A 262,758-nucleotide genomic window follows, 5' to 3' on the forward strand; every position below is an offset into this window, starting at 1 on the left:
ATTCTTATTTTTGTCGACCAAATCTGTTAAAGATCAAATATAAAACATAAGAATGTGTGCATTTTTTATTTGAATTTAATTAGCATTTATCAAGCTGATATGGGATGGTATTAAAGCTTGTAAATACAGTGTAAGACCACATGTTCTGATGAGTTCTGATTGGATTCGGTCCCATGTGATGAAATTATAGTTTCATTTTTTATTACTGTATTGGACGAAAATATGAATATGTTTTGATAGAATTTTCGCAGTCAACAAAATTAACGCTGCCTGAAAGAGAGCCAGCATTTCAGCCCTCTGCAACACAACAAATGAAACAACAGATATAATATTATTTTTGAGTCACTAAGGTGTTGGTCTGGTCCAACCTTCTACATATGGGCGGTGTACGTGATTGATTTTCAGAATAAATTAATATGGTTTTCCTGATGATAAATGGAACAATAGAAAACAATCAACAGCACAGTTTTTAAAGCATTTCGAATAGGATTTCTCAATTTAAAAGAAAAAGAATTTGGTATGATTTTAAGTATGTTTAGGGATATTTGTAAACATGCTGCTTGGTATTATATTAATTGTTTTTGTAATGTTTCTTGATACTTATTTTTGTGTTAAGTGTCCTTGGTTGTAAAGAAAGGTGCTAACATGTTTTGTTATGTTTTTTTTGTGGAAAAAGTATTATTATTATTATTAAGTGTATTGCTATGCATATTTAGGTGTCGGAGAAATCAAATAGACAAATAAAAAGCCAACCAGTTTTTAACAGTTTTATCACTTTTGTGGAAATCACTTTACAGACATTCAATTCACGCTGCCAATGAACAGTGACAGTGCTATAATCAATCATATACGGAGACTCTAAAAGGAGCACTTCAATCTGGTAATACATTTAAATAAGATATAGAAAATTATTAGAGACTATTATTCAAATATCTCACATCTGCAATGTACAATATTCAAACGGATCATTACACAAAAGCAACATCATTGGAAACGTTTGGTTATTCGCAGTCAGAGCAAGAAAATGTGATCACGACATGAGCTCCATATGGTAGATGTATCACAACAAATGTGCAATTCTATAGAGCTAAATCACTGAGCTGTGGAAGCAAAGAGCACTGAACCAGGAGAGAGGATTCTTGTGCTTGTGGTTTAGAGTGAAGCCACTGATGAAGTATGACAGCCACTGCAAACTGGGACCAGACTTGAATTGGAGATGAATAAAAAGTCAGTCGCAGCTTGTTTGTAGTTTGTATGTGTGATATTATTGTTGTAGATTTTAAGCGCTGAATGACAAAAAGTGGTCAGTTTAATGCTTTTTCATGAGTGTTGTCATGTCACTCACTAATACATCCACTGTTATGTGTGCGTGTGTGTGCGCGTGTGTGTGCTCATTTGTTGTCGTGGGTGTGTGCACAACATGCAGGAGAATCACTGAAAATAGAGATTGAATAAGATTCTTCTTTTTCTCTGTCTATAACATTAATAAATGCTTTTGATCGGACAATGTCCAAAAAAAAATTTTTAAAAAAAGATCATTTGAGCTTTCCACCTAATAACACAAGTTACAACAGAGCAGATATGGGCAACTGGCGGTCCGTGGGCCACATGTGGCCCTTGGTCTCGATTTGTGCTAACCTTGAGATGGATTCTCCTGGTGTTCACAAACACCAGGAGAATCCATCTTGTGCTGTTCCCGCCTTTGCCTTTCGAATCGGTTAGAATCAATTAGAGGTGTCTCGATCCCATATTGATAGATTGTTCCAATATCAGCCAGAAAACGAATATCGGATTTTATCGGATCTAAAATCACCAATATAAGCTCTCCAATAAAATGTTCCTCTCCAGCACTTCTATTCATAGGTGACTGTGGTTCACACTCCAACAAAGTAACCTACAAAGTTTGAGTAACATCACTTTATCAAGCCTTTTCTAACATTCCACACTACAAAATAAGTCATACAAGTATGTATGATTTGTGCTGATATCGTATCTGATAAATATCGGTATCGGCTGATAACCAAGGTTGCAATATCGGTATCATATCGGAAGTGAAAAAGTTGTATCTGGTGCATGTGCAGTTGCAGGGAGAGGAACTTGCTGGGCTAGCGCTATTAGCATAGCTCCGAATCGAGGATGGTTAACGTGTCCTTAACTCGCATACTTGTGTTGCAAAAACGGCAAAAGTCACTCAACAACATAATGACCGCAGCATTACTATCCCAAAAGAAAGTTTTCACCAGCGGAGCCTTGTTGTTTTTGTAGCAGCGTCTCTGCGGCGCATGCTGATGACAACATCATCATTGGTTACCGTGTGATTAGCTAAAACAAATCATGGTGGACAGACGCTTCGCCCAATCAGCTTCAAGCATTCTGTTCATGTCCCTCCCTGGTTCCAAAAGGATTTGCCAGACACAGAACCAGATCGATGTGGAGAACACGAGTTAGAGGGAGGGGCTACCATATCAATCTGGTTCTTGCTAGGTTAGATTTGTGCGGCAAAGACAAAGAACAGTAGAGCTGAAAATCTAGGTTTGGGCTTAGGTTCTATCGTTTTTAACACGAGCAACAAATACACAAAGGGACAACAAAAATGTCACAAAATGTATAATAAAAATACTTAAAAATGTCAACCATAATGCTCCAAAAACACGCACACCAACAAGAAAAACACACTAAATGACAAGAAAAACATACAAAACAGACAGAACGACCAAAAAAAAAAAACACACAAAATCTCAACGGGAATGCACAAAATGAGTCAAAAAAAGCACAGAATGGCAACAAAATGCATGAATTGATGACAAAAATCCACAAAAGGACATTGAATACACAATGACTCAGAAAACACACAAAGCAACATTAAAAAAAGAAAGAAACGACTCCAAAACACACAAAACGAGAACAAAAATACACAAATCTTTTAAGTTTCCTGTTTTATTGCTCAGATTGGTCATTATTCTAAATGCCGACATGAACGTGGAAAATGTGGACTCGGATTAGATAATCACATTTTTGTAGCCCTCACTGTGTTAAAGTTGTCCTTCTCTGCAATAAATTAAACATCGCTAAAATCTAAATAAATAAAAGCAGGTTAAGATTAGATACAGTATTGTCAATAAAATCACACAGTATAGAATAATACAAGGAGGCGAAATGTATAAAACCTGATCGTTAAAAGATATATTTAATGATGTTTATGGCTTTTTAAAACCATCTGAGCCTGTGCAGTGTCATAGACTAAGTTGATAAGAATGTGTTAGTTCTGGTTTACTGTACTAGTATACCATTAAAGATAATGGGTCTGTTTTGCAGGACAGAAACCCACAAAGGCATATACGGAAGGAAATTTACAGCAGATAGTCCAAAATATATATATATATATATATATATATATATATGAAGTGTTTTTCAACAGAAATCAAAATAATATTTCAAATGTCTTCAACGGAGCAATTTCTCTGAGACTTTATGAGTTTGACAGGGTTGAAAACTGTAATCATGGATCAGACTGTTGATAAATGTTAAAGTGTTAAAGTACAGGCACAGAAATCACTGTGTGGTCGTTTTATGCATGGCTAATAAACCAGGATCTCCTCTTTTTAGGAATGACTCTTTTTAAAAGTATTCTGACTGTGTTCATAAAGGTGTGTTTGTTATAAGGAAGTCAGTACAAAACCTGCCTTTTTCCCCCTCGCCTCTCCTTTGTGTTGTGATCCCATTTCTCACCTCAAACGATATCTCGTTGCTCTGCAACATGTGCAATGACAAATAAAGCTATTCATTCATTCATTCATTCATAGGCACAAACATGTAAGCCAGAGTTACCGTAGTCATTTTGCAGATACCTGAGTTTCACCCTCAAAATACAGGATTCATTGTGGTGACTTGTCTGGAATTGCTTCAATAATTGGTGTCAATAGGTTTTTGCATTATTTACAATCTTAACCTTTTACAATCATAGCACAGGACAACTGAAAATGTTTTCATGTCAATGTTAATAGTGTAAAATATCTTTGAGAAGCAAGTTTCAGCGAAGGCAGTTTAATATTTATCCTTATAGTTTTTACCACATCAATTTATACCAAGAGTAATCATTAGTTAAATACCAGGACAGGGTTGAGAGTCAATTATAATTGTAATCACATCATTGATAATTAATTACAATTATGGCATAATTATAATTTTAAAAAGCTGGTGCTGCCGTAATCATAATTAAATAGTAATTAAGTTCAGAAAATTGACTTTGTAATTGTAATTGCCATTAAAAATCTATAAAAAATATCCATTATGATTAACTCAAAACTGGGGAACCACGTTACGGTTCCATGTCCAGTTCTACGCATATGTATTAACAATTATTAAAATATGTTTCATATCAAGCTTTCCCACATTTTACCATTTAAAAAAAATAAAAAAATCTAGGTCTATACTGTCTATACTGACACAAAAAAATGCTCACACCGAAAATATTAATACCAATATTTTCATTGATTAGGAAGCTTAACAAGGTAACCAGTAAATAGGCAAGAATGTAGATGATACATATTTGTTTTTAGTGTGTTTTACAACTGATTTAGGACCCGTTATCATAAGAGATGCTAACAGAAAGCTAAGGCAAGAAGAACGTTCACTTTTATTAGGTTATTAATTTCAGGCTCAGTAATTGTGATTAATTGTAATTGACTTTCTGAGGCTAAAAATTATTGTAATTTAATTGTAATTGGAAAAAATGCCAGTCCCTGTCATAATTGAATTGTAATTGAACATGGCTAATTGAAAACATAATTGTCACTGAAAAATGTAATTGACCCCAACCCTGTGCCAGGGCGTTGGTTCATTTGTCAGTGTGTGAGGTTTCTGATGCGCGGGAGTCAAACTCATTGATCTGAAGCGGGCTGCAGATTTTGGGCAGGGAAAAATGAGTTTGCATATCCACATATCAATAATATATACAGTATTTAAGGCATTGACAATATCCAAGCAATAAACAACATGTATCAGAGCCTGTATAATCTTCCTGTTTTTTTTCAGCGAGCTCTGTTTTCTGTTAACCATGTGTTGGGTTATATTTCCTACGTTGTTTTTTCTTCAGCCATCTTGTCAGTTTATTTAATAATATATTGTTAACGTGTTTTGTTTGGAATGGATCTTGGTTCGTATTTGCTTCATCAATGAAAGTGCCCATCTCTGGCCTCTAGAACAGTGGTTCTCAAACTGGAATACATGTACCCCTAGGGGTACTTGAACACCTCTCGGGAGGTACACAGGAACATTTATCAGTTTATTTTTTAACATGCGCACAGTTTTTTTCTCATCCATCAATAACAACTTGTGGCTGCACAAGTTATTAAAATACACCAAAAGGTGAAGTTCAAATTCTAAAACGAGCAAAACACCAGAAATAAATGACTAAAAAGGCCTAAATTCAAGGAAAGAGTTTAGACGAGTCTGCAAACACAAATAAATGATGTATAGCATGAGCTTAGGGGTACTTGTGATAATAAATAAAGGCTAAGGGGTAACATGGGGCAATACAGTTTGGGAAACACTGCTGTAGAACAGTAAACTTTCGTGGGCATTCAACCGACTTGGTGTTTGTGACATTAGTGTGTTTACAACTTTAGGCAGCAATTTGTTATGAGTCACTCTTGGTGCGTAACACTTCACTTCAAAATTCCTTGATTTTGCAAAACGTTTTGCAAAAAATAGCAGCACATTATCAAATTTCAACAATTTGCGACTCAAAACGACTGCAGTCGTGTGGTAAAGACACGGGAAAACTGCACGCACCTGCAAATATTATGCCGTTTCATTTGAATTTGTGAATTTAAAGAGAGTGAGTATCAACAAGTGAAGGATTTGGTAATTTACACAATGAGTCATGTTTTCTGTCATTTTCACTATTCACATTGTATGCTCGAAAATGGCCAGATTTGGCCCCCAAGCCTTGAGCTTGACACGTGTCCCAATGAATATTCCAAATATAAAATGTAGTTGCCACTAAAATCAGTGAAGACACATCCAGCTGGAATGAAAATATATCAGCTGACCACAGAACAATGTCACGTTTGTTATTACGCTCACAAAAGCAATCAAGCTTTTAACTGATCTGCTGACGACAAACGACTCCCCAAAATACACCACAGATGAAAAAAAGTTCAAAACATACCGTTTTTTCTAATACTATCAGTGCTAATAAAGTGCAAAATCCCAATTCCCTGTTCCTATTGCAGTCATGAATGGCTTTTGGAGATAAGTGTATCAAAACACATCTTTAAGTAGTTAAATACCCATTTTACATTCACTCTTTTTAATCCAACAGATAGTCTTTGTGTTTTTGTGCACACACGCGGTAGCACCAAACTCGTGTCGCTATTCTGTTTTTAACTATAATCTGTTAACTCCCTGGTGTGTTCATTAGAAAATACTCTGAGTTATTCTCTTCTTCAGTGGATAAAATAATGCAGTTTAAACACTATTCATTGTGTGGGCACAAATCGGGCTTTTATATCTTATATACATTTAAGAATCATTGAGCCCAAAAATGCTGATAATTACACTTGAAACAAAAAGCTCTTCTACATGTGTGCTAAAGCACAAACACACGACGACACTATTATTGATCATCTTACATGAAGACAACTCTGTATGATATGTGGCGTTTGTATAAGGTTTCTTGCTTTTCAGGCAACAGGAAAAAATACATCACTGGAATCAAACCCTCGTCGAGCTTTGTGCCGTTACCACAGCCGTCTTCCAGTGTAGTTAATGGGCGCAGTGGGTATCTGGAAGAAACCGCGATGACGCGTTATTGACAGGCTGCTCTACTAATGCAATAGCAGTGATTGTTTCCTTATTTACCGTTCCACCGTTCATCACCAAAGCCATCTCAGTGGGTTGGTAAACATGGCCTCTGAAGGCGATGCCAGGACGTCCGCTCGCATGTTTGCCATGGTACGTTCCACTGCGAAGAGCTGACAGAGCAAAGAAGACACAACAATCGCCTCATTTACTCACCCAAAAAAAAAATCGTTTTTAAAGGGAAAAATGTAAACAAATGCAGAATGACTAAATTAACTCAAATTTATCAACGCTTTTGTCCTAAAAACTTTAGAAAAATGCTCTCACTGACCGTTTTTATTGATTATGTAATATTCCACAAGTAAAATAGATTGTTGACTGTTCTCCTAAAGATGTAACATGTTTTTTATATTTGCTTGTGGAGTCATTGTTTCCTTATTCTCTATCCCAGTGGTTCCCGATCTTTTTTGTCCCGTGTAGACCCTTTACATTTATGTCAAAACATGTGTACCAAAAGTGCCCTCTCTACAATTTAATATGCTTTTTAATTTGTGGAACAACTAGCTCTCCTAAACCCCAACATGTGCCTCAAACATTGGTTCCCTAAGGCTTAATCTACAAATCAAAAACATTGAGTGGATTTCAAATTGGAATGTATCTATTTTTCTTAAATACGATGTAACTTTTATGTGATTACTTCAATAAGTACTAGGGATGTAACGATTAATCGTAAGGCAGTTAAAAATCGATTCATAGATATCACGGTTGATATCGATTTTCTGAAAATTGAATCGCAGTATTTTTTTAACCAGCAGAGGGCGCTATCCACAAGTGTAGGCGGCGGGCGGAGTCTGCTAATACTTTCTTTCTGGCCGCCTTCTTCTCTTAAATATGTTAATAAATGATTCATTACCCCTTTAGCACCGAAAGAATATCTGTAATTTTACTTGAATATCTGTAAAAGTCACATTTTTCTATTAGCTCTGTCTTCTAGCATAGCTTCTCTTCTTCACTGCAAGATATCTGCATGCCAACCGACCGCTGTGTTACCAGCGCCCTCTGCTGGTCTAAACAAATATGACGTAAATCAGTGTAATCACTGTTTTTTTTTTAAAGTCCAATTGTTAAGGCACAAAATACATTTTCAGTTGCACTTTTAAAAGAAAAAGAACTATTATGCAGTTTTGCATTGTTTATTATAGAACCAGAATTTAAATTAATAGGCTTCATTTTCATTTGTATTATTCCTTTATTTATTTCATTCAAGATTTATTTTTAGTTAAATTGCATTGTTTTGAATAGTTTATCAAAGAATTCTTTTGACAATGAAAAATAAAAGGAAAATAATACAGTATTTTCAAGTTTTTTTTCCCAAAAAAAAAATTTGTCTACAGTCCCATTTTGTAAAATAAGCGTGAGAGAATCGTATCGTGAACCCAGTATCGTGAATCGAATCGTATCGGGAGTTGAGTGAATCGTTACATCCCTAATAAGTACATTTATAATTTATAAGTAAATATGGTCTCCTTTGTATAATTATTGTCTCCTATTGTCAGAAATATATTGTTTCAATAAACTATAAAAAAAAAAACGTATTTTATTGAGCAATACTGTTACGAACATTTCCCGATTATTTTTAAACTAAATGTTCAATCTTTCCGAGTACCTCCTGCAATGTGCTCCTCTACCCCCAGGGGTACACGTACCCCTGTTTGACAACCACTGCTCTATACAGCAATGATTCCCAACCATGGGTAAGTAAATAAACATATCTCCTCCTCCCACAATTTTTGCTCAATTTACACCAAATTTGCTAGAGCACATCTTCAGACTGTCCTACACAAATGATTTATGCAGACTTTTTATTTATCAAAAATTTGAGCCTACAATCTAAATACGTGCTGAATACATATTCAGTGTTTCTTAAATATGAGTCATTTTGGAGCCAGTGTAGATAATGTTGGGAAAATATCTGAATTTTATCTCAAATAATTTCTTTGCAATATTTTGAATTTTACATGTGCTAATTAGCTCAGATAGAGGATGTCCCATCATGACACAGTTGTGGATTAATTACATGTTTGACTTGTAGATTTATTGACAAATCATTGCAGCTGTAGAATTTCTATAATGTGCGAGAAGAAGTATTATACATATGTACTGCAGAGTTGTCAATTACTAATTAACTAGTGAGTTCTGATCAAGTGGTGGTGGGTTTGATCCCAGGACTAAACCTGTCAAAGTGTCCTTGGCCAAGACGCTGGACTTTAAGTTGCTCCAAGTTGTCAACCAGTGTCTTGCATGGGAGCTCTGGCTCATTAATGTGTGAATGAGCTCATATTGTAAAGTGCTTTGGAACTACTTTGTCATAAAAGCACTATTTCAATCAACATTCACCATTCTCTCAGAATTGCCTAAAGTTGCCTGACCCCAACCATTGCTGCGCAGCAGCTATAATTTCAAACAGGTATTTATTCACTGTCCAAAAAACTGATCAGGATAGTTTTAGAGTCCGTAGAGTTACTATTGAATAAGAGTGTTGCTTTTATTCATAATTTGGCTTCTTGAATGCATGATTCATCCATTTTCTGCCTCGCTTTCTCCTTTGCAGAGTCGTGAGGTTCTGCTGGTTCCTTACATAATTAATTCAATCAGTTAATCTTTCAAGAATACATGAAAATTATTCAAACACTGGAGGCTGGATTCTGAAAACTCTGATTATGAAATAGGTGAAGCTCATTATTAGGGTTTTTTGTAGACCTGCATGATGACACTATAACATCTAAAAAACCCATCTAAAGCATGCTGTATAGGGGTTCTCCAGAACTAGACATGGGCCCCACTCATGTAGATGAATATTTTGTTTATATACCAACTATTTTACCAATTACTGTTTCTTTCATAATCTTCTGCAAACATTTAAGACATCTCATAAGGCTAAGTTATATATTATTAAACCTAGAACAACTCGCACTATTGCCCTCTTTTTCAGACTAGTTCCAGTGGTGTTTTAATCGTACAATGTCATCAACGTCCAAAGCCATATTTGTTTCCCTTTGACACTGCGTTTCAGGGGTGGACTGGGACAAAAATTCAGCCCTGGCATTTTCTCTCCAGACCAGTGATGCTCAACATGTGGCTCTTTATGTCTTAATTTGAATTATTATTCCCTCAGAAAACCTTAACATGGTTCACCTTTTAACACCTTTTTCCTTTGGCCATTTTGCAACTTCCTTTGTCCAATTTTTGCCCCTTTTCAAAAAGTTCTGACACTTTTTTCAGACTTTAGCTCCTTTTGCCAATAAATATCCTTTTTTCCTATTTTTTCTCCTTTTTTGCAAGTTCTTTTTGACGCTTTTATCAAATTTCTGTCCTTTCTTGGCATAAACGTATCTATAACTGATTGCTGGTACATGTTCATGGTCAATGGTAAATGGAGTTCATTGATATAGCGCTTTATAACCACCGAAATAGTCTCAAAGTGCTTTACAATATTTGCTCATTCACCCATTCACACACCAATGGGACTGAACTGCCATTAAACGCACTGGTTGGCCATTAGGAGCAACTTCGGGTTTAGTGTTTTGCCCAAGGACACTTCAACACATAGACATATATAGCACTGGGATCGAACCTCCAACCTCTCAACGACCTCTTTACCACCTAAATTAATACATTAAGGACTGAGATTAGAGAGGATATTATGTTACTTTATATAGTTTCAAATCTTTTACGTCTAGAACTAATTAGCCTTTGCACAAGGAAACCATGGTATGGATTTAATTGAATAATTTCTTGATTGAATCGGATTGTCAAATTTTTTCAAACAAATGACAATAGCATACATGCGCCGTGTTCCTCCATAGAAAAGGCCTGGTTGTCTGTGTAGTTTCTGTGGGAGTGGGACGACGACGACTCATCCCCAAAATGCGGCGAAGGAACTCTGTGACTGGTGTCGAAGAAATCTTGCGTGTCAGATTGCGCTGGTTTTTGAAGACACAGGTGCATCTCAGGAATGGCGTGGAGCAGCAGCAGAATCCAGCCTTGGATCACTAAAGCCACGGCCAGCGCAGGTTCATCAAAGACTTTGGCATCCTTCTTCCCACTTCCTTTCTCTTTATTGCTCTTCCCTCTGATGGCCTGGCTGCCGTAAAGATAAAACCCCAACCATGCCACCCACAGCAGTGCCGATGCCAGGCTGGACAGGAAGAGCCAGACGGCGTTGCACTTCCATCTTCCCTTTTCGTTTTCTCCATCTCTGTCCTCTTCGCCGCTTCCTCCTCCTCCTTCTGCTGCCAGCTCTCCTCCACACAGCACCACCCCCAACGAGAGGCCCATGGCGATCAGCAACAGCCCCAAGGTGTAGCTGCATGTCAGAGCAAAGTCCAAAGGTGGATATTCACAAGCTGGATGCCCCTCCCTCACTACAGTCAGCAGGACCCACTCAGCAGAGATGATTCCTTGAACCAAAGCCAACGCCAGGCCAAGAGCAGCCAGCGTGCTTCCCGATGGGCTCGTCTTCCCGGCCACCAGCCTCCTGAGCCTTACACCCTGCACCAGCAAGCTAGAGAAGCATAGAGCAAAAAGCGGCCCCCAGAAGGCCCTGCGGACCACGCAAAGGGCCTGATTCCTTCCTACCAGGAACGCCAGAGAGATGGTGAAAAGACCAAGGAGAGTGCCGAGGAGCAGAAATAAAGGCCCGAGGCTGGAGCACCGGGCGGGGTCAGACATGGTGCGCAGCTTGACTAACAGGAGCACAATGAGGACCAGGGACGTGACGCCACCGCTGCAGGCCACGGCCTCCACAACAACGCCCCAAACGGCCTCCAGGTCACACAAAACCCTGTAGGAAGGGTCCACGTCCACACTGCATCCCCGCGGAGGATGAGGAGGCTGGCATGATCCACAGCTGATCAGTGACAGGAGGCAGATGAGGATAGTGCTGATGGCCATTCTAGAGAGAAAAAAATGATGGACAAAATATGAAATAAAAGCAACGAGAGGGAGAAGGAGTGAGAATCTGTGGTGGACTGTTAGCAGTTGGTGTTTTACAGCATCCTATCATTTTGGAGATCATTCATCTATCCACAAAGACACGCAAACCTGTTGTCGTGAGATGTTTTTTGTCCTTTTCTTTACAGACACAAAAACACTCATGCACCGTAACACAGAGCATGACTGCTTTTAGCACTGAGCAATAGTTTCCATGGCGACGGGAAACAGCGTGGGCTGACTACACAGCATACTGAGCTGTGGATAAGTTGAGTTGAATGCTGCAAAATGTTGGAAAATACAAACACGCTAATAGAGGTAGAGGTAATTCTTCTTCTTTCTTGGTTATTGACGTGTTGCAACCAACTTGAATAGGTGCTTATCGCCATTTGATTACTTTCCCAGTGAGGTTGAGGTAATTATTATCTAGCTTTATTTAAAAACAAGAAACATCCTCCAAATGAAGTAATAGTAAACTCAAAATATCTTCTAGACATTGTAAACCTAAGTGATCTGAGAAGAACATGAAGCACAGCTACAGATAAACATGATAGTTACAGTATATTACCAACAACAACAATTTCACCTTGAAAGTCACACTCACTTCAGCGAAAGGCTTCACTTTGAGTCTTGATGGTGAAGACAATGAAGGTATCCTATGTCCACCATCATGCCAGTGGATTCAAGTGTTTGTCACGGTTCCAGTTTATCAAGCCTTTGAAGCAGCCAAAATAAGTTGTTTTCCCATTTTCTATTTTGCGCACGGTTTCCACTGTTGAACAGTACAAAACAGTAGAGTGAAAGCCCCTCCAATGTCCAGCTGCTCCGAGAAGAAGCCACGATTGTGATGCACGCCTTAATACTTCACACACCCACACAGTGGAATATATCCTCTGTCTCCTTCCTCTCCCTCCCTTCTCTCTCTCTCCCTCTGCTCTCTCACTCTCGCTCTCTGCCTTCGTTCTGCATGTCCTTTATTCTTCCTCCCTGCTTCACGCCGAATGTGCGGAGGTGTCAGCACTGTAATTCCAGCTCATTTCCAATCACCCACACACACCAGTGTGAGCGTGATTAGCTGATTCACCTGTCAGACCACCGTCAAGATGGGAAAACAAGTACAGCAGAATTTTAGGCCTTTCACCATCAGTCCTACATTAGTCACTGAGTCACACCTCCCTGTGTTGTTTCCTCTTCCCTCCATACAACGCGTCCTCATAACCAGACTAGCGTAACCATTCAGTTCTGAATCACAGTGGGTTGTTTGGTTCCTTTCTCTGCTGTTGTTGAGTTACAGACACACAGAATGGGATTGGTGATCTATCTAAAGACAGGCCAGCTTTGTGGCAGCGTAGGAAACCAAGCTGGGAACGTTACATAACACCCTGGAAGACGTGATTGTGCCAAGTGTCCCGTTGGAGTGCAGTAATCTTCTCTTTGGTCTCGCTGCAGTGAGAAATCATGACCAGAGGCAGTTTAATGGCTGATGGTGTCGCTTGAGATCAGCATGTGCGAAGCTGCATCTAGTTAGATTTAACTAAGCCTTGCAGACAAACATGGAGGAGGCCCAAGCTGGTTTAGACTGCTTACCTGATCCCCGCTGTGTCCGTCAAAATACCCTGCAGTGGCCGAGGCTAAAAAAAGGCCTCAGCGGCCTCAAAGATTCTCCAACCAAGTTTTTTAACAAGTTAAAATTAAATTAAATTCAACTTTAATTATATAGCTCAAATTACAACAATAGTAATCTCGAAGCGCTATTAAAAATAAAAAATTCTTAAGAAAAAAAACAACAAATGCACATGAACATGCATCAGCTACAGTTGGGAGAAAAAAAACTCCCTTTTAACAGGAAGAAATGTCCAGAATTAGTATCATTTTGACCGAGGATGTATAGTTTCTGAAAAATAATGTGGTATAGTTGCAGCTTCTGGGTACAACATGTAAAATGAACCCCTTGTTTGCCCGAAAAGTGCAAAAAGTAAGATAAAATGCAATTTTGACTGACTATTACTACTACTAGTCTGATTTCTGCTTTGAATTAGATTGTTATTGTGGATCAAATATAAATGGAGGGGAAAAGCCAGGACAATGTCAATCATTGTTATGAGCAACTTTGTAGGATTTTAAGCAAAGAACAATGTAATTTAAGAACAAATGTAAACAAAAAAATATGAAGATCTTATGTAAAGTGAAGAGGGAAAATTTGTGTGTATGTATGTGCGTGTATATATACATATGTATATATATATATATATATATATGGAATCCATGTCTACTGATTGTTATGAGAATGGGGTACAGGCAAAGTGCAGCAAAGGTGGCGCGGCGAAGGCAGTTTATCGCCGCTTGCGGCTATATTTTTTTGTCTCATTTCTTGAAATGTGCAACCCGTTCTCCACCCAAACTTCATGATGGAATTATGGAATGTTAAGTGATTGCTGGTGATGACAGCTGAGTCAGCTTCACAGGACAGTGACTGCACACTGAACAGTTGTTAATGTAGAGATTCACACCTTTAGACAAGGTTTCAAATGCAGCTCCTGCCACTGATTGTGCTGGCATCACTTTAGATTTGATACCAGCATTTATTATACAGTTATCCTCATAAACCGTAATATTCTGACCACTGATAGGTGAAGCCAACCACTGCTATTCTCTTTTCTCATGTGCACCGAAAGCATACATTTTATGATCAGTGATATCAACCATAGTTAAGCTCTATGAGTGCTTGTTATGGCTGGTGCCTCCTGGCCTCTCAGCCTGGCCTCCCTCCCTCTCACCTTAAACACCTGATTCAGATCAGTAATCAGGTAGAGAGGGAGGAGGGTGTGTAGAAAAGCGCTGAGAGGACTAAGAGAAAGGAGGCATAACACCATCACCCAGCAGCAGACACGTGACGAGAGGTTCTTCTGCTCCCCTATCGATATTTGTAAGTTTGTTATTGTAGTTTGGGCTGGAAATTACAAAAATTAATCCTGCTTTAATAAATAATTTGACAACCGTTATTCATGTGTGGCATCTCATATGATGTGGCCCCCTAAGCCTTTTGCAATAATATCCTAGTACTCAATTTTGGAGGAATACGTGTACCCAATTTTGTTTTACTAGTGAGTGAGTGGCATAGTGGTTAGCACGTTCCCTTCACAGCAAGAAGGTATTGGTTTCAAGCCCTGGGGTGGACACTTTGGTTGTTTCTGTGTGGAGTTTGCATGGGATGTCTTCAGGTCCTCCTGCTTATTCCCAAAGCGTTAGGTTGATTGAAGTCTCTACATTGCCCGTAGCAGTGAGTGTGGGTGGTTGTCTGTCCACAGTGAACCCCCACCTAACACCCAATGAGAGCTGGAGATAGGCACTAGCAGAACCCCACGACAATGAAAAAAGGAGCAAGTGGGTCAGAAAATGGATGATAGTGAGTGAGTAGACTTTACAGGTGAAGTCAAAACTGTCAATATACTTTTTGCATCACTAAATTATTACAACCGATCCTGATTTAGATATGATCCCTCCTACTTCATTTGCATTAGGGCTACTAATGCCTTCTACCACCTAAAGAACATCTCCAGAGTGAAAGATTTAATGACTCAGAAAGATCAGGAGAAACTGGTCCATGCTTTTATCTCCAGCAGACTGGACTATTGTAATGGTCTTCTAACAAACAGCTACAGCTGGTTCAGAACGCTGCAGCTCAGGTCTTAACCAGAACAAAGAGGTCAGAGCACATTACTCCAGTTTTAAAGTCTTTACACTGGCTCCCAGTCAGCCTCAGAATAGACTTTAAAGTTCTGCTGCTGGTGTATAAATCTGTGAATGGGTTTGGTCCAGAATACATCAGTGACATGTTAGTCAGGTATGAACCCAGCAGGTCTCTCAGATCTATGGACACAGGTCAGATAGTGGAGCCCAGAGTTCACAGTAAACATGGTGATGCTGCTTTTAGTTGTTATGCTGCAAAGAACAAACTACCAGCAGAGCTGAAGTCAGCATCCAATGTTCATATTTTTAAATCCAAGATTAAAGACCACTCTTTTTCTTTACTGCATTTGACTGAGAGGGAGATTTTCAATCATTATTGTTGAGTTAATGTTTTCACTGCTGATTTGAAATGTTCTTTTTGATTTTCAACTTGTTAAATGTTTTCTGTTGCACTTTTTAATCATAAAAATAACACATTGAATTGCCTTGTGTATGAAATGTGCCGCACAAATAAATTTGCCGTGCCTAAAACAGTCTACTTGTACTGCTAGTGAGATATCTTAAGTGTCAGTGAATGTGCTTTTCGTCATGTCATTGCTTCCTCCTGTACGTGACCTGTATGTCATCTTTTGGGATGTACGCGCCTATGAACATTCCACCTGTACGTGACAAATCATTGGCATTTATTTCACTGCGTAATGATGAATGTAGACAGTATCGACTGCCACATCTGACTCATCAGTCTTCGTACGAGAGGCTGCTACTCTCTCCCCCTTTAAGGCTAAACTCAAAACCTACTTATTTGCTAAAGCGTATACTGTATAATAGTGTTAACCTAACAACTAGGAACAAAGCCCTAAACTTAAAAATAGGAACTAAAAACTAAGATTATATAGTAGAACATTATATTCAAACATGATCCACCATCATCTACACATAGCTCTAATGGGATGATGTCCAGTCAGACACAGTTATGCCGGGTTGTAGGCAACCCCCCACTTCTGTCCCTTGTTGCATAGCCCATCATACTGCTTCACCCCATAGATCACTACGTGCGACCAGTACAAGACGTCTGTGTTGGTAGCATTTCAGAGCATGAAGGAAGCTGCAAGACGTTTAATGTTAACCTAAACACAAGGAACGAGTGCATCATGTGTTTCTGCAGTCTGTGCCTTCTCCTCGCGCTCCGAGGGCTCTTTTTTTTTTTTTTGTTTCAGGTGTCTTGATGCTGGAACTTCTGCTGGAGATTTCTTCCTATAAAAAGAGGGACTTTTTTCTTCCCACTGTCGCTAAATGCTTGTTCATGTGGATTTTGTTGGGTTATTTCTTTCTTTCTATGGACTCTATTTTTTTTTTAAGTGCTTTGAGATGACTTTGTTGTAATTTGCGCTATATAAATAAAGTTGAATTGAACTGAACTATCATTGCTGTTTGTCTTGTTGGACTTGTCTGTCAATCACTCGTTGTGTTTATTACTTCCTCCTGTTGCACTTCCACACTTGTCACATAGAAAAAAAAAAACCCAGATACGCCCACAGAGTTATCTGAGTGAGCATATATGTTATGACAGAATTAAAGTAATTAAAATAAAAGAGATGCTTTTGATTACTTTAGTCATTCAATCTATAGACAGATTTTTGTAATACAAATGTGTTTATTGGTATTAGTTATCAGAAATGGAAATAAAATGCAGGACTGTATTGGAATGATGGACACCCATGATTTATTTACTCTTTCCTCTACTTGAAACAATATTTGACTTGTTTAACTCTACAAAGATGTTATCCGAATAGATTTAATATTATTTATGCTACAAGCCTTGAAATGTGACTTTATTCTTTGATCTTTGTGTAATAATCACAGACAATCTGTTGGTCTGTAAAATTCTATACATTAAAACCATTGAGACAACTGAGGTTTGATTGTCTTTATTTCACGTCTTTCAAGTAGCAACTTCGCTGTATTGAAATATCAAACAGACAGCAGTGTATTGCATTATTGTCCAATTACAGTCATCAGGTAAACAATTTCAGAAACGACTATGATTTGATTAAGTGCTAGCAGGTAATTCTATTTTATTTTTTTTTCCTTTTGTGTGTGTGTGATGTACTAAATACAGAGTGTGCAGTGCTGACTAATGCAAGCTTAACAATGATGTCACACAGTGTGTGTCAGAGGAAGATGTTACAACACAACATTTTTTTTTTTCCCACAGTACTTTTGTTCTCGTTACGAATGCCTTTTGTTAAGTTTCCAGTGGAGTTTCCACAGCCGTGATGCTTCACATGCGTTTGTAGATGTAGACAACGTTGTTGCAGTTCGGGCAGACATGCTCAACATCTTTACAGGAATCAATGCAAAAGGGGATCCAACAGCAGGGCCAGCACCTGGTGTGATGTAAGAGCAAGAGGTGAAAGTAATGGATTACAAGTACTCACTGTAATTGAGTGGCTTTTAGGGGTAATTGTACATTTCTAAATCAGTCATTTCACTTGAATTTAAGTATGTTTTAATATAATATAATAATAATAAAACATGCTAATACGAGGAAGGTTGCGATTTGCTGGGTGATTTATTTCAGGCTCAGTAATTGTGATTAATTGTAATTAAACTTTAGTATTTGAGAACATAATTGTATTTGACGTTCAGAGAGAAAATAATTGTAATATTTACTTGTAATTGGGAATTATGCTGGTCACCATAATTGTAATTAAGTTGTAATTGAACATGGATAATTGAAGACATAATTGTAATTTAAAAATGTAATTGACCCCAACCCTGGGTGTCAGTATTGATTGTGAAGTGTATTAGAGTTTATATATATTTGTCTGGTATGGAGATTTGTTTTTTTCTTACAAGAAAATTCCGAGGACGCCGCAGATCAACCAGGTGAGCATGCCGCTTTTGTGCTGAGTCCTGGTCACAACGGTGTTCTGACAGTGAGGACATTTTGTCTGTCCTGGGACGTCGGAGAGTTGACTGTGTTGTTGCACGACCACCACTTGGGCCACTGTGAGATACAAAAGATGTGTAATTAATAGCTATAGAATAGTTTGTTCCTATCGCAAACCATCTACAGTGTGTGAATAGGGGTTCACTTACCCTGGGGAGCTGCAACAACCAGCTGAGGAGCGTACTGATAAGCAGGTGGTGAAACTACACACACTTTAAAAAAAAAAAAAAAAAATTCATAAATAAGGTTTTATATATATATATATATATATATACTTCAGACAATAAGTGGACAATTTGTATAGAAACAAATGGAACAAGAATGCTGAATCGTGCATTGTTGGCTGTTTCTATCATAGCAATTATTTATGAGCTCAATTACAGTCACTGTCAGAAACCTTTTGAGACTTAGCTACGTTTTGTCATTAAAAATCCTTTTTGTCCTATTTTTTTGTCCATTTTTGCAAGTTCTTTTTGACATATATTTTTGTCCTTTCTTAAATGTTTTTCCCTACATTTTGCCTCTTGTTATTCCACATTTGTGCACTTTTTCACTATTGTTTGCCATATTTTGCCCATTTAAAGGTGCAGTCTGCAACTCTTTTAAAAGTGACTTTTTGTCATATTTGCTAAAGCTGTCACTATGTATGGATAGCTTTACATCAGACTAGTGGTTTGTGTAAAAAAAACAGACTCATTGAGTCCCCCCTGCTGCTCCTGCAGCCTTTGGCAGATTGCCAGAATGCATTGCGACCGAGAAAAAAGAACCAATCAGAGCCAGGATTGTGTTTGATGGAAATGGTGACTTTTCTGCTTGAAAGGTAATAACAGCTGCTTGATTTACATTATATTTGATTTGTAATTGTTACATTAGAACTCTGTGGAGCATGTGTTCATGTGTGTGCAGCAGCCTCCGTGTGGGCTGCTGTAAGTGACACTGTGTTGTTGCTGCTGCTGTTGCTGAGGTGTGTGCACATAGAGAGAGAGAGAAGCATTGCAGTGAAATGCCTTTAACAGAGCATGTTATATTACTGTGATGTTGCTGTCGGACTAACATTAGCTTGTTAGCTCCTCTGGGGGAGGGACTTAGGAGAGTTTGGAGGCAGGGCAAGAAAGCAGTGGGGAGGGAGGGGGAGAGCAGGATCTGAAAGTCATGGACTCCACCTTTGAGCTACCCTTTGCCATTACATACTACCTGGTTCCTCTTTATTTGGCCATTGTTTGGCCACTCTTGACTGCTTTTGGCTAATTTTTGTCACTTTTCTCTCTTTTCTTGGCAAGTTTTTTCCACTTTTGGACCATTTTTGGGCACCTGTTACCACGTCTGCCTCCATTCGCTCGTCTAAAAGAAAAACCGTAGCGGACCAGCCCACTTCAGGTCGACAGGTCAACGGCCCACTGGCACAATGCCCAGTATGCCAGATGGCCAGTGCACCACTGTCACAAACTGATTGGACTGTTTTGCCAGTGAGGCTCAAACTTCTTGTTTAAGAAACCACTCTGCTCACACATAACCGGATTGGAAGAAGAAGCTCTGACTTTTCACAAAAATAATTTTAGTGTCAAACATTTCAAACTTGCGACTGAGTTTGATTATACTTTATGATACTTTACCGAGAGATGCATTTGTACCTCCTCGCGCTAAAGGCTTAAAAAAATGACATCTCAGACCTGAAATCTGCTGTAGACGATATTTTTTTTTTTTATCAGATAAAGATATAGGTCTCATTGCTCAATAAATCAAAGATGATTTTCAAGATGAAAAGATGTAAAAAACTGAAATTGTTATTTCATGTGTTTCTTCGCCAGACAATGAGGACAGCGTTTCACTTGACACCATCTTTGTTTTGATTTGTTTTCCAGTATTCCACGTGCTATCACCTCACTCTGCGAGACATTCAAGTTTGGCCGGATTCCGATCTTTCTGTGTAATCCCCAAATTAAACATCTGTCGTTTTGCTACAACTCTCAGTCCGTGTAAACACCAGAAATGTGTTGGGTCAGTTATTTTGGCAGAGTTTTTGGTGGTAAACACAAGAAATCACAAGAATGAAGTAAAAACACTTCTATGCATCCGTCTACGAGACTCCATATCCCACAATGCAATGCATTATGAAACGTTACCGACAATGTCAATAAACCGAGGGTTTACAGTAAAGATTAAAAGTAAATTTCAAGGAGCAATTTCAACTTTTGAAAGTTGTTCCAGCTTTTGACCTTTGATTAATTTCAGAATAAGTACCACGTTATGACTTTATCTGCATGATGGTGACGTAACGATTAAAGAAATGGGTTTGCAATTGGAGGGTCACTGGTTTTAATAGAACCTGGGCCATCACTGTGGGATGTTGAGCAAGTCCTTTAACCCTAACTGCTTGTGTTGAACGTCACTTTAAATAAAAGCATCAGTTAAAATTGAATCGTTCATTAAATTTTAAGCCAGTTCATTCCCCTTTATTAGAAATGTATTTTCACTCTTATGTAGGCTTACTACAAATTCTACTCACAAGAATAATAAGTACAAGTCACTAGCGGTGTCCCAATCCGATATTAATATCGGATATTGGTCCGATATCAGCCAGAAAATGAATATCGGATTTTATCGCACTGCACCTAAAATCTACAATTTATATTATATTTATTCAATTGTAGAATACTGTAGATGTTATGTTGAAGGTTAAAATGTATGTAATCAATTGGGTCAGTTTTTCTCATCCTTACTGTTGCTGACTATTGTTCTCTGTTTGAGTGACATCACTTGATCAAGCTTTTTCTAACATTCCAGAATACAAAACAAGTAATAAAAGTATGTATGATTTTTCTTGCTGATATCATATCGAATCAATATTGGTATCGGCCAGTACTCAAGGCTGCAATATCGGTATTGTATCGGAAGTGATTAAGTTGTATCGGGACATCCCTACAAGTTACTATTTATTTTATTTGAAAGCCCAGGTTGGATTCGGACCAATGACCCTCCGATTGCAAGCCCACTTCCTTAACCATTACAAAACCAGTTAGACCTAGACAGCGTTGGGGTCAATTACTGTATAATTGTAATTGCTTAATTGATAATTATTTACATTTGTGATGTAATCAGATCAGTAATTGTGATTAAAAAAAGCTGTTGCTCTTGTAATTCAGTTCAGATAATTGACTTTGTAATTGGCATTACCATAAAAACTGTTCATTACAATTTAATTAAACGCCAATCATGGGAACCATGTTATAGTTCTATGGCTTACACAGTTAACAATTGAGCATCGCGTTAGTTCAGGCAGGCACGGAAGTCAAGCTTGTCCAGCCTCTTCATCTGTCAGTAGCTGTTAACAACTGACAGCATCCATCTTCTAATCAGTTAATCATCCAGCTGATCGTGTTCTAGGCTTCCCATTGGTTAGAGTTGGTCTCAGTGCTGCATTTAAACCACTGCAACGCGCCAACTTCAGCACGCTTTGTCTGCAAATGCCTCGCAACCGCCCCTTTTGTCTTTTGTCGCCAACTAAACATCTGTGCGTCTGTTCCAGGGGGTCCTGCTGACCGCTCTCTCTGCTTATGCCTCTCCATGTAGCTCATGGAAAAGCGAATGGGAGGTCCCTTTGCTTCGGGCTTTCCAGGCAGCTGCTGGAACGGGCACAGAGGTCCCAGAACAGAGCCTTACCGCCAAATCTAAAATGCATGCTAAATAAAGCTGTTTGACTAAAGTGATCCTGACTGAAATGTTACATATCAACTTTTCTCACTACCTGTCAGTTCTCTTCAGAATCATTTTAATATTTGTTTATGTAACAAATTTTAAATCTAGGGGTATACAGACACAAAAAAACACATTACCAATATTTTATTTCAGGCTTATTATTTGTATCTTAATTTGAACTTTAGTAATTGAGAACGTAGTTGCAATTGACTTTCAGGGGGAAAATAATAATTGCAATTGGAAAAAATGCCAGTCATCGTAATCTTGATTGAGTTGTAATTGAATAAGATGTAATTGTAATTGAAAAAAATGTAATTGACCCCAACCCTGGGCCTTTACAACACACTCTGATCTCTTACCAGGTTGAACTCCAGGCTGAACTTGCGTGCCTCCCAATGGAGGACCAGGGTATGGGGGTGCTTCCTCTCCAGGAGGGGGACCTTGAACCTTATCCATGATATCTCTAGAATTAAGAGGAAGTGGAAGGATATTTATCATAAGAGGGTTGTTATTAAAAAAAAAAAAATGATAGCAGGTTTGGTAGCATTCTAATGACTTGGCATTTGTAGGTCGGTCTACCTGGAACAGGGTGTTGACCTGCCAGAATTACACAAAATTATTATAATTACAAGCTAAAACATATTTAAAACATGGGCCAGACACAAATGAAAACAGAATGTACAAATAGAGTACACATTAGTGTGTTGTCCCAAGACTCATGGCTCATAGAATATCAATCTGACAACTTCTCATGGGATTTAAAATGTCAGGGTTGATACTGTGTTTGCCATAGTTATATAGTTGCTAGTATTAAATGGATTAAGCAGTGCAGAAGAAGACCAACTCTTCTCACACAGGGTTTTTAAAATGGGGAAGAGAAAGAGAGGGGAAAAATATACTGAAATAAAGGTGGGTTTTGAGGAGTGTTTTAAAGTTCTGTAATGATTTGCATCGCAGATTAAAAACAACACTTCAATCAAAAAAATATTTTCAATTAAAAAAGAAAAGTGTTCAAATACAAAAATCAATAAATAAATAACACAAATGTATTACCTTTAACATGGTCCAAATACAAAATGTCTTCAATCAAAAAACATTTTCAATGAAATAAAAAACAACAAAAAAAAAGTTTTTTAATTGAATAATAAAGACACAAATCTACCTCCATAGGTATATATTTAGTATAAATGTAAAAGCTTTCATATTATTTCATGATATTCTGAGGAATTTATGATCGTTGATTAAACGTATTTACAAATGGGATGAAAAAATGTAGAATCCCTCTCTTTCTCTCTCTCTCCACACACACACACACACACACACACACACACACACACTGCAGTCTTTGAACAGCACATACACTTGTAATAGCCTTACAACTGCTGAAAAAATAAATAAAAATGAGTGGAAAAAAACTACATCTTTAAAAAAAAGTTTAATCTCATGACAAAGTACGACACAGGCATATTATATAATCTCTTAATTAAAAACCCTTTTATAAATAGAAACTCTAATGCTAAATTTGTAGCTTTTTTCTACAGTAATTTATGAAATTTTGATCTCAAAAATCTCTATGTTGTCTGACATTTTACAACTAATAGTCATGATTTCAAAAGGTTTCTGTCATACCTGAGTGTAAAGATCCTTTTTTTGAGGTTTTCAAATGTTTTTCCTTTTTTCAGCCAAACTTGATGATGAGCTGTGTGTGTGTGGTGTGTGTGTATGTGTGTGTCCCAGCTGGTGCTGCTGCTTTCTGAGGTGTTTGAATAACTCAGGTGAGAAAATCTATTGAAATGCAATGGAAAGAAGGAGGAGCAAAGTGAGCTGCTGCACCCGCCATTCATCGTTTGTGTGCAAATATTTTGCAACAGGCACCACCTTGTATACATATTACTTCTAGTAAGTGAAAAACAGAGCTTGTTTGAACGAGGTATTGAAGAATTATGTAAGCTCAGGTGTCAATAAATAGTAAAAAAAAACAAAAAAAAAAAACACTCAAACAATTGTTTTATAAGAAGAATAAAAATAATAAGAATAACAGGAAATTACTTAGTCATTACACATTTTTTTTATCCTGAAGAACGTCATCACAAAGTTCACATTTATTTCTGGTTATTGCAATACATTTGGCAGTACATATACTCTACCGCTAGATGGAGACAAACTCTAACAGACTGCAGTCAGGGGCTCCTCTATTATTGTGTAACATTTAAAAATGACATGAATGACCACTAGAGGAGGCTAAAGTACTAGTCTTCAGTACTCAAGTAAAAGTACAGATACTTTTATTAAAAAAAACTGCTAAAAGTATTAAAGTTGCTCCCTAACTTGAGTAAAACAGTACATGCTAAATGTACTAAAAAAGTAAAACAAAAGTCCCTTCAATAATAAAACAGGCAAATTCCATATATTTTATTTTGTTAAGAACTTATAGCATACTGCTACATGGAAAATAAATTATATCTGTTACCTTTATGAACACCTGGAGAATTTAGCACTCATAATAAATACAATTTGTTAATAAAATGTGTTAAGACAAAAAAAATATAAGCGCGAATGCTCAAAGCAGCCTTGAGTTCAACATTTTTAAAAACTTGTAAATGTTAATCATAAAACTAAGGGACCTTCCTAACAGAAAAAAACTCAAACGACCATTGTGACGTCATCTTCAAAGGTCTTAAAAGTAACAAGCTCATTTTTAGGCCGGGCTACTGGACTCACTCGCTTTCTTCTTCTTCTTCTTCTTCTTCTTCTTCTTCTTCTTCTTCTTCTTCTTTACACCAGTTAAAATCACTACTCCTCTGTTATTCAGGAACGGATCGGGCTGAAATTTGGTTGGTATAATTTATGGATGTGTACGCATCAACGCTTGGATCCCGATTTTCAATTTAGGGCCCCAAAATAAAAGAAAGAAAGCTGATTTCTCATTTATTTGCAATTTGCATGCTAAATATTACGACGATTGGTGATACCGAATCATTGGCACATACCCTGGGGCCCACCCCCCATTTTCGGTAATTTCCAAATCTATGGTCAAACACTCGTGTGACATATTGTTTTAAAGGTCATTCAACGTAGATTACGATTATGTCTCACACAATTTGATTAGGGGGCCGGCCCCCCTCCTTTTTGGTGTTTTCTATTAAAGTTGTTTTCTCATTTATTTGTGAGTCAAATATTGCGACAGTTGGTGGTACCGAACCATTGACACATACCATTATATGAATGGGGCCCATTACGTCGCATGTGACACGGGGGTGCCAGGGGGCCCCCGGGAAGCCCATTTTCAAATGACTCCTCCATTAATACTTGTTGAATCTGGCTGTAATTTCACATGAATATTCTATGAGCGGGATCATTTCTAAATTTATCGGAACAGTCGTGTGATAAATCGTTTCAAAGGCAATTCAACATAGATTACGATTTTACGTTGCTCAATTAAATTTGTTTTACTCGGTGGAACCGAGTCATTTCACTGAATTCTCAGGAACGTGGTACGTGCTATTCGGCGTGGGCCCTGCCGTAGTTCAGCGGAACTTGTTAAAATAGAAATTACAGATCTTTGTTTAAAAAAGTAAGGAGTAAAAGTTAAAAAAAAAGCAAAAAAAAATAAAAATACTCAAGTAAAGTACAGATACTAGAAAAAACTACTGAAGTACAGTAAAAAAAAGTATTTGTACTTAAAAAAAAAAAAAGATGTCATATTTACATGATGTTTCGAGTCTCAGCAGAGGTGAATTAATTCAGTATTCGGTATAGCCTACTGTTACAGGACTGTCATAAATGGTTGATATTAAAGGAACAATAATAATAATAATTCCAGCAAGTTAAAGAAGTTGCGGAAATGATTATGCGGAAGTCAAGGAAACATCAAAGCTATCAGCAGCCGCCTCAGAAGAAGACTGGCAGTTGACAGTCGCAACATGTCAGGAGATCAAAGTACATTTCCTGAAAAACAATTGTCTGAATAAATGAAACCATAACATACTAAAATATATCCATCCATTTTCAGACCCGCTTTGTCCTATTTCAGGGTCACGGGGTACTAAATTATATATATTATAAAATTGATTTATATATATTTGTAGTCAAAAGTAACAATAACCAAACTCATCTCAACGGCCTATTTACATGTGTTGCAGTTAGAGAGCTGTGAGGCTATATTTATACTATTTGAAGTCAATATGACCAGTCCACATTGTACCATCAAGTGGTGTATGCTTGTTATTAGGTATTGTTAATGTACATGTAATCAACTGTTTGTATTGTTTACATTCCCCACTGAAAGTCCAGATCCCGAAAAACCCTAAAATTGTGGTGGAAAATTATAATTAGATCTATGATGGTTAAGTTATTATCAATAACTCTGATTTGAGAACTATTTAATAGGTTGGTTATGGCGTTAAACCAACAATTCCCTGTGTTTATGTTTAACTGCTGATATTTGCTCTATACGTAACGACGTCACAGTTCAAACATGGCTTCTGAAGTGCTTTCTATTGTATATGCAGCTTTTCAATCATCTCTCATTCCTATTGGTAGGATAATAGCAAGTAGTTTTTCTTTAGGGTAATATTGTAACACGAACACAGAACGTCCAGAGATCTGATTGATCATCATTCTGATTATCACAGATCACAGAAAGGATCTTCAGAATGAGAAACTCAGCTCACCATTTACTTGATTGAGTTGTTTCATCTTCCAATAATACACACTTGCGTCTACTCAAGTTGATTGAAAAACGTTGATGAAAACGCTGTTTTGTTACATCAGATTGGAGATTTGCTGACCAGGGTGTTACCATAGTTTTCTAGAGCCAGTGTGACTCACACATTGTACCTGAATGCATCTATGGGCAGCACAGGAAGATACGTCTCTGTTTCTCGGGAAAGATATAATACCCTCTCCCCAAGTCCAAATAATTGCCTTTATTACAGCAGAGATGCACTGTAAATTGCTCATGTCCGGTAGAACACAGACTGAAGAGTAACTCATTTCCAGCTAATGTGTATTTGATGAGAGAAGAGTGTGTAAGTTATTAGGACTGAAACGTACAAGCACAAAGACCTGCTGCAGAAAATGATCACACGTATAGGAAATAGGATTTATAGGCTTACCAAAACATATTCTAAATAAATCCTTTTAACAGCCGTTGTATGGAGTGCTGAATGTAAAAACTTGGTCACTGTTTCATAGCCGACATATTTTGAACATTAAGCTCACTTTCCTCGCATTTAGTTTATTCTTCCTTCATTTGAGACAAATTCATGTAAAATGGCATGTTCTACATCATTGTAAAAATGTGTACACGTTAAAAATAAATCTAAATGTAAATGTTAAATCTAAATGTAAATGTTAAATCTCAATGTAAATGTTAAATCTAAATGTAAATGTTAAATCTAAATGTAAAAGTTAAACATCAATGTTAAATATCAATGTTAAATCCATTTTCAAACCCACTTGCTCCTGTTTTACAGGGTCGGGGGGGTCGGCCGGTGCCAATCTCCAGGTCTCATTGGGCGCTGGGCGGGGGTACACCCTGGACAGGGCGCCAGTCCCTGGACAGGGCGCCAGTATCAATGTTAAATATCAATGTTAAATTTAAATGTTAAATGTTAATGAAAATTTAAATGTTAATGAAAATTTAAATGTTAAATCAGTCACCAAGTGTAAAGCTAAATGTTTAGAAATGATACAAAGTGGGCAGGTCAGTGCCTGTCAATCACACGGCCCCGTCCACCCTCCACACACCTCACCCTTCAAGGTCTTCTGCATTTTCAGTATCATCATCACTGTCAAAAGTGAGTTGACATACAGCACTGTTTCATAGCCTACATATTTCGAACATTTAGCTCATGTTCCTCACATTTAGCTCATGTTCCTCACATTTAGCTTATTTTTCTTTTATTTGAGACAAATTCATGTAAAACTGCATGTTCTATGTCATTGAAAAAATGTGTACACATGACAAATAGAGCTAAATGTAAATGTAAAATGCAAATGCAAATGCAAATTTAAAAGTAAAATCTAAAATCTAAATGTTAAATCTACATCTAAATGTCCGCGATGTCTCGCTTTTTCCCTCTCCTCATTCACTGAGCTGTAGTCTGTGGTGTGGGCGGGGCCTCGTGATTGACAGGCGCTGACCTGCTCACTTTGTATAATTTGTAAAAAAAATTGCTTTAAACTTTGCAACCAATTTAACATTTAGATTTAGATTTAACATTTAGATTTAGATTTAACAGTTAGATTTAGATTTAACATTTAGATTTAGATTTAACATTTGCATTTAGATTTAACATTTACATTTAGATTAATTTAATATTTACGTTTAGATTTATTTTTCATGTGTACACGTTTTTAACAGTGATATAGAATATGCTATTTTACATGAATTTCTGTCTGAAATGAAAGAAAAATTAGCTAAATGTTCAAAATATGTTTTAACATTCGGCACCCCAAACCTTTGGACATTGATATTGATTTTAAATAATTTCAGTATTTACATTATTTGGATGTATATGTAGTATATAGATGAATTTACAGTATATATACTTTTCAGTCAGTCTCCTTTATAAGCATTGTTCAGACTCGCCTGTTTGGACTTCAGAAGATGATGTTAGAACAGAGGAATGAAGGCGCTGCAGTTTGAGTGCAGTGGGGTGTGAAAAAAGCAGAGGAGCCATTGAAGGTGAGCGGTCCGTTTTCTGTTATATGGCTTTCTTTGCTTTCTTCCCTGCCTTTAACACTCCTATGAATTTGCCATTAAATCTGCAATTTTCTCTGAAGCACACACTTAGGGCTCAAACAGAAAAACAAAGCACAGTGAAGAAATTGATCGAACAAAAAACATCAGAAAAAGAGAGAAAAAAAAAAAAAAGTGAAAAATACAGAAAGGACCAGCATTTATCCTCAATCTGAACCATGGACAGTAATTAATTTACAGAAATAAAGAATGTTTTCTAACCAAAGAAGAATAGAAAATGCATCTTCTGAGAGGGACAGACATCAAATAAAATGAAAAACATTATTCTGTATGATTTTATGATGTGTACTTTAATATGCAGCATCAATAATAGAATATGCTGCGGTATAATGTGGTTTTATCTCAGTGGGGGGCCACAATAGTGCATGTGATTGTTTAATCCGAGGGCCAACAGTATTCATGTCAGCATTTACTAAAGACCAAGCTGAGCATTAACACAGTAAGGAACAATGCTTTTGTGTATTTTTGTTTGGGTTTTTGCGCGTTTGGAGTCATTTGGTGTATTTCTGTTGTCATTATGTGTATTTTTGTTGTTGTTTTGTGTGTTTTCATTGAAATTTTGTGTGCGATTGAAGTCATTTTAAGTATTTTACTCAAATTTTTCTCATTTCTGCTGTTTTGTGTGTTTTTGGAGTCATTTTGTGTATTTCTCTGTAATTGTGGGTGTTTTTGTATGTTAACTTTAGGGAGTATCATGTATTTGTAAATACTCGATTTACAGTTTGCAGTGATTCTTACCCACTGTAAATTATTAGTAAAAACCCTTGTTTTCTTTTTGTATAAACAGGGGAAAAAAAATAGGTATGCTGTATGCAGAACATTTCTATTTGAAATGCCCCTTTTATCCATTTTTTTCAGAGAAATGGGGGTGCCCATACAGTTAGACCTATACTGTATTGTTATTAATGCGAATATACATTCATTACAAGTGTGAATGATCATGATCAGGATCACTGAAGAAGATATTTGGTGTCATTTTCTCTTCCACAGTATTTTTTTTATCACCTCAATATTAAGATCAGATTTGGTTCCAGCTTGCTTTGCTGCGAGTGGCCAATGTGTGTGTGTTTGCATGCATGTATGAGCAAAGCTATCAACTCAACTCATTGGCTTTGTACAATTCTCAATGTCAGTGTTTCTCAATTGGGGATACGTGTAGCCTTAGGGGTACGCATTAGCACTACAGGGGGTACTTGAGAGAGCCAGAGTGGAAAATTAACAAATGAAAGTATTAGAAATATGGGGTTTTATAATGGATTAATTGATGTAAAAATGATAATATATATATATAATATATTCAGGAGGCACTAAATGCTGTTTCATTCTTATTTAAAAAAAGAGCTTCTTTAAAATGTGTTAAAACTCATTCATTCCATGATTATGCTCTGTAGTTGTTTTTTATTGTATTCTGAGCAAAAATGTTGTAGCGATTGTATTCAGAAATAAAAGAAAGGAGGTACTTGAGTCAAAAACAAATTATTAGAAGCACTGCTCTATGCTATCAATGAATGATTTAATAACCAGACAGAAGCAAGATAAAAGCTTTGAGTCTATTTCATATTTGGAACACTTTCACTGATTTCCTGTCTGATTCAGTCACGCTCCACAAGCTTAACATGTTGGACTTGTTAAGTATTGACAGTGAGGCGTTCTATAGCTGTGGTTCATTCTTACTTCCCCTTATCCCTGTTAGTGCCTCATACCTTCCCACCTATTGATTCCTCTTGTAAGAACTTCCATTGCACTCAATTATGCTCCAGTAAACCACGCTTCTGACACGGACAGTAAAAAGCCAGAGATATGTATGTCTCATAAAGTTTTATCTGACTTATATGAACATAATCCTCTCACATGCCTGTCTGCCTGCACATGTACTGCTAGTTGTCCAAGCGTATTCCTCTGTAAGGTAGAGCGAAAGGTTAAAAACAACAACAAGCATATTGAACAGCTCATCAGGCAGCAACAGAGCAGGACTCCTGCCCTGATGTTATCAGCGGGACACAAACCCTGTGATGTGTTGCTGTTTTAATGCTTTGTTAATGAACATTGATTCCCAATCTTGGGAACTGGGATTGCATTGGTTAACACAGCTTTTTGTTTCATTTTATTCCTGAGATGCATGAATTTCTTCAAATCATCAGATTTTAGTTCTGGGAAGTTATAGATTGACAGACAAGAAGGATTATTATGATTTTATCTCTCCTCTCACATGTGTGAGGTAGGTGTTTGTGAGTTGGAGTAGGACCCAAATGCAGAGGGATGAGAGCACAGGAACCAAAAGTTCATTTCACAAAACTCAAAATCCAAAACAAATTCGAAGACCAACAAATCAAGGCAAGACAAATGTATTTGTATAGAGCATTTCATACACAAGGCAACTCAATGTGCTTTACTTTACATGATCAAAAAGTACAACAGAAAACATTCAATAAGAACATTTAAAATCATTTAAAATCATCAACAAACACATTACATCAACAACAAAATCTCCCTCTCATTCATACACAGTAGAGAAAAAGAGTGTCTTTAACTTTGATTTAAAAATGTTCACATTGGATGCTGACTTCAGCTCTGCAGCATAACAACTAAACACAGCATCACCATTAGCTCACAAGAGTACAAACTCAAACATCCAAGAAGGTGCAAAACCACAAAGTTCATAACAAAAGAACTTATTGGGGAAAACAAATGGAAAATGGAGGGAAACAGTCCTAAAGAAGACTGGGAGTTAAACATGAAGAGTTGAACAAAGACAATCCACCAGCAAACAATCACAAGCACACTTTAAGTAGTGCAGGGAAGGTAATCAGGAGATGAGGAACACAGGGTGTGTACAAACACACTGGAATCCATTACCAACAGACTCGGACTCAAAGGCGTGCATTGCTCATGGACTGGTGATTTTCCGTCGAGAGTCATAAATACCTCTGAAAACATACTTTAGCCCACATTCACCTGACAAATAAAGATCTTATTTTCAGATATTTGAAATTATTCTGGACGTATCAGTGGCTTTTAAATACATAAAAGGATTTGTTGGGTTTTTTGTAAGTATTTGGTTAAACACATTTTTAAAGATTTTAGTTTTTTGCATATTGTGCCTTGAAAGTGTTGCAGACACCCTGTTTTCATTCTGTCAAATGTTCTAAAATCAATAGAGAATTTTCTTCAACTGTTTGTTGTTGTCATGGCTTTTTAAGTTTGATTTTTATGGTATTGGTCTTGACTCGGTCTCAACTCAGAAAGTCTTGGTCTTATCTTATAGTTTCGGTGCATTCTGAACTTTTTCAAGTCTTGGTCTTGAGTACAACACTACTAAGAACTAACACATTACATAAGTATTAAACAGTTACAAAGAAACATAAATAAAAAAACAAAAAGGTCCGCCAGTGGACAGGAGATGGCCAAACCCTGTACTTTTTTGGAGAGTAGGAGATAGACCTTAGTATAAACCACTTTATTTTTAAAATGTATTTATTTTTCCCTTTTTTTCTCTTTTTTTTTCCTTATTTTTTTTCTCTTTTTTTGCAGAGAGGAAAAAACGCTTTATACCAAGAGTGGCCTTACAAAAGTGCTTTATTTTCCGTTTAAAACAGATCACAGGACGCTGAATCTCCACCGGTGCACAGAGAGAAGATTGTAGTGGCTATTCAGGCCAAAGCCCATATAGGAACTCCTCTAGTTGTACTTCAACTCATCAGTTATGTATGTTTCCCCTCAGGCAAGGATTCAAACCTTAATCTCTCTCATCCCTTTGTACCGTCTGCAATATCAAGATGTGAGTGACTTTCCCACATACAGGTGAACAAGTGATCATCTTTTACACATTACACATTTCACATGATGGAAGGACATTTCTTTTAAAATGTGTATTAAGTTCAAAACATGAGTATGAGTTCAGTGTGGCCTTTTTTTTAAAATATATATATATATATATATATATATATATATATATATATATATATATATATATATATATATATATATATATATATATATATATATAAAGTAAAAAAAAAAGTAAAGTGACATAAAAAACAAAGTGCAATCAACTTCCAAACCAAAATGCATTGAGGAGTGAAGTAGTTTAACATGGTCTGATGTGGTTCACTGACCCAATGCGTAAGTTAGCGAAATTTAATGTTTTTTTTTTTTTTTTGTAAAAAGACATGATTAAAATAATAAATCTGGATATTTCTTGGATCGATACAATAATTGATACCCCTTCCTAATTTAATTTGGCTGCTCTGTCAGATCCTGTAACTTTGCTCTAATTAGTCCATGAAAAACAAGCAGATTTGGACAGAAACGTCCTATTGATCTGTTGATGCCATTGATCGAGATAATACGATAACACAGTCTGTCAATCAGTCTGCACCATTTGAAGATGATCTACTGATCACTGATCATCATCCAGCAGGTCTGACCTCCTGAATAGCGCTGAATCACCACACTCTCATATGTGAACATTGTGCCATCACTGTGTAAATTACGCATCTGATCAGATGATTCTGGCCTGATGTTCCTTCCATCAACACGACAAGAGAGTTTGATGGTCAAAACATCACTGGAGCAGTGTGTCCATAGCGTGCACAGCATCCTTTCTCCACTACAGCCACACCAGACTCCACACACACCAGTGTGCAGCTTTTTCTCTCCCTCAAACATACTTTACTCTGTATTTTCTTATTCAGTGGCTGTTAAATATTGACTAAAGCCTTTTTTTCCATCTCCGCTGTGTTTTGTGTCAACATTTACTGCAGCGGATCTCTGCGTGTGTGTTTGCACCTGCTTATTAGTCCTACTATTTTCCTGTGCTAAAACAATCACCGCAAACAGTTCCGGGTTTGATGAATTGTATTGCGCCTACTGCATTAATTTATCTGCATTTCCCTCTCCCATTTTCGAGCAGTCCTGATTCCCTGGAGTTTGTACACCTTATTAGCGTGTGGATTGACGTTTGCACATGTTTTAATACCCCTAAACCTTTAGTGAATCCGCCCCTTAGTATTTGTATGTTATCTCGACCCTGTTTGCTGCTTTTTAATGCTGCTGGAACCTTAAAGGTCCAGTATTATGCTATTTTATCTCCATTTGTTCTAAGAACCCCAACAACATAGTATTTGTGGTTTATTTTCCCAATTATTTTTGAAGCTATTGAAGCGGCTATTGTGATTGTGAGTCAGACAAACACTGTTTCCGGATTGTGTGTGCGGCAGCAGCAGCGGAGTAAATCAGCTGTTTTAGCAGCTTCAAACACTCACAGGAGCTGCTGCATCACTTTCTTGTCTTCCTCTCCACTATTTATTACATGAATAGTCCATTCAAGGTGATAGTCCACTATTTTGTCCAACCGCTGCGTCGCATTGGATCACAAACACGTCAGATCAACTCAAAGAAGATACGAGGCAATATAACGGGTACTAAAAATTTAACTGCTCCGGGTGCTGGGGTTAAATGCAGAGAACACATTTCTTGTATGTAGCTTCACATATATGACAATAAAGTATAATATATATTCTGTATTAAACTGCAGTGTTTGTTTTAGCTGTGAAGTAGTTTGAGAGGGAGGAGCTCACATTCTTGTCCTCCTCTCTAGGATTTGGTAGGAGGAGCCAGGTGTGTCAGGACGAGGAGTTTCCACGACCTGATGTCAAGTAGCGGAAAAATTCAACTCGCTCGTTTGGAGGTGACTTTTTAGAAAATGTGGAATAACAAGGGGGGGAGGAAACTGAACTTTTTCAACTTTGGCCCTCTAAATGAGGCTAAAGGAATGTATATCACTGTAGCAGAACCATTAGAAAGTGATTTTTTCATACTGCCACTTTAATTTCCCTGAGGGACCTTTCCCAAGTGATCAATAAAGCGCTATCTATCTATCTATCTATCTATCTATCTATCTATCTATCTATCTATCTATCTATCTATCTACTGTATCTATCTATCTATCTATCTATCTATCTATCTATCTATCTATCTATCTATCTATCTATCTATCTATCTATCTATCTATCTATCTATCCATATATCTATCTTTCTTTCTATCTATCTATCTATCTATCTATCTATCTATCTATCTATCTATCTATCTATCTATCTATCTATCTATCTATCTATCTATCTATCTATCCATATATCTATCTTTTTTTCTATCTATCTATCTATCTATCTATCTATCTATCTATCTATCTATCTATCTATCTATCTATCTATCTATCTATCTATCTACTGTATCTATCTATCTATCTATCTATCTATCTATCTATCTATCTATCTATCTATCTATCTATCTATCTATCTATCTATCTATCCATCTTCTCTGCTTATCTATGTGTCACTTTATATTCCTGATGTGTATATTAAACTGAATCTGAATGTAGAATGAGAAGCTACAACAGTTAAACACGAGGTTTATGCAGAGGAGAGCTTACTAAAGCCTTAGGCCTGTGTTAATACACGAGCTGAAACCTTTGTTTGTTTGGATCTAGCTGCTTTCTTTCTTTCTTTCTTTCTTTCTTTCTTTCTTTCTTTCTTTCTTTCTTTCTTTCTTTCTTTCTATGAATTGACAGTGTAGCCTGTAGTTGGTGGACTATACTTGAATATTTATATATATATTTTTTTATTATTTTCTTTATTATTATTACGTCCTTTGTTTTGTTAGTGGTTCTTTTTTTTGTTTTTGCCTTGTCATAACTTCTATTTGGAGCCACTGTGGAAAAATAATTTACCCCTTGAATTATTCAAGTTTATTCTGATTTTGAATTATAGGAAACCAAACTAGAAGTGATTGCTGAGGTCTGCTTCGCCCAGAATAATTATTTTTTTTTTTATTGTTTTAAGCCATTTAAAGTGGTTTTAATTAAGTTTATATGTACAGATGGAATCCAGTCCCCTGCATCCCAAAAATTAAAGAAGTTAATTGTTTCCTATTCAAAACAAAAGGTAACCGTATTTTCAAATGAAAGGTTTTGTAACACGTGGATACACTTTATTTTGTTTGTACATTGTATTTATTTTTTTAGTTGGTGTATGGGGGCAAAATAGGCCAACGACATTTTTTCAGACAGATTTGATATTTATATTTCATTTTGTTAATTAGTGCAGGCCTATTTCTTTGATTAATTTGTCTCCATAACTCCTATTATAGACCTCATACACCGCCATTTTCATTCTTTAAGCAAAAATGAAATTTACATTTGATTACGAAATGATAAATTAGCACTGAGTCCCATTTGATCTGTAACATCTGAGCTTTTGTACAATAACTGAATCAAATATCCACGTTGCATTGCTCTACGTTACTAACTCTAAAACAAATCCAGCACATTATCAGTTGTTATGTGGAAAAACATGAAAAAGTTCAAAGGACAAGACAAGATTCATTGTTGATTCCAAAGAATATTCAGTCAGTTTTTCACATTCCAGCAATAACAAGAAAGAGAATGAGGAAAAAGACTAAAAAAAGAGACACACAAACCAAAATGCAAATGAATAGATGTAAAAAAATAAAAGAAAGACAGGGTTATTTAAATAAATATTAATAATAAATGACGAATATTTAAAGTTTGTATCAAGTGCTTTTGAAGTCTACGCAAAGGAGGTACTGTACATTTTGTTGGTTAAGAGGAATTAAACATTTATTATTTACTTGAACAATTTAAAGGAAATAGAAAAGATCACTAAGTTTGCTTCTTAAAACTTATTGCAACATTACTTTGTTATAGTGAAGTGGGATAGGGATTGTTTTAGTGTAAAAATTAGATTAGTAAAAACATCAGAATTCACAGATGTTGAATATATGACAAAGAAAAGTAACTCAAACATATATTCCAGTGCTTATTTCTGCATAGGCCAGAATTTGCCCACAGGACATTCAAAGCTTATAAATTATTACATGACGAGCAGCATCACGTCTCTCTTCACAATTTCGTACAACTCATTTCTGTAAGGTCCAGAAATCCCAGTGGCAGGGATTCCTCTGGACATGTACATATTGAATAAATCACTAGCCTGTCTCATTACTCGAGAAGTGGCCGATGCATGAATCATGTTGCCTCCTCTCCCACGTGTAAGAAACATTCGATTCGCTGATTTGAATAAGAAACCAATGCACAGATCGTAGGCGGAGTTTGAGATTCTTGCCAGTAGTGGTAAAAGAAAAAAATAAATTAAATATATAGACCAGGGGTCACCAATCTTTCTGAATCTGTGAGCAACTGTATAGTTAGAAAAGCACTTCTTAAATACTAAATGTTTACACTTTCACTCAAATTAGAGGATAATATAACATATATATATATATAATAATATAATAATAATAATCGCAGTAAGCTAAGAAATGTCCAAGTTTCAACATGCAACACTTTATTTCCCGTAATATATACAATTGTTTCATTTTCATTACATTTCATAGAAAATGATCATATTCCAATTTTACTGGCTACTAACAAACTACTTTTAACTAATCGTATAACATATAACATTTGTAAAATGTAACAATTATGTCATAATTTATGAAAATCCACCTCACGTTTTTTAAATATATACAGTGTATCATATTATATATGATACTGTTTTACCCTACTGTTTTACCCTACTGATGATGTGTTGTTGCAATAGCATCATATTATATACGATACAGTATACACCACTAAACTTAATCAGGTGCAGCAATATTTATCTCTAAATACTATCTACATCTCACATATGTATGTATCTTTGTGAGTTTGAATCCTGGAAAGTAAATCAGATTTTAGATGGAGCTCATGGGTGAAGAGCTCCTGAGGGCCCCTCACATGGTCCATGCGGGCACTGGGTTGGTGACCCCCGATATAGACCGTCTTGAGATTTGTACCAACCACAATGTGTGTAACATATACAATAATGCAAAAATGATGAGGAACAGAGTGGATAATGTTGACTACAAAAATGTGCGTTGACGCATCGTAACGTTCGCCATCGTGAATACGGGTCAGAATGCATGTTCTCACTCATTCACACTCTTAAATGCTTCTCAGATACAGCAGCATATCACAAGTATCATATACCTTTTGAATGCTTAGAATCTTCTGTTTTTAATCATATAAACTGTTCACTGCAAACACAGTCAATTATTTAACTGTCAAACAGTGCATATAAAGCAATGCCATGACCTCCTGAAACCATATATTCCATCAAAAGTGGTTTCGATATCTTATTTATTTATTTATTTCTCTTTATCTCTCTCTGGTCAAACGAAGACCAGAGAGACATTCAAAAATCCAATGAATTCCGATGACATTTTCACTGAAATCCACCGTTCTGTGATAAAAATAAAAAGTAAACAAAAATGCTCCTTGACTCAGTTTCGTTAGCATTGCAGTTGCAGGTTTTAGCCCAGCTCGATTACATGATTTTCTTTTGGAGCAAAACAAAAGGGGGCTTTAATGAGGGTTTTATGTGTATAATGAGTGTGGTTTGGTTTTGACAGTGATGATTATTTTTTTCCTAGTACTTAGTAGGACTATTTTTTATTACAGTAAATCATAGTGTATGCCTCATAGATGGAACGTCATTTACTCCAAAAAGAAAGTAAAAAGGTTGAAATGAAATTTGATTTAATTTCCAACGTAAATACTTTGCAGAAATGTTTACGCATTGCATTGTGGGATGTGGATTTGCTGAGACAATGCATAGAAATGTTTTTACTTCATTCTAATAATACGAGGAATACCAGGAACATGTAGCACAATCAAAAAACACACAAAAATGCTATGAAGAAAAGAACTGCGTAGTTTGCTCCCAATTTCAGTTTTTAATATACACCAAAAAACGTGACGTTTCGGGCTGACCGCCCTTCATCAGACATGGTTTGCAGCTTTCCGGCACACCTGTTTTCATAGTGTACATGATTAAACAGGGTGGTCACATGATACATGTCAGCGTAGGCGGATGGACATTTGTCTCGCATATATTTACAGTCGCCATGTGTTTGTGCCTTTATTCTGTTGCTTCTCCTTGTTGGTCTTTTTACTCTTGCTTTGCCTTGTAAACTTTGTGCCTAACACCACAATGAAGACTTCTGCTGAAACGCCCGCCGTTCCACTTTTACTATCTATGGTAAAGGAACGAGCTTGACTTCAGTCGTGCAGCCAATAGTAACGTCCAAAACAACCCGTGGAAATATCTCTGATTGGTTGAAATCCAGTGTCATGCACCTGTATTTCTAAAGTCTAAATACAGGGTAAAGAGAAGTAGAAGAGATCCACTGTCCACTTAGAACACGTTGGATTACAATATGATCAAAGATGATTATTGATTTTTGACCAAATGACGCCAAAAAACAAACACACTGCAGCTTTAAAGAGCGGAATTAAGTCCACAACAACAAAAGCGGTCAGCTTCCAACCTCCGTCATGTTCGAAGCTGACTGCAGATTGCCTTATTATCCTTTCAGTCATTTAGTCTTCATTAGAGATTGGTAATATTATTGGTCAACCACTAATATTGATTGATTTAAACCAAAAAAATGGATATTAGTTGACATCAATATCGGTTTTTCCACCGATTTTGAAAAATATATGTGATGTTATTTGAAATAACATATTGAAAAAGAATATGGCACTTTTTCACATGACTAAAGTGGAACTAGTTTTCTTTAATTTGAAAAATGATGTTTATTTGTGGAATAAATCCAGTGAGGTATTTTGTTAAAAGTAGCCTTAAACTTAAACCATGGAGAATTACAATATGTGACCTAAAATTAGGTTAGGGGGATCTATGTATATATCAGAATGTTGGTTGTTGATCTATGTATATATCAGAATGTTGGTTGTTGATCTATGTATATGTCAGAATGTTGGAAATCAAATATGCTTTTGTCCTAAAGAAACAACAAGCTCAAACTACGGGAGAGTATTAGAACCACAGAAGAAAAAAATAGGAAGCATAAAAAAATAAAAAAAAAAAAAACCTCATTCACTTCAGAAAAAAAGTCAAATATCAAAGTTAGCATTTTTAAGGGGGTGAAAAAAAAGAAGAAAGAAAATCAATGTCGAGATGTTATTAGGGCCACTGAAGAACAACATACGTCGGAGGTAAAAAAAAAAAAAAAAAAAACATTCATTCACTTCAAGGAAAATGTCGAAAATCGATGTCAACTTTTTTTCCATTATGCTGACTGTTTGTACAAAATGCCTGTTTGAGGAACTGGTTAAACTATACTTACCATTATCCTATCCATTTTTATACAGTCGGCATGCAGGTACAAGTCACCATTTTGCAGATTTTTAAATTGCGTTTGCAAAAATATAATTAACATGGCAGACTGAATCAGACTACAACACCATTCATTCCTGGAAAGGTAATCCAAACAAATGACACAAATTTAGAAAAAAGCACAGGACGAATAATAATGTAATCTCCCCATTGGGGAATTCAACCCCAGTCTCCTGCGTGACAGGGGTCACACTAATCTGCATCAAACTAACAAGGAAGCACGTAAGCATAGTCACAGTTTTTGCACTTTGAAGTAACAGTCATCCGTAATTATTCCAAAGTATAATTTAACCTCTTTCTCAAACTTTCTGCCAGGCATTTTGCCCAAACAGTCAGAATAATGAAAAAAAAAGTTTCTTGAAGTACATGATTTTTTTTTTTTTTTTTTTTTACCTTTAATGTTTTTTTTTCTTCAGTGACCCTAAAAAATGTTGACATTGATTTTCGACTTTTTTTTTACCTCCAAAAAAAAAATCTCGACTTTGATTTTTGACTTTTTTTCTGAAAAAAAAAAAAAAAATCTCAACTTTGATTTGTGCTGGTCGTTTTTTTCTTCTGTAGCCCAAATACTCTTCCGTATCAAACAAACAAAATATATTAGGGAATATTTAACATAATAATTGCAATACATCCGTATATCAGACTCCATGCATTGTTTAATGATGGCAGCACACCACTTAGGTTTACAGTTAATATTTACAAACTGATGCTGTCTAACAAACTAAAGGAAACAATTCCAAAGAACATTTTATTGTCTGGAATTAACAACCAAAAAAAGCAGAAACATTGTACTATGGGTTGGAAAAATATTACAGCGACACTTGCATATAGAAAACAATAAGACAGTAAGCGTATTGTGACCCCTACCTTTTGTGTGCATCCACACACTGTATTGCACGTGAACAATCTGGCTTCCTGGTTATTACACAGATCATAATCATAATTTATGTGTTTGTGTCAAAGCGGTTTGCACAGATCAGTGACATTAACATTCTTCCTTTGTGAATACAATACAATCTTTTCCCACACCAACACAGAGGTTATAATAGATCATCAACAAAAGGCAAACGTGCAAATGATCGAAATCATCTATTGTGAAGTAAAACAGCTGCTGAACAAAGAAGCTACAAATCACTGGACAATCACAAGTCACATTTCATCGGAGAACAAAAACACATGGATGTGCAAAAAATATACATCACACAAAAACACATTGGCAGAGGTAGTATAGTTTACAATATATACACAAAGGTTTGGTGTTCAGACTCAGCTGTATTTTTACCAATGAGTCTCCACAGCTGCCACAACTCCTGAAATGAAAAGTAACCTAATTGTATTTTTATGAGTTTTATATTGACTTCCTAAACTGCATCCTTCCTTCTTTGAATGCACCATTTTTACCAGGAGAATTATGAAACGCCCGGGTTTTCATTTATCAATACAAAACATCGAATCTAGTATCTTTTACTGTTTTCCTTTGATATCACTTTGATTTGAGTTCCATAAAAAATCTTCAATTATTTCCCCTTTGAGTGACTGGTCAACAAAATATGCAGGAATACCTTTTACATCTTAGGATAACATTATTCCCTGCAGGGAGAGAAAGACACTGTAGTCAAACATAATGTACAGTATACACACTTTAAATCTATAACCACCATCGCCATAGATCAGGGTCGGGGTCAATTATGATTGTAATCACATAATTGGTAATTAATTACAATTATGACAAAATCGTAATTGAAAAAATATGTTGTTGTTGTAACATTTTACAATGTAATTAAATGCAAAACTGGGAAACCATTTAATAGTTCTATGGTTTGCACATAGGCCTACTGTATATGTAGTAAACCATTATTAAAATACGTTTCATATCAAGTACTGTATACCCATTAGTTCATCTGAGGATCATTGTACCAAAAAAAGGCTCAGACACCCAACTAGAGATATTAATACCAATATTTCATGGATAAGGAGGCCTAACAAGGTAACCAAGAGATGAGAAACAAATTAGACGATAGATGATATTTTTTTGGTTTATTTTATAAACAGGACTGAATCATAACATAACGTAACCACTAGAGCAGACATGGGCTCGTCTGTGAACGGTCGCATTTACAGACCTTGGAGTCGCTGTTAGCTTACCAATAAACAAGAAGAGATTCATCACCTTTACAATACGTGCTGACTCGGCCACTGGGAGTGAGGCCCAAGGCCAAGGCAGGCTGACTTGATAATACTGTATCATGTTGTTCTGCAGTCAGTGCCTTCTCCTCGTCCTCCTCTCTCTGCTCTGTTTCAGTTGTCTTGAAGCTGATGATGGCAGTTCCTGATCTGTGGTTTACGGCTCAACTAGTCTGGGACACTCTGATGTTCTATCTCTCTATCCTGTTCTGTTGGTCCTTCTGTCCACTAACCCCAACCAGTTGACGCAGATGGCTGCCACCTCTGAACCTGGTTCTAACGAAGATTTCTTCCTGTTTAAAGGGAGTTGTTTCTTCCCACTGTCGCTAAATGCTTGTTCATGTGGATCTTGTTGGGTTTTCTCTTTCTTATTATGAATTGTTGTAAATTGTGCTATACAAATAAAGTTGAATTGAATTGAATAGCTGATTTAAGACATTGGTCAAACTGACCCGTTATCATAAAAGATGCTAACAGAATGCTAAGAGGAAGGTTACATTTTATGGGCTTATTTATAAAAGGCTCAGTAATTCTAATTAATTGTAGTTTAACTTTATTAATTGAGAACGTAATTGTAAGTGATTTCAGGGGTAAAATAATAATTTCAATTGTAATTGGAAAAAATTCTGGTCAACATAATCATAATTGAGTTGTAATTGAACATGGATAATTGGAGACGTAATTGTAATTTAAAAATGTAGTTGACCCCGACTCTGTCATAGACAGCCAAGCTTTGACAAATATCTATAATGTTTAAACAAACATTTACATTCTTAAACAATTCTCAAACAGAAATGTCCAAACCAGATAAAATGTCGGGATGGTAGAAAAGCTTGGGGGTACATTCAGGGTGGACATTGGTTCTGTCTTGTACTTAGAATGAGTGTTAATTGTAAATATGGCAACAATGAACATACAGTAACTAACCATATTCACCCATTCACATGGTAATAGTGACATGTAATGGAATAATCGACCATTTGCAGGCCAAGGACCTTTAAATCCCCAACCGAAAAAGACTAATGATGGCTTTAATACTGCTTCCCTTCCCTTCATTATGTATGTTTCTTGTCAGTTTTCCATCTTATTTACTTTTCATCATTGCCATTCCACAGTCTGCTCACTATTGTCCTTGTGTTGCTGAGGTCATGGTGCTGGTCAGGGCAGTAGCAGTGCCAGGTTTAACCACAGTTACCATCGTGGTTACTGTAGGGGTTGACGAGGAGTCTCCTGTGCAGGTTGTGGGTTTGATTTCAGGGCTATTGGGGGGGGTTTGGTTTGTGGGGGTAGAGCTGTCTAGGTCTGAGGGGGAGTTGGAGACGGGTGAGCGCGGGGCGTGAGGGGAGATCTGCAGACGGACAAGGACACAACACAAGAAGGAGGAGAAGTTAGGTTATGAAATACAGTATCTTCCTTGAAAGTCAGACAAAAACAATAACAATAAAGAGAGATGTTAAGAATACCAATAGAAAGAAGCACTTGGTATGCAAGATTTTTGTCTGAAATGTTTCAGATCTATAATGGTATTGGTAACACTTTACTTAAAGTTTATACATAAGGCTGACATGACGCTGTCATTATCTGTCATTAGCATGAATAAGGTGTCATGAAGGCTGTGATGAAGTGTCGTTTGCTAAATTATGACACCTTTGGAGCTACGGTTAGGATTAGGTAGAGTAGCGTTTCTCAAATGGGGGTATGTGTACACCTAGGGGTAAGCGATGGCACTACAGGGGGTATGTGAGAGAGACAGAGAGGGGAAAATTGACAAGTGAAAGCATTGAAAATATGGGGTTTTGTGTTTATTTTTAGGTAAAAATGATAATCACACTAAATATTACCAGCAACTCACAAAACAACAAAGACACAAAATGAGAGAAAAATACACAAGATCACCACAAAATACACAAAAATAACAGAGAAGCATACAAAACGACATAAGAAACACACACGCTGAGAGAAAATAGTTTAAATAATACCAACAACACAAAAATGACAACATTAACCGACAAAATAAGAGAAAAACATACTTAATTAAAAAAAAAACAGACAGAGAACAACAAAATACACAAAATTATGATAAAAATGATCATGATTACAACATGAACTGAAATAACAGTCAGTCTTGGTCTCACATCAGAATGGAGTGACAGTAAAATATAAAAACTATAGATATACATCTATTCAGGAGGCACTAAATACAGTTTCATTCCACTTATTTACAAAATGAGATTCTTTATAATGTGCGTTATCACTCATTCATTCCATCATTATGCTCTGTAGTTGTTTTTTCACAGAATTCTGGGTAAAATGTTGTAGTCGGACAAAGGGGTACTTGGATTCAGAAATATGAGAAAGGGGTACTTTAGCTAAAATGTTTGAGAACCACTGAGGAATGTTTTTTTCTAGATGAGAGGGTTTAGGGTTTAGGAGTTAGGGTAAAGAACAACACTTAATGACAGCCTTCCATCCTCTGGAAGTCAGTGTCCCATCTATTGACACGCCCACTCATGAATATGCATAAGTAGGCCGCAAATCAGCCTGTTTGTGTAGAGTTGCTCAGAAAGTAACTTTTCAGAGGCTAAAACACTGGAAAACAGGCGAGTTTGGGAAAATAAAACTCAAATACTATGTTTTTGGGGTTCTTTGAACAAATGGAGATGGGTGAAAATAGCATGATATGGGCCCTTTAACGGGACTCTAACAAACCTCACAGAAAGGTGGTGAAAAACACCAAATTATGGTTATTCATCTAAAAATTGGCCCAGCCTACCAGAATTATTAAAAGAGCAGATCAAGGCCAAAAAGCCCAAGATGACTCCTACAGATCTACAGGCCTTACTTACAAGTATCAGTCATTACGATTCTACAATAGGAAAGATAGTGAGAATTCATGATAGGTAGAGTCAGAGGGAATGGGCAGCAGGATAGCGACCACAACACTGTGCACCAGGGTTGGAGTCAATTACATTTTTCAGTTACAATTACATTTTCAATTCCCCATATTCAATTAGAATTCAAATGCGATTACAGTGACCAGCATTTTTTACAATTACATTCTCAATTACCAAAGTTAAATTACAATTAATCACATTTACTGAGCCTGAAATAACCTAATAAAAGTTAACCTAATCCGCTTGTGTTAGCTTTCTGTTAGCATCTCTCATGATATTGGACCCTAAATCAGCTGTAAAATACACTAAAAAACAAATGTATATCATGTCATTTCTTTCCTATCTATTGGTTACCTTGATAGGCTTTCTAATCAATTAAAATATAATTTTTAATATTTTTAGTGTGGGCGTTTGAGCCATTTTTGTGTCAGTATAGCAGTATTATTATTATCATTATCTATCCTACTTTATTTTCTTCTACTGTAATGTGTGTGTTTCTGATCCCTATTTTTAACAGTCTTTTACTTATTTATACACTTATTTATTGTTCATTATTTCTTTTGTCTTTGTTAACGTTTTTATTCATTTATTTGTGATTTTTTTTTTCTGTGGCTGTAACAAAAGCAATTTCCCCCTGGGATTAATAAAGAAATTCTGATTCTGATGTGTAGAAATGTAACAAAGTTCCCCAGTTTTGCATTAAAATATAATTGACAACTTTAATAGAAATTTTATGGCAATTACAATTACAAAATCAACTATCTAAACTCAATTACAATTTGTCTACGATTACAACAGCAACAAATTTTTCCAAATTACAATTATAATTACGCCATGATTTTAATTACTTATCAATTACGTGATTACAATTATAACTAACCCCAACCCTGGTGTGCACCACTGAATAACTGCCGATGGAACATCGTTGGGTTAATCAGTGGACGACTATTTTTTCACAAATCAAGCAATATACCTGGTTGTTTTGCGGACCACAGTACACCTGGTTGCATGAGGAGAGGATGATGCAGTCGTTTCCTGTCGTTTTCTCACTGCGTGCTGCGTTGACGTCGCAGTCGTCCACACAATTAGCGGAACACCTGCGACACTTCACACACAGCGCCTGCAGGGCCAAGAAATGTTGGTAACATTTACGTGAAGTTTCATACATAAAGGCTGACATTACACTGTCATTAATATAACATGACACCTGCCGTTAGCATGAATAAGGTGTCATGAAGGCTGTCATTAAGTGTTGCTCATTCCCCTAACCCTTCATTACCCTAACCCCTAACCCCGAACCCTATCTAACGTCACTAGACCCTTCTACCTAACCCATAAACAACATGGGTTGCCAACATGCGAACATAGCTCTAAAGGTGTCATAATTTAGCAAAAGATGTCATCAGTAAGCGAACGACACGCAAGGACTGCCTTCACGATACCTTATAATAACACATAATGACAGCGTAATGTCAGCCGTATGCATAAAACTTCAAATAAAGCGTTACCAAAATGTTTGCTGGAATGGATGCGGTGACTGTGAGATCGCACAAAAAACTTTTGTTTTCAAAGTCAATGTTTGTCTCCAGGTGACGTGTCTATCTCCATCTAATAACAGAAATTGAACAGAGTACAACAAGTTCCACACTGTATTTACTGTACATACTACTTATTATTTTTAATGCTTAAGATATAATTTATACTAAAATTTAACTACAGATGTGGAAAAAATGTGTCTTGCATTTGTAATATATTGCAATATTGTCCTACACAATTACACAAATCTATATTTTAATATTTCAATAGCAACAAAAAACTAAACAAAACCCTTCACTAAATTATTTTATGAGGATATTAAAGTTTAATTAATGTTAAGCGAAAACATTTTTGCATCTTTCTTACCTGTAGTACCTGAACATGGACTTATGTTAAACACCTTATGTCCTCTGCTCTATTGGTATAATAGCATTTATTGGATAAAACTTTATTTCCTGTTAAACTTTCAAACATAATGTGTAAATACTGTTCAAATAATACCTAACACTATCATTAAATACTTATTTAAACATGTCAACACAGAAATGTGGATTTCGTGCCAATTTAGAGTTGACAAATGTTAAAACACAGCAATTACAACTTTTTGCAACATAGCTAAGATTTAGCTATTCTAGCTATGTATTCTAGAAATAAAGTGACTTTGGGGGCAGTGGTGCCCTAATGGTTAAGGGCGTGGACCTATAACTGAAGGGTTGCTGGTTCAAATCCCCTGTGGGACCTGGAGCAAGTCCTTTAAACCCAACTCGTACTAGGACTGTCTTGTAAAAATAAATTCTTAACCTGAATGTGAATTTTGTGGTTAAAAAAAAGGGTTCAACTCAAAAAGAAACTTAGAAGTAACACACACATATTGTTCACACTTCTGTCTTTTAAGATTTACAGCAGCATCATGCAGTGGTTTTCTTGAATTCCCCCTGAGCAACTTTTCATGCTTTCGTTGCAACCCTGATTTCTAACATTAACCCTCTCCTGTACAATCAACAAAGTGCACCCAAAAAACTTTGAAAAAAAAAAGGCATTCAAAATTAAAAATGAAACCACGAAAATCTAGTGAAATGAAGTTGTGATTCCCAGATGAGATTTGTGAACAGTGGCCATCTTGGCTGTAACGTAGTAGTAAGAATATGTGGCGAACCAGACTCACCAAAGCACAGCCACACAAAGGAATATTTATTTATTTGAAAGTGTCTATTTGTTCATACAAACAACCACTCGTGCAATTGGTACGTTTACCGAATTGTTAGGGTTAGGGTTAAGTTTAGGTTTAGTATTAGGTTATAACCCTGTATCGCAAATATTTTTACGGTTAGGGTTAGCTTTACGGTTATGTTTAGTCTTAGTCACGTGACCTAAACTGGCCAATGACTGACCTATCACGTGACCTAAACTGGCAAATGAGGGACACTGCGTACTGATAGAATGTCGGTATATTGATAGTAGGTAGTTGAAGACTTTTTTTAAAACAAAGAAGAAGAATATGACAGAGTGTAGAAGGGAGCGATGGGCGTCAAACTGTACAAATTTGAGCCGAAGCAAACGGAATCCCCATTTAGTTGGTTCACTAATTGTGTCACAACACTAGTTAAAATCGCTACTCCTCTATGATTCGCGAACGGATCGAGCTGAAATTTGGTAGTTATAATATATGGATGTGAATGCAATGAAGCGCAGAGCCCAATTTTTGATTTGGGGCCCAGGGGGGCCAAAGCAAAAAAAAAGAAAGTTGATTTCTCATTTATTTGCAAATCAAATGGGACGGTTGGTGGTACCATCATTGGCACATACCAATATATAAGTGGGGCCCATAACCCCGTATGTGTCACAGGGGCCCCAGAGGGACCCCGGAGGCCCCAGTTTTCAAATGACTACTCCTCCATTAGTTCTTGTTAGATCAGAATGTAGTTTGGTATGAATACTCTATGAATGAAAATAATGAGAAGCACAGAGCTTTATTTTTTTAAAAATGGGGCCCGGGGGCCCACCCCCCATTTCCGGTTCTTTCCAAATTTATGGGAACATAGTCTTGTGATATATCGTTTCAAAGGTAATTTAACGTAGATTATGACTGTGCCTCGCACAATTCAATTATTGGCCTGAGGGGTCCAGGCCCACCCACCTTTTTCAGCAATTTCCATTAAAGTAGTTTTCTCATTTATTTGTGAGTCAAATATTGCAACAGTTGGTGGTACCGAATCATTGACACATACCAATATATGAATGGGGCCCATTACTCCGTATGTGCCAAGGGGGCGCCAGGGGGCCAAATTTTTCAAATGACTACTCTTCCGTTAATGCTCGTTGAACTGGGCTGTAATTTGACATAGGTATTCTATGAGCGGATGTCAAGAGCCTCTTGGAGACCTTTTTGAAATGGGGGGGATGGGGGCCCACCCCCTTTTCCGGTAATTTCTAAATTTATCGGAACATAATCGTGTGATATATCATTTCAAAGGCAAATCAAAGTTGATTGCCATTTTACGTTGCACAATTTCATTTGTTTTACTCTGTGGAACTAAGTAATTGCATTGAATTCTCAGGAACGTGAAATTCAGTGAGGAGACGTTCCGCGGGCGCGGCCGTATTTCATCAGAACTTGTTATAGTTGATCAGACACTGATCCACTCCACAACTCAACAATTCTAACCCTAGAGATTACATACTACAAGCTTTCACTCAATGATTTTGAAATGTATTTTATGTTGAGAATTTAAAAAGTTGATATAGTTGTCTTACTTTTTTCAGGTTCTGTTTGAAGTTGTCAGACAGGAAGCCATAGAGCAGCGGGTTGGCACAGGAATTGGCATATGAAAGAATAACAGCAAAAAAGTAGATGCCCGCAGTGACGCTGGACTCTGGAATGATGACCACCAGATTGACTATGTTGATGATGAAGAACGGCAGCCAGCAGATGACAAAGACCACCACAAATACAACCACCATCCGCGTAACCTTGCGCTCCGATCGTCTGCGTTTGGTAACGCCGGCTCGTGATCCCGAGGACTTCACCTACACACCAAAATAAAACATACTCACAATTTAAGTCAGAGATGGGCAACTTCTATCACAGCGTGGGCCACAAAAAAGTGAAGAATGACCAATCTGAGCATTACTACAAGCTTGAAAACACACATTTTGTGTGTTTTACAATTCATTTTGTAGATTTTCTGGTCAATATGGCAAATTTTTGTGGTGTTTTTGTTTGTTTTTCAAGTCATTATGTATGTTTTTGTTATATTTTTTTCTGTTCTTTTTGTCATTTTGTGTGTTTTTCAAGTCTTTTTGTATATTTTGTTGTTTTGGTAGTCATTTTGTGTGTTTTTTTAAAAAAAAATTTGTATTGTTTTTTTTAAATCTTTTTGTGTTTTTGTTGCTACTTTGTGTACTTTTCTTGTCTTTTTGCGCATTTTTCTGTTGTTTTTTGTTTCTGGAGTTTTGTGCCTTGTGTTGTTTTCTGACTTCATGAATTACAATTTTGTTTTGGGGGCCGCACAAAATTAGACCGAGGGCTGCATGTGGCCCAGGGGGCGCGAGTTGCCTATGACTAATGTAAGTTTATGAAGTAATAGATGTAGGCCTATAACAGATAAACGTTATGAGAGGAGAAGTTATAGGAGAACAAAGTACACCAGGCAGGTGGGTGGTGTGATTACAAAGTTATATTTGGAAAAGTTACACCACCTTAGCTTCAGATGCATCTCTGAGCTCTCAAGATCAGCTTTTTATACAAACTGTGTCATCACATGAGTCTATTGTATGTAGGCCGTCTGATTGACAGCAGCGTCTGCTCAAGAAAAATCATATATTATTACATTTGGTGAAATACAGTATGTTGCCTTTTATGTTCTAGTGTACCAATTACAATTTTAATACAGTGTGTTGTGGTGGTTTTAATGAACGAGAAAGGAAGGAAATACACACACACACACACACACACACATAGAGGCACACACCCACCTTGATAACAATCAGTAGGTAGCAGAGGCAGATGATAAGCAGAGGTCCAAAGAAGCCCAGTGTGGCTGTATAGAGAATAAACGCTGTTGACCACACGTCTTTCGGCTCTGGCCAGATCATGTTACAGGAATTAAATTTGTCCTAAGGAAAAAAAATACAAAAGACACAACAGAAGATCCGATAAAATAAATCCCTAAAATATCTCTCTGTTGTACCGTCAAATGTAGTATTCTGATTAATTCACAGTTAAACTTAAAGATTGTAGAATATCCCCTTTAAGGCCATTTCTACCATTACACAACAACAACAACTTCAAACCCAGGGAATCCATTTGACAGATTGTGCATGTCAGTTTTTTGTAGTTTGATGGCACACTGCAATCATCCTGTCATCTGTTCCTTTATCTACTGCTGCAGCTATTATCACAAATATAATGTGTCACTCAAGGTTTCCAGTAATCCAGGCCATCTGGTATCTTATTAGTAGTGTTGTGTTCAAGACCACACTAGAGACCAAGACTTGCCCGAGACCAGAATGCACCGAGACCAAGACAAGACCAAGACTTTTGGGAACCGAGACCAAGTCAAGATCAAGACTTTCGGGAACCGAGACCAAGTCAAGATCAAGACTTTCGGGAACCGAGACCAAGTCAAGACCAAGACCGACACAAGCCGAGACCGAGACCGAGACCATGAACATTTTTTATTTATTTAAAAAAATATATAAATAAATAAAATTATGACAAGGTTTGACAGTTAAACAACATTCTCTCTATAGTTTTAGTTTCTTTTAAATACATTTGATGGACAAAAAAGGTGCCTGCAAAAAATAAACTAAAATATTAAAACTACTACTGCTACTGATAAATTCACAATTATTCTACATATTTGAAAGTAAGATTTTTATGTCAGCTGAATGTACAGCAAGTGTTTAAAAGTATTTCTGCCAAGAAAGAACATGGCTGGTCACCTACACACTGCAGAGTGTTTCCTCTTTGCTCTGCTTTTACAAATGTATTCTTTGTGGTTCGTGAAACCAAATTTCAAAACCAAAACCAATAAGTTAGCGGACATGTTTAGCTCCCGCCTCTCTCTCCTGCTTGTGTGTGTCACACACGTCACTCAATCACATTAAGGAAGGTTGTGGTCATTATACGGGGTGGATTAAAGAATGAATAAAGGATTGTTTTAGCCCGTTCTTCTCCTTGTTATTATCACATTATAAAAAAGTTTAAAAATAGCAGGAATTAGTGCTGGTCTCGAACCGTCTTGACGGAAAATCCCGAGTCTGGGCAGCCCGAGTCCGATACAAGACCGAATCAAAATACTTCCGAGTCCGAGACCTTTAAAATTTGAAGACCGGTCTCGACTACTACAACACTACTTATTAGCATAGCTTCGTAACACGTTACTCTATCATTACCACTTTTTTCAGTAACGAGTAATCTCATGCGTTACTATTTCTACAGTTACTTATCCAAGTCACTGTGAATTACTATTTATGTCATTTGACAAAATATGTCAGATAAAAAAAAGACTGTCTTTATTTTATTCTATATAAAAACAGGTATTTTCCACTTCACTACCCTGAAAAAGAGCAAGCAGAAAATGTATGTATATGTATATTTTTTTTCAGGTCGTTTGTCAGGAGATCCTGTAGAGGACTCGTCTTCTGATTAAGAGGTTGCGCGATCGAAAAGTTTTGCTCGACCTATAGAGCAAAACAGTTTTGTTTTGGGGAAACAGAAATATGTGGCTACAGCCACGTATGGAATCCCATTCCTGCCAAGTAGAAAAAAAAGTAGGAAAAGTAAAATAATGATTAAAAAACATATACTGTATGTCTAAGTCCTAATTATGAGATAGTTATGGAAGCCCATTTCTGCCATTAGAAAAATAAAAATCACTATGGCAAGTCATAATTATGAGTTAGTAAGTCATATTTATGGGAAAGAAATTGATAATTATGAGATAGAAAGACACAATTATGCAGAAATTATTTTTAATGTATATTCACAAGGAAACGTACAAAAACGTGATGGAACCATGTTGCAATAAAGACTTATTTATGTACTTTTACTATTTTCTATACTATGTACCATGTGTTGAATTCTAAGAACTGAATAAACAGCCAAGATATGTATTTTGAATAAATTATAATTCAAACTGTAATTAAAATGGTCACAATTAGTGTTGGAAGACTGCTGCAAATGCTCAGTTTGTATCTCATAATTATGACTTTCTATCTCATAATCGTAACTTTACTAACTCATAATTATGACTTTCTGTCTCATAATTATGACTTTTTATCTCATAATTTTAACTTTACTTACTCATAATTATGACTTTCTATCTCATAATTATGACTTTACAAACCCATAATTATGACCTTATTAACTTAGTTATGACTTTACTAACTCATAAATATGACCTTATTAACTTAGTTATGACTTTACTAACTCATAATTATGACTTTATTAACTTAGTTATGACTTTACTAACCCATAATTATGACTTTATTAACTTATTTATGACTTTAATAACCCATAATTATGACTTTATTAACTTAGTTATGACTTTACTAACTCATAATTATGACTTTATTAACTTAGTTATGACTTTACTAACTCATAATTATGACTTGCCGTGGTGATTTTATTTTTTCAGTGGCGGAAACGAGCTTTCATAGATAGTGTCTCATAATTAAGACTCATGATTTATCATTAATATTCTTGTTATTTTACTTGAGTTTCTTAGTTTTGTACTGGGGGGAATGGGTTCCCATATGTTTGTTTGACTGGTTGATTGATGAAGTGTCACGTGTACTACCTGCACATCAGAAAAGATGACCACCGGCAGGACCACCACGAAGGACACGCCCCACACCGCCACGCTCACCACCTTGGCCACCCGCGGGTGCCTCCACTTGGTGCTGCGTATCGGGTGAACCACGGCCAGGTAGCGGTCGATGGACATGACGGTGAGGCAGAAGATGGACGTAAACTGGTTCATGGAGTCCGCGGTCATCACCACGCGGCACAGGAACGAGCCGAACGGCCAGTAGGAGAGCACGTTCTGCGTGGTGAGGAAGGGCAGGCCGATGATGTACATCTCATCGGCCACGGCCAAGTTCAAGATGTAGATGTTGGTGACCGACTTCGTCTTTGCGTAACGCAGCACCACATAGATAGCCAGCGTGTTCCCGGACAAACCCACGATGAAGACCACGATGTAGATGACGGCGGTCATGGTGGTGCTGCTGGCCTCGAAGGGCGCGCTCTGCGCGGACTCGTTGGAGGAGATGTTGAGGAGGTGAGGGGGGAGCAGGAACGAGGAGAACGGGTAGCCTGAGGAGGACAAATTGAAGTCTGAAGCCACTTGTTGCCAGGTTTGATCCAGAAGCTCCATTGTGGTTTTCAATAGTGGATGAAAGTGGGCTTTAACGTGTCCATTGATGGAGACGGGCTTATGCGTGTGCGTAAAGTCCCAGCGTTGATCCAACTAAACCAAAAGCGCTTGTATGTTTTTATTCTGTTATCCAAGCACTGCACACTCAACATAAAATAAAAAAGTCATCTGATTGTAGTCAGCACGATTAATCGCATATCTGGTGGCGCGTATCGGATTTTGGCACCACGTACCCTCTTTACGCACGCAGTACCATCAGATGTGACACAAAACACACGATAAATCATTTACATTACCGATTACAGGTTGAGCCATGCTCATGCAATGATATCTGATTTAGTATTCACATAATTAATATTTGATTTCTAACAAAAAGATCAAATGATCAGGCTTACTGTGGCCAGACGTGGCGAAGAATGAAAGAAAAATACCACGCGTTCCAAGAAAGAAATCACATCTGTTTTCACAGACATGGTCCGAAAGTCATTGATAAGTTCCTGATACTCGTTAAAAACCCGCAACGGATCCTTCGCTGTCCTTGGTTCTGAGCAGCTGCACAGTGCTGCACTATTTCTATAGTGTGTGTGTGTGTGTGTGTGTGTGTGTGTGTGTGTGTGTGTGTGTGTGTGTGTGTGTGTGTGTGTGTGTGTGTGTGTGGAGAGAGATTTGCACATTTTTTCATCCAAATATGTTTCATCAGCGATCATAAATTCCTTAGAATATCATGAAATAATATGAAATCTTTCACATTTACACTAAATATATACATATGTAGGTAGATTTGTGTCTTTATTTATTATTAAAAAAAAAAAAAAAACCAATTTCAATGAAAAAAAATATTTTAAATAAAAAAGAAAAATCAGTGTTAAAATGCAAAACCTTTTTTTTTCTTGCATTGAAAAGGTTGGTTTTTTATTGAAGTCATAATTTTTGTATTTGGACCATATTATAGGTAATACGTTTGTGTCTTTATTGTTCAATCAAAATAAATGCATTTATTTGGTTTATTTTTTATTTTTGCATTTGAACACCTTTCTTCTTTGATTGAAAATATTTTTTTTGATTGAAGTGTTGTGTTTTTTTTATTGAAAAGAAACAAAAGAAATCAAATGAAGAATGACGTAAAAACACTTCATTGTGTTCCTTTACGGGACTCCACATCCCACAATTACAGTTACATTTTGCCTTTTTTAGTTTACACGTGTTAACTGTTTGGGATAAGAGCAACTTTATCTTTGAATATATATATTATTTTTTACATTATATTCCATAAGTACAATTACATGAGATTGCCTGTTCTTATTTATTAGTGGCTTTACTGTCCTTATGTTGACAGTGTTACTAATTAAAGTTTTTTGTTTTAATTTAATAGTGTTTTGTTTCTTTGTCTTAAATTATAATTTGGGTTTTTAAGAATTTGTGTTCACGTATATGCCCTTTTCATATCAATGTTCTTATTTCACGTATCAGCCGGTTTATCGGCTATCGAACAATATATCGTATGTTAAGATTTCATTTATTCAGACAAGTTTTTTCAGGAAATTCCTGACATGTTTCGACCGCCAACTGTCAGTCTTCCTCAGAGGCTACTACTGCCTCTGAGAACTATAGGGTGACAGGGGGTGTGGCCAACTTGAAAGTTCTGTCAGGCTGGCCACGCCCCCTGTCACCAGAAAGAACTCATAAGGAGACAAGAAAACGATGAGTAGATGCTAGGGATTGTCCCGATACAACTTTTTCACTTCCGATACAATACCGATATTGCAGCCTTGAGTACTGTCCGATACCGACATCGATACGATACATAATCAGCATGAATCATACATACTTTTATTACTTATTTTGCAGTGTGGAATGTTAGAAAAGGCTTGATCAAGTGATGTTACTGAAACAGAGAACAATAATCAGTAACAGTAGATGTGAGAAAAACTCGCCCATTTATTATTAACCAATTGGTTACATACATTTTAACCTTCAACATAATATCTACAGTATTCTACAATTGAATTAATATAATATAATATATGTTGGAGATTTTAGATGCAGTCCGATAAAATCAGATATTGGTTTTCTGGCTGATATCGGACCGATATACGATATTAATATTGTTTCGGGGCACACCCTATACATATCAAAATATGTCAGGAGATGAAATTCAAATTCAAAGTAAATTTCCTGAAAAAAGTTGTCTGAATAAATGAAACCTTAACATATTATTTAAAAAAAGACAAATCAACTTGCTGGAATTAGAAAAATCTACCGGTTGTTGGTGGATAAATCAGATGTCGGCATTTTATAACCCCTAATATTAGTATCAGCTCTAAAAAAAAATCCTAGATGGGACTGTCTTGTGTGTGTCCTGCTACTCTCTCTGATACGATCACTTATTAGAATAATAGGTGTTTTTTTCACCATTGGTCGTGTGATGTAACGGATTCATTTGCAGCCTATATATAAATTCTTCATCATGTTAGTATGTGGCATTGAATATTATGCAAATGAAAGTTGCGCTGCGGGGCTTGTTGTTTTTTAAAGCACAAGGTTCCCCATGGCGTACAAAAACTGGTAAAACACTAATGAAGTAGATGAACAGACGTCTGTTTATCGGGAGATGTGCAATTGTTGAAAAATGCCTTAGGTTCCATTATATTTAAAATGATGACTATATCAGATTCCAGTATTTTGCTGCTAACATGATGGCTCTACTGAATGAGAATCAGAGTAAACCATGGCACCCAACTGGTGCTGTCATTGTCTGATCTTTATGTCACTCACCTCTTGTTATGAGGCATGATTTAATTTACTGTGTGGAAGATGTCACTTGCATGATGACATTCGAGTAGAATACAGAGCGTTTGTTAGCCTTGAAAATGAGTACGCCGTTAACATCTGCCTCCATTAATAGCAGGGATCAGGATCTCACTTTTTTCCGTGCTGCAACCATGGCAATTTTTTAATTTTGATCGACTAATCTCAACGCACATTGCTGAAATACCGAGACATTGAAAAAGCTTTTTACATTTATTTAGTCAATGCATAACCACGTTGAAGGACATCAGAGGAGCTGGCCACCATTGGGACGGTATTATTTTATTAGCTCAGCTTTGTCTTAAGCCCTGATAACTTGCTTTTGGCGTCGTCTCATTTGCTCTTTTCATCCTGAATCGTGACATTTGCAAACAAGTGCCAACAAAAAAAAAAAAAAAGCCATTTTTATTCAATATTTCTTCTTATCACCAACTGGTCATGAATCTTATACCTTTGTCACTCTGCGTTTATTAAACAGGGTGGGGGGCATACAGGAAATGAGGTTGCTACGGTCTTTGTCCACGCACAGAAAACACACTTGGCTGCCAAGAAACGAGTGAAACAACGTGATCGAGCTGAATAATCTCGGTTTAGCACACTCAGGAAAAAAAAAGTCAATGAGAAAGATTGGTGAGAAAAAGATGACTGATTCGTACACAACTGCTTGGTTTTACCTTTAGAGACCAGTGCAAACCTTTGGAACTGTAAAACAGATGTTTTAATGTACTCTTTTCAAACTAATGCGTCATCAGCCAGTCCAGCTTAAGTTACTGATCACATTTGGGTGTGTTGGAGCACATAGACACTGAAAACAATGTGGACTGTTGATGAAATGATTAACATTGGAAAGAAAGAAAGAAACCTCTGAATGCCGTCAAACCCTCCAAATTTAGATTTCATATAAAACAAAGAATTAATCAGAGGATTTGAGACATTACTAACACTAATTTATTGTATTTTCATTTTTTATTTATGCACGTTGGGTTGCCGATTGACTACTGGCCAGGGACTACAGCTGGATATTTGCCGCAAAGGCAAAAGCGTCTCCTTTTGTTCTAAAAGGTGATTGTCCACAAAATAATAAACTAATTAACTAAACTAAACTAATGACAGCGTAGGGCTGGGCGATTTTGCCTAAAGAAAATATCCAATTTTTTAAAGAAAAATTTGAGCTTCGATTTGATTTTTGATTTATTTATTTTTTTTAAATGCATTTAAAAATGACTGCAGACATCAGATTTATTGTCAAACGTGGAACTTTTTTGCTTTCATTGTCCTCAAGCGTTAAAATGCATAGAACAATCCCAAAATAAAAGGTAAATGAGGCTCTGTCGTTCACAGTAGCTTAAATTTTCTGATTAAGAAATCAGATAACTACATATTATATAACATATAACATTACAATTAAAAAAAATAATAAACTCTTCCCTTAGCATCTCAGCATAGTGCGAGTAAAAAACTGAGCATAGCTGTGGCACACACATAGCCTACTCAAAGGATAAACAAATGTAAATAAAGAGGGGGCTGGCTCACATCGGAACGCAAAAAAGTCAGAAAAAACTGTAGTGCGAAAATGTATTTAAAAATAACAAAAAATACACCTTTTTTTTGCAAAATAAAAATTGTTTTTATCTACAACTTCGATTAATCGATTAAATAATTTTTTTTGCTCAGCACTATGACAGCGTATTGTCAGTCTTCGGTATAAAATTTCAAGTGAAGTGTTACCTGACATTTTGAATGGTTTAATTTGCTCAATGTAAGTACTTGGAATGGTTTAACAGTCCCTACATTTGTATGTGAATTTATAGTGTGAGTATGTGAAACAGTTTCAAAGATTAAAATGTAATTTAGGTGTAACCCAGCTGTATTTACAGTAATATTGTGTTAATTTAAATTTAATACCACCTTTGTCACTATTCTCATGCCCCGCTACCCTGAAAAGCAGCAAGTGGATTGGAAAATGAATGGATGGTTTGATTTATATGTGTAACAGCTTTGAAATGCATTGTCCTTCTAAACCCTCCAGTTGTTCACTAAGTTGCCTCTAGGAGGAGCGTAGGCTCAGAGTGAGCATACAGTATGTGCTGCTTGTCTCTTCTTGGCCTCACATAGTCTGCTCCATAAATACTCATCTGCTGGTTTTAGGACTGTTGGGCCGAGATGGACCAGTTGCTTTTCCCTGGTGTCCATTGAGTAGAGCTGCTGTTCAAACGTCCACTCCTGGACTGTTTAGGTATTACCGGCATTATTATGATTTTCTTGCCAGCAGTTTTAAAAAAAGATTCTTGCAAAAACAATCAAATGACATCCTTTTTCATTGATCTTGTTGCAATACAGACCATTTTCTTTTCATGGACTGAGTGAAGAGACCCAATGAAAGCACACGTTTGTTTGTCTTGTTGAAACAGGTATCTGGGTTTTTTTCTTTTTTATCTCCACCAAGGAGGTGGTATTTTCTCTTATGCTTATTTGTTTGTTTGTATGTTTGTCTGTTAGCAGGAATACGTCATATACGTCAAAAATACGTCAAAATTTTTAACCAAAGATAGACCTTAAACCATGGACGATTCCATTGGATTTTGGAGGGGATCTGAATCAATATCCAGTACCGGTACTGATTCTGGATCAGTTTCAAAAAGGAAAAATCCCTTTCTCTCCTCAATTGGGACAATTCATGTCTCAGGTTGTAATAGACCGATCTTTATAAAATTTGACTCAGTTATGTTGGGTTGCTTCCTCAATTAAGCCACCGAGTTTTATCCAGATCAGATATGGAGAAAGGATTGTGGCCCTGCATTCGTACTACCGTATACCTACTGTATCATAATACAAGGGATTTTTTACAAGCCTTTAAAACAGGGATGAGCAACTCTATCACAGCGGGGGCCACAAAAATCTGATTGTATTTGATCCGAGGGCCATATTATCAACATTCATGTCAGCATTTCGAATAATGACCAATCAGAGCATTAACACGAGGGAGGGAAGGGTTTTGTCTTTTTTCGTCACTGTCTTTGTCTGTGGTTTTGATGTTTTCTCAGTTTTTAGTCATTTTGTGTGTTTTTGTTATTTTTTTTTCTGTTCTTGTTTTACCTTTGTGTATTTTTCTGTCATTTTCAGCATTTTTGTCGTTGATTTGTGCCTTTTTGGGGGTCACTTTCTGTATTTTTGCTGTTGTTTTATGTATTTTCCTGTCATTTTGTTTCCAATTTGTGTGTCTTTGGAGCTATTTTGTATGTGTGTGTTTTTGCAGTCATTTTGTTTTTTTAAGTGGCTGTTGTGTCTGTCTTTGTTGTCATTTTTAATGAGTTTTATGAGTCATTTAGTATATTATGGGAATTTTTTGTGTACTTTGATCATTTTGCTGCCAATTTCTATTTATTTGAGTTATTTTGTGTATTATGTTGGCCTTCATATTCCTTCCAACTTCTTGACTTACAAATGCTTTAAAATGTGAACGATGGTTCCATGATCCAGATAAATGCCAATATCTGGCAAAGAGGAGATTTACTTCTGTGGCTAAATCCTTCTATTCTAAAACCTTATAGAGCCTCAACAGAACCGGATTTGATCACCCTGATGTTTGTCACTAAACAGGCTACAGTCACAACCTTACATTTAAATTAAACATCCTAAGTTGAGTCACTCAAGCAAGACAAGTGATGAAAAACAAGATTACCAAGAAAACATCTATTCTTTTTATGTCAATAAGTTCACCAGATATTGAGTGTTTTGTGACGTGTGCAGCACTGTTCTGAATGATTTCTACCAGGGATTCCAAACAGCAGGGCATTACAGTAGTTAAGTCTGGAGGAGACGGATGAGTTCTTTCTGCTTCAGGAAGTGTGAGGAAGGGGCGGAGCTTAGAGATGTTCCTGGGGTGTAGAAAGCAGGTTTTAAACAGGTATTCGCTAGTTGTTGAAAGTGAAGTAAAGGTCCAGTCTCACACCTAGCATGGTCACAAATGGTATTCTTATATCCTACATACTACACATTAGGGATGACGACAGGTACGTTGTGTTCTTCTTAGATGAGGCGTAGGACTGTAGGACTGGGCTTGGGAATCTCTAGTGTCTTATGGGAACCTTTGCCATTGCATATAGCCAGAAACACCTCTGGATTCTGGTCTTTGGGAAGAATCGATACGTTTCCACAGCAGGTTTAAATGTGTCTGACGTATTTAAAGGGATCCTCCACTGTTTTTACAAATTTGACCTAAAACCATTGAAATGTCCTTATTAGATGATCCATACCTAACAAAACACATTATTTTGCATCATATTCATTTTATTAATTTTATTAACATGAATCATCCCTTTCAGCCCATTGAGTTCTATAGCAATGAAGCATTCAGGATCATTTAGCAGCTTTTTCAGTCAAAACAATAACTTGTGCTGCTTTGGATTGCTCTAAAAATCAGTAAAAGTTAAAAAAGTTGACGTAAACCTCTTTTGTTTACAGAACAAGGGGGCGACAGTTCCAACTCTGCTGTTTTGTAGACGGGGTGCATGTAAATACAGGCAACCAGTTCTTTGTCGCAGACAGATTGAACTTGGGTCGGCATTAATGAGCAGCAGTCCATCCTGGTTGCCTGTATTTACATGAGGAAAGGTCTGGTCCTCCCGAGGCTGCGGACGTTTGGTGTTTTCCTGCACCAGGGGTAACCTCACAGGACCAGACCTTTCTGCTGACACCTCGTTTGACTCGATCCAAGCATTTTTTGGTTATATAATAACCATTGAAATTGCCATCTTGAAAAATGGCCGCCATATTGAATTTTTGAGTGTCCAACGTTTTTTTTCCAAAAGAGTGGCCCTTAGAGAGTATCTGTGCAAAATGTTATGCTTTTATACCAAAGTGAACAATTTTTTTTACTAATCTGCTGCACTATTGGTAATTCATCGATTGTCATGAAATTTGACTCACTTATGTCGCGTTGGTATCTTCTTTATTGATATTAATAGGGATAGATATTCTAAACCTTTAAAGTTTGAATGATCATGCACTATGATCAGGATCTCTGATCCAGATAAACTGATTTCTGTAAAAGAGAACGTTGGCCGCTTGGCGGAGGTTTGTGCTTTCTGTGTTCTTGTTATTATTAACTTTTAGTCTTCAAAGATATTTACGTAAGATCCTTTTTTTTCTTTTTTTTTTATCTGAGCTTCAGCATTCGCATGTCATATTCTCCCCACATTTTCCTATTTCCTATCCAATATAGAGTGTATGGTGAATAGCATTTCCACCCGATGTTTTAGCACTCAGTTTTGTTTCATCCAGTTCCTTAGATCAGTGATTCTCAACTGGTGAGTCGGGACCCAAAAGTGGGTCGCGGACCTCTACTGAGTGGGTCGCGAACAGCGGGTCAAAAATAAATAAATACTTAAAGTCTCTCATGTTGGACTTGTCTTTTATTTTGAAAGAAACTTTAATTTTGACAGGCATGCTGTGAAGTGCATGTTGCACAGGAAAATATATAGATTTAGGTTTTAAAAAAAAGAGAATGAATGTTTTCAACAGCTATTTTTCAAAAAACGTGGGTCGCGATTTAATGGCCGTGGAAAAATGTGGGTCCCAGGGTTAGACCAGTTGAGAACCCCTGCCTCAGATCTTATGATGGTTTGCCTAAAAAGACCAGGGATGTTGCACATGCCAGAAAACGAGTAATCGGACTTTGAAACGCCGGTCAGCGCAACATTTGGAGGCCACTATTGGTTGCCTTTAACCACCAGTGGAAATTACGTGAATGGAGCACCTCCTTCAGTAATCACAGTCTGTCAAACTAAGGATGTAATGTGATTTGCAGAAACACACACACACATTTGCAGCGTTGAATCACTTAATGTAATCTTTGAATAAAGGGGTTAAAAACAGGAGTTTGAATGAACCGTGAGGTTATTGCAGTTTCATTCTTTAACTTATTTTCTCATTTTTCTCTGAAAATGATTGAGTAACTGTACAACTCACTTTCACCTGAACTTTGTAACACACAAAAAAAACTATAACCTTGACCATGAAAATGTGTTTCAGAGTACAGTGATCGTAGGTGTAAAACAACTTGTTCTACTCATAGATACAGTTTTTCACCGATGTCATTGCCATATACTGTATTCAGTGTTAACAAAAGAAGCAGAAAATAACTTTTCATTCACTGTCAGGCTGTCATTAAGTGTCGTATGCTAAATTATGACACCTTTGGAGCTATGTTGACATTTTTTGGGTTAGGTGGAGGGATCTGGTGGGGTTAGGTAGGGTTAAGGTTCAGTGGCGGCTGCTGGTCTTTCATGCAGGGGAAGCTCATTTTCTGCCTACTTCAGAAAATGTATCTGTTTATTTAAATGTGAATTCTAGTAGAATTCACATTTTGTTGTCAACTATTTGTAGATTATCACGCACGCACGCGCGTAGCTGCTGCGCGCTGGAGTGTGAGTGTTTGGTCAAAAGTCTCACAACACAAACAGTAACAGTCTCCACAAACACCAAAAACAGACACTAGGTTTGTCAGAAGTTAATTCGCTATGAGAGGATCAGCAAAGTCTTCGTGTCAACACAGAGCAACGGACTGAAATATTTGAAAAACCCGCCTGTGTGCTTACAACGTCATACTCTCTGATTGGCTCATTTCGCTGTCAATCAAAATTGAATTAGCCTGAGACAGATCATCCAATCATCATCCATTATTCCAGCGTCCGGAACAGACAGATCCAGCCCACTGCTCCATAGACCTCCTGTGAAGCCCGGCGTCCGATGGGCGGGACAAAGTGCGTCATAACCGAGCATTTATCCAATGAGCGTCTAGTTTGACTGCAGTGGATCAACCCATAAATCCTGTCCCATTGAAGTCAATTGAAGCTGAACTTCACCACTGTTTATTAACACTGTGACGCTGCGGTAATGAATGAAGAACGTCACGCTGTCACTGTCAGTTTCCTGTTATAAGAAGCTGATTCTGAACTATACATACATGTGTTCTGTCATATATTTAGTCAATGAAATGTACACACAACACTACATATTTGACCACTGATTTTAGGGGAAGCTGAGGTTCCCTTGTAGTCTTAAAGCATCCGCCACTGTTAAGGTTAGGGTTAAAGCAGTGGTCACACGGGCACCAGGTAGCCCGCATGGACCATGTGAGGTGCCCTCAGGCCTGTTCTGGAGTTCTCGTCACCAATCAGCTCCAATTAAATCTGATTTACTTGCCTGGCTTCAAACCCACACAGATGAACATAGATGATAGATTAAATTAGAGCCATAGAGTTACACACACTGCTGCACTTTATATGTTTTTCTATTAAATTTACCATCTTTGAATGTTTATTTTTACTGAAACATTGTGACAAATGTTTTTCAGTGTCACAGATTTGGTTTATGGGTTGTGATAAGACCTGGCAAAACCAAAGCCAATTCGGCCAACAGGAGAAAGTAAAAAAAAAGACAGAAAAAACCTGAAATATTGTGTAAATTACCAAATAATTACCAACTAATTCAATGAAACTCCACAATATTTGGAGGATCGCAATTTTTCTATGTTTTTATAACACTACTGCAGTCATTTTAAACCTTCAAATTGTTCAAAGGACTCAATTTTGTCACAGATATCAATGAAATTTAAGAGAGAAAATCCTGCTGATATCTGTCACTTATTGCTTGGATATTTTTTCGACGCATTACATACTTTATGCATCATTTATACGTCAAAGTGCAAACTTGGGGAAATTATTGTTGAAAGTGCTCGTTTTCCTACCTAAAATCTGCAGCCCACTTAAGATCAAACTACTTTATATTCGGCCCCTCAACTAAAATTAGTTTGACACCCCTGAAAAAAACACAGGTGGATTTTCGTAAACTATTACATAATGGTTATGTTGTACAAACATGTTACATGTTTTACAATTATTCACTAGTAAAACAGGTACATAAAGATTTCCTGTGAAACAAAATAAAAATGGAAACAAATGCATAAATGAGGAGAAATAAAATGCTGCAGTTGAAACTTAAAGTGAAAATATAAAAATGTAGTATTTAATAAGGGCTTTTTAAACTGGTAGCCCTTCAGACTTTTACTAGGTTTGAAGTAGCTCGCAGTTTCAGAAAGATTGGTGACCCCTGGGTTAGGGTAATGAAGTGTTAGGGTAACGAACGACATTTTATGACAGCCCTCATGACACCTTACTCATGCTAATGACAGGTGTCATGTCATAATAATGACAGCATAATGTTGGCCTTATGTATAAGTAAAGTGTTACCCATCATACTAATATACACACTGACGCTAGCAAGAACCACTTAAAGGGATGGAGGTTAGAAATCCTGATTGAGGGTGTCTAAGTCAATAACATGGGACCCTGATTAGGGGTGGGATCCTCTGGGTACCTCACGATACGATACGATACGCGACACACACACACGCACACACACACGTCACGATAGTGTTGTGTTCAAGACCGCACTATCCGAGACCAAGACTTGCCCGAGACCAGAATGCACCGAGACCAAGACAAGACCAAGACTTTCGGGAGCCGAGACCGAGTCAAGACCAAGACCGAGACAAGCCGAGACCAAGACCAAGACCATAAACATTTTTTTTTCAATTTAAAAAAATATATAAATAAATAAAATTATGACAAGGTTCAACAGTTAAATAACATCTCTCTTTAATTTTAGTTTATTTTAAATACATTTGACGGACAAAAAAGGTACCTGCAAAAAATTAACTAAAATATTAAAACTACTACTGCTACTGATAAATTCACAATTATTCTACATATTTGAAAACAAGATTTTTATGTCAGCTGAATGTACAGCAAGTGTTTAAAAGCATTTCTGCCAAGAAATAATGATTCTTGATTCTGATTCTTTCAGTTGTTCAGGTTTAACAGGTCACAGATTTCACAAGATAATTTTTTAGTTTGAAAAAGCCTTTACACAGGCCATTTTTATTAATTCACTTAGTTGATATAATTTAATTTGGTTACTGTAATGTAACTAGGATATTCAATTAACAAAGGTTTCCAACTGTAACTGTAAAAGTGAAACTTTCTGAAATAAAACTAAAAACAAGTTGTCATCAGTGTAAAAAACATAGAGCTACAGGTAGATGTGAAACTAAATAAAACAAACAAACCCTGGAACATTCATGTAACAAATTAATCAATAGTTCTTGTTGAGAATTATTATTATTATTCTGGAAACAGAAACTATAAAAATTAATTATATTGTGAACCTGTTTATATTGTGGGGAACATATTGTAAACATACATGTAATTGGAGTCTAAAGACACAAAAAAAAAACACCACTTTAAAAGATAATAGACTAATATAAGACCTCTTTACAGTTATTTGACTCATTCTGTGATGCGCGGCGATGACGCGCTGGTGACGACATAATCCAAGATGGCGGCGGCCCGGACTACAGCCGATATTATGTAATAAAGCCTTAAAAGACATGGATATAATGAAAAGAGTGGATGGACAGATGCATAAACATGCAGACTTTCACACGGACACACAAGGACTTATTAAACACACACGGACCTCAGTACACACGGTAAAAGGAACAAGCTTCACCGCTCGGCTGGCACTAGGACCCAGAAGCAGAGTAAGTGCGTCACCTATCCAGCTTTCACAGGCTGTAATATCATCAGTTTATCATTTTACCAGTTGTTAGAGCTACTGTCTTTACCAGGGAGATAATATTTATTACTGGTGATTGTTTTACAGAGTTTTAATGGGATTTTTACCGGTGATTAGTTTATATCTCCCTTCTGCTCCGCGGTCCAAACTGACACCGCAGCCACACACACACACACAGTCACATTAAGGAAGGTTGCGGTCATTATACAGGGTGGATTAAATAATGACTAAAGGATTGTTTTATCCCGTTCTTCTCCGTGTTATTATCACATTATAAAAAAGGTTAAAAATAGCAGGAATTAGTGCTGGTCTCGAACGGTCTTGACGGAAAATCCCGAGTCCGGGCAGCCCGAGTCAAAATGCTTCAGAGACCGAGACAAGACCAAGACCTTTAAAATTTGGTCTCGAGACCAAGACCGGTCTTGACCACCCCAACACTACGTCACGATAACAATTATCTCATGATATGATGATACTGCGAATATCGATGTATTTGTCAGAAATCAATCTACAATAATCTATGACATAACAAGAAAAAAAAGGATTAAGTGAAAAAATACAATTTTTATTTTATATCTCTGAAAAACAATAAATTGAAAAAGTGTCCTATGAACAGTGACACTATTTTAAGCAACATTTTTGTAAATAAGTGTCAACATACCAATGTAAACGAATAAGTATCTCCAATAGTGCTTTGTGTAAATAAAAAAACAAAGTTTTTCTTACCAGTGACACCATTATAGTGCATTATTCCAGTAAACAATATATTGGTTCCTTCAACAAACAGTGATAATATTTCTGTGAAGACCTACCTGCACATTTTAGTGAAAAAGCAGAAAAGGTTTTGAAAATAATAAAATAAATCTTGAATCAAAAAAAAAAAATTGATACTTAGCGCGAGCATATCGATAATCAATCGTGCGAAAAAATATCGCGATATATCTCCATATCATCACACTCCTAACCCTGATGCTGCTCGAGTCGTGTGTGAATGTCTGAAAACTCTTTCTTCCAATCAAAACTCTTTGGTATGCTAAATAATTTTACCGTTTTACAGTTTTTTTTACATAAAAGGTTTTTTTTTTGTCTTTCTTTTTACTTCCTACTCACTTTCTCTCCAGAACTAAATCACTTCTACTTCATCTTGAATAACTATGGCCTGTGGCCTTTGATGACAACTCTGCTTTCCTTCTTTGATCTATATGTGCTTGCATCTTTCTTGTCCATTGTAGATCCTCCGCACGCACGCTCCCCCTCTCTTCCTGTAGTCCTATAACAACACAGACGGAGGAGGCCTCTCTGTAAGTGCTTTTTTCCTGGCCGGGTTGAAAGACCCTCCCCATAACATAACAGGATCCAAATTTATTTTACCTACCGTCCCACCCAGACTAGACCAGTTCAGGCCAGACGTACCCTCTTTTATCAGCATATTAATGCAGATTCTGTTTAAAGGAATAACTTTCATCATTTTGATGTGTAATCTGGATACAAACTAACATTCCTCCATGCGTCATGCACACTTTTGGTTGTTCACGGAATCACGGCTGCAAAACAGAATTCTTCAGAGTCTATCCTACAATTAGAATGATCAATTACAATACAACCATTTAACTTGTTTACAAAAAAAGCAAAAAAAAAAAAAAATTCAATATATTAGAATTCAAAATATAAAGTATATGTATTAAATATTGTTCTATTAAACACTAGTACAATGGTTTTTAACGTTGGGGACGAAACCTGAAATGTCTAGTAATTGGTTAAAGAAAAAAAAAAAATCTCAGGTAAAAACAGATTAAAACTTTATTTATTTTTTTGTTTTATTATAAAAAATATTTCAAATACACATCAAACATAATAAAAATCAAGTAACTGTATCCTATTCTTAAACTTTCTCAAATATAAATCTAGTTCAAATAAAATGCAGTATAAAATATCTGAGGTGGCGCACTTGTCACTTTGTGCACCAACCTATGTAATTGGCCCCCAACTATATAACAGTTTTATATATTATAACTATATATGTATTATATAACTATATAATATAACATTTGAAATGATAATCACAGGTAACTAGAAATAAAAGTCCCTGTAATGCCTCTCTCAAGTTAAAGAGTGATACTTTATTTATATTATATTTATTTTGTTAAAAATGTTTATTTAGCCCAAGTGCAAACTTTCCATTCTTTAATAGTACAATTTAAAAAAAATTAATTCCATAAACTTACAGAACATCCAATACTTGGACAGTAATTACAAAATGAAGCCAATTTTTGTGAACAAAATGTACCAGACTATAATGAATGATGAATGTCATTAAAATGAAGCTTTTCAAGCTTTTTCTTTAATAAGATTTGCTTGTTGGAATAATTTGCAGTATGTAATAAATGTATTTGTAAAAGCTATCACATGTGCTAATCATTAATGATTTGGAACATTAAAAAACTACGTGCACCACTCTGTCCAAGTTTAAAGATTGGACTTTTATTCACTGAGAGGATTGATTATGTGAAACGTTCATCTTTCACTCAAGCTTTTCCTAAACATGGTGTTTAACAGGAACAATCAGTTTGCACTAAATGAAAATGCTGAGAAATGAGGGTTAATTTAGGATTGAAACCACATAATCAATGTGTATAGCACCTTTCATACACATGGAAATGTAGCACAAAGTGTTTCACATAAAAAAAAACATATCAAAACAGGCAATAATTGTCTGTTTTAATCCAGTTCCTTATGCACTGTAGCTGCAATGGTCACTTAATTTCTTATATTTAAGTCTTTGTATTTTATCGAACTGTCCATGCTGTTGTTGTTTTCGTTTTTTTCTATTTTTATAAATGTACTTTCTTTTGAACATCGGGTACTACAGATAGAAACTAGCCTGTGGCTACAATCTGGCACATTTACATATTTGTCCCTTGTCACAAATAAATTCATTAATTAATTAAGTTCCAATTCCCACACACACATAAGCACACAGACGTATTCATTCAATAACCTTTATTTAGTCAGGAGAGCCACACTGAGATGTCTTTAACAATTATGTCCTAGCGGCAGTACATAAAACATGTTTACAGTGTCAAAATAATACTAAAATGTTTTTAAAACAAATAAATAGCTCAGAAAACAAGTACATGAAACACAATGAAAAGTACAGTCACAGAGTAAGAGCTTATGAAAGACCAAACTGTTAACAAATAATAAATTAACAATTCATATTTGCACTTAAATGGTTGATTTCTCTGAAATAATTATTTAAACAATAAAGAAAAACAGTCCATAATGACCAGGCACCGCACTATTAAGAAATATTAGAATCATATTAACAATGGTACACGAGACACATCTTAATGCTTTTAAACAAGGCCTAAAAACCTTTTATTTATTTATTTTTTTATACAAAATCTTTCTGCTAAATTATATTTTATTGATTTTATTCACTGTTGGTTTTATTATTGCTTTTATCTGTTGAGTTATTATTTTTTTCTCACTGCCCTTGTCTCTGTAGCACTTCTAAATGTAAAGTGCTTTACAAATAAATTAAAGTTATTATTACTATTATTATTATAATTATTGTTATTGTTATCCTGCTTTTATACACCTCAGAATAACAAAGTGCGGTCATTGAGATAAAGTTACTGCAGGGAAAAGGGCCATTTCATTCATGCAGAATCTTTTTTTTTTTTGTAATAAACAGAGATTGGAATTAATCAATATATGCAGATACACATTTCCCATGTTTATTAGACCTGCAGTTCAAGCACTAGTTTGGTTCCCATTGGAGAACCTGTTGACCTTACATGAGACCTTTGATTAGCTGTGATTCACCTTCAGATATGCATTGATTTGGATTGATTATTGTGGACACTTAGACTTCAGCACTTTATTTTTCCAATAATGTTCACATCAATGAAATGGATGGAGGGCGAATGATTGACTGTTCAGGGAAAGTAACCTTGGTTTGGTATTTTTGATTTAAATACAGATTTTAATGTCAAATACTCTCCAGATAATTGTATGATTTCAAAGTGAGCCGTCGTACTGTTGAGTTCAGAAATTGGTGTTCGACGAGACATTTTAAAAGCATAAAATCTTTGCCTCACCCTTTCATTGAAAGCGTAATACAAAGGTTTTTTTTTTTGTAATTCAGAATTTCAGAGAATCCTCTAAAAACAGGGGTTATTAAAGTGATTTTTTCTTTGTTAAATGGATAAAACTGTGTTTTTTTTGCTGGTTTCCTGCATGACTGCAGGATTTTTTTGCTCTTCTTCTCTTGTTCATGCCGTTTAAATCTGTGAATGGGTTCGTTTTTGCGTGACTTTGTTCACTGACTCTAACACAGAACGACTGGGGATGTTCGGGGTCTCAGAGTCCTGGCTAATAATTGCATTTCTTTTAAGATGAGAAAGTCTCCACAGCAAACCTCTCAAAACACCTGAAGAAGAAGACATACGTTTGAAAATAAACCACCCTACCATTGCTAACGCTGCAGTAACATTTGAAGAGCTATCATGGGAGCACTTCATAGAGGGCTCCAGGGGCCCTCAGGGAAGTGGGTTGGAATCAAATCAAATCATAGAACCAAGAAATCTCCAACATACTGCAAGGAGAGACCAGTGACTTTATTATATATACAGTCATAAACAAAAGTATTGGCTCACCTGGAATTTCTCCAGGAAATACACAATTTCTCCCAGAAATAATTGCAATTGCAAATGTTTTTGGTATACACGTTTTAATTTATTTTATGTGCATTAAAAAAAAACACACACACAAAAAGGAATACACTTTAAAGTTCTGCTTTTTCTTTCGTCTTCTTTTTCTTTGTTGTCAATTTTTTTAAAAATGTAGTCACTGAAATCTATGACAAAACATGTTTAGTCACTGGTTCCCAGGAGGAGTATCTGTACTTTACTTTAGTATTTATTTTTTTGGCGACTTTTTACTTTTACTCCTTACTTTTCTAAACACACATCTGTACTTTCTACTCCTCACGTTTTAATGAGCTGGTTACTTTTAAGACCTTCGAAGATGACGTCACGACGTAAAAAAACGCAATATGTTGGTAGTTTGAGCTTTTTTTCTGTTAGGCAGGTCCCTTAGTTTTGTGGTTAACATTTTAAAGTTTTTAAAAATGTTAAATTCAAAGCTGCTCTGGCTTTAATTCAGGGCTTGCATTTTCTTTTTTTTTTTTTTTTTTTTTTAACATTTTATTTACAATTTTGTATCTATAATGAGTGCTAAATTCTCCAGGTGTTCAAAGGTAACAGATTTAATTTATATCAATGTACCAGTTTTCTACAAGTTTTTAAAAATGTTAAACTCAAAGCTGCTCTGCATGGGTTTTATTGAGCATTTGCACTTATTTTTTTCCTGACACATTTTATTTATTATGAGTGCAAAATTCTGCAGGTGTTCAAAGGAAACATATTTAATAGGGATATCCCGATACAAGTTTTTAATTTCCGATATGACACCGATATTTCCGCCTTGCGTATCGGCCGATACCGATATTGATCCGATATCAGTATGAATCATACATACTTTTATTCCTTTTTTTTCTTTAATAAAAAAATAATGATTACTGATTTTGTAGTGTGGAATGTTAGAAAAGGCTTGATCAAGTGATTTTACTCAGAGAACAATAGTCAGCAACAGTAGGTATGAGAAAAACTGACCTATTTATTATTAACCAATTGGTTACATGAATTTTAACCTTCAACATAATATCTACAGTATTCGACAATTAAATTAAATACATGAAAAATGGACGGAAATTTGAATACGGTCTATCTGATATCAGATCGGGACACCCCTAATATTTAATTTATTTCCATGTACCTGTATTCTACAAGTTCGTAAAGAAAATAAAAGATGGTTTAAAATAATTGCTGCGTTAAAAATCCTGTCTTATTATTAAAGGGACAATTGTTTTACTTCTTTTTTTAACTTAAATGTACATTTAGTAGCATATACTTTCTCACTTTTACTCAAGTAAAGGAGCAACTTCAATACTTTTATTTTTTTACCGGAGTTATTTTATTTTTTTATTCAAGTATCGATACTTTTACTAGTACTGTTGCCACCTCTGTGTACAATAATATAAGTCACTAATCTCCCTCCATTGCTTAGGACTCAGTGGTGGTTCAAGGAACTACATGAAGAGGAAAAAAGAGGAGGAGGATGAAGAGGAGGAGGAGGAGGAGAGGAAGTTCTTACCAAACTTCTCAAACGACTGTGCAGAATCTCCGATGCATTTCCAAAATAGGACTGGACCTGTGGAAAACAGAAAAAAACGACTGAGAAGAGAAGAAGGAAACTTTTAGTTTTTGTGTCCGCTCATATGAAAGCACTTGGACGCCTGTGAAAGGATAGAACCTCCTCTGTACCGTCCCGGACTGAGAGGACTTAACCCAACAGAGGCGATGAGATGTGCGTGAGCTATGCCTGGTGGAAATGGACAGACCCTATCCAAGCGAAAACATGGCGTCTGCGTCCCGAGGTTGGGCTTGTTGTCCGGTCTGCTTGTGTCGCTGTGCTGCCTGGAGGCCTGGTGCTCCGGGCCCGGCCTCTGCGCTCCGTGTCCCGTTAACTGCAGCTGTGTCGCGGCGGTGGCGGGGCCTCAGCCGGCCTGTGTCGTCAACTGCTCCCACACGGCTCTGGAAAAAGCTCCAGCGGCGGAGGACGTCCCGCTGGCCACCACCGTGCTGTGAGTCAACGGTCCGGCTTTTACACAACTAAAGGAAAAACTGATAAAACCCCAGAGCAATGTTTGAACTTGAAACATCTTAATTAGTGCAGGAGTTTCATTCTTGTCTTATTTCACAAGTGTCAAAACTCAAGGCCCGGGGGCCAATTTCGGCCCTTCAAAGCATCCAATTCGGCCCGCTCGAGATGATAAAAAGGATATACAAAAAAAAAAAAAAAAAAACTTGTAACATCTTGCAGGGTCCCCATGGTCATGAAATTGCTGGAAAAGTTATAAAATTTGATTTTCCGGTCTTGAAAAGTCATGGGATAATTTAACTGTTTTAGAAAAGTTTTAGAAATGTAGCCATATTTTTATGTTTAAAATATAAGCAACTCCCTTAACCCTAACATCTTGTGCTGTACATCGCTTTGGATGAAAGCGTTGGCTGATTGAAATGATAATCTTATAATTAAACATGGTAGCACTTATGTGTTGTTTAATGTTACATTCAATAGCTGATGCATCGTTATTCAAAAAATGATTGCAAAATGGCACCATTGCAGCATAACAACTAAAAGCAGCATCACCATGTTTACTGTGAACTCTGGGCTCCACTATCTGACCTGTGTCCATAGATCTGAGAGACCTGCTGTGTTCAGACCTGACTAACATCTCACTGACGTATTCTGTTCCAAACCCATTCACAGATTTATACATCAGGAGCAGAACTTTAATGTCTATTTTTTTGTGTTTTTTTTCAATCCACGTAAAATAAATAAGGTTTTGGCTATTGATACGGGAATGTATCAATAGACTGCCAGTCTATGCATACGCAGCGCCCGTCATTGACCAGTTTAGGTCATGTGATAAGTGCACCACGTGACTTCAAGTTCCGTCAGTTTTATTTTAGCTCATATTTATTTTTAGCTACCCCGCAAACCCCTTTAATTTTATCCCTAACCCTAACCCAGGAAATACCCTAAAATTATTATTTTTATAATATGTTATTTTAATGGTGGAATTTGTCATGTTAAATATGTTAAAATGAAAAAATATATGACAAAAGTGGGATTCGAACCCACGGCAGTGGAAAGAAGAATCCTTGAGTCAGGCACCTTAAACCACCCGGCCATCCTGACACGGTAAAAAAATACAGGCACATTATGCTTATGTAGAAAATGTCCGGAAAGCGTACCTATCGTCCCGGGGGCTTTTGATACGTTTCCGTATCAATAGACACTTCCAATTAATAAACACGTGTATACCAAAAACATTTGTAATTGCAATTATTTCTGGGAGAAATTGTGTATTTCCTGGAGAAATTCCAGGTGAGCCCATACTTTTGTTTATGACTGTATATATAATAAAGTCACTGGTCTCTCCTTGCAGTATGTTGGAGATTTCTTAGTTCTATGATTTGGTTTAATTCCAACTCACTTTCCTGAGGGCCCCTGGAGCCCTCTATGAAGTGCTCCCATGATAGCTCTTCAATTGTTACTGCAGCGTTAGCAATGGTAGGGTGGTTTATTTTCAAATGTATGTTTTCTTCTTCAGGTGTTTTGAGAGGTTTGCTGTGGAGACTTTCTCATCTTAAAAGAAATGTAATTATTAGCCAAGACTCTGAGACCCCGAACATCCCCAGTCGTTCTGTGTTAGAGTCAGTGAAGAAAGTCATGCAGGAAACCAGCATTCACAAACGAACCCATTCACAGATTGAGACGGCATGAAGAAGAGAAGAAGAGCAAAAAATCCGGCCTTAAACCATTAAACCATACCTTTAACCATTTCTGACAAGAACACCGCTTCTTTGCAGCAGACAGATTCAACTTGGGTTCGGCTATTATGAGCACCAGTCGATCCTGGTTGCCTGTATATACATGCACGGAGGCCTTCTTCTCTTCTTCATGGCGTCTACGAAACAGCAGAGTTGGAACTGTCACCCCCTGCGGTCACAGACTTTTTCAGGTTACACATTGTTTGCGTTGACTTTTTAAAAAAACTTTTACTTATTTTTAGAGCAACGCAAAGCAGCACAAGTTGCTAAATGATCCTGAATGCTTCACCTCCCATAGAACTCAATTGGGCGTCATCAGTGCCGTCATTTCAACATGGCGGCGCACAGGCTCTCAAACTATAAACTAGTCCCATATTTAAAAGTTAATAAAACGATTATGGTGCAAAAATAATGTGTTTTGTTAGGTATAGATCTAGCGATGTCCCGATACAACTTTTTCACTTCCGATATGATACCGATATTGCAGCCTTGCGTATCGGCCGATGCCGATATTGATCCGATATCAGCACGAATCATACATACTTTTATTACTTATTTTGTATTGTGGAATGTTAGAAAAGGCTTGATCAAGTGATGTTACTCAAACAGAGAACAATAGTCAGCAACAGTAGGTTACTTTGTTGGAGTGTGAACCACAGTCACCTATGGATAGGAGTGCTGAAGCGGAAAATTTATCGGAGAACTTATATCTGTGATTTTAGATGCAGTCCGATAAAGTCCGATATTTGTTTTCTGGCTGATATCACTCCGATATCAATATGTAGGGACGTAACGATTAATCGTAAGGCAGTTAAAAATTGATTCATTGGTATCACGGTTCACATCGATACTGTGAAAATTGAATCCCAGTACTTTTTTTAAACAGCACAGGCCGCTATATATATTATCCTTCTCTTGTCCAGAAGTGTTGGCGGCGGGTGGAATCTGCTGCTGCTGCTTTCTTTCTGGCCGCCTTCTACTCTTAAACATGCTCATAAATGATTCCTTACCCCTTTAGCACCGAAAGAATATCTGTAATATTACGTGAATATCTGTAAAAGTCACTGGGTTACCAGCGCCCTCTGCTGGTCCAAACAAATATTTGACGTAAATACAATGCAATGACAAAAATGCAATTTTTTTTAAAGTCCAATTGTTAAGGCACAAAATACATTTTCAGTTGCACTTTTAAAAAGAAAAAGAACTATTATGCAGTTTTGCATTGTTTACTATAGAACCAGAATTTAAATTAATAGGCTTCTTCATTTGTATTATTCCTTTATTTATTTCATTCAAGATTTATTTTTAGTTAAATTGCATTGTTTTGAATAGTTTATCAAGGGATTCTTTTGACAATGAAAAATAAAAGGAAAATAGTACAGTATTTTCTAGTTTTTTTCCCAAAAAAAAAAAAAGAAAATTTTTTCAGTCATCATTTGTCTACAGTCCCATTTTGTAAAATAAATCATGAGAGAATCGTATCATGAACCCAGTATCGTGAATCGAATCGTTTCATTCCTATCAATATCGGAACGAGACACCTCTACATAGACCTTCTCATGTGTTCATAAATACAAAACTACATGGTAATGGTGATCCGCCGGTCATGGTGTATTGGTACAATATTGTAAATAATAGTAATAAATAATATTTTATAAAAAAAGCTTTTTCCTCCAGTAATGTGATCAGACTGCTGTGCCTCAGCTGCTAAATGTAAAAGAGCAGCAGTTTGTGTCTGAATCTGAACAGATTTTATTGGCACTGGAACTTTCTAGATTTGTTGTGCACTTTTTGAATGGACTGTCTCGGTTAATTTTTGAATAAATAATAGTTTTGGTAATAACATACTGACCTTTAACAAAGCCCAAACCAGGGGTCTGCAACCTGCAGCTCTGGAGCCTCATGTGGCTCTTTGACTCTTTTGCTATGGCTCCCTGTAGCTTTAAAGAAAATTTAAAATAATGAATTGTTGTATCTTACAGAGGGTATTAATGATTAATGACATAACTTCAAGTTTAAATTAATTTCTGATAAAACAATTGGTTAAGCTAAAAATAAATCACATTGTGCAATAACTCTGCCACCTTCCTACTTCAACTTTTGTAACTTTCAATCCCTGGTAAGATAACTAAACTAACAAAAAGACTATTCTGGAAGAAAATAGAGATTTTATTTGTGTGGCGAAAGATTTATTTAATTGCCAACAGTCCGGCTTTATATGCATGCTTGATACTGTATGTTGCAAGAAATGAGCATTTAGCATGTGTTGACCAACATGATCATGAGTTATCAAATTCCAGTTTTTTGTAGACCTTCAAAAACATGAACTCATAAAATTATTCAATGTTATTTTAACTGTATGGAATTTGATACACTATTGTCTTCATTGAGAAGGTATTGTTTTCGGCTCCCGAAGGACTTTAATCCTGGTGAGATTAGGCAAAATGGCTTCTTTGAGAGTAGAAATTGTTGACCCCTGGTCCAAACCTTTGAAGTCTGCATGGTTCACATTCTACATTTTGCAGTGTTTTGCTTTTCAAAACAAATGCATTTGCACATTTCACCTTAATAAATTTACTGTTTCAGAATAAACACAATTTCTGTCCAATAACTTGATGATTCAGTGTGACGTTTACAAATTTCACAAGATACGATTAATTATGGTCAGGATTTGATATTGTAGCACAATTTCTATCCCTGTAGTTTTTTATTTTAGCAAAAGGTAAAATATAAATGAAAACAGGTACAAGGCAAAACAAGACCTATTAGAATTTGATACAATGTTCCACTTTTTCACTCGATGGGCCCAACTGTATCATCTGTCGGGCCTAATTTGGCCTGTGGGATGCTGGTTTGACACCAGTGAAAACTGTAAGACTGTTTATTATCCACCGCCACAAAATGTGGAAAGGGGATATAGGTTTGAGCTCCGTGCGTCCGTCCGTCCATCCGAGTTAAAGGGGACAGCTTTTCTCAGAAACCGTTTAAGATAGGATAACCAAATGCGGCGTGTGACTACAGGGTATCAATACCTTGATGGAGTTCGAAAATGAGAAGCACGCAATTATTTTTTCCAGAGTTATTGCCCTTGTTTCGTTTTTTTACTCTGTTCGATTTATCTTCAAAGGGGACAGCTTTTCTTAGAAAACGTTTAAGATAGTAATTTTATTCTGTATTCTGATGTGATAATATACATTTAAGTTCTTAGATTTAGGATATTTAGGAAAAGGTTGTGAGTTATAATGAGAACCAATCTGGCGGGGAATGTTGACGACAATGTCTTCTTGTTATTTTTAATTTTTGTAATTTTTAAAACAAAATAGGTTCATATACAGTCAGCCTTCTAATCTATTCAAGTTACAATCTGTCCATTTTTGAGAACTTTAGTTGACAGACTGTGTGTAATAATCAATCCCGATTGCTCATGTCAAATTAAATAATTGTAATAATGCTCATAATAGCATACCAACACAGATGTTTGATTTATTTTATTTTTTTTGCCATTTCGCTCGACACTGTCAGCAGGGATTAAACCTGCGTGCAATGATGAAAAATATTTATTCTTAAAAATAAGCGTTAGTCACGTAACGAACAGTCGGATGTGAATAAGGCACATTTGAACAAAGTCGTGCACACACTTGAGATAAGTTTCATACAAATTTCAATTGCTTAAAGTTATTGCAGAAAAGCTGCAGAGTCCAAGTTTTGGACAGTCAAAGCAAACAATATAAAGAGAGATAAATGTGAATGTCACTCTCCCTTCTCTTGTATTTCAGGTATCTCTCAAGGCCTATCTAGTGTGTGAGCCTGTGTGTTGCTCAGGTTTTTTTAATTATTTTTTATAATCATTTTAGCTACTGCAGCTCAGACTTAAAGCTTTAACCGTGCCAGTCACCAAAAAAGAAAAAAAACCTGTGATCTCGGTCTTGGTGTTTGTGGTCCATAGCCATGTTCAGCCTCTGGTGCAGCTGCTGCGAGAACATTCTGTCCTGTACCGACGGAAGCCATATGTTACCCATTATTTATTTTCACTCAAACTACTTTTTTTTTCTTCTTTTCACTCAAGGATTACCTATATATAGCCTTTATATATGCCAGGCATATAATCAATGTATTTGGGCAACTAAAGAAGATGGTTATAAATAGCAACGATGCAATGATAAAGATGATAAAGCCGTATGTCACAACATTGTGAATATTTGTTGCAATATTATGAAGTGGAGAGGCTTTTCTTTTGTTGTTATCATCATTTGACATTTGTAGCTTGTGTACATATTGACTAACTTGCTAAGCGATGTTGATCAGGTATAAATACCCCGGAAGGGTATTTGTAGTTATTTCATATACTCACCTCTCATGTCATGCACTATATGTTGTGTGATTTCTACACTAGCGATTATTAGTCCAGATAAATCTTGTGAAGTCTTTTAGTGGCACAATAAACCCCAGATAAAAATGAAGGACAGTGAAACACTTCTGTCCTCAATAATGATGTGTTCCGTCTTCTGCATCATTTCCAGGGAGTGGAAGCCAGATGTTATTAACTGTTTGTTTAAAGTTTAACAACATAGAAATGAATGAAATCAGAGGAATTTTTCATATTTTAGAATCTGATGAGGTTGTTGCAGTTGTAGGTAACATTTCGTCCACATGGGCAAATATCTTTTTGTAAATACTGTGACTCTTTGGTTACTGATTGTCTTCAGTGTGTTTTTTGTGTTTAAAAGATAAAAATAGATAGTTTCAACCGTTCATGTCGATCTAAATTGCCTCAGACTGAAAAAAAAAACTAAAGGTCGACCGATGTGGGATTTTCAATGGCCGATGCCGATACCGATTTATTTATTTTTTTTTATTCAGCCGATGGCTGGTATCTAAAGGCGATATTTGAGGCCGATATACTTTTTTTTAAGGCACATTGATTATGAAAGACAATTGAAACACTCATATGATATAATTGTATATATTATACATTAAATTAAATACACCAATAGAACTGTTAACATTTATTGAACTTGAAATATACCCGTACACAACAAAGTAAAACAAAAAGTATAGAATGGGTAAGAAGCAGTAAAGCACAACAACAATATAACAATATACAATGTGCAAGTAGTCGGTTTTAGCTGAATACCGGTTTTAGGTATAACCACTCACTCATTCCCTTTGTTCACAGCCACCACCATTATACCTAAGCTTCACACTTGTCACCATATGCACAACTACAACATCACATCTCACTCTCACTTTAAAATAATCAACTCTTCCCCACCCTTTCCATTTCCTACCTTGAGTCTCTCCTCCCTGTTCCCTTCCCCCTCACTTAGGTGTAACACTGCCCTCGCTTTTTTACATCCTCTATAATAAAGTGTTTCTTACCCTTCCTTAGGGAGGGCTGATGAAAAAAAAAAAGATTTTTTATTTATTTTTTGGTTGATGGCCAATCTTGGAAAAAGTCCATATATTGGTTGACCTCTAAAAAAAACTGTAACAAGCGGATATGTAGCAGAGCAGAGCCTTTCACTCAAACGTAAACCAAGAAAGATGCTGCAAATGAATAGCAGACAATGGATCTTGTGTGTGTTGGGGAAAGGGCTGGAGGGGGCACTGATGTTTTCTTTAAGCACCTTCTGGGTAGCGGCAGTTTGAACTTTTGCATTTCAGGTTGAGATTAAAAGCCACTGGAGAATCGCAGTGAGAGAAAAAGTCATTCATGTACATATGTATCCATACATATGTGACAATAATGTATTCTTCTTTAAACATTTGAGTTAAGTTTGTCTTTATGTAGCATTTTGAAAAGCTTCATAGAGAGAATCAAAAGCTACATTTTCAGTCATCTTCAGTGAGAAATAAAACAGACAAACCTAGAATGATAGAAAGAACAGTTGGGTCTTTACCAAATAAAGATTACGTGCATATTTGCATGCAAGGACAAAAGAAATGTAAAGATAATACGTAGATTCCTGCACGGGTAGAATAAGTAATTTCCTTTAAAGAAGGAAAAAAAGAGCAAGTAAACAAGTGCTTTTATTGTAATAAAAACATACCTTGTAAAAAAAAACTGCTAGAAAGGGCTGCTGCAATGAAAAAGTAAACATATTCTCTCAGTTGTCACTGTGTTACGTACAACTGTTTAACTGCATGTAAACACAAAAAAGTCCGTCAGCCAATCCCAGGGCAGCACTTATAGTTTAGATTTATAGACCCAGTCAAGTTTACATCAGTGTTGTAGATTTTAAAAAGCCACGGTTTATTGGCAGTAAGTATTCACCCATAATCATCTTAGCGTTTTCATGATATTTGGTGAAATTGGTGAAATCCAAAGTATTAACTGGTTATTTTGATGCTGTTATGTGTGTCACCGTGACATATCTGTTTCTTGCTAGTTTGAGGTGATTTAAGGATTGCTTTTGTAACAGGTAATCGAAATAAAGCAAAACTATTATACCGTGGAAACATGTAAAAATTTGTCTTAAAAACAAGTATTAGCAATAGATTTGAGTTTGGAAAAAAGAGAATAGAAAATGATAATCTCTTTAAAAAATAAGACCTTGTTGTTATGATGAGATGACCTGTATGAATAATGGTTATGATTACATTTCCACAGCAAGCATGAACTTTAATATTTACAATGTAAAATATTTTCATAATAAAGAAAACTTTAGCTCTACTGGTGCTCTGGTTTTCTCCCACCATCCAGAAACATGTATGTTAGGTTACAACGGGGTGCACACAGATCTTCTCACACATGAAGTTTTGATCATACTATGTGATTTGCTCCAAAAATCTCACCACAGCACACCACACACACAACAAGTCACTAATTTTCCTCCGAGACAGAAATCTCGCGTGATGTAATGCTGCGTTCCAAGCAAATCGGAACTCCAGATGTTACAACCTCCTACTTGAAAAAGTGACTTGGAACGCCACATCAAGTCGAAGCTCCTATTCAGTAAAGTCAGGGGGAAAAACAATCTAATATTATAGTGGTCAGCCATTTTTAGATATTTCAGCGTGATGCTGCTGAACTGGGATATCGAAATTCCGAGTTGCCTGAAATGCAGCATTACGAGTTGGGAGTCTTTAGCTTTTCCCACACACATGAGGGGTTTTTATCATAAATAATGAACAAGTTTATTATTTATGAATTCACGCTTGACACACCTCAGACCACGTGATAATCTTATAAAACATATAATGCGTCGGAAAAGGGAAATATTGGGACAAAAACAGCTCGATTATCTTTATGTGTGTACCCAGTGAGGTCGGGGAGGCAGAGTATACTACTACATTGGAAGAGAAAATGAATGTGTTTACTTAACTGCTCTATAAATGCATTTTCTGTATGATTTAAATGTTTTTATGCTCAAAGTTGCTAAATTTTAGTCAGTACCTGCTTAAATTCATTGAAAAGAGACCAGTGGTGGTTGTTTTTCTTGCTATTCTATTGTTGAAATATATGGAATGGATAAATAATTATCAAAAGCTTTTAAAACAAATACATTTTTCAATCAAGGTCAAAATTGAAATATAATCAGAATCTGAACGCTTATTGTAAATGATTTTCAAACTCGTACCATTTCAGTACAAGAACATACAATATATGCAGCAATATCTAGTATGAGGAAATGGCTGCTCCTTATTTACAAATGTACAAATGCAAAATGACATACAATTTTACAGCACCTCACCAGTCACGCACCACACTGCACGTCACTGGCGACATCTTCAGATTGCCTGTTGGAGTAACTGGAATTGTGAGTGGTTGTCTGTAATTAAATTAAATGGGAAACTGATTGCAAACGTCAAGCAATAGGTGAGCAGGACCACAACCCGTCCACAGAACATGAACAATCCACTTCATCCAAAAGGACGGAAGGAGAGAAATAAGTGCTGAATATGGAAGGGGACAGTTTAAATGTAAAAAAAGCTCTCTTTTCAACCCAAACTGATGAATTTCTGTCAATGAGGTTGCTTCACTGTGCTGCATATGTCCACCCACTTCAGACAGATGTTGGATTTGACAGCTGATCACAGCTTTTTTTTTTTATCCTTCAGAGCGCCATCATCACCACATTAAACAGCAAGACACCACAGTCTTTGACGAATAACACAGACCAAGAGTTTATTGAAAAACTATTGCTATTGCTATTACCAAAAACTCAAAATTGTTGGCAACACTTTACTTGAAATTTTACACATAAGGCTGACATTAAGCGGTCATCATTATGACATGACACCTGTCATTAGCATCACTAAGGTGTCATGAAGGCTGTAATTAAGTGACATCCATGACCCTAACCCTAACCCTTCGTTACCCTAACCCAGACATGGGCCACATGCAGCCCTCTGCCTTATTCTGTGCAGCCCCCGAGACAAATCCACCAAAAATTGTAAACTCATAAAACAAAACAACCACCTAAACACACAAAACAACAACAACAACACATACTGTACATACATACAAAATTACTTCAAAGACGCACACAATACAACACAATTATACAAATTGTGCACAGACAACAAATGCTAACACAACACAATAAATAACAAAAACCATCTAATGACTTATAAAATACACAAAATACCTGTAGAAATGACCAAAATAACTGATAAATACATAAAATGACAACAAAAACACACAAAATGACTAAAACCCAAAAAACTGCAACAAAATGTCACAATACAGAGAACAAACAATGATAAAAACCCTTTGTTCTTTCTTGTGTTAATGCTCAGATTGGTCACGATTATTGTAAATGCTGACATGAACGTTGATTATGTGGCCCTCAGATCAGACAATCACATTTTTGTGGCCCCACTGTGATGAAAGTTGCCCATCTCTGCCCTAACCTCTAACTCTAACCTTAACCCTAACCCCACTAGATCCCTCCACCTAATTAAAAAATGCCAACCTATTTCCAAAGGTGTCATAATTTAGTGAACTACGCTTAGTGGCAGCCTTCATGACACCTTATTCATGCTAATGACAGCGTAATGAAAGCACAGTCGTGGTCGAGCAATGAGTGTGTCTAAGTGGTTACCATGGCGGCACTATGCACATGCACACATATGCACAGGTCAGTGACAGTACACACATGGTTAAGCAGTCTTGAAACTAATCATTTTACTGGCAGCAGATTTGGTGTGAACTTTGTCACAGCTGCCAAACAGACGACAATCTAAAATCATCGCCTGTCTGCTCTCACCGTCTCAGAGGACATTAACAAGAAGCACCCACGGAAATATGTAAAGTAACTACAATTAAGTTGCAGTGAAAAGGTTGAAAGTGGGAACTGCGTTTGTTGTGTTACCATGGCAAAAGTAACTAGTGACATCACTCAGAGAAGTACAGACATTCCTGGAGGTCATAAATAATGGAATGAGGCAAGAAGAAGAAGAAGAAAGACATGAAGCAGTGTTCATCTTCACTCCTGTGTGCGGTTGTATTTGTGTATCTGGACACATGGTGCGGTTGAACTGATTTCTCTCAGGTTTATTATTAACTCAGTGAAGTGGTGGTTACACAGTGGGCTGAAAAAAAATAGAGCCATTTTCCACAATAACGCCTATGCCACTTGTGTGTTGGTGTGTAGTCAGTAATCTATTCGATTACACTGAAGGTTTTAACCTTGTCTAGATTGTTGTGCAACCTATTTCACATGTCGAACATGAGTGCAATATGCCACATCAACTTCAGTACTACAACACAATGCCGCTATGCATTAAAAGCCTTCACAAAATGGCCAGAATAAGACTTATATGCATGTTAAATAAAATAAAAGACATGCAAAACACCAAAAAGATGCTCCAGAGCATACGTGGTGCCAAATGCTCTTCTAATAAAAAAATTTGTTAAAGCCTTGATTAAAAAAATTATTCATCCGTCAGTCATGCACCATTATACTAACACAAATGCGCATGCACAATAAGAAATAATAAGACTCTCAAAGAGCCTTGTCTTGCTTTGTCATCTCTTTATGTTCAGTGTTTATGTACTCATTTTTAATTTGCCCTTGTGGTTTATCAAAAAACAGAGGCCAAACAATTTTGTTTTTTTTTGCATTGTGTTGTCTCTTTTAGAATCTGATATACAATTTACATATTAGGTGGAAATACACGCACAATCAAACAGCACAGAGATTGAGAAATGTTTTAGTATGATGGTAACAGTTTAAACCAAATTGCAGAAATTGGAATTTGATAATTTGTTTACAAAGGAAGCTATTTAACTCATTTATAATTAGTGGAGAACGTAATCTTCAAAATTGCCTCAGCAAATCTTTACCAGAGGCTCTGAAGCTATTTTCTTATACTCAAACTTCATACCCAATAAACTTTTCCAAAAACAATCGCAGCTTGAAAGCAAAAAGGAAGCAGGAAATTGCAGTCTGAGTATTGCTTTTTTATTAAAGATTGTCTCTTTGCAACAAACTGTGTTGCATTATAGAGAAAGTCACTGACTTGCTAATGAAAAACATCAGTATTAAAGGCCCCCAAAAATTGATCAAAGAGGCTTGTTAGCTTAGGAGTTTCTGGCTTTTTTGTAGGGTTTATACCCAGTTGCGTGGACGGAGGCAGCCGGACAAGCCAGGCCTGCTTGGTTCAGGGGGGACTGTTATTCGGGCCAGGTCTGGCTCCTCCTGGTGGTCGGGCGCAGCCTTGGGCCGTGACTGAGGCGCCTTGATTCAGAATGATGGTGTGGCCTGTGATTGGGATTGAAAAGATTGTTGATTGAAAAATGGCCATTGAAAAGATTAATCATAATTGAAGTTAAGTTGGGTAACATTAGTAGGGTAGTATGTAACTGAGTTTTCAGTGCCATGTTGCATCCTTCAGGTGCTGGTTGTGATGCACGCACACTGGTTTGTCTGATTATCTGTGTTTGATCTTGAACTCTTCAGAATGTTCTGCAGTTGGAATCAATTTGACTGACATATTACAGTTATACACTTGTTCCCAAACTTGTGGCAAAGTGAGCTTCCGCCTGAACCTTTTTGTACAAAAACGTGTGTATCTTTGGCCAATTGTTTATTATTATCACCAAACTTGTTGCAGTTGATGTCCATACATTAGTTCAATATTTCTGCTTTTATAGCCTTCCCTACTGAGAATTGGCTTTACATTTGATATAAATCTCTCTTTTTTGGGGGTATGACTACAGATTTCTGTATTTAAAACATGATTTATTGTCACTCAGTATCATATATTTCCAAAATGTCACATTGTCTGTAACCACTAAGGGTCCTACTTCAATCTGAGCAAAAGATAGGTCATTAGTGGTCCTTCTATCATGGAGAACATGTTTATGCAGATTACATGTAGATGTAAAGCAACCTTCCAAACAATCTGCTATGATGAGTTCATGCTCTTTACAACAGTAAGACTTCATGTCAGTTCTTATGCTGGAACACAGGTCACATTGGCACCGTGTTCTCATGTCCGCCTGGCACTCACTGTCCTCATGAGCATTGTCTCGAACAAATATCCTTTCTCACCCATTTCAACACTGTTACTAGACTGGACGAAATGCTGTAAAAACACCTAGGACATCAACCTTCAGAACATTGTTTGTTTACTCCCAGAATCTACACATCTACTTCACAAGGAATATCATTCAATTCAGCTTTATTTATATAGCACAAAATACAACAAAGTCATCTCAAAGCGCTGAACAAAATATAAAGTCCATAGTAAAAAGAAATAATCCAACAAGATCCACATGAACAAGCATTTAGCGACAGTGGGAAGAAACAACTCCCTCTTTTTTATAGGAAGAAATCTCCAGCGGAACCAGGTTCAGAGGTGGCAGCCATCCGCTTCGACCGGTTGGGGTTCGTGAACAGAAGGGCAAACAGAATAGGATAAAAGGATAGTCCATCTGAGTGTCCCAGACTAGTTGGGCCATGAACCAATGATCAGTCCATCCGAGTGTTCCAGACCAGTTGAGCTGCAAACCACCGGAACCGCCAGCTCCTGCATCAAGACACCTGAAACAGAAAAGAGAGCTCTCGGAGGACAAGGAGAAGGCACAGACTGCAGGAAAAACATGATACACTATGATACACTTGATCCTAGTGGTTAAGTTAATATTAATATTAAACGTCTTGCGGCTTCCGCCATGCTCTGAAATGCTACCACTACAGACGAGGTTTTGTCTTGTACTGGGCGCACGTAGTGATCTCAGCGATCACTACAGAGGGGACCTTGTCCGCTTTAAATTATCTCAATTATACGATGTATGCTTTAGTAAATAAGTAGGTTTTGAATGTAATCGTCTCTCGCAATGGTCTGAGGTGCTGACTATTGCGTGTAATGGTCTGTGATTGTGACCAAAACAACGAGACCAAGTCTGTTTTAGGTTATTGCGTTTATACGATTTGCAAATAAGTAGGTTTTGAGTTTACTTTTAAAGGTGGAGAGAGTAGCAGCCTCCCGTACTAAGACTGGGAGCTGGTTCCATAGGCGAGGAGCCTGGTAGCTGAATGCTCTGCCTCCTGTTCTACTTCTAGACAGTTTAGGAACTTCCAGGAGACCAGCAGACTGAGAGCGAAGTGATCTGACGATAGGGCACTAACAGGTCTTTAAGATACAAGGAAAGTACTTTCAAGGTGTGTTTTTTAATGAATGTGCACCTCTTTTGTTTGTTGGTAACACAATTGTAAATATGAAAGGCACAGGTACCAGTAAACAAACATTGTTTTATATGTTGTATAAAAATGGAAAACGAACACCTTTATTCGTTTTCTCCATTACTGATTTGCCAAAGTACGTGACCTGGAAGTGTACTCTCATCCGACACTAACGGCTATGCTAACGGCAGTTCGGCATAAAAAGATCGCTGCTTCCAACTGTGCATCCGAAACGTGTCCTTTTCGCTTTAGCTGGTGTTGGGCACAGAACCTCCTCACGGACATTTTGGAGGATTTAGAGACTCCTAAGTGTTGCAGAGCTAAAGAATGTGTAACACTTCACTTCCGGGTCACGTACTAATAAAGGTGTTTGTTTTCCGTTTTTCGTTTTCTGTACTGAAGCAAAAGAGCTTGAATTTGAAAAACAAGGCGTTTTCCGTGTTTTCATTTGGTTTTGGAAACAAATATCAAATAATGAGTGTTTTTTTTTTCGTTTTTCATGTTTTTGTTACATAATGAAAAATGAATGATAGACGGATTCATGATGATCCTTACTGTAGTTTCTCATCCAATCCTTCATTATGCAGTCCAATTTGGTCCCCATGGTTCCCTCAGTACATGCCCTCCGTCTTTGAGTGCCATGAAAATTAAGTGTTAATACAGATGAATTATGTTTGACCTTTTATGTGAGCAACCTTCATTTTTCTTTGCCCTTTTTAAGATACACTATGTGAAATTGTCAGAATATAATTTCTATCAGATGCCCCACTGGGAGTTTCCCACTACACAGCAGCCAGCTTTACATATGGTTTGTTGCTTTTGATGATCATAGTTCCTTTGTGCAAAAATGAGGTTGAAAAATGTTTTTCAATGAAAGATCCTGAATTTGATTCAAATACTTATTTTATCAGTCATCTTAAAATGAAAGACAATATGGCACGATTATGTCAATATAACACTAACTAGAAATAAAGCAATTTATTTTTTATGAATTTTAGGTGTCAAACCCATCTAGTCCTTGCCTTGATTGGCAGGGTGAGTGTGTCCTTAGCTCTAAGTGATGACACTTAGGAATGTATCACCATTTCATACTTTTCTACTTTAATTTGCATAGTGATTGTCTGCTACAGAGTTTGTATGTTTTTTTAACCTCCAAGGTAAATGGGTAAATGTTTGGACTTTAATAGATTATTATTGGACTGCATGTCCACCATCAAATTGAAAAATAGCCAATGACTCACCACACTTTATTCAAAGTGACACAAGTAGCCTACTATAGATTCACAGGTCAGCTCATCAATCGACTAACATTTCATCGACAATTAAAACACTAGCTACTATAGTGTCTCCTCATTTATTATCTTCATGTTGGACTCGGAAATTGTCTCTTTTCTTGTATTCAAAGGTTTTCTTGATTGAGTCAACATCTTTTAAATGACTTTTACATTGATATGTGAACATGTGTGGTAATAAAGATATCAAATTAAACTCAACAATCAAATGTATGATCTATATCAGTGTTTCTCAAATGGGGGTAAGCAATGGCCCTCCAGGGGGTACTTCAGAGAGTGGAAAAATAACAAATAAAGTGTCAGTCTTGGTCTTACCCCAGCCATGGTATGACTGGAAATGATAAAACTATCAAAATAAATCTAATCGGGAGCCACTCTATCAGTGTTTTTCAACCTTGGGGTTGGTGAGACCCCATGTGGTGTCGCCTGTAGTTTAAATGAGGTATCTTGAAATTTCTGAAAAATTAAAATACATTTTTGAAATTCTTTAATTATTTCTTTCTTTTTATTTCTTTTTTTTATTTTTATGACAACACAATCTTAAACAACTGTATTTCTATTATTTCTATACTTTCACTTTGTGAATCTAGTGTGTGTGTATATATATATATATATAAATTTTTTATATCAAAATGTGGTCATGATCCAAAAAAGGATAGGAACCACTGCGCAAATTACTTTCTTTCCACATTTTTTGAAAATCTATCATTCCATCAATATGCTCTATAGTTTTTGGTAAATAGTTTTCTCAGCAAAATATTGTAGTTGGACAAAGGTGTGTACATGGATTCAGACATAAGAGAAAGGGGGTACTTGAGCCAAAAAAGTTTGAGAACCACTGATCTATACCCACTGTTTTCTTTCCTCCCATGTACCCTTCCATGACTCTAACGGTGAGCATTTTATGCCTTAAGGTTTTACTGAACAGTTACTGGCTTTTTACACTGAATTACTCCACCATTAACTCCATAAACATGATCATCCTATCACACTGTTCCCTTCCACTTTCTGTTGATCTATAAAAGTGGCCAAAGATCATATTATAAGGAAGCTCTGGAGGATATTTCATGTCATCAGTCATAAAGTCTTGAATATCAAGATACTGTAGTATGTTAGTATAAGCTTCTCAGGCAATCTCATATTTAGAAGAGTCTATTTAGCGTATTCCTTTTTCCAGGGGTCACCACAGCAAGTCACGGTTGCTTGCTAGTCTTGGTTAAAAGCAAATTAGCCATTTGTGGCAAATGGGAATTGAACCCAGATCTTTTTACTTAAGAGCCCAAATGTCACACCATTGTTTGAGAAAAAAATCATTGCTACATAACACAGTGGTACAGATCCTGCTGATGTGGATGGTATCTGGAACATAGCTAGAATAGATAAAAGGACATGAGATAATTTATTATAAAGATGATTCAGAAGGGCTGCTGCTCTTTTGCTACAATAAAGAGAACATCAATACGTCTTCAGGGTGGTATCAATGCTAATGAGGCTAGAGACATTAATTACAAAATCATCAATAGAATTGCCGATCAGGATGGACAGATGTATCCTTGGTTTGAATGGACATGGCCAAGAAATGAAACAAAAGTGTTTCTCTAGAAAAAAAGAAAGGTCTTTTGTAATCATAAATAACATTTGGATTAAATCAAATTCAATTGTAATGATTTTGTAAAATGAATAAGGTTGTCAATATTGTTGACAAAAACAAATGATGAAAATTATTAGTTGACATAAAAACCACTAGTCCCAAATGCATGTTCATGCTTTTCTGCATTGGCAAAGTTTACAGTGCACTTTCATTACATTCTGCTTTAAAAAATAGAAACATGCAAATAACAGCCTAGGTCTTATATGGTCAATATGCTTCGGGTTTACAAATTGTTTACCTATTCTGAATTTATAAAACCTATTGTCTGATAGTGCTACAAATAGCACAAGCAATACAGTTAATTTTTAAAAAAAAAATTTATCATAACGCTGTTATTGTTTAATTTTCTACTCCTGTATTGCAACATTATTTTAGTATTGCTTTGGAGTCAAGGTGACATTTATAAAGTTGACAAGAAAATAGCTGGATTTTCCATCCTCTTTTTCTATGTCGTCTCAAATAATGTATTTCCTGTCAGCTTAGCTTTGGATTGAAACTATTATTACTAAAAAAATTAGTAATGCCCCTGAATGTCCTTCCATTTCTGAAGTTATATTGATGCTTTTATCATGTAATAACTCTTAGGGTTTTGGTTTTTTATTTATTTTTTATTTTTACACTATAATAGGAATCAGTTAGTTATTCCAGTCTTTGATTTGTTTAAAAGCTGATGAGTGGAATTATATGGCATCTGTCAAAGGCTCAGGTTATACAGTGTTTGCCATTCCTTAGCTTTACATTATGAAACTATTGATATATTTATTGCCAATTGATGGCATGTTTTCATAATCTTTATGGTTATTTATCAATATTAAGACAGAAATGTCATCCCGTAAATGGCATTTTGTAAAGACATAAGACTGCTGATTCATCTTTTCCTTCACTGTTTAATTTACTTTAAAAAATGAACACTGGGTGTTTAGTCTGTACATGTGTGAAAGTGTGTGTTTGTGTGGATGAGTGTGTTAAACCACGGTCCTTCACTCGCCAGCTGGACACCAGACAACCAAACAGCAACAGCTGCAAAAATGGACAGAGTGTCAAAAGAGGAGAAAAGGGCAGCGATGGGGAGTGGATGGGTGCAGAACCACACTGTGGAGCAAACATTTTGTTCTTTTTCTTTTCTTTACCAAACTTCTTTATATTTGTCCCTCTCTCTTAATTTTATACATTCTTTGTTCATGCAGTTTTGGAAAAACCAAACTTCCCCTGAGAGCTCCCCAGCTAGCTAAGCTGTGACAAAGGTGCAGACTGCTAAGTCTAAAACTAAGCTTATATCACTAAACGATGCAACTTTTAGTTAAAAGCTTTTGTTGTCATCATGAACTCATTCAGTGCCAGCCATTTTCAGAATTTCTACCCCCCTCAGTGCCAGCTGTTTTTGAGAATTTTGACTTATTTTTAAAGACTTACAGAATATTTTGTACTATGACAATTCTGGCACCAGATTCTGAAAGATTAAAGTCTCCAATTTCATAAAAAAATTTTTTTTTGTTTCTAGCTTGTTTCGTTCTTCTGTAATCCTCAATTGAATAGAGACAAGTTTCACACAAATCACCAGTTTGTGACAAAAAGCTGAGAAAAACAGCTTTTTCTGAAAAAATCTATTAGTGACTTTGAAGCAATGTCTTTTTTTTGCTTTAGGGACACCTCAACGTATGTTTCCTGCTTTCCATGCTCTGGTCGAGTGTGTGCTGCTGTGAGCTGGTGGAAACTTCAGCATCAATTCTAGTAGTGCCATTTTCTGTCTCGTAAACTGCTTTCCTCTCCCTCTGAGCTCTGCCCATCACGGATGATCTCTCATCCAAAGGTGCACTGCTACCACCTACATGTCACCTATTATTTTGCTATCTGGCTCACAGTTGAATGTTTTGCTTACTGTATTTTGTATTTGCCCCCTTCCTCCTGACACGTAGAGATGACCCGTTTGGTCCGGTTTGTTGGTGGTTTTATCTCACGATCGCAACATTATCAATAATCCACTCAGGTCCATACATGTTCTGTGTTAGTATGTAATGCTGTGAGCTGCTGGATACTTCACAATATCACTCCCTCATCCCTGCTTCTTCCTCCTTAGCTAATGGTAACATCAGTGGCTAATCTCTCATCCAAAGGTGCGCTGCTGCCACCTTCAGGGCACAGTTGGTCACTACATTAACAGAGAAGCCTGATATTCACAGTAGAACTCTGTCACAGTGTATCCTAGCAACTTCTGTGAAAAAACGTATTTGACGTAATATTACGTCTTTGGCACTGAGAGTTTGGATTTGAAATGACGTAATATTATGTCAATGGCACTGACTGAGTTAAAGGCTTTGCACAATATAAATACAGATCAGAATGGAAACTTATTCTTAAAGCTGATATCTGGAGTTTCGGAGAAACATCTTGATGTCCCGCCCTTAACAGCCTCACTTCCTCCCACTGCCTCTGCAATCTACCAGAAGCCACGCCTCTACTTTTCTGCACGCGCATCACAGAAAATAACAAGGTTGCTTCGGGTCGCATTGATATAGGTCTATGGGTCAGGTAAAAGCCAAAATCATATTTACCTGTTTGCTGTTGTGACGCGCGGCCTTGTATCTGTGCACAGTTCCGCATTCACTTTGATTCACAGTCTCAGAAATAGGAAGTCGTATTTGTTTGTATTTGTATAGGGTTTTATAGGACAAAGGATGGACTTATATACATTAATGTATATGAATGACCACTGGCAGTAGACCATAGTAAAAGACTAGGTATTTTATTCACATTTCATACGAATCAGAAGGCAGTGGATCTAAAAAAATTTCTCTGAGAACCACTGGCAATTGTGACTGAATTTGTCATATTTCAGCTGCTGATGGAGAACATTGCTTATTTCACAGCAATTTGGATTCAGTCTTCAAGATGGAAAGTCTTCAATTCAAATTCTGTTGGGGTTATTTTTTAGTTGGACTTTTCTTAGTTGGTTTTTGTTTTGTGACATGGTTGTATTTTGGTGTTGATATGTTCGGTCTCCCAGTCTATGTTTAGGTTTTAGTTCCTTTTCATTAATAACGGCCGTGTCTTTTTTGTGTGTGCGTGTGTTTGTGTGTGCGCATGTGTGTCTGCACACTAAATGGGTTATTCCTTTTTTTTTTTTTTCTTTTTTTTTTTTTTTTTTTTTATAAAATGGGTTATTCCAACTCCCTTCTGTTTGCGCTCAGGTTTTATTCATCTCCTAATTGCTCTTTCCTCATTATTAAAGATCAATGTTTGAACACAGAGTGGCTGCTGAATCAGTGTCTAGACGATGTTTTCCCTCTCCCGATCTCTCAGCATTTTATAATTAGTCAGTGACTTTTATATCTTTCATCATCTTTCTTATGTATTTACATTTGTGCCAGCCTACACAGTGTACGGGGCAGGGCCCAGCCCAGAACACTTATTTTTGCTAGCCACCGGCGTGTGTGCTTGGTTTCAGAAACAAGCAGACCTGCTAAAAACTTTACTTGTGACTATAACTAGAATAAACTACACATTGAATCTAACTCATCATCTGTCCTCAAGCTGTTTAACAAAAGAACCAGAAAAAAAATGTACAAAAACATGCTTACTATTCTTGAACACGAAGAAGAAATAAACTGAACACAAGACAGACTCAATTTTCTTTAATCTCCTTCTTCCACTTTCCACTTTGCCTCCACCATGGTTTTTTTTTTTTTGGCTCCTCCTGGGTCCCAGAATTGTGACTATTGCATTTCAATTATGTAAATGATGAGAGCTGGCCATTCAGACAGTAGTCACATTACAAAATATCTGATACTTATTGGAGTTAGGAGGATATATGAAGGTGGTGTGTGTCGTATTTGAAAAAATCGTAATTGTGTTGTACAAACTGTCTTCAACAAATCAGATACAGGTCGCATTTGGAAAAAAAAAATGAGTTTGGGCCACATTTGTCTGCAGTCTGAATATAGCCCTACCTTGGATGATGTTGTTGTGATTGTGTCTGTGTCCTAGCCATGTGACTATACAGAGCAGTGCTTTTTGTCTGGTTTACAAAAATGTCCTTTTTGTCACAACATGAGAGTTGTTCATGTTTACTGACTCATTCCCCTGAACATTCTGTGCTTGGGGCAATTGTAACGTAGTCAAGAATCCATCCTAATCTCCTTGTATTATTCAATGTTTAATACAGGCGATTAGTCTGAAAGCGCTCACCAGGCATTTTAAGTTCTGGGTAGCTGAGTGGGGTGGGACAAACACGCTCAACGTAATCAATCAAACGAAGAGCAGACGTGATGACAATAGCGCAGCAAGCTAAGTCGACTCCCTAAATGGAGCCGGGGGAAAAAAATGGCGTGTAGTACGGTTCAGACTTATGGTTTTATAGCCTCTCCTTGTTGTGGATTCAAAAATATTTCAAGGTCTTTTAAAAACAGAGCAGAGCGCATCTTGTCTGTGGCAGGCGCCATTTTTGTTTTGACTCTGCTTGGCACAGGAGATATGACGTTATTCTAGTACGGCTCTGATTGGCTCGGTTTCTTTCGAACCGAGGAAGTGAGCTGAAATGACTGCATTACCATACCATACCATACTTTCTTCCTAAAAGGAAGGAAGTGGGTGTGGCTTATTGCTAGGCTAATTGTAACGAAGAGTTGGATTATCATATTATATCATAACGTATCCATCCATCCATTTTCCAACACGCTTGGTTCTTTCCAAGAGTCGCGGGGATCATAACATATATGTTTGTTTTTTTTATTTGGTTTGAAACGGAATATCCAAAGAACAAATGATACACAGATTTAAATCACAGTACGTAAGTCTGTCTCTCATGTGTCAGTATAGCAAAGCTATTGTTGGCAGAGAATCTCTAACCCTTTAAATTTTCCCACAGCCTTGTCCCGACTGTCTCACAGCTATGTAGTTTGAGACCCTGTTTGACCTGTTGCTTTACCGACCTAATCCATCCTTCACTGTACAGAAGTGTCAACATTTTGGTGCTGATAATTGCAGGTTTTTGTCCACAGATCTCAAGCTGTCCCATGCTTTCCAATTATTTTATAGTCTTAGTTTTGGGTCTCAGTATGTGAGTTTTGTTTTTGTTTTTTTTAGCATGTGTCCCATCACCACAATGGGAAGGGACTTTAGAAGAAGTAAGCGGTTAAGCAAAGGGGGCTGCGGCAGAGTCAGAGCATGGAGGCCAAGGGAATGAAAGCGACCGCAGAAGAGTCTGTGTTTAGTGGGTTAGTAGAGCGTTGGCCTTCGTTGGCAAAGCCTTGGACCACTTAGCCTTTGCAGTGCAACGAATGCTATCAGGCCTTCAATCGGATTCGCCACACTTTACATGATGATCCAACTCAGAACTCTGATGCTCCATTTTTGGAAAGATAAAGTAAAGGAAAAAGTCCAGCCCATGTTGAGCTTCTGTTAAAGGCTTTTTAATGTCTTCCTTTTCTCTTCCTCGCATCAGGATCCATTATCCTGTCCTGTGTCTATATTGTCTCCAGATTGAATGCCTGCTTTCTCCTGAGTCTTTTCCTTTAGTGTTCAGTGGAGCTCAGTCAATGAGGACTTCATGAGTGTGAGTGTGTTTGTGTGCCGTGTTCTCATCCTCCAGCCAGAAGAAGTGGCACCAGACAAGCCTTATAAGGATTTGTTAGATCATTGGCCACACCATCAGTAAAATAGAACCACATGTGTGCATGGGCTTCAGTATTGGCTTTTACCCCAAGTGTGTGTGTGTGTGCATGCGTGCGTATGTGCGTGTGTGAAGACATGTATAGTTGTGTGTAAGGGAAACCATGTGTGATGAGAGGTAGCTGAGAGAACAGGAGTCTGTTACTAATGCACAGAGTGAAGGTCACAGTATATGGTCAATGTCGAAAGTAGAAACACACATACACACTGTCTGGTTTCAATTTGTTATCAGAATCTTTATTTATCATTGCACATTTTACAGAGCATCGGAATTTTCCTGCTCCTGTCCTCCCATGTTTTATATGTTAAATGTGATTTTTGTGTTTTCTGGGACGGGATGAACCTGAAATGAAATTTCATTGCTCTGTTGCTCTGTAAAATGCGATGAGAAATACAGATTCTGATACACACTGTCTGGTTTCAATCTGTTATGTGTCATTGCATTTATCTAAGAAGCATTACATAATCAATCAATCCATTTTTATTTATAAAAAGCGCTTTTCATACAAATAGATGCAGAAGATGCACAAGTTAAAATACGGACAGAATAAGGACAATGGCACACGACTGGGTACAGAGGATCTAGGTAAGGAGACATCACAAGGAGCCGTCTGCACCAGGAGCAGGACACAGACCGTGGGCACAGGGTGCTGAGTCAGAGCCCACAGTCTAGCAAAAACAGCAAAAGCTATTCACCATCACTGAGGGCCACGAGACAGCGCCACTGCAGCCACGGCCCATCACAGCACCCAGTGCAGAGGATCCCTCCGAGGAAACACTGGGATAGTCATTTTAAAACATGAAACTATAAACACAACATAAAAGAACAATCCTAAGACTATAAGAACAACATAAAATAACGCAATCCTGAAACTGTAAAAACAATATAAAAGATAGTAGTCCTAAAACTATAAAAGTAACATAAAACATAATCCTAAAACTATAAAAACAACATAAATTATTACAATCCTAAAACTATAAAAACATCAAGATGACAATAAAAACATGAAATATAAGAATCCTAAAATGAATAAATAATTTGCTAAAGCTACTTTAAAAGGGTGGGTCTTGAGCCTGTTCTTAAAATTATGAATGTTCTCTGCAGCCTAGAGGTAAGGCGAGGTGTTGCTTTGGTGTGTGTATTATCAGTGAACTGATCGAGTATTATCCTGCTGCCTTGTTTCATCCTTTGATGAGTTTAGCAGAGCAGAAACTAGCTCTCGCTCTTTCTTTCCTGGTCTCCATCTTTCTTACACAGCTTGTCTGGAATGTACAGATGTTTCCTTTTGGGAATGGGCGTGTTACACACACACACAAGCGTGCGCGCACACACACGCACGTTTGCATACACACACATGCTTAAAACATGTGAGAGAAGGCAAAGAAAAGTGCAGTTGTCGCTCTGCATTGCACTCGTTCGATGTGTCTCGTTTGTGATTCTGTTAACAATTTTCTTTGTGAGAGAGAGTAGAATTATGAATCAGCGCAGCAGTTTATTGCTCTTCGGCTAAGCAGCGGTCTCTGCCTCCCATTGGGTTTTTTGCCCTCTCGTAACCTCCAGTTCCTCCTTTTCTGGCGGCTTCTCCTCTCCAGATTTTCTTTATTTCATTTCATCGCTCTCACAGCAGAGAATCAGTCCAGCGGCTCAGACAAGATTCAAGCCTCTAAACATCTTAGAAGCTCTCACCTGCAATATATTCACTCCATTTCTCGTGTGAGAAAGAAGCATAGGGTTTTATTTCATAATATTTCTCAAAATATCTCAGTAAAGGTCACATCTTATAGTGAGACATCTCACTCATATTACTCATAGAACCGGGGTTACGAGAGTAATCTAAGGTTCTATTTGATAATATTTATGAAATATTAACCTAAAGTTACTAAGGTAAATGTCAGAACATCTGGATACTTTCACTAAAGTGCTTGGTTGAATTTGTACATTTGTTGATTTATGCATGGCTACTTTATTAAAGGTGCATTATGTGGAATTTTCAACTTTTACATATGTCTACCTAAAACATATTTTTGACTGTTAAGAAACATGTTCTTAGCTGTCATGCCATCTGTGATTTTTTTTTTTTTTTGAGACTTCATAGTTATACTGTATATACAAATATTAAATATTGCCGACCCGGCCAACCTGTAGTACCTATTTTCCACAGGTTGGGTGAGTATAAGCCTATTTACAGCAGAGCAGTCCCTGAACTAGGCCATCTCAGGTAACAAACATCCATCAAACAGATTAACGATGCGCTACCCGTGAGGTTTACAACTAACAAACAACTGCTTGAACATCTTCACTCATGAACGCATCACACATGTAAAGCTGACGATATACATCGGCACACATGGCATGTGTTTATTGTTTGAAATGTTTTTTTAAGTATTTAATTGACAAAAACCTTGTTCAATGAGAGAGAAAAAAGGGAAAGCTTAGGGGTTAGAGTAGAATAACTTTATTGATCCCACAGTGGGTAAATTTAGTGTGACAAGACAGCTCAGATAAAGTGCAAGAACAAAGAAAAGAATACCCAAAAGACACCTGAAGAATATAAGTAAAAGTTTATTGCAAATGTAAATTTCATCTCAATGATCTGATTATTATTTTCTTTTTTCATTTAGAACTTGAACATCTGATTTTAGTCAAGGATTTCTAATTTTCACCGTTTAAGAATGAGGAAAAAGTTTTTTTCTACTTTTCTTAGAAAATCAGAAATGAAAGAAATGGAATAAGCAATCACTTCAGTGTGAAGGAGCTTATCAATTGCTCTATATCTCTATAAATGTGAACACCTGACATTTACCATGCATTCCCAGTGGGAACGCACGGTAAAGCAGTAGATAAATGATAAAGCAGTAGAAAAATTAAAGGATCCTCTTTTTTTGCTCCAGTGGTGGTAAACTAACATTTTAATCCTGTTTGATTTTAAAATTAACATCTCCAGTATGACCCTCCAGAAGATTTTGTGTATTACTTCTGGATGCAGGGGAGGCTCTTCACACTGTTTTAATGAATGTCAATGTTAGAGATTTTCTGATCACCATTTTTGGCTCCAGAACTAATGTTTAGATTTTTGAGTCTCTGCCAATTTGTTTTTTTTTCCTGATCCACCATTTTTCTATTGTTTTCAGTTATGAAAACTGATATTTAGAAACATCATTATAGTAAATAGTGCAAATACTAAGGGTGTCCCAATCCAATTAAGATATCGGATGTCAGCCCGATATACTGTAGATAGATAGATAGATAGATAGATAGATAGATAGATAGATAGATAGATAGATAGGTGGATAGATACATACATAGATAGATAGATAGATAGATAGATACAATAGATAGATAGATAGGTGGATAGATAGATACAATAGATAGATACAATAGATAGATAGATAGATACAATAGATAGATAGATACAGTAGATAGATAGATAGATAGATAGATAGATAGATAGATAGATAGATAGATAGATAGATAGATACAATAGATAGATAGCTAGATAGATAGATACAATAGATAGATAGATAGATAGATAGATAGATACAATAGATAGATAGATACAGTAGATAGATAGATAGATAGATAGATAGATAGATAGATAGATAGATAGATACAATAGATAGATAGCTAGATAGATAGATAGATAGATAGATAGATACAATAGATAGATAGATAGATAGATATATACAGTAGATAGATAGAAAGATAGATAGATAGATAGATAGATAGATAGATAGATAGATAGATAGATACATACCCTTATTTGAGACCTAACGACAACAGCGTGACAAGCGTAGTTCTGTTTCCCTAAACGGAGCCAGCAGACAAAAACAGCATGTTGTATGATACAGACTTACAGTTTTAAAGCCTCTTCTTGTTGTGGTTTCAACAATATATCCAGGTCTTTTAAAACAAAGCAGAGTGCAGTTTCGAACGTCTTCTCCGGGTCAGCCGCCATGTTTGTTTTGATACTGCTTGGCGCAGGGTATGTGACATTTTTTCCTGTTCAGCTCTTATTGACTCAATCTACTCTGGATTGAGGAAGTGAGCAGAAATGGCGGCATTACCAGAATTAGCACTGCACTATAAAATCTCTACACCATGCACTCCTAATTTTTAGGAACACACCTGCAATAGCAAACAGAGCAAAACTCTAATTTATATTGCTCACACAGGCGCAGAAGTCCAATTAGTATGGATTCAAGAAGCTGAGATCCAATAAGAGGTCTGCATTCATTGTGCAGCGATGGAGGTTATAATGAGAACCTCTATATTAGTTCCATTTTCATTCACTGGTGTTCATCGCTTCTTAATTGCCTTTTTCCCATTGCCTTTTACAGTTAATATTCCAAACCTGGAGCAGACAACTTTCTTGTCAAGCCTTGACAATATACTCTATATATGTGAGTTGATGGTATTGGCTTTAAGATAAGATAGAATAAGCAGAGGTGTAAAGAGTACTGTTATATCCTACTGAAGTAGAACTACTGTTACTTGATTGAAATTGTACTCAAGTATAAGTACAAGTAAGTCATACATAAAATACTCAAGTACAAGTAAAAAGTAGCTCAATTAAATAGTACTCAAAGTAGAAGTAACTAGTTACTTTCACCCCCACGTTTATTTTTGGTAATAAATCTTCCCATGGTTTCCTTGCATACAGTAAACATCTCATGTATAAACTTTAAAAGGCAGAGAGCTTCCTGGAGGCGTGGCTTGTCCAGCTCAGTGCCGCATCAAATTCGTCATCAAAGTGGGAACGCGTCATCAAATTGGAGCGAGGTGTTTGGGCTCGCTCTGCTGTATGAAAGGAGCAAATCACCTTCTAACTAACAATTGAAGGAATCAATGAAAAAAAACACTTTGGGTATGTGTATGAAGCCCCTGATACCCAATAATTCCTGCTCTGTCCTCCACCTTTTGAACTGTTTAAATGAGTTTAAGGCATGGATTTTTTTAGTTTTAATGATCCAAAACTGAAGCTGTTCTGTTTGGTCCCAGCAACTCAAAAGTCTTGTTTAGTCTGAACTCTATGGACAAATATTTAAAGGAGTCTGTGACCAATCTCGGAGTCATTGTCGACTCCGGACTTACCTTTAATAAGCAATAAGCTCTTTTAAAAAAAGAGCTTCTTCCATCTGTGGCGTATCGCTAAACTTAAACCTGTTTTAGGTAAAAAAAAAAAAAGAACTGGAGACTGTTATCCATGCTTTTATCACAACACGACTGGACCATTGTAACTCTCTCTATGTTGGGCTCAGCCAGGCCACCCTCGCTCGCCTCCAGCTGGTACAAAACACTGCTGCCCATTTTTTAACTGGTAAAAGAAACATATACAGTAACACCTCATCTCTCCTCCCTTCACTGGCTCCCTGTACGCCAAAGGGTTGATTTTAAAAATATTTTATTGACTTAGAAATGTCTAAATGGCCTCAGTCCATACCTGTCTGAACTTCTTCAGCCATACACTTCGTCTCGGGCTCTACGCTCAGCCGACAAGCTACTCTTGGCCGTGCCGAGGACAAAAAGGAAGTCCAGAGGGGATCAGGCCTTCTCTGTGGCAGCTCCAAGGCTATAGAACGAGCTACCTTTAAATATAAGAGAGGCCTCTTCTGTTCCTATTTTTAAATCTCTTTTAAAAACACATTTGTTTGCTGCCGTGTGAGTCAATGTGATTTTTAACAGATTTTGTCTTTTAATGTTCAATGTTTTTCTTGTATATATTTTATGTTTTTATTGTACAGCACTTTGGTCAAACCTTGGTTGTGTTTAAACGTGCTTTATAAATAAATTGGATTTGGAATGGGACCGGGACGTTTATTAACAAACAGCATATATATACTGTATATATATTGATATAGGCAATATTATATATTTTTTAAACCACCGAAATAGAAAACTCGATATATCTTGAATCTCGATATATTGCCCAGCTCTAGTGTGTATCTTATCCATTTTAAATGGAGAGTATTTGTAAGTTCACCAAGCCACATTTCAGATAATATTCTAAAAATATTTATCCAATGGTTCTGAACTTTGTGGCACAAAGCAAAACTGTGAAGAAGAATAACTAAGCAACTGTTACATGTGGAGGATGTCTCAGTATAGATTTTATGATATAAAAATGGGGTCACGAACCAACAAAGGTTGGGAACCACTGGATTAGATGTTTATGTTCAGAGTAAGCACTGCCGTGCAAACTGATCAGAATGATTTCTTATTGATATTTACCTGTTTATCCCCACATGCATTATAAACGTGCAATGTTTGTTTCCACAGAGATCTCTCCAAAAACCACATCTCCTCCTTTGGTAGCAACTTGTTAGATCGTCTCACTAGTCTCCAGGAGCTGTAAGTAAAAACCTTATCATGTGGTTGAACTTATTTACTACTGCACAATCACTAGAAGTATTGATCTAAATAAATGTGTCTCTTTAAGATATCTTCAAGGGAACCGGATCAATGTTTTCCCCAGAGGGGTCTTCTGCTGTGGGCCTCTGTCAGTTCTGTGAGTAGAAAGTCCAGGCGAGACATTGACCTGGTAATGCTGATGAAAAGATGACAGTGCTGGAAAGAAATTTAAAAAGAAACCAAAATGAGAGCAGTGGAGGGAAAGTGTGGGCTCAGTCTGGATTTAAGTAGGCAGAGTCCCAGGAGCCAGGCAGCTTTACAAAAACGAAAAAGAAAGAAACGACATACTGTACACCGCACACACATAAACACACACACTAATCACTGCTCGATTAAGTTCAATTACAGCTTACCGCTCCAGGCGCCCTCCCTCCCTCCATCTGTCGCTCTCCTCCTGCCCCCATCCATTACCTTATTTCTTCCACTCATTGAACAGTCAAATAAGCACATGTTTCTATGCTTGTGTGTGTGTGATGAGAGAGAACTCTGATGGTTTCCATAAGTTCTTTCCAAAACCACCACACAACGGCCCCATTATGCAGCCGGCTGGATGGAGGAAGGAGGGAGTGAGACGGAGAAAATGGAGAGGAGAATGAAGGCAACAAGTGTGGACAAAAAAATGCTTTCACAGACTAACGCAGACTCAACTCTGAAGTGTTTTTCTACTACCTGTTGTCGTTCTTGTACCCTTATTTGATTATTGACAACTTTGTATAGAATCTATACCTTTTATTTATATTGTACAACTAAGAGTTCAGAGTGAAAGGAAAGCTGTAAACTCACAAAAGTTTCTATGAACTCACTTCTGCAAGGTAATCATTAATACCTTGGTTACAAAACTAAAAGCATCTTTTTGTTTGTTTCTTTTAGTGATTTGAGCAACAACCTGATCACCACTATAGAGGAAAGAATATGTGACAACCTGTGCAATCTGACCCAGATGTAAGTCACCACAGTTCATTGTTTGACAGTGTGTATCTATGAAATGCTTTGGACACTGCTGTGAGGTTTGAAATAGTTCAAATGTGTCCCCTCGTTCATGCCCTGTTCCTCATTTTTGCCATAACGTATGACCAATTATGTTCACAAGTCAAAGCTTTTAAAAACATATTTTGCATCAGCTACATTATTTAAGCAACAGGCCCCTAATAAACAGCCATCCTGTCCAAACTACACTAAGGCTGTGTTCCAAATCACACCGTACTATACGCTACAAACTCAATGAGTATATACTGTCTACTATATACTATATATAGATATGTAAGGAGGATGACCGATGGTGACCGTTCCTACTGAAGTATGCTTTGAAGTTTCCCAAGATGCATTTTGAACCTAAATAACAAAAACCTGAAGCACACTGAGGCTAAATATCTCTGTTGATTCGCAACCTTTGAAAGTTCTGAAAACATTTTTAGCGAGAAAGTGACCGAGTAGAATAACAACATGTTGTCATTTGATACATTAAACTCGGTGAAACTAACTAATGGAAGACAAGAAGAAATGCAATTGTTTTGAAAAAGGGACTTTTATCTTGAAGCCGGTCCCAGGACGTTTTTACGTTTCACTCGCAATGTATCATGAAGTGATTGAGTATGACTAGTGTGTCCACCATGCATACTTAAGAAATGTCCAGATATAGTATATATCCAGGTATTTCTCGCTTACTCAATCTTGACATATTATCTAATCTGAATGGACTGCTTACTCATTTTGACATCAGACTTAGTGTGACTAGTACATTAGTACAGTATGTGATTTTAAACACAGCCTAAGACTAAAAACAAAGTTGGGACTTTGAAAACTATGTGCCATTTGCCTTAATGAGGTAAAAGTTGACAAAAATGCTCTTAAAGACTAAACCCAGACCGAATTTGTTTTGTCAGATTGTTAATTTTTGATGTTGGTGGCACAGGAAATCATCATTTACTTATTAATTCAGTCATCTCCTTGAAAGACAACCTCTCATACTCCCATTCACTCTTAATGGAGACTCCATTTAACCTATAACCCCTCTATTCTATTCTATTCTATTCTAACATGTTAACTCCCTACAGAAAAAAACCCAAATGGTATAGGGAACGTGAGCTGGGTTTAAACCGTTGTGAGACAGGTTAGTTTTACCCTTCTGATGATGTGTTGTTGCAGTAGTAATCCTATATAAATATATATATATATATATATAATCCATCTTAAAGCGAGTGACAAAAGACCCTAATCAGTAGTAACACTGAAGAAGGGTGTGAGAGGTGCTATAATGGAATTCATCTTTTTGTCTTCTTGTCTTCTGTAATTCCTATTATCTGCCCTTCCTTCATTCCACCTGGCACTGCAAACACTGTGTCTTTTTTGTCAGAACCTTATTCGTACCCTTCACCTCTTTTTCGTATGGTTTTTGTTCTTCCTTCTAAAGAAATATATCTTTAGCCGTACTTTAATATGCCACAGCACAAAGGCACTGAGCACGTTTACGGTGTATATTGGCTCACATGGATGGAGTTACTTTGCCACCTCCTAAAATATGCAGTGAAAGGAATATGTGTCAAAAGAAAATAAAGGGCTATAGGACCATCACAAAGAGTTGCATGTTGTATTTCCATATTATAATGTCAAGTCTGAATATAAAAGCATTTAATTAAATAATTTTATCCTTAACATTTTGAAAAGTTATTAGCTTTTTTGCCAATATCCCATACAGTCCAAAACTTCATTTTCAATATTATTACAGATATATACGGTAGATAGATCCTCTGCCCCCAACCTAATTTTAAGTGTCATTATTATAGATGTCCATGACAAAAATGAGAAAACTAAATCAACTTCAACTATGGAAAAAGTGCCATATTTATTTATAATATATCTCAAACAACTGCACATATCAGTTTTTAAATATCAGTGGAAAAACTAATACCGATGTAACCGATATTTCATTTTAGGCAAGGCACCGAAATCTATTTGTCAGTGATTCTCAAACCTTTTTGGCTAAATTACCCCCATTTTCTTATTTCTGAATCTAAGTACCCCTTTGTCCAGATACATTTTGCTCAGAATACTATGAAAAAAACTACTATAGAGCGTTTTAATTAAAGAGTGTTGACAGTCATTTTAAAGAATCAAACGTTGTAAATAAGTGGAATAAAACAGTATTTAGTGCTTGCTGAATAGATTTATTTTGACAGTTTTTATCATTTCTGGTCATCTTTCATCTCTCTTGGTGTGGGATCAAGACTGACCTTTGTATATTCAGTTCATGTTCTAATTTTTATCATTTTCATCATCATCATTTTTATGATTCATTTTGTGATACAAAACTGTTAACCAAAAATACATATTTTAAAATTCCCAAATTTGTAATGCTTTTATTTATTTGTTTGCAAGGCAATTTATTTGTATAGCGCATTTCATACACAAGCTAACTTAGTGTGCTTTACATGATCAAAAAGTGCAACAGAAAACATTCAACAGCTTAAAAATCAATAAAAACATTAAAATCAGCAGTAAAAACATTTAAAATCATCAACAAACACATTACATAATAACAACATGACCAAAACTCTCTCTCTCATTCATATGTAGTAGAGAAAAAAAGTGCCTTTAACTTTGATTTAAAAATGTTGACATTAGATGCTGACTCCAGCTCTGCTGGCAGTTTGTTCCACTTCTTTGCAGCATAACAACTAAACGCAACATCACCATGTTTACTGTAAACTCTGGGCTCCACTATCTGACCTGTGTCCATAGATCTGAGAGACCTGCTGGGTTCATACCTGACTAACATGTCACTGATGTATTCTGGACCAAACCCATTCACAGATTTATACACCAGCAGCAGAACTTTAAAGTCTATTCTGAGGCTGACTGGGAGCCAGTGTAAAGACTTTAAAACTGGAGTAATGTGATCTGATCTCTTTGTTCTGGTTCAGACCTGAGCTGCAGCGTTCGGAACCAGCTGTAGCTGTTTGATGCTTTTATGGGGGATTCCTGTCAGAAGACCATTACAATAGTCCAGTCTGCTGGAGATAAAAGCATGGACCAGTTTCTCTTGATCTTTCTGAGCCATTAAACCTTCCACTCTAGAGATGTTCTTTAGGTGGTAGAAGATGTTTTTGTGATAGATTTGATCTGACTGCTGAATGTAAGATCTGAGTCAATCAGAACACCAAGGTTTTTGACTTGGTCTTTAGCTTTTAAAGATCGAGACTCAAGATACTTGCTGATAGCAGTCTTCTTTTCCTTGTTACCAAAGACAATCACCTCCATCTTATCATGATTTAGTTGAAGGAAGTTTTCACTCATCCAGCAGTTTACTTTTTCTAAGCAGTCACACAACACCTCAATGGGACTATAGTCATCTGGATTCAGTGATAGATATAGTTGTGTCATCTGCGTAGCTCTGAAAATCAACCTTACAGTTCTGTAAAATGTGTCCTAAAGGAAGCATATAAAGGCTAAACAGAAGGGGTCCAAAAACAGAGCCCTGAGGAACACCACAGGTCATTGGTAATCTGTCAGATTCAAAGTTTCCAATGCTTACAAAATAACTTTGCTCCTCCAAGTATGACTTAAACCATTACATTACTTTTCTAACCCACGTTTGTAATCTGTGTAACAAAATTGTATAGTCCACAGTGTCAAATGTAGCACTTAGATCAAGGGTGCCAGACTCCAGTCCTTGAGCGCCGGATTCCTGAGACTTTTAGATGTGTCCCTGCTCCAACACACCTCGTTGAAACCAATGTGTTGTTATCAAGCTCTGCAGAAGCATGATAACAAGCCATTCATTTGATTCAGGTGTGTTGGAGCAGGGAGACATCTAAAAGTCTCAGGAATCCGGCCCTCGAGGACTGGAGTCCGTTAACTCTGACTTAGATCTAATAGATTGAGAACAGATACTTTTCCTGAATCAGTGTTATGTCATTGATCACTTTGATAAGTAGTACCCCCTGTACCCATAGGGGTACACGTGCCCAGATTTGAGAATCACTGCTTTAAATGATTAAAAAGTGGAACAGAAAGCATGAAACAAAAAATTAATAAATCTACAGTAAAAATAATTAAAATCATTAAATCAACAATATGAAATTAATATAAATTTCCGGCAGCCTCACCATGTTTGCTGCGAACTTTGGGTTCCACTATCTGACCTGTGTCCTTTTATGGCGTATATCAACCAATATTATCGGTGGGTGGATATTATTGTCTATTTCTACTTCTTGGTTATAAATTCTGCCCCTCTGTTTCTTTGTGTCCTCCAGCGATCTGAGTGGTAACCCCTTTGAGTGTGACTGTAAGCTGTTCCGATTGGTCAGTCAGCTTAAGAAAAAAGGGGTCCAGATCCGCCGTCCACAAGCTATGCTCTGCAACCAGCCACCGAAGCTTCGCCAAGAGCCACTGTTTAACATAAGCCAATTAACCTGTGGTAGGTAGCAATAATACACTACACAAAAGGAGAGTTTAATGAGGGTCCGATCCAGCATGATTATTATCTAGGGTTGTTGTTAAAAACTACTGGCAGAGAAAGCTCATGGGTTTGTGCCCTGAAAGACATGCAGTATCCCTATTTTTAATATGCATGTGGGGCTTTCTGAGGGTCTTGGTTGGTTAAAGTTTAAAAAGCCTGAGCATTGAAAAACTAGACAATACTTAAACCAATGTTGGGGTCAATTACATTTTTCAATTACAATTCCTTCTTTAATTACCCATGTTCATTTACAACTCAATTATGATTACAGCAACCAACATTTTTTCCAATTACAAATGAATTGCAATTATTATTTTTCCCCCCAAGTCAATTTCTAAAGTTTAAATTCAGTTATTCACAAATACTGAGCCTGTAAAAAATAAGCCCACAAAACATAACCTTCCTCTTGTGTTAGTTTTCTGTTAGCATCTCTTATGATAACGGGTCAGTTTGACCCATGTCTTAAGTTAGCTGTAAAATATCATCTATCATCAAATTTGATTCTCATCTCTCTGTTACCTTGTTAGGCTTCCTAATCAATGGAAATATTGGTATTAATATTTTTGGTGTGGGCGTCTGAGCCTTTCTTTCTGTCAGTAGATTTAAATTTTTTTTAAATGGTAAAATTATCCTCTAGCGAACTGACAAATAAAGTTGATATTCATATTTTGATAATTATGTATGTTTAAGCCAAAGAACTGTAACTTTGTTCCCCAGGTTTGCATTTATTTAAATGTAAATGTTTTTATAGAATTTCCATACCAGTTACAATTACGAGGTCAGTTATCTGAACTCAATTACAATCAAATTACAATTGCAACAACAACATGTATTTCCAATTACAAGTATAATTATGTCATAATTTTAATTAATTATCAATTACATGATTATAATTATAATTGACCTAAATCTTGACTTCAACAGGTAAATATCAGTCTTTGGCTGGCTTTGTGTTGCCAGTAGCTGCATGAATTTAAGCGCGATAAACATTAAAAAAGATTTAACTAACAGCCATGTTGTGACGCTCCGTCTTTACTTCAGGTCCAAACTACGCAGCATGTCTTGAAGACAGCAGCAGTGGTGGAGGCGGACGAAGCGAGCTTGTCATCTTTTCTTCTTCTATTCCTGGAAACTTCACCCGGGAACAGTGTAACAGTGTGTGTTTTAGTGAAGCATCACATCTCTACGGGGGTCTGGGGGAGAGGCATGAGTGTCTCTGCAGCACCAATTCTCAACCCAACTTGATCAGTGAAGCTCAGTGCTCCACCGCGTGCACAGATCCTAATGTCATGCAGGTATGAATGGTACCTCAGATCTTTACGTTTATAACTGCTTGGTCAGTTTATGTTTTTCTTGAACTGATATTTTTATGATGTCTTGACATGGGGTATTGCTTAAAATCTCATCTGTAGCCTTTTTTTTCCAAAATGCACAAATGGATTTCTTATAAAAATTACTGGCAACACTTTACTTGAAATTTTATACATACTGTAAAGGCTGACATTACACTGTCATTATTATGACATGACACCTGTCATTAGCATGAATAAGGTGTCGTGAAGACTTCACTAAGTGTTGTTTGTTACCCTAACCCAGGGCTATTCAACTGGTGGCCCGCGGGCCAAAACCGGCCCATTCCTCAAACTCAACCGCCTGTGACCCATCTATCCATAGTTGGTGAATAACCTGTTTAATGTCCACTAAAAACTGGTGTCATAAATTAGAAAAAAAGGCGTCATAAATTAGCAAAAGTCGTTATAAATTGGCATAAGGTGTCATAATTTAGTGAAAGGTGTCATAATTTTGCAAAAGGTGTCATAATTTAGCGAACGACACTTAATGACAGCCTTCATGACACCTTAATCATGCTGACAGATAATGACAGCGTAATATCAACCTTATGTATAAAACTTCAAGTAAAGTGTTACCAATTTATTATATGATTAACTTCGTTATGGTTTCTTGCTCATGTGCTTTCTCATTCTCTGCAGCAATGTGGCTGGACATTGGCTCGTGATGTATTTGTGGTAAAGTTTTCAATTTCACTGCAACCTCTCCCACTGCAAAGCGTCCACGACCTCGTCACCTTCACCACCTCCTCCTCGGTCACGCCCCTGATACTGTCCTGGGACTTTGGCGACGGCTCTGCTCGGGTCAATACAACAGGAGCTGCTTTGACGAAAGTGTCTCACAAATATGGCCTCCCGGGGCGTTATACTGTCAGCGTGATGGCCTGGGCCGAACAAAAAGAAGTAAGATACACAATAAAGTGAAATCATACCTCACACATCACTTGGAGGCTCACATTAGCACTGAGTATGTTTTTATGCAGGATTTGTGTGTGCATTCATGCAGGTTTGTTAAAATGCTAATAGTGTTGTTGCTCATGTTCAGGTAGTTCACGTGTCTACACGCAGAGAGGTGATGGTGACGCTTCCTCCCAAGCTGGAGTTGCACTGTCCACCGCTCTCAGTGGCTAATAACAGTCTGGACGTCCAGCTGGTCAGTTGGGGAGCTGTTGGCTTAAACGTAGACTGGAAGATTACAAAAGACGGTGTCCAGATTGCCAAAGGTAAAAACTGAGCAGCTAATATTGCACAGCTGGCAGACGATCAATACTGATTGATTCGACTCTTGTTGCAATCAACATTTATTTAGTCTGAGCTTTACTGCTGATGAAGGTCTCAACATCCTGTGATGATCCCTGTGGGTGGTATCTGGATTAAAGGCTATGCTCTGGAAGTGCATCCATCTGTTTTTCTGTTTGATTGTCTTCGGTTTGATTGTCTATATATCATCCATCCATCCGGTTGTCTGTTTGATTGCCCATATATTCATCAATCCATCCATCCATCCATCATCCATTCATCCATCTGTTTTTGTCTGATTATGCCTATATCATTCATCCATTCATTCATCCGTTTGTCTGTCTAATTATCCATATATCCATCCATCCATTCATTCATCCGTTTTACTGTTTGATTGTCCATATATCCATCAATCTATCCATCCATCCATCCATCCATCCATCATCCATTCATCCATCCATCCATCTGTTTTTGTCTGATTATCCCTATATCATTTATCCATTCATTCATCCGTTTGTCTGTCTAATTATCCATATATCCATCCATCCATTCATTCATCCGTTTTTCTGTTTGATTGTCTATATATCCATCCATCCATCCATCCATCCATCCATCCATTCATCCATCCATCCAACTGTTTTTGTCTGATTATCTCTATATCATCCATCCATGTTTGCAACTGAGAACAGATTTTTTTTCCAGTATAGATATAGAATCAACCTCGCTTTTTAAAAAAGACAAACAAACAAAACAATTTAATATATTGGCATTGTTATTTGGATATTTAAAACCAATCAGAATTACACCGTTTTTTTTACTGTTTGGTTTTTCCGTTTTCCTGTTTCTGGTTTTAAATTAATGAAACAAAAAAAACAATTTTTCAATATTTTTATTTGGTTTTGAAACGAAATAACCAAAGAACAAAGGGTACACGGATTGTTCATATATATATATATATATATATATATATATATATATATATGAATTTTTCTGTATGAATCCAATCATCAAAGGTTATAAGGAAAATACTTTATTTATAATGTATTCCAGCCATATTTTCCATTAATAATCTGTGGTAGGTATGATCCTCTTTTGCGACACTTCACAGCAGGCGTTTATAGGTCTAGAGGTAGATATTACATCCAGTTTGTTCTGGGTCTACCCACAGGATGCTTCCCAGTTGAGGCAAGAAGCAGTTTCAACAGCCCTGGCTATTCAATCACTATCCATAGTTACCTATACTTTAGATAGTTGTTGCACTGGTTTTCAAATACACTTTGACTGTCAATACCGTGTAAATATATTTCTGTTTTGTATGAAGGGTCTTAGCAGTGATGCTATAGATTATTTGTAAAACCATGTCTATGTGTCCGTCCTTTTCCAGCCTCCGGTCATTGTCCAAAAGATGTGCTGTACCACACTGAGACGTCGAGCTGTTTCCACATCATTCCAGAGCAGCTGAGTGTTCGCCAGTGTTCGGACCGCGGCGGTAAACTGGCTGTCGTCTGCAGTGTCGCACTCCGTAACCTACTGGCGTACAAAGTTACACAGTGAGTGTTTTCAACAGTAGAGTTTGGATTGTGTCAAATCAAAAATAAATCGTAAGGTGTCTGAGTAACCTCAGTATAATGTGAATCCTGAATTGGACCCTTAATCAGATGGGATAATCCTCAGGAATTAGACTGGAGAAACATATACAGAACAGTTGTCACCTGAGGGTGCCCTCAGGCCTGTTCTAACAGTATTAGTCACCAATGTGCTCCATCTAAAATCTGATTTACTTGATTCTGCTAAAGATGCTGCTAATTTGATGTATGGATTGTGTTAATATATATATATATATATATATATTTTTAAAGAAATGGAAAGTGGATTAAAAAAAACCATTTGGCCGACATCACTGTTAGATTGTACCAAACATGCTGTTATTTACAATTAGTTAAAAGTTGTTAGTAGCTAGTAATTTCCCTCAGTAATTAAAGTGAAACTTGAGTATTTCAAAAGTGCATATCAAACTGGTAGCCGTTCGCATTATTCAGTAACTTTGAAGTAGCCAGCAGTGTCAGAAATGTTGGTGACTCCTGATAGAAGAATATGAAGAGCATGAAAAATGACATCACTCTCACCCTTTAAGACAGACATGGGCAACTGAGGGCCCTGAAGTAAATGCACAAAATGAGTTAAAACTTACAGAAATCTACTCTAGACAGCATATATACACAGAATAACTCCAAAAACACACAACGGCAAAAACAAAACAACAAAAAGAAACCCAACACCAAATGAGACAAAAAATATAAAATTACAAAACCACAAAAAAAATACAGAAAATGAATACTGTACACAAAAAATACACAAATTGCCTCATAACACACAAACACAACAACATACAAACAAAATGAGAGGAAAATATGCTAAATTACTTCAAAAACACACATGAAACAACAGCAAAAACACACATGACAACAACAGAAAAATCAGAAAAAAATTACACAAAACCACCACAAAAAAGCAAAATAAAACTACACACAAACATATTGTTCTTCCCTGTATTAATGCTCACGTTGGTCATTATTCTAAATGCTGACATGTATGTAGATAATGTGGCTCTCAGATCAGAAAATTACATTTTTGTAGCCCTGCTGTGATAAACGTTGCCTACCACTGCTTTAAGGTGTCCTGCTAAATTCCCAAGTGTTCCCAACCATTGGGGCCTGAGTGAATAAACCTCAATATATTGAGGTATTAAGACAACCCAGCATTTGTTGCTAATGATTGACTGGAGAACAATAAAGGGGTTTGACATGGTGTCTTCCTCTCATTGTGCACATTTTTTCACACTATAAATAGATATGACGTGTCACAACAACATTGTTATGCTACAATCTGGTTGTAGCTACAAGGCAATGCTAAAAAAAACGATTGCTAAGAAAACAAATTCTGAACTTTTATTCTTGATCAGTGATAAAATGTTAATAAAATGTGTTTTATTGCATCTGCATGAAGTAGGCTGCTTTGAATATGACTCTGAGTGTATGTTGTCTGGAAGTAGGCAGTGTTTTGTTTGTATGTATATTTTTTGGGGGTGATTTATCACACTGTTATGTGTTGTCCATATGTGATGGAATGGATGAAGACGCCATGTGGATTTGTCTTTGCTACAAGGAGAACGTTTCTCAAGTCTTTTGTGTTCAGGAATGTCTTGAAAACACAGCTATAAAAGCACAGCTGAACTTAAGTGAACTAGGTAGTGTGTGTGTGTGTGCGCGCGTGTGCGTGTGTGCGTGCATGTGTGTGTGGAACCACTTTTCTTTGTTTGCCCTGTTTTTGGTGAATTCCTAATGACATTTTTTTGATTGAACTGATGTGAGAGATCAATTTACGCCATAAACGATAAACTTTATTCCTAATTTTTGGAACACAAGCACCAGATGTCAGTCTAAATATAATGTGCGTTTTTGTTTTGTTTTTTGTGTTTTTTTTCTCTGTCACTCCCACATTTATTTTTAGTGAACATGTGCAGTCCACATTTGGACCCATGGTGAGAAAATCAAAATGTATTGAACTGTAGGAAGTACAATGAAGCACAACATCTTACATCATCCACTCACCGGGATTATAATCAGCATCTTCCTTCTGCAATCACTGATTGATTAACTCAGGCTGATCATCAGTGTAATAATGACTTTGGCTTTACGTGAACTGGTTTTAAAACGGCCTGAATAAGGCGTCTGTGACTCGTCCTTTAGGTATCTGAGCAAGCGAGATTTTCTGTTTGATTTTTATTTTCCTATTAAACAAGTAAACTTTGCCTGTCTATGAATACATATAGAAATATAGCTTTTTATCTCATCTTTTTTCTGTTTTAGGTATGAAGTAAATATTAAATCATCTCTGCGTATATTAAGTGTGACTAAAAATATAAAGGTTTTAAGATATCTCCAGTTTACTGATAGACCCTTTGATTGTTTGTATATATTGTGACGTATTTTGTTGGGTGGGGCTTAGCCTGGAGGCAAACCATCATAGATATATATAAACACTAGCTTACCCGCTCTGTTAGACAATGAGAGCGACCTAGCAACGTGGCAGCCATCTTACCTCAGCCAGCTGGCCCCGCTCATTACATCGATGTCAGTGGTGCATGTACTATTTAAATAACCCTGACTTTCTCAATTTTCAACCAATTTTCTAACGACAATCGACAATTTCAACATGTACAAGCATCCTGTGTCATACCTACATATAATAAGGTCTGTAATAAGGCAAACCGTTTGTTTATCCGTCAATATTTCATTGAGTTATGAGTCTTTTTTGTTTAAGCTGATTACTCACCTTCCAACAGTTACCGTAGAGCACGTCAGAATGTCAGAACGCCAGTTGTCTGAGGTAAGATGGCCGCCGTTGAGCTACGCTGGCGAATCCCGCTTGTGTCATCTAGTGTTTATATATATCTATGCTTTAGCCAGCGGCGTTTCCTGTTTATGCCTCCAGCCATTAAGGGGTCTATTGGCTCCCATATCACATATAAAGACTTCTAAATTAGGTGCCCATGCAATTAGATTACTATTATTTACTAACATTTCCAACGCAGATTTAAAACTGCCTATTTGAATTAGGGATTTGCGCACAGAGATTGGGGTGGGATCGCAGTTAGTGGAAGAAGAGGATAAACATATTTTCGAATTACAGCCAACAAATGTAATTATAACAGTTGGTAATCTAGACCAGTGGTTCCCAAACTTTCCACAGTCCCGTACCCTTCAGACATTTAACCCGAAGTCATGTACCCCCGACTCCTGCACACTTAAAAAACATAATAATGTAATGTCATATACAATGTAGCCTACAGTAAAATTTGTCCCTTAATTTTACCTATGCTATTGAGGAGTAATATGATTAATGATATATGTAAGGACACAATAAAACATCTTATTTAGAATTATTACCTGATTTATTTCATTAATTAGCCTACTGGCATTTTCAGTGACAAAAAGTTATCTGTTTTTCATCACCCTCAAACTGCTGAATTACTCACCACAACTTTAATGAAAAAGTGTGAGATTGAGAGGATGCATATCACTCTGCAATGTTTAACTGAATTTATGAGAGTCTGAGACTTCAATGCTGAAAATCCACTTTCACACACAAGTACGAGGTGGCAAAAGCATCAAAGTCTTGACAGCACGTTTGGCTAGCGCAAAGAAATGTAGCTCTCGTCATAATTGCCCTTTTTAGGCCGGGCTACCGGACTCAAAATGCCACTCACTTTTTTCTTCTTATTCCCAAGTGTCCCCAAAAGAAAAAAAATAAATGAAAGATGATTTCTCATTTATTTGCGAGTCAAATATTGCGACAGTTGGTGGTACCGAATAATTGGCACATACCAATATATGAATGATGCCCATTACCCCAGGAGCCCTATTTTTGAAATTACTACTCCTCCGTTAGTTCTCGTTAGATCAAAATGCAGTTTGGTATGAATACTCTATAAATGAATATGATGAGTCGCTTGGAGGCCTTTTTTTAAATGGGCTCCATTTCCCCCATTTCCGGTAATTTTCAAATTTATGGGAACTTAGTCGTGTGATATATCGTTTCAAAGGTAATTCATCGTAGATTACGACTGTGCCTCACACAATTCAATTAGAGGCCCGGGGGTCCACCCCCCTTTTTTTTGTTGCAATTTCTATTAAAGTTGTTTTCTCATTTATTTGTGAGTCAAATAATGCGACAGTTTGTGGTACTAAATCATTGACACATACCAATATATGAATGGGGTCCATTACTTTGTATGTGCAACGGGGGTGCCAGGGGGGACCCCTCGGGCCCCATTTTTCAAATGACCACTCCTCCATTAATGCTCGTTGAATCGGGCTGTAATTTGACATGGATATTCTATGAGCGGATGTCAAGAGTCTCTCAGAGACCTTTTTTTACTCAGTGGAACCGAGTTATTTGACTGAATTCTCTGGAACGTGGTACGTGCTATTTGGCGCTGAGACATTCCGCGGGCCCGGCCGTAGTTCATCCGAACTTGTTTGATGAGAGTAGTCTTACATAGTTCAATGTGTAATTTGTGACAATGCATGGAGGCTCCTGACTGCTGGTCTATTTATATTCTATTTTCCAATTTTTACCCCTGTACCCCACTTTGGGAACCTAGGGTGTATAGAATTGCGCACAGAAAGTGGTGTGGGATCGCAGTTAGTGGAAGAAGAGAATAAACATATATGTTGATAATCTAGACAATACACAAGATGTAGAAGAAAAAAACAAAGGGAAAAAAATCATAGATATTATGCTGGTGTTTTTATCACTTCAAAATACACTTTTCCGTTTTCTACCAATGTGCTCGTCTCGCATTCTCGGACCATTGCAGCATAAAGCTGACAGTTATCTCCTGCAACATGATACACAGGAAGTTGACTGTTTTAAGTAGAAAAGGGGTAGAATTAAATAGTTAAATGCTTCTTTTTCCTACTCCCTTTTCAAACATGTGAAGTTAATATTGTTTCAACTGTTTTCAATTGATTTAAGTGTTTTCATTTGCTCTTTTGTTTTGTTTCTTCTTCTTGCTCTTTTTTATTGCTCTCTACTCATGTTTGAAATAAAGCCTTCATTCATTCATTCATTGTGCAAAACAGTGACACAATCTGCCCAAATTAGTCTTGTATGGTTTAGACGCAGTGGTTCCCAACCTTTTTCGGGTCGTGACCATATCACGAATTTTTGGCAACCCCAGACACATTTTTTTTTTCTTCTCTAGAATGAGTTTTTTGATCATCTTTGTTTTACTGTTACAATTACAGAGTGACAAGATGCACTAGCTTATACTTCCTTTTTTTTTTAACTCGATCTGTTTTTGAGAAAGTGAAAGTAATAAATACAATTGTTTGAGATTGTGTGTGGTGTTTTAATTTGAAAGTAATCACTATTTTTTTTAATCAATTACTAAACATTTCAGGCAACCCCAGTTAACTTCCAGGCGACCTCACATGGGGTCACGACTAAACATTGAGCTAACATACACACTGAGCTGTCACACATTAAGAAAAGTTGAACTCACACATAATTGTCGTGCTACAAAGATGTTTGTTTTGGCAGTAAAATGTTTTTTTTTTTTTTTCACGATCCTGACCATGTTCCGTGATGTCATTATTTTGAACGCCTTCTGGCTGACAATGTGTCTTAGTTAATATCCAATTTAGGTTTTGTTTTCTTTTTCCAACCAAGCCTTTAGAAGCTGATTGAAGTTGCTTTAAATGATTGCCTTTGTCTCGTTGCTCATTCTGTCTGTCGCCATTAATCGATTGTTTGCCTGTGAACTTTGCTGACGTCTGACTCCACTGATAGGATACAAATAACTCTTCATTTTTTGTGATTCCTAAAATATAATTCAGCTGTTTCCAAAAGATCTGAACTTTTTTCTTTGTGTTTATTTATGCTTTCTGATAAGTACATTTCATTTGATAGAAATAACCTGAATTTAAAGCAATTTAAACATAAATACATAAAGTTATCTTCTCAAAGCATAAGTGTTAAAGGGAAAAGATTGTAAATAGGTGTGTATATACTTGTGTACAGTATGTGTGGACAGATGGATGTATTGTGGATTGCATGAATTGTATACTTATATAGATATTTATCAATGAATTATGTATATTTATAGTGAAAATAGGTGTATATTATAAGAAGATTATATGTATAGTACTCGATATTACAAGAGGTAGGATCATATACGTTTATACTTCCTCCTACTTCTTTTTGAACATGTACAGGCTTCACGAGCAGGATTTTGTAACCATTTGTTCTCTCTTTTCTTTGTTTGATTTATTTATTTATGTATTTATTTATTTTTATTATTATTATCATTATTTTTTTCATTGTGGTAGATACACTGTTGTTGTGTTCACGTTCGAAATAATCAACCAGTCAAAAAACCTTTACATATATAATTTTAATCTACTTCTTTTTTTCTTCAAAATGAAAAAAAAAATTACATTAAGTTTAATTAACTCAACTGAACTTTATTTATATAGCGCAAATTACAACAAAGTCATCTCAGAGCGCTTAACAAAATATAAAGTCCGTAGAAGAAAGAAAGAAAGAAAGAAAGAAAGAAAGAAAGAAAGAAAGAAAGAAAGAAAGAAAGAAAGAAAGAAGATCCACACGAACAAGCAAATTAAACTATTATTCATTAAGATAAATTTTTTTTGTTTGTTTGTTTGTTTGTTTGTTTGTTTGTTGAGCTTGGCATCAAGTGATTCCGTGTTTTATATTTTCCAGGGAACGTGGCCTGCGGCTCGGCTTTAGCGATGTCGACTTCTCTGGTAAACTGCGTTGGGTGAATGGATCCGATGCACAGGAAGGCGATGTCTGGGTTTCCCTCGACCAGCACGGTCAGACCAGTTCTCACCTCACTGACGGCAAGCGAGCTTATGTGTGCCAGTACACGCCTCAAGGTAAGCTCACAGTCACACACTGACACTTGTGTGACTGTGGCTCTATTCTCCCATTCATGTAAGTCCAAAAAGCCGTGCAGCAGTGCTGTTTTTGGTTGTGTGCTATTCTCCCCCTGTTAGTCGCTGGGCGCCTTCATCCCAGTTACGCATTGTGGTTGGGAGCAGCCCTCAAATCTGCCCTTGCGCGCATTCTCCGGTGTGCGTAAGTCCTTTTCCTCTTACGCGCCTCTAACCCTGGAATAAGTGCAGCACCTCGATAAGGTAAAACATTTAATTGCACTAGAAATATGGACTTAGTTACATTTGAAGCGACACGGACTTGTGCGTCGCGCAGCAGCAGCTGTGATCACACAGCTGCTGCTTCACGATCATTTCAAATTCTGACAGACGCAGACTTCTGTCCACGTTGGTCACAGTGATTCAACTATTTTCATACTACGTTCAACGTAAAGTCACAGTTTGATCCATGACAGAGTGAAACAAGCTGTCATATGAGTTGGTGAAATGCGGATGAGGATGGACCAGGAACTGTTCCCACACATATTTTAATGAGGCTCAGCTCAGGTCGCTTTAAACTATTTATATTTAAAACTGCGTATAATGGAAGCCAATAGTTCCGTTTCACTGCAAACATCCCTCTATATTAAAGCAGGACGCTCTGCGGCCGCGTTATTTCCTCATTTCTCCAACGCATCTAACTCGGTCACGCTTTACAGCGATGATGATGATGATGATGATGATGATGATGATGATGATCAAGGAGAGAGATTTTAACTCTGACTCGGACAGAATCCTCAGTCACACTGCAATAATCTGATCAAATCAACCTGTTACATTGTTTATCAATGAAGGCGTTTCAAATTAAAAGTGAACTTTATCATTTTCACAGATTTTAATGACATTTACAAGCGTTGGGAAAACTCCGAGTTCCGTGATTTCTAGACAGCCCAAAAAAATGACATCACCGCCTCCTTTCCTTCAGCCCGCCTTCATTCATACATACGCGCTTTTTGGCTCCTTACGCGCGGTGGGCGTGTCAGCAACCTGGACCGCAGAATACGCGTTGGCGAGAAGCGCGTAACTGTAGGCGCACAAAGAAGCGCTTAGACCCCTATATGAAGGCTACAATCAGAGAGAGAAAAAACTGTATTATAGGATACTTTTCTACTCTAAAGTAGGATTTTTTTAAGCCCTGTTTCAAATTTCAACCCATTAAGGCACGACAATCAAGAATAAAGAGGGAACCCGAACAGCCTCTGTTCAGCATCATTAAACACAATTGTGAGCCTGACAGCTTTGAGCTCCGTTTATACTTTCCATTGATGCAAATTGGTTGTATTGATATTATCCAGGCAGCTGCTGATTGGTAAAGTACCTTTGAAATGATTGTCTATTCATCTCATTTTCACATTCACACATTTTTCAAGCTTTTTTGCTTCTTAAAAATAGCGAACTGAAAACTGCTGTTTTTTTTTTTAATAGAGCAGGCAAACACTGACTCTGATCAGCCTCTGGGTTCACATATACTATACTGTACAGTATTTTCGAACCTGCACTGCCAATATTTGCATATTGTGTTTCATGAAAACATTGACACAAATTGAATTGAATTAAAATTTTAAGCAAAAACAAAACACTCAATTGTCCAACTAATCAGCCAAAAGGGTGTAGGTGGAAGCAAAAGCTTATCCATCACAAAAACAAAACAAGGCTCAGTGTTTCTCAAATGGTGGCACGTGTACCCCTAGGGATACTTGATGGCACTCCAGGGGGTGGAAAGGAGAAGCATTAAAAATATGGGGTTTCATAATGGTTTTTTTTTTTGTTAGAAATGATAATCACTGTGAATATTACCACCAACTTACAAAACGACACAAAATTGAATAATGAATAATAAAAAAGAACAGACAAACCACAACAAAATACACAAAATGACACCAAAAACACACACACTAAGTGAGAAAAATACTTACTATTACCAGCAACACACAAAACAACAACAAAGACACACTAAATGAGAAAGATCACTACAAAATACACAAAAATAACACAGAAACAGATTTGTTTATTGACTTCTTTCTTTTTTTCACTGCTTTATGACATTATCCAAATATTTAAACAATGTAGGGTCACACTTTATTTGAAGTTTTATATGTAAGGCTGACAATACGCTGCAGTTATCTGTTATTAGCATGAATAAGGTGTCATTAAGTGTTGTTCGCTAAATTATGACAACATTGGAGCTATATTGGTTATTTTTGGGTTAGGTGGAGGGATCTAGTGAGGTTAGGTAGGGTTAGGGGCAGGTTTGGGGTCAATTGTAATTGTAATCATATAATTGATAATTAATTACAATTATGGCGTAATTATAATTGTAATTTTAAAAATCTGTTGCTGTCAATCATAATTAAATTGTAATTGAGTTCAGATAATTGACTTTGTAATTGCAATTGCATGAAAATTCTATAATAATTGTAATTTAACGCAAAACTGGAGAACATTTCTATGTACAGTTCTACACATATGCAGTTAACAAATATTAAAATATGTTTCATATCAAGTTTTACCACATTTTACCAATATTTTCATTGCTTAGGAAGCCTAGCAAGGTAACCAATAGATTATTGGGGTTAGTGCTTAGGGTTAGGGGTGAGGGTAACAAACAACATTTAATGACAACCTTCATGACACTTTATTCATGCTAATAACAGGTGTCATGTTATAATAATGACAGTAATGTCAGCCTTATGTATAAAACTTGAAGTAAAGTGTTACCCTATGTAGTCTAAAATCAGATCAAACATTTGCATTTCACATAAGATCAAAAATCCAGTGCTATAGGACAGTATTTTGGGTTTTGTTTGCAGTTTAATAGTTATTAATTTATTTATTTTCTTTCTCTCTAGTTCATGTCCCAGATGCTGGAGTTTACATGGTTGGTTTGGCAGTGTTTCCCACCCATAACGCTTTACTCCACGCCTCATCTACGACACTTTCTGCTTCCAAACCTCCCAGCAGTGCTGTCGAGGTGAACTTAGACATGAGCTTTTATGTTCAGGCACCGAAGACGTTTGAACCAATGTGTTCCCTTATCCTTTTCACACAGGTGCTGCTGTTTCCCGCCATGAGCTTCATCAAGGAAGGTCGTCTTTCCTCCCTCGAGTTAATCACCCAGGAGCTCACTACAGAGATCAATGTGCGATTCCAGATTTATAGACCTCACTGCCATTACCCCCACGTACACCTGCTGCTTCCCAGTGAGTCACACACACGGCACCACGCTGACACGCAATAACTCGTCGCACGTATCCCGACGAGGGGTCTGAAGGTGTTTGATGATCTGGAAACCACCTGAGCCACTTACATTCAGTCACACACAAACATGTGATGTCTTCCCCCAAGTTGTCCAATAAGCAGTGGATGAATGTGGGAGATCCTGAGCAGAGAGGTCAGATAGGAGAACGTGTGAACAGGGCATCAATAACAGGACACACTGCAACATTAGAGCTCAATTCAACCATTTATTGGTAGTGATCTGCTTCTGATGCTGTGTGTATCTCCTACAGGTTTGATGTAAAAATTCCAATATTGGCACTAATTTAAGACATAATGGGTTTTCTATTTACAGATTATACACAGTAGATAAAAAGATGAACAGAATGTTTTTGTTTCCATTAGTTAGAAGCATTTTTTTCCCCTTCATATCAAGTCAAGTTTATTTATATAGCACATTTCATTTACAGGACACAATACAAAGTACTTTACACAAAACAAAGAACAAGCATCACAGTAGAGTTTGTAGCAGTGTTTTTCAACTTTGGGGTTGTGACCCCTGAAATCTTAATTGGAACACTTAAAGTGTCCCCATTTAAAAAAAAATATATATATATATATATTATTTATTTATTTTTCCTCTTTCTACTGTTCACACTTTTTTACGAGAGCTGCTGTTTTTTAATTTTCGTTGTGCTTCTAAAAGAGTAACAATGACAATAAAATGATTCTGATTGTGATTCTGATTCTAATTTATTTTAAAAAAAATTACTGATCTAAAAGTTCTAAATCATGATTCATTTTCTTTGGTTATTCTGTTTTAAAACCAAATCAAAATAGCAAATAAACAGTGTGGTTATTTTTGTTTTAGTGATTTAAAACCAAAACAGGAAAAAAACAAAAATCAGATGAATTTCTGTTTTCTGTTTTTTTTTTTTTTGTTTTTTGTTTTTTTTTTACTTGTTCTGTTTGTGAGATATTAGGAGATTTATGGGAAAATTAGAGAACTGAGGTCCGCTGCACCTCGTTTTCCTCCCCAAGTCCTGGACGTCTCCTCACACAATAGGACTGTTTAGGATTTATTTCATCAGTTTTCTGGTCCTGCTCATGTTTTCATTCAGTCTGTGGATGTTTTAGCTCGTAAAAAGCTGCTCACGTTTATGTTTGGTTTTACGGTGTTGCTGTTCAAATAGTATCCAAATAAACTGGTGACTATCAACTGTGATGCTGGTGTGAGGAACAATAAATGTTAGAACTTCTACGATTTGACGCTTTTGCAAAAACAATTACAGCTTTTTTGAGGGCAGTAAAATGTTTACCGGTATTTTGCATGTTATAAATATGGCTCACGGCAGCTGTCAACCCACATGGAAGTTGATCACAAGAAATGAGGAGCACCAGTAGATTCATTACACCACCTCTGGTTCCACATATCACGCCCAGTCACCAATTTATCTGAATACTATTTGGACCGTAACACTGTTCAGTAAAGTTGGCAGATATTCTTAGATTCGGACTTCCAGCAACAATAACTCGAAAACAAAATGTCATAGACACACAAATTACACCTCTGTCATCAGTGTGAGGTGGAAAACATGATACAAGATCATTTTTATCAAACGCAGCAGAGTAAAAGTCCGTCTATTGGTCCTTTCTGTGTGGTGAGATTAAAACATGAAGCTCTCGTCCTAGTTTCCCCGTAAATATCCACAAACAGAACCAGATTGAATTTTAAAACAGAAAAAAGCTGCTTTTTTGGTTTTTCTGTATTTCTGTTATGGTTTAAAGAGAAAAACAAAATAACCACACTGTTTTTTTGTTGTTCTGATTTGGTTTTAAAACGGAATAACCAAAGAACAAAGGGTACATGGATGTAAAAACAACACAAAATCTTGTACTTTCACTTTCTCAAACATAAATCTAGTTCAAATTAAATGCAGTTTTAAGAGAAGAAAGAAAAAAGGAATTAAAGTAAATAAATAAAATGCAGTATAAAAATATCTCAGTTGACATCTTTCATCTTTGTGCACTAATCCTGGCTACTCTGTTTTTGTTACACATCATAACAAACATGATCAAAAACTAATTATAGGGAAAAAAAAGTCTTTGGGGTTGCCAGAAATTAGTGGTTGGTTGGAAACCACTGGTTTATGGCATGGCATAAATATATACTATGCCTTTACATATTAAAATCGTTCATATTTGAATGTATTAAGATTTTGTTTTAACATTTTAGATCAGTGGTTCTAAACCTGGGTTCGATCAAACCCCATGGTTTTGTTGAGTCTTAATAGTGGTTTTAATTCTGATTTCATAAGATTTTGTGAAATGTTTTTGTTATTTAAATAGTTTTATTTTCATTTTTTCTCTATCCTCTAAACGGTGTACATGCACGTGTCTTCATTTTTTTTAAGTATCTTGGTGGTGTATTATTATTTGTTATTTTTTCAGTTTGAACAAGTAGTGTAAAGCTGCAACCTGTGTCCCAGGTTGTGGAGGTCCAGCGTGCTCTCCTGTAGCCCTGTGCATACCCAATGACACCAGGACCAGCGCTCCAGCCTCGTGCCCACAACTTATGCAGTGGTGCCCCTTCCAGAACCATTGCCTTCCCCTTTCCAGTCCCTGCCAGTCTTCATCTTGTCCCAACTGCAGCCATTCTCACCACATACCTCCAGGGACATTTAGGCCACGATACACCCTACAAGACGAGGTGGTTTTCCTTCTGCCAGTCGGTCCAGCTGCACATGTTCTCGTGAGTGGATCCACTTTTTCCATCTAATCTTAGTGTTTAGTATTCAGCCGATCTTATTTGAGATCAGGGCTGGGCGATATGGACCAAAACTCATATCTCAATATTTTTTCTCAAAATGGCGATATATACGATATAAATCTTGATCATTTTAATTCAAATGAAGTCTGACATTTATTAACAAACAACTGCACAATATGTGTCACTTTTGACTTTTTCTCCTCTATGGGACAGCATGTGTGAGTGAGTTCTGCAACGTGGCTTGTTTATTGGCAGATTTGGGTTAGGACACACTCAGTGATCCATCTAACTGTGCTTTTCATGCTGTTCTGAGATGTAGCAAAAGCAGTAACTCCTAAAACAATATTATTTTGATACAAAATAAACTATAGAAATAATATTTATAGATATATGTATACATATATATATATATATAGATATATATTGATATAGGTGATATTGTAATCGCTAAAATAGAAAACTCGATGTATCTTGAATCTCGATATATCGCCCAGCCCTATTTAAGACCATCAAGATCCAAAACATACAACTAACTCTTCGAGAAGATATTCTTTTCAATTTTTGACAAAATCTTGACTTCCAAATATTTTTTGATATCCCGCAGTCGTCTCATCTCTGTTTATTCAGGCACAAAACAAGCTGGAGGACTTACTGGTTTCGCCTGGTGATGTCATCGCCCTGCAGCACGACGCTGGCCCATCCGCTCTCCTACACTGCCAGTCCTCTTTGCATTCAGCATGGCAGCAACCTGTTTTAGTCCTAAACCAATCAGAGTGGCTTTCAACAGGCGTTTCTGCCAACCACAAGGCTGACCCTCAGTCCGACCTAGTGCTGGACGTGGAGGCGCTCGTAAAGGATGGCGAGGGAGGCTGGCTGGACCAAGTGGTCTGCCCTGTCAGAGTGCTCTATGTGGGACAAAGTGAGACCCAGCTGAAGGGAGCACAGCTGTCTGCTGGTCTGTCGCAGTCTGGACTTTACAGCCTGCTGGTAAGTCATCGAAGCAGCATGATGTTTCCCAGCATGCATCTGATGAACTTCTATTAAGAATGTACAAACCACGGTGGAACTGCCTTCTAATCTTTATTTGGTAATATTGGCCTCAGAAAACTCTTCGGAATGATTTCATTTACACGTTGAGCATTGGACAGAGTTTTATCTTTTGAAAACTTTTGTATTTTTGGTTTTGCTGTATGCAGCCCTATTTGACTGATTTTTCTTTTTTAGAGAGTAACTAAACCCCAAAACCACTTTTTTCTGATGAATACATATGTATTTGTTGATTGATCCTAGTCCAATTCTCAACATTTTAGTCAAAGTATTTCAAATTGGCATATTTTGTTGTTGTGACTGCCCTCTATTGGTTGAAACCCTGCTATTACAATTGATTTTAACTATTGGCTGAGAACAAGATCATGTGATGTTTTGGGACCATCTTGTGTCACAAACAAGCACTATTAGCACCGCCCCTTTTATAAAAACTAGCACTACAATCTGTGGTGAGAAGGTTGGACTGAGAGTAGAGTGAATAGAGAGGTATATTGAGTAATGAGTAGCTAGTTTGCAGAGCATAGATTGTTCATTGGAGATTGTATAGTATAGACTGGGTGTGTCTTAACTGCTCCTGGAGCTCCGCCCATAATCAAGGCATTTTTATGAATTTCCGTCCTAGTGGCAGGTCAGAAGAAAGCAGGGCCTTAGTTACTCTTTAATTACAACACATAGGAATAAAAAAAACATTAACATTTTCAAGTTTTTAAAAATGTTAAACTCAAAGCTGTTATGGGTTTAATTGAGCATTTGTACTTATTTTTTTCCAAAAACATTTTATTTACAAGTTTTATCTACTATGACTGCTAAATTCTGCAGGTGTTTAAACAGCTTTAACTTGTTTCCATGTACCAGTATTTTACAAGTTCCTAAAAAATAAAAGATGTGGAATTTCCTGGTTTTAAAACCTTGCCTTATTATTGAAGGGACATTTGTTTTACTATTTACTTTTTTTACTGAAGTGCATTTAGTAGCATGTACTGTACTTTTTTTACTTTTACTCAAGTAGGAGAGCAACTTCAATAGTTTTACAAGTTTACGAGTAATTTTTTATTCAAGTATCTATACTTTTACTTGAGTACTGTGGCCACCTCTGGTTCTTTGTTGAAATTAAACTTGATTTACGTTTTAGGTGAGTTCTTCCGAGCCATCATACCCATCATCAGCCTCATGCCTCTTGGTGCCCCCTCTGGGTTTAACAATCCTCCACCCCCCTCCACAAAACAACAGCATCTACTTGCAGCCAAACGACACGCGCCTCCTGCTGCGCGTGAAATCCTCCTACGTGACCCGGGCTTCTCTACGAGGCAGTAACCACAGCGTGACGTTCTTGCCTAAATGTCCAGAAGGGTTTTCATCCAGTCCAGCTCTCTGTCAGAAGGGGCCGACCCCAGGCTCTGGGGGGGAGGTTGCAGAACCAAGTCTGTATGCAGTGCTGGACCTGAGCTTGGAAAAGGAGGAACATCAGAGTCCAGCAGAGGTGGAACTCTACGCTTCCAATAACGTGACTGAGGCCAGTCTGGTGGTGGTCGTCCACGTAGAAGAGCCGCTCAGAGGACTGGTGGTGAATCCACATCCTGTACACAGGGTGCTGATGGAGTCTGTGGTGGTAAGTGACGTGTCTGTGTTTTCCCAAATCGTATCAATAATGTATATTTGATATTAAACACACTACATTTCATTTGTGATTTAGAGCTACACAGCATCAGTGCGTGAAGGCACGAATCCCACTTTCAAATGGACCGTGGATGACAAACCCTACTTCACCTATTACAACACCGTCCTTAATGTCATTTACCAGAACGCTGCCATCTACAAGCTCACTGTGAGTGAATTCATATTTTGTCCAACTGCATTTCTTTTTGTGAAAAAAAAAAGGTTTAAATGCATAAAAAATACCAAATATGTAGTAACTTAGTATCTATGTGCTCACTTTGATATTTTTGAATTTTACTCTACTTACTAAATTACTTCTGTAATTTTTTCTGTTATTCAAAGTGACAAAATACCATGTGGTGTGACTGTCTGGCCATGACTGCTGTTTTGAAAAAATCTTTAAAATTACACAAAATCTGATCAAATGTATTTTAGTTATACTATAGTCCTGTATAAGATTTCAAAGTATTTCTATATTTATTTCATCATAATATTCAAGTCATTGACCCCTATGTGAAATACACACTAATATATATATTTTAAAAAAACAGTATTTATATATTTACAGTTTGAAGGTTTCATATCATTAAATAGGCTGAGTACAATCAAAGAGTCTTAGTTTGCAGATATTTTATGGCACTTAAAGGTGCAGTCCGTAATGTTGGAAAGCTGGCATGATTTGAGCTCGCAAGACTTGTGCTAAGCTCCAGCCCCTCCTCCCCCTTCTGTATGCTCCCGTCTGTTCCCCGTCCAAAGCCAAGCCCTCACAAGCTTTTTTCGCGCATCTGCTATAAAATTGACATGAAGGAATTCTGATTGGACATGAAGGCATCTATTTGGTTCTTTTCATCTGTACCAAATAACAGGAATTGGTCAGAGTTTTTTTATAGAAATGCAGCAGCCAAAGAGGCTGAATACATAATGTATTGTAAACTCTCAGGATAGAAAGTCAATTTCACCCTGTTTAAGAAAATGTGTTTGTGAACAGAATTGCGGACTTTACCTTTAATTATACTATCAGCTTTTTTTAAGTCTTTGTAGAGTCTAAACATCAACAGATAAAATATTTTTAAAAAGCTGGACGTTTTCAAAGTTTGAGAGTACAAATCCTTTGGACATACAAGAGTGAAATGTTTTACCATGTGACGCCTTTTCCCAGGTGACAGCTATGAACCACGTCAGCTCCCTGACGGAGCATTTCAACATCACCGTGGACAGGCTTCAGCCCATGAATAACCTCTCCGTTATGGGCGTACCTGATGTGGTTCCCCAAGGCTCCACCCTGACTTTGACCACATCGGTGATCGTGGACATGTCTGTGTCCGCCACATTTAGGTGAGGGTACAAAGCTCAACAGTTAGTTAATCATGAGCTCATTGCAAAGTGAGAACCATTCACGATGCAAAGCTGCTGCTTCTCTCTTCGCCCTTTATTGTTCCTCCTGTTTTTCATCATTTTCTGTCCCCTTGTACAATTACAGCACTGCTACAGCCAAGTCAAGTCAAAGTAGAGCCTTAGATTTATAAGCATGTGGTTTATGAAAATAGCTGACAAGCATTTTCCCCTCAACACGGCTGGTTTTTCCTCTGCACCAAGTTTTCCTCTCGCTCCCTTACTCTTGTTTTTTTTTTTTCACAACCTCCTAGCTTTATTGCAATTTTTCATAGATTCTCTCTCTCAATCCATGGAGGGATTTCTGAATGTTTATTTTTTTATTTCTTCTAACCGAAATCCTGAGGTAAACAATAAGAAAAGTCTTCAAACTTTCATTTTTTTAAGTTAACTGGATTATATACGTGTCTGTTTCCACAAGTTGCATTAAAAGATAAATCTGTTCAAACAACTGCAGAGTTTGGAATGAAAAGGAAGTCAAAGCTCATGATGAGCTGAAAAATGTATTTTGAGGTTTTCTGGTTTCTTTTATGCTGCAGATGGTCATTTGGCGATGGTGGTTATAAAGAGTTTGAATACAAGCCTCCTTATCTGTCCTCCCTAATCTGCAATGACTCCCCGACTCAGGTCAACCTCAGAAAGAGCATCAGCTACAACTACTCTCAGCCAGGTAATCTTTAATTTCTGTCCCTGTCAGAAGGACCAAAATGCTTTTGTGATTGACTGTGTTGTTGCAGTTGCTACAAAAAAAGTTACTTCACTAAAAAAAGTTAATCAGCTACTTTACTGATCACTTTGGCAGAGTGTAGTTGATTTTATTCTGTCTTTTTTTCTTCTAAATCTCTATATTATGTTTTTTTTTTTGTTATTTATTTTTTTACTATTGCTTTTTCTTTTTCAGCCTATTTTACTGAAAAGCACTTCGGTAGGACACTGGCTGTTTTAAATGTGCTAAATAAATAAAGATGACATTGACATTTGCATTGTTACTGTGTGGAGAATAATACACACTGTGCATCTACTTGACAGTTTTCCCTTATTTGCATTCACCTCACATTGTTATTATTATATTTCATCTGTTGTGTGCCGCCTGAACATGGCATCAGGCCAGCTGGCGACCCTTAAAGCGGCGACTCGACTGTAAAAGTAGGCTGTGTAGTTTCCACCGCGTAACTTGCAGGTGCTCAGTCAAACTGTCTCTGGACAACGGTCCCTCGGGTTAAAATCTGTGTCGAGAGTAAACAAATACACTCACAACACATCTCCGTGTGTAAATAGGAACAGGAAAAAGGACTTAGAACCACAATACAAGAAAAAATAAATTAGTTTACAGACCTAGGTAAAACTAATAGAGTAGCGCACCATGAAGTAAAGGTGATGTAGATTAGCGTACTACAAAAGTGATTTTACAAAATAACACTTTAGTCTCAAAACTGGTGATTTTTACCATCTTTTTTTTATTTTTCCTTTTAATATTTAACATAATCAAGTTAAATTGGAAAGGAAGCCTTATTAAACCTAAATATGTAACTTCGGGTTAGTAACTGAAACTGAAATTTAACAGAGCAAATGTAATGGTTTATTACTTAACTCTTTTTGTAGGATTTTGTCAACACTGACCAAAGTTTCTCCTCACATGCATGCCTGTTTTATTTACTTTCTTGCAATAGTACCTCAACAGCTGATCAGTCAATAATGATGTTGAATATACATTTCATTTAATATCTGCATTTGGATGTATTGACTAATATTCATGCATTGTTTTAGTTCTTGAGGACGTTTGAGCATCGATTTTTCTTTTTTTTTTACTCTTCTTGTTTAAGGCTGCTGGGTTATGTTTTCTTCTCCTTTCTCACACAGGAATATACCCAGCAGTGGTCTCTGTGTCCAATCGTTATGAAAACATCAGTAAGAGTATCAACATGAGTGTCTACAGCATCCTCACTCGTGTTGACATACAGACTGAGCCACAGCTTCTCCTGGCTGGGAAATCAGTTGATTTTGAAGCACACCCTCTGCCCTCACCCTACGGCATTCACTATGACTGGCAATTTGGGGATGGATCAACCCGGCAACAAGGGCGCCGTGTGGCACACACCTACATGCAGGGTGGTGCCTTCAACATCTGCGTGTCTGTAAATAACACCATCAGTGCTACAGAGGCTTGTGCTGAGATGTTTGTGTATGAGGAGATTGAAGAACTCACAGCTGAAAGCTCTTCTCCGACAGAGTTTCACAGTCCTACCAAAGTGTCGGCACGCCTTGCATCTGGAAATAACATCACATGGACTTTTTCAATGGGCGATGGCAAAGTCTATACAACAGTTGAACCTCACGTGTCTCACGTCTATGCAAATGAAGGAAACTACACAGTCAACGTGACCGCTATGAACTCCGTCAGCTCTGGTTGGATGACTCTTCCCGTTCAGGTGTTTATTTTCGAAGTTATAAAGATGGAACCATTAGGATGTGTCCAAGAGCGAACAACCAGCAACTTCTCTGCATTGGTGTCTGGTAACACATCCCTTCATCATTACGAATGGAGTTTTGGGGATGGAAGCCCTAAAGAGACCCACCTTGGCAACCCCAGAGTCTCACACACATACCGGACCAGTGGAAGCTACCACCTCTCTCTGCTGGTTTACAGCGGAGTGAACAAGGCAGCTAAGCCCAGTTTTTTTAGTTTGGTGTGTGTGCAGCCAGCTTTGACCAAGATCAACCTCACTCTTGACAAATCATTTTTTTCAGTTGGAGAGGAAATAAGGCTGCAGGTTAAGGCTGAGCCAGAGTTCAGCTACAGCTATCAGTGGGACTTTGGTAGGGAGGAAGATCTGCTACTCACCCATGGCTCTAACATTGTAACTACTTATAAAAACCCAGGACAATACACAGTAACAGTCGTGGTTTTTAATAACATCTCTGCAATTAACACCAGTGTAGCGGTTGATGTTCAGACGCCTATTGGACCAATTTATATTTTTCATAATGGAACTAAGTTAAACAATCTGACACTTGGAGCACCTTATACATTCAGGACTTCTCCCTTGGCCTCCAGTGTTACTTACTCCTGGGTTCTTGGAGACGGTAATGTGTGCAAAGGCCAGAGTATTTTCCATACCTACAACAAAACAGGGCACTACAACATTACACTAAAGGCAGCCAACTCAGTTAGCCACAATGACACTTTTTTACTCGTGACAGTGCTAGCACCAGTACGTGGACTGACGGTGAATTCCAGCTTGATCAATGTCTCTCTTAATGCCTCTGTTGACTTTGAGGCCCACCTGGATGAGGGGGATGACGTGCGGTTCTCCTGGATTCTTTGTGACCGCTGCACCGCCATCCCAGGGACAAACACCATGTTTTACACATTCCGTTCTGTTGGCACTTTCAATATCATTGTGACAGCAGAAAATGATGTCGGAACAGCACAAGCTAGTATTTTTCTCTTTGTGCAGCGCGAGTTGGAGGGTTTGCAGATTTTAACAGAGGAGTTAGGAGGAAGTGGGGCCACAGCTTTGGAGAGCTGCTGCTTTGCTACAAACTATGTTCTCCATCTTCAAGCTGGCTTAAAAGAAGGCACCAACATGACTTTTACGTGGATTTTCATTCGAGATATAGACCCTGTCAACTCTTTCAACTCTACAGGGAAGACTGTCGAGCTAAATTTCTCCAATCCTGGTCCGTGTGACATTGTCCTTTGGGCTGCGAATCTACTGGGTCACCTGTCTGTCAACCGAACCATTTACTTTTTGGAACCAGCTGGCGGCATCTATCTGCAGGTCAGCAACAACCCCATTGCAGTCGGAGATTCAACGAACCTGACAGTTTTGACTTTAGAGGGCTCAGACCTGCAGTACCGCTGGTCTGTAGATGGAAAGACTTTGCAGGGGAACCAACCCTGGATAACCTACTCTTTTGACAGTCCTGGGAAAAAACAAGTCTCTGTGGAGGTCTTCAATAAAGTCAGCTCAGAGGTCGTGTCAGACACTATTATTGTCCAGGAAATCATTTCTGGGCTAAATTTTTCAGCTACTAACATAACTGAGCAGAGTTTTGTAGCGACCGGTGCTAACGTCTCACTGCAGGGTGCGGTGATGACAGGAAGTGATCTCAAGTGGACATGGTCGCTCGACGGTCGAACAGAAACAGGATCCACAACATCTGTGATTTTTCAGAGACCAAAGACCACCATCGTTATTTTAAATGTCACCAATGATGTCAGTGAGCAAGTGGTGTCCAAAGAATTTTTTGTCCAAGACAAGATTCAGGGTTTGGAGCTGAAGGCCAGCGATAACCATGTTGCTGTCAATGAGAAGGTGGAGTTCACTATATGGATGGCTGCCGGCTCAGATGTGAATCTGATACTCAGCATGACAGGGGATGCCACGATTTTTGCTCAGCCAAACCAAACCTATAGTCACATTTTCACCCGAGTGGACACGTACATGGTGAATCTCACTGCTTTTAACAAGGTGAGAGATTGAGATTACTCTTCTTGTTCTTTTTTTTAAAAAAAACCTTTATTTACGTTTCTAATCAGAATCAGAAGCAGTTTTATTGCCAGGTGTAGTTTACGCGATGTGAGTTTTTTTTTCTTCTTTTTGGGGGACTGGTGCAAACAATGTATATAGAGAAAAACGACAAGAAAACAAGTAATAACAGTGCAACCAGTAGCAAAGGAAAATAATATGCAAATATGAAATATTGTTATAGGTTAAGGAGATTTCCAGTTCTACCTCGGCCTCCACTCCAGCCTTTGCTGGTTATGGAATCACGAGGCATCATGCAGTTTGAATCAACTTCATTGCAAGAAAGAGAAAAATGAATGTATATATTAATATATAGTTTATATAAATTCACATCTAATACTAAATGTGTTTAAAAACTTGAATATATGTATAAAATCAACCAGGGATCAATAACTTGTGTTTCTGATGGATTAATTATTGTTCTGCCTCTTTTCCATCTGAATAGAAAAAAATCCCAAAACAAGAGGTTAATTTCACTGCATAATGTAGTAAGATTAATGTTACTAATAGCTTCTCCCTGTATTCAAAGTGTTTTGCACAGAAAATCATCTAATACCTTGAGTTTGACATTTTAAATTCCCTTCACATTTGTACATGTTGCACCATAAGACTTTGAAGAGTTTTGCAATATTCATCCCTCATGTCTCCATTTGACAATATAGGTGAGTTCAAAGAGACGGAATCTCCATATAGAGGTGATGGAGCCTGTGCGTGGTCTTTCCATTTATGGGTGCTGTGCACCAATCGCTGTTGGCATGAAGAGAACCTTTGTGGCCAACATTGAGACGGGGAAACCTGTTCGGTTTCTGTGGACGTTTGACCTGCAGCATCACAAGGCATCACAGATGGGGAAGGAGGTGGGCCCATTGACACAGTATAGGTGTTTTTAAGAGTTTTAGCATTGTGTGAGTTTCATCAGTCACATGTGCTAACCCTGATAATAGAAAACTATGACTCAGAAGACTTAGAATCAGCACAGTCCTCATACAGTAACGTAATTGAACGCATACCTCCCTTTCAGGTCCCATACACGCCAGAAGAACCTGGATTGTTGACTATCTACCTGAAAGCCTTAAACAACCTGCATGGTCAGAACATCACCAGATACATTCAAGTGCAGAACCTGCTGAGGGTGGCTTCCCTGGAAGCATTTCCAGAGTATACATTCATCAACAAAACGGTCACTCTAACCACTTCAGTCACACCCAGATCTACTTCTCTTATGTGCTTGTGGGACTTTGGTGATGGTTCTACTCCACTTCAAAGCAATACCACATCTGTGGGTTACAAGTACAGCCATCCCGGTCACTTCTTGGTACAGGTTTGTATCCTCATCCTTCAAACTTAAAGTTTGACTATGTCTAAGGTTTGTCACCAAGCTTTGTCTTTGCTTTAAGGTCAACTGCAGCAACTTGGTGAGCTGGGTAATAGCCCAGGTGTCAGTAAACATCAGTGTGTTAGAGTGTGAAGAGCCAAAGGTGCAAGTTGCTTCCCGGCTACCAATCTGGCGCTCTCAGCTGACCTTGGTGGAGGCTAGCGTGGATCTGAAAGGTTGCATTCGCTATGGAGCCCAGTACCTCTGGCAGATATTTCCTGCTTCGTCCTGTGATGATAAAGAAATGAAAGACCAACCACAGCTTCCTGGAGTAGCAACTCAACCCTTATCTCACAAACTTGTTCGCCTTCCCGCTGATGTGGATGTACGGCGGCTGCAACTGTCCTTACCAAAGATGGTGCTGCCAACTGGAAACTACACAGTGGTTTTTTCTCTGTCATATGAAGGAGTACCACTGAGGAAAGCAGCCTGTCTGCAACTTAATGTCATGGCTGCCAGGTATGAAGCAAAAGTTTAGACCGTTTCTGTGTTAAAGTGTCTGTGAACTTGTACTGTAAAATCCCTCAAATGTCATTTGCAAGAAATTTGTTGTATATTTTTGTTTTTCCTCATTGCGTATTTATTAATCAAGGTAATTAATTTAGTGTTTACATTTTTTGTCATTTCCAAACATTTTTTCAACTTCAGTTAAAATAACTTAAATTTATGTGAGGTAACATGTAGTATTGTTACCTTGTTTCAGGTTGATAAAAAAGAAAATTCCACTTTCTGCTAATAGTACAAAAGGGGGAGGAGCTAGAGGAGTGGCTAGTCATTTGTGACTTTAGTGAATTAGAAGTAAAATTTTAAAGTGATTTTCTTAATTGTTTTTGAACAACAAACAGACTTCTTATGATGAAGAGATTTTGTCGCCTTAAACTATAAAAAGCTAAAGCCTAACATTAGCTTTAAGCTAATTAACATACCACTGGCAATGGTTATTATTTCACCATGTTATGGTTTGTACATTTAGTTTGGGCATTTGAAACAACTCAATTTGTAAAAAAAATACTTTCAAAATATGATAAAAAAATACGTATGTCCTTAAAAGCATAGCTCCTCTTGTAGTAAAGTGCACTTATGCAATTTCTTGCTAGGTTGAAATATGTACAAAAAAAAGTGCTTCTTTTAATCTACTTTATGTGATTGTATCTAATTCCTCATTAGGCTGATGCCTATCATCGACGGTGGCACCTACAGAGTATGGTCCAGGACTCACGACCTGCAGCTCAGTGCAGAGCAGTCTTATGACCCCAACATGGATCCAGACCGCCAGTCACTGCTCACTTACCACTGGGAATGTCAGAGTACCTCCAAGGTAAGAACAGACAGCCATTGGTAGCTTTAACATCTGCCCAGTTCCAATGTTCCTTTAACTAGAGACACAAAGGGGTGGATTCACTGAAGGTTTAGGGGTATTAAAACGTCACTTCATGCGCTAATAAGGGGTACAAACCCAGGGAATCAGGACTGCGCGTCACAATGCGCCTTCAATCCATGTAGCGTGTTTCCCTCTGATGAATATGTAAGGTAGGCGGATCTCACAAGTGGGAGGGGGAAATGCAAATAAATTAATGCAGTAGAAGCAATGCAATTCAAGCTGAGGTGGCGAGCGTGGAGTTCGGTGTAGCTGCGGTGTAGAGGGTTGCTGTGCGTCCGGAGCTCCATGAATGTCGCTTCGGACGCACTGCTCCAGGGAGCTCCTGTGTTTCTCTCCATGTTTTGACCGTAAAACGTGTTGCGTTGATGGCAGGAGCGTCAGGCCAGAATCAGCTGACCAGCTGCTTAATTTACACAGCAATGTTCACATCTGAGATTGTGCGTGACAAGCGCTGCTCGGGAGCTCAGACCTGCTGGATGATGCTCAGTAGATCATCTTCAAATGGTGCTGATGGACTGATTGACAGACTCTGTTGCTGCATTAACTCAGATCAATGGCATCAACAGATCAATAGGATGGTTTCTGTCCAAATCTGCCGGTTTTTCATGGACTAATAAGAGCAAAGTTACAGGAACTGATGGACCAGCCACATTTTAAGGGGAAAAAAAGTATCATTAGGTTTTAAAGTTGTTTAAAAAAAATAATAAAATGTTTTGTTTATTTTGTTTTCTGCATTATTAAATTTGTGCAGCAGACAGAGTTCACTTGCCTCCAATTGAACTTCTTCAAGTGTAATTTTGATCTTCTGTGTGTTCACCTCTCTATGTTGAACGAGCAAAGTGTTCATTTAAATAGGGCAGTCTCAACCACGTCTATATGCACACCTTTAAGTGCCGCAATGTTGGTGAATTCCCCACAGCAGGTGAGGAAACCAAAGGATTTGGGGGGACGCACCTGGTTTACCACCCTTTATTTCAGATCTTAGTGAATCTGCCCCAAAGAGCAGTAAGTCATGCTGATCTGTTCACAGATGAAAAGAAATGAAATTACATAGAGACAAGTTTTTTTACATTGATTACCCAACATTATAAATGTCCATGTTTCAAAAAAGCTATTAAGGATTATGTCTTTAATTTCTAAGCTGTTCCCCCAACCAAAAAAAGAAGCAAAAAGTCCAACAAAATACATTTTTTCAGAGGCCTTTAAAACTGTTTTGCGGATAACCAAAATTTTTAAAAGGGGTCTGTCGAGAATTTATGTAACTGTCATCTGGTTCTGGGTGCTGTAAAAGTTTTCATGGAAGTTTGGATGGAAAGGAATGGGTATTTTAGGGTGGTTTGCTGCAGTCATTCTGGATGATTCTGTTCTTTCTGATGGAGCAGTGAGACACTTCAATATGTTTGGCATATCAACTCAACTCAAGTGTACAGGGTACATTTTTAAATTATCTCTAGTCATTTCTGATCTTTTCAACGTGGCTAGTTTGGAACGTGAATGGTTTTCAGAGTCCTTGAGCATAACTGAACACATGTTGACTGGGGTCGGGCTTTACTACTCTGTGATAGCGGCATTTAGTGTTGTGTAGGGAATTCATTAACAACACAGTTATGCAAGTGTGTGTGTGTGTGTGTGTGTGTGCGTGTGTGTGTGTGTGCGTGTGTGTGTGTGTGTGCATACACTTATGTCTGTGCACTTTATGTAACGTCCACAAATCCACTCGACTTTTTTCAGCTGGTGCTTCACTGGTGCTTCACCGCACGATTAAACACTCCATATAAACATACACACACGAGAACACACAGCTGTACAGCTGTGCACAGCTGCTGCTGATAAAGACGAAGATTGATTTTCCCGCCCACACAAAGCAAAGTAGTTTTTCATTTGGACTTGGAAAGATTGAGACCTCAAAAGAGTGAATAGAACCTGATGTATTTGTTTAAAAACAGAGATGCCTTAATATTTATAATGCAGGATTGCCCAAATTATTTTCATTTAAGGGCCAAAAATGACCTGCGGTGGAGGACCGCGGGCCAAAACTAAACATTCATGTTACACTGCATGAAATTAAATATGCCAATAACTTAACTGTGCAAAATAAAACACTTAAAAAAGTTTTGAAATTGAAGAACACTTTTCTTTTTTTTTGTGTGTCTCATGAAACATCTAAATGTCTTCACGAACATGGACTCATTCTCACAATTCAAAGCCAGACTCAAAACTCACTTATTCAAAACAGCATTTCCACCCTGACCCCCCCTGCTCTGTGTCTGTGTTTTAGCTTCATTTTTACTGTTGTTTTTAGACTATTTTGGCTTAAATTTTATTGTGGTTTTATACTATGTTGTTGTGGTTTTATCATGTACTGTTAAGTGACCTTGGGTGACCTGAAAGGTGCTGAATTTCAAATAAAATGTATTATTATTATTATTATTATAAATACATTTAGTTCAACATAAATTCAACAAAATGATACACAACATACCCCGCCTATATGATCAAAACACAACATTGTCCACACCTTTAAAACTCGAGAAAAATAATGTAATTGAACATCAGCTTTAGATTTTTTTAGATTTTTTCTGTATTGTATGACATTAATATTTATATTTTAAAAGATACAAAAAAAAAAAATCAATTTCTAATATGGGCAGTGGGCCAAAACTAATCGCTTGCTCGCCCCTAATTGGGCGGCCCTGTTCTAATGCATCAATGAGTTTTAATAGTCTATGAAATGCTTCATTCATTATTCCAGTGGTTCTCAAATGTTTTCTGTATAAAAAATTGTGCAATTTCAGGGGCTCTCCCATTGCAACAAAATGTGTATAAAAAAAATAAAATAATATTTAACCTTTATTGAAAGAAAATAAAACAATTTGATTATTCTTCTTCAAAAGTTAAATGTGCTATCATATAGTTTTATAACAGTAATAATAAAGTTATTTGAGTGCAAACCAAAGAAAGACATGGTTTTCTATTTTTCATGCTTAATGTTCAGCAGTTAGATTTACTGTGATATATTGGTTTTTATTATTCTTCTCTTCGAAATTTGAAATTTGTTGTTTTAAAGTTTTGTTGAATTGCAATGTTAGGTTTGAAGTAAACCATAATTCTTTGAATGTACTTGTTTTGTTGCAACTCAACAACAGCATGTACCCGATTATAGTGTTTGTAAAAAGGAAATAAATCAGAATCAGAATTCCTTTATTAATCCCAGGGGGAAATTGCTTTTGTTACAGCCACAGAAGTAGGGATGTAACGATTAATCGTAAGGCAGTTAAAAATCGATTCATGGGTATCACGGTTGCTATCGATTTTCTGAAAATTGAATCGCAGTACTTTTTTTAACCAGCAGAGGGCAAGTGTACAAGTGTAGGCGGCGGGCGGAGTCTGCTAATACTTTCTTTCTGGCTGCCTTCTACTCTTAAATATGTTAATAAATGATTCATTACCTCTTTAGCACCGAAAGAATATCTGTAATATTACTTGAATATCTGTAAAAGTCGCGTTTTTCTATTAGCTCTGTCTGCTAGCATAGCTTCTCTTCTTCACTGCAAGAATTTCTGCATGCCAACCGACCACTGTGTTACCAGCGTCCTCTGCTGGTCCAAACAAATATGACGTAAATCAGTGTAATCACGTTTTTTTTTTTTAAAGTCCAATTGTTAAGGCACAAAATACATTTTCAGTTGCACTTTTAAAAAGAAAAAGAACTATTATGCAGTTTTGCATTGTTTATTATAGAACCAGAATTTAAATTAATAGGCTTCATTTTCATTTCTATTATTCCTGTATTTATTTCATTCAAGATTTATTTTTAGTTAAATTGCATTGTTTTGAATAGTTTATCAAGGGATTCTTTTGACAATGAAATATAAAAGGAAAATAATACAGTATTTTCTAGTTTTTTTCCCAAAAAAAAAATTTGTCTACATTCCCATTTTGTAAAATAAATCGTGAACCCAGTATCGTGAATCGAATCGTATCGGGAGTTGAGTGAATCGTTACATCCCTACACAGAAGGAAAAAAAAATCACAAATAAAAGAATAAAAACAGTAACAAAGAAAAAATTAAGAATAAACAATAAATAAGTGTATAATTAAGTAAAAGACTGTTGAAAAATAGTGATCAGATACACACACATTACAGTAGTAGAAAATAAAGTAGGATAGCTAATACTACTACTAATAATAATACAAATATACAAATTATATACAATTATGATACAGATATTTACAAAAATAATACAAATATGATTTAGATATTTACAACAATCAAGCCATGAGGTTACAGTGATGATATATACAGTTTGATTGCCACAGGCAGGAATGATTTCCTGTGGCGTTCTGTGGAGCACTGTGAATGGGAATGAAATTAGCTTCCATAATTTCACATAATTATTGCTACGTTAACCCAAATGGTCGTTGTTAGCACCTTGTATTAAACCCAGCTTGTGGTATGAATGAAGCCGTGCTCTGATTTCTGTTTACAGGGACCCGAGCACTGCTCCACTCTGAACTTTGGACTGGGACCCAGTGGTCCCATGCTGGGAATATCTGGCTCTGAGCTGGAAGCAGGCGTTGAGTACACATTCAAACTGACCATCAGCAAAGATGGTATGACACCAGAATCTACCACACAGACTGTAAGTAAAAACAAGTTGAGTTACTTTAGCAAATCATTGCCATGAACGTTTCTCTGTTGGTGTCTCAGTAAATGCTTGTAAATAAGTTATTTTGCAAACTCATGTCAGAAGAATATTATTTTTTTTATGAATTTTTGACATTTGAACAGAAATCCACCTATAAACATTCAATTCCCAGTTGCTGTTTTTTAGGGTCACTAAAGTTATACATTTTAATTTATATTATATACCAGTTAGTCTCTTCTATGCAACCTGTTTCAACAGTATTTTTGGTTAACTGAGGCCAAAAAAGAGGCAAAAAAAATTGCTTAGTTGCTTTTAAAAAAAGAGAGAGCGACAAATAATCTAAATAAAAAAGATTAATGTGTCCATTAACGTGCCATGCTTAATAATGGGACATGTTACAGTCGTAAAAAATTAAAGAAAGATATATGATACAAGGATCCTTAAAATTGTGGACGTACAGGTGTGATTAAGTCTGATTAAGTTTGTTTATTCCTTACGCACTGTGAAAACCAATCCCATGGGAAACACAGAAATACTGCATTTATTCGTACAAGTGATGCACGAGCCACTGTGCTAATGTCGGATGTCTGTGCGACAGGTGCTTGTCCAGAGTGGAGACATCCCCATGGTTTACCTGGAGTGTGTGTCCTGTAAGGCTCAGTCTATTTATGAGGTCAGCGTCAACTCATACGTATACCTCAGTGGAAACTGCACCAACTGCAAAGGCTTATACCGTGGAGTAAGTGAGAGTTTTTGATTAATCACACATACATACACACACACACACACACACACACACACACACTTAAACCAAATGGATACGTATGTACAGCATCAGGGTTGGGTTCGATTATAATTGTAATTGGTAATTAACTACCATTATGATGTAAGTGTACTTTTAATCATCAATTGGAAAAAATCTGTTGCTGTTGTAATCGTAATTGAATTGTAATTGAGTTCACATAATTGACTTTGTGATTGTAACTGTCATGGAGCTTCTAATAAAACTGTCAATTACAATTTAATTAAATGCAAACCTAGGGAACCGTGTTACAGTTCTATGGCGTACGCAGGCATAGTTAACAATTATTAAAATATGTTTCAAATCAACCTTAAACACTACCAGTCATTTCTCTTCAGAATCATTTTACCATTAAAAAAAAATTTTAATTAAGGGAAAAAAGGCTCAGACGCCCACACCAAAAATATTAATACCAAAATTTTCATTGATTAGGAAGCCTAACAAAGTAACAGAGATGAGAAACAAATTAGATGATAGATAATATTTTTTCTGTATTTTACAATTGATTGGCGCCAAACTGACCCGTTATCATAAGAGATGCTAACAGAAAGCTAACACAAGAGAAAGGTTACGTTTTATGGGCTTGTTCATTAAAGACTCAGTAATTGTAATTCATTGTAATTTAATTTTAGTAATTGAGAACATAATTGTAATTGATTTCAGAAAGAAAATAATAATTGTAATTGTAATTTTAATTGGAAAAAATACTGGTCACCATAATAATAATTGAGTTGTTATTGACCATAGATAATTAAAGACAGAATTGTAATTTTTTCAAATGTAACTGATCCCAACCCTGGCATCAACAATGAAGTCAGCATTTCCTTTCCGCTCCTCATGCTCTTCCTTCTCCTTGCCTTGTCCTGGGATTTGTGATTCAGACGCCTGTTTTGTGGGTGTGAGAATGAGGTCATTGTGTGAGTAAAGCCAGATGATTACAGATCATCTGGCTTTACCCCACTCCAATGGTTGAACATTACGTTTGTTGAACCCATGCAGACAGCAGCTTTATGTGTTAAGCTACAGATTGAACTACTACCATCAGGGTTTGGTTCCGAATGAATGCCCTTTTACCACTGACTTACCCTACATACTTTACATAATTACAGGGAAAAAAACAACTGTTAATAAATGCCAGATTTAGCTCAGTTTTTACAAAAGTGGCCTAAAACTTTTGAAATGTCCTTTTTTAGAGCATCTTAGCCTAACAAAACGGATTATTTTATATCATGTTTGTTTTATTAACTTTTAAAAATGGGACTACTTTATCGTTTTAGAACCTGTATTCTGCCATCTAAAGGTCCCTTAGGAGAGCTCTTCTTCTCTGCTTCATCGTCTACTACCAAACCGTAGCGTAGGAACTGGTGCCCCCTGCGGTCATAGATTTTTTTTGTTTTTATCCACTTTTGGTCAACAAAAGAAGGTTCCATCGACATCTTTAACTTTTCCTGATTATGTAGAGCAACCAAAAGTAGCACAAATTGGCATTTTGACCAAAAAAGCTGCTAAATTATCTAAAAAACAGGCTGAATGCTTCACTCCAATAGAAAACAATGGGATTTTTACAGGCAAAATGGGCCATGTGACATCATCAATCACATGATTTCAAAGATGGCGGAATACAGGTTTTAAAACGGTAAAGTAGTCCCATTTTTAAAAGTTAATAAAACAAATATGGTACGCTTTGTTTGGCATAGTTCCTCTAATAAGGTCATTTCAAAGGTTTTAGGCCACATTTGTAAAAATAGTGGAGGGTCCCTTTAACGAATGCTTTCAATAAATGATCAAAGATGATTAAATACAAATGGACAATTAATTAATTAATATGAGAATGGTACTGATTTGTCGTATTGTTCTTTGTGTACACACATACACAAAACACACACACACACACTTTAGTAATGAAGTTGAATTGTAGTGGTGGCCTTTCTTGAGCAACGTCTCCTGATTGAAACTGATTGAAAGCCACACTGGTGAATCAGTCACAAAATAGAAAAAAAAACTTCAATATAGTCATGCTCTATACATCTATTATCTATCTTGTGTCACAAGCAGGTTTGGTAGACCCATGAAGGACCCAAGGCTATATTATAGCTTTATTTATATGGAACTACAGAGGCTCAGAGGTTTCCATCAATTTCACCATGCACTCACTCCTACATTTCAATGTTTTTTCTCCGCAAACATGATTATTTATTTATACTGCCTAATTTTTTTCGTTGCGTTTTTAGTTGTCAAATGTCAGATTGAATGTCCTCTATGGGTTGAACGGCGGCTTTTGCAATTCAATTTAGCTTTTTTGATCAGTGACATCACTAACCATCACTGTCAGCCCCGCCCCTCCCATAAAAAATGTCCTCCTCTCACAGCCCACAGTGAGCATTGATTGACAGCTCCATGCAGAACTGTGCAGCGCTGTGGCGGCGGGGCTGCTGTGATTGGGCGTGTCTTAACTACTCTAGGAGCAACGCCCATAATCAAGGCATTTTTTTGAATTTCCCCTTAGTGGCAGGTCGGCAAAAACCTCAGGGTGAACTTACACTAAGAGTTCTTGTAAGATTTTGTCTCAACTGTTTTTCAGCGCTGGAGTGCCATGACGCTTCAGAACGAGACTCTGGTCCTGGACTTTTCCTCTACCACCACAGGCAGCGATGGCATGAATCTGGTGCTGCGTCAAGGCGCCCTTCGCCACAAAGACTCCTACATTTTCACCCTGCACGTGACCGACAGCAGTTTAGATGGAGAGGGGGCCGCCTCCATCACACTGCACCATAATACACCGCCCGCTGGTGGGGAGTGTCATCTGAGAGGAGGGGGAGAGGCCGGACTTGAGTATGGGGATGGAGACAGTGAGGGCTGGAGGATCCAAACTCTGCTGGACCGGGTGTCCTTTAACTGCTCAGGTAAGAAAATGCTGGCTCTCACTGGTATACATGAGAAGACTCACATGGTATACAGATACTTGTTTAATCCTAATTTCATTTATTTTTAGTAGGGGTGTGCATTGCCATGAATCCCACGATACGATTCACGATTATCATGTCACGATTTTATACATCCTGATGATAAACAATACAATATACATTGTGACATATTGCAATATCAATAAATACAAATTTCACCTTTACAAGGACAAAATGGTTTGAAATTTATTTCATGTTTTTTAAACTTGCGAGAACAAGTAAATGCAACTACCTGTAATTCAGGTACCATTATCAAAAACAAGTGGTATGTTTATCGAAAGTTTTTTTGCTTCTACAACAGACCGGTCTTGGTCTCGAGACCACATTTTGCCTTGTCTTGCCCTAGAACTGACCGGACCTGAAATTTCCGTTAAGACCAGTCGATACCAGCAGTGTGGAGCTGTGCGTCAGACACCTCAGACTTCAGTGCATCTTATTTTTAGTCAGACATAACTCTGAACACTTACTTAAGGCCTCATTCAGCTGAAAAATAATCATATTTAATTCTGGACTTATCAGTTGCTTTTTAATATATACAAGGATTAATTTTTTTGTAAGCATTTAATTGAACAAATTTGTCCAGATTTGAGATTTTTGCATGTTGAGATTTGAAAGACTTGTCTGTCAAATGTATTTTAAAAGAAAACTCAAATTTAAAAGAGAATGATCGTCAACTACAATTGATTGTCTGTAGCTATTTAATCTGCAGAACGTTTTTATTTTTGTGCACTTTTGACATCAGTGACCCAACGTGATAATAGTGTTGTTGTTAGGACAACTGGGCTCTCTTAAAGCCTGCCTGAAGATGTTTTTCCTCCCGTCCAACATGTATTAGTCATAGAACAACAGATATTTTCAGGTAGGCTGAGGCTATTATTATATAACAGAACTCGCTAAGCGTGGGATTGTTCACCTGCTAACAGGGAACGTGAGGTGGGAGTAAACAATTGTGAGCCAGGTTGGTTTTAGCTGATTAATGTGTTATTGTAATGTTAATTTTAGTAGATTAGAAGAAGCTTCTTGGATGAAAGGGAAATGTTTAATATATCACTTCATAATAATGGAATCTTTAGTCTCAAGGTTTTTTCACAAATTAACATACATGAACCATCTGTGACAACCTATAATCGAGATGAGATGGGCAGCTTTTATCACAGTGGGGGCTGTGATGAAATTCTTTAGAATAATGACCGACATGAGCATTAACACAGGAAGTAACAAAGCATTATTATGTTTTTGCGGTGGTTTTGTTTGTTTTTTTTCTTACTTTTGTCTATTTTTCATGTTCCCTTTTGTGTTTTGAGTCATTTATTTTTCTCAATTGTTTTGTGTTTTTTGTCTTTGTTTTTTGTGTTTGTTATTTTGGTGTATTTTTCTTGTGGTGTTGTATTTATCTCTCATTTTGTGTGTTTTTGGAGTCAATGTGTGTGTTTTTGGAGTCAATGTGTGTGTTTCATGTGATTTTAGAGTAACTGTGTATTTTTCTGTTGTTTTATATGTTTTTTGTATCATTTTGTTTATTTGGAGGCTGCACACATTTATGCTGCGTTCACACCAGTGCAAACGCGGGCAAAAGCTTCCGCAGGATCAAAAAAAAATTTCCCCATATTCGCTTCATATGCGTATCTGAAGCTATCAAAGCGACGCCAACCAGATTTCCTTTCTTTTCACCATCAACTATGGAGGACCCCAGTAAAATCGATGCTCCGTATTTTTTGTGGAAGCTGAAGAGCCGTCACAATGCTTGATGCCGGCGTTCCTGGATTCACCAGGTTAACCAACGCCGCATCCAACTCTGTGAGTTTCACTGTTTTTTTCAGGGGCTGCGCCAAATCACTCCTGGTCTGGTCCCAGTAAAAAAAAAAAACTGGCAATGTCGTAGATTTCTGGGTGGTCACACACTGCCACGATTATTTTCTCCTCCATGCTGAAATGGGTGAGAAGACCAATGTCCGTGTTGATGGCCTGACGTCATTGTCAACAAGGATTCTGATTGGCTTTCTTGCCTGTGCGTCACACGAAACATTTGCTGGAGTTCAATATTTTCAACTCAGGCGAATGACGAATGTCATTGAAAATCGGGAGTGTGCATGGCGCGGCCAACTCTCTCGCCACACAGATCAAACCGCGTCTTCAGGAGAAGAGTTTGCCTCTTACTGCGTCTATTCAATTGACTTGATATGTAATCTGGTCGTGCAAACATTTTGTGACGCGTCCGGTGTGAACGCAGCATTAGACCGAGGCCACCAGTTGTCTGTCATGATGTCATCACACTTGAGGTTGTTAGGGCTTTGTTTGAGCATTGTTTCGCAAATATTTGAGCAGTCTGAATTTTTTTTACATCCATGGAAATGTTTGAATTAAGGATGTAAGAATTAATTGTAAAGCAATTAAAAATCGATTCATAGGTATCATGGTTCACATCAATGCTCTGAAAATTTAATTGCAGTACTTTTTTAAACAGCAGAGGGCGCTATCTATTTATCCTTCTCGTCCAAAAGTGGAGGCGGCGGGCGGTACTGCTACTACTTTCTACTCTTAAACATGTTCCTAAATGATTCCTTAACCCTTTAGCACCGAAAGAATATCTGTAATATTACGTGAATATCTGTAAAAGTCACATTTTTCTCTTCTTCACTGCAAGGATATCTGCATGCCAACCGACCACTGGGTTACCAGCGCCCTCTGACGTAAATACAGTGCAGACTGTTTTTTTTTTTTTTTTTTTAAAGTCCAGTTGTTAAGGCACAAAATACATTTTCAGTTGCACTTTTAAAAAGAAAAAGAACTATTATGCAGTTTTGCATTGTTTACTATAGAACCAGAATTTAAATTAATAGGCTTCTTCATTTGTATTTTTCCTTTATTTATTTCATTCAAGATTTATTTTTAGTTAAATTGCATTGTTTTGAATAGTTTATCAAGGCATTCTTTTGACAATGAAAATTAAAAGGAAAATAGTACAGTATTTTCTAGTTTTTTTCCCCCAAAAAATAAAGGAATATTTTTCAGTCATTATTTGTCTACAGTCCCATTTTGTAAAATAAATCGTGAGAGAATCGTATCGTGAACCCAGTATTGTGAATCGAATTGTATCGGGGGTTGAGTGAATCGTTACATCCCTAGTTTGAATTCAACTCACTGGTTAAGAGATAATTAGTGAGGATGCAGGTCAGGAGGGTTCCTCACGATTGTTATCCGTTTTTTTCTTCCGTCTATGTTAACTCCTCCTACACCGTTTATCCGATTTTGACAAATAAGCTATCAAAAAATTCTGAATGTTCCAAAGATTTATGCTATCACTTTTATGATTTGTAACTTTTAAAATTTTTGACTTAATAAATGTTTTCTTTCCCATTCATTTCTATTGGAAATTTCAGCTTTTTCAACTTTCAAGGCCTTCATCCCCAGCCATTCTTCAAATGATTTTGACCATTCAACCTTTAACATGTTCAGCTACTGCCGTCAACTATTTCACAATTTCAACCTATTTCAACTTTTTCAACCAATTTCAAGTTTTTCAACCCATTTCAACTTTTTTCAACTATTTCATCCTTTTTCATCTTTTTCAAACCATTTCAACTTTTTCAACCTTTTCAACCGATTTCAAGTTTTTTCAACCCATTTCAGCCTTTTTCAACTATTTAATCCTATTTCAACTTTTTCAACCAATTTCCCCATTTCAAACTTTTTCAAACCCATTTTAACCTTTTTTCAACTTTCTTTTAACTTTTTCAACCCATTTCAACTTTTTTCTACTTTTTCAACCTTATTGCTAATAATCAGCTAATGCTAGGTTAATGCTTAACTAATGCTAGGTTAATGTTATTGCTAGACTGATGCTAATGATAGGTGAATGCTAGACTAATGATAATGTTAGGCTAATGCTATTGCTTGGATAATGCTAATGCTAGTCAATGCTAATGCTAAGCTAATACAGTGGGATGCAGGCCAGCACCTGCATCCTCACTTGCATTTTCTTCAGGAAATGTAAATATTCTAGTTAAATGAGTAGCCGTTAGTTGCAGCAGTGTTTTCTTCCTGGTCCTCATCATGTTCACGTTTCTCCCACTCTTCTTCTCTTCTCTCTGATCCTCCTGTAGGGTACAGTGACCTTGGCGTCTCAGACACTCCGTTGCTCTACAGTCTGCTGGTGACACGCTGCAGAGATGACTACTGTGAGGACTTCTGCATCTACAAAGGCAGCAGTCCAGAGCACTCAGCTTTTCTGCCTCCAGGCTTTGGTGTTGCTAACCATCGTGTAGCTGTTTCCATCACAGTGGAGGATCACCAGGGAGCGGCCATCCTAGGGCAAAACAAGTAATCCTAATTCATTCACTATTTAAACCAGGGCTGGGCGATATGGACCAAAATTCATATCTCAATATTTTTTCTCAAAATGACCATATATAATATAAATCTTGATATTTTTAAATATATGAAGTCTTACCAGGAAGAAAATTCTGGGTAAAATTCGCTGATGCAAAATGCCACACAGGCACATTTATTAACAAACTGCACGATATGAGCCACTTTTGGCTTGTTCTTCTATGAGGGACAGCACATGTGAGTGAGTTCTGTAGTGTGGCTTGTTTTGGGTAAGGTCTGGGTTAGCACGCACTCAGAAATCTTTCTAACTGAGCTTTTCATGCTGTTCTGAGAAGTAGTGAAAACAGCAACTCCTAAAATTTGTGTAAAATATGTTTAATAAATAAACATATTGTTCTGGATCAGTGGTTCTCAAACTTTTTTGGCTCGCATACCCCCTTTCTCTTATTTCTGAATCTAAGTACCCCCTTTGTCTGACTACAACATTTTGCTGAGAACACTATTTAAAAACAGCTACAGACCATAATGATGGAATGAATAGATTTATTTCTATAGTTTTTATCATTTTGGGTCATCTACCGCCTTGCATTTTCAGTTCTAATCATGATCATTTGTAACATAAATTGGTGTATCTTTGGTGTCATTTTGTGTGTTTTTTGTGTAATTTTGGGTATTTTATTGTTGTTTGTCTTTTCTAGCACATTTTTGTGCTTTTGTTGTAATTTTTGTGTGTTGTTGGTATTATTTAAATTATTATTTCTCAGTGTGTTTTGATGCTGTTTGGTTTTGCTTTTTCTTTTGTCATTTTGTATGTTTCTCTGTTATTTTTGTGTATTTTGTAGTGATCTTGTGTATTTTTCTCTCATTTAGTGTGTCTTTGTTGTCGTTTAGTGTGTTGCTGGTATTAGTATTTTTATCTCCTAAATCTCATAAAACCCAATATTTTTTAATGCTTTCATTTGTTAATTTTCCACTTTATTTCTCTCAAGCACCCCCTATAGTGCCATCGCGTACCCCTATTTGAGAAACACTGTTCTAGACAATATTGTAATTTTCTCTATCGCTAAAATAGAAATGTTGATATATTGCCCAGCCCTAATTTAGATGTCACTGTATGGAATTGACTGTTTGATTTGCTAATAACCTGAACTGATAAAGTGAAATGAAAATACAACAGTTGACACTAGCATAACACTGTGTTTGGCAAATATTTTATGTATTTTTACTCAAGTTTATAATAGATTGAATAAGATTCAGTCTGTTAGGGTTTTCTATGTGATGCACCCTTATTGTCACCTCCAAAGGCTCTTGCTTCTCTTTTATGTTCCCTACGCTCACAGCCTCCTGAAGGTTCCTTTTGATGACTATAAAAATACATGACGTGACAAACCTTGAAGCACACCATTCATTCATTTTTCGGTTACTATTTCAGCCTTTGTTAGACGAAGGCTAAATTCCCTCACTGCCACGAATGTTTAAAAATGCAACATTACGTCGTCACCGACAACGGTCACAATTCAATTCTTGGGGAAATTGTGTGACGTTTGGCAGTGAAGGACTTTGGAATGTGCTCACATGAAGTCCAGCAGCTACAACAGTAAAGCTGAATATTTGTGTTGTGTATGGGAAATGGCTAGATCAGGTATTTGAGTTCTGAGTTATTGATTGTGTATATTCAAAGACCCTAACCCAGTGTTTTTCAACCTTGGGGTCGGGACGCCATGTTTGGTCGCCTGGAATGTCTAGTAATTGGTTAAAAAAAACATAAAATTTCCCTCTCTCTTGGACTTTGGTCATCTTTCTCTTTCCCTCATGTGTGACGATTATGTCAAAGCAAAGCTGCAACTTTTTTTCTTTAATTTTTTTTTTTCTTTTACTTTGTCTGCACATGCTGTCGAAGGTCAACACTACAAGAAGTGCAATCTTTTTGAGACAGAAATACATTTTTGTTATTGCATAATTGTGACCATCACCATGCCTCCCTAAGGAAGGGTAAGAAAGGAAAATATAAAAAGAGAGGGCAGTGTTACATCAGGCAAGGGGGGAGGAAACACGGAAGAGGAAGTCATGGTAGGAAAATGGGCAGGGAGTGGAAGAGTTGACTGTTTTAAGGTGAGAGTGAAATGCATCTTTAATAATTCCATATGTGAATACAATTACCGTAATGGCATGATACTGGCTGTAAAGAGCAACTATTTAGCTTTCAGAAACTGGTGGAATTTCTTAGATAAAGCAAATAGTTACTGTGTTTTAAACTAACGTGTTCCCCGAGATGCGTTCAAGGTCCCTGGGAAACCTGGACAAACTGATTAATTTATAAAATATCCCTGAGTAAATCCGGACGTATAGTGACCCTAATGTTGGCATCACAGATGGCGAAAAAGGTTGGGAACCTCTGCCCTAACCCCAGTATCTAACAATAGCGCTATTTGTTTTGTGTTTTTTGTCCAGGACCATTAAAGTGGTGCTGCCAGATCCGCCCCCTGAGTTCAGCAGCCTTGCCCATTGGCTGTCTGAGCTGACAGACAGCAGTCTGAAAAAGCTGCTGGAGCAGGGCAGCTCACAGAGGGTCCGAGAGCTGTCGCTGGCTCTCATCACGGTTCTAAATGAGGTCGGAGAACGCTCCTCTGCCAACACCCTCAACTGTGAGTTACTCACCAGCTCAAGTGTGCTTATGGGGATGTTTTCTATTTTCAGTATGAGCAGACAAAGCAGTCACAACGAGTGTCTCGAAAAGAGCGCAATTATCGAGTTAGAGTTCGCAGCAACATCACTCAAGCTCTGACTGCGTTGGATTTGACCACCGTGAGCGACATCCAGCAGACGTCCGCTGCTCTTGCTCAGTGCACGGTGAGTGGGAAAAACTGGGAGAGCGCTAAAGTGTGTTGAGACAAACTGTTAGTGTGTGTTTTAATGTGTGTGTGTGTGTGTGTGTGTGTGTGTGTGTGTGTGTGTGTGTGTGTGTGTGTGTGTGTGTGTGTGTGTGTGTGTGTGTGTGTGTGTGTGTGTGAATATGTGGGACTACCAGGCGGTGAGTCGGGAGTTTATCTGTGAGGAGTGTCAGAACAGCACCCTGAACAAATTGGAGTCCATGTTGGAGATCCTTCAGACCGACACCAAGCAAGGCACAGTCACCCCAACGGAGATTGCCGACAACATCCTGAACATCATGGGTAAGAAAAAGCAACACCACATAATGTCACTGGAATTTGACCTTAAAGTCTTGGAGGTGTTTCAAATAGCTGTAGTTTAGGTAATTGGAGGATGCTCTCGTGTCATATGCTTTGTAATAAGATGGTGTAAGACGCCAAATTCAGCCCTTTGGAGCATTCAATCCAGCCCGTGGGAGAAAGTTAAAAATTACAGAGAAAACATGAATCATTGTGTAAACGAAATTCAACACCCCCGGTGCTTATATTGCATGATTGCATAAGGCTTTGCAATTAATCAAAATTAGATGATTACAAAAATAACATATTCGAGAACAAACAATTATTTAAAAAAAAAAATGTAATCATGCATACAGTATGTTTCATTTGCTAAATAAAACAAATTTCCACAATTTAGGATATCTACAATGAATAAAGCTTGAAAAAACTATTATTAATACTAACTGAGTTGTTTAATGCACGTTCATGCAAACACCTCTCAAAGCTAAAGCTAGCCTGCAGGCCAACACGAGGAAACATGGCACAAGAAACGCAGCAAAAATGCTTGGTAAACAAACAAGACAAGTCAAATTCTCTTATATGGGATTTTAGTGTTTGAAGGATTTTATTTATGTTCAAAGAATATATTTTACAATGTTTTGTACAAAAAATCAATATCTTTTTGGTTGACAAATAATTGTTTGAATAATTGTCATTTCTATTATGACTAAAAAATAATCGTGATTATAATTTTTTCTATAATCAAGCATGCCTATGATGGCAGTCATTTTTAAAAGTGAAACTGTTGAAAAAACTCAACATTCTTACAAAATCTTTAATTTTTTCTCAAATTTTATTACATTACATTTCCTGTCATAAAATAGAAATTGATCACAATACAATAAATCTCGTAAATTTAAAGTGAAGAACCTGTTGGGACTGATGTCTATCGCTTATTGCTTGGATATTGTCAGTTTCTTACATATTTAGTATTTCATTGATACGTAGAAGTGCAAACTAGGGCACAATAATGTTGAAATTACTCGTTTTCCAGCATAAAATCTGTGGCCCTCTGGAGATCAAACTGCTCCGTATTTTGCCCCTGAACTAAAATGAGTTTGACACCCCTGGCATAAGAGCATTGAAAAATGTTATAATAAACAGTGACGTGCAGTCAGGGGAGACAGAGCCTCACCTGTCATCATGGCATGTAAAATGCTAACAACTACAAGAGAAAGATCATCTGTCCACTGTCTTTAAATAAAGTCTTTTTAACTGACTTAAGAAATCTAAACTCATAATTTCATATCTTTCTTTATCCTTCCAGGTGATCTGATCCATCAGGTCAGCCAGTCTGCATCCCACTCCTTTTACCTCCAGCCTGCCTACGTGGATTCACCCTCGACCCTGTCCACGTCCTCTTCCTCACCGTCCTCCTCTTCGTCTTCCTTTGATGAAGAGCACGGGAACGCACCGATTGATGCCCTGCCCTCATCCATGGAGATGCACCCACTGCGTGTGGCAGCCAAAGCATACAGCCTGTCATCGGTGCTCATGCTGATCCTCATGCATGCCCGCGTGCTCAACGAGGAGCCACTCATACTCAGAGGAGCTGAGATCGCTGCCACCGGGAAACTGGCAGACCCCCAGAGTCTACTCTGCTACCATGGCAACCACAGCCCAGGTTCATTGCCTCATAAAGTGACATAAGAAGTGTTTTTAAGAAACATTTTCAATCATGGATGGGACTGCAGAGAAAGAGTTTGACAGTTAATAACGCTTTTCTCTTCTTTGTTTTTCTTCTTCTATACAATCTGCAGAATGCCAGCGATTCTCCATCCCCCGGGCTCTCAACCAAAGTATTGGCAGAGCTGCTGCAGGAAACAGCATCATGCAGCTCCTTTTTCAGGTAGGTGGTCATTACCGGTCAGATCTGATGGATACTAAGCTGAATTCAAAACTGGTCATCAAGTAATATTTCCTAAAGGCCACAAAGAACTTGACTAAAGCCGGAGCTGTGCTTGTACCACAACCCTCAGCATCAGTGAATAAATCCTTAATATAACATTCTTCATTCACTCATTTTTGATGCTTCCTTCTTATTCCTCGGCCCAGGTGGAATCCAATCCATTCCCCTTCAACTACGTGGCCAACTACACTGTCTCTACTGAGGTGGCGTCAATGGAGTTTCGCACTGAGAATGGCACGCAGATCCCCATCTCTGGCCTGGATGACAGTCAAGCCATCACCGTCGCCATTAACAATGGCAGTAGTGTTGAAGTGGGCGAGGAGGTTTCTGGCAGTAGGGGAATCCCCACAGCTGGACCTGTGAACATCAGTCACTGCGACTCCATCATTGTCCGGGTCAGCACTGGGAACAGCAACAGACAGGCTGGGCTGTTCGTGCAGCTCAACTTCACGTCTATGGACGGTAAAGCTTCATGTTTCACACACTAACTTACACACATAGGAACTTATTTACTAAAGGTCTGCACGCGTACAAGCGTTTGCATTGGGTACTGGTGCATCTATATCACACAGCACAATTAGCCTAGTGGCTAGCCTCTATTTGTCTGTTTATAATGTAAATCAAAAGTCAGCGCTGAATGACCTCCCCGTATCTTTAAGGTCTGTGTTCGGGAACACTGTGATTCCCTGGTGACGTCCGATAGTCAAAAATACGTAATAAGACAAAAGCAGTGGGCCGAGCTTAGACAATGTTCCTGCTTACAGAACTGCTCTATGTGAAGAAAATGTGCTGAAAACATTAAGGATAAAAATGACCTAAATTTGACCAAGGCTATGTTCATACTACGGGTCTTAAACGGGCAGTATTATATAAAATTCACTTTCTAATGGTTTTGCTACAGTGTTATACATTCCTTTAGCCTCATTCAGAGGGTGAAAATTGAAAAAGTTATGTTTCTTCCCTCCCTTGTTATTCCACATTTTATAAAAAGTCAGCTTTAAACGGCCGAGTTGGATTTTTCTCGCCATGTGACGTCACAACGCGGAAGCTCTAACTCCTGACAATCCTGGCTCTTCCTACCCTATAAGAATGTGAGCTCCTACCTCCCAAACTACCTCACAACTAAAATAAACACTGTGGTTTAATATAGAATACACATTATACTTTATTGTCATATATGTAAAGCTACATACACAAAATGTGTTTTTTGCACACAGCCACGGTGTAGCGCCCAGGGCGCAGTTACAATCCGTTCCATTTTTAGTATCCGTTATATTGCCTCGTTTCGCCTTTGAGATTATCTGATGTGTTTGTGACCCAATGTGACCCTAAACAGTGGACTATCACCTTCAATGGGCCATTCCTATCATCAGTAGTGGTGAGGATGACAAAAAAGCAACGTAGCAGCTCTGGTGAGTGTTTGAAACAGCTGAAACAGCTGACTAACTCCGCTGCTGATGTGATAAACACACACCTTGGAGCAGCGTTTGCCTGACTCACAATCATAATAGCCGCTTCAATAGCCATGTGTTATACTATAATGTGGAGCCTTTTGGCTGAAAACAATAACTAGTGTGTGCATAGCAAAAGAAAATGGCTATAGTGATTAGCTATTGTGTAGAGACGGGGTCTATAGACACGCCCACTCATGCATAAGCATGAAGGCCTCAAAACAGTTCGTTTTGAGAAGTGTCATTAATCCGACTTTTCAGAGAGCTAAAACTCTGGAAAAAAGCTGAGTTTGGGAAAATAATCCTCAAATACTATGTTTTTGGGGTTCTTAGAACAAATGGAGATAAGTAAAAAATTGCATAATGCTGGACCTTTAATGCTCAATTAGGATGTTTTTGAAAAACCTAATTTTTTGTGTGCTTGTTTATATTTACACATTATTTGCGTCATGTATCAGTTTGGAGAATGCATTTTTTTTATTATCATACATTTATTTTCCTATTTTCAACATTCAAATGAACAAACAATAACAATTACACAAATGAATACAATTAAGATAAGATATATAAAAAAATAATAAAATAAACCAAATCAGTCCATGGTCACGGTTCACAGTTTGTCATTTGTGTAGCTTTTGTTCATGCCACAGTGTTGTCAGAGGTCCATGAATGGTTCCCATATCCTGTGGAAAGTGACCCTCTTAATTTTCAGGATGTAAGTTTAATTCAGAATGCTTTTAAACAGATTAAAGGAAGGTTGTCTCTGCTGATTCCAGTTTAGTAGAATGCATTTCTTTGCCATATATGATATTATGCTGATCTTCTTCTTGTTTTTGGTATCCACTGTCTTATCCAGTTCTGTACTAAAAAGGTACAGCCTGTGTTTTGTCCGGAGTATGCATTTTGATGACGTAAAGGTGGGGGAACATAGCCTTAAACTACGGTAGTATGCAATTTCATTTTAATTCTACAATTACGGCTAAATCTACAAAGGCTGAAACACTGGTTTGCAGCCACTCTGCTCTCCACATCACTTTCACTACCACATGGTGCAAATACTCTCAGTTAAACTGTCATTTACTTTTGTGCCCATTGTCATTTGCTCAGGCAATTTAAAGTAAATCACATGGAACACCTAATTTAGAGCTTTTTACCTGGGTTCTTTGTAAATCAGGCCATTGAAGTTGTAAGGTTTATCTAACATTCAGTTTTTTTTAGCCATTACCTAAGATAACTTCAATACAGGAGCTTATAGGGTAACATCACCCTTACATTGGTGAGATCATATTTGTCATTTAGGTTAAATACATTAAAAAATAACAACCTTGTTTCCTGCATTTCCTGTATTGGGGTGAATGACGTTTACAAAAGATTAAACAGAACTATTTGTCTTTAGTGATGATGAAGATAATGATGATGATGATGATGATGATGATGATGATGATGATGATGATGATGATGATGATGCCAAGTTTGACTTTGTGGTTTCATGTTTTCAAGTATGTAGTGGTGGAGAGTGAAAGAATGGTTGAAAGGGTCGAGAATGTCGAAAAGGTGTCAGGTGAGAGTGGTGGAGGCGTGCATGTAGAGCAGTTTGCTGTATGATTGTCAGGCGTGAGTGTCACATGTGAGAGACATGAATAGGTTGCAGAGATGGATGGACAAGTGCTACAGGCATGTGTGGAATAACAGGAAATGTTGAGCCATTGAGACACATGCGGGCGAGAGGGGTGAACATGGGGGATGTAAGAAAGCGACTGGGCGTGAAGTTTATAAGGTGGAAGATTGAGAAGCGAGTGCTGGAGCGAGTGGGTCATGTAATGCGAATGGGTAATGACAGACTGGCGAAAGCAATGGCGTTAGGTTGGTATACTAAGTTGGAGGGATGCGAGAAGAAGAAGGAAGGGCGAAAGAAGAAAACAATGCTGTATATTGGAAGAGAATGATGAATGAGGCGGGTTTTGACTGGACTGATGTCAAGAGGTTGTGCGGTGACAGGAAGAAATGAAAGGGTATGGTGGGGGAGAGAATGGAGTATTTGTACAAATAGGAGTGCCAGAAAGGACACGAGTATGTGTGGGGTGACAGTGAACTTAGAATGAAAAGGAATGAGAGGAGAGTGATTGACTTAGTATGTACTGCAGGTATGAGGGGTGTGGGAAGGTCTGAGGAGAAAGTGAGATTTGAGTGTGGGATATGTGGAATGAGTGTGGAAACATAAGGTGCGAGAGTGATTCATGAACGGTCATGTACGGGGGGTGAGAGGGCGGTGGATGGGAGGAGACAGTGTGGAAGGTGTTTAGTGTGGATAACTTATGGAAACTATGTGAGACCTAGAAGAAGAGTAAATGGCCTTCGGGTGGGGGTGGAGCAGAGGTGGGTGAAGGGGAGAATGGGGGTGGTGAGGTTGGTGGAATGAGAGTGAGAGGGAGGACTTCCGTGTGCCTGGGGTGCCAGAGGGAGTTTTCGGTTGCCAACATGATGAGGCACCAGAGGAGCTGTATGGCGTGGGACCCTGAGGGGAGCAAGTCCCTGACGGGGAGTGACGGTCCAAAATGGAATGAAAATGGAATTTGTGGTTTCATGTCTTAACATATGTTTGTACATGTCTTTCCAGATTTCACTTTTTCGCAAGGTACTCCAGTTTCCCTCTGCAGGCCAAAATACCATTTTTTTTTTAAGTTGGCCATATATTCACCTTTAAAAAAATGCCTTAATATTGATCCCAATCAGCTCCCCTGTCATTGCTTTATTACATTTTCCATTTGTACTTAGAAAGTGATGTTAATCAACTTTTTGTTTTCTTCCTTCTCTAGATGCAAAAGAAAAGGTTCATCCTGATAAAGATGATGCAGAGCCGTACATTACTGCCTACCTCCATTCTCAGGAGCAGCCAAATGAGTTTAATTGCACCGAGAGGAAACACATCACACTCGGCATGACCAGAGGGCTAAATCTTGATCACAGGAAATACACTTTCTTCCTCTCTCCAGAGTAAGGGCCATAAACTATGTGTGACAGTGTTGGATCCAATTTTGCAATGTCTGGTTCAGAAGTTCTCAAAATGTCTCAAGCTGGAGTTGGACTGATGTTACATTGTCACAATTTAAAGGGGGTCTCCTAAAATGTCTAGTAATTGATCAAATTAATCACTGAATGAAAATATAATGAAATTTGTATTATTATTTTTTATTTATTCTTTTTCAAATTAAAACAACACACAATGTTAAAAAACGTTTCTGTACTTTCATTTTCGTAAAGTAAAATTTTGTTGAAATAAAAACGCAGTATAAAGAAAAGAAGAAAAAGAAAAAAGACGTAAAAGGTACAAAAAAGAAAGAAAGAAAGAAATACAGTATGAACATTTCTGAGCTGGCACATCTTGTCACTTTGTGCACAAATCCTGGTTACACAGTATAACAAACATGATTAAAAACTAGTTTGGTAACACTTTACTTGAAGTTTTTTTACATAAAGGCTGACATTACACTGTCTTTATTATGATATGACATTTGTCATTAGCATTAATAAGGTGTCATAAAGGCTGTCATTTAGTGCCGTTCGTTACCCTAACCCCGAACCTTAACCCTAACCCCACTCGATCCCTCCACCTAACCCAAAAAATGCCAACATAGCTCCAAAGGTGTCCTTTTTAGCGGAAGGGGTCATCATTTAGTGAACGACACTTAATGACAGCCTTCATGACACCTTATTTATGCTAATGACAGATAATGACAGTGTGATGTCTGCCTTATGTATAAAACTTCAAATAAAGTGTTACCACTAATTCTAGGAGAAACATGTCTTTGGGGTCGCTACATATTTGTGATATAAAAATGGGGTCATGATCCAAAAAAGGTTGGAAACCACTGGGATACGGCCTCAGCTTCAATAAAGAGGCGTGGTAAATTCAGGCTATAGATGGATGGATGGATCTGACGTCTGTCCTGTCCCAACAGGTCCTATGACACCACTCTGGACTATTTCATCAACGTGAGCGCCCCTTGTCGACCTGAAGCTGAGCTTGTGGGCGTCCGCCTGGAGGTCGGGGTGTTTGCTTCTCTGTGTCAGTACTTCAGTGAGAGTGAGAAGCAGTGGCGGACAGACGGCATGGTGCCACTGGCTGAGACCAACTCCAGCAGGGCAGTGTGCCGCACCAGACACCTCACTGCCTTCGCTGCTGGTCTGTTTGTACCAACCAATGCCATCAGCTTCAGAGTGCCTGTAAGCATGGATTCATATTAGCGAGGGGGGAGGGGGCGTTGTGGGTGCAATCAGCACATATGGAATAAACACTTCACAGATCATTTCCTTTCCTTCCTCAGGAACGTTCCGGGGCACTGAGCCTTGTTGTGCTGCTGGTGTGTGTGATGGGTTTATTAAGTTACGTCGTGGCTGCAGCGATCCTGCACAAATTAGACCAGCTGGATCTACGCAGAGCAGGCGTGGTTCCTCTCTGTGGGCGTGACGGACTCTTCAAGTACGAGATCCAGGTTAAAACTGGCTGGAGCAGAGGAGCAGGTGAGAGGAATTCACCAGCAGATGTATCAGTGTTTTACTGAGCTATTTAAAAATCTGTGCAATGCTTAATTACATTACATGTAAACAAAAAGCACTCATATATCTTCTTTGCCAGAAATAGGCAGTTATCTTGATCAGTGATCCTGATCATGGTACCGTGTTCATTCACACTTTAAAGACTGGGGAGAAATGTTGATCCCCATTAATAACGATTGAGTAGGTTCACATTTATGGGCACTTTCATTTTTCTATTTTTTGAATTGAATATGGAATTTGGTGGGATAATTGAGGAACCAGCTCGACATAAACCATGAAGATCGGTCATTACGAACCGAGATATGATTTTTGAAATTTCGCCAATGATGAGTGATAGGGAATTTTTGATTTTTGAAACTGATCCAGAATCAGCACGTTGATCAAGATTCCCTTCAAAATTTTATGATTCTTCCATGGCGTAAGGCAGACATGGGTAACTGGCGGCCCTTTGTCTAATTTTATGCTGCCCTTAAAGTAAACGTACAAAATACACAAAACAAAAGCAAGAATAGATTAAAAAAAAGAGTAATACACAAAATTACTCCAAATAACACAAAACGACAACAGTAATACACAAAATGACTCCAATTAAAACAAAACAACAACAAAATTACTCAAAAGAATTTACAAAATTAAGGAAAATGACAACACAAAAAGACAACAAAAACACAAAAAATGACTCTGCAAACCTACAATACTTATAAACAAGCAAAACAACAACAGAATTACACAAAGTTACTCAAAAAGACACAAAATGACAACACAAATACACAATATGACTTCAAAAAACACACATTTTACAGGAAAAATACACAGAAGAACAACAGAAATACACAAAATGCAGTCATAGCAAACATACACAGAATGACAGAAAAACACACAAAATTACTATATAAACTCTTTGTTCTTTGCTGTGTTAATGCTCAGAGTGGTTATTATTCTAAATGCTGACATGAATGTTGATAATGTGGCCCTTTTATCAAACAAACTGATTTTTGTGGCCCCCACTGTGATAGAAGTTGCCCACCTGTGGTGTTAGGTCTAGGTGTTTAGTTAAAATGTTGTACCTTTGACCTAAACCTACTGACAGACAAACAAATAAATAACCTTGGCAGAGGTAACACATACATCCTCAAATCTAAAAGTGCATTTATGGTGTAAAATGTATGAGCAAAATTAACAAAATGAATGCATTAAATCAAAACACGTACAGTTTTTGTTAAAAGAGTTTTTGACCTTCAGGCACAACAGCACATGTAGGGATCAGCTTGTATGGACGTGAGAGTCGCAGTGGTCACCGTCATCTGGACAGCCAAGGAGCTTTCACACGCAATGCTCTCGACATCTTTCATATCGCCACTGATACCAACCTGGGAAGCATATGGAAATTGCGAATTTGGCACGACAACAAAGGTGAAGACACCTGAATCAGTAGATAGAAATGCACTTTAGCCAGCTAGATGTTCATCGGATTTACTGTAAACATCCTTTTTTGCTCCTCAGGCCTGTCTCCAGCGTGGATGCTACAGTACGTCTTGGTGAAAGACCTGCAAACTGGAAGTAGCTTTTACTTTCTAGTGGATGATTGGCTTTCAGTGGACAATCAGAGAACTGATGGACGTGTGGAGATGGAGGTGGAGGCTTCAGGTCAGTAACCACTACAGGGTCACCTTCAGGGTTGGGGTCAATTATGATTATAATTTTGTAATTGATAATTCATTACAATTATGGCATAATTGTAAGTGAAAAAAGCTGTTGCTCTTGTACTCAATAATAATTGAATTGTAAATGAGTTTAGATAATTCACTTTGTAATTGTAATTAGCATAGAAAGTCTGGGAAACCATCCTCCAGTTCTATGGTTTACACACATATGTAGTTAACAATTATTAAAATATGTTAAAAATCAAGTTTACATGTCTGTTCTCTTGAGAATCATTTTACTATTTAAAAAAATATAAATCTAGGGATATAATGGCAAAAAAAAGGCAAAGACGCTATACCAATTATTTCATTGATTAGGAAGCCTAACACGATAACCAAGAAATGAAAAACAAATTGGATGATAGATAATATGTTTTGTGTATTTTACTTATTTAAGACATGGATCAAAACTGACTCGTTATCATAAGAGATGCTAACAGAAAGCTAACACAAGCGGAATAAGTTTTATGGTCTTATATATTAAAGGCTCAGTAATTGTGAGTAATTGTAATTGAACTTTAGTAATTGAGAAAGTAATTGTATAAACTTTCAGGTGAAAAATAATCATTGTAATTGGAAAAAATTCTGGTCAACATAATCGTAATTGAGTTGTAATTGAACATGGATAATTGAAGATGTAATTGTAATTAAAAAATTGTAATTGACACCAACCTTGGTCATCTGATCTTTGATCAAAAAATGGCTATTTATGTGACACTGACTCGATTGTTATGGTTTATTCCAGAGGAGGCTGCGCTCATCCAGATGCCCCGCCTCCTGCAGTGTGAGCTGCAGAGGGCGCTGTGTGAGAGTCATCTGTGGCTGTCCCTGTGGGAGAGGCCCCCCAGGAGCCCTTTCACTCGCTTGCAGCGCTCCACCTGCTGCACCGTGTTACTGCAGCTGATCCTGTTGGCCAACACGCTGTGGTACAGCATTGTTGTTGATAAAAGACGCAGGTAAATAAACACAAATGTGTGTCGTGTATTCCAAATTATTTTTGTCTTGTTTTTGAATGAAGTTGTTAAGGTTTCATTTATTCAGACAGCTGTTCTTTAGGAAATCCACTTTGATCTGTTTTGACTGTCAACTGTCAGTCTTCTTCAGAGGTGTCTGCTGATCGCTTTGATGTTTCCTTTAAAGTTTCCTTGATTTCTCCATCGTAATTCCAGCAAGATTATTTTTGTCTTCTTTTTGAATAATATCTTAAGGTTTCATTTATTCAGACTGCTCCTTAGGAAATCCATTTTAATCTCCTGACGTCTGACGTGTCCTTGACTTCCATGTAGCATCAAACTTCAAAGTGGATTTTCTAATGAACAGTTGTCTGAATAAATGAAACCTTATCATATTATTCAAAAGGAAGACAAAAGGAATCTTTCTGGAATTATTACGCGGAAGTTAAGGAAACATCAAAGTGATCAACAGACACCTCTGACTGGCAGTTGACAGTCGAAACATGTCGGGAGATTAAAGTAGATTTTCTAAGGAACAGTTGTCTGAATAAATTAAAAGTTAACATATTCAAAAAGAATCTTGCTAGAATTACTACACAGAAGTCAAGGAAACTTCAAAGAAAACATCAAAGTGATCAGCAGACGTTTCTGTTGAAGACTGGCAGTTGACAGTCAAAACATGTCAGGAGATCAAAGTGGATTTCCTAAGTACGAGTTGAATAAATGAAACCTTAACATCTTATGTTGTCTTTTATGCTCTGTATTGACCTTTTGAAACTTGGGTTTTGTTTCTACTGTTTAACTGATCTTGCTTTGCAGCCCGAGGGCCGTGTCGAGGCTTTCGTCATTGGACGGAGAAACAGTGGCAGCAGGCGTGGTGAGCTGTCTCATCGTCTACCCACTCTACCTACTCATCTTCACGCTCTTCAGAATGAGCCGCAGCAAGGTAAAAAAAAAAAAAAGGAAAAACCAAACACTTAAAGATCTCAGGTCTAACATGATGTTTGTGTTTCTTGTGTTTTAATGAAACGATAGTGTGTGACTCTGGAGCAGGTGCCCTCTCAAGTGGACGAGGAGTCTGTGGAAATTGATGATTTTTTTGACAATTCCTTAGCAGGAAGTTCCTTCCTCTTTTATAATGGCGAGGTATGGCACTCACAGTGATTTAATGGTATTTCATCCGTCTTTGATTATACTGTATATTCCTGTTTTAATCCACTTGTTTCATATTTTATTGTCAGACTAACTCTGAGGAAACCAATGTGGATTTGCCCACTCCATCCACCAAAAGGTATGCACAGAAGTTTCAGCATGATCACACAAGATTCATCTTTTTTTTTTAATACCGATTAGCTCTGTTAGTTAAAAAACTTAAGTCTAAGGAAGCCTTTAAATATAAATTATTATTATTATATAACATTAATTTAGGACTTAATGTCACACCAGAGTAGAGTTTTGCGAAATAAAAAAAAACAAATTAATGCCCAAATGTTAATGTGGCGGTTGGTACTTCATGACAGTTATTAATATCAGGCTATTTCATTCTGGCTATTGTTGAATGGTGCATAAATCTGTGAATGGGTTTGGGTCCTGAATCCATCAGTGAAATGTTAGTCAGGTATGAACCCAGCAGGTCTCTCAGATCTATGGACACAGGTCAGATAGTGGAGCCCAGAGTTCACAGTAAACATGGTGATGCTGCTTTTAGTTGTTATGCTGCAAAGAAGTGAAACAAACTGCTTGTAGAGCTGAAGTCAGCATCTAATGTGAACATTTTTCAATCCAACTTAAAGTCACTCTTTTTCTCTACCGCTTATTACTGAGAGGAAGAATTGTAATCATATTGTTGATTTTATTTCATATTCGTTAAATGTTTTCTGTTGCACTTTTTAATCATGTGCCATTACATGTCATTTTAACCAACATTTCACACCCTTCTTTTTACCAATTTTTCCATGATTATTTAATAGGCACACAGTACATTTTTGTTTGATTGTATGAATACTTAATGAGATATAAACAATTTAGTGAGGGGGCTATGCTTCTTTATTTTTTTTCCATATTCAGCTTCCAATATCTCAAAAATAACACCACATAGGAAACTCAAATTTGGTATACTAATAGAGCTCCACCTACTCTCGCAGTATATACAAAAATATCTGCGATACATCCCATGTGGTGGACATGCCAGGCCCACAAATTTGGAAAAACATTTTAAGTTTGAACGTGTTAGGGCTTTCAGTATACATCTTTGCATATGCCTCAGCTCCCTGTAATTTCATCAGCTTTGAGCTATGAACATGGACTGTTCACATTAGTAGTGATTAGTCAGATATAACTGCATGTGGGAATGTAAGAAAAAAAATCTGTTTTAATTTATAGTATGAAAATGACTCTTTCTTAGGATATAAAACTCTTTTTATCCCCTGCCACAAATGTGGAAGGGAGATATAGGTTTGATCTCTGTTCGTCCGTCTGTCCGTGCGTTTGTCCGTCCGAGTTAAAGGGGACAACTTTTCTCAGAAACTGCTTAAGATAGGATAACCAAATTTGGTATGTGGCTTTGGGTATCAATACCTGAAGCCAGGTTCGAAAATGAGAAGCGCACAATTATTTTTTCGAGTTATCTTTAAAGGGGACAGCTTTTCTCAGAAACCGTTTAAAATAAGATTACTAAATTCAGTGTGTGGCTTCAGGGTGTCAATACCTTGATGGAGTTCGAAAATGAAAAGCAAGCAATTATTTTTTCCGGAGTTATTGCACTTGTGCCGTTTTTTTACTCTGTTCGAGGTATCTTCAAAGGGGGCAGCTTTTCTAAGAAAATGTTTAAGATATTTAGTCATTTTATATTCTGATGGGATATTATTTTCTTATGTATACATCTAAGTTATTAGATTTAGGACAAATTGGTGAAGGTTGTGAGTTATAATGACAACCAATTTGGCAGGGGATGTTGACGACTATGTCTTTTTGTTCTTTCTGTAACTTCTTCATTGTCGCTTGCCTTTGTGTCTGTGGAAGTAAAATAAGGACAAACAAAAATCGACACATACCCCTTCACTAAATTGTCCATATCTCAAAAAGGATTAAGCCGATCTGGCTAAAAATGTACAATGTGCCTATTTAGTAATCACAAAAGTATTTGAGATCAAAGTGCGAGGGCCATTTGCGAGATGACATGGAATGACACTCATGTAAAGCACATTGAATTGCAATACAAATAAATTTTGTCTGGAGACCTTTAACTAAAGCGGATACTGTTCTGGTTAAACCCCTTCAGTGTTGGAGCGGTGGAGGCACCAAAACAGACAGAGATAGGAGTAGTGTAGTTATTCTTTCAATACAATGAACTTAGTGTTTAAGAGTCTCGCTAATCGCCATCTAATTTGGCCGGCAGTAGTTGGTAACAATGATAAAGGAAACAGTGTTCTTTGTGTATTAGCTGCAGCCATCTCAGTCTCTCCAATAATCACAAATTCAATGAGACTCCACAATATGTTCAGGGTCTAATAATTGTTCTGTGCCTATATCACACAAATTCAGTCATGTATTTCAATTAGTGGAATACATCACCTCATATACTGTATAGGACATGTTGGTTAAACCTTTACGTTTAATGGTGTCACATGTCTATTTAATCACAATTTGTCTGAATAAGTCTTTCATCTTCTAAAATTCAGCATTTTCTTACAAACAAACCCACTAAATTCTGGAATTCAGTCTGAATTACGCAAAATCAAGGCATTTTTAAATGTAGATCCTGCTGGGAATGATATCTGTCATTTATTGCCTGGATATTGCAGGTGCCTTACATAACGCACATATCATTATCTTTGATGCTTCCCTGATTGTGATTAATGGCTCATTATGAAGAATTCGGCACAATGTTATGATGTCATCATTTTATTAAAATCTGCCGGTGAAACATCTGAAACATCTAGAACGCAGCTTTCATTCCATTACTTTAGTTTTTGGGTTTTTTTTAATCATAAGTTAAAAGATTTTATAATTTTATTCCTTTCTGCATCCATTTAGTTTATCCTTTTTTGGAGACAAGAGAAATTAGAAAATTATATCCGCTAACACCTTATCTTATTGTAATTATTTAAATCACATTGGATTACAACTGTTAGAAAAAACAACAACATTCTAATTAATTTACTGTTGTGTTAGTTTCAGAGTTGGTGTAATTAATTATGTTTTGAGGTGAAACTTGGTTAAAAAATGTATCTAATTAATTAGAGATTTTGTAATTAATTAATCTAGATTAATCGCTTGACAATATTTAACATTTGAAGCAATGTTTTTCAATTGCAATGGGTTTTTGTAAATGATTAAATCAATTTAAAACAATAAATGAGCTTAAACAACAGAATTGTGTTTATTATTATTTCCAATTTATTAATGCTTCTCAGGATTTTTTGTAAACTTTCTAAAACAAATGAGTTTACAGCACTTGGTACAGTACATTCCAGAGACGTGGAAACAGAATAGATCAATGCAACCACGTTATTTATTTTTTTAGCGTGTTGTTTTTCAGTAATTAATTCATTGTTAAAGTCCCAGCCCTAATTATTTTAGAAAGTCGATATTAAGTGGATCTTGGGTATTTGTGTTTTTGCAGCGATGAGAGTTGGTGTCATGCAGAAGAGGAGATGGAAGACGGGGATTGGCCAGAGCTGTTGAGTGACGTGTCAGGGGTGGGATGGGCGGGGCATGGAGGTGGTGTCCCCCGACTGAAGAGAGGACAAGGGAGCAGACACCTTGGAGTGGACCTGACCTTCAACCCAGAGGATGAGGAAGGAACTGAGCAGCGCAACAAGAACTTCACCTCATCAGGTAAGAGCATCAGGAAGGCTGAATAGCCAGAGGTTGCAGGTGATTAAAAGCCAAAGTCAAATATTAGAAATAATACTGAGCACTAGGGATGTAAGGATATATCCTAAATCGGCTAAAAATAAAGGTGAGAAGATAACAGCAAGGACAAAAACTGTATGCTAGTATTACTAGTAAATACAGACACATGCTCACACACACAAACATGATTTATTAAGAAAAATATGTAAATTCAAAGACAGGAACATAAGCTGCACTTTAAAAATATTTTTTCTATACATTTTTGCTCAACTTTGCATGGTGATAAATGAAGAAATGTGCAATTTATTTTGGTTTATGAGTTCAAACCATTTTTAATAAGGTTATAAGAAGAAAATATATATTTGTTGAAACAATTTAAATAAAATAACAATCTTTATATTAACAAATCTGTTTTTTTTTCTCAAAATATGACATCTTTGAATTGAAATTGAAAGGATTTAAGTATGTTCGTATTTTTAAGACCAGGCTCAAGACCCTCCGTATCAATTTTTTTTCATTTTGTGGTTGTTATCTCTTTTTTTTTAATAGTTTAGAGTTGTTATCTTTTATGTTGTTCTTACAGTTTTATGGTTTGTTTTTTATTGTTGTTTTTTATAGTTTTGTTGTTTTTTAGGATGACTATCCCAGTGCAGAGGATCCTCTGCACTGGGATAGTCTAGTCTAGCTTCAGCTGTTTTTGCTAGACTGGGGGCTCTGACTCAGCACCCTGTGCCCACGGTCTGTGTCCTGCTCCTGGTGCAGACGGCTCATTGTGATGTCTCCTTACCTAGATCTTCTGTACCCAGCCGTGTGCCATTGTCCTTATTCTGTCCTTATTATCGTGATTTGAATTGCGTCAGGGACCCAATATCGGCATTTTAACCGAATTGTTGGTTGATTGTATCCTTCCTTACACTCCTACTGTGCACATTTCAAACAAACAAGACAATAAGTGGAATATTGTATATGCATCACTGCCCTGTTGCTTTACACACAGTAAAGGTGCTTTTCCTTCACAGATGAGGAGCTGATTAAGCACATCCTGACCGATGGACAAAACTTTTTTCCCCAAGCTGATGAAAGTGAGATGGCTGACCTGTAAGGATTTCCTCTGAGCACAATAAACATCGTCTAGGGAATTACATGAATGCATTATCACAAAAAAGATTAAATGTTTGCCTTTAAAAAAAAAAAAATAATTGCCTCTTGTCTCATAGGTCGAGTATTTTTGGAGATAAAACTGAAGTGATTCTGCTTCAAAAGCTGAATGACCCTCTTCCACTGGAGTCCATCAGGAGGGACCCACCGAAATCAGCCTTTACCTCCAACACAGGTACGTACGTACACGTCCCGGTGCATGTGTTTGAAAATGTATGTATATATTCCTGAAAGTTATTACAAGCTGTGCAAAATCTAAATAGTATGATAAAAACTGGTAATGAAAACACCTGAATTTCAAAAAAACACTTAAATAGTTGTGAATTTGTAATTTTTTTTCACATTGTTTTTATTTGCAATTTATAACATACAAGCAACTTATAAATGTAAAAAGTAAAAAAAATGAAATAAAATCAAAAGTTTTTACACTTTCATGAGGAGGATTTTCATACGTTTCAATATTGAAACGTATCGCAAAAGTGCTATGGAAACACTTTTTACGCAATGACACGTCACAGGACGTGACGTACCTGGTCACATGACCACTTCTCGCTTTGTTTTTGCAACAAACTGCAATGGATACACAGTTACAGATACAAATATCATATTATTTAATGAAATGAAATGAAGAGAATAGACCTTTATTGATTCCCAGAGGGGAAATTCACACATTGCTCAACACAATAGAATAGCAGACAGTAAGAGTAAAAATAAGTACCAACATAGGATCATAGTGCAAATATACGACTGTGGGACAGACATAAATCAAGAAAAAAAATAATGATAAGAAAAAAATTAAAAGACAACAACAACGGCATAAAAACACAACAAATGTGCAAATGACAAATGAATGAATATGGTTGTAAGCCATTACTAAAGTGAATAGGCACAATCAACCCAAAGGTAAGGCTCCTGTATGTTTAATAACACCTGATGATTTCTTTCTAGTTGTGACCGACGTGTGTCGCCCCAGACGTTTCCCTCCTTGGTGTGGACGTGCTGCTCTGTGGGGCAGTTGGTTGATCATCGCTGTAGCAAGCAGCATTTCAATGTGGGCCGGTCACGGCTTCAACCAATACATGGCCATGATGTGGTTAATCTCCAACTTTGCCAGTTTCCTGTGCTCGTGCCTGCTGCTAGAACCCATGAAGGTAAATTCACCTGATAGAGACCTGTTAACAATTCTTTAAACCACGTGTCAAACTCTAATCCCGGCCTTTATAGCTCCTACATGACAGCAAAACCATGACTCACTGTCAGGACATCCAAATGCACAAATTCAATGAAACTGCACATTTTTTTCTAGGTTATACAGTTTTTCCATGCCTATATCACATGATGGCAGTCAATTTTAATCTGAATTTTTTGTAATTACTCCCAATTTGTCCAAAATCCTACAATTTTCCTCAAATTAAATAAAAATAGGTCACAAAATAAAGAAAATTAAGATCCTTCATGGACTAAAATCTGTCACTCATTGCTTGGATATTGTTGGTGCCTTACATGTTTTAAACACTATTATAGAAAGTGTAAACTAGAGCTATAGAATGATCAAATTGATCGTTTTACCACCTATAATCTGTGGCCCACTTGAGATTATTCTGGTCTATATTTGGCCCCTAAACCAAATGAGTTTGACTCCAGCTTTAAACCATATATATATATATATATATATATATATATATATATATATATATATATATATATATATATATATATATATTGTATGAATCTGTTCATTATAGTTTTTCCAGCTCTATATAAATAATATATGTTTTAAGGTTATTGTGACATTTTTTACTCCTCTGATCTTTACTCAAGTGATTCATACTCTTCATTTATTCTTCCATCTTCTAGGTTAGCTTGTCCTGTTCAGAACCAATTCATGCTGGAACATATCTGCGCCTAATAACACCTACCCTTCACTGTATTTTTAAACTCCTTATGTTCTGTGCTTTTGTACGGAGCCCCAGATATGACATGGTGAATAAAAAAATTAATTTGTGGCCACGAAATACTAATTTGTCCCCACGAATTATTAATTTGTGGCAACGAAATACTAATTTGTGGCAACTAAATACTACGCACCTGGTGGTTAGCGACTTGTTGCTGTAGCAACGGCACTTGCAGTCAAAGAGGAGCAGGTGCTGAGCTGTTAATAAGTGAGTGTATGTAGCTCTGTGTGTACAGAGGCATCACATGCACAACACCGGACTTTTCGATGCAAAGTAAACTCACCGCGGCTGTTGTAAACAGGAAATGACATGTCTTTGCATTAATGAAACAATGAGTACAATATGTCTCGTAAAAAAAAAAACACTTGAAATTTCTTCAACGGGGCGACAGGGTGCCACCCTAATTTTTTTTGAACTTTTTCAACCTATTTAAACTTTTTTCCACCAATCTAATTGCTAATATTATAGCTAGGCTAGTGCTAATGCTAGGTGAATGTTAATGCTAAGTTAATGCTATTGCTAGGATAATGCTAATGCTCGGCTATTGATCACACTAGACTAATGTTAATGCTAGGCTAATGCTATTGCTAGGCTATTTTTAACATTAGGCTATTGCTAACACTAGGCTAATGCTAATGCTAGGCCAATGCGAAGCTAATGCAGTGCGACACATTTCACTTGCATTTTCTTCAGGAAATGCAAATGTTCTAGTTTTAAATGGAATTAATTGTTATTTTATTTTTAAAAAAAAAACAATTGTACATTTTGACAAACCTTTTATTTTATACAGATGCCTTTGTAGAAAATAAATAAGTTCCAATTGTGCAAGATTTTGTCTCATAAATGAGATGAGTTTGCTGTATGTAAGGGAACCATAGCAAGATTTATTAACAAAAATAAATGTGGGGGATGAAAGTAACTAGTAACTATTACTTTCAGTACTATTTAATTGAGACACTTTTTACTTGTACTTGAGTATTTCATGTATGACTTACTTGTACTTGAGTACAATTTCAATCAACTAACTTCTTGAGTAGGATATGTCAGTACACTTTACACCTTTGGCAATGTGCATTTGTACAGTATATCAACTGAAAATTGCCAGTTTGACCAGATCAGCCACATTTTCATTAAAAAGGTTTTATTGAATTTAACTGAAAGCATTTTTCTAAATGACTGCTTAATATCAGCAGGTTTTATAACAAACTTGCAGTTTAGGTTATATTTTGTAGAGAATTGGACGACTTTAAAGTTCTTGAAGATGCAGTGACAGTCTCTACAAATTACAGCTGCTATTCCTCTTTTTTTCCACACAGGTGCTTTGTGAAGGAGTGTACTATGCAGTGTGTGTGCGCCGGCTACGTGCAGAGGACCAAGATGTCCTGGTGGAGTGCCCTCGTGTGGAAAGAGTGGTGCAGAGAGTGCACAGGGTGAGACCACCTCAAGGATTTGCCTTGTCTCAGGCCCGACAGCAGGCCCGCAAAGTCCACATGCTGCACACCATGCTGAAGGTGACACACTTGAACAACACGCAACCTTCACACGAGTCATGTTCTGTCTTTTAGGTCTGACGTTTTTAATTAATATTTGTTTGGTTGGTCTTTGCAGAATTTCCTGATTTACATGTTTTTCCTCTTGGTGGTTTTGCTCTTAAACTACGCTGACTCAGCGAAAAACACACACAGCCTGAGACTGCGCACTCAGCTGCAACAGACGCTACACACACCTGAGTACCGGAACATCAGCAGGTACACACACACACACACACGGCTCAGACATTAGGGAGTGACTGTTAACAACATTAAATTGAATCATTTATGCTTTTGTATTTCTGCATATTTGATTTTTATTTGACAGAAACAGAGATAAATAATTTTACTTATGTCCCCAAAAAAGCACTATATAAAATTGATGTATTATTATTATTAATAATACCTACTAGTCACAGAAGGACTAGTCATAGAAGGAAACTTGCCTGATTTTAAGAGTCAGATTTTTATTTATTGCACACATCAAACATTTACAGAAGAGAAACATAGAGCATCAACCTCTGCCAAGCGCCAAATATCTCCTTTGCCAGATATTCAAAATCAGGCATAATAAGTATTAACTTCAGCCTAAACCCTTTTGGTTGTGCTGTACACGAAATAATGGAAATGTTTTGTTTAATGTTTAATGGAATGAAATGAAATGACCAAATAAAAACTACTACTTCTACTACATTCACAGTTATCTGGATCAGTGATTCTGATCATGGTACCATGGTCATTCACACTTTAAAGGCATTAAAAAAAAATCTATTCCCATTAATAGGTAGGTCCATTTTTTTTTTTTTTGAAAAATCGGGATAAAATGTGCAATACATATCCAATCTGGATCAAACTCTTTGGGGTAATTGAGTCAAAATTCATAAAGATTAGTCAATTACATACTGAGATATGATTTTTTTTTTATTTAAGCAATGATGAGTGATAGGGATTTTGTATTAAAAAACATTTTTTTATTTGATCCAGAATCAGTATGTTGAATTAGAATCCCCACTAAAACTTAATGGAATCTTCCATGGTGAAGGTTTATCTTTGGTTAAAATATATATATATTTTTTTTTTTAAAGTAGTTTTGATGTGATCCTGCTAACAGACAAAATGAAAATATGACCTCGTTGCCGAAGGTAATCACGAAACATCCTCACAACACTTGATCATTATATAACTATATGTTCCTCAAGCTGCATTTAAAGTCTTATCATATAGATTTTAACTTAGTTAAAAATGGAGTTTAGTACTCAGTGTTTCAGCAGCTTTGAGCTGCCAATTACCTGTTGAAATGTCGTCAGAGGTTCTCAACACTGCCGTGAAGCAGTATTTGTTGGTTATCAAGAGCTAAAACAATGTTAGGCTATTTAATGTGGCCTTTTTTTAAATTTAATTTCATTAGTTTTTTCCATTTTATGTCGACTTCTGAGCCGTGCACACACATCTCGTTTGGAAGTTTTACGGCCTGTCACACAGTCTACTCTGTCTTTTAGTCGGGATGATGTTGTTCAGTGGTTGAGGAGCTCCCTGCTGCCTCAACTTTTCCATGAACGCGCCCTCTTGAGAAGCACAGGAAGCGTGTTGCTCGGCACACTCAGGCTCCGGCAAATCCGTGACGAGCACGGTGAGATTGGCTCTTTGTCACTGCCTTTTGTATTTGATCATAACTTGTGGAGATCGATCATTACAAAGATGTTTGGCTTCCTTGTTTGTGTACAACAGCTGCATGTCATTTATGTCAGTGCCTTTGTGTTTTAGTTGCAGGTGGTTTTAAAGTGGAAAACCTTCCACTTGCTCTGACTAAAGACATGGAAAACAGAGTCTCCCATTCTGATGACTGGTAAGATCAACATTTGTGTTGAAATGCAGGTCATGACACAGCTGGGTCATTCCATGTCATTTCACAAATGGCCCACGCACTTTGGTCTCAAAGACCTCTGACATTTTTAACAATTGTTCCCTAATTATTCACTATGCACACTGTACTGTACATTTTTTGTTTGATTGGATGAATACTTTCTGAGTTATGGACAATTTAGTGAGGGGGGTTTGGGTCCTTATTTTTGTTTCATTTTCAACTTCCAATATCTCAGAAACTACATCACATAGGAAACTGAAATTTGGTATACTAATACAGCTCCACCTACTCTCTCAGAATATACAAAACATCTGCTATACATCCTATATGGTGGACATGCCAGCCCCTCAAAATTGAGAAAAAGTTTGTCAGGGTTTCAGGTTTTAACATGTTTGCCTTCTGTAAACAGCTTTCCGCGGAAATACTTTTTTTTTACTATTTTCATTGGCCCATAACTGCACGTGGGAATGTAAGAAAAAATCTGATCTCTGTTTTAGTTTACTAGTGCATTAGTAGTAGGAAGTATGTATTGCTATAGAAAAGTGGGAGGTTTAATATTTAGCACTGTATTGTAGGCTAGCATACATCTGCACCTTGCTGAGAGGAGAGAGAGAGAGAGAGAGAGATCCAGCCGGATGAACAACGTTAACAGGCAGTGGCAATGGATTAAGAATGTTGTTTATTATTCATGTCATCGTCATAGTCAGCGCATAAAAATTTGCAACGAATAAAGCTAACATCATCTCAAATGGGATGAAATCTGGTAGTATAAATAGACTAACTTGTAGCTAGTTGACTAAATGAACTGTGCAGAGCATGATATTTAGCACTGTAATATAGGCTACATACATATAGTGAAAGCTTATTTTTATTTTATTATTTTTTTTATTATTATTATTATTCACCTTCGTTACATAGTTGCTCAGTGAGGACACCTGCTGGTCAGTATTTACGGGGTATTTTTTTAGGATATTAGACCCACTTTAGTAGTTTTTAAAAGCCCTTTGTGTAGTCACTCCTGTAGATTATGCACAGCTTTCAACTTATCCTGAGTTACCATGACTACCTGTCAACATTGAGCTTTCCCGGTGGACAATTTTATGAAATAATTCATAAATGGTATCATTGCAGTCCAAACCAGTCTGACCTTGCACACCTTTGAACCAAGCAGCAGCCATGTTGAAAGTCTCAGGTCAGTTTGAGCCTGATTCGCAGAGATATTTGAGGAACACACAGACAGACAGAGATTCCTTGCTTTATAGATAGATAGTGCAAAGATTACTCTTTCTTGAGATATGAAACAATGCTTCTTTATGCAACTTCTTAATTTTTATTTTGAACCCCAACTTTGGGGCTATTTCACCACTCGCAGATGTTGAAAATCCTTTACATGAGACCATTGTAGCTAGCCTCTTTGTTTTCTAATCATTTGTTGTAATTGGAGAACAAAGTGGGATGCCCTGAAAATTTGTTGAAATGACACAGCTTCTATGTCTTCAAATTCATCTACCATTGAGATTCATCATTGTGTTGTGGTTTTTTTTCAAGGACACAGCTTCATCTGATGAGTGCGTACGGCAGCAGAGATGTGTTTCATCATCTCAACAGAAGTCTGGAGGAAGCATCGTCATCCTTACAGATGCTGCAGCAGCTGCACTGGCTCGACCACAGGTAGCAGGCTGCACATCTGGAAATTATAGATATTTTTTGTTTTAGTAGAAAAATGTGTCTGTTCCAAACACAGAGCTTTCAGACCTTTACGGTTCATACTGGTTCAGTCCAGAAAAACATAACAGCATTAAAATGATGGATTGGACAGACGTGACTTTTTAGATCTGATAATTTTTTTCTTGTAGAAGTCTTCTTTTGAACATCTTTTGGTCTTATCTGAATGCATTCAGTCTGCTCCAGCCATACACAAGATGCATCACTGTTAAATAAAACTATTAGAAAAGTACGGCCCACCCATGAACCTATTATCTCCACAAAGGAGGTTATGTTTTTATGGGCTTTTATTTATTTTTAGCAGCATCACGCCAAAAGTGCTTAACAGATTTTGACAAAATTTTAACCGAAGAAAGACTTAACACCACAAGTGTCAAACTCAATGCCCAGGGACCGAATATTGAAACCAGCAGTGGATAAGTGTGAGATGTTCATATTTTTGGTCTCATGATAGTCTTTAATTCTGTGTGTGTGTGTGTGTTTAAAGGACTCGTGCCGTGTTTGTGGAGTTCTCGCTCTGCAACGTAAACACAAACATGCTGGCTGTGTTCTCCTTCCTCTTTGAGTTTCCAGTATCTGAGCGTGCTCAGTCCAGCCTGGACCTGATTGTCATCACTCTGTGGCCAATAACAGGCCCACATCTGCAGCTGCTCCTCCTGGTAACCTTCTTCACGCTATGCAAACAATACATCTATTTTCACATAATCTACACCTGCAGCTTCCTTTGATTTGTTACTATGACAACGTGATGAGACCTTGTTGTTTTCTAGGTCATCCTTCTGGCCCTGGTGCTTTATTTTCTGGTGCGAGGGACATTGGGCTTGGTCAGAGAAGGCTTTAGATACCTGCTGACTGCCTGGAGACTCTTTGGCATCTGTAAACTGTGTCTGGCCACCACCGTGTGTGCGTTACACTTCAGCCACTGCCTAATGGCAAGGCAGCAGTGGGCGTCATGCTCACAGCAGCCAAAAGACGACTTCATGGACTTCTACCCTCTGGCCAAGCAGAGCCAGACGTACACAGTCTTTTCTGCCTTACTGTTGTTCATCCTCGTGCTTAAGGTGAGTAACTTTCTTTAGACGTGCACAACTTAAAGTCTGCAGACAATTAAGAAGATACAGAGTCAAAGGATAGAATGCTGCCTCTGAGGCAAACGTAGAAAGGTTTTTTAGTAGAACTAGTACAGTGCCCGTCGGAAGTATGCATTCACGTAGTGGGCGCTTAAGGAGAGTTGTCAATTACGGGCATAATAATAACATACTCTGTAGCATTATAAAGGGGTATATTTGCAGGTGCAAAGTAAAATAGCATGTGCAATTTCCCTGGTTTAATTCTATGAAACATGCGCATGATGAATGTGTTGTTTTTTTTTACTCATTTTTATATATATATTTTTTTTTTTGTTTGGTGTATTTTTCTGTAATGTATGTTTTTTTGGAGTCATTATGTGTATTTTTGTATCTTTCTGTTGTCTTTTTGTGCATTTTTTGTACAATTATTGTTTGTTGTTGCCATTGTAGTGTGATTCTGGAGTCATTTTGTGTATTTTTTTTTTTTTTTATGTAGTTTTGTGCATTTCTGTTGTCATTTATATTTTGTGTATATTGAGTCATTTTCATATTTTTTTTGTTGTTTGGTATATTTTTCTGTAATATATGTTTTTTGGAGTCATTTTGTGTGTTTTTGGAGCCTTTTGTACATTTTTGTGCATTTATGTTGTTTTGTGTACTTCCTGTATAAATATTGTTTAGTTTTTGTTTTACGTCATTTGTGCATTTTTATGTATAATTATTGTTTTTTGTTGCATTTGTAGTGCGATTCTGGAGTCATTTTGTATCTTTTTTTAGTGTAGTTTTTCGCAATTCTGTTGTCTTTTGTGTATTTTTTGTTTAAATATTTAGTTTTGTGTATTTTGAGTCATTTTCATATTTTTGTTGTGGGGGGGGAGTCCATTCTAAATTCATGTGCACCAGTCCATCCACGTGTACCTGCCTAACTTTCACTAAACTTCTCTATTTTCAGTAGTTAGATGTAGTGGCCGGTGTGACGTGAGTGAAGCTGCAGTAATCATCAGGTGACCTTCACTATGTAGCAACATGTAAACACTTAGATCTGACTCAGAGCGTAACACTACAGTCACTACCACCCTATGGACGGGTGTCGTGACACAGACTGTAACCGGACTAAATGGTGGTCCGTTATTCACTCAACACTCATATACCTGCACGCATGTCACGTAGACGGTGATCGATAGTGAAGCCCACCTGATCGATGTGTGTGTGTGTGAGAGACTCTCTACCTGGACTCTAATCTCCTCCGTTGGTTCTCACACAAACATGCCGCGAAAAAATGTGCAGCTTTCAACACAGCAGCCATTGCCGTCAATAACTTCCGGGTGAAGTCTGTCCGGCCTAAATAGCGTACGGTCAAACTAACATGAAAATAAACGTTTTGAAATATTATCACCAAATAATGAACAGTAAAAAAGTATGTTTCCTCAAAAGAGAAGTACACGGGGGCTCACTACCACGCTACAGACGTGTGTCGTGAGACAGACTGTAACCGGACTAAATGGTGGTCCGTTATACAACTTCCGGGTGAGGTCCGTCCGGTCTAAATAGCGTACGGTCAAACTAACATGAAATTAAACGTTTCGAAACGTCATCACCAAATAAGGAATAGTAAAAAGAAGTATGTTTCCTCGAAAGAGAAGCCCACAGAAGCTCTGGCACACACCGGAAGTGAGCTGTGCAGTGTAATAGATACAGATGGTGCGCTAGCGCCCCCTCACACCCTGAGGTCAAAAGATGAATAGGTTTCATTTCAGGGCAGTCCGGAAGTGAAATAAAAATTAAAATAAATATTTGGAAATGGCCAAATTACTCCAAAATAACAGATGCACACACTCGGGGTACTTGGAACCCATCGACCAAGTTTCAGGTTGAACTCGCACCGCGTCGGGGAGATATTTGCTCCACACACACACACACACGCATGTTTTTTGTACTTTACTGCATTTTTTACCCATTTTAAGTATGTGCATTATATTTGCAATAGTTTTTAGGATCTACTGATGGTCTAAACTCAAATTTATGTTTTTTTTTCAATTTTTGAAAAATTTGCCTTACTAAAGCCTTACCTTCGATTTTAGTGATTTTTCAATTTTTGGCATTTTTTATGCCTTAGTGCTTTCTTAACCCATTTTAAGTAGGTGCATTATATTTACAGTTGTTTTTAGGATCTAATGATGGTCTCAACTGAATTTTTATTTTTTTTTTGCTTTTTGATTTTTGAAAAAAAAGCCTTACTAAAGCCTTACCTCTGATTTTATGTAATTTTTCAATTTTTGTCATTTTTTATGCCTTACTACTTTTTACCTCATTTTAAATACGTGCATTTTATTTGCAGTCGTTTTTAGGATCTAATGATGGTCTCAACTCAATTTTTTTTTTAATGTTTGAAAAATATGCCTTACTAAAGCCTCGATTTTGGGAGATTTTTCAATTTTTGTGTTTTTTGTGCTTTACTGCATTCTTAGCCCATTTTAAGTATGTGCATTATATTTGCAGTCCTTTTTAGGATCTAATGCTGGTCTCAACTCAATTTTTTTTTTTTTTTTTGATTTTTGAAAATTTGCCTTACTAAAGCTTTACTTCTAATTTTAAGTCATTTTTCAATTTTTGTAATTTTTTATGCCGTACTACTTTTTTATCCAATTTTAAATGTGTGCATTTTATTTGCAGTCGTTTATAGTATCTAATGATGGTCTCAACTCAATTTTTTTTTTTTTTTTTTAATGTTTGAAAAATAGGCCTTACTAAACCCTTACCTTCGATTTTAAGTAAATTTTACATGTTTGTCATTTTTTGCTTTACTGCATTATTTGCCCATTTTAAGTATGTACATTATATTTGCAGTAGTTTTAGGGTCTAATGATGGTCTCAACTCAATTTATTTTTATTTTTGTTTTTAATTTTTGAAAAAATTACCTTCGATTTTGGGAGATTTTTCACTTTTTGTGTTTTTTGTGCTTTACTGCATTCTTAGCCCATTTTAAGTATGTGCATTATATTTGCAGTAGTTTTAAGGGTCTAATGATGGTCTAAACTTTTTTTTTTTTTTTTTTTTTTTTAGTTTTTGAAAAATATGCCTTACAAAAGCCTTACCTCTGATTTCGGGTGATTTTTCAATTTTTGTTTTTTGTGCTTTACTGCATTCTTTGCCCATTTTAAGTATGTGCATTATATTTGCAATAGTTTATAGGGTCTAATGATGGTCTAAACTCAAGTTCATGTATTTTTTCATTTTTTGAAAAATATGGCTGACTAAAGCCTTACCTCCGATTTAAAGTAATTTTTATATTTTTGTCATTTTTTTTGCTTTACTGCATTCTTAACCCATTTTAAGTATGTGCATTATATTTGCAGTAGTTTTAAGGGTCCAATGATTGTCTGAACTAAATTTTTTTTTTTTTTTAGTTTTTGAAAAATATGCCTTACAAAAGCCTTACCTCTGATTTCGGGTGATTTTTCAATTTTTATATTTACGGTCCTTTTTAGGATCTAATGATGGTCTAAACTCAATTTTTTTTTTTTTTTTTAGTTTTTGAAAAATATGCCTTACAAAAGCCTTACCTCTGATTTCGGGTGATTTTTCAATTTTTGTTTTTTGTGCTTTACTGCATTCTTTGCCCATTTTAAGTATGTGCATTATATTTGCAATAGTTTTAAGGGTCTAATGATGGTCTAAACTCAAATGTATTTATTTTTTCAATTTTTGAAAAATATGGCTTACTATAGCCTTACCTCCGATTTAAAGTAATTTTTACATTTTTGTCATCTTTTTTGCTTTACTGCATTATTTGCCCATTTTAAGTATGTGCATTATATTTGCAATAGTTTTAAGGGTCTAATGATGGTCTAAACTCAATTTTTTTTTTTTTTAGTTTTTGAAAAATATGCCTTACAAAAGCCTGACCTCTGATTTCGGGTGATTTTTCAATTTTTGTTTTTTGTGCTTTACTGCATTATTTGCCCATTTTAAGTAGGTGCATTATATTTGCAATAGTTTTAAGGGTCTAATGATGGTCTAAACTCAATTTTTTTTTTTTTTTTTTGAAAAATATGCCTTACTAAAGCCTTACCTCCGATTTTAAGTAATTTTTAAATTTTTGTCATTTTTTATGCCTTACTGCTTTTTTACCCCATTTTAAATATATGCATTTTATTTGCAGTAGTTTTAGGGTCTAATGATGGTCTCAACTCAATTTATTCATTTATTTTTTTAAGTTTTTGAAAAATATCCCTTACAAAAGCCTTACCTCCGATTTTGGGTGATTTTTCAATTTTTGTTTTTTGTGCTTTACTGCATTATTTGCCCATTTTAAGTATGTGCATTATATTTGCAGTAGTTTTAAGGGGCTAATGATGGTCTAAACTCTTTTTTTTTTTTTTTTTCTTTTTAGTTTTTGACAAATATGCCTTTTGGGAGATTTTTAAATTTTTGTGTTTTTTGTGCTTTACTGCATTCTTTGCCCATTTTAAGTATGTGCATTATATTTGCAGTAGTTTTAAGGGGCTAATGATGGTCTAAACTCTTTTTTTTTTTTTTTTTTTCTTTTTAGTTTTTGAAAAATATGCCTTACTAAAGCCTTACCTTTGATTTTGGGAGATTTTTAAATTTTTGTGTTTTTTGTGCTTTACTGCATTCTTTGCCCATTTTAAGTATGTGCATTATATTTGCAGTAGTTTTTAGGATGTAATGATGGTCTAAACTCAAATGTATTTATTTTTTCAATTTTTGAAAAATATGGCTTACTATAGCCTTACCTCCGATTTAAAGTAATTTTTACATTTTTGTCATCTTTTTTGCTTTACTGCATTATTTGCCCATTTTAAGTATGTGCATTATATTTGCAATAGTTTTAAGGGTCTAATGATGGTCTAAACTCAATTTTTTTTTTTTTTTTTTAGTTTTTGAAAAATATGCCTTACAAAAGCCTGACCTCCGATTTTTAGTGATTTTTTAATTTTTGTCATTTTTTATGCCTTAGTGCTTTCTTAGCCCATTTTAAGTATGTGCATTATATTTGCAGTAGTTTTTAGGATGTAATGATGGTCTCAACTCAATTTTGTTTTTAATTTTTTTTTTTTTTTTTTTGAAAAATATGCTTTACTAAAGCCTTCTCTTCGATTTTGGGAGATTTTATAATTTTTGTGTTTTTTGTGCTTTACTGCATTCTTTGCCCATTTTAAGTATGTGCATTATATTTGCAATAGTTTTTAGGGTCTAATGATGGTCTAAACTCAAGTTTATGTATTTTTTCATTTTTTGAAAAATATGGCTGACGAAAGCCTTACCTCCGATTTAAAGTAATTTTTATATTTTTGTCATTTTTTTTGCTTTACTGCATTATTTGCCCATTTAAAGTATGTGCATTATATTTGCAATAGTTTTAAGGGTCTAATGATGGTCTAAACTCAATTTTTTTTTTTTTTTTTTTAGTTTTTGAAAAATATGCCTTTTGGGAGATTTTTAAATGTTTGTGTTTTTTGTGCTTTACTGCATTCTTTGCCCATTTTAAGTATGTGCATTATATTTGCAGTAGTTTTTAGGGTCTAATGATGGTCTAAACTCAATTTTTTTTTTTTTTTTTTTTTCTTTTTAGTTTTTGAAAAATATGCCTTACTAAAGCCTTACCTTCGATTTTGGGAGATTTTTAAATTTTTGTGTTTTTTGTGCTTTACTGCATTCTTTGCCCATTTTAAGTATGTGCATTATATTTGCAGTAGTTTTTAGGGTCTAATGATGGTCTAAACTCAAATGTATTTATTTTTTCAATTTTTGAAAAATATGGCTTACTATAGCCTTACCTCCGATTTAAAGTAATTTTTACATTTTTGTCATCTTTTTTGCTTTACTGCATTATTTGCCCATTTTAAGTATGTGCATTATATTTGCAATAGTTTTAAGGGTCTAATGATGGTCTAAACTCAATTTTTTTTTTTTTTTTTTCTTTTTAGTTTTTGAAAAATATGCCTTTTGGGAGATTTTTAAATTTTTGTGTTTTGTGTTTTTTGTGCTTTACTGCATTCTTTGCCCATTTTAAGTATGTGCATTATATTTGCAGTAGTTTTAAGGGTCTAATGATGGTCTAAACTCTTTTTTTTTTTTTTTTCTTTGTAGTTTTTGAAAAATATGCCTTACTAAAGCCTTACCTTTGATTTTGGGAGATTTTTAAATTTTTGTGTTTTTTGTGCTTTACTGCATTCTTTGCCCATTTTAAGTATGTGCATTATATTTGCAGTAGTTTTTAGGGTCTAATGATGGTCTAAACTCAAATGTATTTATTTTTTCAATTTTTGAAAAATATGGCTTACTATAGCCTTACCTCCGATTTAAAGTAATTTTTACATTTTTGTCATCTTTTTTGCTTTACTGCATTATTTGCCCATTTTAAGTATGTGCATTATATTTGCAGTAGTTTTAGGGTCTAATGATGGTCTAAACTCAATTTATTTATTTTTTTGTTTTTAATTTTTGAAAAAATTACCTTCGATATTGGGAGATTTTTCAATTTTTTTTGTGCTTTACTGCATTCTTTGCCCATTTTAACTATGTGCATTATATTTGCAATAGTTTTAAGGGTCTAATGATGGTCTAAACTCAATTTTTTTTTTTTTTTTAGTTTTTGAAAAATATGCCTTACTTTAGCCTTACCTCCGATTTTAAGTAATTTTTCAATTTTTGTCATTTTTTATGCCTTACTGCTTTTTTTACCCCATTTTAAATATATGCATTTTATTTGCAGTAGTTTTAAGGGTCTGATGATGGTCTCAACTCAATTTATTCATTTATTTTTTTAAATTTTTGAAAAATATCCCTTACAAAAGCCTTACCTCCGATTTTGGGTGATTTTATAATTTTTGTGTTTTTTGTGCTTTACTGCATTCTTTGCCCATTTTAAGTATGTGCATTATATTTGCAATAGTTTTAAGGGTCTAATGATGGTCTAAATTCATTTTTTTTTTTTTTTTTTTTTTTTTTTTTAGTTTTTGAAAAATATGCCTTACTAAAGCCTTACCTTCGATTTTGGGAGATTTTTAAATTTTTGTCATTTTTTATGCCTTAGTGCTTTCTTAACCCATTTTAAGTAGGTGCATTATATTTACAGTCCTTTTTAGGATCTAATGATGGTCTAAACTCAATTTTTTTTTTTTTTTTTTTAGTTTTTGAAAAATATGCCTTACTAAAGCCTTACCTTCGATTTTGGGAGATTTTTGTGTTTTTTGTGCTTTACTGCATTCTTTGCCCATTTTAAGTATGTGCATTATATTTGCAGTATTTTTTAGGGTCTAATGATGGTCTAAACTCAAATGTATTTATTTTTTCAATTTTTGAAAAATATGGCTTACTATAGCCTTACCTCCGATTTAAAGTAATTTTTACATTTTTGTCATCTTTTTTGCTTTACTGCATTCTTTGCCCATTTTAAGTATGTGCATTATATTTGCAATAGTTTTAAGGGTCTAATGATGGTCTAAACTCAATTTTTTTTTTTTTTTTTAGTTTTTGAAAAATATGCCTTACAAAAGCCTTACCTCTGATTTCGGGTGATTTTTCAATTTTTGTTTTTTGTGCTTTACTGCATTCTTTGCCCATTTTAAGTATGTGCATTATATTTGCAATAGTTTATAGGGTCTAATGATGGTCTAAACTCAAGTTCATGTATTTTTTCATTTTTTGAAAAATATGGCTGACTAAAGCCTTACCTCCGATTTAAAGTAATTTTTATATTTTTGTCATTTTTTTTGCTTTACTGCATTCTTAACCCATTTTAAGTATGTGCATTATATTTGCAGTAGTTTTAAGGGTCTAATGATTGTCTGAACTAAATTTTTTTTTTTTTTTAGTTTTTGAAAAATATGCCTTACAAAAGCCTTACCTCTGATTTCGGGTGATTTTTCAATTTTTATATTTACAGTCCTTTTTAGGATCTAATGATGGTCTAAACTCAATTTTTTTTTTTTTTTTTTAGTTTTTGAAAAATATGCCTTACAAAAGCCTTACCTCTGATTTCGGGTGATTTTTCAATTTTTGTTTTTTGTGCTTTACTGCATTCTTTGCCCATTTTAAGTATGTGCATTATATTTGCAATAGTTTTAAGGGTCTAATGATGGTCTAAACTCAAATGTATTTATTTTTTCAATTTTTGAAAAATATGGCTTACTATGGCCTTACCTCCGATTTAAAGTAATTTTTACATTTTTGTCATCTTTTTTGCTTTACTGCATTATTTGCCCATTTTAAGTATGTGCATTATATTTGCAATAGTTTTAAGGGTCTAATGATGGTCTAAACTCAATTTTTTTTTTTTTTAGTTTTTGAAAAATATGCCTTACAAAAGCCTGACCTCGGATTTTTAGTGATTTTTTAATTTTTGTCATTTTTTATGCCTTAGTGCTTTCTTAACCCATTTTAAGTAGGTGCATTATATTTACAGTCCTTTTTAGGATCTAATGATGGTCTAAACTCAATTTTGTTTTTAATTTTTTTTTTTTTTTTTTGAAAAATATGCCTTACTAAAGCCTTATCTTCGATTTTGGGAGATTTTATAATTTTTGTGTTTTTTGTGCTTTACTGCATTCTTTGCCCATTTTAAGTATGTGCATTATATTTGCAATAGTTTTAAGGGTCTAATGATGGTCTAAACTCAATTTTTTTTTTTTTTTTTTTTGAAAAATATGCCTTACTAAAGCCTTACCTTCGATTTTGGGAGATTTTTAAATTTTTGTGTTTTTTGTGCTTTACTGCATTCTTTGCCCATTTTAAGTATGTGCATTATATTTGCAATAGTTTATAGGGTCTAATGATGGTCTAAACTCAAGTTCATGTATTTTTTCATTTTTTGAAAAATATGGCTGACTAAAGCCTTACCTCCGATTTAAAGTAATTTTTATATTTTTGTCATTTTTTTTGCTTTACTGCATTCTTAACCCATTTTTAGTATGTGCATTATATTTGCAGTAGTTTTAAGGGTCTAATGATGGTCTAAACTCAATTTTTTTTTTTTTTAGTTTTTGAAAAATATGCCTTACAAAAGCCTGACCTCGGATTTTTAGTGATTTTTTAATTTTTGTCATTTTTTATGCCTTAGTGCTTTCTTAACCCATTTTAAGTAGGTGCATTATATTTACAGTCCTTTTTAGGATCTAATGATGGTCTAAACTCAATTTTGTTTTTAATTTTTTTTTTTTTTTTTTGAAAAATATGCCTTACTAAAGCCTTATCTTCGATTTTGGGAGATTTTATAATTTTTGTGTTTTTTGTGCTTTACTGCATTCTTTGCCCATTTTAAGTATGTGCATTATATTTGCAATAGTTTTAAGGGTCTAATGATGGTCTAAACTCAAGTTCATGTATTTTTTCATTTTTTGAAAAATATGGCTGACTAAAGCCTTACCTCCGATTTAAAGTAATTTTTATATTTTTGTCATTTTTTTTGCTTTACTGCATTCTTAACCCATTTTTAGTATGTGCATTATATTTGCAGTAGTTTTAAGGGTCTAATGATGGTCTAAACTCAATTTTTTTTTTTTTTTAGTTTTTGAAAAATATGCCTTACTAAAGCCTTACCTCTGATTTCGGGTGATTTTTGTTTTTTGTGCTTTACTGCATTCTTTGCCCATTTTAAGTATGTGCATTATATTTGCAATAGTTTTAAGGGTCTAATGATGGTCTAAACTCAATTTTTTTTTTTTTTTTTTTTAGTTTTTGAAAAATATGCCTTACTAAAGCCTGACCTCCGATTTTTAGTGATTTTTCAATTTTTGTCATTTTTTATGCCTTAGTGCTTTCTTAGCCCATTTTAAGTATGTGCATTATATTTGCAGTAGTTTTTAGGATGTAATGATGGTCTCAACTCAATTTTGTTTTTAATTTTTTTTTTTTTGAAAAATATGCCTTACTAAAGCCTTATCTTCGATTTTGGGAGATTTTATAATTTTTGTGTTTTTTGTGCTTTACTGCATTCTTTGCCCATTTTAAGTATGTGCATTATATTTGCAGTAGTTTTTAGGGTCTAATGATGGTCTAAACTCAAATGTATTTATTTTTTCAATTTTTGAAAAATATGGCTTACTATAGCCTTACCTCCGATTTAAAGTAATTTTTACATTTTTGTCATCTTTTTTGCTTTACTGCATTATTTGCCCATTTTAAGTATGTGCATTATATTTGCAATAGTTTTAAGGGTCTAATGATGGTCTAAACTCAATTTTTTTTTTTTTTTTTTTCTTTTTAGTTTTTGAAAAATATGCCTTTTGGGAGATTTTTAAATTTTTGTGTTTTGTGTTTTTTGTGCTTTACTGCATTCTTTGCCCATTTTAAGTATGTGCATTATATTTGCAATAGTTTTAAGGGTCTAATGATGGTCTAAACTCAATTTTTTTTTTTTTTTTTTAGTTTTTGAAAAATATGCCTACAAAAGCCTGACCTCCGATTTTTTGTGATTTTTTAATTTTTGTCATTTTTTATGCCTTAGTGCTTTCTTAGCCCATTTTAAGTATGTGCATTATATTTGCAGTAGTTTTAAGGGTCTAATGATGGTCTAAACTCAATTTTTTTTTTTTTTTTTTTTTTTTTTTTTTAGTTTTTGAAAAATATGCCTTTTGGGAGATTTTTAAATGTTTGTGTTTTTTGTGCTTTACTGCATTCTTTGCCCATTTTAAGTATGTGCATTATATTTGCAGTAGTTTTAAGGGGCTAATGATGGTCTAAACTCTTTTTTTTTTTTTTTTCTTTTTAGTTTTTGAAAAATATGCCTTACTAAAGCCTTACCTTTGATTTGGGGAGAATTTTAAATTTTTGTGTTTTTTGTGCTTTACTGCATTCTTTGCCCATTTTAAGTATGTGCATTTTATTTGCAGTAGTTTTTAGGGTCTAATGATGGTCTAAACTCAATTTTTTTTTTTTTTTTTTTTCTTTTTAGTTTTTGAAAATATGCCTTACTAAAGCCTTACCTTCGATTTTGGGAGATTTTTAAATTTTTGTGTTTTTTGTGCTTTACTGCATTCTTTGCCCATTTTAAGTATGTGCATTATATTTGCAGTAGTTTTTAGGGTCTAATGATGGTCTAAACTCAAATGTATTTATTTTTTCAATTTTTGAAAAATATGGCTTACTATAGCCTTACCTCCGATTTGAAGTAATTTTTACATTTTTGTCATCTTTTTTGCTTTACTGCATTATTTGCCCATTTTAAGTATGTGCATTATATTTGCAGTAGTTTTAGGGTCTAATGATGGTCTAAACTCAATTTATTTATTTTTTTGTTTTTAATTTTTGAAAAAATTACCTTCGATATTGGGAGATTTTTCAATTTTTTTTGTGCTTTACTGCATTCTTTGCCCATTTTAAGTATGTGCATTATATTTGCAGTAGTTTTAAGGGTCTAATGATTGTCTGAACTAAATTTTTTTTTTTTTTTAGTTTTTGAAAAATATGCCTTACAAAAGCCTTACCTCTGATTTCTGGTGATTTTTCAATTTTTATATTTACAGTCCTTTTTAGGATCTAATGATGGTCTAAACTCAATTTTTTTTTTTTTTTTTAGTTTTTGAAAAATATGCCTTACAAAAGCCTTACCTCTGATTTCGGGTGATTTTTCAATTTTTGTTTTTTGTGCTTTACTGCATTATTTGCCCATTTTAAGTATGTGCATTATATTTGCAATAGTTTTAAGGGTCTAATGATGGTCTAAACTCAAATGTATTTATTTTTTCAATTTTTGAAAAATATGGCTTACAAAAGCCTGACCTCGGATTTTTAGTGATTTTTTAATTTTTGTCATTTTTTATGCCTTAGTGCTTTCTTAACCCATTTTAAGTAGGTGCATTATATTTACAGTCCTTTTTAGGATCTAATGATGGTCTAAACTCAATTTTGTTTTTAATTTTTTTTTTTTTTTTTTGAAAAATATGCCTTACTAAAGCCTTATCTTCGATTTTGGGAGATTTTATAATTTTTGTGTTTTTTGTGCTTTACTGCATTCTTTGCCCATTTTAAGTATGTGCATTATATTTGCAATAGTTTTAAGGGTCTAATGATGGTCTAAACTCAAGTTCATGTATTTTTTCATTTTTTGAAAAATATGGCTGACTAAAGCCTTACCTCCGATTTAAAGTAATTTTTATATTTTTGTCATTTTTTTTGCTTTACTGCATTCTTAACCCATTTTTAGTATGTGCATTATATTTGCAGTAGTTTTAAGGGTCTAATGATGGTCTAAACTCAATTTTTTTTTTTTTTTAGTTTTTGAAAAATATGCCTTACTAAAGCCTTACCTCTGATTTCGGGTGATTTTTGTTTTTTGTGCTTTACTGCATTCTTTGCCCATTTTAAGTATGTGCATTATATTTGCAATAGTTTTAAGGGTCTAATGATGGTCTAAACTCAATTTTTTTTTTTTTTTTTTTTAGTTTTTGAAAAATATGCCTTACTAAAGCCTGACCTCCGATTTTTAGTGATTTTTCAATTTTTGTCATTTTTTATGCCTTAGTGCTTTCTTAGCCCATTTTAAGTATGTGCATTATATTTGCAGTAGTTTTTAGGATGTAATGATGGTCTCAACTCAATTTTGTTTTTAATTTTTTTTTTTTTGAAAAATATGCCTTACTAAAGCCTTATCTTCGATTTTGGGAGATTTTATAATTTTTGTGTTTTTTGTGCTTTACTGCATTCTTTGCCCATTTTAAGTATGTGCATTATATTTGCAGTAGTTTTTAGGGTCTAATGATGGTCTAAACTCAAATGTATTTATTTTTTCAATTTTTGAAAAATATGGCTTACTATAGCCTTACCTCCGATTTAAAGTAATTTTTACATTTTTGTCATCTTTTTTGCTTTACTGCATTATTTGCCCATTTTAAGTATGTGCATTATATTTGCAATAGTTTTAAGGGTCTAATGATGGTCTAAACTCAATTTTTTTTTTTTTTTTTTCTTTTTAGTTTTTGAAAAATATGCCTTTTGGGAGATTTTTAAATTTTTGTGTTTTGTGTTTTTTGTGCTTTACTGCATTCTTTGCCCATTTTAAGTATGTGCATTATATTTGCAATAGTTTTAAGGGTCTAATGATGGTCTAAACTCAATTTTTTTTTTTTTTTTTTTAGTTTTTGAAAAATATGCCTACAAAAGCCTGACCTCCGATTTTTTGTGATTTTTTAATTTTTGTCATTTTTTATGCCTTAGTGCTTTCTTAGCCCATTTTAAGTATGTGCATTATATTTGCAGTAGTTTTAAGGGTCTAATGATGGTCTAAACTCAATTTTTTTTTTTTTTTTTTTTTTTTTTTTTTAGTTTTTGAAAAATATGCCTTTTGGGAGATTTTTAAATGTTTGTGTTTTTTGTGCTTTACTGCATTCTTTGCCCATTTTAAGTATGTGCATTATATTTGCAGTAGTTTTAAGGGGCTAATGATGGTCTAATCTCTTTTTTTTTTTTTTTTTCTTTTTAGTTTTTGAAAAATATGCCTTACTAAAGCCTTACCTTTGATTTGGGGAGAATTTTAAATTTTTGTGTTTTTTGTGCTTTACTGCATTCTTTGCCCATTTTAAGTATGTGCATTTTATTTGCAGTAGTTTTTAGGGTCTAATGATGGTCTAAACTCAATTTTTTTTTTTTTTTTTTTTCTTTTTAGTTTTTGAAAAATATGCCTTACTAAAGCCTTACCTTCGATTTTGGGAGATTTTTAAATTTTTGTGTTTTTTTGTGCTTTACTGCATTCTTTGCCCATTTTAAGTATGTGCATTATATTTGCAGTAGTTTTTAGGGTCTAATGATGGTCTAAACTCAAATGTATTTATTTTTTCAATTTTTGAAAAATATGGCTTACTATAGCCTTACCTCCGATTTGAAGTAATTTTTACATTTTTGTCATCTTTTTTGCTTTACTGCATTATTTGCCCATTTTAAGTATGTGCATTATATTTGCAGTAGTTTTAGGGTCTAATGATGGTCTAAACTCAATTTATTTATTTTTTTGTTTTTAATTTTTGAAAAAATTACCTTCGATATTGGGAGATTTTTCAATTTTTTTTGTGCTTTACTGCATTCTTTGCCCATTTTAAGTATGTGCATTATATTTGCAATAGTTTTAAGGGTCTAATGATGGTCTAAACTCAATTTTTTTTTTTTTTTTAGTTTTTGAAAAATATGCCTTACTTTAGCCTTACCTCCGATTTTAAGTAATTTTTCAATTTTTGTCATTTTTTATGCCTTACTGCTTTTTTACCCCATTTTAAATATATGCATTTTATTTGCAGTAGTTTTAAGGGTCTGATGATGGTCTCAACTCAATTTATTCATTTATTTTTTTAAATTTTTGAAAAATATCCCTTACAAAAGCCTTACCTCCGATTTTGGGTGATTTTATAATTTTTGTGTTTTTTGTGCTTTACTGCATTCTTTGCCCATTTTAAGTATGTGCATTATATTTGCAATAGTTTTAAGGGTCTAATGATTGTCTAAATTCATTTTTTTTTTTTTTTTTTTTTTTTTTTTTTTTAGTTTTTGAAAAATATGCCTTACTAAAGCCTTACCTTCGATTTTGGGAGATTTTTAAATTTTTGTCATTTTTTATGCCTTAGTGCTTTCTTAACCCATTTTAATTAGGTGCATTATATTTACAGTCCTTTTTAGGATCTAATGATGGTCTAAACTCAATTTTTTTTTTTTTTTTTTAGTTTTTGAAAAATATGCCTTACTTAAAGCCTTACCTTCGATTTTGGGAGATTTTTAAATTTTTGTGTTTTTTGTGCTTTACTGCATTCTTTGCCCATTTTAAGTATGTGCATTATATTTGCAGTATTTTTTAGGGTCTAATGATGGTCTAAACTCAAATGTATTTATTTTTTCAATTTTTGAAAAATATGGCTTACTATAGCCTTACCTCCGATTTAAAGTAATTTTTACATTTTTGTCATCTTTTTTGCTTTACTGCATTCTTTGCCCATTTTAAGTATGTGCATTATATTTTCAATAGTTTTAAGGGTCTAATGATGGTCTAAACTCAATTTTTTTTTTTTTTTTTTAGTTTTTGAAAAATATGCCTTACAAAAGCCTTACCTCTGATTTCGGGTGATTTTTCAATTTTTGTTTTTTGTGCTTTACTGCATTCTTTGCCCATTTTAAGTATGTGCATTATATTTGCAATAGTTTATAGGGTCTAATGATGGTCTAAACTCAAGTTCATGTATTTTTTCATTTTTTGAAAAATATGGCTGACTAAAGCCTTACCTCCGATTTAAAGTAATTTTTATATTTTTGTCATTTTTTTTGCTTTACTGCATTCTTAACCCATTTTAAGTATGTGCATTATATTTGCAGTAGTTTTAAGGGTCTAATGATTGTCTGAACTAAATTTTTTTTTTTTTTTAGTTTTTGAAAAATATGCCTTACAAAAGCCTTACCTCTGATTTCTGGTGATTTTTCAATTTTTATATTTACAGTCCTTTTTAGGATCTAATGATGGTCTAAACTCAATTTTTTTTTTTTTTTTAGTTTTTGAAAAATATGCCTTACAAAAGCCTTACCTCTGATTTCGGGTGATTTTTCAATTTTTGTTTTTTGTGCTTTACTGCATTATTTGCCCATTTTAAGTATGTGCATTATATTTGCAATAGTTTTAAGGGTCTAATGATGGTCTAAACTCAAATGTATTTATTTTTTCAATTTTTGAAAAATATGGCTTACAAAAGCCTGACCTCGGATTTTTAGTGATTTTTTAATTTTTGTCATTTTTTATGCCTTAGTGCTTTCTTAACCCATTTTAAGTAGGTGCATTATATTTACAGTCCTTTTTAGGATCTAATGATGGTCTAAACTCAATTTTGTTTTTAATTTTTTTTTTTTTTTTTTTGAAAAATATGCCTTACTAAAGCCTTATCTTCGATTTTGGGAGATTTTATAATTTTTGTGTTTTTTGTGCTTTACTGCATTCTTTGCCCATTTTAAGTATGTGCATTATATTTGCAGTAGTTTTAAGGGTCTAATGATGGTCTAATCTCAATTTTTTTTTTTTTAGTTTTTGAAAAATATGCCTTACAAAAGCCTTACCTCTGATTTCGGGTGATTTTTCAATTTTTGTTTTTTGTGCTTTACTGCATTCTTTGCTCATTTTAAGTATGTGCATTATATTTGCAATAGTTTATAGGGTCTAATGATGGTCTAAACTCAAGTTCATGTATTTTTTCATTTTTTGAAAAATATGGCTGACTAAAGCCTTACCTCCGATTTAAAGTCATTTTTATATTTTTGTCATTTTTTTTGCTTTACTGCATTCTTAACCCATTTTAAGTATGTGCATTATATTTGCAGTAGTTTTAAGGGTCTAATGATGGTCTAAACTCAATTTTTTTTTTTTTTTAGTTTTTGAAAAATATGCCTTACAAAAGCCTTACCTCTGATTTCGGGTGATTTTTGTTTTTTGTGCTTTACTGCATTCTTTGCCCATTTTAAGTATGTGCATTATATTTGCAATAGTTTTAAGGGTCTAATGATGGTCTAAACTCAATTTTTTTTTTTTTTTTTTAGTTTTTGAAAAATATGCCTTACTAAAGCCTGACCTCCGATTTTTAGTGATTTTTCAATTTTTGTCATTTTTTATGCCTTAGTGCTTTCTTAGCCCATTTTAAGTATGTGCATTATATTTGCAGTAGTTTTTAGGATGTAATGATGGTCTCAACTCAATTTTGTTTTTAATTTTTTTTTTTTTGAAAAATATGCCTTACTAAAGCCTTATCTTCGATTTTGGGAGATTTTATAATTTTTGTGTTTTTTGTGCTTTACTGCATTCTTTGCCCATTTTAAGTATGTGCATTATATTTGCAATAGTTTTAAGGGTCTAATGATGGTCTAAACTCAAGTTGATGTATTTTTTCATTTTTTGAAAAATATGGCTGACTAAAGCCTTACCTCCAATTTAAAGTAATTTTTATATTTTTGTCATTTTTTTTGCTTTACTGCATTCTTAACCCATTTTAAGTATGTGCATTATATTTGCAGTAGTTTTAAGGGTCTAATGATGGTCTAAACTCAATTTTTTTTTTTTTTTTAGTTTTTGAAAAATATGCCTCACAAAAGCCTTACCTCTGATTTCGGGTGATTTTTCAATTTTTGTTTTTTGTGCTTTACTGCATTCTTTGCCCATTTTAAGTATGTGCATTATATTTGCAATAGTTTTAAGGGTCTAATGATGGTCTAAACTCAATTTTTTTTTTTTTTAGTTTTTGAAAAATATGCCTTACTAAAGCCTGACCTCCGATTTTTAGTGATTTTTCAATTTTTGTCATTTTTTATGCCTTAGTGCTTTCTTAGCCCATTTTAAGTATGTGCATTATATTTGCAGTATTTTTTAGGATGTAATGATGGTCTCAACTCAATTTTGTTTTTAATTTTTTTTTTTTTTTTTTGAAAAATATGCCTTACTAAAGCCTTATCTTCGATTTTGGGAGATTTTATAATTTTTGTGATTTTTGTGCTTTACTGCATTCTTTGCCCATTTTAAGTATGTGCATTATATTTGCAGTAGTTTTAAGGGTCTAATGATTGTCTGAACTAAATTTTTTTTTTTTTTTGGAAAATTATTCCTTACTAAAGCCTTACCTTCGATTTTGAGTGATTTTTCAATTTTTGTTTTTTGTGCTTTACTGCTTTCTTAGCCCATTTTAAGTATGTGCATTATATTTGCAATAGTTTATAGGGTCTAATGATGGTCTAAACTCAAGTTGATGTATTTTTTCATTTTTTGAAAAATATGGCTGACTAAAGCCTTACCTCCAATTTAAAGTAATTTTTATATTTTTGTCATTTTTTTTGCTTTACTGCATTCTTAACCCATTTTAAGTATGTGCATTATATTTGCAGTAGTTTTAAGGGTCTAATGATGGTCTAAACTCAATTTTTTTTTTTTTTTTAGTTTTTGAAAAATATGCCTCACAAAAGCCTTACCTCTGATTTCGGGTGATTTTTCAATTTTTGTTTTTTGTGCTTTACTGCATTCTTTGCCCATTTTAAGTATGTGCATTATATTTGCAATAGTTTTAAGGGTCTAATGATGGTCTAAACTCAATTTTTTTTTTTTTTTAGTTTTTGAAAAATATGCCTTACTAAAGCCTGACCTCCGATTTTTAGTGATTTTTCAATTTTTGTCATTTTTTATGCCTTAGTGCTTTCTTAGCCCATTTTAAGTATGTGCATTATATTTGCAGTATTTTTTAGGATGTAATGATGGTCTCAACTCAATTTTGTTTTTAATTTTTTTTTTTTTTTTTTTGAAAAATATGCCTTACTAAAGCCTTATCTTCGATTTTGGGAGATTTTATAATTTTTGTGATTTTTGTGCTTTACTGCATTCTTTGCCCATTTTAAGTATGTGCATTATATTTGCAGTAGTTTTAAGGGTCTAATGATTGTCTGAACTAAATTTTTTTTTTTTTTTGGAAAATTATTCCTTACTAAAGCCTTACCTTCGATTTTGAGTGATTTTTCAATTTTTGTTTTTTGTGCTTTACTGCTTTCTTAGCCCATTTTAAGTATGTGCATTATATTTGCAGTCCTTTTTAGGATCCAATGATGGTCTCAACTCAATTTTTTTTTTTTTGCTTTTTGATTTTTGAAAATAAGCCTTACTAAAGCCTTACCTCCGATTTTATGTAATTTCTCACGTTTTGTCATTTTTTATGCCTTACTACTTTTTTACCCCATTTTAAGTATATGCATTATATTTTGAGTAGTTTTTAGGATGTAATGATGGTCTCAACTCAATTTTGTTTTTAATTTTTTTTTTTTTTTTTTTGAAAAATATGCCTTACTAAAGCCTTATCTTCGATTTTGGGAGATTTTATAATTTTTGTGTTTTTTGTGCTTTACTGCATTCTTTGCCCATTTTAAGTATGTGCATTATATTTGCAGTCATTTTTAGGATCTAATGATGGTCTAAACCTAATTTTTTTATAATGTTTGAAAAATAGGCCTTACTAAAGCCTTACCTTCGATTTTAAGTAATTTGTACATGTTTATCATTTTTTGCTTTACTGCATTATTTGCCCATTTGAAGTATGTGCATTATATTTGCAATAGTTTAAACTCAAATTAATTTATTTTTTCAATTTTTGAAAAATATGCCTTACTAAAGCCTTACCTTCAATTTTTGGAGATATTTCAATTTTTTTTAAAAATTGAAAAATCGGGCTCTGAGTGTTAATGCGTACACATGCATAGATTATATCTACCAAATTTCAGCCCGATCCGTTCTCGAGTAATAGAGGAGTAGTGATTTTAACCATTATACACAACAAGAAGAACAACAAAGTCAGTGGCCTTTTGAGTCTGGTGGCCCGGCCTATGTTCACGTTGGATGCAGACTTCAACGAACTCTGGGCTCCACTATCTGACCTGTTTTTTAAACAGGCGGTCTGTTCTCTAATGTCTGTGATTGCAGGCGTCTCATCAGCTGCGCTTCCTCAGAGAGTGGGCCGTGTTCGGCAGAACCCTGCGGCACTCCATCTTTGAGCTGCTGGGAGTGGCACTGGCTTTACTGGTGCTGTGGATGGCTTTCTCACACACGGGACACCTGGTCAGACTTCTTTGTTATTGTTCTTTCTTCTGTTTATAAAGCTCTGAGCCTCCCACACACTCAGTACCTACAATGTACATTATGTATGTCACCGTGGTCATATCTCCACGCCCACGAGTCTTCACTTTCTTAACTTCACCACTACATGTTTTTAAGCACAGAGTGTTTATTTTCCTCCTGTTGTACTATTTTATCTCTGTATATATTGTTGTAAATCATCGCGCTTGCTTTTTTGAACAATTACAATCCATGAAGAATGATGTAGCAGCCTTGATCTCTTTGACATCCTTACACAGAACACAATAGAAAAAGTTTAACGCCTCACCTGTTTGCAGCTCTGTGTTGCTATAGTAACGGCAAGTAAGTGCATGAAAATAGCTTTGGAACACATATAGTCACAAAAATAACATTACAGTAGAGCAGTGGTTATCAACCTTTTATTGGGTGAACGAAGGTGAATTTCTAAAGCCCCACCTGCACCCATCGCCCCCCAAATAATCCTAACAAATAACACATTTTAAAATTTGTTGAACTAATAAGTAACATCGTATTTAACAATAAATTAAAAAAAAAAACTATATTTAACTAATCACCTTGCATAAAAATGAAGACAAAAATACAGGAAATAACAAAATACCGTTTGCATTCTGCTCCAAAAAGCTAAAGAAAACAAAGAAGGAAATGAATGTTAGCTATTAAAAGTTTGTTTATTGTTCCATTCCATGTAAATTGTTAGTTTTGCACTTTAGTTCCACGTTACATTTTGTTCCTGGTCCACATCTAATGCAGTCTGATAATTTAATGCTCTTTTAATTGCTTAAATTAAACAAATTGATTAGTCTGCTACATGTTTAGGTTTCTTATCATCACTTTCTTTGTGCGTTTAGTGTTCATGATCTTTATTGTCAATGAAGAAGGTTTTTAAGAAGATTGGCCTGAAATTGAAAATGTCCTCCTGTTTGTCACGCCCCACCTGTCATACCTCCATTCCCCACCAGGGGGTGCACCACACACTTTGAGAAGCACTGCAGTAGAGATATTAGCAGTAAAATACATAAAGGTTTTATAATAACAGTTGTTAGATGGTTATTAGAAGCTGATTGGATGAAACTCCGTCTTCGTCTCCATCCATGCAGCTCTTCCATTCCGTCCTGGACGGCTACGGCAGCATCACCTCCGCCTGTCTCACACTTCTGGGGGCTGGAGGGCGGGGCCTGTTGCCGTGGCGTCCCGCCTTGACGTTCTCCGGCCCCTCCAGCACCGTCACTTCGCTGGCGTATCACACCAGCTTCGCCGTCCTGCGGCTGGTGCTGCTGTGGTTGGTCACGGCCGTTCTACTGAGGAACTACCGGCGAGCGCGAGCTGAGCTGTACCGACCCGCCGTGGACCTGCAGGACTACGAGATGGTCGAGCTCTTCCTCAGACGCCTCAAAATGTGGATGGGACTCAGCCGGGCCAAAGAGGTGCGTGTTTATTTGGAAAAGCCTCCCTGTGAATGAAATCATTAAGAAATGTTATTACACACAATCAGAACAAATGTTATCTGTAGTTTTTACTACTGTCTATTTACTATTCGGTAACATTTTATATTAAGGTACTGTAATAATGGTTCATTAATGAGTAATAAGCACAAATTAACAGTTAATCATTTGTATATATTTATGATTGTTCTTGAAAGGCATTGTTCCCACTTTAGATCCAGTAGCTGCAAAATGCATTTGAAGCGGTTGTGTTACTTCTTATTCTAACACAATAATGATGTCATTGAAGAGCTGAGATAAGCTGCACTGTGAGAGCTAAAGTCAGACACACACAGACAATAACATGTCTGTTTACAATTTACAATAGACAGACGAGTCTTTTTTTACAGTACAAATCACCTCCTATTCCTAGTGCATCGGGCTGGGCGATATGAACCAAAACTCATATTTTTTCTCTCAAAATGGCGATATATACAATATAACACTAGATATTTTTAGCTCAATAAAGTCTGAGCAGAAAGACAATTATGGGTTAAATTTTCTGATGAAAAATGTCACAATTATTAACAAACAGCTGCACAATATGTGCCACTTTTGGCTTTTTCTACTCTAAGGGACAGCATGTGTGAGTGAGTTCTGTTGTGTGGCTTGTTTATGGGACGGTCTGGATTAGGACGCACTTATTAATCCATCTAACTGAGCTTTTCATTTTGCTCTGAGAAGTAAGGCAAGGCAAGGCAAGGCAAATTTATTTATATAGCGCATTTCATACTCAAGGCAACTCAATGTGCTTTACATGATAAAACATTCAATTGTTTAAAATCAATAAGAACATTTAAATCAATAAGAACATTTAAAATCATCAGTAAAATCAATTAAAATCATCAGTAAAATCATCATGACATCAACAACATGACAAAAAATCTCTCTCTCAATCATATGCAGTAGAGAAAAAAAGTGCCTTTAACTTTGATTTAAAAATGTTCACATTAGATACTGACTTCAGCTCCGCTGGCAGTTTGTTCCACTCCTTTGCAGCATAACAACTAAAAGCAGCATCACCATGTTTACTGTGAGCTCTGGGCTCCACTATCTGACCTGTGTCCATAGATCTGAGAGACCTGCTGGGTTCATACCTGACTAACATGTCACTGATGTATTCTGGACCAAACCCATTCACAGATTTATACACCAGCAGCAGAACTTTAAAGTCTATTCTGAGGCTGACTGGGAGCCAGTGTAAAGACTTTAAAACTGGAGTAATGTGCTCTGACCTCTAGCGAAAGCGTTGACTCCTAAAATGAGTATTTTAATACAAAAAATAAGCTATGAAACAATATAAATGATATTGTAATTTTTTATATTGTCAAAACAGAAAAGCTCTGATTCCTAATTTATTTGTTTCATTCCTGTTTAGTTCCGTCACAAAGTGCGCTTTGAGGGCATGGAGCTGCCTCCATCCCGCTCGTCCTCCACCAGTGACTGTAAGTCTCTGTGTCTCCCCCCATTGGACAGTCCAGAGGCTCCGCCCACACCCGACAGCATCGACGGCGGCTCCGAGGCCTCGTGGCGTCCGCCGTCCTCCTGCAGCCTGACCGAGGCCCCCGGGGTCGGACTCGGGCTGGGGCTGAGCCTCGGCTTGGGATTGGGCCCAGCGGCGGCGGTGGCGGTGGTGGGCGGAGCTACTTGGAAGGAGCGAGCAGAGACGGAGGCGTCGCTCAGGAGGCTCCTCCCCACTCTGGACGCCCTGCTGCAGCAGCTGGACCGTGTGACGGTGGCCACGGAGGACGTGTACCACATGGAGTGTAGACTGGAGAGAGCTCAGAGGAAACGCCGGCGCAGAGTGACGGAGAGGAGCGGCGACGGGGAGGAAGGTCAGAGCGAAGACGAGCAGAGGAGGAAGGAGGAGAGGGAGGAGTCGGGAGAGCAGAAAGAAAACAAAGGGAGCAGGAAGAACAGAAAGAATGAGAAAAGTGAACTTTCACATAAAGCTTCAAAGAAAAGGCCTCACCTAGCTACACCAGTGCCCTTTAGCAAACCCACAGCAGCCTGTAAGCACCGCCCCACCCCTTCAGCCACACCAGTCACAGACAAACCTGACTCTGATCCTCCATCATCATCATCACATTCCTCACACATGCCCCCACAGCCCACCACATCCACCACTCCCTCTCCTCCCACCTCGAGGCCGACGCCCACCAGCAGCGACAGAGACACGCTGCCTTCGTCCAGCCTGTTCAACCACCCAGCACACACCACCACCCTCCCCACACGCAAGAGGAAACGCAAGCCCCCGCCTCTCAGAAACAAGGTGCATCCCACCTAAAGGGAGGTGGGAAGATAACGCCACGAAAGAAACACAGACATCCTAAAAGATGTGTCAAACTTAAGGCCCGGGGACCAAATCTGGCCCTTTGCAGCCCCTCCAAATACACAAATTTAATGAAACTATACAATATTTGCAGAACTCTGTTTTCCCATTCTTATATCACATTATGGCAGGGTTGGGGTCAACTATAACAAAATAATTACAATTATGAGGTAATTGTAGTTTAGCTCAGATAATTGACTTTGTAATTGTAATTGTCTTGGAAATTCTATAAAAACTCAATTACAATTCAATCAAACACAAAACTGGGGATCTACGTTACAGTTCTATGGCTGGTTGACTGCACATCATTGACATTGCCCGTATGAAATGACGTATGTCATTAAGTTACAGGCATAAAAGTATTTTTTTTTTGTTTTTTAACCTTGAGCGCAGTTCAAGGTCACACATTGAAAGGAAATGTCGTTCAATGGTACCAGTCTGAGCGCTGTATCTCAATTTGTGGCCAAGTTAATAATTTCTTTTTTTTTTGTTAAGTCATGAACTTTGACCTCTACCATCTTTTTACTGGTAGGTTGTACAGCTTTGGTCAAATTAAATAAAATACTCCACTTGAGATGAGCTTTTCATAAATGTTAGCATTGAACTTGTACGATGAATATTCATTGAGATACGAAAGATGTAGGTATTTATAATATTTTTTGAATGTATTTTACAGCTGATTTAAGATTTTATGTTGTTATTTATGAAAGGCTCAGTAATTGTGATTCATTTAATTTGAACTTTAGTAATTGAGAACTTAATAATGTAATTAGGAAGAAAAAAAATGCTGGTCACCGTAATCATAATTGAGTTGTAATTGAACATGGATAATTGAAGACGTATTAGCATTTCATTGACCTCAACCCTGCGTCATTTTTATTAAATCCTGGAATTCGTCATAAACAATCCAACAAAATTAATTTAAATTAGACTAAAAGTGATCACAAAATCAGGGAATTTAGAAATTTGGTTTATAGATTATTTACATATGTAAGTTCAAACGAGGTCAAACACACACACACACAATCAAAACAGATCAATGAGAGTCAATAAGGAATAGATTAAGGACCTACGCTCAGGTTTAATTCATGAGATTATTGTGGATTATTCCTGTATGTCTGTGGTTTCTTTCTTCGTGCGTTTAAAGTAAATCGTTTGAAACCCGAAGCTCAGGAAAACAAGGCGCTGGTCGCCTGCTACAGACTGAGCTGAACTCATCAAGAACTAAACTAAACTCCCACAGACGTTCACCCAGCCTGAACCCAAAGGTCACCCTGGAGGTGACCCCGAGTCCCCGACAGGAGCTCGACAAGCGCTCAACAGATGCCCCCCCACCCACCCACCCCCCTTTGAACTGAAGGCAGACGGGCATGTGCTCACTGCCTTTTATAGTGTTGTTTTGTTTAGTGGTGCCATGATGATGATGTTTATATGTTATGTTTGATAGTTTAATCACAGTGGGACCTGTGACCTGTAACAAACGTACAAACGCATGAAGGTGCTCACACACACACACACACACACGGCAGGATACACACACACATACGCACACAATGTACACCAAAGAGACGGCAGTGGATGATATACACCAGGGTATAAATAAATAAATGTGGTTATCACAGATTTATAGAACAATGGGCCATTATTTTGCTGACTTTATGGATGGACCCCAAAAAGCTCTTTCCCTGTTATTCCCACTTACAGATGACCCTGTCTCCACATGAATGTTCTTCAATGTTCATGTCTGTGTTCAACCACCTTCAGGTAGGTCCCCGCTCTCTGGAACCTTTATTTTGGGTGTCGCGGCCTGAAAAGTATGCACATTTTTTATATCAAAATTAGTTGGTTAATTTAGAAATGTATTATTTTCATTATCATCAAAATATTGTTATTTCTGATGAGTGCCATGAAATTACTTTGCTGTATCAGGTCCAGTGCAACATAAATAAAGTTTAAGGAATAAAAACATTATTTTTATATGAAACTCTTCTTATAAAAATGTACAATGAGCTTCTATTCAAAGAAAATAAACAGGTCCGCCATCCATTATGTTTCATTATATTAGGATGACAAAGAGAAATGCAAAATGTATTAAATTAAATAAACATAAAGAGAGTAAAGTAAAGAATTAGGTAAAATAATATTTATGTTAAAAAAAATAAAATGTGTCTAATTCTAATTCAATATTGATATTGCCATTTGTATCATTCATACTTGCCATTAAAGTTTTCATTTATTTATCACCCGCCAATAAACCACACAAGAAGAAGAAGAATATTCACTTTTTCTCACTCGGTTCATCGTGTAGATTCAACCTTTAATCCAGCTCAGTTTAGTTCAAGTAAAGTGTGCAGTGTTGGAATATTTTGTTCAAAATGTAGGAGTGACTGACCTCTAGAGGTTGAAACCCTGTTATTACAATCTAATTAACTATTGGCTGAGAATGGTGGTTTGCGACGTTTTGGCGGAGGTGTGAAGAATACTGATAAATTCTACTCAAGTAGAAATACTGTTACTTGGTTGAAATTGTAATCAAGTACAAGTAAGTCATACATAACATACTTAAGTACGAGTAAAAAGTATCTCAATTAAATAGTACTCAAAGTAAAAGTTACTAGTTACGCGCGCTATACGTGGAGTTTGCAGGGGGAGCATTGCCTCTCAGTGGTCAAAAGTCTTCATTACAATTTTTCCAAATTAATTTGAAAAAATACAATTCTTAGTATAATGTACATAATATACGAACATTCTAAGTGCCATAAAACAGTATGTATTACTGTTAGTTTCATGTCACAGATGTAGTATAAGTTATTAGTGAAACGGTCCCAAAATTTTGATACTTTAGGTTGGTTTTTCTTCTGTGGTGCAATTCTTCTTCACAATGTAAATGGTGAAGCAACACTGCGCCCAGCAGTTCATATATGGTACTGCAGCAAAAAATGAAGCAGAAAGATGCCACCTGCCTGATTTTATCATGAATTTACAACATTAAACGACACGTCAACACAAATTTTTGCAGTCAACATTATCAACTACGCTACTAATAATTTTTGCATCTCGAGACAGTCTATATATTTAATTCTTTTTTTTTTTCCCCCACCTTGGCAAGAATCTCAAACTTCACCAGAGTAAAATCCTCATATTGCTTCATGCTCTGCAGCTTTAATCTTATGTGAGAAACCGTTAAAAATAAAAGTCGACTATGCCTTCTAGTTATAATTTGAGTGAATATATTAATAAAAAGTAATCGAAACATTGTTAGTTGGTTAAAATAAAGAGCGATTTAAGTTGTAGATGTTAAATACAACACAAAGATCTTTATGATTCACTTTAAAGACAAACTGATCTGTACGTGTTGGTGCAGCTTCAGTTATCTTTGGTCATAAAAGGTGTTTTTTTTTCCATTTTCTCATTTTTTGATGGGCCAAGAGCTAAACAAGTTCTCATAAGTAATAGTGAGTCAAAACCTGATCAATACAATTTACTTTCTGCTTTCATTAGTTTTTGTTGGCTTAAAAAAACAAAAAAAAACTTTGTGAGAATTGTACTACCAAAAGTATCATGTTGAAATTACTCATTTTCCTTTCTAAAATCTGCTTCCCAGCTGTAATATCAAATTAACACAATGACTAGATATTGAACCAAAATGATAACCAAATTAGAATGAACTGAAACAGAGATTCTTCAGAGTTGAGCTCTTAATCTGAACATAACAATCCTTGTTCTGTGAGAAACACTGATTTTTAGTTCTTCCTTTGGGACGAATAAAAGTCAAACTTCAGAATTTAATCTTTTCTTTTTTTTTTCTTCATATAATTTTTTATTTCGCATCAGCCACGCAGCTTAAACAAAGTCTGTGAAATCGTCCACGGTGGACACCAGTCGTTTTCGCTGCCCACTGGTTTCTGGGTTTTGTGCCTGCGTGTTCTGCTGAAACGACTTGTTGTGCCCTTGTGTCAGTGAGATCCCTGGAGTGGACCTGGACTGGATTTCCTCCTGGGCCTGTGGACGGAGAGCACGCTTTACAGGAAGCTCAAAAAAACAGAAAATAAAAACTCTTTTATGCATGCTCTTCTTACTCGTGTCCGGATCCTCTTGATGTGTCGTAATCTGGCGAGCCACTTGGAGGCGTATGCATCTGAGGGGTTTGCTCTGTACTGGTGCACCAGTGAAGCCATCTACAGGCAATGGAAGGAGCGTGAAGTGTGTGTGGATGTGAGTGTGTTTGCACAGTGAGGGAGACTTACATTTGCATGCAGGGCCATCTGCCTGACTAACAGCGGAAGGTTTCGATCTGAGACTATTTTGGCGACTGTTATGTCGACTAATCCCTCGAGATCTGTAAAAAAAGGAGCAAAGAAATAAAGACAAACGTGACGTTAAAGAGAAGAATACTTAAAGGGGCACAACAAAGAATTTCAACCAGATTTGCACTACAGGAGAAATGACAGAAAAATGTATTATATTTGTCAGTGCTTGCAGTTTTTCCATGCTTGTATCACATGACCGCAGTCAATGTAATCAAATCAGTTGAAACAACTCTTAATATTTCCAAAATCCTGCACTTTTCCTCAAATGATGTCACGTTGAATCGCGAATCCTCGGCTCTACGCGGTAGATACAAAACAGAAAATCGGTCTCTTGCTCATATGTTTTGGTTATGCTCCCAATTAACAAAAATGGGAAACAAAATTAAAAAAAATACGTCACATAATTTCCACCCAAATTAGATAAAAGTTGGTCACAAAATCAACTAAATGTGAAAATGAAGATCCTGCAGTTATTGACATATTGCTTAGATATTGCCACTGCCTTCCATATTTTAAATATCATTTATACATGAAAGTGCAAACTAGGGCAATATAATGTTTAAATACTAATTTTCCCACCTAAAACCTGTTTCCCAGTTAAGATCAAACTGGTCTCGATTGAGCTAAAACTCAGGGAATGTTGAATTCAAACTTTATGCTGCAAAGTCAACCAATGAGACAATAATGGTAATAATGGGCTTTTAATACTGACTGAAGTGTTTTCTTACCTTTGCGACACTGGAGAGTAACAAGGTTACATTCAAAGTCCAGAGGTTTGATGATAACTTCCACAAAGTTAAACTGACCCTGGGAAGGAGAAGGTGGAAATCACACTGTGTTGGATTTGGATCAAACACACTCAAACACAAACACACACTCAAACACACACACACGGCTGTATCTAAATTACCTTGATGGTTCCCAGTTTGTACTCCTCCCCAGAGTCGTTGTAAACCACCATGACGAAGTCGTTGCCAATGTGGCGTTTTTTATTACAGCAGCCTTTGTCGCTCTCCCTGTTCGGCATCAATGTGGCGATGTGGAAAATTGCTGCAGAAAATGATGTTCACATAGTAAAATAAAGCTCTACACACAGTATAAAAACAATCAATAAGCCTGGTCTACACACTAACCCTGCATTATATCGTCATGCCAACAGTAAGTGAATTCCCCATCATCCCCATACTGGTCCAGCCCTCCCAGGAAGATCTGGTCTGGGTCGCAGTCTTTGAGGTGGATCAGTTTTCCCAGTCCTGTCAGAAAGGCTGCGTAGCGGTTGGATCCGTACTCGTTGGACAGAATGGCCACCTCGTTGTTCACCTGAGAGAAAAGATCCAAAATCTAACGGAATTAAATCAATTATTCTTTTGGGACAAATATCAGTTTCTTACCTGACCAGCTCCAACAAACACAACACCTATCTTATGGGTGTCATAAGGAGGCATCTGATCCAGAACCTTCACAGCACGGTCGATCACCTTCAATATGAAATGAAAACACTCCCGTTAAAGACTAAGAATCAAACTCGTCTTGTGCATCCTCAATGTATTTATTTAGTCAGGCCTTAGATTTACACTGATTTCCTATTTCCTTGGTGTGGAAGCGTCTCTTTAACTTCCTTTCCCTTCAGTTCCTGATCCCATCCTGCATATATCAACTAAATGGACTAAAGCAGACAGAGGCAACTGGCAGCAAAATGTGGCTCATAAATACAAAATGACAACAAAAACCGACTCAACAACCACTTAAACAAAATTAATACAAAAACACACAAAAGGAAACTGACATAAAAGGAAAATACAAAAAACATCAACAAAAAAACAGAAAGGGACCCAAAAAGGCACAAATCTACAAAATTACAACAAGAACAAAAAAATAACAAATAACACACGTAATGACTCCATTATGTGTGACCCCCATGTCACATTTCAGGTGACCCCACATAGGGTCACAACCCCAAGTTGAAAAACTCTAGACTAAACCAATTTGGTTACTTTAAGTCAGTGATTCTCAAACTTTTTTGCCTTAAGTACTTCCCTTTTATCCAACTACATTTTTCTCAGAATACTATGAAAAAGTAACTATAGAGAAAAAATGATGGAATGAATGACTGACCTTTGTATTTCTGTTAATGTCCTAATTAAGATCTTTATTATTCTATATATCATTTTAGACTAGAAATAAACATAAAACCCCATATTTTGTATGCTTTCATTTGTAAATTTTCCTCTCTTTCAAGTACCTTCTATAGCGCCATCGCGTACCCCTAGGGGTACACGTACCTCCATTTGAGAAACAATGCTTTAACCAATGCACGACAACATCTAAACTCCACACAGAAAAGTTCTAGGTTTAACCCAGGAATTGACCACTGACATTATTTCTAATGTCTAAAGTTTACCTGGAAAGATCAGCTCACCTGAGTTTTGGGCAGCAGCAGTGGTTTGTTGGCTTCATTTCCAAAAAACGGAGAGTGGTAAAGCTGCAGGAAGACAAAGCTGGGAAACAGAAAACATTGGTGAGTGATTTTATTCCTGATTCTGTTGATGTTGCATTATCTGAACTTAACCGTTTGAAGCACCTCGGACTCAGTCCAGAGATCTTCTCGGTGTTGCTGGGTCCCGGTCGGCTCTGGTACGAGTCTCTGTCACTTCTTCTCTCTCTCCTGGAAGAAGGTGCTGACACTGAGATGGTGTGGCCCCGCGGTCGGTGGCCCCCACTGGGAGAGATTGGTCCAGACTGCAGCGGAGCTGCTGGTAAAGACAACCTCAAAACAGCTCCTCCTCCTGAAGATGGAGCCACGCTGGGGCCATCAGAGGCCTGACTCTGAGCTCCTGGTCCAATGGCGTCCCCGGCCGGGCTTTCTTCTATCCGTTCTTTCTCGTAAAGACACAGCGGGGGCTGAGAAACACTGTCCGACGACACTCTAGGCCGAGGCGTGTCTTCCACCACCGCTGCTGCAGACTCTACGGCGGCGGCAGCGTTAATAAATGCTTCAGGTAACGTCTGGAGCTCTGGAGAGGAGCTGGATTTGTTGAGGCCGTGGCCTTGTGACTGAGCGTGGGTCTGGAAGGGCAGGTCTGGGTCCTGAGTGCCTGGGGTGGTGGCCCCAGTGTTGGGTTGATCTATGGGGATCGCTCCTTCACTCACTTCTTCCAAAGTCGACTTTTCATCGTCTTGACTGGAAGTGGAAGAGGACTGGAAAGCAACAAATACGTTTCATTTTTAAAAAAATGTGTTGGAAAACCAATAAGTTTGATTAAATCTTTATGCAACTGTTGCTAGTATTTGATTCTCTCTAATTGGCTCCAACTATAGGCTACGTTCACACTGCACATCAGGTCTGTTAAAGACAATATGAACAGCACAATTCTGTTTATTTCAAATCTGTCCCAGGTCACTTTCATATATGGTCCTCAATCCGATACGCATCTGATTTTTTGCAATGCGACTGCAGTCTGGACGGCCGAGGCGCTTTGAATCCGACTCCTACGTCATCATCAAGCAAATCTGTTGGAAAGAACATTCCTCATTGCGACACAGTCCTACACTTGACGCCTCCATATTTACTTCCGTAAACACCGTACGTGCCGGTAGGGTCATGTGTCACCTTAGGACCTCTTCTGTGCATGCGGCTCACTTCAGGGTCGCATTCTGTTCATACTCCAAACTAATTGAAGATGCATTTAATATGTAATATAAACGATCACATATCCGAATTGTGCATTAAGACCTGCTGTGTGAACGTAGTGTCAGTTAAATAGTTGACTTCCGTCGTTTCACTCACCCTGCTGAGCACTCCTGGAGGCGGAGCCTTTGGTAACTTGTCCACAGACATGAAAATAGGATCGAACGATGGCGTCGGCTCAAACTCTGCGCTGTCCAACCAATCAGGAGGGGTGTGAGCTGTGGAGGCAGCTGAGCCCTCCTCCAGCACAACCACCGAGTCTACAGCAGCAAGTGAGAGTGGGACGCATTAACGTGATACTCACTGGACACTGTTAGAGGCGCACACACACGCACACAGAGGTAAGGCCTCAGCCATGTGTATCCGGATATCTTTAAAAACTGTTTTCAGCCATAAGTCCACATAGATCTGGGAAATGGGTGCTAAATTAATATTTAATGAAATATTGTAATTTTTATATTTGTATAGGAATATTTCCAACAGTGGTTAGTATTGGCCGTAATTGTAAGTTGGAGAAACACTCAGGTGTGTGTGTGTGTGTGTGTGTGTGTGTAGGGGGAGATGACTATGATATTTAGTCTGCTTTTAAAAATCAATCAGAACTCTTCCACTAGTTCAACCTAAACAATCTTTAGGTTTTTGCTAAACGCTAATGAGTATTATAGATACATTTTGACCAGAACTGTTTTACCCACGAGGTGGACTTTGTGTGGACAGCATTTGGCAAAACTCTTCTTTCATCAATATCCGGATACTTGTGGATTTAACCTTGTGCTCTGACCAACACTTAAGATTGGATCAGATGTTAGTCCTCATTCTGAGATCAACGCATCACATTTTATCTCCACACACACACACACACACGCACACACACACACTAACCAGCCCAACATGTCCATCCACACTGATTCAGATCAGCACACTGCTACGTATCACTTCATCTACTGGAACACCAGCAGGACACATGCATCTGTTTGACTGTGGGTTATTATTATTTCAGCACTGCAGCTACTGCAACAGCAGCCCAGACCCTTTCCTCCACTTCTTCCTCTTTCGTCTACACCTCAGGGAAAACTAACTCAACACTTTAGCCTTAAACTGCAGCTTAAAACATGTTACAAAGGAAAGCAGGGAACGCCTTTACTCAGCTGAGGTCTGGGCTCTCCTGTTGACATCAGAGGGTCAGAGGTTAAAGTTCAACCTGGGAGTATATTTCAAAAAAACGGTTGATTAGGGAGTGTCGATTAGAAAGAACAGAATCACGTGTCAATCACTTACACACCACCTTCTCTGCTCAGGTTAGACCAGCGAGGAAAGCAGAAAAGCCAAATCTCTTCACTTGTACACGGGTCAGATACGAAACTGGTCTTTGGCACAACTGAGTTTTATCTGTTGGGTGCGTGAAACGAGGCGGCAAAAGGCCATTGCCAATAAATACAATTAAATGTTTGTTTTTTTAGATTAACTGGTTGGGATTTATTACTAATGTTGCCATCAGTAAAAGACAAAAGACACACTGATCAGCCAAATTATTATAGCTACGGATCGTGGCATTATGTTACAGAAGGAGACAATTTATTCCTAAGCTTTGGCCTCAGACAACCTGTTGCAGATTATGATAATATCATGGCTGATCAGAGGAGATTTATTCAGTGCCAATGTTAGTGTTTGCAGTGGAGATCAAAAACTTTCAAGCAGCAATTTCACCCTTTTACATCTTTTTTTTGAGTAAATGATCTTTGATTTATTGATCTGTGAGGCCTACACTATGGCTGTGTTCAAAATGTCATATTAACGTACTACTCATACTAAGTCTAACGTCAAAATTAGTATGTAGTGTGTTCCAATTAGATTAGAAGAGTTTGCAAGAAATACCCGGATGTATAGTATATTGGGACATTGTTGAAGTACACACTAGTCATACACAACCGCCCCATGATGCATTGCGAGCAAAATGTAAAATCGCCCTGGGACTGGCTTTAAGCTAAAAGTCAAACATCCCCTTTTCAAAATAAAAGCATCTCTTCTGGTCTTCTATTAGTTTTTTTTAAACCCTTTTGTAAATAGGGCTCTTGTTTTGAAATTAACCAGAAGTTTAGTCAGTAGCACAATGGTGTGTCTCTGAAAATCTCTGAAATGTCTGCATAAAATGTGTTTTCATAAATTAATAAGCACATGTGGCGAATCAACAGAGATATTTAGCCTCAGTGTGCTTTAGGTTTTTGTTGTTGTAGGGTCAAAATTAGGGCTGAACGATTTTGGAAAATAATCTAGTTGTGTTTTTTTCCCTCAATATTGCGATTTAAAATGCGATCTTTTTTTTTCAAGGGCCTCTTGTCGTGTATTTGTCAATGAACACAAGCAAAAAGTCAATTTGTTTCACAATAAACAAGTTCAGATTTATTTAAACTTTAAATAAATATAAAATCTAAATTTTAAAGCACAATTACAACAATAAAGCAAACAAATCTGTGGCTATGCCTCTTCAACATACTGTATCTAACTAACTTCATGTTTCATGAAACATGTGGACTGCACTTCTTAAACACTCTGAACTTACCAGGACAAGACAGGACAAGAAAAAAAAAAATCTTTTTTAAAATTGCAGCCTTTGCGATTACAAAATTTTATTATACTGCGATAATATCGCAAATGCAATTGATCGTTCAGCCCTAGTCCCAATGTATATTTGGTAACTTGGAAGTATATTTCAGTGGAAACGGTCACCATCCTAATCATACGAATAGCATTTAGTAGACAGTATATACTCATTGCTTGTGTAGTGTATAGTACGTTAGTATTCGATTTCAAACACAGCCTATGTTTTTATCTGATCTCCAGGAGCTTTAAAGATGTAAAAAAAAAACAACTACCTCAAGTTTGTGCTTGCAGACCACTGGCTTGTACAAGTGAGAGGAAATATACTACACCAGGAACTTTCTGAAGGTGGAGGTGGAAGGCACACACAGGAGGCTGACGGTACCTGCCCAAGAAATGCTCCTGTGCAGCCTGCCAGGGGCTGGGGGGCCTGGGGGTACAGGGCCCAGGCCCAGAGACCAGACACAGTCGCCCTCTGCAGGCGGGGGAATGAACGGTGGCGCGAGAACAGCCACAAAACAACCCACAGTGGTGAGGGTGAAGAGACATGGAGAAAAACCCATCAGAACAAAAAGGAGACATGAAAATGTGGGGAAGGTTCAACTGTGGTGAAAAGCATTGTTTATATTGTCTAGGTTTAAAATGGCAGGATTAGCCATAGGGCACATTTCTACACCCCTACCATTAATCCAGTGTTTTCCTCAGATCTGCTAGAACTCAGATTTAATATGTTCTGTTATGCTGATGATAATAAATGACTCCACAATATACTTAGCCCCTCATCTGCATTATAGAGAAGCCCAAAGGCAACAGTTGCAGCTGAGAGTCAATGAAGGGAAAATAAATGAACCAAAGAAAAAAAAACAAGCAAATAAAATTAGATGAGAAGTTTTCCTGTGACAGTTGTTAATCTTACTTTGTAATGTGTGCAGTGTGCACACATTATAGTTCCAAACAGTTCCAAACAAAAAAGTGTAGCCAAATAAAGTAATAGAAATTGGCTGCGTTGTTCAACAATCACCAAATCCAAACTGGTCTTTCCACAAATTTGAAGTTTAGAGGCAGGTCAACGTTTGGCACAGTTAGGGCTGGGCGATATGGACCAAAATTCATATCCCATATTTTTGTCCTCAAAATAATGATATATAATATTGATATTTTTAACTCAATAACCCAGAAAGACAATTCTGGGTTAAATTTGCTGACGTAAAATGCCACACAGGCACATATATTAACAAATATCTACGCAATGTGTGCCACATTTGGCTTTATCTCCTGTTAAGGACAGCATGTGAGTGAGTTCTGTAGTGTGGCTTGTTTAGGGTTGTTTAGGCTTGGGTTGGGGTCAGTTACAATGAAGTTTTTTTAAATTATCTACGTTCAATTACAATTCAATTATGATTACGATTATCTGCATTTTTTCCCAATTACAAATAAATTAGAAATATTATTTTTGACCTGAAAGTCAGTTACCTTTACATTCTCAATTACTAAATTTCAATCACAATTTTACAAATTTTTATACGTATCGCGTTGTAATGATTGTACGTGGTTTTGTATGTGTGTACAATGTCGTTTCAGCAAGAGGTGGAATTTAGCAATAGCTATAAACTCTTTGTACAAAATATCAGTTACATTCACACTATTGTTACTCTGTATCATCCCTATTCAAATAAAATTCTATTACATCCAACTCTAACCCATTAACCCTTCTAACCCTTACCACCTGTATGGGTCGGAAGATTCACTGACAGGTAGTGGGAAAACACATTTTAATAATTGTTAACTACCGTACATATGTGTAAGCCATAGAACTGTTTGGCATTTAATCAAATTATAATTGACAATTTGAATAGAATTTCCATAATTACAATTACAAAGTCAATTCAAATAGGACTACAACAATACAATAATTACAATTACAATAATTGTGCTATAATTGTAATTGATTATCAATTACAATTATAATTGAACCCTGCACTGGGTTAAGGGACGCACAGAAATCCATCAAACTGTGCTTTTCATGCCATCCTGAGAAGAAATGAAAGGAGTGAGTACTAAGATGATCATTTCAATTAAAAAAGCAAGCTATGAAATAAAAACATCTATCAATATAAGTGATATTGTAATTTTTTTTATCGCCAAAAAAATATCTGGACTCTCGACATATTGCGCAGGCCTAGGCTGAGTTAATTAAAGTCCACATAGCAGCAGCAGCAGCAGCAGCGCATTCACACACGTCCTCACATTCACTGGAAAGAGAAGATCTTCTGTAATGCAGCTCACCTTAGGGTCTGACTCACATGCATCCTTCACAACCACCAATATGTTCTTTGATATCACAAGTGTGTTCTTTAGTGCCTCCTCGGGGTGTTTACTCACCAGTATTGGAGCGTTGAATGAGGTTGGCCTTCACTCCGACACCGCTGTGTGTTTGGGTCAGAGGCTCAGAGGTTGTCATTGGTGCGGGGGCAGCAGTGCTGGCGGGGGCGCTAGCGGTCTGAGCGAGGGGCTCCTTTACTCCCTCCATTGACATGAGAATGCTGGACAGCTCCTGAAGGGGCATGTTGCCGAGCTCGGAGGAGAAAGGGCTGGGAGGGTTCTCCAAACACATCAGCCAACTGGTGTTCCCTGCATCGATGGTGAAAAACAGACAGAAAAGACAAAAACAGTCAGACAGAAGAGTGTAATACACACATGGGGTTGGAGCAGACCCCAACCTACAAACAGCACAGCACAGGGAATACCATTGGAAGGCCACAGGTTTGATACACATACAGAGTAAGGGTGTAAGAAAAAACTCGATCTGGCGATATGTCACAATAATTCACCACGCGATTATTGTATCGACCCGAAAAAATGTCCAAATAGAATCATGTTTTTTTCAAGAAAAAACTATTTAATTGCGCCAACATATGCATAGCACGTAAACTGCCAGTCACTAGGTGTCAGTGAACGACAGCAGACCTTGTTAAACTACCTCACTCTTCTATGCATTTTAGCTGGAAGTTGACTGCACTTTATTTTACTAAAACATACTGGACAATTCTATAGATGTATGCGATTACTTTTAAAGTAATTTAACAACTTAGAATATAAATCTGTTGCATTGAAGCAAAAGTTAAACTTTTTTGAAAAATGTAATTTGACAGTTTAAAAAAAAAACATACCACTCGTTTTTGATATTAGTACTTGAACTACAGTCAGTTACCATTTACTTGTTCTCGCAAGTTAAAAAAAAAAAAAAATGTAATTAATAACATTTTGTACTTGTAAAAGTGAAATTCGTAATTACTGATATCGCAATACATATGGTCTTGTTTAGTGTCAATATATATCGTATCGCGACATGCAAATTGTGAATCGTATCGTCAGATTCATGATTCTTTCGAAAGCAGGGAGGGACATGAACAGAATGCTTGAAGCTGATTGGGCGAAGCGCCTGTCCACCATGATTTGTTTTTGCCAATCACACGGAAACAAATTATGATGTCATCAGCATGCGCCGCAGAGATGGACTGATCATAGGTTCATGGCTCAACTAGTCTCGGACACTCAGATGGACTATCTTTCTATCCAATCCTGTTTGCCCCTCTGTTCACTAACTCCAACCAGTCAAAGCAGATGGCTGCCACCTCTGAACCTGGTTCCGCTGGAGGTTTCTTCTTATAAAAAAGAGGGAGTTTTTTCTTCTCACTGTCGCTAAATGTTTGTTCAAGTGGATCTTGTTGGGTTCTTTCTTTCTTGCTCTGGACTTTATATTTTGTTCAGCGCTTTGAGATGACTTTGTTGTATAACAACAAGGCTCTGCTTTGCCGTCTTTTCCGTCCAAAAATTTACAAAACGCCTCTCGCTGTTGTTCTTTCAAAAAGGACATGCTGCATTCTTCTAAAATTCAGTTTATAGCAGCTTCCACGCGTTCATCCTCCTGCGTCGACATCTTTCTATTTTGATTCAGAACTATGCTCATAGCGGTAGTCCAGCTCATTCCTCTCCCCGCAACTGTGCATGTACCAGTTTTGCTTTGGCGCTTCTGCCTTCACTACACCCGGATATCCCGCCCTAAACCACAACACTGCTTCATGATTGGTTCAAATCATTTCGGTTCGGATTCGAAAGGAAAAGGCGGGAACAGTGCAAGATGGATTCTGGTGTTTGTAAACACCAGGAGATTCCATCGTGTAGACAAGGTTAGTAAGGTCTATCTTTGGTTCAAATGTTTTCAAAATCCAATACGTACTTTTGACGTAACCCTGCTGACAGACTAACAAACAATTGGTGGTAAAAATATTTCCTCCTTGGCGGAAGTAAAAACATCTCAACTGAAAAGATTTTAACAGAATCAGCCAAAAAGTTCCTTCGAGTTAAATAACTGAGTTATGGTTTCCTAAGTTAGCAAATACCTGATGGTCTTCGAATGAAGATCTCTGCCCAGCCTTGTGTGAGCATAGGGACAAACTCAGCCAGGTTGGGGTTGTCCAGAGGAGGAGGAGCTGATGGGGTTGCAGAGGTGGAGGAAGAAGGACCCAGACTGTCCATGTTGGAGCCCGTGGAAGGGGAGAGCGGAGCAGCTAATTCGCTCTCTGACGGCGAAACCAGAGGACTAAGACTCTTAGCAGGACCAGCACGGAGAGCGTGGCCACCTGAGATGAAGCATCAGAAAAACATAATGATTCTTTTATCTATCCACAAGTCAATAAATCACATTTATGAGTTTTCATTTTCTCTTTATCTGTTTTTGGGGTTTTTAGCTAAAAAATTATCAAGAATTGTTAAACGATGGGAAACCACTGAATCAATACAGCTGGTGATCAGGTAAAGGCCAGTAAAAGGTTACAGCCTCTTAACATTACAACACATAAAAATACACATTTTTGACCATCATACACTGCCAGTCAGAGGCACAAACACATAGTATAATGTTGTATGTGTAGATTGGACATAACCATCTTGTTTCTAACAATAATAGATTACATTATGTGTTGCATTACTTTCTTTTAAGATTGCCAATGACCATGTTGCACAGGAGGTAAACTGGGAAGTGCAGCAAAACATATTTAATGCAGAAATGAATTAAACACAATACTGAACCAGACTTATTATTAGATGTAAGAGGTGAGAGGATGTGGTACTCTTTATAAGGAGGAACAACAGATGCCCACGGCCCATCAACTGATATGTCATTACCAGACATTGAGCGGACCCGTATACGTGTGGCTCTGGTATGCTGCTGGCTGGACTGTGACTCTAACTTGGCTGGAGCCTCTTTGGTTATCCGGGTGTGCAGTGATGGATCCGACCTGCAGGTTTAAAAGGAAAAAAGGTAAAGGTCCAAACCTGAGATTACTGTTGTTACGAGTTATTTATTGTGTTATCATGACAGTGGATGATTTGATCTCTGTCATAATTAATTAAACTTTTCTCTATTGTGATTTCTAAATTGGCAAGAACGCTACTCCAATCATCGCTAGTAGCGATACACCGAAATTCCGGCCACCAAAAATTTTCGGCAGAAAATGACCCAAAAGTGCATTTTCGGTTTTCGGCCGAAACACTTGTGACTTTTCTTACAGAAACAGGATGTTGTAAAAATGCAAGCAAACAGTGCGGTCAGTGCATGCTTGTTTGGAAACGGGCCAACTTGTTCGCTGACTCACAGAGTGGCTGAATACATCTGAACACCAAGGTGATTTCTGAGCAGCGTTTGAGATGGGGGACGTACAGGAAGTGTGATTTATGTCTCAGTGTCAAGTCGACACTGTAGTTATGTAAGCACATCATCAATTATTATTAATCTGGTTTCAGAGTCTGTCAGTGCTACAGATAACAGATTTTCTTTGGTCCTTTTTCAGATCACATAAGATTTAATTTCTGTCAGGACATGAAGAAAATTTCAACCAAAAACTTAAAAAGTGTATCTGGAGAAAATTACCCACCCTACCTTTAATTAGAGAACAAATTTAATTTGACTCTCTTTCAGCAGTTTAGTCAGTTATAGGCCTGTACAATATTATATAATGTCAGTTTTAATTCTAGTGCGATTAGTACACATTTAGAGCCACAAATGCATTGGGACTAATAAATTGTATAATTATTTATTTTGGTGTTTCGGTTTTTGGTCTTGGCCAAGAATTTTCATTATGGTGCATCTCTAATAGCTACTAAGCATTTAGGTCCATACCCAACATACTTTGGTGTAAAAACATGAATGTTCCATATGCAGGTAATAGAAAAAAAATATGGTTGAGTTGCATTATTTAAAGAACAACAAAATTCAACTGAAAGATGCATTGCACTCAGTTTGTTGTTGGTTTGGATTTTAAGTGTTTTGTTAGTATTTCATATTCTAAAATATCCGTACCACCATGTTTTGAGTAGAAAAGTAGAATGAACAGCTTGTTTGGACACCCCATAACTGGTAAGATAAAGATGAGACGCTATGAAGCAGGAGCCAAGCTAAATCATTACACTTCCTATCACAGGACATATTTAAATGTCCAATGTGTTAGAAAAGCAATCCTTGGGTTCATCTAAGAATCACCTGGTCATCTCTCCTCCTCCTCCAAGACGCTCTTCCATGTCCATTCCCAGCAGCGCTTGTGTTCGGATGCCTCCGCTGGTTGTTATGGTAACCAGCTTGTTCCCAACAAGCCAGGTCATACTGCGACCTCCCGCCAACAGGAATTCAGCAATCGGAGACCTGCGCAACGTTGGAATACCAAACTTGTTAACAGCTGCTCTCGCTCCATTTCCACTAAACATTGTCCTGTAAAGACATGCATATTAAAAAAAATAACTACCAACCTTTTTGGAAGTGCAGAGAAGTTGGAAAACACATATCGGGCCATCATGTCCAAACAAGTCTCTGTTAACTCCAGGTGGACGGTTTTTAGCCCCTCGTCTGCTTGAGTCACTGCATTTTCATCGGCAGAGCCCAGACTGCAGGTGGTGGTGGAGGTTTGCATCCTACAGGAGGAAACAGTGAAGCGTCAAACATGGATACAAGGAGAACAGACAGAGTCATGCTACATTATCAAGCCATGCACATAGCAAGCATGCAAGCACTGATGTCGAGTAGTAAGAGAAAGAAATAGGAAGGCACACATTTGCTCATGGATCTAAGCAGAGCCGTTTCTAGCTTTGGCCTATACAAATGCTAAATGGAGACCCCAGTTTGCCTTACAGTATATCAAGAGATTCCTGATCTGTTGAATAGTCTATAAAAAGGCAAACAAATAAATAAATAAAAATAGAATAATAGATAAAGTGGGGCAGAATCAATAAAAAAAAAATTTGGCTGTCCATTACATTGTAAAATGATAAATAATGTAATAAGGTCTACTGATATAGGGTCGTTGTTTTTTAGGGCTGATATTAATTATTCGAAATCAAGGAAATTGATAACCGATATTTAGAACCTATATTAATTTGCTCATTTGCAAAAAAAAGAAATTGGTGTCAAAATTTAGAATAACATGTTTGTTATAAAAATGCCAATTATAATGTTAATTCTTGTAATATAATACGACTAAATTATTTCCTGATCAACTAAAATCTATATAGGCTGCTGTCTGTAATAAAAATACAATAAACCAGCATACATTTTAAAACAAAAATAGAGACACCAACACTTAAAATACTGCTTTTTGTATTTTTTTTGGGAGGGAAAATATTCTATTTTATACATTTAGCACCACAATCCATTGCTACCCTCACTACAAAGCAGGGTAACTTAGATTCTCCATTGTCTTTTGGGGCTTTACGCAATTGCATAGTCTACATATAACGAGAAACGGCTCTGGATACAAGAGTATGGCATTCAATGACACACTAGCACCAATGTGAAGCGATGCACCCTTGATTTAGCACACAAACAGCTGGGACATAGTATGAGCAACCTGATTTCTTCCCAGATAAAAGCTAAATAAATATATTTGGCTGAGGTTTTGATGCAGTAGGAAAAAGTGGATGGTAAATAGAAGCGAACGTTTCAAAATCTCTTGATTAGTGTTTAATGTAGAGGGGGCACCATCTCTTGTATTCATAAAACAATTACTGATAAATCAAGTTAAAAGCGCAGGTGGCATCAGTCAGTCTGACATGAATGTGTGCTGAAAACCTTCATGCTTCTATTTAATAATGTCAGAATAACCTATTAAAAGCATTCAGGCTTAACAGAGAAGCTGTTTTTCATCCAATAAGGAATTGAAAGGGGACTTCATAACTTTGTTTAAGTCTCAGCCCTGCTGCTGTTGTATAAAAAATTGTGCATCTGATATACGGTAAATGGTCGAGTTAACATAATTCCGTTTAAATAATATAAATATTTCAACAAATATGTGCACATGGTAGTTATAGGAGTAGTCCCAATGCAAAATTCCATTCATATCAAATTGCTCAAGTGGTTCATAAGAGAGTTAGGTACCTATAGACAAACAGGTACCATTGATTTCCACAGCATAAACAAAACTCCTCTGATCAGGCTAAGCTTTAGCTGTCCAATCTTCAATTAATTTCAAGGTGCAAGATTACTTTTTATGGACAGTTTTGATAAATAAAATTATGCCCAATTAATGTATGTAAGTAGTCAAGATAATTAGAACAATAATTTGTTTTGCTTCAGTGAAACTGAGGACTACTTTTTTAATATTGTGTATTGTTTGTATTTTATTTCTACAGTGAATGTTTTTCTTTTCTCACTCAGACCAAGTCCCAGCATGACGTATGAACAACCACAGCACATATTTTCTACTTACCAAATTGCTACTGAAACATTTTTTAAATCATTGTTTTGTGAACAAATACTCCATTAAAGCATGACCACGAAATACAAATAAAATGTCTTTTGAAGCTGTAAATTCCTGATCCATCTGAATATAGTTAATTTAAAGGTCCAGTGTTATGCCATTTTTCACCCATCTCTATCTTTACTTTCAAGTCAAAAAGATTTCAAACATCGTAGACATGGTCATGTTGCCCCGTAATGGAATAAATGTCCACACAAGCAGGTTAAAAAGTAAATTGAAAAACCACGATTACAAAATAAAAAAGGTACATTTAAAGCAGCCAAAGCAGTTGTTTTAGATCTACCCTGCAGTTGTTTCATTAGGTTGTGTCAATGCTAAAAGAGGTTGGTTTAAACATACAGGGGCGGATTCACTAAAGGTTTAGAGGTGTGCAAACGTCACTCCACGGGCTAAAAAGCTGTACAAACCCTAGAGAATCAGGAGTGCACTGCTGCTGCACATCGCAAGGCGCCCTCTATCCATTTAGCGTGTTTCCCTCTGATGAATATGTATAGTAGCACTCTCCATGACCGGAGGCTGCTTCTCCTCCCGGGATCACTCCCGTACGCTTGTTAAAGATGGTACCACGTAGGAAGAACAGGCCATTTTGTTGTTGTAGCGCTGCACTTTATTATCTGGCTGCACTATAAACATAAGTTCGCTACCTGTCCCGGTCACCTGTCGGACCCTACCTAAAGGCATGCACACACATCTCTCCTCTGAGGCTCGCTCTCTCACACACACTCAGGCGCATCAGCCGAGCGCATGCATCCCCGTCACTGATATCCACGTACATTTGCCCACTGCAGGATGAATAAAGAATCTATCTATTATCTATCTATGACTGCTGTAATTCATCTATTTCTTTTATTAGCTTCCTCGACTAACACCTCCAATTCTGCTGCTTCAAATTTATTTTTTCACTTCCGCGCACTCAACTCTCCTTCACGTTCCATGTTCAAAATAACATGTACAAAATGCTCACTTAAATAGGGTGGTCAGCACCACTTCTGCAGTGCACTAATGATTGCTGCAATCTTAGTGAATTCCTTGCAGCAGGTGAGGAAACTGCGCCACCAAAGGATTTAGGGAAGCAACTGGTTTACCACCCTTTATTTCAGATCTTAGTGAATCCGCCCCTTAGTGTGCTAAGAATTTACTGCCATCTGTTGGTTAACAGGGTCGTGGCACATTTCAGCACAACAACAATGCAAAATCAGTCAGCCAAAGCAGAGGCAAGCATTGTATACAGTAAGAGCAGTGTACAGGTGAGTGTGTAGGTTTACATGAATTATTAAAAATTGATTGTGTTAATAAAACTTTAACAAGTTCAACCTAATTCAGTTAGCCCTAAAACCCAACACTAGGAGATTGCCATGGTCATAGCAGCAAAGTGGACAGTATGAAAATGTATTTTTAAAAAAAAAATTAAAAAAAAATCTCATGCAAAGAAGCAGCGCCAGTGCTGTGTTATTCAATCTCAGTCACTAGCAGAAGGGGAAAACCAGGATGAAGATCTAAAGCAGGGGTGTCCAAACCCAGATCTAGTGTCCAACTATCCTGTTGGGTTGAGATGTTTCCCAAATTAAAAGGACAGGTTTGTTAGAAGGCATTCTGCAGAGCTACATGAAGATGGATTGTGACCATCCAGGACTGAGTTTGAACGCCCCCTGGTCTAAAGATCCCACCATCACATTTACACATGCATTGCTTTATTCCCTTCTGCCAGTCATTTGGTGTTGAGCCAATCAAAACTCTTCAGAAATACACCAGCAAAACAAAAAAAAAGAAACAAAAGCAAACTGAAAAATTTAAATTAAACAAAAAAAGGATGGAAGCAAACTTCATGTTAAAACAAAATCAAACATAAAAACATCGACGTGGATCCGGATGTTTTCTTTAAACTTCATGCAAAAATAACTATTTCAAAATCCAAGTGAGTAACGAACCCCAGCCCAAAAAAACTCCCAAAAAACAATTGACAAACGCTGCGCCAGCATGCACCACCCACTCTGGGGCGTCCCTGGCATCACACCATCCCAACTGAACCCACGTGACAATGAGTCTAATTCACCCACATTACCCATCATATGGAGAAAGATACACATGTTAGCGTTGTTCTATTATTTTGTTACCAAGAATGCTCTTCTCTGACCTGCGGACCGCGTGTTCGGAGACGCTGATGCTGCGGGAGCGGAACGCGTCCATGGCCGAGAGGTCCCTCAGCTCTTTAACTGGAGAGCTGCTGCTATTGGCTACCACCGCCGCAGCCTTTCCCACCTTAGCCGCTCGCAGGCTGAACGGTGACCAATATCCAAGGCAAACAGCGAGGGAGGCGTGGCCAGCATGTGGTTACAGTGGTGTTGAGTGGTAAAAGCATGGATCACCCCGGTGGAGTGGCAGTGGTTTGGGAGTGCGAGGATAAGTACGGTGTGAAAGTGTACAAAGGAGGATGTACGAAGTAGGATTCATCACCCGTGTACCAAAGCAACACAAACAGGTGAACCAGGGGTAAATGTCACAATGAGGATGTGGGGGAGGTGGGGGTAGTGCAGAGTACAGGGCCGTAAAGGTTCAAGGGCAGGGGTCACATTGAGGTGCAAAAAAGCAGGAGCAATGTGGAAAGAATCCAGGACGACACAACCACCCCCAAAACCACAACCACAATGCAGCACCCGATCGCAGGAGGCAGCAGAGGTGGGAGGTCAAATAAAGAAAAACACAAAACAAGGTGAAAATTAACAGCAGCGAACATCATGAACAGTATCACAGGAGAGCCGAGAAAGAAAAAGGACAGTTATAAAAAAAAAATATTTAAAAAAATACACTTTTCACAAAAATAGACAAGCTAAAACAGGGTCAAACAGCTTTAGATATTGAGAAAGAAAAAATACACACAAAATATTCAGGAGAGCAACCAAATAAACATTATTTCACATAGCAGGTTTATAGAGAGACGAGGGGGCTTGTACGGGAACAATCCAACAGCAGGAATGGACTCAGCACAAGCCTTATCATAGAGGGGTTGAAAATGACAAAAAATAATGAAACTGGAAAAGAAAATGTTAGACTAAATAACAAGGGTTGGAGCACAGCGTATCTAAAAATTATTCTGGAATGGCAGTTTTTAGTAACTCCAACTAAATTGTTGACATCACAACTCCTCCTGATTTACCAAATAAAAACTGAGTTAGTTTGTGTGCTGAGCTCCAACCCTTCAGCAGGTTCTGAGCAGAAAAGGGATGGTGATGATTCAACGTGAAACACTTAGGGTGAGCGGACGAAAAGTAGCTGAAAAACTCAAGTTAGCAGGTTTCTACTGTTGACACACTGATGAGGACTGTGTGCGTTTGTTTGATGTAAAAAAAATTCAATATTAAAATCTTCATCCAGACACCCGTTTTTGAGCAGGTTCCTGTACATTATACAGAAACTAAGTTTTCCACACAGTTGATGTGTTCAAGTGAGAACAATAGGCTGGTGTGAGGATTTGAACCAGTTTGATATTGGCTGGATTTGCATACCTACACCTACAAATAACATACTATATATAACTATCTAAAGTGGTCAAAGAAACAATAAGCAGTAATTAAGTGAAGTTAAAGTTACTGTCGCTCGCAATGCAGAAGAAGTTAACGCTACTAGAAATTAACTTCTGATAAAAAAGGGTTAAAGCAAATATAAAGGATTGAAAGTCAATTTCAGTACAGCATTCTGCTTGTTGGTCAGTCGAGTCAATATGATGTTCTCACAAATGAAAAATGAATGGAAATCCACCAAAGCCTTGAACTGGACAGAGCATTTCAATCTTAGAGCATTCTCAATTATATTTTCTCTGGAAATGCCATTTTTCTACTTCAACTTGGTGTTTCTAAAAACAGCTACAATAAATCCTGTTTTATCTTCCAAATAAGCAAAAACAATCTGAATAAGTTGTGGCACTTTGTTATAAACAAAAACATGAGAAAATTATTATTATTATGTTTAATAATTTGGGAATTCAAAACATTAGTTACAAATCGAAAAAGTCTACGAAAACAAAGGATTTCGATATTTTGTTGTTTACTTTAAGTTTCTAATCCTACAATTTTTGGAAGATGCTAAAAAAAAAAAAAAAAAAAAAAAAGTGCGTGTATTTCCCTTTTCGTTCATAATTGTAGAAATTGTCGCTAAATTAATTTAAAAATGAAATGTGAAAGTGGAAAAAGTGGTGTGGCAGTGTGGTGAGCAGAGCACAGAAACACGTCAACAATAAACCCAATCGTTTAATGTTACGTTAGCGTTTGTCTTACTCTGCTCACCACAGGTGTTACCAATATAAAAAAGTGAATTCTTAGAAAATAAAAAAGTAAACAAAACACAGATAAAATGTGAAAATCAAATGAAAAAAAAAAAACTGGTGATCACCATGGCAACCTGAGAAAATTAACTACAACCATTGTGCCATATAATACAGAGTCCCCAGCTACCTTAATATACCCCCAACCCTATAACGCAGGCATATCCAGCTTCAGTGTCTCGTGGCTTGTACATCGCCCTCTACAGTTGCGTGTTTGAATGTGTTGCTTTACCTTTTCGGCCTTTCGTTAAGACTGGTGCTTCTGGCACGAAATGGACTTTGCTCGTGGCCATCATCCAACGGCAGCAGGGCATTGGACCGCAAACCCTAAATAGAAGACATGAGAGTGCATGTCAATTAGGCTTTACTGGTTTGGGTTGTGTCTCATACAAAATAACATTTAATGAGCCTTTTGGTTAATTGTGCTCTTTTACACTCTCCTAAACTTTGCTTTATCTTATCCACATTAACATTTGTGGAATATTAGCTAATATTGAAGCAGCCCCATACACAAATAACACTAGATTCCCTGTCCCAGTTTTACTTCTCTGGAACCTTTTTTGATGAATATTGGCCACTGCAGGCCATAAACATGTCACAGGACGTGCAGTTCCAGGGATGCTCAGGTCAGCTTTTTCACCATCACATTGTGTTCCTGCTAAATTCTCACTGATGCATTTTTTTCCCCTGCTTTTAACAACAACTCCCCAAAAAACATGTTTACCTAGAACAGGAGGAACCACACAGTAGTGTTATTTTAAAAGCAAATTTTTGTTTATTTTTTACTTTTGATTAAAACGCAATATAGTTTGAATCCAAATTTAGTCGTCAGGACTATTTCAGTTATAATCTAGTTTTAGTCAACAAAAAGGCTTTATATTTTAGTCAACGATATCTGCAACAGATTTAGTTGCCTAAAATTTTATTTTCAAAGAGTTTATGCATTTTTTAAAGATCCAATTAACAGTTATTACCCTGATATTGAATTGTATTAAGATTTGGTTTTGCCCCATTGACAAATTAGTTTCGTTTTTATTAGTGGTACATATAGATAGATTTTGATATAGTGTTTGTTCACATTTTTTTTTAATTAGTCATAGCCCAAGCTACTGGGACACAAGTCAGGGCTTGAGCACAATCATAGTGATTTATTTACTCCGTCGGTTGTCATAAAATTCTGACTGATGTGTACAAACAAATAAAACACATTAAAAGCTATACTATTACGTATTTGAGATGTCTCCTTTGTTACTTTACCTTTGTGATATATTGAACAAAGTCTTTACGGAAGGGGAGTCTGCAGCGTATAAACCACATGGCAATCACATGGTGGGCAAGGGACACGATATACTGGTTGAATCTGATGGAAATAAAAAAAAAAACTGGTCAGGATAGGTTTGCTTACTTAGAGGATAACCATGCTGATGTTTGTGTAAGCACTTACTTAGAAGGGTTGGTGTACGGTAAAGAGATGGCGAACACACTGACGTACTGCTCAGCTACAAAGTTGGCATACAGGTGGGGCAAACGCACCAGAGCTTTGAAACAAACAAAATGCACCGTGTCAAACATTTGGTTTTAAGATGCCTTGCAGCTTTGGCCATTTACTGACGGACAAAATCTTTTGAATTTAACAATAGGAGAAGTAGTTAAGGCTCACTAGAGAGAAACTCGAGCATTGGAGATGCCATGGCAACCGTAGCAGAGATGTGGGTGAGCTTGACTATAAGAGCAGGCAGAAGCTTGATCATAATGTCAGGCATCTCCACCGTGCACATTGTAAGAGCTACCACACACTGTTTGGCACAGCGATAAATGAGGCCAGTCTCTAGGCATTGAACTAACTCCCTCTGCAAAAAGAAAGAAAAAGGTATTAATCTTCTCCCCCACCCTTTCTTTGCATGCCAAAGCCCCATATGCCTGCTCAATAAAACAGAAATGTTTCATCCAAATGTGAATCTCCTACAGGTTGAAACAATCTGCAAAGATAATATTCAGGTATGAGGATCCCAGAAACTTGATTGGGAGAAATTGGGAAACCTGTCTAGATTGTTCCAAGTAGCTGTGGTAGGAGGTGATCGCTGTGAGGACGGGGACCACTGCAAGCTGAACATCTGTGCGGGAAAATCCTTCTGGTGTTTTCTTTAAGCGCTCTGAAATCAGTCGATCTGTCACCTACAAACAAGGACATGAAGAAGAATTTACAAGGGATTTAATTCAAACGTGGGTATGATTTACTACTACAATTACTAACATGAACTGATAGATTTAGCCTACCATGCAACAGAGGGTAGAACAGAGCTGGTCTAAGCTGCAGGGGGAGGTAAGCAGGAGCACTTTGTACTGCAGTGTCCACGGCAGCTTGTCAAGGACCAGCTTCAGCACCTTCCAATCTGTCTCCTACGAAACACATTAAAATAGCTTGAAATCAATGAAGACCAAGCCAATTCAAGCTAATGTCTTTATCTCACTGAGATCTCACTAAAGCATTGTTTTTAAACCTTGGGATCGTGACCCCATGTGTGTTTGCCTGAAATTTAAATGGGGTCAACTAAAATGTCTATTAAAGTTTGTGTAAAGCAGAAATAAACTTGTGTGACAAATTTGTCACACCACAGAAACATGTGTCATTCACCACTGAGCCAAATTTGAAGGATGAAAAAAAATGCTAAGTATATAAAATTAGGTCTCCAAATCATGGAAAAACAGGCACTTCTCTCTGCTCTGAAACGCTGGGGGCGTGTCAGTTAGAGGCACTGGAACCACGCCCACGCGCTGGGAAGGGCACCGCCTTCGTGTAGTGTGTCTATGGGAGAGAGCAGTGTGAAAGCGGCTCTAGCGTCGGTAGTGCTTCTCCCATTGGTTTTCCAATAGTGCCCAGATCGGGCCAGCGGAAAGGTCTGCTCCGCCCGAGTCCAAATTTGTGCATTTCTCCCAGGTAGAGTCAGAACTGCACCCGCTAGAAGTGAAAAACACAATCGCGGTGCAAAAAAGGTGCCAATTTCATGGAAAATGTGGCAAATCCTGGCCAATCTGTATTTGTTACACAGTATAACAAATGTGACAAAAAAAATGTTATTTGGGGTGTCCCACATTTTACCATTTAAAAAAAATTTTAATCGAGGTGTATAGACATACAAAAGGCTTAGATGCCCCCACACCAAAAATATTAAAATCTCCATTTTCATTGATTAGGAAGCCTTACAAGGTAACCATAGGAAATAATTAGATGATAGATATTTGTTTTTAGTGTATTTTATGTGATTTAGGACCCATTATCGTAAGAGATGCTAACAGAAAGCTAACACAAGAGGAAGGTTAACTTTAATTAAGTTATTCATGTCAGGCTCAGTAACTGTGATTAAACTTTAGTAACACTATGATTAGGTAATAATAGGGTTTACCATCTTGAGGCACTGCAGGAGGACACAGAAGGCAGGAGCGTAGGGCAAGTAGGTAGAGCGCATTGAAGCTGTAGAAGTGGTTAGATTAGCAGTGCTGCCAGCTGGTGGAGATGTTGTTCCCGTCAACTTCTTTTCGCGCTTTTCAATATCCCTGAAGCAACAAATGAAAGTTTGTATTATTAGACAATGGAGTGAGAACAAACCCATGAGATTATGAAGGCCTGAATTATGCAATTTTGAGTGTGTATGCGTTCATGTGTTTGTGCTCAGTGTGCTCACCCTGTGTCACAGTAGCAATAAGGGCTATATCTAATGGCCCCATCTTTGTTGGGAACCCCCAGACGATGAAGGGAGTCTGCTCTCATCATCAGGAAGAAATCAAACACCTGAGCAAAAAGCAATTAAAAACAAACAAAAAACAGCAAGGTCAGCATACCAGCATGCACATTTGAAATATGTGCATATGGAAGACAGATTTAACATGCAGGTTAGTGGCACATCAACAGAAAAACATTTAAATGAAGAGGACCAGTCCTACCTGTAATCTAATACTGGAGGAAATACCGGAGCAGTACTTGTTCTTGTAGTGAAGCTGCACATGGCTGATGAGCAGCTCATACACACGACTGGCGTGGTTGGCAGGAAGGCTGTAAAGTTTGCTCTGGGGAAGGGCAGAAAGACAACTTTTCAACTTTTAAGGACTCGCACAGATATTAGACTCCACTATTGGATAACCAGTATGGATTCCTTCCATTTCCTCTGACAACCGCCAGTAGTGAGCATATATGTAGTAATTTATATTTGCTGTTTTTCTTGATGCTTTTTAAAGTGTTTCATCTTTAGTTGGTAACAAAAGAGAAAATGTTAACATCATATGATTGCATTACATTTCTTACATATTCTTAAAGGTCCTCTATTTTAGTGTTTTTGCTTTTTATGTCTGCTTTATGTGAATAAAAAAGGTCTCACGGTAAACCAAGTGTGCTGGTGCATCATATAGTTTCCAAAAACAAAGAAAATGTATCTCTTGACCTCGAACCTTCGTGATTGCAGGTGTGTCACGCAACATTCCAAAAAAAAAAAAAAGATGATTTAAAAGATTCAAGGTGTGTATTACCTGCAAGATTTCCAACAGGCCCAGTATAGCAGTCCTGACATCCTCCATGGGAGACTCTGCAGTGGGGTCTCTCTCAGAAACCTCCTGAGGCCCTGAACTGACCATGGAGCGGCTGGCCACCTGGAAGAAATGGCAAAGATACAGATGAAGCAAAAATGACATGTGTGGTGATGCATCATGTGCTTTGGTAGATCTAATGTGCACCCGCTCGATGATGTCCAGTAGGCTGGTGAAGTGATGCGTGTTACAGCCCTCAGCGAGGTCCACCAGTAGCTGGGCCGCCTGTTTTCTGACCGCCAGATCCCGATCTTCAGCAATGCCACTGAGTTGAGGAATCACTACCGTCTCTATCAGCTCATCCTGCTCAGGAAAATACAAACAGGTTGGATTGTTCAGAATCAATCAATCAATACTTAAACACAATATAAAATATTACAGACAAGCTTAAATGGAGAATTGTTACTTCTGCTTTTGCACTCACAACTCCTTCACTTGACTGTTTCTGATTAAACTCGGGCTGTGTGTGAAATGGCATACTAGCATACTACTCATACAAAGTCTGATGTCAAAATTTGCATGTTGTGCGTTCACATTAGATAGTAGGGATGTAACGATTCACTCAACTCCCGATACGATTCGATTCACGATACTGGGTTCACGATACGATTCTCTCACGATTTTTTCATTTACAAAATGGGACTGTAGACAATTACTGTATTATTTTCCTTTTATTTTTCATTGTCAAAATAATTCCTTGATAAACTATTCAAAACAATGCAATTTAACTAAAAATAAATCTTGAATTAAATAAATAAAGCAATAATACAAATGAAAATGAAGCCTATTAATTTAAATTCTGGTTCTATAATAAACAATGCAAAACTGCATAATAGTTCTTTTTCTTTTAAAAGTGCAACTGAAAATGTATTTTGTGCCTTAACAATTGGACTTTAAAAAAAAAAAAAAAAAAACGTCATTGCACTGATTTACGTCATATTTGTTTGGACCAGCAGAGGGCGCTGGTAACCCAGTGGTCGGTTGGCATGCAGATATCTTGCAGTGAAGAAGAGAAGCTATGCTAGCAGACAGAGTTAATAGAAAACTGTGACTTTTACAGATATTCAAGTAATATTACAGATATTCTTTCGGTGCTAAAGGGGTAATAAATCATTTATGAACATATTTAAGAGTAGAAGGCAGCCAGAAAGAAAGTATTAGCAGACTCCGCCCGCCGCCAACACTTCCGGATAGCGCCCTCTGCTGGTTAAAAAAAGTACTGCGATTCAATTGTCAGAAAATCGATATCAACCGTGATACCTATGAATCGATTTTTAACTGCCTTACGATTAATCGTTACATCCCTATTAGATAGTATGCAAAAGTTGAGTACCCGGATGTATACTATATCTGGACATTTTTCAAGTATGCACTGTGGGCACACTAGTCATACCCAACCATTCCATGATGCATTGAAAGCGGAATGTAAAATCGTTCTCGGACCGGCTTCAAACATCCCCTTTTCAAAACCAAAGCATCTCTTCTTGTCTTCCATTAGTTTTTTAACCATTTTGTAAATAGGGCTCTTGTTTTGAAGTGAACCTGAAGTTTGGTCAGTAGCACAAGGGCGAGTCTAAAAAAATCTGCAAAATGAAATGTGTTTCCATGAGTTTTATGGATCAAATAACCACATGTTGACATTTTACTTGGTCACTTTCTTGTTTAAATCGTTTTCGGAACTTTCAAAGGAGGCAAATCAACTGAGATATTTAGCCTCAGTGTGCTTCATATGTTCGAAAGGCATCTTGGGAAACTTGGAAGTATACTTCAGTGGGAACGGTCATCAGTCATCATCCTAATCATATTAATAGTATATATTAAACATTACGTACTCATTGAATGTGTAGTGTATAGTACGTTAGTGTGACATTTCGAACACAACCTCCGTGTTGAAGTAAAGGCACGCAGACGCTGAGCAAGAGCATATTTACTGCACAGGAAACGCATGCACACGCACCAAAAATAAGGAGAAAAAAAGGACCTGGAGTCAAAAAGACATTTTCTGAATTAATTTTGTATTGTCCATGTCAAATATTATTATCTGTGACAATTACAAAGCTCTGTATGTGTGTGCGTGTGTGCGTAGACAGACCTCGTACAGTTGTCGATTGGTATTTAGCACAAAGGACAGGATGTGAAGCACTTCGATCCTAATTATGCTGCGTGTCTCATTCCTTTCAAATGAAGATCCAAAAAGAAAACAACACAGAATACAAGGCTGATGTAGAAATGAATAAAGACAGAACCATAAAGAAATAAGAAGAGATGCCGAATGCATGAACTTCCAACCTGAAGAATTTCTCCACGAGGTGGTTAAGGTTCTGAATCCAACCGTCCTTGGCGGGCTGAATGGACTGGGCCCTGTACGAGATGAGGGTCAGCACTGATGCATCCTGTCATAACACAGAGCCATCAGAATGAGGTACCAGCACTGGAGAAGATGACTATGGCAGCGATGTTAGAAAAAAAAGAGAAAAATCTCACAGGTCTTTTATCAGCACATTTCTCCACAAGACTGAAGAACTTCTCTGTGGAACCATGGTAGCCGTTCTGCTCGTATAGTTCTTCCACTGTTGTCAGCAACTCAAAGACAATGGCTTTCAACTCAGCGCTACCAATTGTCTGTGTGGACGAAAAGAGACTTAGTCCAAACCCATGATTGATTACAGCTGTGTGTGTGTGTGTGTGTGTGTGTGTGTGTGTGTGTGTGTGTGTGTGTATACCTCGATCTGCTGCAACAGTCGCTCTATGATGCCGAGCAGAATGTCCCATGTGACCACCTGCAGCTCTTTGCCGTACTTCTTGATGAGTCTCGTGATGGAAAGAACAATTTCATAGGACACCACCTCATTGGCACATGACATAGCCTGCAGAACAGACGTCAGTCAAAGAATTATCAAATAAGGAAGACAAAGTTTCTCTTCTTTTTCTTAATGCCACAGATTCATGTTAATGCAGTACTATTGACATCTGTATTCTGCTATTATTTGTTAATAGAACATTTGACTAAACTGAACTTTGTTTATCGAGCACTTTAAAAACAACAAAGGGCTGTACATAAAAAAACAAAAATATCTCAGCGTCAACGTGTTGAATAATGTTTGAATCAATGTGACATGAAGCTAATAACTCTGCCCTGTATACTGTCTATTCCCTAAATAGTGTAGTTGTTCTGATTCCAGTGTTCCATTTAAATGTAAAGTTACTGTATTTTAAGATCCCTCTATTCCTTGTCTTGTATATAATCCTGTTGTATATTGTTTTGAGACTCGCCTTGTTTTATTGTTAAGTGTGATTTTTTATTTTTTTTTTACATCCGTCTGTCTAGGGACAACAGATAGAAAATAGCCTATGGCTAAATACTGACGTATCTACAGTTGTTGTATGTTCATTGATAAGTACTGTCCCTACTCAAATAAATAAATAAAATAAAACACAAATAAAAACTGTGCAGAGATGTGGGGGCGAGGCTGCTGTGAGTGGACGTGTCTTAACTACTCTAGGAGCAACACCCAGAATAAAGGCATTTTTAAAACTTTCCCCCTAGTGTCAAATCAGCAAAAACCTGGGGGTGTACTTACATAATGCACTCTTACCTTGTGGAAAGACGGCAAAACAAGAGTGGGAGTATTTTTCAGAGCAGGGAGTCTGTGTGCGCCCCACAGTGCCATTCCAACAAAAAACACAGCTCCTCTCAGCAGCGGTGCATCCTCCATGTACATCCTGAAGACAGCAGATAGTTTGTGGGGAAAGACACTCACAGGTCAGGCAATTGTGCAATCTCTACAACTTAGTGTTTGCTGAACAAAGAGACGGTACCTTTCCTCCATGATGCGACACATGGTATAAATAGCACTGTGACCCAGGTGAGTCCCCAGCACCTTCCTCATTAACTGTAGACAAAGAGAAGAGCGGATATCATATTGACTAAGAATCCACTTACAGGGCTGATTTAAATAAAAAAGTATTCTGGTGCTGCTCACCTTCCAGCAGGATTCACAGAACTCCTTGACATTGACGGTACGGCAGAGGGTGATAATAAATACAGTGAGTGAGTCCGAGGGCAGGCAGTTGTAACACACCACTGCATCGAGTACTTGTATAGCAACCTGGGAGCAACAAAAACAAACATGTTTCTTAAAAGTATTTGTTTATTACACCTTTGTCCTTGTGATTATCCAACTATTAATAAAAATGGTAAAAGTAACATTGACGTGATAGAGTTACCAGCAAACCAACCAAAGGAACGTTTGGAAGGAGATGACTACAGATTCAAAAAAAAATTTAAAATGTACCTCAATATCTGTTGAGGATGTCGTTCTATTGCACAGCAGACATATTTTTCTACAAAGAAAGCAACGGAAGCAGCGAGAAGAAGCCAGTCAGTGTGCATTTCTTGTAAATGACATAATTCTGTGTTTAACTGACTCACTGGACCATGATGGAGACGTTTTGGTCCAGGTAGCAGCTGTTGAATTTCACAAGGTTCACGAGAACATGAAGAAAGTCAGAAGTCAGACCGATGTCCATCCACAGGAGGACGAATCGTGCTGAGAGATCAAAACCTATGTTTCAGTTTCATTGTAGAATACCAACATTAATGTAGCCATTACTGAGTTAATGATTACCATGATGCTCTGACTTTATCTAGAGAGCGTTAAACTAAACGTTCATAGCAGGGGAGACAAATCTGGATGACATGTTCTTTCACAAAAGCATTTTCATAAATGCGTAGCAGGAATCTAATCAGCTGCAAATCAAGTGTCGGATTTACCAATGTCCTCCTCCAGGTATGTGATGTCTTTCCCGTTCTCAGTTAAGGCCTTAAACACTTCCAGTCGGTCAGACAGGTCCTCCTTGCACGGCTGGTAGTCTCTGATCACTTTAAAAAAGTAAGCTCGCAGAGGGCCGAGCCGCTCTCCCTTCAAAAGAAAAAAATCATAAAAGTGTTGGCTTTTGGGGTCAATTGTAATTGTAAGTGTAATTACGTAAATGGTAATTATTTTCAATCATGATGTCACTATAACTGTAATTATGAAAACCTGTTACTGTTGTAATCATAATTGAATTGTAATTAAGTCCCTAAAATTGACTTTGTAATTATCATGGAAATTATATTAAAGACTGCCAATTACAATGTAATTAAACGCAAACCTGGGGAACCATGTTGCAGTTCATTGTCTTACACATGCATAGTTTATTAATTAATTATTAAAATGTGTTTTGCATCAACTTTTCTCACTACCTGTCACTTGTCTTCAGCATCATTTTACCATTTATGAAAATATAAATCTAGGGGTATACTGACAGAAAAAAGCATCTACACCAAAAATATTAATACCAATATTTTCATTGATTAGGAAGCCTAACAAGGTAACTAAGATACAAAAACAAATTAGATGATAGATAATATATTTAGTGTATTTTACAGCTGATTTAAGACATGGGTCATAACTGTCCCGTTATTAGGGCTGCTCGATTATTAAAAAAAATAATAATCACGATTATTTTAGTCATAATTGAAATCACGATTATTCAAACGATTATTTGTCAAGCAAAAAGTTATTTATTTGTTGTACAAAAAACTAAATATATTCTTTAAATATAAATACAATCACAGCTAACACATGAGGAAAGTTGCATTTTATGGGCTTATTTAAGGCTCAGTAATTGTAGATAATTGAATTTTACCTTTAGTAATTGAGATTGGAATCATAATTGACTTTCACTGGGAAAATAATTGTAATTTTAATTGGAAAAACATGTAATCCAGTTGTAATTGAACTTGGATAATTGCCGGCATAATTGTAATTGTAAAACGTAATTGACCCCAAACCTGGTGTTATGTGAGCGCTGTGCTTTATTATGAATGTTTGTATGTATACCTGTCCCTGTATAATGGCCTTTAGCAGTTGCAGAACAGCATGCCGGGCCTCTGGCGGCTGTTCCGAGGTCAGCATGTCGTCCACAGCTTTCCACACGGCCTCCACTGCATTCTGAATAACAGATTTTATAGGACACACTGTAATCCTCTGTGCAGCTGTTCATAACCACGTCAATCAAAAAAAAAAAAAAACACAAAATCTCACCTCTTCAAATTTTTTGGTCTTAGCAAGATCACAGATGTGGTTCATCGTACGAACACGACTGTTTAAACCGCAGTCTGGGTGAAGCTCCTGAAATAAGGCAGAAATGAATATGACCATGAAAAGGGAAATACTCTGGAGATTCTATGTGAGAATGTGCAGAGAGGTGAAGAAGAGCAGCTCCTCATACCCTGATAATGTCAGCAGTGATAATGACCTCGGACGGTTTAGTCTCACTCTGCTTATTCAGCGGACGCGTCGTTCCAATTCTGAATATCCCCTTTACCTTGTCCTTAAAACTGTCGTTTTGCTGTTTATTCATGACAGCTGTCTGTAAGAGTCAATACATTAAATAAATGTAAAAAAAACTGCCCAAGGAGGAGATTAATCTTAATGAAATTACATGTGCATAATTCCCCAAAAGGTTTTCCCAGAAAAAAATGTAAACAAACATTAAATCAATCACACAACAGTCGTAACAATATGCTAACAGTCAGATGAAGGTAATACAATTAATTAGGTTTTTTCCACTACAGCTTTAAGTATTTGGAAAAATCAAATCCTCAACCAGAAATTACATTTCATTAAAACAAATCCTAATAAGAATAAAACACATTTTCTTGTAAGTGACTTCCAAGAACTTAAGGTGAAGGAACACGAGATAATAAATGTAGGGGTGTCCTGATCCGATATCGAATATTGGTCCGATATCAGCCTGAAAACGAGTATCATATCAAATTCAAATTTTTTGCAATTCATTTTTTTATTTATTTTATTCAATTGTGGAATATTGTAGATAATATGTTGAAGGTTAAAATGTATGTAACCAATTGGTTAATAATAAATGGGTCAGTTTTTCTCATACCTACCGTTGCCTACATCACATAGGAAACTGACATTTGTTTAAAGCAATACAGCTCCACCAACTCTCTCAGAATATACAAAAATATCTGCTATACATCCTATCTGGTGGACATGCCAGCCAATCAAAAATGGATAAAAGTTTGTTGGGGTTTGGGGCTCCAAGATGTTTGGGTCCCTCGGTAAACAACTGTGCAATATGCCTCAGCTACTGTAATTTGATCATAATTTTTAATCCGAAAAAAATACTTTTTTTCAACTATTTTCATTGGCCATAACTGCATGTGGGAATGCAAGAAAAAAATTGAGGGAGTCGCATAAAGAAGAATAGTTTTATATCCCAAGAAAGAATAATCTTTATACTATTATCTCATATCAAAGATTGTAGATCCATACCAATATTTTGTTTATGTATTTATTTGACAGGGACAATGCAATTCAACATAAATGCAGAAGTTTGCAGCTGATGTGATGCACATAGAGTTTATAGCTAATGCTAGTTCACAACTCCTGTCCCTGGTTGGGCCTTTCTACACTACAGTAAAATACATTTAAAACAATAAAACGTGAGTTCTGTTTGTAGTGGATTTCACAGTTTGGCACTTTTGCAAATGAAAGCCGACTAAACAAATGAAGTCCTGCAGTGTGGGATCTGCCAGTTGTGATTGATGGAACCTGTGGTGACTGTAATTGCTGTTTTCTGTCTCTGGATAAAATAACTGAGTGGTTCAGGTGCTAGGTTATTGATACATCTGAATGTTAGTTTTAAAGCTTAGCAACTTGTGCTTCTCCAGAATAATGCAGTGATAGTAGCTGATTGTTTTTTTTGTTTTGTTTTTTGTCCATCAGACAAATATGTCATAAATTTTGGATCTAGAGACCCTTAACTTAATGCTCTAGGTGTAAACAAAGCACAGTGAACCTAAACTGTTCTTTGTGAAGTGGTGCAAACATGCTTCTTTTATTTGTTTATTTTTTAGCCTGTGGCACTATCTGAGTGGATATTTATAGTTAGTGACACTACCTTCAACATTTGAAGGGCCACAGCCTGTTAATGTGTAAACCCACAGGGAGGGTAGTAATGGTGGGGGGTGGGGGGTCAGTTTTGAGCTATCTGCCATGATGTGGACTTGACAGGGACAGAGGGGAGAGCAGGGGAGCAGACAGACTACAGCCACACTGTCTCTGTACTACAACAACACATCCAAACAAGGCAGACTTAATAAACAAGGACAAGCAGCACCTGCACAGACTGCTGGACAATAAACAAGTCTGTCCGCACAGACACACAATGGCGCTTAGCCTACTATTGCTTCACACTGGCTAGCATTTCTCTTGTGACAACAGCCTAAATAACACCCCAGCACAGCTCACCTTGGTGAAACGGAGCCACTCTGTGCTTCATTCAGTCACTACTCCGTCCGTGCACGGCCGTCTACTTCTCTGCACTGGTGTAACTGCTGTGCCTGCTGCTGGTTTCCAGTCCTCTGCTCGACCGGATGACACAGTAATACTCTTGATATCGCCACTTCCTTCAAAAACACGCCCGCGTTTGCTTATGGGTAGTGTAGTTCTTAGAGGAGACGCACGTAAATCATGCTAGGTACATGTCATTGTGTGTACAAAGACTAAGTGAAGGTTCATTAAATTATGTGGTGATTTTTGCTACAATGTCATATAAATCACTATATTTGTCAGAAGTTGGTTGACAGCATCATAACTATCGTATTTTGGACGATTGGGTTAGCACGTAGCTAACAACATGTCTAAAGAAGCTAGTTTCTTTCTGGAATAAAGACGACTCACGTTATTTATTTATTTATTTATTATGTATAATAAGTATAAGTTACCAACTTACGAACAGAAATTATTAACTTGATGAGGAAGCAAAAAAAACAAACTATAAAAGTGTTTATATGCGCATTTGCACTTTGTAATATTAACACTAGTCATTATTTAAATTAAATTAAATTAAATTAATTATTCAATTATTATTATTATTATTATTAGCACTAGTAGTAGTAGTTGTAGTAGTAGTAGTAGTAGTATGATCACTATTTATTATATAATATTTATGTTTATTATCTATTCACGTATAATCTTGCAGATTGAAATAATGTCACTAAAATGAACATTAAACACAAAACAAGTCATGTACAAGTTTTGAAATGTTCAAAGTAAATAAATTAATCTTGACCCGATTCATCATCCACAATTATTATTAATATTATTATAATAATAATAATAATAATAATAATAATAATAATAATAATAATAATAATAATACATTAATTTTGTGTTTATTTTTCTGGTTTGTTCTTGTTTTTTTCACACCATCCACCGAGTAAAATTCCTTGTATTGTCTAAAAACTCCACTTGGCAAAAAAAAAAAAAAAAAAAAAATGATTCTTATTGTGAACATACAAATCCGAAACCAACTTCAGTAGCTCCTTCCTGTTCAGTAGCTCCTATGTAGAGTGTTGTAGCGTGTGTGTGACTGACAGTGTGATGTTATGCCTAATAATGACCTCTCCTTACTTCGTGCACAGCAGCTCTGTGATCACACGGAGTAAACCTGCAGCTTCTCTCCGGGATAAACTCACCAATCAGCGGAGAATGAACAACGATCCTCCCATGAATGTGGAGGTGAAGCATGAGTTGAATGAGGCTGAAATATCAGTGGAAAGACCCTCCACTGCTGGTAAGCTACAAGTGTTCCTGTGAGAGCATCCTCTGAGCAGAAATAATAACATTACTGTGCCCCAATTTGCACTTCTATTATGTAAATTATATGCAAAGTATGTGTTAGGAACATAAAATACTATCCAAGCAAAAACAGATAGATATCAGTCTCAGTAGTTTCCACTTCACAATTCCTTGATTTTGTGACTCATTTTGGACAATTTTGTGAGAGGGTTTGTTAGAAATTGCAGGGTTTTTTTCTGTTTTCGTGTAATAAAAGCACTGAGAAATATTGAGCCCCTGCAACTACTTTAGAGTTGGATTTATTTAATGAATTTAAAGGGACTGAGCTGTCTACGTGTGCATTTTTGTAATATACACAAGAATGTAAGAAAAAAAATCGATTCTCCGATATATCGTGATATTTCATGGCGAGGTTATCGTATCAGTCTAAAAAAAAATGTCCAAATCGATTTTTTTTAAATCATGTTTTTCAATGAAAAAAACATTTTTAAGAATTGAAGAACTTCAGAATCTGAATTCCTAACAGAATCTGAATCTGTTGTAGAAACAGATTAAGTTAAACTTTTTGGAAAAATGTAATTTGACAGTTTGATAAACATGACACTTGTTTTACCATTTACTTGTTCTTGCAAGTTTCAAAAAATGAAATAAATTGTATTTCATACCATTTTGTACTTGTAAAAGTGAAATTTGTAATTATTGATATAGTGATACATCGTGATGTATATCGTATCGTGACATGCAAATACTGAATCGTATCGTATTGTCAGGTTCATGGCAATGCACACCCCTAATACACAATGATTTTTAATCATATTTACTTTCACCTGCAGGCCAAATTGGACGCTCTGAAAGGGCCGGATTTGGCCCACGAGCCCTGGGTATGACACATGCTCTAATGGATCATGATTATTAAGATTATATTTATGCTGTTACATTTACATACATATTTATTTCACCAAAAATCACAGGCAAACAGGTGGATGTGGATCAACAAACTGCTGGGAAACATCTATTTACTCACTGCAGTGAATCATTTGTCTATGAGAATTAGGGTACTGAGTCCTATGAATCACCCTCTATGGGTGGGAGTCTGTAGGCACCCCACAATTTGACCATTTGATCATGATTATAGGGAATAGGATTCGATTATGAATCGATAATCAATGCATTGTGACGCATCTTAAGTCTATGCATCTCGATGGACATTTCCACTGTTTAGTTAGAACTGCATGGTAAAGTGCCAACTTAGCAGCATCATTCATTGAATATATATAATATATATTGTGTGTGTGTATATATATATATATATATATATATATATATATATATATATATATATACACAATAAAAAAAACACTTAACAAAAATGCATTTTCTTAATCATTTAATATCAAATAAGTCTTCATCACTTTTTCTTATAAGGTATTACACTCAGGGCAGGAAAAGCCCAATAAATACAGTCGTTAATAGAAACAAAGAATGATGACAAGTAAATCTGTAAACATTTTTGTATCTTTAGGTATAGTTTGGTCTTGTTTGTCATGTCATGCAGTAACTTTACCTTAATCTGCTACATTAGGACATCCCTACAGTCTGCATGTGCCAAATGGTCCTAAATGTTGCCTCTGCCTTCAAAATTACGTCAAACTCAAACTTTAAAGATGACAAATCAAAATGAAGGTTAAATTACAAAGAAAGGGTAATAAATCCACACACAAAAAAAAAATCTTAGATAAAGAAAGTTATCACATAAAACTTGATTTAAATCCATTGGTATGACATAAATTGTGTTTAATTGTTGTTGTCTTGTTTTTCCCGCTCTGTCCTCTCTATTAGACTGCAGTGATGAATGCCGTTCCACAGTTCAACCAAAAACAGAAGCTTTACCGCAGCATCCACAGACTCGCAGAAGACGACAGGTGAAGGTAGAGTATGATAATGAGGATAACAGCCATTCAACATCAAAGACAGAGTGTTGGGAACCGCTCGACTGGAGAAAACAGTTAGGATTTATTAGGGAAATGAGAAGCGGCCGCAACGCACCCGTTGACAACATGGGAGCAGAGAGATGCTACGACACGGAGGCTCCTGCACATGTGGGTTTGATTCGATTAAAAAAAAAAAAACTCTGCATATTTTTGCACATCTGTCGATTACTTCCTTGGCCTTTGTTTTTTCTCAGGTGAGACGTTACCAGGTGTTGGTGTCCCTCATGCTGTCCAGTCAGACAAAGGACCAGGTGACAGCAGCTGCAATGAAGAGACTACGAGCTCATGGCTGCACCGTTGAAAACATACTTTCCACTGATGATGAAAAACTGGGGAAGCTTATTTATCCTGTGGGCTTCTGGAGGGTAATGCTTTCTGAAATGTATTTATGGAAAGCCCCTTGAGAGGCAACATCTCGTTTTCGAGGGGGACCAAGAACATGCAAATGACAAAACATCAATACAGACAAAAAGACAATTTTGCTCACAACCCACATCTCAGGGTAAATATATACATATAGATCTACACGTAAGTGTTTACAGTATATAGATCCACATACATCATACAACCAAATACAGCAGACATATACATACATACCCATAGCATAGCTTTACACACATAGGCACACATATGGCACACAAATATCATATATATACATAGACATAGCTATATAACACACATCTATAGTTTTGTAACACACATCTATAGTTTTGTTTTTCTTCTCCTTCTTTCTCTTGACTGTGTTGAGGTAAAGAAAACAAAAAAAACAAAGACAGGAACAAACAATTTGTCATAAAAAACATCAACTCTCTGTTTTTAAAGGGGCAGTATTATGAAAAATATCACTTAATAATGGTTTTGCTACAGTGATATACATCCCTTTAGCCTCATTCAGAGGGTCAAAGTTGAAAAAGTTCTGTTTCCTCCCTCCCGTGTTATTCCACATTTTGTAAAAAAAATCCACTCTAAACGGGGAGTTGGATTTTTCCACTACTTGACGTCACATAGTGGAAACTCCTCCTCCTGAAAATCCTGGCTCTTCCTCCCCTATAGCAATGTGAGCTAACAATATATATTATACTTTATTGTCATATATGTAAAGCTACATACACGAAATGTGTTCTCTCCATTTAACCCCTCCCTGAGGAGCACTGGGCAGCTACGGTGTAGCACCCAGGGAGCAGTTCCATTTTTAGTGCCCGTTACATCGCCTCATATCGCCTTTGACTTGATCTGACGTGTTTGTGACACAAGGCGAGGCTGCGGTTGGACAAAACAAATGATTATCACTTTTCCCGTAGTTAATAGAGATGAGGAGGAGAATAAAGGGACTTAGCAGCTTAACACTCCGGTGAGTGTTTGAAGCTGCTGAATGACTGCCTCTTTATAGATGGGAGGAACAGTAAAAGTTAAGTAACGAGAGTGTCTCAATTGATAAGTCGAGGAAAATTTAAAAAAAAAAAGTCAAATATGGTGGTAAATGTAAAATGAATATATTTAAAAATAAATTAAAACTGAACCAGAGTTCACAATGATGAGTTCTGTATGGACATTTTAAAATGAATCTACACAAAGAGTTAAACAAAACATTAAGAGAATTTAGATGGATGTTATATGTATTTTGATAAACTACATCTGCATATAGTCAATTACAGGTAGAATAATCTGAGAAATTATTTTCTTAATAAAGGACATTACAGGCTCTTTACTGTCATAGTTTGTTTTTCAATTTCCATTGAACTTGATGCTTGTTTTTCTACCTTTTTAGAGAAAAGTGAATTATCTGAAGCTCACAACTGCCATGCTGCAGAAGGACTTTGGAGGTGACATCCCCAACAGTGTTGAAGGGCTGGTTCGTCTCCCTGGAGTTGGACCCAAAATGGCTCATTTGGCCATGGACATCGCCTGGGACCAGGTGTCCGGCATCGGTAAATAACTCGTTCTTCCTTCAGTCGGCCAAGTCCTCCTTAACCTGATTGTGGTAATGAGGGGCTGGATCCCCACACAAGGGATCACATAAGCTAATACACAAGGACAGAAAATCACAGCCATGCATCATCGCTGCTCAATAACCTGCCCTGACCTCAAACTCAGCAAATATTTGGACAAATTATTTCTAATAAAATGTAGTCTTCAATTTAGTAGGTGTACTATTATATTTTGGCCTGATGGTGGAGCTATAGCATCAGCTTTCTTAAAATAATTTCGTTTTTACAAACTTTTAACATCAACTCATCCATTAACAATCGTTATAATTCAAAGCACAAAATACCTGAGCACCTATGGCAAATAAAGTTAAGTCCTTATTAGCCTGGTTGGTATATGACTAATAAAAAGTAATGAGTTCAGTAGCCAAACGGTTTTGTATTTATCATGTTTTTAAAACTTTGCAGCATGTGAACAAAGTTTTACAATCCTCTCAAACTGATAAAACTGAACTTTAGATTGTGGTTGAAGTTAATATTCAGTATTAGTTTTAAGTGTTGAGCTAAAATAAAAATACAAAATAAAAAACAATAACTGAGATTTGGGATAATATGTTAAGGTTTCTGTTATTCAGACAACTTTTTTTCCACGTAATTTATGTAGAAATTTACGTAAAAATGTACGTAGAAATTTACTTTGGCAGGGGTCGTGGCTGGGCTAAGAGAAGTCTGAAGTCTGCCATGCCCAGAAAGAACTCATAAGGCCACATGAAAGTGATCAGTAGATGCCTCTGAGGAAGACTGACAATTAGCAGTCAAAAAATGTCAGGATATCAAATTACATTTTATGTGCATTTCAATGTAAATGTCCTGAAAAAAATTAGTGACATATTTTTTTTTTTTTTTTTTTAAAAGATATTTGGTGTGTTATTTGGAATGTGTGTGTGTGTGTCTCATTTGTGTAGATGATTATTTTGTGCAGGTGTGGATACACACGTCCATCGTATTTCGAACAGACTGGGCTGGCTTAAGAAACAGAGCAAGAACCCTGAGGAAACCCGAAAGGCCTTAGAGGAGTGGTTACCAAGGTAACGGCTAGTGTTGTGGTAGTCAAGACCGGTCTCGAGACCAAATTTGAAAGGTCTCGGTCTCGTCTCAGACTCGGGCTGCCCGTACTCGAGATTTTCTGTCAAGGCCGTTCGAGACCAGCACTAATTCCTGCTATTTTAAAACTTTTTTATAATGTGATAATAACACGAAGAAGAACGGGATAAAACAATCCTTTATTCATTATTTAATCCACCCCGTATAATGACCACAACCTTCCTTAATGTGACTGAGTGACGTGTGTGACACACTCATGCGTGTGTGGCTACGGTGTCAGTTTGGACCGCGAAGCGCAAGGGAGATATGAACTAATCACCGGTATAAATCCCAGTAAAACTCCAGAAAACAATCACCATGAATAAATATTATCTCCCTGGTAAAGACAGTAGCTCTAACAACTGGTAAAATGATAAACTGATGATATTACAGCCTGTGAAGGCTGGATAGGGGACGCACTTACTCTGCTTCTGGGTCCTAGTGCCAGCCGAGCCGTGAAGCCTGTTCCATTTACCGTGTGTACTGAGGTCCATGTGTGTTTAATAAGTTCGTGTGAAAGTCCGCATGTTTATGCCTCTGTCCATCCACTCTTTTCATTATATCCATGTCTTTTAAGGCTTTATTACATAATGTCGACTGTAGTCCGACATTGTAGTTACAGCTGGAAACTTTTGTTAATTGAATATCCTAGTTACATTACAGCAACCAAATTAAACTATATCAACTAAGTGAATTCATAAAAATAACCTGTGTAAAGGCTTTTTCAAACTAAAAAAATATCTTGTGAAATCTGTGACCTGTTGACCTGCACAACTCAAAGAATCAGAATCGAGAATCATTATTTCTTGCTTTTAAACACTTGCTGTACATTCAGCTGACATAAAAATCTTGTTTTCAAATATGCAGAATAATTGTGAATTTATCAGTAGCAGTAGTAGTTTTAATATTTTTAGTGAATTTTTTGCAGGCACCTTTTTTTGTCCGTCAAATGTATTTAAAATAAACTAAAATTAAAGAGAGAATATTATTTAACTGTTGAAGCTTGCCGTAATTTTATTTATTTATAAAACAATTTAAATTGAAAAAAAAACAGGGGAGTGGTGGCCTAGTGGTTAAGGACACTGGGCTTGTAATCGGAGGGTTGCCGGTTCAAGCCTCACCGGGGCCGTCACTGTGGGAGCAAGTCCCTTAACCCCGAACTGCTCCCCAGGCGCCGCAAAATGGCTGCCGACTGCTCCTCAGGGATGGGTTAAGTGCAGAAGACAAATTCCAATAATGTACTAACATTACATGGCCAATTAAAGGCGAAAGCCCGATTTAATCTTTAATCTTAATCTCTAGAGAGCACTGGAGTGAGATCAACTGGCTGCTGGTAGGTTTTGGGCAGCAGCTCTGTCTACCCGTCAACCCCCTGTGCTCCATGTGTCTGAACCAGCACAGCTGTCCATCCGCCCACAGGAGTTCTCCAGCAAAAAGGCCTAAAGCTGGATCCCCACCATCTCCAAGCCCAAAGTCTTCCTTTGCAATAAAAAGTGAACAATCAGGGGCTGCTCCTGCTGGTGAGACAGCGTTGTCCACACGCAAACAGAAAAGGATGCTGAGAAACACAAGTTAACTCAAGTTTTTTGTGTTTTTCTTACAGACGCTGGGCAGGTTTAATCTTCTTAGTGGGTTTTGATTTGTAATGTAAATAAAATGTTTTGTATTTAAAAAAAAAAAAAAAAAAAACATATTTTTGTATTTTTGTTGTTTTTTTACTAATAAAAAATTTAAAAAAGTCAATCCTCTTAAGCTTGGATCCAAGTTTTCGATGTTATTTTTATTAAAATGAACATGGTGGAACTAAACCGAACTAGAAAAGTGCTTGTAATGAAAGGTTACATTTCACACTGTTTGCCAACAAACACCTAACACACAAAGCCAGACAATCACAAACAGTGGAAAGTTTACCTCTACAATCTGTGGAATGAACTGAGAATGTGACCACTGGATACATGAACAAAGTCATCACACTACCTGTAACAACGACGCCTTAATTGTTATTAAAATTTATGAAACCCAAAATGTAATAACTGGTGAATAATGTAACAACTTTCTGAGCCCAAAATGTAAAAACCTTTTTAGCTTTTTGTTATTATATTATGGGGCTGGCAAAATATTTTTCGCCTAATAGTGTAATCATGGATGAGTCAATGTTCTTGCTTCAATGTAGAGAGTAGTAAGGGTGTAAGGAAAAATTGATTCGGCAATACATCGCAATATTTCACCACGTGATTATCGCATTGATCAAAAAAATGTCCTAATCAAGTTTTTCAATCATGTTTTTTTAATGAAAAAACCCATTTCATTGTGCTAACATAGCACGTAAATGCCCAGTCACTGGTGGCAGTGAACCACATCAGACCTTGTTAAACTACCTTACTCCTCTATGCATTTTAGCTGGAAGTTAATTGCATTTTATTTTCATAAAATATATTGGGAACTTTTATAGATGCGTGTGGTTGCTTTTTTTTTTTTTTTTTTGAGAATTTAAGCACTTAAAAGAATCAGAATCTGTTGTAGAAGCAAAAGTCAAACTTTTTTTGAAAATTTTGATATGACAGTTTGATAAACATACCACTTGTTTTTGATATTGGTACTTGAATTACACTTAGTTACCATTCACCCGTTCTCGCAAGTTTAAAAAAATTAAATAAATTGTATTTCATAACATTTTATACTTGTAAAGGTGACATTTTTAATTATTGTTATTGCGATATATCGCAATATATATTGTATTATTTAGTATCAGGATTTATCTTATCATGACATGCAAATTGTGAATCGTATCGTAATATTCATGGAAATGCACACCCTCAGACAGTAGTATAATTATTTTTCCTTTTTTTTATTAAAGCTTTTTGGAGAACTTTTGCATTTTAGGTCACTTTTTTTCTTATCTTCATATATATTTAGTATACATGTATAAACAAAAGTTTACATATAAAAAAGATAAAAAGTATTTACATTTTGGGCTAAGCATCTAGGGCCTATGTCACAAATCTAGAAAATTATACCCTGGATTAATCGCTGTTAGCGGCTTTAACTAACCAAACATTCCCTGTCAGGGAGAAGCTGTCTTAGGACGGTTGATCACAACATGTTAATTTAAGTTGTGTTTTCAGCCTCAGTACGTGCGCGTTCACATAAAAGGGGTGGAGATTGCAGAGTCTGACAATCACTACAATGGAAAAAACTGGCAGAGCGACCATCTTTACAATGGATGAACAGCTTATGATCTTAGATAAATACAATTCATTTAAAACCATGATGACAGCGAAGAGCAACAGTGTTAGTGCAGCGCACCAGGAGGCGGAGCTTTTATGTTCCCTCAGATGATCCACATCACAAGGTACCAACCAGGTTAGATGTTGCTTAAGTTTAAAATTATGAATAATTAATAACCATTATTCAGACCAAAAACAAAACTGTTGTAACAGAAAAGGAAGGAATGAAAGAATCCAGGCAGGAAACTGCTGACACTGTTAATGCGTAAAAGTGTGAGATTATTTATAATATTAATCCAATGGATGATAAACTTTATTACAGCACACACATTTTTCTATTCAAGTAGACATATTTATCACACGCACTGGGATGAGAGCACATTGTTTCACAGTCTGTAGTATGTTCCTGCTGATGCGGTCAGCCTCACTATAGCGTATGAATGAAAGAATGAATGAATTAATGACGTCACCCGTCCGCGCATACGAAGACACAGGCTTCATCAACTGACTATAGATCAGTCCATCAGATATAAATCTATATCTTTCCTAAAGGATGTCATTGGTAAATGAAAGGATTGCATCGATGTCTAAATATTATTTCCTGTCAGGTGTCAGATCAGATCCACACATCAGCTTTTACTGGACAGCTCGCTTTCTAAGAGAACTGATTGGTCAGGAGGCGGGACTTTAGCACTTGCTCGGATCTTAGCCAGAACAAAACCTGCTCCTGACCAGGTTAGTCGGTCAGCCTAAGTTACCATGGTGATTTAGCTCTTATGTTAGCGATCTTCGTAGTCCAGCACACACTGATTAAATCCTGGAAGTTAGCGCGATAAAAGGCCGCTAGTGTTCCTCTAACTATGAATAATAATATTTACACACAATCTCTTTAAGTTTTTAAATAATACAAATGAAAAGCATATAATCCAGGTCAACTTCCAAAAAGACTAATAGTTTTTTTCAGATATAGGAAGTGCTTTGAAATGTAAGGGTAATAAATTAACATATATTTCAATCCAACATTGCAGATTTTTCTAGATCCATGACATTAACATAAATTCTGCTCTAATTCCGTAACAACATGACAGTACAGTAAACTAACCTGTCTCATGTCAGTCTGCAGGCACACCTTAAAAACAGCGGTTTGTGCATGTCTTGCACTGACGTGCACGGACAAACCAGCTCTGCATGAATAAAGATGCAAATTGGCCGGATAAAGATGTATAATATTAACAATAAGCGCTTGAAGAAGGGGCACTAATGGTTGCACCATCTCAACTCCTTAATTCACGAGTTGTTTGCAGTAAGAAACCATTTTTATTACTTACTAATTGGTACATCGCTTTTGTGACTTTTATTATGGAATAGATCTTGGAGAAACCAAAATTAGAGCACATAATTTGTATTTTTCAAGAGATAAACACTTGCACAAATTCACTTAATAAGCACCCCCTTTAATTGTACTTGTTTTTATCTGTTTTATTTTGCTGTTTTTATTGTGTTTATTTTAATGACTGCCCTGTACAGTGTCCTTGGGTGTTCTGAAAGGCGCTTTTAAATAAAATGTATTATTATTATTATTATTATTATTATTATTATTATTATTATTATTATTATTATTATCCCATGTAAATCTGGATGGACATAGGTGTTTCTTTCTTGTCACAGTCAAGCAGGTTTCAGCAGTTTTGGAGACTTTCTCACTTTGTGAGCAGTAAATGTCAGTAGACAGGGGCTGCTTTTGTACAAAATAACAACTGATCTTATTATGGGCTGGGCTGTATATGGTGTTAAACTGCGGCTGCGCCCTCATGTGCGCTCCTAGAGGGAGGGAGGGGGGGGAGGGAGTAGACATCATCATGTTGTTGACGTCTCTTCACTCTCTCCAGGTCGGACTGGAGGAAAGACACTGACGAACATCTTTGTAATCTCTTATCTCCTGGATTATTCCTCTGAAAGAGGGGAATTAGACCAGCTCATGGTTTTTGGTCACTTTACGCAGCCTTCCTGAAATCTGTAGGATGATTTATTTACGTACTTATTAGTTTTAGTCGTTTTATTTGTACATTTGGAAGAATTGTGTTATATTGAAGGACTCACATGATGCTAAATGATTGGGATTTTTTGGTTAAAACTATGAGGCGCGGAGTCGGACCCTGGATCAGGAGTCAGAATTTTAGACCAATTGGCACCAGTTTGTCCTCGTGAGAAACTTCTGACCCCCTGGGATGGAAAGAGAGCTGAGACCCAGGCTGTGTTACCTGATTAAAGGAATGCAGGGATATGGATTTCACCTGCACGGAGAGCGCAATAAAGGAGGACAAATCATCCGCACAGTGGACCCCGGGTCCTCGGCCGACCTGGGGGGGCTCCGGGCCGGGGACCGGGTGGTGGAGGTGAACGGGGAGAACGTGGAGAGCCAAACTCATCACCAGGTGAGCGATGGTGATCATGTAATCACTGTTTTTAGTCATTATTACAGACGTCAGGAAAGTGTCAGCGGTGCAAACAAAGACTTGTAGACCTGTTGGACCACTTTCTCTGGCCTCAGGACGAGCACTAAATGGGTCAATGTTTTCCTGGTGTGGGGCTCACTGTTACTTTGTTACCAAAATGAATTACAGTGGATTGAGAATGTAAAATCTTAATGTAAAAAAATAAAATAAAATAATGTAAAATAATAATAAAATCAAATGTAAAAACTCTCGTCACATTTTCATAGCCGAGATGTTATGAACATTTAGCTCACTTTCCTCACATTTAGACCATTTTTCCTTCATTTGAGACAGAAATTCATGTAAAACAGCATGTTTTATATCATTGTTAAAAATGTGTAAACATGAAAAATAAATCTAAATGTAAAGGTTAAATGTAAATCCAAATGTTAAATCTAAATGTTAAATTCATATCTAAATGTTAAATTCATATCTAAATGTTAAATTCATATCTAAATGTTAAATTCATATCTAAATCTAAATGTTAAATTGGTCACCAAGTGTAAAGCTAAATGTTTAGAAAATATGCGTGGCAGGACAGTGGTGCAAATGCAAAGGACCTTGGCGGGTGGGGAGTGTGGAGTGTGGGCAGGGCCTTTTTATGACCAGCTCATTTGTATAATTTCAAAACATTTAGCTTTACACTTGGTGGCCCATTTAACATTTAGATTTAGATTTAACATTTAGATTTAGATTTAATATTTAGATTTAGATTTAACATTTAGATTGACATTTAATATTTAGATTTCACTTTTACATTTAGATTTAGATTTATTTTTCATGTGTACTCATTTTTATATATAATAATATAGAGCATGCTGTTTTACGTGAATTTGTCTCAAATGAAAGAAAAATCAGCTAAGTGTGAGCAAAGTGAGCTAAATGTTCAAACTATGTCGACTATGAAAAAGTGACCAAGTTTTTACATTCAGCAGTTGAATATTCTCTAATTCTCTATAGCAGTGATTCCCAACAAGGGGTTCACTGTGAGGGTACAAGAGCACATTGTAGGGGGTACTGAGAAACATTTATCCATCAACTTCAAAAAAATAATAGGAAAACATTCCTAGGTCCTTTTTTACGCTTTTTTCCGGACAAATTTACCACAAACTAACAATAATATTGCTCAATATAATGCTAAATAAAATATTTCATATTGCAACAGATTCTATACTTTAGACCAGAGGTTCTCAACTCGTGGGTCGAGACCCCAACGTAAGATTCGCTGGTCAATTTTTATTAGGTCATGGGCATTCGAGTTCCTTCGAGTGCTTTTATTATGTAGGGGATTTATTCATGCGTCTGAGTACCTTTAATTCACACCTCCAAGAAAGAGTAGATATTTTAGTGTTTTTTAATACAAATAAATAAATAATCATTTAATGTTTAACTACTAATCAGATTACCAGAAGAAAAGTAATTTTTTTCATACGTTCAGATAAAAGCTGCCGTTGCCTACTTTTTATTTTAAAAAAGCACTATCAGAAGTTTCACTATTATCATCGCAAAATTTCAAAACTGCATTCTGTATAATTTCAATGTAAAACTACAACATTGTTTGTTCTAAAAAAAAAAAAAAAATGCTGTGAACTCCAAAAAGTTCTTCTGATGTGAGTCGAAGATGTCACCATTTTTTTTTTTCTCCACAGGTTGTAGATCGGATCAGGGAGGTGCCCCACCGCACCAGGCTGCTTGTGGTGGACAAAGAAACCGAAGACTACCTCCTCAGCCACGGCCTGGCCTGCACTGAGGACATCGCCATTGAAATGGGAACCCTGTCCCCTCGGCCCTCTCCCATGTCCACGCCCTCTGCCTCCCCCATACCTAGGGAGACCTCCCCCCTGTTAATCAAATCCAAACACTCACTCATGTTACGTCACTCCAGCGTTGGCTCGACCATCAGCATTAGCACAAGCATACTCAAGAGATCCTCCATGATGTCCAGCTCCACCACAGACACAGAGGTAAAGTTCTTGCGGCACAAGGTTTAAAGTTCAAAGTTGGAGCGTTCACAGTAAGAGAGTGGATAGTTTTCTGGAACCAAAATTCAGCCCTGGCATTTTGTGTCCAGACCAGCCCACTACATTATCAGAGGACACCAGATGCCGTTATTAAGTCAGTGATGCTCAACATGTGGCTCTTTGTCTCATTTTTTATTATTATTCCCCCAGAAAACCTTTAAAGGGGGAAACTTTTTAACCCCAATTTTTACCTTTTTTCTTTGGCCATTTTTAAACTTCCTTTGTCCCATTTTTGCCCCTTTTCAAAAAGTTCTGACACTTTTTTCAGACTTTAGCTACCTTTTGACAATAAAAAATATCCCTTTTTTCAAATTTTTTGTCCATTTTTGCAAGTTCTTTATGACACTTTTATCCAATTTTTGTTCTTTCTTTAAATTTTTGGGCCACTTTTCATCCAATTAAGCTAACTTTTGCCCACTAAATACCACTTGTTTCCTTTTCCCCCAACATTTTGCCTCTTTTTGTTCCACATTTTGCCCATTTTCACTACTGTTTGCCACATTTTGCCCATTTAAGCTACCCTTTGCCACTACATACCACCTGGTTTCTCTTTAAATGCCATTTTTTTTTGGCCACTCTTGACTACTTTTGGCCCATTTTAGTCACTTTTCACTCTTTTCTTGCCAAGTTTTTCGCCACTTTTGGACCATTTTTGGCCACCCGTTAATATATCTACCTCAACTCGCTCGTCAAAACAAAAAAAAAAACAGGTAGCGGATGACAGACCCTATTCCTCCCTCTAGTAGTGTAGTGCCATTGCGTACCCCTATTTGAGAAACACTGCACTAGAATAAGGAAATCACAATAATATTTGATAATACCAAAAATACGGAAAAGGTAAACAAAGTAAACAGGGACAAGATAAAAGGATTAAAATCAGTTAAGAAGTTGGTCAACAAAAACAAGAAAAGTGTATGAAAACAAGGTAAAAATGAAAGCATTTGGAGTTTTTAATCACTTAACCGTGATCAAGAAGAAATAAATCACTTGTATTCAACTGTACTCAACTCACATATTCACTCTGAATTTCTCAGTATGAAAATGCGTAAGGCCAAAAACAAACTGGCGACCTGCCCAGGGTGTAACCGGCCTCACGCCCATATTGGCCAGGAAGAATCCTGAACAGGACAAGCAGGTATAAAAGACAAATAAATAGAAAGATGTTTGATTTTACTCAGCCTTCATTTCCAAGAAATAATGTCACCTTTAATATGAATTATGGAAACAAGACATTAAGTCATAGAAGTAAACAATTTGAAGGAATCCTTGGAATAAAGATGATCCTAATATAAAGTTAATGAGAGTGATGGGGTATCGCCATTATCTAAAGTGTGAATGGTTAGTTGTTTACTGTCTGGAGCTTTAAACCCTCTGGCTAATTTGGTGGTTCGATCCCCTTAAAAGATGTATGTTCAGCAAAATCTGCACAACAAACATTACCTAAGAGTAGCAAGAGAGGTTAGTCTAAGCCAGTGTTTCTCAAGTGGGGGTACAATGGCACTGCAGGGGGTACTTGAGAGAGGGAGAGAAAGAGAGAGAGAGAACACAATTTTGAACAACTGGACTTCTATGCTTTTACTTTGTCAAAAAATAATTATCGAAAAAAAAAAGTTTTTGGGGTTGCCAGAAATTCTTGATATCAAAATGGGGTCACGATCCAAAAAAAGGATGGAACCACACTAAATAGTGTTCTATTCATAATATTTTGTGAGATGTCTCACTATGGGATGTGACCTCTGTCTACATTCCTCAGAAGCACTCTATTTCACTATGCCAATTCTGATGGACAGTCTGCTGGGATGACCCTCCCACCTCCTATAAAGCAGGATACGGACAGTGTGCGCACCATTCAAAAACCTCTTCTCCTCTCAGCTATCTGGCGTATCTTAATTCTGACCAGTTTAACTGTCCGCAGACGGGATTTTCTTTCTTCTCCAGTCGCTGACTGGACTAGCGCCTGCTTAAGACCACACAGGTCGAGAAGTGGTTAAAACAGCTCTTACCTTGCTCTGCTCGGTGAGTACTGTCCTTCACTGCCGCAAGGCACGTGAACCTCCCAGCCTCAGCTCAGCTGACTGGCTCCATCCAACGCTGCCGCTTCAGCGCACACGTTGGTCTCCAGCGGCCTCTCACTCCGGTGACAGCCCTCGCTGCTAGCTTTGTGCCGCAAAGCCGGTGCTTACAGACCTCAACACACCCTAGCTCTCCGGGCTCCTGCACACGTCAGTATCCCTCCTGGGCCCTCAGTACAGCCCGGCTCCGGCCCCATTCCACAGTATCCGAGCTTCGAACTCCAGCGACCCAGCTGCCATTCAAAACCCAATGCTGTCCCTGATGTCTTGGATGTTCCGGCTCACTGGCCCCAATCGAAGACGGAGGCCAGAGCGCATACGCGTATTCTTCTGCATCACCTGTCCGATCTAGGATTCATGGTGAATACAGAGAAGAGCGTTTTGTCCCCTACACAGGAAATAGTCTTCTTCGGCGGAGCAGGTGAGGTCATTCAGGGCGTGCCTTACGCTGTTCCAAAAGAACAGATCTGTCCGGTTCAGGTTGTGTCTTCGGTTACTCAGTGTCTTCGGTGCGGTCAGTTTTTCCCAGGTGATGCGAGAATCATTCTGAGGCCCACCCCGGCTTTTGTGCCAAAATTGGTGGGCTCGTGTTCTCCCATTGACTTGCTGGCCTTTTCTGCCTCACAGAGTGAGCAGCGGCCTCATTTGTTGTGTCCTGTTCATGCGATCTGCACTTATATGGGCAGGACAAGGTGCCTCAGGGGAGCGATCAGCTGTTGGTTTCCTGGGGGAAAGCCTGTCACTAAGCAATGCCTGTCACACTGGGTGGTGGAGGTTATTGCTTTGGCTTACTCGAGTCAGGGTCTACAGCTGCCTGCGGTTCTACGTGCACACTTGACTCAGTCATCCTGGGCTTTGTTCAGGGGAGTGTTTGTCCAGGACATCTGTGCGTCGGCAAGCTGGTGCTCGCCCCTTACGTTTGTCCGCTTTTACATGCTGGACGTATCCGCCCCGTGCGTGGCACGGGTGGTTTTATTGTCCTGATGTAATCAGACTTCTACCCTGAAGGCTGGTGCCGCTCGATAAGCATGTCTACACTACGGGAGTTTCCATATCCCACAGTGACACATCTCACAAAATATTATGAAATAGAACTTTAGGTTACTCTCGTAACCCCGGTTCTATGAGTAATATAAGTGTCACCAGACTGCCCTTCTTTCTCGAACAATGAGAAGAGGTTTGCTTATTTGAAAGGTGCGTACCTGTCCGTGTCCTCCTTTTATAGGAGCTGGGAGGTTCCTCCCAGCGGACTCTCACGCTTCACCGGCCAATCAGGATTGGCATAATGAAATAGAGTGCTTCTGAGGAATGTAGACAAAGGTCACATCCCATAATGAAACATCTCACTCATATTACTAATAGAACCGGGGTTACGAGAGTAACCTAAAGTTTCTTTCCACTTATTTACAAAATGAGATTCTTTAAAATGTGTTCTCATTCGTTCATTCCATCATTATGCTCTATAGTTGTTTCTAAGCAAAATATTGTAGTTGGACAAAGGGGGTACTTGGATTCAGAAATGAGAGGAAGGGGGTACTTGAGCCAAAAAGGTTAGAGAACCACGGGTTTCCTGTTCCAGTAAATATATGGTTAGGTAAAAAATGTGTACAACATGGGTAAGATTGTAGGCCTCTATATCATTATAGACATTTTTCTTGGTATAATTTCGCCCCCCATTCACAAACTTCCTTCCAATGTTAATGCTAAAGCTTTAGAACACTGTTTTATGATACTTTAGTGTCTCTTAGGGATGAAAGGGTCTTTTTATGCATCTTCATTCAAACACCTATGTTGTTTTCACCGGAGAGATAAAAGTCTGTCCAAATTGTATTGTATTTCCTGCTGAAAGGCAGAAACTTGGGAGCTGCTTGCTTAGTCAGATTGGCTTGATGGCATTAATAACAGAGCAAAATTAGAAATTTGGATCCCACGGGTAGTGTAAAAGGTTTGTGAATATATTGCCGGGTTTTAAAGAAACTCAGACACAAACTGTATTCAAGAATTTCACCCAATGCATTTTTATCACTCATATACACCTGACCTTATTCATAAATAGAGGCTTTGACAAAGCATCTTTTGTGTGAGTGCTGAGATGAAACCTCAACAACCATTACATTCTAGTACGTGGGAACCTAAAGACATTGGTTTCTCAGCAAAAAGCAATGGCTAATAAACGTGAAAAATACATGTTTTTAGAACAAATAAGGACAAAATAATGATGCATGCATGTAAAACAAAGGTGTACACATTTGCCGGTAGACACCACGTGACATCCCAATGAAAGAGAACCAACTGTCAGTTATGGAGTTCATTGTTTAGACTTTAACAGAAACCAGGGTCCTTTAAGACAGTCAGTTCATGTAAAACTGACAGCTGTTTAGCTGATGTCAGCGTAAATACAGGCTGATCCTTGTCTGGCCGTCTTCTTAGTTACAGGTTCGATGAAATGACATAAAACACAAAACAAGCTGTTCCCATGCAGCGCAGTCACGTTTACACAAAAAAGAAATGACAAACATTGGTTTGTACAGGTACTTAAACTGCTGAATGCATTATTTTTGTGTGGTTTTAAACCGACTGAAAAATGATTGTTTTCTATGTGTTTTCCACCCTGCTAAATAATAATAACAATAATTATTGAATTTTATTTATAAGCGCTTTTAAAAAAGCTCAGACACTTACACTCAAAACAATACACATATGTACAAAAGAAACCAGCAACGACAAAGAAAAATACAGAAAATACAGAAATAAGTAACAATCATAAGTTAAAAACTAGTTTAAGAGTTTTGAGGAGTGATTTGAAGGTTGGAGGGTCATTACAGTGTTGCAGGGAGTGTTCCAGAGGTAGGGGGCAGCTACGGAGAAGGCGCCGTCCCCCCAGGTTCGGTGCTTGCTTTCTGATAGGGAGAGATAGGAGGTTGGCTTTAGAAGAACAGAGGTTGCATGCAGGGGTATGAGGGTCTAGGAGAGCTGTGAGGTAGGAGGGGGCTTGGTGGTTAAGGGCTTTATGGGAGCCAGTGGAGATTTTGAAGGACAAGGGTGATGTGTTTGTGTTTTCCGGTGTGGGTGAGAAGGCGCGCAGCAGAGTTATGGATGTATTGAAGTTTATGAAGGATTTTGGATGATGTGCCGAACAGGATGCTATTGCAATAGTCGAGTCTGGATGTGATGAATGTATGGATAAGGGTTTCAGCAGCAGAAAATGAGAGTAGTGGACAGAGGCGAGCTATGTCTTTTAGGTGAAAGAAGGCGGTTCTAGTGAGCTGGGTGATGTAGTGGTTAAAGGAAAGCTGGTTGTCAAAGATGACTCCAAGGTTTTGATATGAGGGGGGGGAGAGAGAGACTGGAGTGATCTATTGCAAAGGAGAAGTTGTGAAAGGAATTTGTGATGGATTTGTGGCCCATAATTATGATGTCTGATTTAGCATAGTTGAGGGAGAAGAAGTTGGCGTGCATCCATTTCTTTATTTCATTGAGGCAGTTTGTCAGTGGAGAACAGGTTTCATTGGTGATTGAATTGGTGGAGATGTAAAGCTGGATGTCATCTGCATAACAGTGGAAACTGCATTGTTACATTATTAATTATCCAAATCCCATGGTACGTTTATGCAGTGATAAAAGCTACGCCAGTATTCAAATAAATCATAAACACATAATAGAAAAGTATGGCTATTGTTGCAATTAATGTATGCTCAAATTTACTATTTACCAATAGTTAATAAATAATAAAGTATTAATAAAAAAACAACTGTGAAATTATTTCTAAAGACAAAAAATGTTTATAGCTTCAATTGAGTTTTAAAATGAAATCAATAATAAATTACTTTTCAGAAAAGTGCATGAAAATGGTTATAACCGATCATAAGATCATGCAGGCTAAAGCAATAATCTTTCTTTTTTATTAATATCTAGTTTGAAACTACACCACAAAGCATGCTGGGATAGCTGCACTCTTGTTGTTGTAAAAGATTAGTTAGGAATTCATAATTGCTTTCTGTTTCAGTTTCTACCTTGAAAAAAACTGATAAATTAATGAATAAAAATGAGTAGAAAATGATAGAATAGACCCAAGTTAGGTCATTTCACTTGAACACTAAGATAATAAAGTAAATCTATTAGTAGTTAGCAAAAATGACTACACTCCAAAAATCGGTCTTCACAGGGTACTGAATACGCAGACAATATTATTTTGAAAAGTATTATGTCATCATTGTTTAGCCCATCCCACAGGAAGTTTATTAATCCACGGAAGCTCATGATTAATTAATGAGATTACATCACATCTTAAATGTCTCGTTTTATTTTGCCTGCTAATCAATAGTTTTGGTATTGGAAAATTTGGAACAGATTGTTGTGAAGGTCATTGAAGTTCTTTGGTTTGCACTCGATCAGCAGCACGCACAGAACAGGCAGTCTTTGTAACGTCACTGTCGCTCATCTTGCAGCTGACATTCACATCATTGTTCTTGTAAATACAGACGTGATGTAATTGTGGCAAACTGTTAATATTATGACAGCATGTACCCGTGTACATTTGCCTTGCATAAACCCTGTGCTAACCACTGGTACAACCACTATCCACACAAAGGAAAACGTCAATTGTCTTAAAGGAGTCAAATAGAAACTAAAGCAAGAACGTATTGTCTTGTAAGAAATAGTTTAGAGGTAGAGTCTAATGTGAAGTGTAATCTAAATAGAAGGCAGAGATCTTTTTGTGACAGAGTGTGTTTGTTGTGTAACTTCTGTGAAATAGAGAATATAATTAATTTCTTATTCTACTGTTCAATTTAGATTGATTTAGGAGATTTGCTTTTTAGGATAATGTCCCTGATTAATGCTGACCTCTTCTGGTTTGATGATCACAAAAAACTTGCGTTCTGTTTGAGAAAAGGAACCTTCGCTATAGCACAGGGGTATCAACTCATTTTAGTTCAAGGGCCACATACAGTAAGAACTCAGTTTGACCTCAAGTGGGATAATTTGCGAGTTTTTTTAGCTTTTTAAAATAAATTGTGATTTAATATTACTATAAATATTTGCAACCCCCCGATCATGTTTTAGCTACAACTTAAATCGTAATTTACAAAAAGTCCTGTTTTTGCTGTAATTTCTACTTTGATCAAAATCTTCTTGAGGGCCGGACTAGATGATCTTGGTCCACAGGCCTTGAGTTTGACGTATGTGCTATAGCAGATTTTATCTGCAAAGGATGAGGCAGAGTTTACTGTTTACTATTGAGCTGTGAAGAGATCATGCAACTTTGTTTCTGTTATGATTTTTCCTTTGTCTTTTAACTGACCAACACTAAATAAAAGTATCTATCTATCTATCTATCTATCTATCTATCTATCTATCTATATGATCAATGGTGTCAATGAATGAAATGCCTTTGTTTATATCTATTTCTTAAAATATCTTATGTCAGTTGTTTCTTAATGATAGGGGTGTATTTCGTCTGTCTGTCTGTCTGTTAATTCGGTCAAAATGACATATGGAGTAGAGATATTCTGAATCTAAAGATATTTAACCAACACACTCACACTGTCTCCACCCATGTGTTGCCTTCAGTCTCCTGGTAATGGAGCAGAAAGAACATAGAGTTCTGGCAGAACACCCTCAGGTCAGCTTACCGAGGAAGCCGCTGTCCCAACTGTGTCACCAGACGGTCAATATCAGGGGTTACCCTCAGGACAAGAGCTAATCCAAGTTGCACACAGCCAGGATGAACTGGGAATCAGATGATGAGACAGGGAGATGGTTCCTCCAGGGTGTGATTTCTAGAGACTGAGACCTTTGGCTTATTGTTGGTGGCCACTTTCTCCTGATGAACTATAACACATGTACAGTAGGGCAAAAAAGGTTTTAGTCAGCCACCAATTGTGCAAGTACTCCCACTTAAAAAGATGAGAGACCTGTAATTTTCATCATAGGTATACCTCAACTAGAGAGACAAAATGAGAAAAAAAAATCCAGAAAATCACATTGTCAGATTTTTAATGAATTAAATGGTAAATCACTTGGTAAAATAAGTTTTTGGTCACCTACAAACAAGCTAGATTTCTGGCTCTCACAGACCTGTAACTTCTTTTCTAAGAGGCTCCTCTGTCCTCCACTGGTTACCTGTATTAATGGCACCTGTTTGAACTTATCAGTATAAAAGACACCTGTCCACAACCTCAAACTGTCACACTCCAAACTCCACTATGGCCAAGACCAAAGAGCTGCCAAAAAACACCAGAAACAAAATTGTAGACCTGCACCGGGCTGGGAAGACTGAATCTGCAACAGGTAAGCAGCTTGGTGTGAACAAATCAACTGTGAGAGCAGTTGATAGAAAATGGAAGACATACAAGACCACTGATAATCTCCCTCGATCTGGGGCTCCATGCAAGATCTCACCCCGTGGGGTCAAAATGATCACAACACTGGAGGACCTAGTGAATGACCTGCAGAGAGCTGGGACCAAAGTAACAAAGGCCACCATCAGTAACACACTACGCCACCAGGGACTCAAATCCTGCAGTGCCAGACGTGTCCCCCTGCTTAAGCCAGTACATGTCCGGGCCTGTCTGGAGTTTGCATTTGGATGTCTCTCTAACATTTGGATGATCCAGATGATTGGGCCAATGTCATATGGTCAGATGAAACCAAAATAGAACTTTTTGGTAAAAACTCAACTCGTCGTGTTTGGAGGAGAAAGAATGCTGAGTTGCATCCAAAGAACACCATACCTACTGTAAAGCATGGGGGTGGTAACATCATGCTTTGGGGCTGTTTCTCTGCAAAGGGACCAGGACGACTGATCCGTGTAAAGGAAAGAATGAATAGGGCCATGTATCGTGAGATTTTGAGTGAAAACCTCCTATCAGCAAGGGCATTGAAGATGAAACGTGGGTGGGTCTTTTCGCACAACAATGATCCCAAACACACCGCCCGGGCAATGAAGGAGTGGCTTCGTAAGAAGCATTTCAAGGTCCTGGAGTGACCTAACCAGTCTCCAGATCTCAACCCCATAGAAAATCTTTGGAGGGAGTTGAAAGTCTGTGTTTCCCAGCGACAGGACCTAAAACATCACTGCTCTAGAGGAGATCTGCATGGAGGAATGGGCCAAAATACCAACAACAGTGTGTGAAAACCTTGTGACGACTTACAGAAAACGTTTGACCTCTGTTGATGCCAAAAAAGGGTACATTACAAAGTATTGAGATGAACTTTTGTTATTGACCAAATACTTATTTTCCATCATAATTTGCAAAGAAATTCATTAAAAATCCTACAATGTGATATTCTTGGATTTTTTTTCTCATTTTGTCCTCTCATAGTTGAGGTATACCTATGATGAAAATTACAGGCTTCTCATCTTTTTCAGTGGGAGAACTTGCACAATTGGTGGCAGACTAAATACCTTCTTGCCCCACTGTATACACACACAACAGTGTCCACACCTTACACAACAATTGGAAAGAAATGGTGAGAGCCAAGTGTCATTTAATATTTTACTTAAAGTAGTACATTTTTTGTCGTGGAACAGTTTCTTAGAAAAGAGGTCTGCTATATTACATTTAGTTTTTGCCCAACCCTAATCTTCACAATGTATTAAGATCACGAACAACAGCCCTGTAATGGAATCTCTGTGAAAGCCACAATGGTGTGATACAGTGGTTGTTATTCCTTAGATCTCAATAGTTCCTGATTATATGATACAGATATAAAAGCATCCATGTCTCCGTAAAAATCCACAAGTGTCAGAATAAATGACACCCATGTGTTTTTGTCTTTGTCTGCTCTTGACCGGAGTAGAGAACTGATTTCTCATGTGTGTGTGCATTGCCATGAATCTCACGATACATGTCAAGATATGATAAATCCTGATACTGTATATATATATACCTATTATATATATATATATATATATATATATATACTGTGTATATATACTGAATACTAAACAATACATATACGTTTGCAATATCAATGATTACAAATATCACCTTCACAATTACAAAATGGTATGAATACAATTTAAAATTTAAAACTTGTGAAAACAAGTAAATGGTAACTGACTGTAAGTCAAGTACCAATGTCAAAACAAGTGGTACTTTTATCAAACTGTCAAATTATGTTTTTCAAAAAACTGTTTTGCTTCTACAACAGACTCTGATTCTGAAATAAGTTCTTAAATTCTTTTATTTTTTAAAGTAACCACACACACTGTAAAAGTTCCCAGTATGTTTTATAAAAATTAAATGCTATTGACTTCCAAGCTAAAATGCATAGAGGGAGTGAGTAGGTTTAAACAAGGTCTGATTTGGTGTCACGACACCTAGTGACCGGGCGTTTACGTGCTATGCGTATATAACCTCAATTAAGGTTTTGTTTTTTTTTGTTAAAAAACGTAATTTAAAAAATCAATTTGGACGTTTTTTGGACCGAATCCTTACTTCTCGTCCCTACCAGAGTGTTCAAAAACTACATCACATCAGAAGCATAGTCAGTTGTCTACAGAGCAAGTTCCTGGTCCAGATGCTGTAATCGATCTAAAGCATCTCATCTTGAAATCACAATATATTAGAGGGAAAAGAAACAGATCTTTAAGTAAAAAAAAATAAATAAAAAAAACAATCCTCAGGTTTTTACGTCTAATGTGTGTGATCTTTGATAAAAAAAACTTGTTTAGAGCTTTATTGTGTTATTTATTTTTCATTGAGTTTACTGGCAACGTATGAATGCCACTCAGTTCCCTTAGATTTATTATTATTGTTTTATTTTTTATAGCTGCAGGTTGAACCTTCACCGGAGCCGAGCCATGAGCTTCTGCCTCGTCTGTGTCACCTGCTAAAGGGAGAGCAGGGCTTTGGTTTCAACCTTCAGAGTGACAAGAAAAAGAAAAGCCAGTTTGTACTTGTTGTGGACCCGTGTTCCCCTGCTTATCAGGCTGGCGTGCGAGCTGGAGACAGAATTGTGGAGGTACATCTGAATTTTAGCCACTTTGTTCATTTCAGGCAGCACTCCTGATATTGACCAGGTCTGTGCACTGATTGGAGGTGATTGGATTATAGAAGATTAGCTGGATTGAGGCCCAGAGCAGATCGCAGGGTGAAACAACCTTGTTTTGTTTTCCATCCTTGCACGCAACTGTCATTGTTTACTTGGGGTTTTCCTTTTTACCCTCT

The 262,758-nt window shown here is 37.0% G+C and overlaps 7 protein-coding genes across 12 annotated transcripts; 3 read left to right on the forward strand and 4 right to left on the reverse strand.

The window, feature by feature from the left end:
* Window positions 1-4,705: 4,705 nt before the first annotated feature.
* gprc5bb (G protein-coupled receptor, class C, group 5, member Bb) lies at window positions 4,706-12,815 on the reverse strand. Its single transcript, XM_028455457.1, has 4 exons — window positions 12,401-12,815; window positions 10,650-11,758; window positions 6,865-6,977; window positions 4,706-6,788 (listed from the first exon to the last, which is right to left on the reverse strand). Exons 2-4 carry the CDS (start codon window positions 11,755-11,757, stop codon window positions 6,744-6,746), a joined length of 1,266 nt encoding a protein of 421 aa, XP_028311258.1. The 5' UTR covers window position 11,758; window positions 12,401-12,815; the 3' UTR covers window positions 4,706-6,743.
* A 4,583-nt stretch (window positions 12,816-17,398) lies between these two features.
* Window positions 17,399-23,894, reverse strand: LOC114468512 (lipopolysaccharide-induced tumor necrosis factor-alpha factor homolog). 2 transcript variants are annotated; one of them, XM_028455470.1, is made up of 5 exons: window positions 23,765-23,894; window positions 22,495-22,598; window positions 18,589-18,651; window positions 18,343-18,496; window positions 17,399-17,873 (listed from the first exon to the last, which is right to left on the reverse strand). In XM_028455470.1, the coding sequence occupies exons 2-5, from the start codon at window positions 22,589-22,591 to the stop codon at window positions 17,768-17,770; spliced, it is 420 nt and encodes a 139-aa protein (XP_028311271.1). In that variant the 5' UTR covers window positions 22,592-22,598; window positions 23,765-23,894; the 3' UTR covers window positions 17,399-17,767. The 2 variants fall into 2 exon arrangements, with proteins under 2 accessions (XP_028311271.1, XP_028311280.1); XM_028455479.1 differs by lacking the exon at window positions 18,589-18,651.
* An 18,892-nt stretch (window positions 23,895-42,786) lies between these two features.
* LOC114464104 (somatostatin-like receptor F_48D10.1) lies at window positions 42,787-54,675 on the reverse strand. Of its 2 annotated transcripts, XM_028448191.1 has the most exons (6): window positions 54,549-54,660; window positions 53,575-54,092; window positions 50,747-50,887; window positions 49,526-49,798; window positions 46,209-46,355; window positions 42,787-43,689 (listed from the first exon to the last, which is right to left on the reverse strand). In XM_028448191.1, the coding sequence occupies exons 2-6, from the start codon at window positions 53,992-53,994 to the stop codon at window positions 43,465-43,467; spliced, it is 1,206 nt and encodes a 401-aa protein (XP_028303992.1). In that variant the 5' UTR covers window positions 53,995-54,092; window positions 54,549-54,660; the 3' UTR covers window positions 42,787-43,464. The 2 variants fall into 2 exon arrangements, with proteins under 2 accessions (XP_028303992.1, XP_028303982.1); XM_028448181.1 differs by having other exon boundaries at window positions 53,575-54,675.
* An 18,159-nt stretch (window positions 54,676-72,834) lies between these two features.
* On the forward strand, window positions 72,835-201,215 carry pkd1a (polycystic kidney disease 1a). Of its 2 annotated transcripts, none has more exons than XM_028444780.1 (56): window positions 72,835-73,309; window positions 102,588-102,659; window positions 102,748-102,816; window positions 103,590-103,661; window positions 107,972-108,135; window positions 109,219-109,472; window positions 110,169-110,429; window positions 110,572-110,749; window positions 112,150-112,315; window positions 119,055-119,230; window positions 122,137-122,258; window positions 122,337-122,487; window positions 124,993-125,255; window positions 125,901-126,260; window positions 127,453-127,929; window positions 128,014-128,145; window positions 129,136-129,311; window positions 129,908-130,038; window positions 131,229-133,843; window positions 134,563-134,757; window positions 134,922-135,221; window positions 135,298-135,734; window positions 136,443-136,593; window positions 141,147-141,299; window positions 141,904-142,044; window positions 144,689-145,010; window positions 149,174-149,390; window positions 151,851-152,010; window positions 152,097-152,249; window positions 152,428-152,572; window positions 153,876-154,232; window positions 154,369-154,457; window positions 154,664-154,979; window positions 158,785-158,962; window positions 159,928-160,192; window positions 160,294-160,489; window positions 161,768-161,938; window positions 162,029-162,172; window positions 162,974-163,184; window positions 164,001-164,127; window positions 164,217-164,327; window positions 164,423-164,472; window positions 167,806-168,020; window positions 169,058-169,136; window positions 169,256-169,371; window positions 170,145-170,347; window positions 172,468-172,662; window positions 172,760-172,899; window positions 174,180-174,310; window positions 174,445-174,526; window positions 176,093-176,215; window positions 176,757-176,928; window positions 177,040-177,330; window positions 196,770-196,904; window positions 198,041-198,367; window positions 199,803-201,215. In XM_028444780.1, the coding sequence occupies exons 1-56, from the start codon at window positions 73,044-73,046 to the stop codon at window positions 200,709-200,711; spliced, it is 13,812 nt and encodes a 4,603-aa protein (XP_028300581.1). In that variant the 5' UTR covers window positions 72,835-73,043; the 3' UTR covers window positions 200,712-201,215. The 2 variants fall into 2 exon arrangements, with proteins under 2 accessions (XP_028300581.1, XP_028300590.1); XM_028444789.1 differs by having other exon boundaries at window positions 174,451-174,526.
* Window positions 201,216-204,540: 3,325 nt separating this feature from the next.
* On the reverse strand, window positions 204,541-237,540 carry LOC114468250 (tuberin-like). 3 transcript variants are annotated; one of them, XM_028455077.1, is made up of 42 exons: window positions 237,377-237,540; window positions 235,332-235,472; window positions 235,145-235,231; window positions 234,941-235,051; window positions 233,830-233,977; window positions 233,488-233,605; window positions 233,351-233,399; window positions 233,039-233,164; window positions 232,875-232,948; window positions 232,652-232,778; window positions 231,779-231,922; window positions 231,540-231,677; window positions 231,345-231,448; window positions 231,148-231,229; window positions 229,203-229,358; window positions 228,999-229,118; window positions 228,420-228,542; window positions 228,161-228,267; window positions 227,882-228,032; window positions 226,755-226,877; window positions 226,518-226,652; window positions 226,138-226,327; window positions 225,922-226,015; window positions 225,735-225,837; window positions 224,710-224,804; window positions 222,294-222,434; window positions 218,157-218,318; window positions 217,894-218,052; window positions 216,540-216,652; window positions 215,756-215,995; window positions 213,735-213,983; window positions 211,738-211,827; window positions 208,854-209,014; window positions 207,648-208,264; window positions 207,486-207,564; window positions 206,458-206,544; window positions 206,200-206,386; window positions 205,977-206,116; window positions 205,795-205,873; window positions 205,004-205,095; window positions 204,836-204,934; window positions 204,541-204,758 (listed from the first exon to the last, which is right to left on the reverse strand). In XM_028455077.1, exons 2-42 carry the CDS (start codon window positions 235,461-235,463, stop codon window positions 204,600-204,602), a joined length of 5,691 nt encoding a protein of 1,896 aa, XP_028310878.1. In that variant the 5' UTR covers window positions 235,464-235,472; window positions 237,377-237,540; the 3' UTR covers window positions 204,541-204,599. The 3 variants fall into 3 exon arrangements, with proteins under 3 accessions (XP_028310878.1, XP_028311038.1, XP_028310961.1); XM_028455237.1 differs by lacking the exon at window positions 222,294-222,434; XM_028455160.1 differs by lacking the exon at window positions 211,738-211,827.
* Window positions 237,541-238,440: 900 nt separating this feature from the next.
* On the forward strand, window positions 238,441-245,435 carry LOC114466736 (endonuclease III-like protein 1). The gene is made up of 8 exons (XM_028452435.1): window positions 238,441-238,703; window positions 239,542-239,589; window positions 240,548-240,807; window positions 240,894-241,064; window positions 242,468-242,627; window positions 243,607-243,712; window positions 245,070-245,287; window positions 245,371-245,435. The coding sequence occupies exons 1-8, from the start codon at window positions 238,511-238,513 to the stop codon at window positions 245,385-245,387; spliced, it is 1,173 nt and encodes a 390-aa protein (XP_028308236.1). The 5' UTR covers window positions 238,441-238,510; the 3' UTR covers window positions 245,388-245,435.
* A 3,431-nt stretch (window positions 245,436-248,866) lies between these two features.
* Window positions 248,867-262,615, forward strand: LOC114466741 (Na(+)/H(+) exchange regulatory cofactor NHE-RF2-like). Its single transcript, XM_028452449.1, has 3 exons — window positions 248,867-249,429; window positions 251,139-251,453; window positions 262,361-262,615. Exons 1-3 carry the CDS (start codon window positions 249,223-249,225, stop codon window positions 262,598-262,600), a joined length of 762 nt encoding a protein of 253 aa, XP_028308250.1. The 5' UTR covers window positions 248,867-249,222; the 3' UTR covers window positions 262,601-262,615.
* The last annotated feature ends 143 nt before the right edge of the window (window positions 262,616-262,758 follow it).

The sequence above is a fragment of the Gouania willdenowi genome, chromosome 1 (assembly GCF_900634775.1).
Source record: "Gouania willdenowi chromosome 1, fGouWil2.1, whole genome shotgun sequence".
Classification (NCBI taxonomy): domain Eukaryota; kingdom Metazoa; phylum Chordata; class Actinopteri; order Blenniiformes; family Gobiesocidae; genus Gouania; species Gouania willdenowi.

Bases quoted from the DNA above. Each gene is read 5' to 3' on its own strand.
- LOC114466741 (XM_028452449.1), top strand. From the start codon at position 249,223: ATGGAAAGAGAGCTGAGACCCAGGCTGTGTTACCTGATTAAAGGAATG. The intron at 249,430-251,138 runs GTGAGCGATGGT...TTTTCTCCACAG, and splicing joins AGAGCCAAACTCATCACCAG to GTTGTAGATCGGATCAGGGA. The intron at 251,454-262,360 runs GTAAAGTTCTTG...TATTTTTTATAG, and splicing joins GCTCCACCACAGACACAGAG to CTGCAGGTTGAACCTTCACC.
- LOC114468250 (XM_028455077.1), bottom strand. From the start codon at position 235,463: ATGAATAAACAGCAAAACGACAGTTTTAAGGACAAGGTAAAGGGGATA. The intron at 233,400-233,487 runs GTGAGTCAGTTA...CTTTCTTTGTAG, and splicing joins AACGTCTCCATCATGGTCCA to AAAAATATGTCTGCTGTGCA. The intron at 205,096-205,794 runs GTAAGAAAACAC...CTTTTTTTACAG, and splicing joins TACTCTCCAGTGTCGCAAAG to ATCTCGAGGGATTAGTCGAC.
- LOC114466736 (XM_028452435.1), top strand. From the start codon at position 238,511: ATGTTATGCCTAATAATGACCTCTCCTTACTTCGTGCACAGCAGCTCT. The intron at 238,704-239,541 runs GTAAGCTACAAG...TTTCACCTGCAG, and splicing joins GGAAAGACCCTCCACTGCTG to GCCAAATTGGACGCTCTGAA. The intron at 240,808-240,893 runs GTGGGTTTGATT...GTTTTTTCTCAG, and splicing joins ACACGGAGGCTCCTGCACAT to GTGAGACGTTACCAGGTGTT.
- LOC114464104 (XM_028448181.1), bottom strand. From the start codon at position 54,153: ATGGAGCTTCTGGATCAAACCTGGCAACAAGTGGCTTCAGACTTCAAT. The intron at 50,888-53,574 runs GTAGTACACGTG...TTTTTTCCTTAG, and splicing joins TCATCTTTTCTGATGTGCAG to GACAAATTTAATTCCTGTAA. The intron at 43,690-46,208 runs GTATATTGCTTG...GTCCGTCTGCAG, and splicing joins GTGGTCCGCAAAACAACCAG to ATCTCCCCTCACGCCCCGCG.
- gprc5bb (XM_028455457.1), bottom strand. From the start codon at position 11,757: ATGGCCATCAGCACTATCCTCATCTGCCTCCTGTCACTGATCAGCTGT. The intron at 6,978-10,649 runs GTATGCTATTGT...TTGCTCTGTCAG, and splicing joins TATGGAGGAACACGGCGCAT to CTCTTCGCAGTGGAACGTAC. The intron at 6,789-6,864 runs GTAAATAAGGAA...GGTTTCTTCCAG, and splicing joins TGGTGATGAACGGTGGAACG to ATACCCACTGCGCCCATTAA.
- LOC114468512 (XM_028455470.1), bottom strand. From the start codon at position 22,591: ATGGATAAGGTTCAAGGTCCCCCTCCTGGAGAGGAAGCACCCCCATAC. The intron at 18,497-18,588 runs GTAAGTGAACCC...TGTATCTCACAG, and splicing joins GGTTGTTGCAGCTCCCCAGG to TGGCCCAAGTGGTGGTCGTG. The intron at 17,874-18,342 runs GTAAGAAAAAAA...ACATCACACCAG, and splicing joins GGCGTCCTCGGAATTTTCTT to GTGCTGGCCCTGCTGTTGGA.
- pkd1a (XM_028444780.1), top strand. From the start codon at position 73,044: ATGCCTGGTGGAAATGGACAGACCCTATCCAAGCGAAAACATGGCGTC. The intron at 125,256-125,900 runs GTGAGTGGATCC...CTGTTTATTCAG, and splicing joins GTCCAGCTGCACATGTTCTC to GCACAAAACAAGCTGGAGGA. The intron at 176,929-177,039 runs GTAACCTTCTTC...GTTGTTTTCTAG, and splicing joins ATCTGCAGCTGCTCCTCCTG to GTCATCCTTCTGGCCCTGGT.